General features: G+C 45.5%; 1 protein-coding gene, 1 long non-coding RNA gene and 1 other non-coding gene across 4 annotated transcripts; 1 reads left to right on the top strand and 2 right to left on the bottom strand.

Moving 5' to 3' along the window:
- Positions 1-116,188: 116,188 nt before the first annotated feature.
- Positions 116,189-116,333, top strand: LOC123637620. The gene has a single exon (XR_006734974.1). It is a non-coding gene; the product is annotated as a small nucleolar RNA SNORA67 (small nucleolar RNA).
- An 18,837-nt stretch (positions 116,334-135,170) lies between these two features.
- LOC123636405 lies at positions 135,171-137,491 on the bottom strand. The gene is made up of 2 exons (XR_006734517.1): positions 137,149-137,491; positions 135,171-135,457 (listed from the first exon to the last, which is right to left on the bottom strand). It is a non-coding gene; the product is annotated as an uncharacterized LOC123636405 (long non-coding RNA).
- A 12,613-nt stretch (positions 137,492-150,104) lies between these two features.
- RNF144A (ring finger protein 144A) lies at positions 150,105-259,858 on the bottom strand. 2 transcript variants are annotated; one of them, XM_045548987.1, is made up of 9 exons: positions 259,807-259,858; positions 237,640-237,834; positions 190,377-190,522; positions 178,036-178,140; positions 177,825-177,885; positions 171,271-171,478; positions 167,444-167,591; positions 161,985-162,074; positions 150,105-154,254 (listed from the first exon to the last, which is right to left on the bottom strand). In XM_045548987.1, exons 3-9 carry the CDS (start codon positions 190,509-190,511, stop codon positions 154,123-154,125), a joined length of 879 nt encoding a protein of 292 aa, XP_045404943.1. In that variant the 5' UTR covers positions 190,512-190,522; positions 237,640-237,834; positions 259,807-259,858; the 3' UTR covers positions 150,105-154,122. The 2 variants fall into 2 exon arrangements, with proteins under 2 accessions (XP_045404943.1, XP_045404942.1); XM_045548986.1 differs by lacking the exons at positions 237,640-237,834; positions 259,807-259,858 and adding an exon at positions 202,770-202,895.
- Positions 259,859-268,908: the final 9,050 nt, after the last annotated feature.

Here is a 268,908-nt window from a genome sequence, read left to right as displayed (position 1 = left end):
AAGTTAAATGACTGAAATGTTATAAGTTGAAATAGCCCTGTTTTTTTTAAAGGTGAGGGTAAGCTTAAGGAAATGTTAACATTTAAGATCCTCATTGGATTAAATACAGGCGTCGGCACTGCTGGGAAAATCAGCAGCGCAGTGAAAGGAGTCAGAAAGACAAGAAGTAAATATTGTCTCCACCACATCCTGGCGATACAAATTTAAAGAAATTAGTTAACTTCTCCGAGCCTCGGTTTCCCAACCACATAATGAGGATAATGACGCTCCTTCCCCATATACAAGCCCGCATGGGACTTGGCTCGTCGTAGAAACTCAAATAGCTCTTCCCTTCCCCTGCTCTCTTTAATGTATTAATAACGCCTTGCAGCCTAAGCGTTCTGTAGCTCTTTCACATACATTTTCTCATGTTATCGACATCACAAGTTGGCAGGGGGGATTCTATCTCGGTCTATAAAAGAGATATGTAAAGATGACAGCCACGGAGGAGCGTGTCCAGGCCACTCAGCCGGGAGTCGAAAGGAGAGCGCTCAGTCCTCATCGGCTATAATTCCAAGTGAACAGGCAAGGCCAACAACGGCTCATGGACAGAGGCATGACCCCCTCTTTGCAATCTCACATGGGAGGGTGCAGGTGGGGACCTGGCAGGGTCCTTGCAGGAGGAGAGCCTCAGGAGCAAGGTGGCACCACCAGGCTGAAGCGGGCTGGGTGTGGCACCTGTGGGTGGGGAACTCCAGGCCCAGAGGCCCAGCAAAGGGTGAACTTCCCAGGCAAAATCACAGGAGTGTCACATTAACATGGTCTGGGTTATTTTGATAGGAGGTTCTTGTTTTATTGCTAAGGATCAAATCTGTCATTTCATTTACGTGCCGTCATTCATCCTCAGATTCTAAGGAGCTTAATAAAATGAATGTATCAATGTCATCTTCCTGCAGAGTCATGCTGAATAATATAGAACATTTTGCATTTATTTGGTATAGTTGAGGCTCTGTCAATACGAACAGATATCAAATAGGCACATCTTATCATAAGAAAATCGGAAACTCATTTTAGGGAGGGGCAGATTAATCACAGTGCTAAAGTAGCCTCCTACTTGCAGACATAACTCTTCATGTAATTTATTTCAACCTTGCTCCGTGTGATTTTTAAAATACAAACTATGTTTTATTTATGTGCAACTTGACTATGTGTTTACTTCTTAAAATGAGAAACTCCACATTTTAAAGATATGGAAATCATTTTCAAGTTGTCTATGTTAATATTTCATTTAGTAGTTAAGGAAACTGAAGCACAGGGAAAATAAGTGACTTTTAATCACTTACAGAGTCATTTTTAAATGATTGCACAGCAAGGTATTGGCCAAGCAAGGAATGTTGCCACTACTCATTATATCAACAATTTACATTTTTATAGAGCAGTAGAAGTCGAAAAGCAGTTTCATGTATATTTATTCATTCTACAACTGTTTATTCATTGCAAACATTACCAGGCCCTGGGGATACAAAAAGTTTCAACCAGGAAGACAAGGCCTGAGTATGGACATCATGTCTCATCGAAATCCTTTACTGAACCCGGATCTAGTCAGTTACCCCTCCTCCAGGTTCCACAGTTCCAGGTGGAATTGGACTATTACAGCTACCAAACTTCATTCCATAGGTCTCATCGAGTCTCTTTCTCCCCAGTCAGCACTGCGAGATTATTAAAGGAAGGGCTGTTTTTCCTTTCTGCATCCTATTCTCATAGCACGTGCATAACAAATGCTGGCTGAAACAAACCAGCTTTCCCTTCCAGAAATATTACCAGTGAATGGTGCTATAACCACTTATTGCTTACCTCAGACTCTCAAGTGGAGCAAGAAAAATATATTATATTTAATGCATAATTTAAGATTCAATATGCAATTTAATAAGCATATATATAAAATTTCTGGTTTATCAAGGATCCTGGGCATAATGGAAATGAAAAGGCCTTGTGAATCATATCAGTAAATTATAATAGGAATTCTATTTATTTTGAAATGTGTAAACAATTCTAAAATAGGGTTCATATTACAATGTGATAATTACAATTGTATTGATTGAAATTATTAATTTGAAAAAAATATATTTAAAAAAAACTCCAGTCTGCCACTGGAAACATCACAGTTTCAAGCCTTAACTTTGATTTCTCCTTCCAAATAATCCAGAAATAATTATGCATTGCAAAAAATACACCATCACGTCGGATCGTCAATTGCCAAGTCAACCGTCTTTACTTTCCTGAAGAAAATGTGGACTCTTGGCAGCATTTAATCACTGCAAACCTTCACAGCTTTCCCCATTACTGGTTTCCTGCTGCAAATTTCAGCAGATTGGACACACGAGGTGTCACTATATTTAAAAGTTCATGCTGAACGTTTTGCTCAGTTGGAAAAGATTAAGAGCCCCGACGACGCAGTGCTTCTAGCATCTGCTCAGATGAACAGTGGCGCTGGGACCCCGTAATGTGTTCCCTGCTGGCAAAGACAATCCCGACGCTTCTCCCTCCACTTCACAGAAAAGAGGTAAAAATGAGCCGTATTACATCTCTGAATGGCAATTTCTCTACATTGTATTTCTTTTTTATAATATCCCAAGCTGCCCACACAAACAGAAACCTATTTTGTTTTATTTCTGAAAAGGGAAATCTCCTGATCCTCAGAACAATAGGCTTTTCAAGGTAAATTATGCCTGAATGTGTATAATATCAATGGAATGACTTGAAGAAGAGAACAAAATTTGGTATATCGACTGGTTATTTTGTCATCTTCTTGCCAAACTATCGGTTCAACTGGCTTTTTCCCACTGAATTGACAGGGTTGAGTGCTGGTTTTAGGTTTTCTCTCTGCCAATTCACTGTACAGGAGTTAGTTCAAGGTGACTGCTTCATTGCCAAGCAGCCACTGCACAAAATTCCTAATCTCTTCTCTCTCCACTCCACCTAATGAAATCCTACACGTCTTGTTGGTTTTGCTCAACTGCCACTTCTTCCAAGGAGCCTTCCCCAATCCCCAGAGTCACAATTACATGGTTCTTTGTACTTCTGAAGTCCATCTGTGGAACTGCTGATAATAGCCTTTATTTCATTCCAGCTATATTATAAAAACGGCATGTGTCTATCACTCCTCAGTAGTAGAAACCGTGTCTTATTTATTACATAATAGATTACACTGAATTCCGCAGTGCTAAATAGTAATTAGAATCAAAGAGTTACTTAGCTTATCTACGAAAAGGAAGTTGCCCTTGGCTCTTTCCAAAAGTTTTCAGTCTCTTCCTCTGCGTGGTTCATGCATCATAGTCAGCAAAACTTTAGGTGCTGGGCCTCCATCTGTCTGTTCTCGAGAACATGGAAGGATGGAAAGTTCAACAAAACTGATTTTCAGCAGCTGTGATGAATGGCTGCTTGCAGGCACAGGGGCCTGGGTTCCCTAGTGAGGGCGGCTTCCACGTGGAAGGCTCTGTGGAGGTAGAGGCAGCTTGTTCAGGACAAGGATGACCTAATGTTATGGAGATTGCTAAGTAGACAAGGAAGAAGCACATAGGATAAGGTGGGTATGTTTTGAAATATCTCTTTATGCCTTTTTCTTTTTTAATCCAAAATCCTTCCTTCTAGCCCTTCTACCATATTTGGCCAGTGTCAGGGGAAGTCTAGCTCTGTTTCCACCACTACATTGTTCATTTGCCTAAGGAACTCACGTTCCTGATCTCACTCCCCATGCTCTCCCATGACGTGGATGGTCCAGTCGTCTCCCAAGGGATGTTCAGATTCGCCAACGTTCAGGGTAACGTTCTCTAATTGATATGATCCAGTATCCTAGATCTCAGTGATGCTACTTCGTTATGTCTTCCTTCTCCCCCTTACTAAAACAATAAGTAGGACTGAATTGCTTTCACTTACACTTTAAATACAAAACTGCAGGTATTCCTGTAGGACCAGATAAAACACAGTACTTCCTGCCCTGTGTAATTGGCCTTTCTGAAGATATTGTCAAGGTCACAAGTTAGACTGCACCTTATTTCAGGCCTTCAGAGTCTGGCATTTGACATTTCTCAAATCTCTTACTTTAATATTAGCTATTCACCTTAGTCTGCTTAGGCTGTTATAACAGAATACCATAGACTGAGTGGCTTAAACAATTGACACTTATTTCTCACAGTTCTGGAGGCTGGAAATTCAAGATTCCATTCCCCAGTGAAGGCTTTCTTCCCGGCTGGCAGACTGCCATTTGCCCACTGTATCCTCACATAGAGGAGAGAAAGAGAGAGCGGATAGAGGGAAAGATAGAAGGAGTCTCTGGTTTCTTCTTAAAATGGCACTAATCCTATCAGGGGGTCCCCACTCTCATGACTTCCTCTAAGCCTTTTTACTTCCCAAAGGCTTTAGGTTCAAACATAGGGGGTTAGGACTTCAACATATGAATTTGAGGGGGATACAAACATTCAGTCGATAACATAATCGCTTTAAAAGTACACTTTAATTTTTTTTATTTCATCATATTATGGGGGTACAAATGTTTAGGTTACATATATTGCCTTTGCCCCACCTGAGTCAGAGCTTCAAGCTTGTCCATCCCCCAGACGGTGCGTACCACACCCATTAGGTGTGAATATCTCCATCCCCTCCTCCCTCCTCCCACCTGCCCGACACCTGATGAATGTTACTACTATATGTGCACTTAAATATCGATCAGTTAATACGAATTTGATGGTGAGTACATGTGGTGCTTGTTTTTCCATTCTTGTGATACTTCACTTATTAGAATGGGCTCCAGCTCTATCCAGGGTAATACAAGAGGTGCTAGATCACCACTGTTTTTTGTGGCTAAGTAGAACTCCATGGTATACATATGCCACATTTTGAAAGCACCCTCCCACCTATTTCCCCCCCTGTGAGAAGGGCAGGCAAACAAGAAGCACTCTCTGGTTAGACGGCAGAGAGCCAGAGACACCGGTGGATACTACACGACCAGAATTTGGGGTTCAGAAGACAGCACTTTAGTTTACAAGAATCAAATGTAAACAACTGAAACTGGGCCCTTTATCTGCCCTTAAGCATTTATCCATGAATCCCAACACTCATCCTGTTCCCCAGTACTAGAGACCACACAATGACGGAGAGTTTCCTTCCCAAAATTTTGAAAATAAAGCAAAAGAAATACTGCCTATAATTTTGGTTTGCTGTTGTTTGTGTGGCTTTTTAAAAATATGATAAAGTAATTCATATCTTTTTCAAATAAATGTACTTTCATTAAAATACTAGAACATTCCAGATAAAGTTTTCTACCTCAAAGAGTGTAACAATATCCAACCCTTCTCTTACTCTCTTTCACTTTCCCTTCCCCCTCATTCACAGAGGAAATTTGTGTTGAAATCTGGGGTTTCTCATTCTTGAGGGTTTTTTCAATTGGGAAATTTTATATAATTTATATATACAATTTTATATATAATGTACCTTGAGAACATATAATACTTGTGTTTTTTATTCAACATTAATATTTTGGGAGCTGTGTACGTTGATATAAAAAGACATAGCTTGTCCGCAGTGGCGTGCTGGAGTAGGTTTACACTGGCAGTAAAAGCCTTTGTGTGCATCTTTCCACAACTGCACGTTCAGTGATGTCACCTAAATAGGTTGAAATTGGCCAGGGTGGAAATATTTATATCACTGATATTAGCAAGGTCTACAAATCAAGGTTTTTATGTTTGTTTTTCTGGAGAACTAGTTGTAAAAAATGTACCAGCACACCCTTGTATTCCTGTTCATTGTATTAGTATGTAGCATTTTATCACATTAATGGGCTGCACTTTATTGAATTATTCCTCTATTCATAAATAATTAGAATGGTTCCAATTTTCTGTACTACAGCAATTTTTCAATAAAATCAATTTACATGTCTTTCATTGCACACTTCAGAGTATTTCTCCAGGGTAGGATGCCTAGAAGCGGATTTCCTAAGTAATAGATATGCACTTTTTATTGTAGTAACTAAGACCACTGTTTCTTAATAAAACTTATAATAATTATTGTCTTGGTTCATTTTATGTTGCTACAACAGAACACCACAGACCAGGTAATTTATGATAAATAGAAATTTTCTGGGCTTATGGTTCCGAGGCTGGGAAGTTCAAGATGCTGGTGCTGGCATCTCACGAGGGCCTTGGTGCTGCCTCAGCCCGTGGTGGAAGGTGGAAGGGGGAAGCCCCAGACAGGGTGACAGCCAGAGCCAGAGGTGGCTGATTTTGCCTTGATAACAACCCATCCTCATGATAATGAACCCATTTCCAGGATAACAACATTAATCCATTCCTGAAGGTGAAACCCTCAGTGGCCTGATCACCTCTTAATGGTCCCACCTCTTAATACTGTCACAATGGCAACTAAATTTCGACCTGAGATTTAGAGGGGACATTCAAACCACAGCAATGATCTGCTTACTTATCACCTTTACCTGCCTAATCCTATAAGTATTAACAGTTCAAAACTATTAAAAACCCTTCTTCCTTTTCTCATCCTTCTCTTCTTGCATTCTGTATTCCCTATTCCTGTTCTGGCACCAATATCAACCTAGTCTTTCAAGTCACAAAGCTGGACATGAGCCTAGCGCTTCCCTCTGGCTCTCATTCCATCTCATACAACCATTTCCCAAGAGGACCTCTCACTCATTCACCTCTCTCCACACGCACCGGCACTCACAGAGTTCAGCCTTGGAGGGTGGCTCACCTGCCTTGCATAATAATTAATTTTTTCCTTTCTCTGATTCATCAGTAGCACAGTCTTTCTGTAACAGAAGCAATCTTGTGATTCTTGCAGTTTCAATAAAACTCCAATGACTCCCTTTAACCCACTGGATTAAGTCCAAACTCCCTATCAGGCTATAAGAAGTTGGCCACACTCTGTCCCATACCTCTGTCCCAGCCAGTGCCCTGAGACTACACTGTCTTCTTGAATGTCTCCATGCATGTACATGTTTTGTCCTCCTCTGTCTTCCTAGAGCACTTCTGCATATCTGTTTGTTTTATAGAAAGTTAGAAATTTGGAAGACATGCTGAAGAGAAAAGCTGAAGAACTGGACTATGGCAGAAGTGGTGGGGATAGTGAGAGGGGAATGGACTCAAGCAATATTGCAGATTTAGAAATGCCTAGAATTTGATAGCCAATTAAGTTACCAAGGTAGGTGAGAGAAGAGGCATGGGAGCTTAAGGCAAGGACAAGATTCCCAGTTTGGAAGACTGGGTGGATGGTGTTGCCAAATGTAACAAAGAAACCCAGGAGAAGACCTAAATAATTCAATAGGCATTATTCTCTTTGCTGTATTCTCTGACATGCTATAGCTATAAATGTCAAAAACACTACAGACTTCTCACTCACCTAATAAGGAAAGACCTAGGAGAAGGAATGATGTAACTCTCTACTTTATCTGCCTTTGCTACACAGTTCCTTTTAGTCTAAAACACAGAGCCCTTGTATTTTGGCTTTTAGAGCTGGGTGCAACACCCATCTGTTCAGTCAATCACAGAGCAGATGCAAGTGGGAGGATAAGGAAGTGTGTGGCCACAATCTCGGATAATAATAAATATTTAAATGTGTATTTGTTCTTTGTAATGGATTTAGAAGCTGAGTGATGAACACACTTAAAAAATCAATAACAACAACAATAATGAGATGTCTTCATAACAATCGTGGATTATATATGCATTTGGGTTCATCCCAAATGCAAAATTTGGAGGCATGAAGTCCCTGATCCTTGAGTGATGGAGAACTCCCCTTGATCTGGGGGATGGAACCAGGAAGGGCCTGCCCCCGGGGGTTTCCTCTCTGTACTACCATATGGATGCCAACCTTGCAAGCCGAGAGGGATCCTAGACAGTGCCATGTCCAAGTGCCCTCTATTGCAGGTGAGAAAATGGAAATCCAGGGAGAGAAATAGCAAAGCCCCCTCTTAGAGAGGAAGCCCACACTGAATCCAGCCTCCTGGTTGCCTAAGCTATTCCTCTCAAAGGGAGATGTAAAGAAAATGAAGATACCTGGGGAGAGAACATTTCAAAGGAAATGGATGAAAGAAGGGCAAGCAACATTTTAAGCATATAAAGTATCACATGGAAGATTTTAGTACTGATTTTAGGAGCTCAGGGATTTAGGAGCTGGGAATTGGCAACCTTATGCCTGCATTGTTCGTGTTGTGCTGCGAAACACAAAAACTGTGCAGCATTTGTTTTATTACACCGTATCAGTGATGCCTTCTAAGATTTTGCCTCTGCTGAGGGGGAGCTGCTGTAAAACTTGCCTCTGCAAACTAGCTGGGCCATTCTGAAAAGCACAATCTCCTCTTAAGTTCCAGGGCGCCCAGTTCTCCCCTGTAAGAAAGTCCCTAATCACAGAAGGAAGAACCCACTCCCTGGCTGGCACTGTAGTTCCCAGATAAACCATAAGAAGAAACAGGATCAAAGAACCCAGTATTTCTTCATGGGCCACTGGAGAGTGGGTCTGGGGACTCATTCTGTTTTCATAAATATAAGAGGAAGATGTATGTGAACCTGTTTTTCTTCCAGAATTAAAAGTTACACATGGTATAAGAACATAAAAAATGTGCTTTTTGCCTTTCCCCTAGTTCTCCCCAAGATAATGTTACTAGTGTCTATACATGTAGCCTAGTGGGTATCTCTCTAATAAACACACACCACGAAGAAACTGCAGAAGACTTCCTCTTCCTGCAAATATAACTGCCATTCAGAGGAAAATAATCAGATACTCTCTCAAGGAAAAATGAATATATTGGTGCAATCCTACGCCAGAAGGTATCAGAAATATTTGATTTTCATTAAACAGTAGGTCAGTCTGGCTTTTTAAAAGCTATTTTTTTTTAACTCAGACTGGCACCCTGAATTCCGTAAGGTAGCTCTGACTGTAAAGGAATTTAAAAACATTTTGTCTCAGGCTTACTCAGGCGCTTTTCTCTTGAAGTGGTATAGTATGGTAACAAGTTCTTAATCAGGCACGCCGTCCTCACTGTGTGACTTGGGGCAGGTACTACAGTCTCTTTGAACTGGAATTTCCTCGTCCCTGAAAGGACAATAATGCTAACTCATAGGTTAGGATTCAATTAGACCATGTCGCATGGGGTTGCCATGTACAGTATGTAGCATGGAAAATAGTCAGTAAGCAGTTGTTAACTATTTCCACTCTGGAATGTCTGGGATGAATTACCAACACTCTTAATTTTGGCCTCTCAGATTCTAACTCCTCATAAGTGTATAACTGGAAACCCCTTAATCCACCCTACCCCTACTTCCTGCAGGATATACAGTTTCTGACAGTTGACCTGAAATTTCAATCAGAGTGGGTAATTGTTTTTTAATAAAGTGGAATCTGGTTGGATGATACTTCAGAATCACAGGCAATACTGCAATTAAAGTCAGATCCTCCCCAAAGACAGTTTTATTCAAGAAAACCCATATATAACCATTACATCAAATGTGTGTGAGTCAAAGATTACTGAGGTGTTCTGCCATTTAGTAATTTAAATTAAATTCATTTAATTAATTTAATTAATTCATTCATCAATGAAGTTCTGAAAAAAACAGACAGGCGTGGTTGAAAAAAAAACACTAGTTAGCATGAGTAACGCCACCGTAGAAAGAGAAAGAGAATTGGTCATCACATCTCAGTAAAGTGTATGAATTTTGAAGTTATTAGAATACTGGTAACATTACTGAAGTACAAAGTGCTGAAAATATAAATTTGAAAGCAAGCACTGGGCAAATATACCATGTTTAGCAACACCTGACAGGTGTGAGCGAAGGTTTGCCTTCGTCTTCGTCCAAGAGAACGCAAGAGGAAGGGGAGCCCACGAGACAGGCCTAAAAGGAGTCAGAGTGTCGGCCTGGACAGCTGCCTTCCTGCCCACTGTCACCACCAAGCAGGCTGTCATTACAGCAGCAGCAGCTGTAGAGGTGAAGCTGTGTCACTATTGCTATTGATAATATCCCCTCGCACACGTGCATGTTAGATACTAAGAAAGCCCTGATGTCTGCTTGTGGCGCACGGAGCGTCAGGAGGATGTGTGACTGCCGGGAAGAGAGCAGGACCCTCGTGTCTGAGCTGCAGCACGGGCAGACTGAGGCTGTGGAAAATCGGGAGCCCCGCACTCCCTTCTCAGGGGTCCAGCCCCCTCTTGCAGCCACACAGAAGGGAAGTGCTCCCTCCGTCTGTGTCTCCTCCCAGCTGGCAAGGTGCCCGTGTGCCTGGCCTCCTGGAACATGGCAGTGTCCCCTTTGCCATGTGCCTGGGGCAACGTCTCTCACTCACAGATCCGGGGAGTCAGTCGTCACATCAGGGAGGGCAGGCAGCTCTGGGGTGTCTGAGGAGGACGCCACAGCCTGGTCAGCTAAGCAGTGGCCGCTGTGTTTTGCCTGTTTTTCCTGTTTTTACCTGTGTTAAACCCACAAACCCAGAATGGGGTCTCAGAAAACTCCAGGAACCAGAGCTATGTGCCAAGAAAACCTGATGGGGACCCCTTAACTGTTACACATGCCCCTTCTTCTGTCCTCTTCATTTTCCTGTAAATTGGGGCTCACCTAGGAGGTCCCCTGCAGCTCTCACAGGCCTCAGGCAAGGAGAAAATCTGCCTCACTGAGGGAAACTGGTAACAGAAAGAAGACTGCTTAATGACCCTGATTTTACAAGTCTGCTTGCAGTTTCCTTATTGTGACTATTTTTGACAATTTTTAAAACTATCTAATGTGTTGTGAAGTTACATATAACAAGATTACACATTTTTTTTCTGGTGTATCCCTCAAAACTGCTAAAAATAAATGGGATCTTATCCATTATTATTGTTTATTGTTTCTCGCCCTGAACCTTTGGAATTTCTTCTAACTGAAGAAAAAGTAAGGTTGTAAACTGCACCCTAAGGCTTAATCAACACTCAGACCCCAGTCGATTCAAGCTGCCAATGGCAAGGGTTGTGCTCAGACCCTTGTGTTTCTCCCTGGTCTTCGCCTTCTCTCCCCTGCAGACACACACACACACACCCACACACTATTGTCCAGCGGTGACTGTCCCCATCAAATGTGTGAAAGTGGCCATGGGCACCCCCAAGCCCCTCGTGCAGCATCCAAGGACCGGCAGGCTGTCTCGCTCCCTGTCTAGCCCTCCCGCTTTCAAAGAAAAGCCATCAGAGCACTGGGCTGTGGACGAACGTCAGGGCAGAAACATCGAGTCTTCCAGCAACTGCTGGACTGAACTTCCCTTTCTTCCCCTCCCTCTTCCTTGTCCCAAATGGGCAGAGCTCCCGGGACCTTCTGATGAGGCTCTGTTCACCCCTCTCTTTCACTCTCTCATCCCTACTCTTTTCCTTTAACATGAAATCAATTCAACTGCCACTTAAAAATAGGCCTGATTGTCACATTCGCTTTGCCAGTTGGAGTGGATGTCAGTGAGTGTCACTGAGCCCTTGGCGGCAGCCTGGGAGTGACTGCAGAGAGAAACTGGGTCGAGCGGAGCAGCAGCAACACGCGACTTTCAGAGCCCTGATGACTTCACCCAGACTTATGCTCACAGGGAACGCGTTGATTTTTCGTGCCATTGTCTTCTTTTCCATCAATTTCTCCCTATATCTATTTAAAATCACCATCTGCTCTCTTCATGGAAATTTAAGTGAATTCAGCACAATTTCCTGATTTTTAAAACCATTTGTAGATAAGCCCTGTGTGGGAAGTTTGGGTTAAACATCAAGTATTTAAAATGAGGTAAAAGGAATTATGCAGACGAACTGACAGTCTCTTTGAGACCATTCATTCATCTGTCACTGTGCACTCACCCAGCAAGCATTTATTGGGCACCAGGTATTTGCCAGACATTGTTCTAAGTTCTGGTGAATGAGGGTTATCTTAAACTTGAAGCAGTTTGAGATAACGCTGGATATGGACAAGTCAGTTAGTCACTTGGACACGGTAGGGTAAGTTCTATAATCCATATCTGCAACATGGTCCATGCTGCTTCCTCCACGTTAGGTGATATGTCCCCCCCCCCCACCTCCAGCCTACCTAGAAAAGCCCTACTTTAAAATATGGATGAGCACTTCATGCATGCAGCAGCATCTCTGGCCTTTCTGAGTAGATTGAACCACTTCTTCCTCTTTTCCTCTCATGCCATTGGCCTATCAAACTTCACTGAAACTTACAAACAGGAAACTTATCCACTAGATTATGAACCCTGTAAAGGCAAACAATCCATCTTAGTGTTATAACCCAGTGTCTACCAAAGTGCTCCCCCAGAGTAACTTCTAAATATTTGATAAATGACTAAATTGCTCACTCCATTAAAAATTTACGGAGGGTCTATATGGTACCAGGCACTATTCCAGGCAAGGGCATGTGTGTATGCACACATGTCCACGCCCACGCATGTGAGCTGGGGAGAGTAGGGTGCTGGGGAGCTATGCCAAAATGGACAACAAAACAACTGACCTCACAGAGCTTACGATCTAATAAAAATCTAATAATAAATAGTAGACATTACTCAAGTATCTATTTTTATCCCCTACAGGAAATTTTAAGAAATAGCTTGAGATAGTTATAAATATAAAAAGAAATGTCTGTGTCTCATTTCAAGATTCATTTTTAGTATTCTGTTTTCAAATTCTTTATATCAGATTGTTAATTTTGCCTCTGCTATGAAAATAATATTTGACACATGAATACACTCTTCTTTTATACCTCTTATCCCATCTGTGGCTCTTGTTGTGAGAGGTTTTAGGTTGCTTTTATTATTGTATTTGGGATTTTTCTCTGACAAACTGCTCTTTGAACTTCAGTATTCCCCTCCCTGGAGATACATTCCACACACAGGCCATGCCCCGATGACCCAGCCGTCCCCTTCAAAACCCAGCCACCCCACAAGCTCTGTCACCATTCAAGACATCTACGTTAATGTCAACTTGAGGGACACTTTCTGAGCACCTACTTTGTGCCTATGACCTATCTCTTTCTGGAATGAATTCCAAGCTAAACAGAGGGTGCTCCAAACCAGGCTGAGAAGCAAAGGTTCTCTGAATGAAATACGAGCCTTCTCAGAGAAACAGACCTTGTTTTAGGGATGAGTAGAGGAGGGTGGTTATTATATCTGACCTGAGAGTCGGACCTGGAAGGACAGGTCAGGAAAAGCATGAGCAGAGTTGCAGAGTTGCCTGCAGCTTAGTGCCTGCATTCAGGGGCGTGACTTTGAACCTCCATTTGAAAGAGGAAATTCCTACCCCAAAGGCTTTTGTGTATTTCCAAGAAGATCGGATGCCTATCTTTCCCCTTTCTTTAGCTCTTACTTTCCATCCAAGCCCCTCATCCATTTCTTCCTTTTCTTCCCAGTCTAGAATTTTCTTCTCCTGTGCAGTAGCTACAGCTGCTGTTCTGAAACACATATTAGCAGAAATGCCGCTATTTTTCTACCCTTGCTGAGGACTCACAAGGGTAATGCACGGAAGCTAACATTATCAGGAGGCTCAGTGTTAACAATCCCAACTCCCAAGCCGCAGCCAATTCCCACTATCCCTCCCACCCAGAGCAGGATCCCTTCTGCAGCCGGTCTGCAAACCTTTGATAACATTGCTACTGGCCAAGTCCTTTGTTTGCAGGAGAGGCTGAATGGCAGCAAGCAGCTCTCCAAACAACTCGCTTTTTGGCCGTCCGCAGCATATCAAAGCCAATTAAGCCTTAGCCGTTGCAGACTCAGTGACACACGTGAAATTAAAAAGCACTGGATCTCAAGGAGAATGTTCTGAGCAAACAGTGCCCAGAAACTCCTTCTTATATAACAATACCCCAAAATAAGTGGCCTAAAAATATTAACAGAGTAAACAACAGGCAATAGAGGTGCAAAAGCAAAATGCATTTTCGGGATGGATTTCAAAAGCACAAGCTTCTTGGAAAGCAGATGTTATTTTATTTTTTGGTATTGTAAGGAATATGTTAGTAATACAGTGGGCTGTACTATAAATATTGAGATCTCATGCTTGACTCTGGTGAAGAAGGCCCCTGCTGAAGGTAGCAATGTTTGGGGAAGTGTGAGAAGAGGAGAGAGAGGGTGGCGAATACATAAAGCCAAAGACTCAGAGTGAAAGCCACTCCAGACCTGGAGGACAAAAGACCAAGTCCAGACACAGAGCAAGTTTCCCATAGCTCTGGGTTGCACACAGTAGGGACACAAGGAAAGCCCACAAATATCTGGATAGTTGGAGGATTTGCATCCTAGGTGTTCTTCACTGTTGGATAGGGAGAAGCAAAAAAAAGGAATAATGTATAGTATCTTGTCTGTATTAATGTCCTCAGGGCCTCATCAGTCCTGATCTCATAGCAAACGACCACTAGGAAAAAAAAAGAAGCTTCCTATTTAAATGTGTTTAGAGTTAGAGATGATCTAGCTAAAAGGGTAGCTCCTACCCTGCTCTGGAAGCTCTGCTATCACACTGTTATCTATTTAGAATGTTAAAAAATTTAATACCCACCTGACAGGCTGGCCAGTAGACATTCAAAATGAGTCATGTAGCCCATTTTGAAATAGCTTCTCCAAGGGCATGCCTCAGATGTCCCCAGCATTTGTTTTAAATTATAAAATTCCTTACTTAAAATTATAAAAGGTATTCTTATCTGTTAGCTTAATTTCTTTCCTTTCTTTCAAATCACCTTTAATTCCTATTTCATCTCAGTAAAACTATAGAACTGCTGTTTAACACACTCCTTCTAGCAAAAGATTCAAATATCGTGATTATATAATTGCTTTTGGATTTTTCACTTTGCTTTTAACCCCTTATTTGCTCTTTCCCCAATTTCTTGAGGCATCTCCAATGGAGTCTCTGGACCATGGCAGCTCCTCCTTCCCAGGCTACAGAGGCCAGTGAGAAGGAAACGTGTCTCTCTGGGCACCACGCTGACCGCTATGGGGTGGTACCTTCTACGGGAGTGGATCATTGGAGATGGGTCACATAAGTGACTCTCTGAGGATATAGAAACAATGTACACAGACGGTTGTTCACAGTGGATTGGACCTTTATCATCTGGCATAGAAAGTTCACTCTGATCCCATAAAGGTGCCCTGATTAGAAAATGGGCTGCACCCACCTTTATTATCCAAAGCCTGCAGGCGGCCAGAGTTGGGAGCATGGTCAGCCCTGCTGATGTCATCAGGAACCTCACCAGGATGCAGGTGCAGGCAGAGTAACCGGAAAGGCACACCCAAACCAAATGTTTTAAAATTACATTTAGTTGTTGGATATGCATTTTATAAACTAGGTTTAAAATCCAAGTTGATACGTTCTTTCCTTAGATTTACTTTAATTTTCTTTAAAGACTTTAGCCTTTGAGGTTAGCCAGAATTCAGCCAGTGATCTTACACTTCTAAAATTCACCCGAATATTCTGATGTGCTTTGAGGACCCTTCTTTTCTTTTCTACTGGTGTTGACAAGACAGCTCTGCCTTTCTCAAGTGAGGGAGATGGTTGCTTATTTAGGAGCAGTTAATATGTGTAGTGGTTGAGAACTCAGGTATTGGAGACAGATGTGGCTCCAAGTTCTTGTTCTACTCACCAGTTGTGTGATATCAGTTGAATTAAGTGTCCTTGTGAGACTCAGTTTCTCCATCTGTAAATAATTGGGGATAATTATAAAAACGGCAGCTGTTATAGCTTCATATCACTCCTTCTGTTATATTGTGCTTTGTTTATGACTCTTTACTTCTATATCATTTCATGATCCTCCATCATTTGTAACTCAGAGGATATGTCCTCCCTTCTAATGCAAATTTTTTTTTTTTTTTTTTTTGAGACAGAGTCTCACTCTGTTGCCGGTGCTAGAGTGCCGTGGTATCAGCCTAGCTCACAGCAACCTCAAACTCCTGGGCTTAAGCAATCCTTCTGCCTCAGCCTCCCAAGTAGCTGGGACTACAGGCATGCGCCAGCATGCCCAGCTAATTTTTTTCTATATATATAAGTTTAGCTGTCCAGATTATGTCTTTCTATTTTTAGTAGAGATGGGGTCTCGCTCTTGCTCAGGATGGTCTCCAACTCCTGACCTCAAGCAATCCTCCTGCCTCGGCCTCCCAGAGTGCTAGGATTACAGGCGTGAGCCACCCTGCCCGGCCCTAATGCAAATTCATAGTAAAAATGTTGCCAAGTTCCATCTCTGCCATTCCGTGGGTTAACCCTCCAGTTACATCACCACTAAGTATTTGGGTGGTTTAATCCACATTTTCTCTGTCCATTGAGGAGTACAGGAAGTAAAAGCAATTAAAAACTTCCCCTTAATTTACCTGGATATTGGCTATTGGTTGAGTTTAGACTGGTGCAGTTTCATAAAGCAAATGGATTTTTCTCCATAAAACTGTATGAATTCATGAAAGTTGGAAATAAAATGTACTCTTTGATGTGTTTTTGATATAGGCATAAAAATGAGAACTAAATTTATTTAATTTTTCCCTTTTTCAGGGTTCACAAATAGGTGTACATTATTATTATTATTATTGCCTTGGGGAATTCAATCAATTTCCAAGTGTTCTAAAGAAGACTAGCCAAATTCACAACAAAAATGTAACCCAATTCCTTGAGTACACCAGTTTCCTGGAAGCCTCACTATAAAGCCTTCCTTAGGCTTCATGGATGATTTCTAAAAACCACTTTAAAAGATTCAGAGATGTATGTGGAGTGAGAACATGTGAAGATAAGGGCTTTTTAGTATCCCTAATAAGAAACCTCATTGAATAGAGGACCAAAGCTGTCATCTTTGTAAAAAGTGGGCAGAATCCAGGGCCCCTGAGGGGACAGCAGGCGAGATCGACCTCACACTGAAATTCCCATAGGTAAGAGTGCTGTCCCTCCAAAATCCACATTGAAATCCTAACCCTCAGGTGATGGTCTTAGGAGATGAAATCTTTGGGAGGTGATTAGATGATGGAGATTGAAATCTCATAGATGGGATTAGTGTCCTTGTAAAAGAGGCCTGAGAGAGACCCCTTGTCCCTTTCACCACGCGAGGAAACAGCAAGAGGTCAACTGCGAACCAAAAAGAGAAGCCTCACCAGATACGGAACCTGCTGGCACCTTGATCTTGAACTTCCAACTTCCAGATCTGTGAGAAATAAATTCCTGCAGTGTCTAAGCCATTCAGTTTATGGTATTTTGTTACAGAACTAAGGCAATATCTCTTTTTGTATTCTTCACTGCCATTGATCAGGAATTTCAAAATTTTAGATGGAATTCTAATTTTCCAAAGACTAGTGAGCACACTCATTTTCAGACTTTACTGATAAAAGTCTAGAATAAGATGAAAAAGAATTGTAAATTCCACGGCAGATTTCCTTTAGGAACCTCTTCTTGGATATTTAGAAATGAAACAAAGAATAAATGTCATAAAACCAAAATGTCTAATTTAAACGAAAGACTAAACTAGAAGAAGAATCCCACTGTGAGATTTTAGGCACTTTGGTTTCCCTTTACCTACATTTTCTGTCCCTGTACTCACCCTTTACCTGGCGTCGTGGGCCGAGAGCAGGTGAACAGAGGAGTCAGTTCTCTGTGCTCTCTCTGAACGCAGCCTCGGCACTGACATTTGCAGTTCGGGTTGGCTTCTCAGTCCCCAAGTGGTCCTGGAAGTCCAGATCATCCCGGAAGCCAAGAACACCTTCTGCTCTCTGATTTTGGCACAGCGGTGGCCTCTTCGCTCAGATGTGTGCCTCCTGGCAGTTCCTCCTGCCGCAGGGCCTGCAGACTGGCGTGCGGCAATATGCTGTACCTGGGGCTACACCTGAGACCATATGGACCTTCAGCTGCTGCACCATACAGGGGCCTCCTGCAGACAGCCGAGCACCAGATGGAGCAGACGATACCTGTGTGAGGCCGTCTGACTCCACGCTGCTGGGGACTCGGTGTGCGGAAAATGGCAGACTATAAACATTTAAATAATAATACCACAACACATGCTGATTCCTTTCCACCAGGAAGGTAAGAGAAAAAAAAAAAAAAAAAGAAAAGAAAGAAAGAAAACCTTTCTGGGAAAGATAAACCAACCGTGGAGTAGGAATGAACCTTTTTTTTTTTTTAACAAAGCTAAGAGTCAAAGGATTAAAACCAGGCATGATCTCATACGTAGTTCTGAAGGCCAGCACGGAGTAGCAGAAAGCACAGGTGGATGGGACCCAGGAGTCACAGATGTAAGTGGAGTGAGTGGCTGTGTGACTTTATGCAAGGCACGTTACTCTCCCTGTGCCTCAGTCTCCCCAAAAGGAGTGGCGGATGCTATTCAAGATGCCAAGACAAGGAGTTTGTGCCAGGATATAAATCAACACATGGAGAATCATCAAAAAAGTCTGGTTACAAAAAAACATTTTAGCTCAACTAAGCAGTGTGCTTAGGAATGTGGCTGATTTGCATTCTGGCGCAAACTCCTCATCTCATAGCAGATAGAAAACAAATTGCTCAGAGCCTGGCAAGAGTTTATGGACTGGTATCAGGAGTGGATACTTTAAGTAACACTGGACTAAGTTACTTCTTGAAACTTTCCAGACTTGGCATCCTTGAGTTGTTCATGACTACGTGAAGTATTATATTAATAAAGTACTATTTTATCTTATCCTACTTCTTACATGCTTTCAAATATAAAGTAAATATGCACAAAAAAGTGAAATGTGGCTTAAAGAGTCTTAGTTTGCCATGAGTTCTAAATTCCCCAAAAGTGAAAAAAAAAAAGATTAAGTATTAGATTGTTCCTTCATTCCACAATTATTCATGAACTGCCTGTAAGGTTAATTGGAAAATTATGCCCACGGCCTAAGGTGTGCAACTATTCTAGCTTCTGGGGCTTCCTGGAAAGCGTGGTTCTTAAGTGGACACGTAGGTGATGGATTGAGTGTAGACTGAGGATCGGGCACAGTGGTGAGGGGCAGAGACGGTCCCAGCTGAGGGAAGACAAAATCACGTGGGAAAGGATATAATGCGAGTAGAAATGCACAGGGAGCTCTCTGTTGCTAAAATTTAAATTGCAAGAGTGGCAGATGAGAAGGTAGGAATCTCTAGGTCATAGAAGACCTTGAATTCCCAGTTGAGAAGCTTAGACACCCTCTGCTGGTGACAGGAAACAATCAGATGGCTGCCAAACAGTAGAGTGACAAGACCGGAGCTGTATTTTCCATTAACCGCTCTGATTAGCTACATGAAGAATGGATTTGGGAAGGAAAAGTTGAGATGCAAGAAGACCAGGTCCAGTTAGGAGGCAGTTACGCCCAGGGTTTTGGGATGGAGAGATAATGAAGCTCTGGATAAGTGAGAAAAAAAACAAAGCAGACTTAAGAAATAGGATCAAACTTATTGGATGGGGTTCACTCATGCATTGATGATTTTAGCTTCTGATCCACTACTCCTTGCTTCCCAATACCTTAGCTTCACTATTGGTGAATTCAGTACACACAGAGACAATTCTTTCAAAGCTCTGGCCTCTTAGCTCCTTGACCTCCTGTCTTCCAATGATCTTGTCCTCCGTGGGACCTGAGCCACCCGCTCCTGTGGTCACACCTGAGACTGTGCCATTGACAGTAAATTTCTTCATGTTCACGATGTCAATCAAGCATCGCTGACCACTGACTCTTGCCATCCCAGCTCACTTTCTCTAGTATGCCAACACTAAGTCTTTTCTCCCGATATCACCAACAGTCCATAGATCCTAAATCTTCCCACAGTCCCTCATCCCCTTGGTGCTCTGCCTTCCCCCCTATTCATCTTAAATTCCGAGGTCAGTCATCATAGCAGCTCCATCCATCATCAACCGCCTCACTCATCCTAGTCCATCATTCTTACTTGGCAAAAGCACGAGCCAAGTTAATCCAACTCTCAGCCTGCTCTGTGGCCTACCGACTGTGCTCACACATCTAACTATTTCTAGAGAAAAACATGCAGACATGCTGACCTCTCTCAAATTGAAATCTATGCCAAGAATTTCAGTTGGGCCATTATTGCTGTCTGGCCATAATAATATATTTTTCTGCTCTATTCACTCTGATACTTCATTAGATTACCATGTCATACTCTGCCCTTTCTCCTCAAACCCCCAACACCTTCATTTTCACCCTTGCTATCAACTAATGACCTAGCTTAGTATTTTATTGATATAATTGCAGGAATCAGAAGACAATGTCTAAAGCCTACCAGCACCAAATCTACCCACCGGCCTATCGCTGTGTCTTTATTCTCTGACTTGTCTCATTACCACAGGTGAAACTTCTCAAGTTCTTAATTAAGGTAACTCTCCCCCCCGTTTTTATGTGACTTCCCTCATCCTCTCATCTACCCAAGGTCATTGGTTACGTAATTCTCCTCTTCCTCTTTCCTTCATCAGATTTCCCCACTCTACTGACTGGGTCATTCCCATTGATTCAAACATACTATTACTTTTTCCCATCTTATAAACAAACAAAAAACCCTTCCTTTGACCAAACTTCTTCCCCTTCTCTGATGCTTTATGCAGCAAACGTTATTGGAAACGTTGTTTCTGCTTACTCTCTTCAATACACACCCCAGACAGCATCTGGTCTTTCATTCAACTGAAATTTCTCTAACAAAGGACACCAACAACCTCTGCATTGAGAGGTCCAAAGATCAGTTCTCAATCTTGGCCTAGAAAGAGCACAGGGCACAGCTGATCGGTGCCTCCTCCTGTGTAGATTTCATTCCCTTTCCAGGACCCATGTTGCCATCCATGGTTTTTTTTCCCACATTCCTGGTCGTCCCTTCTCAGTGTCCTTCAAGGGTTTCTTCTTCATCTCCCCAGTCTCTCGGTCACCTGAGGCATTCAGTCCTTAGATCTATCCCTTTTCCTTAATGACAACATCCACTCTAAAAAATTTAAGTACCACCCCAAACTAGGCTATTCTCGGATTTATATCACCACCTCACATGTCTCACTGGAATTCCTCATCACATGTCTGACTGCCTGTGTAATATCTCCAGTTCTTTCTCTACCTTACCAAAGCCAAACCCAAATTTCTGTTCTTCTTCGCAAAGTCTGTTCCACCTGCAGTCATCCCCATCACGACGATTGGCAACTCTCTTCTTTTGGATGCTAAGGCCCAAAACCTAAAGTTACCTCGACTCCTCTATTTCTTTCAGAATACACATTCAGTCTGTCATGAAATCCTGCCCTCCAAAACACACGCAGAATCCAACAGCACTGCGCCACCCCCACTACTAATGCTCTGGCCCAAGGCACCTTCATCTCTTGCTGGGGCTATTGCAGTGGCCTCATAACCAGACTCTCTTCCTCTGCCCTTGCCCCACATCAGACCCTGTCACCCTCCTATTCAAAGTCACCAGTGGTTTCCCATCTCTCTCAGAATAAAGCTATTGTTAATAGGCCTGAAAAGCTGATTGCGATGTGGACCCAGGTTCCCCTGTAGCCTTGTCTCCCACTGCTCCCTCCCCTCCTTCCTTCCTTTCAGCTACCCTGGGTTCCTGGCTATTCCTTAAACACAGGAGTTCCTTCAATATTCTCAGTAGGATCCTTTGATTCATGTACATATTGCAGATATCTTCCCCCAACTGTGGGTTACCTGTTTACTCTTATTAAAGGTATCTTTAATGTATTTTTAGTGACTAGCTGGGAGCGCAGTAAGAAAGAAAATTTCTATTTCCAGAAGTAAAGAAGTAGTTGAAGGTCAGAGAGTGAGGCCCCAACACTCTTGCTGCTGTAGCTCTAGAGCATCTGTCATCTCATCAATGAGTCCGCCCTTGAGTTCCTGACCGCACTTGGATGGCAGGTGAGGCCTCATGCCCATAAGAGGTGGGGGTAGAAGTGATATCTTGGATAAAACCAGAACTTTCCAAATGCTATTAATTGGAGAAAATGGAAACTAATAAAATCTGTCCAACATCCAAGGGAGAAAGAAAGGGAATATTATCATTCCCTGGGTGGAAAAGCAATGTGTTCTGTTAGAAACTTCCACTATAAATATTCAATTCAAATGTATTTGGACTCTGATATTATATTTAGGTCATGAAGGAAAACTTAGACTATGCATTAATATTTTAAAATAGAAACTATAGTCCAAGATGGTGATAACTTTGATGGAAACAAGTGAAAAAGCATCCATGAATCTCCACCTCAAGGGATTTCTGTGTGACGGGAAAGGTAGCGACCACAACTTACCAAAGATAATTTTACAAACACAATTACAAAAGTGAAAAATTCTACCATGAGGATGTGGCAGCAGGCACAGAAAAAAGTGGGAATTAATGTGTCAAATACTAGAAAGAAGAAAACAAGAATCTAAAGGAGACCATAAACTAAGTATATTTAAATGGTTAAAAAGATAAAAGAAGATTTTAAAAACATCTGGAAAGAATAAGACAGCATGCAAATCACTAACTGAACTTGAAGAAAAAAACAAATAGAATATGTATGAATCAAAAATATAGTAATTAAAAATAAAATAAACCAAATGAGTAACTTACACAACAGTCTAAGCTCAATTAAGAGAGTATGAGTAAACTGGAAGGTAGAGCTTCAAAAACTATCTGGGAAGCAGCAAGCACAATGGAAAATACAGTAGATTGTAGAAGATACACTGAGAGACCTTGGTCTCTGGCTGATGGGAATTCAGAGAAGAGACTAGAAAGACGGTGTAGGAGAAATAATAATAACAGACAATGCTAAGAACTTTCTAGAATTCATGAAAGACAGAACTTCTCAGTTTAAGAAAGAAAATAGTTCTAAGCAGGGTAAGTAAAAGGGTATTTTCCCTTACTTGATAGAACACTGCCCATTTTTGTATTATTTCCACTTGAAAGATAATTATTTTGTGAGTATGAAATGTATGGTGCAGTGTTTAAAATGTGTGAATGGGTAACCAGAAAAAGTTAAGTTTCTTCCCATCTGTGTTCTTCTCTTAGCAGAGAAAACCAATTTTTACCTATTGCTTGAGTATTCTTCCAGAAATATTCTATGTATATAAAAGTATGTACATATAATCCAAGAATATATGTACTTATTTTTATATAAGTGGTAGAATACCATATAAACTTATAAACTTAACTTTGTTTATTTTTTTTACAATACCAAAATTATTCCAAATGAGGACTCATTATTTTTAATGGCCACGTAGTTTTCTATTGGATAGATGTGTAATAATCTATTTTTAATTAATTATTATCATCCCTTATTGGAAATTCAAGTTGTTTCCAATCATTTCAGTATAAATAACTCTACAATAAATTTTTTTTTTTTTGAGACAGAGTCTGGCTCTGTCACCCAGGCTATAGTGCAGTAGCGTCATAATAGCTCATTATAGCCTTGAACTCCTGGACTCAAGGGCTCCTCCTGCCTCAGCTTCCTGAGTAGCTGGGGCTACCAGTGTACCATCATACCTGGATAATTTTTTAAATTTTTTTAGAGACAAGATCTCACTATGTTGCCCAGGCTATTCTTGAACTCTTGTCCTCAAGCAATCCTCCCGACTCGACTTTGCAAAGTATAATAAATATTCATGTACAGATACCTTTTCACATAAATTTGTCAGTAGATAAATTTGTAAAGATGGAATTGGTGGGTCAGAGTAGGGTGTACTTTAAAAAATATTGATAGATAAAAATATCTTTTATTTTATTACATAAAAGAGCTACATGCTAAACCTCCAGACATATTTTCTTAGATTTCCAAATAAATAGGCAAGGGCTGAGCATTGCTTGACTTTCTTTTTCCGCAATGCATCCAAAACAATGCCCAACTCCACATGTCACTTACATATGTCATGTCTTTTAATTATGACTTTAACAATATCTAATGCAGGTAAATATTTTACTTCTTTTGCTCAAAGACTGTTGTGTGACTTGTGGAACAAAAAACAAATGCAGTGTTATATCCAGATACACCCATATCCCTTTTAAAAGTCATTCCTTAATATCTAAATCAAAGGCTACGTTCTCAGCTTTGGTTGCTCTGGCCTCCACTTCCCCAAATAAGAACTGGTCACCTCTTTTCTCTGTTTTTTCAATTCTTCACCCTTATCCAAGTTAAATACTGACTCTGTACACCTGCAACTGCCTCACCCTTCAGATCCTGGGCTTCCTCTAGGTGGGGCTGACCTTCTTTCTGCCTTAGACTGGTGCTTTTCTCAGCATCTGAAACTAGGGTGTCAGCCCGTAGACTTTTACTACACTAAATTGAAAACAGAACACAAGTACATCACAATTCCAAGTTTACATCATGAAATATTTCAAAATTGGCATAAAGCAAGAAAGTAATAAGCCAAAGTAAACTTAAGATAATAGACAAAATATATTTGTTTAAATTTTTGAATCTTCTAGTACTCAAGATGGACACTCAAGTTAAAAACAGGTTTTGGTGAGAGAGCCACATTTTTATTCATGGTCATCAAATCCTCCCCTCAGAAACTCCTGGCACGAAATAATAGAAATCACTTCGAAAACTTCTCTAGTTCTTGCTAAAGAAAAAAAATTGGACAAAGTAAATTTAACAGAGTTTAATTAAGCAAAGAAAGATTGATGAATCAGGGCAGTCTTAGAACCAGAATAGGTTCAGATTGACTCCAGGGATGCCACAGGGTCAGAGAACATTCATGGACACAAAAAGGAGCTTCACGGACAGAAAACAGAAGTGGAGTCCAGAAACAACTGGATTGTTCACAGCGGGGCATTTGCCTGATTTGAACCTGGCTTGAAGAGTTGGCTGCCTGTGGTTAAATGTAATTCAGCTGCTATGATGGGCTGAGACTCGGCTACTCGTCAACAAGAGTAGGTGACAGTCTATTTACACGTCAAGTTGGGTTGCAGTTCATTACATGTGGAGAAACCTTTAGGCTAAACTTAAAATATGTAAGGAGTCAGCTTTTGGCCAAATTTAATTTAACACTGAAATTGTAAACATGCAAAAGTCTTAAGAGACACCAATTGTGTTTTTCCTCATAAAAGTGGGTGTGCTCTGAAAAAAGCCTACCCTGCAGACATCCTGGGATTAAGAACATGAAGACCTATGGGGACTGATGATCTATCTGAGGCAATGTTGAATTTGCTAAAACTTCTGGAGAACTTGCACCTGGTATCTACAAGGATGAGACAAAAGATTAAAAAAATTAAAGCACGCTGAGAATTTTTGTGGAATTTGCTTAAAATACTTTATCAACCTGAAATAATTGGAAGGATCAGAATCCAGTTAAAAAGAGATTATTCATGTTAAAATTTAAAGGTTGCCCTTCGGGAAACACAGACTCCAGAGGAATGGGATCCATGATCCAAAGTGGAGAAGTTAAGGTTCTATTTATACAGGCAGAAATAAAGAAGTTTTGCAAGAGTTACAGCAGTTTGATTGGCTACAGCTTGTTCCTTTTTGGGAAAGGCATATTTAGCATTCCATCTTGAGTAATTTGATAGTCATGGGGTCTTTTGTGCCATTTGGTCTGAGTGGGTATAAGAGAAGAAAGAAAGAAGCTAATCTGAGGGTAAACAATTAAGAGAGAGAGGTCTTATCTCTGGCTTCATTTAGCCTTTTACAACATTTTACAAAACAATGTAGGAAAAAAAATTAATCCACAATCAGAGAAACAAAGGTTGCAGCTGCCTATTACTTGACTCAAGTCCCACAATCATATTTCCTTTAAAGCTCAAAGTAATTTAAAGTTCCAAAAGTTTTAATGTGAATTAATTATTTTCACAACTTCCTGCATGAATACAATTTTTGTGGCCTCTGTCCCCATCTCCACCTCACATATGTTCCTTCAGTGGCTCAATGCACCTGCCCAGCAAGTAAGCAATTCTCAGTTAAGGATTTTTTCTTCTCTGGGTCTAGATTTCCCAATTCTGAGGTTCTGCACAATGCCTTAAGCCCAATGTGCTCTTGCTACATACATAGCAATCATGAAGAGTATGACGTCCCATGTTCACTTGTGGCTCTACAACAAACTTCCAGATTAGCAAAATGATGCAAATTCACTCGGACTCTCATAATTCTTCCAAATATTTAAAATGTTTAATGTTTAATCTTTTGAACTATTCACATATATAATAATGCATTTTTCCATTTAGAAGGCAGAAATGATGAGTCCCTTGTAGGGGCCAAGAGAAAACATCCCCTTTGCCTCTGAAAATCAGCTGACAAAAGGCAGATTAATAGAAGAAAAGTCTACAAAATTGATTTTAATGGGCACAGCCCAAGGAATCCTAGGAGAATGATTCCTGGATGACCCAATGGGGTCCAGATGTTTGTATAACTTTATTCATAGAGGAGGGGGAAGAGGGGAAATGTAGGTAATTGTTTTGAGGGGCAATGAATGATTATTAGGGAGAATGAATGGACCTGGGAACAGAAATTAACCTGTAAATAATTCTCCCCCATCTTCTTTTCTGCCTTAGTGAGATTTCAGGGAGGGGTGGAAAGCCATTGTTCTCCTTGGTGGGTCCAGTCTTTCTGCAAATAAAGGAAAAGCCTCTTCCAGCACCCATGTTCTCCAAGAAACTTTAATTCAAAATATTTACCAGGCCAGAGCGCCATATTTTGAGTGAAATTCCCCTGGATCTTTCACCCTCAAACCATGAGTGTTTTCTATACTTGAATTCAAAAGACAAAGACTTTGCCATGCTTTATTTGCTTCAGCTAGAACCAGTAATTAATCAGGAGCATAATTTAGCTTCACGGAATAATTGTGTTCAATCTCCAATAAACTATAATTCCCAAGGAAAACTATTCAATTAGCAAGAGTGAGAATTTTTGTTAGCATAAGCATTTAAGTTGCATTTAAAGTTACAAAATATGTACATTCTCTTTAATACATCTCAAGTACATGCAACCTACCAAATTGTTCATTCTAAAAATAGAGCTTCAGATCATACATTTATATTTTATTTGTCAACAAGCATTTTAGTTTCTTAAAAATCAAATGAATTTCTCCTCCAGCCCTAACTCTCCTTATCAAATACAAATATGTTGCTACTTGAAGCAATTACCCCCAAATGGTTGATTTACATAGCCTCACAACTCATAAATTTCCAGGAAAATAAATTACTTTGCATTTGGTTTCAACAAAGATAAAGTAAAATATTTTTTAAAGGTGCTGACTAAGAACTTTGTGGAATTTGCTTAAATGCTTCATACTTTAATTAAAATATATATTGATGTATTCCATTTCCCTGAGAGCAGCAGTATGGTAATAAGTTCTTAACAATTCAGATCTGTGCCTTTTCATGGTGTGTTTTGCAATTCTGTCTTCTTTTTTTTTTTCTTTCTCTAATCAGTAATCAGTACTTTTTGAGGTTTATGTGTACAGTATGTAATTTGATTTTCTTCCCTGGCAGGCTACTACATTGACTGAATACAGAGATTAAAAGTGCATATATTTAGAATCAAGAAAAGCATAAGATATGTTTTTGCTGCTCTTCAGTGACGAGCCCGATACATTAATCAAGGTAGCAGGCTTCAGTCGAAGCACTGCAGTTTCTCCAGCTCAAAGGAAATAACAGCAATTCTTTCATCAGCATTTCAATGTCAGGTATGGAACTGGGGAGAAAATTAGGAGCGTGAGGTCTCTTGCCCAAATGGCTCTAATCTTTCTATAAAAGTATTCCTCTTTGGTTCCCATCCCTAAAGGCTCAGATAAATCTGTGATACTGTAAGTGTTATTCCAGGGTGATAATGACATTTCATTCTTGCCTTCTTAGTTAACTGGTTTGATAGAGAGAAGTTGCCTTTTTAAATTTTTTTTTCATTTTAATGTAACTGTAGCTTTAAATGCAGAATGTAGAGTCTGTCTTATTAAAAATCACCTGTTGGGTTGATAGCCAGCTTTGCTGGCCAGGCATTGTTTATGCTCTCTCTGATTAAATTGTGGTGAATGCACCTGGGTTGCTACGGTGTTAGACTACATTGTGATTTGATTGGGGGTTAGAGACTGTGAACAGGTTTCACAGAATTATAGAATTTTATAATAATGGAACTGACTGAAACCCTGCAGTTATTTATCTCCAATCCCCTTGATTTACAGATGAGGAAACTGAAGCCCAGGAGGTAAAGAGAATAGGCTAAATTTATCCAACTGATTAACAAAGCAAAAATGAAAGCAAAATTCTCTTCATCACTAAAACTGGGTTCGTTCTAATATGGCACAAATTCAAGAGATATATGCCTTTGGGCACATTATAAAAATTTTTCCAGGAAACTTAAAGCCTGATTTTGAATTCACAGGAAGAACCAGATTGTGACCTTCCATAGAGGTAGATTTTTAAAGTAAATTCAGGGAGATATTTTGTTTTGTTTTTTCAAACTGTGATAAAAGAAGAGTTATGTGTCCCAGTAGTTTCTTTGGGTCAGAGTACTTACTCTAAACCAGACATAACGTGATGTGAGCAATTTCCACAGTCCAATAGGGTGAATTTTACTGGTCTGATCTGCAAAGGGAAATGGTGTCATTCAATGTCTAAGTAGAACATTATATGTGACTCAACTGGATGGTAGCAGTCCCATGAGCATGGAATTTCTTATCTACAAAGTGAACTTACAATCAACATGCCCTTTCACCCTTATTTTCATAGTAGTGATGATGATGTCAATAAATGTGCTGGGTGCCATACATTGTTCTGTGCTCTTTTCACTGGAATCTTATTCAATTCATACTATTATTCTTCCCACTTTATAAGTAAACTTTGCCCTAGATTCTATGATCTTTCTACTGCCTCAGACAAAAAATTATAGAGCAGTAATCTCTTTTTTTGTCATGTGTGATTATATTGGAAAACTGGAAGAAGCATGTGCAAGGGATACCTTATATTCTCATCTTCACCCTTCTGTTAATGTGAAGGTAGACACCCCACTTTCTTGGGAAGTTGCCTAAATGGGAACTTGCACCTCCCTCTGCATCCATTATCAGTCTCCACAAGAAAGGACTTGGTCTTTGATGTCCAACTAATAAGAATAGTTTGGTCTGACTTTGGCTGGACCCATTTCTCTGCTTAATGCTATTAACATGATCTATTATTAATAATATGATGACAGTATCTAATCACATGTGGTCCAGCTGTCTTTCTTTTGCTTCTTCAGGGAACTGTGATGAAATGCAACTGCCTTCCACTTCTAGTCTTGAAAGGCAGAGTAGTGCAGTGGTTGAGTACCTGGGCTCTGCCTTCAAATACTCATCGCCATCTGTGTAACTGCAGAGAACTTACATAGTCTCCCAGGGCCTCAGTATCTCCAGCTACAAACACAGACAATAATAACAGCAACAACCACGTAAGGATATGGTAGTTTTGGAGTTTATACAAGATCATACTTCAGAAATGCTCACAAAAAGGGAATGGCATCAATGAACTTATTATTATGTATAGTTTTTATTGTTATAATTATTTATGGCAGGTATGTCCATGGTTGGGCCTCCCTACAAGTGCACAAGCCTTCAATTCCTGCTTCTCTTCTTGAAGCAGAACAAGAGAGATATGACAGGTTCATGGCCTCAGCAGTGTAAGCAGCTTAGAGGCCCTGCATACTCCGATCTGTTTATTACTTGAGAGCTCTGAACAGAGCTGAAACCTTGGTCTACACTTGGCCACGCATGAATATTCAAACAGTGAGCAATCACTGTTAGCCTAACCTCCTCACACTTTAGATAAAGAGTGACTTCTTACACCACCCTGAGCTGCAATGGATGTTGTTTGAATTTCCTTGCTTTAGCCCACCTGCTGGGGATCAGACTGGATTAAGATAGCTGCTTTTCTGAAATGTAAGTAACCCCTTACAATGTTAAATCTAGTGTAATCTACACTTTATTGTGAAAGAATAAGTTTCTGTTGTTATATTAAATGCCTTCTTGATATTTGGTAGAATTAGGGTTAATTTGGGCATTGGAGCAATTTGGGGAATAGGCACGGAGCTCCCCAGCACAGACTTCTAGATTTTAAACGCACGTATGAATCACCAGGGAGCGTCACAAAACGCACATTCTATGGCTAAGGCCGGGCCTAGAGAGTGTTTCTAGCAAGTTCCTGGGTGGCACGTGTGCTATTGGGCAGCAGTGTCTTGAGAACAGTAAATATTGGGCAATGGCATGCAAGGAAGACAAGATTCCTCACTTTGCCCAGGTTCTGTGAAGCCTGAGTGTTGTAGAACCGGTGCCTGCTATGAACACTACCTTCCCAAAAGCAGCCATAGTTCTACATATGTGACCTAAACTTTAAAACAGCAACAAAAGTCTCCTAAAAGTCACAGTTTCTTTACCAAAGATGGCTAATGTCTATATCACTCACTCAAAGAATTCTAGGTGATGTGATTTAGGAAGTGGTAGTTATTCTCACTTCTAATCAAATTACATTTCTTCCTAATGGAAAAAAAAAATGTTCCTAATCAACCGTCTTGCAAATCCTACTCACAAAGCTCGCTCAGCCCAGCCAGGCTTGATCTGGGCAAAAGGACACTAAACCATAGTGACCTATATCTCCTGAGGAAAAATTTACAGCAAATACAAAGGGACTTTAAAGATTTTACAGAAAATGTATATTATGAAAAACTACGCATGGAGTTCAAAATATTTTTGCAGCAAAATAAACTCATACTAAATTGCTGTAACACATCTGAACAGGATCCAGTTGGGGGCACGAGGAAAGATGAGACATCAGTTTGAAAAGAGCCCCTATCAGAGCAACGTGAATTCTGCTACCACTGAAGCAAGAGCAAACATCAAATTTATGACGAAACTTGGGTGGAATAACGGTAAAATCATTACTACTTTCCAGAAAGTTTATGGGGACAATGCCCCAAGGAAATCAGCAGTTTACAATGGATAACTCGTTTTAAAAAGGGATGAGACAATGTGAAAGATGAAGTAGCAAACCATCCACAGTAATTTGTGAGGAAATAATTAATCTTGCTCATGTCCTAATTGAGGAAGACTGATGTTTAACGTCAGAAACAAGAGACAACACCACAGACTCCTCAACTGGTGCAGCTTACACAATTTGGACTGAAAAATCAAAGTTGAGCAAACTTTCCACTCACTGGGTGCCAAAACCATCGTGCCCACCTCGGCTATGGACAAGACCAGAGCGTCCAATGGAAATATCAAACACAAGTGGGGACAAGATCCTGAAGCATTTTTCCAAGGAATTGTAGCAGGAGATAAAACATGGCATTGCTGTACAGTCCTCAAGAGAAAGCACAAACTACGGCTACCAAGAGTGGACGTGGTCCAGCCAAGCACAGGTGGACTGATCAGGGGCAAAGGTCATGGCAACAGTCCTAGAGATGCTCAAGGCATTTTGCTTGTTGACTTTCTGGAGGGCCAAAGAACAATGGCATCTGCTTGTTGTGAGAGTGTTTTGAGAAAGTCAGACAAAGTTTTAGCAGAAAAATGCCCAGGAAAGCTTCACCAGAGAGTCCTTCCCCATCACGACAATGCTGCTCATTCCTCTGACCAAACAAAGGCAATTTTGGGAACGTTTCCATGGGGAATCATTAGGCTTCCATCTTCTAGTCCTGATTTGGCTCCTCTGACTTCTTTCTTTTTCCTTATCATAAAAACATATGTAATGGGCAGCCAGCCATCTTCAGTTAAAAATCTAAAAAAGACTACGTTGACATGATTGAATCCCAGGATCCCTGGTTCTTTAGGGGTGGGCTAAATGGCTGGAATCATCCCTTGCAAACGTGTCTTGACCTTGATGAAACTTATGTTGGCAAATAAAGTTTATTTTTTTATTTTTATCTTTTAATTTCATTTTTCCATGAACTTTTTGATGTCCTTTCATATATTATTATGTAACCCCCTTCTCCAAGGCTGCACATAAACTACCTTGTCTCTTGATTGTAAGTACAGTCATTATAATTTTCAGTCAATCAAAATCTCATTAACATTGCTTTCATTTTACCTGTGAGGAAAGAGAAGCATAAAAGGGTTGTGACTGATCACAGGTCACACAATTTAGGACAGAATGAGGAAAATAGCCCTGTGATGGGCTCTCACTGTAATTTCTGCCTGTGCTGCCATAAAATGTAACTTTTAAGCACAGTCAATCCTCCTTATTCATTGATTCCCTATGTATGAATTTTCCTACTCCTAAAATTTGTTTGTAACCCTAAAATCAATACTCATGGAACCTCCGTTGCTGTCCATGACATGGGCAGAGAAGCAAAATATTTGATTTGTCCCAAACACTATTTCCCAGCTAAAGTTGAACAAGGGAGTGCTCTGTCTTCTTGTTTCAGACTTTAAGCAAGTGTCTCTTTGAAGGTTTATACAATGCCATGTTTTGGTTGGTGATTTTGCTGGTTAAAATGGCCTCTAAGTGTGGAGCTGAAGGTCTATCTAGAGTTCCTATGAGCAAGAAGGCTGTGATGTGCCTTATAAAAAATATACATGTGCTAGATAAGCTTCCTTCAGGCCAAGTTATAGTGCTATTGGCTGTGAGTTCAATGTTAATTAATAGATAAGATATATTAAATAAGTGTATTTAAATAGAACTATGCATAAAACACAGTTAAATATTGATCAGTTGATTAACACGTAACTAGAGGTTCACAGTAAAATAATCCGGTTTCCCCTAGGGGCAATGGTTAAATATTCGCTATCTCAGTCTTCCAAGTGACTTCATAGAACATAACTAGCACAAATAAGAATGGACTGTACTATCCATCTTGCAAATCAACAAATTAAAGCATCCACTACCCATTAGGATTTGGATCTCTTGCATGTTTGCTCCAAGAAGAAACATGCCTAATTATTACTGCATTTTTCCCCCTGAAAAAATGGCTATTTGAGATGGTTTATGGTTTACTATAAAAGGCACTTATATATTAAACATTAATTAAAGTGTCATTGTCTAACACTATTGAAAAATACCTACCTGCTGACACAAATTCTTAAAATCTTAAAATATGTGCCTTTTATGCTTTATTTCCCTATGTATCTTGTGGATCCCCAACCATCAATAAAGTGAGTGTTTTTTATGATCTCATATTTCCACTTGCTTCAAATTTCACATCCCTGCATGCTCTACATTGCCGATTTTATGTTGTTCTGTCCTCTGCCATAACAGAGAACATCTTGTCACCAGTCTCCATGTGAAAACCCTGCAAATACTTAAAACAGTCCCTATATACCCTTGGTCTGAAATTTTAAAATCACCCTCATCATTCTATTTCATTTGAAGACTTCTTTCTTAGCAATTTAATGTCATATAATTTTCTTCTTCCCAAACTCTTCTCAGTGTCTCCACATCACAGTTCAGTGGACTGAGTAGATAGTCAGCCCTGGTCCTCCTGAAAGGGGCTGAGAAGGGGAAGAACTGATGTGAATAAACTGATTATGGCCCCGGGAGCGTTCCCTGCCTGGCTGACAGAGTTACTGCAAGGATGCCGTGATATCATCCCTGTGAAAATAATTCTGAAAACACAACGCATTGTGCTGTTGGAAAAGATGATTAGAGACTACCACAGGACTCCTGTCATATCTCATTTGGTTCTAGTCTCGTCTAAGACTGTGCATAAGTCTTATCTGCTCACCCAGCCTCAAGCTGACCATAAACAACTTGAAAGCAAAGAAGTAACCAACTGAGCACCATGATCTCGGAATCTATCCCATCACCTATGGGGCTGTGGGCTAAATGCTATTTAGTCAATAATTCTTAAATAATGAGAGCTTATACCTATAACATGCTCCTTTTTAAAGTTAAATAATTTTTAAAACATCATATATACATTTTATATGTCTTAAATAATAAGATAATTGCTAATGAACAATGTTTATGTGATAAGCATTAAATATTACAGCAAATGTATGGCATTTAATTCTTCCAAAAACCTTATAAAGTGGATAATATTGTTATTCCACAGAAAATAAAGCTTAGAAAGCCTAAATTGCACAAAATCATAGTCAACATGGGGCAGAGATGAAATTGCAAATCATTTTTGTTTGTTTGACTTCAGAACCCAGGTTCTGGAAGAGGTAGTTCTAAGAATGCAAGGAGGCAGCTCAGCCTCTCCTCACACTCTTCTTTCTACTGGTCCCGACAGGTCAACCAGTGTTTAAATATAAATGTTTACAGCATTTATAAACATTTATAACAGAGGAGCCCACAATAGCTATGGAGCTTTGTGATCTTGGCTTTGACCTATGCCCTCCATAGATTTGAATATTCCCCAAAATGCCTGTGTTGAAACTTAATCAGCAATGTGATAATACTAAGAACCTTAGTGGCCTTTAGGAGGTGATAAAGTACTCATTAAGCCCTCATGGATGGGATCAGGGTCCTTATAAGCAGGCTTGAGGGAGTGGGAGCATTCCCTCCTCCCTCCGTGTGAGTATCCAGTGTTTGTCACTTCCCAGGGATGCAGACAACAGTCGCCATCTTGGAAGCAGAGAGCAGCCCTCTCCAGACACTGACCTTGCTGGCACCTTGGTCTTGGGCTGGTCAGCCTCCAGAATTGTGAGAAGGAAATGTCTGTTGTTTATAATTTACCTAGTCTCAGATATTTTGTTATAGCAGCCCAAATTGACTAAGACAACCTACATCTGAAGCTGATAAAGACAACATTGTAGACTTCCAGACAGCATCATGAACTGAGAAAATAAGAAACACCACTCAGTATACACACTCATTCCAAATCGAATTTATAGATGACCTTTACTAAATATTAAAGCCAAAAGCAGGAAAACAAAATTTTCAGACACCAGAAATGAAGATGAAATACACAGCCATGCCAATGAGTAGGGTTTGAAAACATGAACCCATGGGTTATCAAGTCCAGATGTACATCTTATGAAATAGATTTTACTGCCAGAAATGAGATCTAGATTAAAGCTACAGAAATCATCATCAGCAGAACTGGACACCCTGCATATAACCAAGGGCTGGACCATTCATAAAGTGGGACTAGGAAATTCTGCCTGAAGCACAAGGACATGCCCCAGAAGTGAGCAGGTGGCCTTAGTTCATGGATAGAATCAGAGACAAATTTTGAAACCTGTGTTATAACATATTCAAATCAAAGTTGAGAAACAGTTCTATAAGCTGATAAAAAAAAAACAGTCTGAAACCACCCTTAAGGAGGCCTCCAAATCGCAGAGCACTGGTGGAGAAAAACACCTGTGGAAAATTGTCCCCACTGATGATATATGTACAAATAAAAGACAGAATCCACTGCCAAGAAGAGACAGTCAGAAGACACACAAATAATATAATTTATACTGATGTAACTAGTGACAATAGAAAAAATATAACAGAAACTTAAGTATGTTTAACACGTTCAAAAGAAACAATAGATACATAAAGAATAAGATATTATGTAAAATAATATTTTTAAAACCACATAAATAATAAAAAAAATTCCCAGATTTAAAAAACCCATTAGTCTTCAGATGGAAAAATAATACCAATTCATAAGCAGAATCATTAAAAACAAAAGCCTACACAGTTACTATATCATGAAACTCTTCATAATATTAAGAGGAAATCATATAAAACTACCAGACAAGATTAGATCAATTATTTACAAAGGAACAATAGCAAGAATGAAAGACTTATCAGTAACCATGGATGTCAGAAATCTTTACTTATTATACATAAAGAGCTGAAGGAAAACAATTCTCAATTTAGGATTCTAGATCCAGCTTACCTCTTCTTTAAGATAAGGATTGGAAAAGTAGCATTTCAAAACATACATGTACTAAAGGTGTCTATGACCCACAGATTTTCATGCAAGACAAGAACTATTAAAATATATTTTCTAGAAAGTAGATAAAAAAGACCAAGAAGCCATAGTGCTCATTGTAGATACTACAATGGATATGTCATGCTTAAATAAGGTATAAATATAGTTCTAGGCAACAGTATTATAGAGTGTTGGGGTTTAGAAAACAGTACCCCAGAAACAGGGCCTCAGAGGCAGCCTCAGAAGCAAAAGTGTTTCCCTCTTTAAAATTGTTTATACTCTGAAGGGGCTGTTGGAATGGGACTCTTTGGAATAGGTACACGATCGAACATTAGTGGCCAAAAGATGGATCTTTTAAATTAGAAAGGCTCCCAAATGTTACAAAATGGATTTTAGAGATCTCCTATGCTAAACCATTACCTATTAGTACTAATAAGAAAAATTAAATTAAAAGAAAGGCACATAATAATGTCACAACTAGCCTCAAAATTTTTCTTGACAAAAATTAAAGAGCAAAAATATGACGGGAAACAAAGATAAAATCCCGTGTGGGCTGCCCCTGCCGGAATACCCAGGGCCGGTCCACGCTGCGACCTACAGGGTGGCGTTCTGTGCTTTCCTCCCAGAGAGCCGGGACAGATTCCAGCCAGGGAATGAGTCTCTTTTGTTTTGATGTTCATGTAACTTTTGACTTTTTGAGGTACTTATTTATTATGGATCTTTTTGCCTTCCTTGGACAGCCTTTGATTTTCTGTCTTCTTCAGTCCGTGGGAGGCTCATGAGGCTTTGGGGTTTGTGTGGAGCCGGCCAGATGAGAAGCGGGGACCCTAGAGAAAATGGCCAGACAGAAATGTGGGTTGCACCCGTTTGCGGCGAGGGAAACCTTCCTTTCTTCGGGCTGTTCTTGTGGCATTTCTGGATCTTGTGAAAACTGTTTTCTGCCTCTCTGGGGACACCGCGTGTATCCTTGGTTAAGCTTATTTTGAAAGTCACTTTTAGTTTACAAAGAAGTTCAAAAGCCAGAAATACAAGTTTTTTTTGTCCTGGTTAAAATCTGCTCCCATTTACTTTTGCTCCTCATACCCCGTACCCCTCCTTCTTCTCTGCCACCTTCAGCACGGCATAAAAAAATCTTAAGGAAACTTCTTACAACTCAGACCCCTTAAGGAAGTCAGAAAAAGGCACAGGTGCCACTCACGCCCTTTTGGGGGTCCTCTGCTTTCCCTGAGTTTAAAGAGTCAGACACAAAACTGCATACTTTTGTGTTTTGTTACCTGACCACTTTGGTGTTTGGGGGTACCAGAAACTACTTTGTACTGTCAGAATTTGACCTTGGCCTGTTAATGTCTAGGCAAGAATGACACAGTTAGGGGGGACTGACTACACTACAGGCATCTTCTCCCTTTGTGTCCTGTTAGACAGTAAAGGGTGCCCTTAGAGAAATGTCTTCGAAATAAGTTCGCTGTCAAAGCCAAGGTGGGACATTCTGAGATTTAGCTGGTTATTTCAGAAGGATTTCTGAATTTCCTCTAAGCTCATCTGCATGTCTCCTTATAAAGTCCTATGATAAATTCCTAGGATTTTGTGTTACTTTGGCATCCATTTTTAATCTTTCTCTAACTGACACACCCAAACTTTTTTCTTTTTTAATATTTTTTTATTTCAGCATAGTATGGGGGTACAAATGTTTAGATTACGTACATTGCCCTTGCTCCACCGGAGTCCGAGGTTCAAGTGTGTGCATTTCCTAGACGGTGCACACCACACCCTTTAGGTGTGAGTATACCCATCCCTGACTCCCCCTCCCATCTGCCTGATACCTGATGAATGTTATGACTATATGTGCTCGTAAGTGTTGATCAGTTAATGCCAATTTGATGTGAGTATGTGTGGTGCTTGTTTTTCCATTCTTGGAAAAACTATTCACTTAGTAGAATAAAAAAAAAAAAATAGTGTAGATCCTCCCCACCCTCTCTGCTTTGAGTTGTAAATTGCTGCCCTCTTTTCCATAAAACCCAGTGAGGGCTTCAGACCAAGTGAGACAGATAAAAACTTTAAACTTCTCCGTTCGCAAAGGCATAGTTTTAAATTTCACTATTCTTTTAAACTAGTAAACTGTAATTGTCTTATGGATAAAATTCCAAAATAATAACTATAAAGTCTTTATGTGTACATGTATATGTTATATGTTATGTCTACATTGATGTCTCTATATATTTGTTTATATATTGTCTACACGTGGTACCATTAACTTAAAAAAATGAGTATCTCATAAATCAAATACCTAGCCCAAATGCTTTTCAAGTTCACATGACTTTAATAATATTTGGTAAATAAAAATAGTTTTAAAATTGTAAATAAAATAAAAACATCTTCAAAATTTAATTTAGACATTTTTGTCTGAGACTACTGATCTGGTAGGTTTATGCAATTTCTGATGGATGTTTAAAGATCATAAAACTGTTGCTTCTGAAGTAGTTTTGATACTTGTTTAACTTATCTATGAGCTTATAGCTTTTTGTTTAAACCTTTAGGCCACGGTGAGACCTAGGGACCCCAGGCCCCTCCTTCCTGGCCCACTTGTGCCTCTTGGCCATACTAAAAATTATTAATTTTTAGTTACATTTTTAATTACAATTTTTTATTACATTTTCTAGACACTGTATTCTGTCCTGCACTCTATGTCTCATACATAATTAAAACTGCTTACTTCCTAGGTTTTTCACTGGAAAACAAGGGTTTCTAAGAGTCAATGGTGTAACTAATTATGCAATTAAAACCATTAGATGTAAGAAAAACAATTCTATAAGTGAAGATGTGAGGTGTGTAAGAAATCTTGGATGTATTTTTTGGTAAGAAAGGTTATAAGAATGGATAGGAATGTGTTTTTTGTTAAAAGAAAAGTAATTTTGCCTAGTTTAGAGGTTTTTAAGGAATATTTTAAATCAAAGGAATTAAAAAGATGGATAAAACTAAATAATGTAAAAGTTAAAAAATAGAAATACCGTAAAAGGTTTATGAAACTTTTACCTTGTGGACAAATCTGATTAAAATTAGATGGATTTGTTTATAAAGTTTTATTAAAATGAACTTTAGCATTAATAATGCACTAATGCAAAGGTAAAATTTGGTTTTCTCTTTTAAACAGGATTTTCATGTAATATTAATAGAGATAATAATAAAAAATATTTGTTCACCTTTTGAGTAAACTGCAAAACAAAAGAGGGGAGGGAAACAGATGGGTTCAGTTTGGCTCATGCTGTCTTGTTAGTCCTTATAATCGTTTGGGAAACTGAGTCTTCTCTCTATCAAAGAGAAAACATTTTTGCTTTTTAAAATCTTTAAATTATCACTTTAGCTAAATGAATGACTTATTTTACAATAACCTGTGATCCTATTTCTTAATATCAAGTGTTTTGAACCTTTGATATTTGACAAACTTTGCAAAAATCAAAATTTCAAATTATATTAGTGCCCCTCAAAGTCTAAGAGAGACATATTAGCCTTATTTAGTAGGTTAAAATCATATGAGAAACATTGTCAAATATAAAATGGTGTTTAACTTTCTTTGGGTTATGTTTTTATAAAGCTGTTATTAATATATATCCCAAAATTATATGAGTTTCCTAAAATTCTGATATGTCTTGATATATGTTATCAGTCATAATTATGATGATTATGTTAAATTGTTTTGTGCCACAAAAATAACGAAATTTCCTAGTCAATTGCATCTGTAACCATGGCTATTCTAAGACCTTTTTGTCATTCACACACAATATTATTTTACTCTGATTCTTCTCAAAAGGCAGTTTATGATCAGCTACAGTCCAAAATTTGCTTCTTCAAGAAAATTAATAAAAAGGACATGACAAGTACTCTTGAATGCAGATTTCTAATAACTTTAAAGATCAGACCATTGGACCAGAAGAGAAAAAAATTTCAGAGCTCTAATTAAAAAGCTGATGCATTCATGAGGATTGCTAACCCAGCCTCATGCAGAACAAGAATTAATTACATGGGACTTAACTAATTATAGTACTGAAATAATTTTTTATAACTTTTTTGTTTGAAACATTGCTGATTCTTTTTGTTTTGTTTTCCAGACTCAAGAAAACTCTTTTTTTTAAAGCTATTTATAGCTTATAACAAATTAGTAAAGTATACTTTGGTGAGCAAAATCGAAAGAACTTATCTTTCTTTGTACCTGAATTCTCCAGAATTTGCAAAGTGTTTGTGTTATTCATTTACGGTAATATGGTTATTTGCATAAGTTCGATAAGAATCTGTTTTCTTTTGTAACAGGACATAACTGGAGACATTAGTTGGTTTATCAAGGCTCTGACTGGAACGGCGTATTTTTAGATACGCCCAGACGGCTTTGAGAAATTAAGGTTGACTTTACAGAGCTGATAAAAAGCCCTTTGGAAGGACTGGCCTGGTACCTTGTTTATAACAAATTTCATGACCTATAAGTAAAGAACGTCACTTTCTGACAGGCCCAGGAAGCCCAAGTTATTTTGGAACCTCGGGAGAAGGGAGATTTGCCCAATTCATACAGGTATTGTGGACGGCACTCTAGCATGAAGCCCTCAGAGGCAGCCTCAGAAGCAAAAGATTTTCTCTGACCTTCTCCTGCCCTGGGCTCCCGCCGCTCAGTCCTGTCCTCCCCTGAGGCTGGCCACAGAAACTAGAGCCCCTCTTCCCCAAGGTGGGTCATAACAGCCAGAAACCCTTACCCCAAAAGCCAGCCATAAAATCCTAAAATTCTTCTGTGCAAAAACTGGCCATAAAGAAATTATCTGACCTACTTTTGACTACAGATCAGAAGACCCCCATCCCAGAGGGCACCCTGCCCCACACCCAGAAGGAAGGATGCTGCTCAGAGAGGCCAAGAAGAATCCAGAAGACGGGGCCTGCTGGGTTTCCCCACTCAGTCTATTAGCATTAGATCGTACCGTTTCTGTCCACTCGTATTTCTACACAGCTGCGTAGAAATTGGAAATTATCCATCTAAGCATAAAATGGACAATTTCCCCTGTGTTTTTGAGTCTTCATTTTGAGGGCCCCCATGCTATACACATTAAAATAAATTCGTAAGCCTTTTCTCCTATCCATCAACCTGCCTCATGTCAGAGATTTTAGTGAACCTATAGTGGGGCCGAGAGCCTTGGTCCCTGCAAGAGGATGAAGACAGAGTTTAGAGGGAAGTTGAAACATGCCAAGATACTGACAGTGAGGGACATTGCCATGACAAGACCTTAAACTTTTCAGTCCTTGGGGTCAGTTTGTTTAGTGGATTTATTAGAATTCTTCTTATTAACTGTTGCTGTTTTCTTTTTTTCTTTTTCTTTTTTTTTTTTTTAGAGACGGGGTCTTGCTATGTTGCCCAGGCTGGAGTGCAGTGGCTATTCACAGGTGGGGTCCCACTGCTGATCAGCATGGGAGTTCTGAGCTGCTCCATTTCTGACCTGGGCCGGTTCACCCCTCCTTAGGCAACCTGGTGGTCTTCAGCTCCTGGGAGGTCACCATATTGATGCCGAACTTAGTGGATACCCGGTCGGCTTAGTGCGCTACAGCCCAGAACTCCTGGGTTCAAGCAATCCCCCCACCTCAGCCTCCCGAGTAGCTGGGACTAGCGGTACTCGCCACCGCATCCAGCACTGTTCCTGTTTTAGACAATGTTCTTGATTATATATTAGGAAGACAAAGCCAGGTCAGATGAACATAATTTCAGCAAGAATTTTTCAGAAAATAATTCCAATCAGAACAAAGACTTCCACAGGGGAGATCTAGTTTTCCTAGGAGATAACTCAGAGGCCCAGCAGGGGACTCCCCTCGGGGCCAGGAGCCTCATGGAAGAGACACAAGAGGACACTAACACAAGGGGTCTGACTGTGATGCCTGGTCCCCACCATGGTCAGGGGAAGTCACAGCCAGATTTTGTTGGTTCCTCCAAATTATGGAAAGCTCCCTGCTCAAATAAAGAAATGTTTTATGATACAATTGAGTTGCATTGGCTTACAGCAGTTGGGGAGGAAGTGCATAGACAACTTATAAATGATTATTTTTGTTAGGGGAAGTGAGTACGGTTTTGATGACTGATGCATTGGGCTAAGAAATCCTTAAGATTAGTTCTTTTGATCTGAAATATCAGAAGGAGGGGCTGTCTCTGGGTCAGTTGATATTTTGAGTCCAGATTCTAAGTGAGTGAGTAAGGTTCTGCAATTGTCATCGTGTAATTGATGAGAAAGGTAGCAGTTCCAGTTTTCAAGTATTAGAACAAACCTCATTTATATCTCTCAACCAGAGCCCCCTTTCACGTTTCTGCAGAGTAGTTCTGTATCATGAGACTTGGGGCAGAGGCTGTGCTGCATGGGCATCCCCACTCTTCCTTGCACCATGCAGGGCAACAGGCAGAGAGGAGGAGTTGGCTGGTCTCACAGACAGGCCTGCTTTGCAATGACATTCAGAGTCTTTCCTAACAATCCTGTTGAACAGATTAAGCATTTGGCTTTTTCCTCCAGACCTGCCCATTCCCCGGGAGCTCCCTCTCCCCTGGACACCTCGCCTGCTCTGGCAAAGTGATACTGTTCTGGCCCCATTGCCCCCGCTTGCCTGGGGTGCAGGTGACACAGTGGCTCCCAGCTACTGGTATACGCTCTCCCTGCCTTTATCTCAGCTCCAGGTCCCACCAGTCACGGTGAAATTTCCCCCAGCTGCTACTAATCCTCACATAGGAGGACACACAATTGCTTCAGCAAAGTAATTACTGCATTTTACAATCAGGACAGCCATTTTTCAAAACAGGTGCATTTAATGGCTTAGAGCCACATGCTCTGAAAATGAACCATACTGTCCCTTTTGATCTGAAATAAACCAACCATGCCTCAAGGAAAGGCCAACAAGGCTCTTCTCTGCTACTTACTAGAATGTTAGGACTTAGTTCTAGGATGATATCAGAAATACTGGCTGGTGGGGATGAGAAAGAAGGCAGGACCATACGCTGTAATTAGGAGCCAGTTGTAGAGATGGCCTCAGAGGGGTCTATTCAACCCAATCCACTGAGTCCAAAGGGTGATAAGTGGTTACAGTAGGCATGGGTATTTAGGGGAAATTACCATGAGTGGGGTCGCATCCAAGGGAGTTCAGGCAACAGGTAGAACCTGAAGGATCTTCAGCACCACACGCACAGCCTAGCACGTAGTAGGCAGGCCATACATTCTGTGGGTTGAGGGCAAGCAAGTAGATCCCAGGCCCCTAGGGGAAAACCTGACAAGCTCTAGGCAGAGCACGGAGGGCTCAGTGAGGCACCCAGGGACCCGTGTGGGGTACTGAAGCACCAGCTGAGCACTCCAACATGAAGCCCAGAATGAAAACTGAGCAGAGGAAGGTCCTGCCACAGTGGGCAGTGGGTATGCAAGACTCCCCTCAGGTACACCAAGTAATGCACTTACAGCATTAGCACTGATTCCCGAGCCTCCCTCCTGGTCAGACTGAGGCTGTTGATGCTCTACCAGGTTGGTCAAGACTGGCTGAAGACGAGGTGTGACTGAGCCTCCGGGTAGAGAGCATCATTGGTTACAGAGTACATAAGCTAAAAAACGTACGAATTGATATTTTAGTGTTACCAGCCTTCCTTAAAGTAGCCCACTCAAAACGTAAGAGAGATGTCACACTGTTCCAGCTCAGGGGTTTTATTGTTGTTCTGTTTTGTCCTGCAAAGCTCATTTGCAAGAGCTCCCCACAATAAACATCCTATTAGGTGTCCAAATCTCATCCTTGAACCCACAGTTGTCCTCAGGATTGTAGGTACGGGGAGGTACTCTCAGGGTGACAGGATGGGAACTGAGCAAGGGTGTGTGGCAGTTGGGTGTTACTTTGTCTGAGCAGTCAGTGGATGTCATTCCTATTCTCAATAAAGTCTTCTCCAGGGCCTGCGGGAGCACCCCTGGCATGGCCTTGTGGGCAGGTACTGGCAGCTTCTGCACAGGTAAATCCTGTGCTGTCGGGAGACAGGGCCTCATCTCCCTCAGACTCTTGCACACTCAGACACCAGACCCAAATCACCAACCCTTCCAGGAAAGTCAGACCTCTTTCTTCTGGGGTAACTTCCTCAAGGACAACTTGAGGCACCTGGGCTTCTGCAGTTATTATTTCCACCTCCCTCCCCCAGCCTCCCCATGCCATTCCCAATTCTACCCTCGGGTTTATGCCACACACCCTCTTATCCACCCCACCCTGCCCCAGCCAAGCTGTCTACCCTCCCTTGTCCTTTCACAGTAGACCTGGACAGCTCATTAAACCCAGGGTCCCATTCTTTCGTCACCATGAACCTGCTCTCTCTTCTAAGACAAGGAATAATTTTCCAGTGTTCCCTAGAAGTAAGAAGAAGTATTTTCATTCCATCCTTATAATGATGCAAATGAAGGGGGAAAAGTCTATAGCGGCTGTATTAAAATACCCCTGCACTTCCATGTGAAGATGCTGCCTGACTCTCCATATTCTATTGGTGTAACTCTTCACTAACCAGCCCTTGCCTTCAGAGTTAGTAATGTAGCTGAGGAAGTGGTAACAGAAGATGTCATAAGACTATGTAGAATTAACAGTGCTGCATCTGGTGCACAGGTATTTAATGATCTTGGGAAAAGGAGACATACTTAGGGGCATCTTCCTGGAAAAGGTGGGATATGAGCCAGGTTTTGCACTTAGGAACATTTTGGCTGGTAGAAAGAGAGAAAGGAAAAGGGAAATTAAGTAAAAAAAAAAAAAAGAAAAAAGAAAAAAATGGAATGGAACAATATAGCCTGTAAGAGAGACAAAAGAGAGCTTTGCCTTCTTAGAAGGGAGCTACAGGTTGGAGAAATTAGAGTTTGCTTGATTCTCTAAGGAGGAAATTATAGAACCTTAGAAACCAGGAACAAAAGTCTGGGCCTGGTGTGAAGTAGGTGTGTGGGCAGCCAGGGTGTGAGCAGCCAGAGGGGCAGGCTGGTGCTGGGCAGGGGGTGCCGGGCTGCTGCCACAGCAACCCCCGTGCAGGGTGTGGGTGGAACCTCATGGGCTCTGGGGAGTGCAGGTTCCTAAAATGGCATGTTGGTGTTCTGTAATTCTGTAAGTTTTGGCTCTCCAGAGCAGTATGTCTTAAACCTGTAATATCAGTAGGTTGCTTTCAACCAAAATCCTAGTCACAAGCTTACTTTTGTAAAGCAGAGAGAGCACAGGTTTTGACACAGGTGGAAAAGGTCAAGCTCAGGGTCAGCCGCCATGACCCCTCTTGCCCTGGCCTCCAACCATGACTGGACCCAAAGCATCTCCCAAATATTTCCTCAGGGCTCTGAGATGCATTGAGGGCTGGAGGATAACACCTTGTTAAAACATTGTATTCAGTTGATCAAACACGGAACTGTTAGAATAATGGCTACTGATGACCAGTCAGGACAATATTAACTGATACCCTGCAGGAAAAGGAAGTATCAGGAGAAATGAAATGAGCAACTTGCTATGGGCATGTACCCGTGAACATAAAGCTGGGTAATTAACATGGAAATTGTAGACAGAGTGAAATAAATGCAAGAAAAGGTGTGAAAACACATGAACAAGGGAAGAATTGGGATAAAAGTGTCAAGTTAGCATGAACAACGCTCCGCCTGGATCCGTACAGCAACATTCTCAGTGACCTTCTGCCCTACCTGGCAGGCCTTGCTCCATTTACTCCTCAGACTCTAGAAAAGGGAGAACTTTAAAATGCACACTTAATTATGTCACTGCCAGAATATAACTCTCTGAATGGTTTTCAAGATGAAGCCCAAACCTGTAAGATTGCTACATGCTCAACTTCTGCATTTGCGCAGGTGTCTGAAAAATCCACTTGGCTCTGGCCAACCTCTCCAATCTCCAATGTCTTCCCACCTCATCTCTCCCCCACCCCTACACACACACACACACACACACACACACACACACACACACACTCTTTCATTTCCATGTTTAGTCATAACAGTTCTGTTTCAGCTTCTCTGTGGCTTTCCCTCTGTCTCTCTCTACTTCCCAGCCTTTGCATGTGTTGATCCTTCCATCTGGAATGTCTCCACCCTTTCTTCGTCTAGCTAATTCCTACTTAGCCTTCAGGTCTCAATTTCATCGTGTCATCCTCCGTGAGACCTTTTCTGATCATCAAGTCTCATACTACTCTTTATAACTCTCACCAAATTTGTAAATGTGTTTGTCTTTCCTCCCCACCCAATTAAAGTGCCATAGGTGCAAGGATGAGCTTCCAGTGCGGTGTCTGACACATGGGAAGCACTTGATAAATGTTGGATGGAAGAAAAGGAGGGAGGGACTGGGGGGGCAAGAGGGAGAAAAGGAAACCAGTACTTCAAAGGAGCTACTCTTGCTGTGGGTCTATGATCATCCTAAGAAAAGTGAGGAGAACCGATGATTACTTTCATTTAATGAGCATGCACTTCTGAGTAGGGGATGTAAAAAAAAATTCTCAGAAAATAAAAGTAACTTTGAAATATTAGTGATCTGTCATCTAGGGTTAAGTTGGTTGCATGTAAAAGAAAACCTAAGAAATTATTTTCATAGCTTTCTTAAACCACAAGATTTAATTTTCTCATGGAAAAGAAGAGTCCAGGGTTGATAGGGTGGTCCCTCGATGTATTCAAGAACCAGGTGCCCCCAGACCACTGCTCTGCCATCCGTAAGGTGCCATCCTCATCCTCCTGGCCCAAGCAGCACATGCACATATGGGGGCAGGACGGAGCACAGAGAGAAGGGCCGGCCCCTCCACCATGCATAACATGCATCTCTATGTCATTAGTCAGAGCTTAGTAACATGGCCGTAGCCAGCTGGAAGAAAAGCTGGAAACACAGTGTGTTAACAGGCAGATAGTGGAATTAGGAGTTTTGTTACTAAGAAACGAGGAAGGACAGGGGTTAGATAGTCATTCCATAGTTTTCTGTCACAGGAACAGCTTCTTGCACCAATAACTTTGTGATTCTTTTTTGCAAGTCTACAATAAAGACAGAATTCTAAAGTCTTAAAATTGACGTCAGTCTCAATTACATGCTATAAGGGGAAAAACAAAGGAAAAAAATGAAAAGAGCACAATAAACAACAGAATGGTGAATAAAAACCTGACATACAGAACCATACAAAAATAGGAACTGTTTTCCTTCGAAACCTACACTCACCCACAAACACACCTCCTTCAAATTTAGTAGCATGAAACAAAAACAAAATTGTGCTTTGCTGAGACTTGTAAGTCAATATGCAGTGTGCCTGCCAGAGTTCCAAAGAGGAGCAGGGATTTGACAAATGGCATGGTCAACCGAAAACATCACGATCAACTGTGAACTCAAAATATCGCTGTGCTAAGGAGAAGTCCTTCCTGAAGTATCGCCTGGAAGGGAGAGAAAGCAGGCCGTTTGGGAGTCCCCGCGGTTTCTTTGCTTCCTGCAGCTCTGCTCTGATGCTGGAATGGCAGCTGGACTGATTGAGTTCCATCGTACATTAATGGGGATGGATGACAGAGTGCCACCAACTCGAGTGTCATATGTGCAGTGTGGCTGGGGCCAGAGGTCTGGGAGATGGAGTGGGATGGAGCCATCTGTCACCCGAGGCAAAGATGCTCTCCAACCCGGGGCTGTGCGAGGCGCCTGGGTCTCCACCTGATGTTAGGCAGCCTGTTTCTTTATTTAAAAGAAAACTAACCGGGGCTGGGAGCCAGGGAGGAGGCACCAGCTCCCCACCACCGCCAGTGGGAAAGCTCATTAGCTTAATCTTCAAACACTTGCGGCTGAGAGCAAGGCGGCTCCAGAGAGAACAGCGAAGGCCATGGCTCACCTCCTTCACCTCCACGGGATTCGGGGAAGCGGAGCAGAGGACCCTACCTCAGTTCTTCTAGGAACTTATCTTTCTTGCATCTATTCAAATCCCTCCTTTAGGACTTAATGCAGGGCTCGCCCCCATGACTCCTCTGATCGCTGGAGCAGAGACCCCTCTCCCTCGTCCAAGCTCTGAGCAACGGCTCTGCGCTGGTTGTTTTATAGTTAAAACATCCTGCCTTGCCTTGCACTGTTTTAATGATTTGATGTGCATACTCCAGCTATGTTATTCGAATTTAAGCTTATTTATAGTTCTTTGTAAACCTCACAGAGCTAGCATGTATTTGGCATATAATAGGTGTTTGCTTCAGAAAGTTGTGTGGGAGGCTGAATGAACCAGTATATGCCATGCCTTCCTTCTGCCGTCCAAGTCCACAAAAAAACCCTTTGAAGCTGTATCTCCAGTAGGACAGGTGAGTCTGCTCTCAGCAGCAGATCGGATCAACCTCTGACAAGCTGGGATTCCGGGGTCCTGCACCCCCCCCCAACCCCGGCACTGTCTCAGTGTGGGATTTCATCTGGAATAAAGAGCTCTCAACACTGAATATAAGCTGGCCACTACCACATTCTGCCACTGTCTTTAGCGCCATAGAAGCTGCCCCATCAATGGATGATCCCGGACTAATTAAACCAGTACAGATTGGACAGTCCTTGAAGCTGGAACTACTGTATCGTTCACTGGAAGCTCAGAGCTTCCAGGATCGTCTTTCTCCAAAGCCTATGCTCTTGGTAAGAAGAGAAGTCACTTTCTCATGCACAACTCTCAGCAGACTTAGCTCTCACCACCTGCATAAGAAGTTTATACAGCAAGGCTTTGGGGCTAAATTTGGGAAGAAATTAGGAGAAGGGGTAACTGCCACCATAGTGTACTGGAAAAATATCAGCATGAAAAATTTAGAAGCCTTACAAGATTTCAGTGGAATGCTGCTTCGCTGGAGGTTTATACAGCTTGTTAGCCCGAGTCCTGTCTGAACCCAGATGGCCAGGTGGAAAGGAAACATCAGATTGGCAAGAGCGCTGCTTCTGTTCAATGAAACCGTACTGCCACACATCCAGGGAGATTTATGGTTTGCTCTCTCGGGCCAACACGTTTGTACCTTTCCAAAAGAAGATTCTTTAGAGACAGACAATAGAGTGTCAACAGGACAGTGGGCTTCTGAGAGCTCAAGAACCGCAGCCACTGAGGCCTGTGGGTCTCACTGGTGTCTCTCTGCCCCTAGAGACAATTTGGAGCAAGTAGGTGGCAGGGAGGGAGGAAACCCGGAGCCTTCCCCACTACCTGACACAAATAGGACCAAGGGAACCTGCAGTGACCAGGCTGAGTGTGCAGCCAAAGTGTATCTGCTGGGTTTTGTTTGTTTATTTGTTTATTCTTCATACTTAACACTGGGGCCAGTTTTCTGTTTCCAAATACATATGTGCTAATTGGGGAGGGGAGACCAGGGGAAAGAGGAGTCTGTAGATTCAAAATAATGTCAATAAAATACACTAAATGCACCACAGTATCTGTAACGAAAAGAAATTTCTGGGATACTCAAAGATTGTCATGTGGTAGAGGGAGAATTCTGTTTTCCCCGGAAGTCAGTATTAGGACTGATTTGGAGACATAATAAGGAAGATTTCTTCATAAAATTAAAAAAAGACTCTTTCAAAATGGAATTTTACTGGATTGGATTAACAGCACCCTGAGGCAGTGAGTCCCGTGACCGTAAGACAAAGGTGCTCAGGCCTGGCAGCGTCTGCGCTGTCCCATGGAAGGGACTCCTACCTCGAGGAGAACGTTGAAGTCCAAATCCAGGGTGATCTCGACTGCTCCGTGGTGTGTAGCAGTGCACCAACACGTGGACAGTGAATGACAAACAGCCTCAGCAGCACAAGGCCTGGTGCGCTGCGGCAACACTTGGAACACAGCCTGTCAGTCCATCGTTATGGCGACCAGTACAAACTACTCCGAGAAATACGGCAGAGGTAGCCAGTGTTTATAGTGCACCGATGCTTCGTCTCTCTCTAAGCTAAGCACTTAAAACATGTCATATTCTCCTGGAAAGTGTGGCTTACACTCATATTTTTTTAAGGTTATAGTTCAAGATTTTTTAAGATTACATGCTTAAGGTTCCTTTTTTTAAAGCTAGTAAGGAGGACTTCGGATTCGAACTCAGGTTAAATGACCCCAAGACAGACTCTCATGACTTTGCTACACAGCCCATTAGGAGCATCCTTCAACCACAGACTAAGCAATCTTCTCTTGAGTTCCTCGTTCTATAACTTACCTGACAGAGAAGCAACCAGAAGACACCTTCTTACATGAGATTAAATGTAACTACTTCATAAAGGTTGACTGGGCATCTAGCGTTAGCAAATACCTGGTGTATGCAAATGTGTAAGAATGGTCCCTTCCCTTGAGGGAGCTCAGATGGAAGAAACTTCAGAGAGCACCTGATATGTGCCAGACACTGGTCTAGGGGCTTATTTTTAGTCCGATTCAATCTTCACATCATACCCATCACATAGGTATCATTATCCATTTTAGATGTGAAGATGCTGAGATTCAAAACTTTGAACTAAATATTGTAGGATCATAACTGATGAGTGGAACAGAGATTTGCATCTAGGTCTCAAGCTGGGACCCACGTTTCAGCTCACCCCACATGCACATGTATGTTAGGAGGGAAAAAAGACATGAGTGGGGAAGGATTGGGAAACCAGAAGTGTCCTGAGCACGGAACACCCCTCCCTGCCTCCATTATCTTGTGTTAGTAGCATAGTATGTTTTAGGCTCTGTGCTAGGCACAAGAAATACAAAATTTAATGTTTGTGTTATTAAGATCAGAATCTAGTAATTAAAAGTGATTTATATCAGTAATCCCTGCTTTGGGATTCAGGTTTAGATATTTTTTAACCTTCCCTCAATTATATACATATAATATACATATATATGTGTGTTTGTCATGAATTAATGACTAAATCAAACCTAACACAGAATAAGCCTGAATTTTGGTTTCCATTTTCCTTTTGAATTTAAGAAGTTATTTGACTAAAACAACTACAATAGTTTGATTCTCTTTTATAAATCAACTTTCGATGTGTTTTCTTTGCTGGAACACTATTTGTTTACATACTGAGACATATTAGAGATGGTCTTATCTAGTCTGTCTGGACTTCAGGGTAGCAAAATGCACCAATACTACTGGCTTTAAGGGTAAACAAAAACCAATTTTCCTGCCCTTTTCTACATTTCTAAGGCAACAAAAAAAAAAGTACTTATTTTATCCTAAGTCCTTTCTGGTGCCCTTCCCGTGGCAGAGCTGTGTGTCAGTCAAGGGGACCTGACATTTATGTTAGTCACGAGTCTGCTTTGAACCACTCCTCGTGCTTTGTCTGCGTTTCTCTAAGCTTCTACTCTGAGGCTGATCAGCTCCATTTGCTGAGAGTAACTTCAACCAGGGCCACGTCCAGCAAGCCCACTTGGATTCTAGGACTTTTGAAAATAGTCATTTTTAAAATAAAACCTCAGTTTTAAGGTTGAAAGTTTACTTCTATTTTAGGTATCAATTATGGTAAAGATGTTGTTTCAACTTTGAGCTAAAAGTAATATCTTTATAAATGCTGTTTTTCAGAAACTGTTCACCATTTATTCTAGCGTGATGACTCAGCCCTTCCGCGACAGAATAAAAAACTGTGTAAGGAGTAGATTTGGTCCTCAAAGGGGGTGCTGTGGTGGCCCCCAGGCCACACCAGGGAACAAGGGGGAAAAAATTCCAAGTTTAGGCAATGACATCTCCCTATGTAGAAGTATTTGTTTAAATATTATTTATTCATTAAGAATTAGCTCATTTCGAGATAAAGACACTCTTTTCCACTACATTTGGGGTTGATATAATAAAATGCCATTAAATAAAAATTAATTGATAAACATTTCTTGAGAGCATCGCAGCCACCAAATTGTGTCTTTTTCCCCTGCAAGGCAGAAAAACAGTACTCATATTGTTTTATTCTTGTGATACTATCTTAACTTTGGGGAGGAAGGTTAAATTATTCTGAAAGCTATGAACCATCTACATATTTATTCTTTTTAAAGTTTCTGTGGTGTGTTAGCATCTGTATTGCCAGAAAACAAAATTTTCTTCAAAGTTATTCTCGGGCAGGCCTGGGACTCAACCCATATGTCTCACAGTTAGTTGCAGCTCAAGGCTTTAATTTATGAGACTTGCTCCAAACGTGTCTGGAGTGGTATTTGGTTCAGTGAATGCCTGGCGCCACCTATTGGTGGGTTCTCAGAAGTTCACTTTTCTTTATCAGAAGATAACATGTTTTAAGTATTTCATAAAAATCGGTTTTTTGAGGGTCTTCGGGATTTCAGAATGTATGGGTGAAAATGAACAAAATATTACCTTTATTAAATTATTTTTTCTACAATAACTGGAAAGGTATTATTCTTTCCCTTAAGTCCTCAGACTGAGTGCATTAGTAGAGAAAGACAAAGAAGTATTTTTTCATCCCCTCTAGCCTTCTCTTAAAATATTTCTGTTGGCTTTTCTTCCGAGCCATGTCTCAGGAGATTAAACCACGTCTGTGCACCAGCTCGTGAGAAGCAGAAGAACAGCAGGTTGGCCCGAGAAAAAATAATAACCTAACATAAAACAGTGAGGATCAAGCTCTACTATTTTCTTTCACCATTTTGTAAAGATGCATATAATCTACAGACTAAAAATTCTTTGTGGATAGAAGCCAAGGCAGAATTTCACAGTACATTATTGTCACACAATAAATATCTTTCAGAGGACACCTACAGCCTACGATAGCCTTAGAACTTTGATCCTTCCTCAAGCCATCCTGGCCTTGCCATATTGGGGATACTCCCTACTCCCCCATATACTGACTCACTGGAAGCATCACACTGCAGAAAAGCTTAGAGTCTTGCACCTTTCATGAAAATTAGAGGGAAATCAACAGAAGCAAAAATGCTATTTCCACTGGTGTTAAGTACCCTGATTCATACCTTCCTTTACAACTTTACAACAAAAATATCACAGATTGTATACATAGGTCCCAAGTCATCAAAATGTATACACTGAATATGTGTAATTTGTTGTATATCAACTATACCTCAATAAAGTTTTAAAAAATCAGGAGCTGGATGAGAGAGAATTTATTTTTAATATTTTCTGTTAATCCATCTGCTGGAATGATTGCCATTTTTTCCTTTTTTTAATCTTCAGTATAACAAAGAGCAGTTGGGCAGCTACTGATGGTGAAACTCAGCAGTCAACTACCTTGTAAATTAGAAGCTGTGGCTGTAAAAACGGATTTGTATATCACCAGGAGTGGGGAGTGTGTCTGCCTTGTAAATTTAATTAAACAGCAGGTGCAAAAATCAGGTCATATGGCTTTGATGTGCCCCGTGCGAGGATGACAACCAGACAATGATTCTAATATGAAGAAATTTGCATACATTTGCATTGGATAGCAGAGAGCACTGGAGCTCTTACCACTTTCATATTTTATTTCTAGGAAGTTGAATAAGATTTGAACGAACGGTTTCTATTTAGACATTGCAGGGAAATACAAGCAAGGTTTTAGCACTAACACAGAGGAGCATGTGGACTGAAGGCTCGGCTGTCTGACACACACTTTGAAATGCAGCCGCCCTTACTGAAAAATGGAGACTGCCTAGAAATGGAAGAAAGCAGAGAGTGAGGAGGGAAGAGAATAAATGTTTATTAAATCTTTCACAGACAGCGTAACGTTGATTAAGATATCCTCCTTCTGGGCATCTAACCTGGGTGTCATAATCATTCTCTGTTCCCGTAGTCAGGGCTGTAAGTTCTGAATTGATAAAGACTAGATAGGCGACTTTTCAGATACAGAAATTAGCATTTTGCATAATTTGTTTTTTTAAAAAGTAATGTATTTTCTTGACTTATTGGGTAGACCATATTTTTGATAACAGCAACCTGGAATATTTAGCATAAACACCATCTTTCCACTCCTTGTGATTTCTTGCTCAGGTATAAGAACATAGTAAATAAACAATCACCACCAGAACCCAGCATCATCTTTAATTTGCTGCCAGCAAAGACTTGACAGATACCGATTACCATAAAATAGCACTAAGGAAAGAGGTTCTGGAGAATTAATCTGGGGGACCCAGACCCACACCAGCCCCTTCTTGCACAGTTCTGTTCCTTTACAGGCTCCCAGTTCCCCATCAGGAGTCCTCGCGGCCTCTTTTCTCCTACACCCACACTGCGCCCCGAGGTCTGCGGTTCTGGTTCTGAGGCTGCAAGAGGCTGATTCCAATTTCTGCGCCCGCTTCTCCCAGGTGGAGCTGGCGGTACTGCACGCACGGCACAGTTGTGTATCCAGCTATGAATCCTGCCAATCTTTACGGCTGCTATACGATACGATGTCAGAAGAGAAGATGTAACTGGGTTTTCAGCAAATCTATTTTGACTATCATTTATTGAAACCAAACCCCACCATAACGTAGGTTTGGGATACTTCGCAGAAGCCAGCTTTTAGAGGCACAGCTCTTTAGTTGTGACATCATATAATTTATTCATTGTTCGAACTTGCTAAAAATTCATAAGTGTGGTAAAATATCTTATTACATGTAGGAAGGAGGAACTCTTTTTTCGTAATCTTTAAGTGCATTTTTTAGGCACTCAACATGCCGTATTCTAACTACTTATTGAATTCACCCCTTTCACTTTCCCCACTGGGTTGCCAACTCCATGAAGGCAGGAACTACCTAATTTTGTCATCACTGTGTCTTTAGTATTTAATCCAGCGTCTGGCATATGGTAGGAGTTGATAAATATGGTTGACTAATTAAAATAGTGAAAAAATAAGGGAAGACCAAGTATAGATGACTAGCCTATGAATAGACATCAGGCACCAGGTGCTAAGAAACTGTCCTCCCCCCAGGAAGTGCATGATCTGATGGGATGCCGAGACACAGACCCAGGGGCAGGGCGGGCACACGATTCCAGAGTCCACTTTCTATTGAGGAATGGGCACACGCCACAAGGCCCACCACACGAGTACGTGCTCACCAACGGTGACTTCTTGGTAAAGGTTGCAATGGTCTTTACGTTGACAAATTTGAAAGGACAGGTCTACCTATAATCCAGCTTGCTATTGTCAACCACGTATCCAGGGTTGGAACAAACAAAGGCCAGACAGATGTCCAATTGTCACACACCAGTTAAGTGTGGCCCATTCAGATCTAGTGACTCCTCCCATGATGCCCCCTCCTTGACCAACATTGATGGCATTTAGCTACATACTGCACCCCAGTAGTTTATTGTCTGCCTCTGCTATGAAACCACGGGCCCCCGATGGCAGGAACTATGTCTTTTCAATGCCTGACATGCAGCCTGGCACAGAATACTCACACAGTATTTGTCAGGTGACTACCTGAACTCAAGTCACTACAGCAACGTTACCCCCTAAGGAAGAAAAAGAAGCATCACAAAATTTAAAGATCTTGGTCTAGCAAGTAACCTTAAGAACCTGAACCCGATTCCTGAGTTTAAAGCAAATATTATGGCACATATGCTGAATTGCTGTCACAATAACATAATTGTGGGAAGTCTGTATCATATAAAAGTTTACTATTATTCTTGAAGGATGAACTTCCTTCAAGTTGAAAATAACAAAATTAGCAAAGAGTCAAAAATGCTTTACTTATCAGAATATTCCAAATGCTGACAATATTGCACACTTCATAGCAAGCCGGCCTACAGAGATGCCCTTGGAGCCTCGATTTTCTCATCTGCCTAACAGAAGGCAGTTGTGAAGACCGTGACACCCTGGAAAACTATGAGAAGGTATCCAGGAGTGATCAACCTAGCCCTTCCCTAGAACACCCACGGGCAGCACAGTGCCCGGTGCACAGTAGGTCTGGATGGATGAATGAATGAATGCACAAATGAATGAATGAATGGATTCACGCCCTCCCATTCCCAGTGTGTCTCTGGTCTCCTTTCCAGCGACAGGTAAGTCCCCCTGACCTTCCCTCAGACGGTGTAATTAATCCAAGCTGAGCTCCCAGCCAACACTTGCCTACCCCGTCTTGAGGGTCAGCCTGCTCAGTGACAGCAGCCACCTGATGCTCCCGTGCTTGCAGGGGGCTGGCGTGACATCTGGAAAGTGCTCGCATCCAGGCCCTCCTCACTGTGACAGTAGAGAAAGTACGTATCGCGATCCACACACATTGATGGTAGCTGCAAACTTTCTCAGCAGAGGCTCAGGCAATTATGAGAGTCTTTAGCGGGACGGATCCTAATGAGCTGGTGCTTTTCTAGGGTGAAGACAGATTTTGAAGAAAGGGTCTGATGCTCTAAAGAGCTCTGCTGGGATCTGGCGACACTAATGTCACCCTCAGGCTTCCTTTCCTAACACTTGGTTTGACAGCAGCGTCTCTCAAGACAAGTCTTTCCATACAACCGTGCTCACATTCAACATCTCTCCTTATCCAATGCTTAACAGTCTCATAAGAAAGTGCAATTACTATGCAGACTGTTTTATTCAAGGTGACTATTACTCTCCACAGAATCCTTTGGTTTGATGAGCTGTGTTTTCCCCCTCTTCCCACAATCATTTTCAACAAGTCTCTTCCAGGTGAACAGTTATACACTGCAGTCCCCAGCCCCCAGGCCGCGGACTGGTACCAGTTGGTGGTATGTTAGGAACCAGGCCACACAGCAGGAGGTGAGGGGCAGGTGAGCAAGCAAAGCTTCATCTGTATTTATAGCTGCTCCCCATCGCTCGCATCACGGCCTGAGTTCCACCTCCTGTCAGATCAGTGGCGGTGTTAGATTTTGCATTATGGTGAGTTGTATAATTATTTCGTTATATATTACAATGTATTATAATAATAATAGGAATAAAGTACACAATAAATGTAATGTGGTTGAATCATCCTGAAACCACCCCCCGCCCCACCACCACCACCCTTGGTCCCTGGAAGAATTGTCTTCCATAAAACCAGTCCCTGATGCCAAAAAGGCTGGGGACCGCTGGTTATACAGACATCCAGGCCATCTCTCCATAACTCTGTGGTGGACAGCTTTACTCTCCAAAATACCACTTGCTGTTTTGAGACCTTTAAAATAAAAATACTATACAGTTCCTTTCTCATAACTTTATAAGTATGATTTCAAAAGTGGTGTAGATGTAGATTTCTTTCTCTTTTTTTAATCACAGCTTTATTTATAATCAATGCTCTTATACAACATGGTACAGAGGTGATGAGGAGGATGCAAGGAGGTCACAGATTGGAGAGACACAAATGGGTGGAGATGGAAAGACAGGCAGGGAAGAGCTTGATTATTATAAGCAAAATATCAGAAAGTTACAAAATAGCCAACATAGGACACTGTAGCATTTGTGTTGTCTTACTTTGAAGTCCTGTTCCTTCCCTTATTGCTAACATGAGCTTTGGAAAGGGCAACGTAGACTTTCTCTTCATCAGGCTCCTACCTCTCGCCATGACTTGAATCTGCTAATAACATGAGAATCATTTCAGGTCCGAATGGGAAATTGCAATTGCTAAATGTAAGTGGCCCCAGCTCATAAGAGAGCAGACTTATCACTAATCATTAGAGAAATGCAAATTAAAACCACAATGAAATATCACCTTACACTTGTTAGAATAGCTATTCCCCAAAAGATGAAAGATCGTAAGTGTTGGTGAGGATGTGGGCACAAGGGAACCCTTGCACACTGTTGGTAGAAATGTCAATTAATATAACAGTATGGACGGTCCCCCAAAAATTAAAAATAGAATTATTACATGCTCTGGTAATCCCAGCATACATCCAATAGTAATGAAATCAGTATCCCTAACAGATATCTGCACCTCCCTTTCAGTGCTGTATTATTCACAGCAGCCAAGGTGTGGAATCCACCTATGGGAGGTAATGTGTATGTTAATTAATTCAATTTAGTCATTCCACAATTTGCATGTATTTCAAAACAACATGTGGTACTCAATAAATGTATACAATTTTTATTTGTCAATTAAAAATAAACGGAAAACAAAGAGAGCAGCCTTGATGGGGAGTGATGGGACTCCTGCCTCACCTCCTGCACTTGCAGTGAAATTATCTACTTACGCAGGCTAGACGCCATTGCTGTGGAAAACTCAAGATGGGAAATGCTACACTTCTGTTTGCCCATTAGCACTGCTGTTTGGGAAAAAATGTTCCAGGATTATGAAAACTAGGCAAGACAATGTACAGAACTTGCCTTAGCTTGGATTTCCCCAGAGGCGGACTAGGACACAAAGATGTATTACATAATAGCAAGTGGTTTATTTAAAAGGTGGTCCCTGGAAGCACCACTAAAAATCTGGGAAGCGAGAGAGGGGCGGGAGGGAAGGCTAGCAGTGGTGCCTTGCGGTGCAGGCTCCCACCTGGGCAGCGGGCTCCACCCCCAGGGGGGCTCTGGGAGCGCAGGGATCAGATCCAGCCTCAGCGGCTTCCCCACAGGGCGAGGGGCTGGGTCTTTACCACCAACCCTGTCAGCCCCTGGTTGAGGGTCACTTCCAGGGGCATGGAATACCCAGCCTGCCCGACTGCAGCTCAGGCAGCCAAAGCAAGCCCTCAACAGAGTCCCAGGTGCGCGGAAACGGAAGCTGGGCCGTCAGTGCGCACGGGGACAGCGAGTGCGGGGAAGATGGGGGTGCAGCGCCCACCTGGCGTGCTGCAAAGCCGGCGTGTGCGCAGGCTGTGAGAAAAGTCCTCTTCCAGAAGTAAGGGCACAAGTCTCCTCCTTCTCAGTCAAGTTAAAAAATGAAAAAAAGTAATTTTTAGTACAAATGAGATAATAACGACGTTAGGGAAAGTTCATTTTGCTATCCTGATACACTATCAAAGTGCCCCGTAAATGGCAACATTGAAACATTCAACTCATCTCCAAGACTGCTTGTGCAACCCCTAGGAGGCAAACTCTGACAAACGTTTCCCAGTTTATTTTCTTTCTTTTTTTTCTTCCTTCTTTCCTTCTTTTATTCTTTAATATGGTAACTTATCTACGGATGGATGTCAGAAAAGGGACTGACAATATTCTGAAAGGCATTAAATGTATTACTGTTTTACAAAAGCAGTCCATTATTGAATTTTTTTCTGTGATTTTGCCTGACCTGAATATACACTTACTATCAATAACCTGAAATAAGTTGACCATTTCTTGGTAATTATAATTTTGATATTTTTTAGGTACATACTACACACAGGCACTATTCTAAGTCCACTTAATACATGAATTGATTCTTTCAGTGAGCTCTGAGATGGAGACTGCCATCACTCTCACTTTCTAAGTGAGGACCTAAGGCGAGATAAAAGGACACAGACAGCTCATGCTCACAGAGCTGCCATGGGGCAGAGCTGGGATTTAAATTCAGGTGGTCTATATCTACACTTTGTGTTCTCAGCCACTTTACTAGGGCTCCTAACTGATGACTAAGCATCCTATGACCACCAGTTATTGCAATTTATTGTAGACATGAAATCTTTGCAGGATGTGTGACTTGTTTTCGTGTGCCATGTGGCTCCAAGAATCACGCTTGCCCACATCAGCACCAGCTTTTTCGTGTCACCTTGCTTTTCCCTTGTCCTCTCTCTGCCACAATATCGGGGCATCTTCCTTATAGACTAAATACTGAGAAAGTCTCGTCGGGTGGAATTTTGTGTTCCATAAATAATCACATTTTCATTTCACAAAGAGTAACAAGCATGGTATTTTTATCGACCGTTGGGGATTCTCTGAAGACATTTTTTTAACTTTGATGTTCATGTCTAGTCAAGTCTGATATCTGAATAAGTTTCTGCAAGACATAGAGGAATGAAGGCTCTGAAAATAGTGGTCATTCAAATTTAATTTGAGCAGAGATCCAAATTTAATGGCCATATGAAGAAAACCCAGGAAATCTATCTCACTAGAAAATATCCTACAAAAACCAGAGACGGTCTTCCTTTCATTCACTACTGTACTCACGGTGTTTCGAGTGGAGCCTGGCTCTCATTACGGACTCAAGAAATATTTTTATTAGATGTTTTGTTTTAGTAGAGTATTAGATTTAGAGAAAAATTGCAAAATGCTACAAGGAGGTTCCATATATGTAATTCCCAGTTTCCCCTATTACTAACATCTTACATTAATACAGTATATTTGTTACAATTAATGAATTATAATGAGCCAATATTGATATGTCATTATTAACCAAAGCTCATAGTTTATTCAGATTCCCCTAGTTTTTACCTAATGTCTTTTCATGTTCCAGCACCCCTGTAGGATATCACACAGTATCTAGTTGTATCATCTCCCCAAGCTCTTGTTGGCTGTGCCAGTCCCCCGGACTTCCTTGTTTTTGATGACCACAGTTTTGAGCAGTAGTGGTCAAGTATTTTGTAGAATGTCTCTCAATTGATTTTTTTCTGATTTTTTTCATGATTACACTGGGCATGTGTGCTTTTGGGAGGAAGACCAGGCTAAATGTGCATTTTTACCCATCACATAAAGGGTAAATGCAAGATGACTAATTATTGTTTGATGGTGACCTTGATCATCTGGCTGAAGTTGAGTTGTCAGGTTTTTCCTCTACAGAACTAATCTTTTTTCCCTTTTCCCTTTGGAAGAAAGTCACCACACATAGCCCGTATCTAAGTATTGGGGAGCTGTTCCCCACTTTTTTGAGGATGAAATACCTACATAAATTATTTAAAAATTTTATGCTTATGAGATTTGTCTTTCCCCTTCATTCATTTATTTATTCAGTTATTTATTTATATCAATAATTACTCATGGGTGTTTATTGTATGCTTTCCCTTGTAATGCAGGACTACTTTCTTTATTTTGTTGCTCTCATTTTTCCAGCTTCCACCACTGGGAGATCTTTCATTTGAACCATGCATCCCTTCACACCCCTCCATCATTGTGGGTTTTGTTTTGTTTTGTTTTGTTTCAACCCTTTCTTATTTTCTGGCACTACAAAATGCTCTAGGCTCATCTTATGTATTTTCTGTTCCAGTCCTAGAATCAAACATTTTTCTGGGAAGCCTTGGTGCCTTTTATCCGAGAATGGCATTCGAATGCCACATCAGAGCACTCATTGTGTTCATTGCTAGTGATATGTCATTGCTTCCAGGCCTTAAAAGCTGGTAGAGCAAGAAAAAATATGTGTATACTAACTGGTGTATATGCACTGTTTATAAATATTTCTATGTGTAGCCACCTGAATCTTAGTTATGTTTTTGAATGAAAGTTATAGGAAGATATTTTGAAAGTTAATAAAACTTTCTCTTTTGAAAGGAGAGAGAAAGAGAGAAAGAAAGATAGAAGGAGGGAAGTAGGAGAGAGAGGGAGCAACAAGCAACTCAACTTCTAAATGATAATGTAAAACTATAAAGCTGAGAGGTCAAGACTGAGATATGAGAAGATGCTGACAATGCTGTGAAGCACACACAGCTCAAGGCTGTGAACTGAATAGCAGATTAGACCCTACATTAGAAACACGTTCTCCATCCAAAGTTGCACAGACTGCGGCTTCTTAGCAGGGCTAAGACATACCAGGGCTGTGAAGTCACTAGTCTGCTTAACTCAGTTGGGTGAATTCCTCCTGTCTATGCAGATAAGCTGTGGCCTTTACATTGAAAAGCAGATGTGCAAAAAGTGAACAAATTCCAAGAGAGAGCAACCACAGGGCAAAGCCGACACAAAGCACGAAGGAATAACCACGTCACATACAACAATTCCTCGTTGTAGGGAGGGAAAGAGGTACCAAGAAGTCCAGCAATTGTCTACGGAAACAGAGCAGGTAAGGGCCCAGCGAAATGTGGACCCCGGACAAGCGGGGCTCCATCCCCTTGCTTCCCTCCCTTGTGCTTCATGACCTCTCATGCAGGGGAAAAGACCCCCTAGGAATTGCACCAAGACAGAATGGGATGGCCCCTGTGAGGAGGCTCTGCCTAGTAAGAGATGAAGATAGAATCCTAACTATCAGAGGCAGCTCCAGAGGCCCCTAGTGTGGAAGATGTCTGGAAGCATCTGCAGAGAGGTCAACTGTCTACAGAGAACAGAGCAGCTTTGCAGGCAGACTTTGCGGCTGTCTCGCTAAGAACAATTCCCAGGAGAGCCACCAGCTACAGAGGATGGCAGAGAAAAGGTTAGATGGAAAGAAAGGTTAAAACCTGGCTTTTAAAAAGGCAGCAGTTTAAAAAGAGGTCTATTCCTGTCTACAAAATGGGTGTTTAGAAGTAATTTGCTCTTCACAGAAAAAAAAAAAAATCAGAGAAAGTAGACTAGAGTTTGAAGAGGTGGGCAGCGACCGCTGGGTGACAGAAGGTGCTGGCCTCCTGACTTGGTGAGTTCACGATAAACATCCTCAGAGTAATAAATCATAGAGTGACCTCATCCTGTGCTTCTCGAAGTGGATGGGGGCAATGATCTCTCTTGGGCAACAGTTTTAATTAAAGGCAGCTTGCAACAGAAAGCCCCCTCACAGCCAGCTGGGATTTCACACAAGGCACCTGAGTAAGAATGTAAGGTGAAATAAAGGAAATCCCTAATTTCTGGTACAAATGGGCATACAGTGAGTTTAGGAACATCTCCTTCTGTTCCTCCTCTACACTATAAAAGTCCTCCATAAATTATAAATTTCAGGATTCAAACTGTCTGGGCTGTTTCTTGAATCCCCAAAGTGACAATGTCTTTAATAGGCATGTCCCCTTCAACACAATTTTTTAAAATATGGAATAATTTTGAGCATATTCCACATCAAGATCAAACATACTCAGAAGCAAACAGAAATGTTAATACTAAAGTTTTCAGTCGTTCTCATCCAAATCCGCTGCAAGGACACATGTGGTTAACATGATAGCAGGAGCTCCTAACTAGATGTCTAATCACAGCAGCGTGCCTGGAGCCCGCCCCGTATGAAATCATAACACTCCATTTTACATGGCCTCACACAGGGAGTCCCTTCTCTTTGGCAATAGCCAAGAGAAAGCCAGTCCAAGCTCCCCTGCAAGGGATGAGCTACACTGCTGGGGGCTGGGGAAATACACTTGCTTGACACATAGCATTCCCCTAATCCTTAACGCAACCCTGCATGGAGATAGCATCACCCCATTGTGTAGGTGAGGAAGTGAAGACTTGGAGAAGTCCAGACGTCACAGCAGAAATCCAATTCCAGGTCCTTCGTTCCCTCAAAATGCATGTTCTTTGCAGGCCATTGTGTTGCCTCCTAACTTTGTTTTATACACCATCTTGCTTGTTATTTATTAATATTTTCTTTTGAGGAAAAGAAATCCCAAAACAGGAGGTAGCACACATAGTGAAAAGAGAATCGCTCGTGATCCCCATTCTAACCTTTGGCAAGCCATCGAAGGTTTCCGTCCTCCTTTTCTGACCTGCCAAATAATGGGGAAAGAGGAAACCTTCTCATCCAGCTTCAAAATTCCAGATTTTCTGAAGAGCCAGTATATGCATAAATGAATGCAAATTAGTATTTATCTCCCCGAACTGATATTAACAAACTTTTTCTGTGTAAACAAAGACAAAAAAAATGCTGCACTTGGGTTTCTACTATCTATTTAAACTGTTACAGAATCCAAATATTTGCCCATTCTTGTCTAGTGCCCAGTCTCTGAACTAGCATACTCTATTTTAAACCCAGGTTCAACCCCAGTCTCTTTTCATAGCCAAAACCAGCTATTGTCTTAAAGTAAAAAAAAAAAAAAGGGAAGTTTCTGATATTGAAGAAGCTTCCTGTCACTATAGTGATTTTACTCTTCAATTTAGCACTTAATTAATAAAAAAAAGCTGTAATCTGGCAACTGAGGCTGACTGACCCCTGATGATTTAGGTAAAGTGGCCTAAGTTTCAAAGTCTTGGGTGAAAATCCCTTAAATTCTGTCCTACATATTCTATAAACCTCTAAGAACATAGTTTTCTAAATCTCCTCTGCCTCCAGCCCCTGTTCTAGATTCTCATCTTTATTTCACCTCTAATTGATATCCACTCATTCATTAGCCTGTATGTGCCCACACACATGCACACGCACATGCATACACATACATGCACATGCATGCACAACTGCACATACATGCACATGAATCCACACATGCACACATGCATGCATACCTGTACATGCACACACATGCATGCACAAGCACATGCATCCACACATGCACACACATGCACACATACACACATGCATGCACACACACACACACACACACGCACACAGGCTCCAGCTGACTCCCTGGAGACCTGCCCCTCTTCCCTGTCCACAGAATTATTTGGAGGCCTCCCGTCTGCTCACCTGGAACCCGCTCTTAGCTTCTTCCATAGCTCTGATCACTGCAGTATACTCTGTGTGTTGGCTACTAATGTAGCCAGTTTTCTACAATTTTCCTCTACATTTGATGGGATTTCTCCCCACTGGCAGAACATATAGGGCTCTGGGTGGAGATTGTAGTGATCCTACTTATACCAAATGATCTACTCGCAAAATGCTTCCTTCCCATCTCCATGGTTCTAGTCTGCACTGAATATTTTTTAACCCAAGACAGGAACGTCTCCAACAGGGGACACAAGGACTGTTTCACCAAACTGAAGCCCTAAGGCCATTCAGGAGTCTTTTTGCCCCTGAAGGGTTAGGCTGACATGAATAGAGTTCATGCTATTGGCTTGAGTAATTGATCCTAAATTCCAGGGAAAGAAAGTTTCTGCTGAACTATGGGAAACTCAGTAAACGTGGACATGATTTGGGCACCTCAGACCTACCCAGTGGCAGAAGCACATGCACAGTGACTGCACCTTCCATGGATAGGACCTCTAGGACAGGCATGAGGATCTGGGTGGCCTGCCCAGGAAATGATGACTAAGGTGCCACCTTAATGCCAGAGGAATCCGGAAAGGGCAAGGCAGAAAACCACCAGTGTAGGCGATGGCCTCAGGACCAAGAGTGGGATCCAGAACTGTGGCCTCTACCTGCATATCTGTACTCTATAATATGATTTTTAAAAATTCAACTGTATGCTCTTTTCTCATGTTCTACCTTTGTTTATTGAACGTATTAGAACCAGGGAGAAGGTAAGATGGTAAAATTCAAGTGTTGTGGAAGTTTAGCAGAGGCTTCCGGGTGCTGGGACAGCCACAGGGAGACTGGAATAAGAGTTTGGTCTGCCAACCCCACAGCCTGGTAATGAAAATTAATATACACCAAAATGTTACTACCATAGTCATTTTAAAGGAAATGAAAGTGGCTGTTCCTGCAGATTTTTGTTTGTTTGTTTTTACCCAAACCAAGAAAGGCACTTTATAGTCCTTGTTCTCTGCATCCATGATGTAGCCTAGAATCCTAGGCCCTTTTGTTTGTTTGCTTTTCCAGCTTGTGCTGAAGAACTCAGTATCTGAGAAAATCTTCCATCTCTGAAAAGGCTCCAGGGAGAAAGAAAAAGAAAAAGAAACTAATTCCAACTGAGGTCTAACCACACTATAGCTATGGTGTTTCATCTTTTGTTTTAGGATTTGTTCCTTTAAGATTGGGGGGGAAAATATTCAGAATTTTTTGGGTGCATGTACAAAAATGTATATGATTTGTAAATGAGTATGAAATGCCCAACACCTTATGCATAAGAATATTCCAAGTAAGTAAGTTCATTTTGTATTCTGATCCTAAGTTTAGACAGATTCTTTAGACTATAAGAAAAAAATTTCCAATAAGAGAACTTACTATAATCCAAATGAATGCAACTAAGGCAAGTTAGCAAATTTATTTCTATATCTAACAGCCCCATTCCTTTACATTGAAGGGCATAGTGAATAACATAAATCCCACAGAAAGATGCAAATTAACAAGAGTAAGGTTTTATATCCCATAACACTCAAAACTGTACAGTGCTTAGTTATGCCTATGTGATGTTGCCCTTAAGATTTGTGTAGTGCACAACTCACACCATTAAATGTGGGAGAGAAGGCACTGCCATATTCTGCCTCAATATTGAGCAAGAATTAAAAAAAATCTTTACACTCCCCAAATAGATGCTGAAAGGCAATGTAGAAGAGTAAAAGGAAAATAAGCTCTGCAAGTGGCCAGACCTGATTCAAATCCTGGCAGTAAACTCTTGGATACATTCACTCATCTCTCTGGGTATTTGTCTTAATCTGTGAAATGGAGATAATAAAACCAACCACATAGAAAAATGGTGATAATTAAATAACTGTTAAAATGCATGTTGCTCATCTATTGTCAAATGTGCAATGTAGTATCCATTCGAATGATATTGTTAATAACCTGTGTTTAGCTCATCATGACAATTCTTCATTAGCTTTATTTGAAGTCTTTGAAATTTTGTTGTGAATGAAGTGGCTTCCATTTCAACTTCTATCTGGTACACTTTCCTCTTGTGCTAAGGCTAGAAAGCCAAAAACTTCCTTTCCAAGACTCCCTTGCAGCCAGGATATGGGTTGCAAATTAATTTCTCCTGATCAGATGCTCTTATGAAAGAATTGGAAGTTGGAGGTGCTGTGCAGTCAACTCCAGCTGTCGCTAGTGGTAACCACTGCCTTGGAGACCTGGAGATTCCCCGTGGGCTGGTCTCTGTGTCCAGTCACTAGCTCACAGTTGTTGAGAGTGCAGCAGCAAAGGCGGTGTTGCCATTGTGATCCCTGCATTGTATCTATGTGTTTTAACTCAATAGTCCCAGAGGTAGCTGGCCTTAGAAAATGATGACAAGACTTATAGATGACTCGGTTATTACAACAACTGAGGATGAGGTGTTTGCTGAAAAATGAATGACATGCTTTGAATTAGGAATCAATATATGGTACTGTATTTCCCATGGTCAGAATAAATGGATCTGGAATTTCAGAGGTTGAAGTAGGAGTTGTATTTTCACTAATTTAGCTAATGATTCATTGACTTATAAAACATTTGTTGTTCTTCTCATGACATGGAGCTCTGCAGGTTACAGTCCTTATTGCCCAATATGTGAAGTTTCCACAAAGGTTGCACCACTGAACTGGACCAGCAGGTGACATGGGACCAGCAGGTCAAAAGGGAGGGTCACTGTATTGGCCCAGGTAATTGATCTTGATTCCTGAGGGGAAATAGCATTGCTGCTACAGGATTCCATCAGGGAGGGATATCTTTGAAATCCAAGAGATTCTCTGAGAGTCCCCCAGGAAGCCCAAATCCAGCTGTAAAAGCTAATGGATAATTCCAGGAGCCCATTACAGGCAGACGTCAGCTTGTGAGGAAGCATGATGTACCTCCCCTCACCAGGTATGACACCCTGAAAAGTTGGGGCACAGAACAGGTAGTGAAGGAGGTTTAAACACCAAAATGTGGCTCTAGGAGTAGGTGCAGGAACAAAGACTTCAGCAGCCACCAATAAGTTCTGTTCTTTGTTGTATACGCTTATAATTGTTAAACAATTTCCTTTTCCTTCATCTAGTCCCCTGTTGTTTTCTGTAAGGCATGTGTGCTGGTAAAATTGATTTAACCTGCAGGTTATCAGGTATCAAGGCAGTATCGGAACCACCCCGTGTCACAGGGTAAGGCAGTAATTGGCGGGACCGGGGGCCTTCCCTTTTGGGGAGAGATGAGAACATTTTACCTTGAGCAAGGGATGGGTGCATTATGGTAGGTGGGACACGCTATTAGTGACATCAGTATTGTGTGGTCACTTAAATATTAGGGTAGCGAGAAGCATCAGATTTAAAGTGGTCAGTGCGGTTAAAGTGTGGAAGAAGCCGTACTGAATTGCCGCTTAGCATTCTTTCCAATCGCCAGCTCCTGTGTCTTCCTGTATTTCACGAATTAGAAAGATAAAAACCACATTTGCAAGACTTCCTTGCAGCTAGAGCTCTGGACATCAACTAGGTTGTATAAATAAGCTGCGTGTGGGCAAGGAACAGTTGCCGGAAGCCTTCTGACTGCTGCTTTGCTGTTGCTGTGAGCAGGAGAAGTCGCAGAGAGCGTGGATCGCAGCAGCAGCAAAGTTGCCTTGGAGCCCAGGCTCCCGGTGCCGCCTCCCGCTCCCCCATAGTCCTGACTGTGCTTGTGGTGTGTTCTGGGAGTTATTCTTAGCCTAGAACTTGTTTCCTTAGCTCTTCCCACCATTTCGACAGAGCCCAGTGCCTTCTGTCAAATCCTTTCTGTTTACAAAAGCTACGGTGGTCCCTTTCCCACAGCCAAGCCCTGAGTGTCACTGGTGGCCCGTCAGCAAGAGAAGGAGGTAGGGGCGTCAACGCGGAGGAGTCATCTTATCACTGACGTTATTAAAATTCTTGGTACATGGTGATAATAAAAACAGACTGACTTTTTGTAACTGTTTTTATATTATCTACAAATAATGCACCCTATTGCCTGTAGCCGGCCTGGGCTGTTCCCACTGCTCCATGTGAACGTACCTTTGACTTGCAAACTCCAAACATTTAATTCTTGCCTGTTACTCACAAGAGCTGATCCCCAACTCATCTAATCACATGTAGGTCCTATGTACTCTTAATTTTCATGCAACCTGAACAAAATGTATTATCTGGTTCTCCAATTCCCAGTAAATAAGCCACAGCAACGTAGAAGGGCTGACAGGGAAGAGATAGCAGATAAGTGCTGTGACCCAGAATAAGCATTAATATCCAAGCTGAAAGGAAAGCTGCGTTGGACGTTAGGTCGCTTGAATTATAGCCTCACTTCTAGTTACAAATAGCTAGATAATCTAGAGCACATTAGATCCATTTATTCCATAAAAATATATTGAGTGCCTGTTTAACAGATTACTATACTGGACCACAAATGACCTCCTTGTTCATGCCAAAAAAAACTAATACTCAAACTCTTGAACCTATTTTTTCCTTTAGGACAATTATAACTACCTGAAAAATTTAATTGTTTTTGCCTTATGTGTACCTCTCACTAGAATATTAAATCCTTATGGTTAGAGAAGGTTTTTGTGTGTGTGTGTATCTTATACCTGGACAGTAAGCAGCACATCATATATGCACAATAAATATTTTTTGAATGAATGTACCTAAGGGTGAATAAGATATAGTTCATTTTCTCAAAGAACTGACCATCTAGAAAGGAAAATATACGTGTATGATAATGATGTCTATCTAAGTCAGTGTGGGCCAAGAGATATCTGCATGATATAAAGATAGTGCAGAGATTATGTCAACTAGGTATGGGATTATCTGTTTACCAGAAATGAAGTTGATGTGAATGAAACAAGAGAGAAGCATTTCTCTCTCACATAGCAATCTGAACTCGTAGCTGTCCTAAGGTGTCCCACAGGGTGATCTGAAGACTCAGATTGCTCCACCATCTACCAGTGCATTCATTTAACTTTGGAAGCAGAATTAGAGAAGTGAAGGGGAGGAAAGGGAAGGGAAGGAACAAAACTATCAGAGTCTCGGCCCCAGAGATGCTGGAGGAGGGTGGCCCGGACATTGTTTTGTTTGTTTTTAAAGTCTCATCTGCAAGCAAGGTTAGAAACCATCGCCCTCTGGGGTGTCCTATTCCCGTATTCAGATAGGCAGCAAGGGAACCTGGTGGGCAGCCGTGTCCCCTGCACACATTCTTGGGGCTTGCACTCCACTTGCTAGCAGCAGGGGGTGTGGTCTCCCTCTGAAAGATGGGGCGGTCCACAGTCCCCTGAATGCACAGCACTAGCTTTTAACAAGAGAAGGTCTGTCCTCCATCGTCAGGTAAAGGAGATCATGTGACAGAGGGCCTGGGACATTTTTTCAAACTGGCATTGTCCCTAGCACTCTACCTATAGCTGCATCAAACTAAAGAACTAGAGGCCAAGGTGCTCTGTGCCTTCCATCTGCTTTAGGGGCACCTGACCAGTGTCAGAGCACAGCCGACACTCCGGAGTGAAAGCGCGGGCAAGAGGATAATTTGCTGGAATTGTAGAAATAACATTTGCACCAACAATGACTAAAGCTGAGACAAAGGTAATTCAAACCATGATTCTGTGCAAAAACTTGGCGGAAAATACAAAGTAAAGATCAAGGGAGAACCTTATTACCTATGGGTAGAATTCTAGGAGTTATCATATGTTAACATTCTTTTCCACTTTTGTAAGAAGGGACTCACCATAGACCTCCCCCCAAAAAAGTTGTTTTGTTTTAGGACCAATTCTCCTGCCTAACCTGTATGCACAAGGAGCTTGAACTATTCCTGGTGTGAGCTTATTTACCTCTAATAGAAGAGTATTTATTCTGGAGTTATAAAAAACAACATCTGTGTTGTTATCCTTTGACAAAAAGCGAGGAAAGGCAGCCAGAGGAGAACTAGCACTCGATTTCTTTCATTCCCTGGACTCCAACACGTTTTTGTTTGATTGGCAGGGAATTTGAGAAAAGTGCCTTATAGTTGTTTTAATATTAAAATTGTTTTGATACATCTTGGAAAGCACTGGTGAAAGAAGGGAACCTCTTTGATATGCAAATGTTTAGATGCAAACCCAACACCTTTGCAATACACACCAAGCAAAAGTTGCCCAGAGGTAAAGTGTACGACAAAAGTCTTGGAAACCCTTTGGTCTTTGTTTTCCTTTTCATGAGTGTTTCTCTCCCAAAAAGCCTTAATTAAGCAAAGGAAAGTTATAAATCTAGCGGCATGATGCATTAACAGTGAGATTCCCCTTCAAATATGACCAGTGCTGCATGAAGAACATCACTTACCCATCGACAGCTGCCCTGACTACAGATTGAATCTCAGAAGGACCATAAGGAAGCCTAAAAGTTTTTTGTTCAGATTTTATTTTTTTAATAAACTGTACTGGATGCACTTTTTAGCAAAACAAACATGTCCAAATGCTCTGAAAGGAACCTTGGCCCAAAGGTCATTTGGGTTCAAGCATCATTCTTTTCTAATCGCAGGGAATGAGAAGGGATAAATGGCAAGTTATAATCCCTTAAGAAGTGATGGGGAAGCCGAGAAGACAACAGAGAATGCACAACAGGCTTTGGATGACAGACAAGTCTACCTTGGATCTACTGTTGGTGTTCTTTGGTCCTCAAAATAGCTACAGACTTTTTTTTCCAGTTTCTTCAGACTGTCAATGTGTTGACTCAGTCTTGAATGGTCCAGTAAGTCCACTGAATGTGACAATAAAAGGTTTTACCAATGGTCAAAACTGTTTTTTGTGGTCTTCTTGGCTCAGGTACGTACGTAGGCTATGAGTTGAAGTCACAGATCCACCAGCCAGCACATGTGTTTACACCCTTCCTTAGAGCAAGCCCTCATCTCAGCATCACTTCTAAATCTGCATTGTGTTAGTAGAGGTTCTCCAGAGAAACAGAACCAACAGGAGATTCATAGATAGATAGACAGATAGACAGATAGACAGATGGATAGATATAAGAGTCCACTCCTCATCCCTGCTACAGACACGGACCAGGTGTCCTTCTGGCCATCACGCGGCTCCAGCCCCTTGCACCTGCTCGCCTCCTCCTCTGGCTCTCCGGCCTCCCTCCTTCACTCACAAGGACCCTTGAGATTCTCTTAGGCCCACTCATGCAAAGACGAATCACACTCATGCCTTTCCACAAACCAAAGGAGAAAAGAAAAGATCTTGTCTATATATAACAGGCGTCGTTCCCAGGGAACAGGGTACAAAGCAGGAAGTGGCCTGGTCACCAATCCCCAGCAAGTGGACTAGAGCACAGCAGACACTCCCCTCGCACAATAAACTAAGTCATCAAACAGCAAGCGCAGCTGAGTTGGAGAAGGCAGAAGGCTGAGAGGCTCTGAGCATCTCACTTGAGATGCCCGGAGTTCCACGGTGAATAGTGAAAAAGGAACTCGGCTTCTATGATTTGATGCATTCAGAGAGCAGCTTTGCTGCAAAAGCAGATGAGAGGCAAAATCAAAATCACCATTTAAACCAGAATGTTCCTAGCTAGCCACAGAGTAAATCAAAAACAGAATCGGGATGTTGCAGTTGTTCCAATGTTTTCTTTTTTTAAGGGTAGAACTAGAAAACGTGGAATATTAAATCATGGTAATGATGCTCTAGTAACTTAAACACAAATATTCTCATGCTACAAAAAATCATCTTTTTTTGGTATTTGGCAAAGTAAAGTTGCATCACATATTTTTTTTAAAAAAAGACAGCATGTTAAAACACTGTACTTGCGGGAACTACCACTTGTGGTAAAGTATGTGGAAAGAGGCAGGTATGCATTTTCCTGGTAATTACAGCAGCATTCTAATGCCTGTGACAATGAAAACTACAGCAAATATTTACCAAGGAGCTGATGATAAACCTTCATTTTCAATAACTAAGGAGCGGGCCTAGTATTCTTATGAATTCAAGTTTTCTCTGCTTCATTTCAGTGCCAAGTGGATTTTTAGACGTCACTTGGAAGCGCATCTCCTCGAGGGGCGGGCGCTGGAGCAGGGACGCCTCCTCCTCTGCCTAAACCCTTTTAGTCAATAATTCAGAGATGGCTACAGGGGAAACGCGTGTTGCACTTGGCCTCCACGCAGAAGCCGTCTCCTGAGCAAAGGGTGAGCTTTTGATTCACAGCTGCTTCTCACCTGCCAGGTGGCAGCCATAGACTTTTCTGGAAACTGCCTTTGGATAAAAAGTTGAACTCTCCCTGCATCTCTGCTCCAGTCCCAAGCCATCCATGCCCAGGGAGAAGGTAACTGTGTTTCCCAGCTGTTACTCCTGGTTGGTCAGGGCTGAGTTCAGGGTTACTTCTTAACTTCTGGTGTGTCTTAAAAAATGCTAGAGTTGCCCTGCACGCGTCTGTGGGACTCCATCCAGCCCTGGCCCCCAACCCCTCCAGGACCTGGTGTCCTGGTGCCACAACCAACAAGTTCCAGAGCATGTTGTGTTGTCCCGTTGTGTTGCCTTCTGCAACGTGGGCAAATTCCACGTGCTATTTTGTCCCTAATCCTCTTGTTCTTCAAAATGAATTCACTATCTGAAAGCCATCTCTCTCTTGCTAATAATAAGGAACACCTCTCGTGGCATGACCCTACTACACCGTTCAAAAGAAAATTCCCTTCAACCCATCAGTGTAAAGACAGGGAGGGAAACAGCAAATGAAACAGGTACAGAGCCCTATACTGACACTCACTGTTTTGAGATTTGCTCCCTGACAAAAAATGTCCATGTGGGTGGCCTTAAATTCCTTACCAAGTGAGCGACTTCAGTTGGAACAATCCCCCTCCAGCCCTGGAGTCTTGGGTTCAGAGTCGCCCGCCCGTGGGTCTCAGCCCCAGCCAACGCGTCCAAATGTGCGTCTGTGCCTCTCACATCCCCTCAAGTTTCATCACATTAACCCCAGGGATCCTCTGAGTCTAAACACGCAGGACGAAACCACACCACACAAGAACACATTAAATGCTAAAAACTAATTCCAAAATGTTATAAACACAGCACAAATAAAGGGAACAAGGCTAAAAATCAATACACTCCATGTTTTTTTCTAGAAGTAACTAAGGTATCCAAGCTGTCCCTTCTGGAAAATGCTGAGGTTTGCAATCTTTACCTTGAGCTTTCTGCGTCAATGTCCTGCAAGTCGAGTGGGACGGTCCCTCCCCTTCTTTCCATAGCACTCTCCGCTTCACACGCTCAGTTATTTTTTGAAATCAACATCGAATGCCTGTATAGACTTTCAACCCTGAACAGAGAACTTACTTTTTCATTTCTAATGACCAAATCTAGGCACCTTGTTGCAGCTGAACACTTCCCTTTTTACCCTTCACAGGTAAAACTCATAGAAATGTCAGAAGGCAAAAAGAGTGGGTGTCTTCAAGCAATGAACAAGACTTGTTTCAGCAGGTGCCTCCCTAATGCAGGGCGAGCCGGGCTGCCTGCCCGGAGGCGGTGGCGGTGGCAAAGTCTCCCCTGCAGAGAGTGGCAGGGAGGGCCTGCACCCCGGCTCCAGCCACCTTAGCCTGTACAAGCTCACCCTCTTTCTGCGGTGAAGCGAACGCTGCCTCCGCTGTGTTTCCATTTCAGGCACAGCAAACATGTGTAAATACTTTATTAAATTTTTTTAAAAGCCCAACACATGAAGTGAAAGCTGTTCCCCTCTGATTGATTTTTCAAAAGCTCCCTAGACTGCTTCTGCTACAGATGTTCGCAAAATGATTGGATGCAAAGTGGGCTTAATTCATAAAAGCAATAAAACGTTGCTTATTGACTGAACAGATGAACTAGCTGAGGGAAGATAATTTGGAGTGTTCTTATTGGAAATGCTTTGAAGAAATGTAATGATAGTGGAGAGACAGATCCTTATTAGCTGTGGTAAATATATTTTCCTCCAGAATGCTTAGGAGATTTTGAAATAACTGGAAAATAACCCTCAGATTTCCTGTTCTATTGATTTTTTGGACTAAACGGATGGTGTCACTTTTAGCTTCAGAAATCCATATAATCTTTGATATGTAAAATTTGGAATCCATACATCAGTTTCTTGTGTAATGGAAAAGTCCGGGGCTGGGAGTTAGGACAATGGGTTCTACCTTCGTTCCTGCTTACCTGGTAAGGTGGGGTGATAATGGGTCCCCTTCTACAGATACCTGCTGGAGGGACAAAGGTGGGCACAGTCTCTTCCCTCTCCCTGGAGGAGCACAGAGGCCGCTGTCAGTATGACAAGGTCCTTCAAAGAGCTCCAGTCACCCCAAGAAGGTACGCTGGGAACAGCAAAGGGGGGGTGTGAGCCCCCCACCCTGCTTCAGAAAATCAGCTCTGCCTTAACCAACCATACCCCAGAGTAAGACTCCACCTTCCGAAAGAATGTATCTCTTTAGACAACTTCTGAGAAACAGTAGTTTTATGAGTAATACCTGTTCTACCTTTCACACAAATATGCCTTGAAAAGCGGCTGGTGGTCGGTATGCAATTGCTTATATTATCATTTGAATCACAAAGCAGTAAATGTTGTTTTCTCTATTGCCATCCTCTGCCCCCGAGTTCACGGGTTTTCTTGGATTAAATCAATTTTATTTGATTATTTTTAACCCTTCGTTTTTATATAAGTTAATAACATGAACACATGCAGTGAATTTTACTCAGCAAAGAAATGTAATCAGTATTGGTAAAATGCCTGGTGAGACAAGTGACACCTACCCACCCCAGGTGAGTTCTGATGACAATGACATGAGGCTGTATTTGGAGGCCCAGGGCCTAGGATGCCTCCAGCCTCCTCCCAGTGACACTTCCCCATGGATTCCAGAGACAGGGTCCAGAAAATCTGCATCTGCCTTGTCTGCAGTGTCAGATACGGGGCAAAGAGTAGCGTGTGCCAGTGTCAGCATTTTAAAGAACACAGCACCTACTGGTAACTATATACCCCCTACCGACGGTGCGTTCTTCCTCTCCAGCTGTTCATTCCCTGTCCTTGTCTCTGACCCCTGATCACCAGGAGTCATCATACCAGGGGAAGTAGGCCAAGATGCAATCCCAAAACCCCAAGTACTGTGTCCTACAGTTGTGTTTTTCTTAGTTTTGATGGTTACCATATAACTTTGGCATCAAACAGAAGTAATGCAAATATTTAAACAAATTGTTAATCACTTTAAATGTCAATGACATGAACACTTACATAGTCATCATGGATAATTTCCTGTATTTTATTGCACATTTATATTAGCTCTGAGTTCCTAGTATTTGACACATGTTAAGTATTTAAAACGTATCTACAGCGAACAACATGTTGTATATACAACTGAGTCTTTTATTCCAAGCTCCAATCGGATGGGCTCACAGGAAAATCACTTTTAGTCATTTCTGTGGATTTCCTTCTATCTCCCCTCCCAGCACTGCAGTCCCTGGCTTCCGACGATGGCTGACCTCAGGTCATTGTTTTCTTTTCCACCCAGGTGCTGCTGAGATGGTCATTGTCCCTGTCGGTGCAGGCCACCAGGTCAGCAGCTCCCTGGGAATCTGTTGGAAGCCTCAGACTTCCACCTCTTTATACTTTTATACCCTAAGAACCATTCCTTCCTGGGGCCTGACAGCTACCTTGGAAACAGAGCCCACCTCTAAGAGGCTGAAGGCATCACTCTTTGCTCCAACCAGGGAAATCATTATCTATCTATCTATATATCTATGATCTGTCCATGTACCTATCATGTGTCTATCTGTCTACCTGTCATCTGTCTAGTCCAGGGGAACCCTTCTCTCCTCTTCTGCTCCAAGTCTATTGGCCTATTTCTATACTCAACCTTCCTCAGTGACCTTAAGTAAAGCCAAGAGATCTTGCAGGTTATTTCTGTTTTCTTCCACACAGTGCAAAACTCTGCTACTTCCAAATGGAGGATAATAAAGTGCAAAATAAATGGAGGGAAATATTCTCCATATGCATCTATATTTCCATTTAACAAATAAATGAACTAACAGTCAAACTAATGTAGAAATATAGCTTGGTCCTGTGTTGCTAAGTTCAGTTTGGAGCTGAACTTCAAACCCATAAATTACTTGTCTATTTGGGTTTCTTATTTTGTCTCATTTTGCCACAACTGTGATCAGTGTAGCATAATGTGTGTGAAGCACAGTTTTGGAACTCAAATTCCAGTTGGGCCATTCATGAGTAGTAGGACTTTGGGTAAGTCACACAAATCCTTTGTGACTCTGTGTCCTGTAAATAGGGATAAGATTTCCTATCTATAAGAGATTCAGGTAAAATTAAAATCTCTTACTGCATAGTTCCTATCATGTATTAAGCTCTGTGTATAAGTGTTATCTATTGTCCTGACATTGCAGCTTCCAAATAAAACAAAGCATTTCCCACCTTGTAACGTGTTTTTACACAAACTTAGTTGGAAAGTGCCACATCTGAACTAGAAATGAAAGAGCAGGTGTGGACCAAGTATATTCAAGGTCTTGGGCATTGCAAGTAGCATGAAAGGGCACAGTCTTTCTCTGCCACTTTCAGAATATCTCCCACATGAACGATACTTTACATTCAATAATACTGCCTACTAAGCCAAGGACAGATGTTGGCTATGCAGTAGGAGAGCATCATTCGATAAATAAAGGAGAGAATAGTCTTGGCATTAAAACTGTAGATGTCACACAGGAGTGCCATCAGAAGAGGAAAAAAAGTTAATAAAAAATAAGACCACATACCAAGATGGATGGGTAAAAGAATGAAAGCAATTATATTTTAAAAAGCAAAAAACAGGAAAAAAATAAGCTTTTTTCTTGTAATAACCATATTGAATTTTCTGATCAGCCAATAACTTACATTAAATAGGAATGACTCTCGACATACAAAGTATGGGCCCACATGGCAAGGCACAGGGTGACAGCCCTCCAGGAGGGAAATTGACCCTACACACTTGAGTTTTTCTAAAGATTTTACAGTGAACTATTTATTAGGATGTAGGGGAAGATTACTGCACATAAAGGAGTTTCAAGGCAGCTCATCCCATCAAATATAGGCCTATATGTGTTTGTATATTCTGTGAGGAAAATTGATACCTTATGAGAAAAAAACTACTTCCCATATATGGCGTATCATCTTAATAGATCCAAGTTATCTGTGATTCTGGATACACAATAAGTCCAACAATCAAAATGGAAAATGGAAATTGTATTGGGTTGAGTTAGGATAATTTATTCCTAGTTCTTTCTCTACCAACAACCAGGTATGCAGTGTTGACAGAGCAGTGAGTAACTTCAAGCTTTAAGTTTTCTCATATGTGAATTGAAGGGGTTGCACTACACCACCACTAAGTTGCTTCCTAATGTCTTCCCTTAGGGGTAATTCAGCAATCTGCTTGATATGGATCCCCCCTGCCTTCACTGGCCCTCCAGACTGTCCGTGGCCTTGATAGAACCGTGCATGAAAGAGCCGGTATTTACGTGTAAAGGAGAGACAAGGAGTGTCGTGATTCACATCTGAAGAGAGCCATTTATTGGCCTCCAGACTTCTTTGAAGTTGAACAAAGATAGGAGGGGAGTCACAGCTTTGAAACTGGGCATTAGTCACAGCCCAGAGAGTAAATGACAGCTCTCTCAAGTCTCTTCACCAATTTTAAATGAGTAAAATGAAGAAAGTTGAGTGTGTTTAAATCTCTTTTGAAAGTGTGGTGCTGCATTTCATATTGTACAGAAGTTTCCCTCAGGTCAAACACCCTTCTGTTAAATTTCACATGGTTATGCTTGTTAAACTGTGAATATTCGTCTGATTAATATTTCTAGAATGAAGAGTTAAAAAAATCTACTCGAACATAATAGCCTAAGACCATTATGTGACGAACATATTATTGGCCCTGAATGGTCTACCAACAGGGCTCCTCCATTATCCGCTCTCTTGGAGGAGGCAGGAAAAAAAGAAAGAAAATCAGAGGATCAGAGGTCAGCTTTTCAAAACACAGCTACCAGCATTTCAAACACTGCAGCTAGCAGAACAAAGCAGAAAGAATAATACACCTTCTTTGAACAAAGGTGTATGGAAAGTGAACTTAAGAATGAATATCCTTGACTCTGAAAGAGTACGCGTTTTTTAACATGTGCAATGAGACAACTTACCTCAATTGTAGCTATTGGGGGTATAATGTTATGTAACCTTTCCAAGTGCTGTTAGAAAAACACATATGGAGAAAAGGGAGGAGAGACAGGCATATGTAGGCACTATAAGGAGAGATGGGGAAAGAGAGCACATTTGTCAAAAGTGCAAAAGAAGCGCATATCCTTTGTTGCAGCAAAAATTCTCCTTTTCCTAGAAAAACATTTTAAAACTGAGTGCTTAGATATGTATGCATAAATATCACATATATATACGTATGTATGTATTATATAGGAGTGTATATATGGGTGTGTTTATATACACTGTCATATATGTATTAATATATACTGCATATGGAATAGGAATATTTCTTTCAAATAGCATTATATTTAGTGCACATACATATATAATAAATAATTGCGTGTGTGTGTGTGTGTGTGTGTATGTCACATAATTGATTGTCCTAACAGGATAGAAAAACTTAAATTGAAATTGTTAAATTGCAATTGTTAAATTGCTGGAATTTCGTCTATGTGGACTAGCTTGAAAGTTAAAAGCTCCAGTGTGGCCTAGTCTTGGAGGAGGTACCCACAGTCACGAATTTTACCTCCAGGATCTTACCAGGCTGTTAGGGTCTAAATTACCTGAGGAAAACAAAAATCCCCTCATGATCCCAGCAGGGAGAGGGAAAAATATTTTGAAATATACACAGAGCCTTCTCTTCTCTTAACAAAGGCCTGCATTCAAGAGGGACTGTTTGACCAGAGCTCACCCGCCGTGGGTTTCATCACAGCCTAACCTGTGCAGGTCGCAGCTCAGAAACACGGGCTCAGGAAAGGCCTGGGACCCAATCACAGGATTACAAAACAGTCCCCCTCCCTTCGTCCCTTAGCACAACATCAATGACACCACCTGTGAAATAACAGCGGATTACAGCTCAAAGACTTGAAAGGCTCAGACCCTATTTAAGAAGGAGTCTCTACAGAAACCCACATACCAGGGGAGGCAGAAACAAAGACACTAGAGAAAATTTTAGCCTCTGACACCTATAGCCACAACAAATAATAGACACGGGCTAATGCCTAGCGAGATAAATGGAAAACCCCATAACGAAAGCCTATCTACAGCAGTTCCTTTTACTCAATACCTCACGCTGAACTTTCAACAGAAAGTCAAAAAGCAAAATCAAAAAACAACCAAAAAATGTAAAAGACATACTAAAAGACAAAAAAAAAAACACAGTTGGAAGCAACAAAGCAAGAATCAGAAGCAGACTCAGATACAGCAGAGTTTTAGCATCCCCAGACTGAGAATGTAAAATAACAGTGATTGATACGCAAAGGACGCTAACGGAGAAAAGGGACAGGGTGCAAGAGCAGATGGGTTGTGTCGGCAGAGAGACGGAAACTCTGAGCAAGGATCACGGTGAATGCTGGAAATCAACAACACTGCAGCAGAGACGAAGATCGCCCTCGATGGGCTCATCACCGGACTGGACACAACTGAGGGAAGAATCGGAAAGCTAGAAAATACGTGAACAGAAACTTCCCAAACTGAAAAGCAAAGAGAAAAAGATTGACCAAAAGAAAAGTCTGGTACACACTCAGTAATCAGTAATATGACAGTTTAAAGTAACAATTAAAAAGCAATAAGTTGTCCTTGATTGGGGAATCACACAGAGGTCTTCATAGTAAACACTTCTAAGATAAAAGCCAGTACTGATTTCAGGGGGATTTTCTGTTTTCAGCATGTACGTAGGTTTCTTCCCACAAGCATTCCCCTGGCTAATAAGATCAGCTCTAACATCTCGAACAAAGAATAACACAGCAATGAAATTCACGGGCCCTTTATAAAAAAATAATATACTTGTCCTTAGGTTTCTAGGTGCAAAGAGAAACCTAACACTCTTATCTCACCCCTCTTTTCCTTGCGTGCCGACATGAGTTTTTGTGTTCAATGCTTATTTTCTAAGCTGAGGTTTTTTGGATGTTAACATGGAAAGTTAAAAAAAAACTGTTAAACTTTATTTTTCCTAGTATTCCATTACACATTGGGACAAACATAAGTTAAGATTTAGGATGATTCATTAATTAAAGTTCTAGATATTCTTCCATGTTAAGCAGAAGGAACACAAAGCTCAATTTAAATTCCAATGTTACAGCATATCTGAAACCCACGTTTATTAAAGGAATATGAAGGACTGATAGAATTTTAAAATGCATTTTTTTTTCTGTTCAACTTTGTGCTTGAGATGAAGCCTCTGCACACATACTGTTGGAGGGAAGGATATCGCAGTACAATTTCCCAGAACGTAGAAATGAGAGGCAGAAAAGAACTATTAAATCATCGCATCCGCTCCCTGCCGGCACAGCATTGCTCCCTGCAGTACATTTTCCGTTGCTTTGTAGATTTTGAAATGACTCAAGCAAGGAGGTTTCCATCACTTCCCTCGGGAGACTTTTCAATGGTTTAATAGCCCTCACTGTTCAGATTGCTTTAATTTCCCTTTGCTCAATTTTCTTTTGCTTAATTTTATTCTGTTTTTCCCAGTTACACTCCCTTGGATGTGCTCCCCCACACACCCCAATACTTAGAGGGAGTTATCATCTGTTAGTCATCTAAGGCATGCATTTAGATCTTTTTTTTTTTTAATCTCCACTCTGAAATCCAATACTGAGCATCTCCCTTAATTGTTCTCATTGACTTCCTTTGGAGACAATTCGATTTGTAGTCAGTTAACACCAGTTCACAATTTAAGCAAAATATAACAAAATTATTAGCACTCTGTTTATCCCAGAACTTTATACCATGTGTTTAATATATTCTTGGATCAAAAGCAACCTCTTCTGTAATCATTTTTAACACTTACTTAGTTCCAGAAATGTGCTAAACATTGTGCAAAGGAGAATTGCACACTGGTTTTCCATCAGTTTAAACCCAAAATCTATTACGTCCCACTATGGCAGAAGATAGATAGACCACTTCCAGACAACAAATTGGCCTGATTGGAGGGGGACCAACTTGTTAACTATGCATATGATTCCATGTTTTTCTAAGAGATTTATAAAATCATAATAAAATAGGTTATGATTTTCTTGAGACAGAGTCTTGCTCTGTCACCCAGGCTGGAGTGCAGTGGCATCACTGTAGCTCATTGCAGCCCAAACTCCGGGTCTCAAGAGAGCTTCCTGCCTCAGCCTCCTGAGTAGCTGGGAGTACAGGTGTGCACCACAATGCCTGGATAATTTTTCTATTTTTCATAGAGACAGGGTCTCACTATGTTGACCAGGCTGGTTATGATTTCTTTGAAATGATGTACATATTGGCAACTGTTACAAATTTTAAAAGTTTACCTTGTCATATTAGAAACTGAACAGTGATGCTTATATTTGTAATATGGGAATTAGGGTCCTGAGTCCCCTGAGAAGGAGAGTGAGACCAGAGGCCTCCACCAGCGAGCGTTTAGTCTGAAGCAATTAAAATTTGAGGGTCCCTCGTTCTCTCAGCACCTCCCTTCCCATTAGTGTCCAGAGTTGCTGGAAATATTCTCAACTGTGTGTGTGTGTGAGGGGTGGAATTTGCAGTGAGGGGTGTGTCTGTGTAAGCATATCTGTCAATTGCCTAAAAATATCTCAGAAAAAGATTAGGACCTAAATCTCTAATGTTCTAGAAATTTGTTATTATTTATATTTTCTTTCTAAATAAATGTTCTATCTCTTATATAATCTCTTACTTATGACTTTATGAATTTTATTTTCAAGAAAGATCACTCAGATTGCCTCAGCTTTAGGTCACTTCATTGTAAACTCACCTTTGTTGAGCTGATCAAGATGAGGGACTCCCCAAACACAGCATCCGCCCAGGTGAGGTTTCCAGCCGTGGACCAGAGATGAAGGGAAGTGGGTGGTGTGTTCCATCCCTCCCTCCCTCAAGTCATCAAACACAGAACCCCAAAAAAGTATTACAGAATTCTAGTGGCAAAATCAATGCATCCAGGATGGGAGAGTCAGTCATTTTATTCACTAAATTGTTGCAACTTCTGACAAATTCTGTAATTTTAACTCAAAAAAAAAAATCAAAATGCAAGAGACCTTGTTTATCCAATACATCCTGAGCTACAGACCCACTTTTTTCTTTTTCTTAAGATGTTACCCCCCATTCCCTGATAAAACTAGTTTTCTGTGGAACAAATTCTGGGAAATATTCCACCATTGCATCCCCTACAAATCTAACACATTGCTCTTTACACAGTAGAATTTAAAGCATGTATTTAATTTATTTGCTTATTATATCATAAAGAGGCTGAAAAATTGCGTAGAAACTTGATGAAAAAGAGCCTCTATTCCTTAGTTACTAAACATTCTGTCAGGGAGAAGAGGAGTTGGAGCTGCAGGCTGTTGTGCTCCGGAGTGATTCATGGGGTTTACAGGCTCTACCTGGCCTCACCTCTCCATCCTTGAATGTACTTTTTCACCTGAAGTGCACGTGGCCAGTCATCCCATACCCCTACCAGGGTGATAAATCATGCAGAATTACTGTCTGCCCCAAGCCTTACCAGAGGTTTCTTGAAATGCCATCTGGGCTAATGTTACTTAACCAGCTGTATTTCTTAAATTTTTAATTAGCAACAGGTTTTTTTGTATGCGGACAGAATGCAACCCCTGGGCTACTTCATGTGCCAGTGAACCTCACACGCCTCTGGGAAGGTTGGATCCAAATATGCTGTCTTCACATTCTCCCTCCATAAATGCTCTCGGTTGGAGTCAAGAAATAAACAAATTATTCTGAAGCACAATGAAGCTTCCACAGTGAAAGATAAGACTAGTTACAAAATCCTAATATCCACAGGATTTCTTCCACAAAATCAGATATTCAGGAAGATGAATATAGTCTTGCTGAGTTTATACCTATTTCTTTCAATTTTTAAAGAAGGGGGAATTGAAATTTACAACTATAATTGCTAATTATGCTGTTCTTGCAGTTCCTTTCATTTTTCTACACATTTTTTAAAGCTTTGTCATTAGGTAAATTAATCCTAATGACTACTCTGTCCTCTGATGGATTCATGCCCTTATTGTTATGAAAAGATCCTTTTATCCCTGGTAATATTTATTTCCTCTGGAATATAATTTGAATAATAGCATAGTCACTCCAGTTTTCTTTTATGACTATTTCCAACTTTGTTGTTTTAATTTATTTGCACTTTCATATTTCAAGTGCATTGAAGTACTGAAAGCACTATAGTACATACTTGCATCTTGTTTGTTAAATCTGACAATCTCCTGTTTTTTAATTGGATTGTTTAGACCATTTACACTTAATGGGAATTTTGCTACCATTTGGTTTAAGTCTATCATTTCACTATTTGTTTCCTATTTGTTTCATCTGTTCTTTGTTCCCTTCTTCTGTATTCTTTTGGATTAATTGAAATTTTTAATGAATTCCTTGAATCTACTTTATGAGTTATAATTTTTAGTTTAGTCATTTAATGGTTGCTTTGAGGTTTATAATATACATCTTTTATAAATCCCAGTCTATCTTTAAGTAATTTATGCCACTTCAAGTACAGTGTACAAACCATACAATAGTACACATCTGTTTCCCCTTCCAACCTCTGTTTTTCTTGCTGTATGTTTTATTCATATATGACACATTACTTTTTTATTTAAACATTCAGGAATATTTAAATATATTTAAATAATAGAGAACCTTACATTTTTACATATGCAGTTATCACACTCAGTGCTCCTCATTTCTTTGGGTAGATTCATAGATTCATATTTCATCCAGTGTCATTTCCCTTCTGCCTGATGAAGAAAGAGATGCAGGTCTTCTTGTGACAGATTCTGTCAAATTTTTTACATCTAAAAAAATTCTTCACCTTCACTTTTGAAAGATATTTTTATTGCATATATAATTCTAGATTGGCAGATTCTTTTCTTCAATACTTAAATGATGCTTGATGCTCTCTTACATTCTCTCTGATGAAGTCTGTTGGCATCCTTATCTTGATTTTATCCGTATATAACATGTTGTTCATTCTTCTGGCTTCTTTTTAGCATTTTCTCCTTATCATTAGTTTTGGAAAACTTCATTGCAATGTACCTTCATGTATCTTGTACCTGTGCTCCATCAAGCTTCTCACATATGGTGATTTACAGTTTACATTAAAAAAATCATTACAAATCAAACTTCTTTTAATGATTCAAATACACTCCCATTTCTCTTCTCCTTTGGGGAATTCAGTCACATGAACATTCGACCACTTGAAGTTGTCCCTTGGCTCACTGATGCTCTTTTCAGTTTTAAATATTTTTCTCCTCATTTCATTTTTATCTGTCTCTGTTCTTATGTCATCAAGCTCACTAATCTTTTCCTTCTATAATGTCTAATCTGCTATTACTCTCATCAATTGTATTTTTCATCTCTGACAGTGTAGCTTTCATCTGAAGTACTTTAATTTCTGTCTTTTTCATGTATTTTATGCCACTATGAATGAGCATTATGAACAATAGCTATGGTTACTATTTTATGACCTCTTTTTTTTAATGCTAACATCTGAGTCAGTTCTGGAGCCATTTTGATTTGTTGATTTCTCTTCTTATTATAAATTCTATTTTTCTGCTTTTGTGCATGCTTGGTAATTTTTTCTGGATGCCAGTCATTGTGATTTTACCTTGCCTTGTCAATTGCTAGATGTATTTTCATTCCTATAAATATTATTGAGGGTTTCGTTGTTGTTGTGAAATTACTTTAAGCAGTTTGACATTCTGAAGACTTGGTTTAAGATTTGTTAGAGTGTACCAGAGCAGTGTTTAATCTTGAGCTAATTACTCTCCACTACTGAGACACAGCCATTCTGAGTATTATACCCAGTATCCGTGAGTTATGGGAACTTCCAGTCTGACACGTGGGAACAGCCACTTTTTCCAGCACTGCGTTAGGACAGGACATTATTTTCTCTCTGATACTCTCAGGTGATTCTTTCCTTAGCCTCAGGTGCTTTTTTCACGTAAACTGAATTCTCTACTTAATATTCAAGGGGGACACTCTGCAGATTGCTGGAGTTTTCTCGGTATGCACTACTTTCCTCTTTGGCGCTCTGTCCTCCAGGTTCTTGCTGCCTCACTCTCTCTGCCCGTGGGCTCTCAGATGCATCTGCTTATTTTATCTCAGGGATTTGGCAGACTCTGCACTGCACACCACGGCCTAGAAACTCCCTCCAGGCGTTAAGCTAGGGGAGTTGCGGGGCTTACCCAACTTGTTTCCCATCTCTCAGGGTTTGCTGCACTCACTGCCTAACATTTAGTGTCTTGGAAATAGTTGCTTTGTGTATGATTTCTGGTTTTATAGTTGTTTTAGATGGCAAGGTAAATCTGGTTTCTGTTACTCCATTTCAGCCAGACCTGGAAGTCTGTCTTTTAGCAACATTTTAACAAAGTCATAAAAATAGTGGAGTACAGCATAATAATTTCCAACTACTCTCAAATAAGACTTAGTCAATCATATCAAACCTTTATCAGGCTGGAGACCTACCCAGTTCACCACCTACTTCCATTTATGCAGTGCCAGGTCACCCGTGACCTCCAGGGTCTCAGCATCCAAGTGAGCCCGCAATGCAGGGAAAGAAATCTGTCTTTCCTTTCCTTCCCATGTCTTTATTTTTAGGTTTTAATTTCCAGTGTTTTGGAATGATTCATAACGGAAATGTCCATTTCCTTTAAAGGAAACCCTGCCTCCAAGCACTGGGATGCTGTTCTGGACATAGCTCTTATTTTCTTATTAGTTACATATCGAGTCTCGTTTAGTGTTGGGCACTAACAATTTGGTCTGTTACTGATGCACTACTGGGCTCATCTCACACTTGTTCAAAACCATTCTTCAACATTAGAACAAAATACCTACGTACCCTCCAGCAGGTATAGCTGACATCACTCCATATCTAATTCACTACTGTCAAAAAAATGATGTGTTATTAATGGTTTGCTAGGGTTGCCATATCAAATTATTCCAAACTTGGTGGCCTAAGACAACAGAAATGTATTCACTCTCATTTCTGGAAACCAGAAGCCTGAAATCAAGGTGCCAGCTGTGCTTCAGTCCCTCTGAAGGCTCCGGAGGAGAATCTTTGCTTGGCTCTTCTGGCTTCTGCCGGCCACCAATGTCCCTTGGCTTGTGGCAGCATTATTTGTCAGTCTGTGCTCTTCAGGTTCCCCAAATGACTGTGTGGGGCTCCCCTGCATTATCAAGGCAATCTCCTTTCCCAAAGTCAACTGAGTGTAGATGTTAACGACATCTACAAAACACCTTCACAGCAGCACCAAGGTTAGTGTATGATGAAGCAACTGGCCTAGCCAAGTTGACACACAAAAATACCCATCACAAAACCTCTTCACTAAACTTTTGCGCCTTAATAGGCTTCTGTGAAATTCCGGGATCTGCAAAAAATACTCTCAGTATTTCACAATTTCTAAATAACTAAAAATGTGCTTTTATAAATAAAATCCTTTCTGGAAATTATTTTACTAGTTACAAAAATGAAAGTTCTCTTTCATAGCATAATTAGATGTTGAAACACATTTTCAAAGATTATGATTTTATTTGAATATAAAATTACGCTTTTATATTCCTGTTTCTCCCCCTTAACTCTAGCCCCAAGGCTAGTCTTGTCCACTCCAGATTCTTTAAACTGCAAATAATAGAAATCCATGTAAACAAAGTTAACTAAATTGAGAGAGCATTATTTCAATAACTTAAAAATGTTACAGAATTCCAGAAGAGAGACAAAATTAAATCTACAGCCTGCCTTTATGAGTCAGGAATGAAAAATTGACAGGTGGAAAGTCTAGCATACTTTGTTTCTGCTTTGTCTCCAAGGTGTTACCTACTTGTGCTCCATCTGAAATCCTGACCCATTTTTTGCTACTTACTTATCTTGAACTGAGTCACCAACTCCGATTCTAAATTATGACATTTCAACCCCAGTCTGTCTGTCTCAGACTCTCAATGCCTTGTAAACAATATTATTTTGCAAACATAAAACAATACTATCTTTTTCTCATTTACCCAAATATAAGACTGGATGGTTGCACAACAGTTGCAAAAAAGTTGCCTAATAGAGAACCCAGCAGACAATCATAACCACTGTTTAAAAATGGTAACAGTTCCTCTGAACGTGCGAGGGAGAAGCACACAGGCGGCACCTAGCGCTTCACCAAATCTCTGTGTGTACAGGGGAACTGGACTGTGAGGATTTGGTACTAACTCAACTCGTAATCCAGCACTTATTCTTACTCAGACAAAGATGGAAAAATGATGCTTCCATTGAGCTCATAGACAAGGCAAATTGACATCAACCTTCTGAGAAACACCTTCCTTTGCAGTCTACAAGGTATAACCTCTCCATGGGTCAGCCCCTCAGGTGTGCTTGCAAAGAGATCAGGAAAGTCACCCTGTAAACTTAGTCTCCAGATGTTTTTCAACTACAGACTTTGTAAAATAGCTAAAAAATTGTAAAACCAAATCCAAAGATTGAGGCCAAACTTGTCTGGCATCAAAAGATATGTGGAAAAAAAAAAATCCCTGCCACAAGCAGAATAGGTGTGAAATCCCTGTTTAATAAAAATAGCCAAGATGGATTGGCAGTTTTCCTCTTCATTGTAATACAACTGAAATGTTGATGGATAAAGGGAAGGAATCAACTGTCTGATTTTGTGTATGTTTTTAATATCCGTGACATGTTTGGACCTACAGACATAGCCCTCTAGTTTTGTTACAAGACTTACCAAAAAATGGAAAGCGAACTACAGTACAAGGTGTATAGGATCTGTGACTATTCACGGTTGCCCACACAGTACCGGAAGTACTGTCTCCTCGCTGCTGTCACCTTATTGGTGGATGGCACCGCTCTGCACCAATATCCAGCTTCCATTCTTACTGGAGAATTGTATTTCCCCGCGATACAGAGCACAGGTGTGGCCACGTGGCTTTTTTCAGCCAATGAATTGTGAGAAATGAGTGAATCACTGGCAGAAGTTTAAGAGCCACTGTGCACTTTTGCATGTTTTCTTCTACCGCGACTGCCAACAGTATGACAGACGGAGGCTGACCAGACAGCCTGACAATACAGCCAAGTCCTCGGCTGACCTGAGAGCAACATCAGCATGAGAAAGAAATAAGCCTTTGGTGTGTTACGCTCTGGGATTCACACTTCTTTTGCTACCCCAGGATTCCCTCGCCTGCCCTGACTGCTGTCCTTCACTGCCAGCCTTCGTGCCTGCGAGCCTGGAAGGCAGCAACAGATGTCTAGCTATTCGGTCCATCTCTCCCCTTGCTTTGTCCAAGCCTCCGTCCACACGGCTGCTGGAGTAAACCTCATGGAATATAAGCTTGTGTGTGTCTTATCAAAATCCTTCTGTGAAATACTGTGCAAAGCCAAACCCACAGCATAGGAAAAGCCCACCCTGGTCTGCTGCCTGACCACCAGATCGCCTTCCCCTCGTCTCGCCACACCAGGGACTCTCACCTGAGCTTCCGGCAGGACTTGGATCACCGCCCTTTCATGGTCTCTCGATTTGCTCGTGAATTGTCCTCTGCCTGGAGAACAGATCTGTCCCGGCCTCCTGTAAGCCTCACTGATTCTTCAAATTCAGCTCGAATATCTTCAATTCTATGAAGCCCTCCTCGTATCAACCTTGTGACCACCGCTGGCACTATCGCTCTATCCTAAATATAAGTCTGGTGTTGAATTCCGTGTTGGGTTTTGTAGTTGTCTGTGTACTTGTCAATCTCTTTATGGAGAATGGGAGTTCTTTCAAGGCATTTTTTTCCAGTTAGGACAATGTAACCCAAAGGTTAAGTACCGTGCTTCAGATTAAGCAGTTAACAAATTCTAGCGCTACAACGTGAACCTGAGTCAATAATACATGTGCTTCCTTGTACATGACGCCTCCTTCCAACAAAGTCAGAAGACCTGTGTCCTAGTCCTTGCTGGGCCGGCTGGGCCACAGCGGTCACTCACAGTTGTGTTGGACGTAGTTGAGGCACGCAGGGCTGAGCATTCCACCTCTTCCTCAGTGGCTCTTCACCTCCTACCGGATGATTCTATATAACTATAATCCTGGTCATCTACAGCATCAGGAGGAAATCGGACAGAGGTTTGGGGTATTCAGCCCATCTCTTTAGTTGCGAATCAGTAAGGTTTTTGTCAGTTTATGATCTAATTTTGTTATGAATTAAAGATTGATTGGGGCTGTCATCAGGTATGCAAACCCTTTTTGATAAAGTAGAGTAAACATTGGCCCCTTTTCTGAAGATCTCTGAAGAATAGTCTAGTTCCCTACTAGGTCACTAACCAGTTTGGGCCCAAGGTCAGACGTATGTCCCTGGATGAAAAACAGCCTTCACCTAAATGGTCCGTCTGGTTTCTTGTGGCAGTGACGTTGCATAAGTGTAATGACGTGGCTCATCCAACGAGTAGCAGTAAACATTTCTTGAGGACCTCGGGATCAAATATAGGGCACTCGCCATGAAGGTTTTAACCTAGAGTTCGTGTACAAAGGCTTGAAGGTATTGTTGACGAAATGCCCTTTTCCTCTCCTGCCACTTCCCCCTCTGCATTTCAGTTTAGTGATTCCACAGCTTTGCAGCCAGCCTCTTCTTGTTTGCTGCCGACGGCCCCCTTCGTGGGTCCCTGTGGAGTGGCTGTGGGGAATTAAATGTTTCGACGCTGGGCACAATCCTTCCAAGAAAGTTCTTGCCTGAGATGAATTTTCTCCAAAGGTTGTAGTTAGTAATTTGCTTCCTGTTAATAATTCTGCACACATTGATCTCGCAGCAGCTGGTGATTATTTGGCACAGAACCCTCTGGGTTTATTTTAAATTTAGAAAAAATTTTGCTCCAGTACCTGCTTCCTGCTTGGGCATTTCCTTGGGAGACCAGAATATTCTGAATAACTTGATGAAAATGGCCAGTGTTCTTCACAGCAACAAAGCCTCAAACTTTTCATCCAGCTGCCATCCAGGGACAAGAAAATTATTTTTCTATTCAACTGAGTTCCTTGAGGCGATTTCAGGAATAAAGCCATTTATAGCTTTGTCCCAGTGCACTGAGGCATAAACTGCTAAAACAAGGCTTTTGCTTCTTTTTTGTCCTTCACACCATCTCTCCCCAAAAAGAATGGGTTTTTGTCCCCAAGTGCCTACTGTCTGCGTTGGGAGCACACTGAATGCTAGAATAGCAGCTCCATTCAGGCAGCTCAGAGTGTTCACTGTGGCATCAGCAGCAGCTGGAACAACGCTGAGTATACAGTTGGTGTTCAAACATGATTTGTTGTGATTTATCAAGCAGACCAAACCATAGTTTCTGCTGAATCAATATCACAATTTCTTTTCAAATATCAAAGACAGATTAAGATTTCTCTGGATATAAAATAATGGCTGTCTGTCTACATAAAACTATCACCACGTACTCTATGGGGGACATTTGGGGTTTGTCAGAGATAATCTCACATTTGAAAGTCTGCAGATTTCCTATCTGGTTATCTTGCCTTCAGGCAACCTCTACAGATCATCCCATAACAGTTCGTCTGTTCTGACCTCAGAATTCATAGATCTAAGCAATGGTGGCACTTTCAGCTGTTTATGGTTTCCCACAGCTGATGTCAAAATATCACTAACCAGGTAATTTTCGACAATTTGAGCCTATTCAATTTGATCTTTATAAGAAAGTGCAGTATACCATAGGGGGTAACGCTTCAACAGACTGAATCACTAGTCATTTGCGCTGCCTCCCAACAAAAACTGGGGTTGCTCCATGAGACTCAGTGGTGCCAGGTTGGAAGGTACAAGTCTGGAGCCAAGACTGCAAGTAAAACTCTGGAATTACAAACACAAACTGCTGTACGCTGGGGAACCTTCAGTGCCCTGGATTTCTTGGGACTCTTTAGAACAGAAATATGAGATCAGATTATCAATGGGCTCTGTTCTGGAACTTGTCTAGACAGACTTTAGTCAGCAGGACTATGTTCGAGCAACTGTCAAGTTGCAAGTGCTCACGTGATTAATCTGTTCATTCACGTGATATTTCCCATGGACTCCTCTGGTCACGTGAACATGGAACAAGGAAAACGACAGTAAGTGGAATGAGAGACATACCCACTCCCACCCCCAATCTGAGTCCCTTTTCCTGTTGTATTCTAGATACTCACACAAAATAAACATAAAACTTCTTTCATAATAGACACACCATGAGGTGATGCCTAAGCAGCCATGCCCTTGTAGAATACCCTTCCCCTGAGTGTGGACAGGACCCAGGACTTGCCTCCCACCAGTGGAATATGGCAAAGGGGATGGGACGTCTCACTGTGGATTAGGTCATGTTACATGACCGAGGTGGAGGATATCACCCCGTGACTCCATTGCATTATATGAGACTATGTCTCCGCAGACTGGAGGGAGACTGCCGTAGCCTGGAGGAAGCAAACAGCCGTGATGTGAGGTGCCCATGGAGAGGGCTAGTGGCAGGGAACTGCAGGGGCCTCTAAGACCAGAGGGCGGCCGTGAGAAGCTGAGGGCCTCCGTCGTACAGCCATGAGGAAACAAATTCTGCCAACAACCTGAAGGAGCGTGGAAATGGATTCTCCCTTAATGAGCCTCCAGATGAGAACATAGCCCAGCTGATCCTTGATCACAGCCTGTGTGAGATCCTGGGCAGAAACCCAAGCCATGCCTGACCCCTGGCCCACAGGGACTGAGACAGCGCGTGTGTTATTCTGAGACTCTGTGCTGGTAACAATTTGTTATATAGCAATAGGAAAGTGACACATCTGGATCCTAAGATTCCACCTTATAAAATGCAAAGTCAACGTAATAACCTCAATGGAAAATGAGGAATATTGCCTTGAAAGTACACTGAAAAAGAGGATTTAACAATTGACAAAGCCACATGTTTATGTAGCAGATGCTTTGCTAATCATGCAGGATGGACTGATAAGGAAAAAATGCAAGCTTTCTGACCTCAGTGAACCTACGGTATAGAGGGGAGGGACATTAACACCAGCAAGACAATTCACAGACTCCGTTGACGGCCAAGACAGAGTGAGCTCGCCACGGCCTCTCTGTCCCACAGATTACAACTGAAAACTCTGGACAGGGTAAGAAATAAGACAACTTCTTGAGGACTCTGAAAACTGAACAACATCAGGTGAATTAGGAATTAAAGTCAAAAGTTGAATAACAACTTATAGCCAGAATGAGTTGCATAGATTTTTTTTTCACTCCTTTCTCTTCCCAAGGGTGAAAAAAAAAATTGCAGAACTGTGCAGCAGTCACTGACTGAATAAACAAAGAAAAAAAGTCAATAAAATCAAAAGCTCATTCTTTAAAAAGTTCAATAAAGTTTATAAAGCACTATGCAGACTGCTCATGAAAAAACAAGAGAAGACTCAAGCTGCCTAATTTAAGAATGAAAGGGGGAATGTGGCCAGAGACTTCAAAGGATAGTGAGGGAATTCTATGAGCAACTCTACGCTCATGAACTCAACACTTTAGACAAAATGGAACAATTCCTTGAAAGTCACAAATTAGCAAACCTCACTGAAGAAATAAGTAATATGATTTTTCCTTTATCAGATAAATAAATTGAATCTGTATTTTATAAAACCTTCCGGCAAAGAAAACTCCAGGCCCAGATGGTTTCACTAGAAAATTCTAACAATTATGTAAGCCCAATGTCATTGCATGTTTATTTCCATTATCCTGATTACTAAAAAAATTGAGCATTTTAAGTTATATTTACTGGACATTTGAATTTCTTTTTCTGTGAAATAACAATTCGAGGTTTGTCTCATCTTTTTATTAGGTTTGTTCGCTTTTTCACATGGGCATGTAGTGACTTTTATATATTGTGCACATCGACCCCTTTTCAAGTGTATGTGTGGACAACATTTTCTTCCAATTAATTACATTAACTGTCTTTCTTTGAGGTCTATGTGTTAATTTTTAAGAAATTTTGTTTTGCATCTTTTTGTGCCCTTAAGGTGATTTTTAATGTCTTGTTAAAAATGATACCTGAATTATAACTTAATATGAGAAAGATATTATCCTATATTTTCTTTAAAATTTTAGAGTTATTCCCTCCTCCCCTTATGTATTAATATCTGCAATGCCAGTGCTGCCATAATGCTGCCATAAGTCAGGTTTCTATTGTCACGTGCTGACTACGAGTTCTCTCACTGCTCAGTTGGTCTATCACGAAGCCGTGCCCTACTCCTCTGTTCTCTCAATCACTGTAGCATCACGGTCTCAATTTCTCATAGGGAAGCCACCCCTCACCCACCGTCCTAGTCATCCCTATGTTGTTCTTCAATGTCTCGGCTTTTGGGCCACTTACTAGTTCATATAAATTTGAGAATTTTTATATTCTTAGATTTTATATATTTTATAATTTTATTTTATGTTAATTTTGAGTGGATTTTGCCTCTTTCTCATGCACTACTTTCTGCCTTTGGGTCTAACATTTCTGGGATCAGTGTGGCTATCACTGTGTCCTTGGGTTAGTGTTTGACTTTACTGTAAACCTGTCTGCAGAGCTTTACTTCAGCTGTGTTTCTTGGAAATAGCACACGTCTCTCTACAGAAAAACTATTTTAACCAAGTCTGATGATCTTTGTCTTTTAAGTGACTATTTTAGTCCATGTAAGACAGTATTATTATTTATACACATATACATACAAATACATGTATGTACTTATTCCTACCCCTGCTTTTGTGGTTTAGATTTCTGAAACCTGGAGCAGAGAACTCAGCTGCACTAAGTGGGATTTCTAATCTACAAGTCAGTGAAATAATATATTTTTATTGTTTCAAGACCCAATACTGTGGTGATTTTTTACAGCAACAGTAGAAAACTAATGCAACATATTAAATATGATATCAAAACCTCACTACTTCACGTACGGCTCACAGATTAGCATCAATGGCAACACCTTGGAGCTCATTAGAAATGCAGATTGGGCCCAACTATCAGAACTACTGAGTTAGAATTTCATTGTAATAAAATAAAAATATTAGCAGGTGATTCATAAATTTTTAGAAGCCATGTTATACGATGTTTCGTGTCTGACAGGGTCAATGTCTGCACCTTTGTGGTCTGATGACATTGTTTCTTATTTCTGCTCACTCTCCCTCATAGTGCTTTGATTCCTTGCACATTTTGTGATTTTTTGCTGTGGCTTCCTACTTATTGAATCTGTACTTTTGGCATTTCTGCACGTGCATGTGTTTACAGATCCTGAGCAGATCTGGGTGGGTCCTGAGGATCCGTATTTCTAACAAGGTGAATTCCTTCGTACGGGAATTACATTGCTTTTACCAGGTGCTGGTAATTCTCAGGGAAGATTTCTTTGTATCTTCATCTTAGAATCAATTTGGAGACAGGTGACTTTCCAGTAGATAAGTGGGAAGTGAATGTATCCCTGTTTACTCTTACACTAAACATGTCATTGAAATCTCAGGCTTAGGTGGACGGATCGATTGGCCCTCCCAACATAGACAGGCTTTTGGTTGGAGTTTTTCCCGGCTCAGTGCGGCCTCCAACCCCGAATCTCATATTTATCCCTTTAGCAAAAGCCCTCAAGGTGGTGGCTTGTTTTATTGCTCTGTTTGCCTCTCTTAGCTTCTATTTCACCAATGTGTTTAGCCTCTGGGTGGTCCTTATTTTCTTAAGCAATCACTGATGCAATTAAAAAGGTGATTTTTGTACATTTCTAGAAAAGTATCTCTAAAAATCGGAAAATGATGGCATTTTGTTCTCATGGCTGAGGTTAATCAGGGGATGTGGTTCTATCTGCTGCAGTAGCAAGCCGTGCACAAGCACTAGGGAGGGCCAAAGCTCTGGCTCTTCCACAGTCCCATGCCAGACGCTAGGGTCACGTGACATCTTGTGTTTTATTACCAAACTTGTCAAGTTAAGGCTATGCCTATTGTGCATGCACATTTTGTTTGGAAATTACGCTGTACCTGGCTTCGATGTAGTTTTGAAAATTAAACAGTTGCTAACCCAAATGAGCTATTCTGGTATGGATATTGACGTCACTCACTGAAATAAACCAGGCTTGAAAAGATGGTGTTTCAATTTTGAAGTTTGAGATGGTTTCCTGTGAGATATCCAAGTAGAGATGTCAACTAGGCTGTTGCTCAGGGCTCAGAATAGGAATCTGGACTAGAAACATAAATGTGCAACAATTTGGGGCAACAATAGGAAAAACAAATATTTCACATTGTCAGCTAGAGAGAGCTATTGGCTGTTAGTAGAGAAGAGTGAATATTAGATGGAATTCACAAAAAAATGTTTTCTTGGAAGAGATGGGCCATAGGATCTACTGAGATTTATGAAAACTATCTGCATGTGGAAAATGTACCTGTGCTCAGTAGTTGGGCTGTTCTAACAGGAGAGCTCCGACAGCCGGCGCACCTGAGAGAGGTGGGCAGGAGACAGAGGTGTTTGTTTACCTCATTATCTCTTTGCAAAAAAAAAAAACCCTGAAGACTTATTTTATTTTTCAAGTGGTATGATGTTGTGGGAGGTTACTTAATGTTTCTTTAAACAAACAAACAAACCGAAAGGAACAGAAGGCAAACACCGTAAACAGAAGCTGGAGAAGCCTCGTCAAGGTAATCCGACTGCTGGGCCGCAGCGCTGCCTTCTCCTGCCCGCTCGGCTACAGGTGCTGCCTTTCGGCACCTGCGGAACTTCAGCCCCCAGGGAAGAAACTCCCAGGCTCAGATTTCCCCCTGCGAGTGGGAACGTCTGGACTTAGTAGGAGATGTTTTCCCAGACCCAGAAGTAGTCGTGTGGGTTGAGTCCTGCCTGCCATGATCCTGTGACCCCAAAATTCTCCCTGTGGGCACGACAGGTGTTGGGGTTCCCTCTCCATCCCTGAGGCCCTGGGGGGACTAGCACTGGGCCCTGACTTCTGCCAGGTCTTTTTGCTTCCTGCACCCCAGTCAAGTACTTCCTTCTGCTCCAAACAGACTGGAAATGTTATTCAGTATCTTTGCTGCATATCTTACCTCTTGCATCCATCCCACTCTCAGACTAGATCAGCCTGGATGTAGAGACACTGGCATGGGTCAAACAACAGCTGCCACCACCACAGCCCACTTGCCACTTTGCGTAAATGTTACTTAGAATCCTGGTTCTTATGACCTGCAGTGGACCCATCATCCCTCCCTGACACCTCCGATCATGCCACTGTCATACCTGTGTCCCTGCTGCAAGCCCAGGTGGTTTGTAGCTGTTTATAGAACTGTGTTCCATAATACTTGGAGGTGTCTAGGAGAGTCACTCATTTTATTCAACAAATATTGATGGCTTGACTACTATGAGTGCCGTAGGTTTTGCAATAATGTGCAAAAATAAATGAAGTCCCTGTCCTTCCCCCGTGAGATAAGATTCCAGTCGGGGTTGGCCTGGGAGAAAGTAGACAATAAACGTTCACAATGATGGCATCTGTTAGATGGTGTTCAAGGTTAGGAAGAGCAAATAGCAAGGTAAGGGCAGAGGGATTTCCAGGAGTGGTGAGGAGGGTGGCACTCTATAAAGAGTGTCAAAGGTTGGGCCTCTGTAACACAGCGTTAAGTGTAGACCTGGGGGGATGAGAATAGCAGATGGCAGAGTGTCCCTACAGGAGGACCCCTGGGGTGGCTGCAGCTCCAGTCTGCGTTCAAGGAACAGAGAGGACACTGGGAACTCAGGAAAGAGAGGCATGAGGAGCCGGCAGGAGCCCCGGCCAGCAGAGCAGCAGGGAGTCAGGGCAGGGACATGCAGGGGGAGGTGGAAACCGCCAGAAGGCTGTGAGCAGAGGAGTGACATGACTGCATCTCCCTGTGAAGGGATCGCTCTGCATTCCAGGTCAAAGTAGACCAGATTACAAGACAGGAGGAGAAGCTCAGACTAATTTGGAGGCAACTGTAGCAATCCAAGTGAGACGTGAGAGTGATTTGGGTCAGAGACAGTCCGTGGAAATAGTGAGGATAGCAGATCCTGGGTTTATTCTGAAGATAGATCTGGTAGGATTGTCCCACGAGCTGTGAGAGAAGGAAATCCCACATGGTCACCTCCCGGTGTTTGGCCTGGGAAACTGCAAGGAGGGACCATCAGGCATTCATTGTGCTGCAGACGGCAGCTCTGCGTGGGAACAGAGAAATGAGCAGCTAGATTGGGGCCTGCAATGTGCTGAAGCCTATTAACATCCAATGAAAGCTATCGAATAGACGTGTAGAGTCCAGTCTGGTGTGGGCACCCACACAGAAATTTGGGAGCATAGATGTTATTTACAGACTGGGGAAAATACCAAAGGAGCAGTGTGTCTAGAGAAAAAGGAAGGGTGAGGGAGAGACCAGGCTACTCTGACATTAAGAACTGCTCCCAGGAGGGCTGCCCCGGGCGGAGGTTGAAGAGCCTGAGGCTCTTGGCTCCCAAACCTGTTTTAACTAAATGAACTCTACTCTGCAGAAAGCTGTGCCGTGTAATGGTTCTACACAGCTTGGCCACAGACTGCTTGGGTTCAATTGTGTCTGCTACCACTGACAACCACTGTGGTCTTGGATAAGATTTAATCTCTTAGGTCCTCCATTTTTCCATCTATAAATTGGGGATAATAATTTCTTCCCAAGCTTGTATATTTGTCATGAGAATTAAATGAGTTAAATATCAGCATAGGGCCAGGCACAACGTGTTTACTATAAAAATGTTGAATGTTACTATCCATTTTACACCTTGAGATTATAAATAAAATCCCATTAGAACCAAGAGGTTGACTGGTGAAAATAACTTTATTCATTAAAATATCTGGTAGACCTCTATAACCACCAGTTTGTAAGTATTAAGTATGTGTGATATACATTAACATTTGGAGGTAAAAGAGAGCATCTTGATATTAATTATGACAAAAGAAAAAAAAATGTTAGGGAACATAAATGTCTCAGTTGAAGAATTTTCTTATTTGTTAAAGATGGGAGAAATGTAAATTGTTTGTAAATGTATGTAGCACAAGACCCTGGCAAAACTCGCAGTTGAGTTTCTTTTGTATAAACTCTAATAAGCATGTGAACAAATCTGGTTAGACTATGCTGTTTCTAACTACTGAAAGCTTCTGTACAGTAGTGTCTGCAAGATAGTTACTTCTTTGCTAGTTCTTTGTTGAACAAGTGACTTTCCAATGCAAACCCAAACTTGGGCAGATGTATCTTCCTAAAGCGCAGGATCAGGGAGCAGAGTGGCAACCTCTTGAGAGGACCCGCAGAAGAGGAAATTCACCGTGGAGAGGAAGCATGTCCTGTTCCAGGCTGCAGGTGGGGTTGAGAAAGAACCGAGGTCTCAGATTTAAATAGCAGGGCGTGGCCTCCTCGGGCCAGGCCTGCCTCCTGCCTGGGATTCTGTCTGTAAGAATTGGATCTTCCATTACCAAGAGAAGCAATGTGGTGTGAGATCCTGTGCAGCCCTCCAGGGTTTTAATTGTGGATCGGCACCTGCACAGGGAGTGGCCAAACACCGAACAAAACTTCAGTTCAGAACCCTAGTTTCTAAGGGCATATCTATCATGAGACACACACTCCAGGCCACTTGGAAGGGTCACCCCACAAATATTGGCAAGTTGAATTCCCATGAAGTTGCTGTTTTTAAAAATGAGTACCCCTCTGTCATTCATAGGCCTTTGCAAGGAATATTGGATCACTTTAAGTCTCTCTAAATATTTGTGATAAGTGAAATTTGGGATCAAGAAGAGAATTGATACTTGACCCTTTTTTTTTCTTTCCAATGACACGGTCTTAACATATATATGTAAGAAAAATTGTGCCTTCTTTTTTTCAGCACATTACATATTTCTATCAACCCTGTCTATGAGTTGCTCCTTTATTACCTATTTGGCCCAAGGTCACATAGTCAGGAATTAGAAATGAAATCCAGTATTTTCTTAATTCAAAACATTGGCTCCTTCAACACATAAAACCTACTTCTGAAATGGATCATGTGATTTTTCTCATTAGGTTTAAGCTGTCAAACGTCCCTATTTTCACATGGCAATGCCAAAGAATCTTAACATTCTTCCGATAATGCAACATAATGGGCTTATTTTGAAGATAGAGCCAGTTGCAAAATGTCTAGACAATTGAACTAAAATTCAGACAGAAACTTATGTTTGGGCAAGCGTCTAGTCTCAAGTTCACAGTGAATAGATTTTTGCCATTTCAGATGGAAGAAAAATCTGCCAATTTTAAATGGAAGAAGTGAATGTTCACCTGTAGAAGGACACTGTCAATTATATGAATATCATTAAAAACTCCCAAGCAAAGCTAACAAAAGTAGCACATTTTTATAAAACTGCGGAAGCTTGATTTAGTCAGTGAGAATTTCTTCTTCACACAGATTTTTGTCATCTCTTCATCTCTCTCAGCTGCAGGGGCCCCTTAATGACAAATTAGCAAGGTGCTACTGTCTTGAAGCTAGGAGACATTTCGGCACATTGACATTCAGCTCTGTGACCTGCTTCTTGCTAGACTGCTAATTAATATTTGCACTGCCTACAGAATTAGCTTGTTTTTCAGACTATTTCACATTCAAAGACTGCCTCCAAGTGAAGCAGGTTGTTATCAAAAAGCCAACTTTAACTTTGTATTATTGATATTTATAAGAAGAGCCACTGCAAAATCTCTATTTTTGCTAGACCATGCAGGCATCGTGCATGTTTCATATTATCTCACCTGCACTCCCATTGGGCAAGATAAATAATATTGCTCCATTTTGTGGTTTAGGAGACTGAGCCTCCACAGTTTAAATAATTTGCCCAAGGGCTGCAACTGTTTTCAAATCTTCTGTCAGAATCCAAATATGCTGTTAAATGGACCGAACCATCATCTCAAACTAAAGAAGGCCCGCTGGAAAGGAGAGTAGAAATCAATCCAGAATTTGAAGTTAGGCTGGATGCTGTGAACCGAGTGTGTGTGTCTCCATCTCAAATGCGTACCTGGAAGCATAAATCCCGAATGGGATGGGACCTGGACGTAGGTCAGGAGAGTGGAGCCCTGCGGATGGGATTAGCGCCTTCATAAGGAGAAACAAGAGGGAGCTTGCTTCCCTCTTCTCTCTCCGCTGTGCAAGGAAACCAAGACGAAACAGCCGTCTGCAATCCAAGAAGAGTGCCTTTCCCAGACACCGGCTCTCCCAGTGCCTTGATCTTGGACTTCCATCCCTCTGAACTGTGAGAAATAGATGTCTAATATTTAAGCCACCCTGTCTATAGTGCTCTGTTATAGCTGCCCAAACTAAGACAATCGCCTTACGCTAGTTTTCCCACTCCAAAAGAGAAAACATGCTCTTCAAAACCAAATGATTTCACTGGAAGTTATGTTACGATATCAGAGCTCCCCTGATACTCCACCAGCATGCAGATACGATCATAAATAGCTTACAAAACAACCTAGGATTCATTCTGACTCGTTGGTGCTCAGGGCTGAACTGCTGTTGAATATTTTGAACAGCATTGTGAAAGGACAGGAAGTGCGTCTTCAAGTGCTTCTTCCTGAAGGCAAAGTAGTTTTCTTAATATCAAGAGGATACAGTTGAAGATATATTGAATATATATTCTCACCTATATCTTGGTCGAAAGAGTTACAAAAGTAAAATCAAATGGATGCATACGTTTTTATCAGTCCTAGAAAGTCCATCTCGTAGTCACCACAATGTTAGGAAACTTTCAGAACCTAAGTTAGTCCACTCTGAAATACCGTGACTGTAAAAATAACATAAGACTTCCTATGCTATCTTAAAACTTCGGGATACCCAAGCAGTGAGCTGCTGTCTGAGATCTCCCAGCTCAGGGCTGTCTGCCCTTTGCTTATCTAATTTTTGTCATGGGATGAGCCAGGCAGAGGACAGTTTTGTCTAGCTGAAGATGGGAGGTCAGAGGACACAAGGTAAGAGTGCCTCTTACCTGTGGCTGTGTACACAAAGCCAGGAGGAAAAGATCGAGTGTCATAAATTCCAAATTTTATAAAGTCAAAGACCACGTCAGATTTATCCACTAAAATATATTGAGAACCTAACACAGTGCCTGGCACAGAGAGGAGCTCAGTAGACACCTGTTTAATGAATGTTAATGAAGTACCAAAGTGAAAATCAAGATAAGGACCCCAAAACCACAATTAAAGTAGCAAAAGAGACCCACTATGGGGAGTAACAACGGCAACTAGCTGAAAAGCAGAAAAGCAAGGAGCCTCGGGAATGGGTGAGCAACAGAGGTTGGTAGCAGCAGCCATCCATGCACACGACACTTCATTTCTTCCCAGCAGGGATACAACGTGGCATCCTCTTCCAAAAGGAGGGTGCTGCCCAAGATGAGGGAGAGACAGAAATATGTCTCTATAGAGATAGATGTTCTTTTCTGCCCTATGTGAAAAACACACAGTTCACATAGACATATGTCTCTGGAGCTAAAACAAAATAGTATAGTATTATGATTTGGCAGTATTAGCAAGAGCCACATAAATGTTCATTATCTTTGAAATATTTGTTGGGAATTTCACAACTCAAAATCTCAGTGTCTTAACATAACCCCAGTGGATTCTGCACCTGAGCAGAGTCCAGTGCAGACACCCTTGGTCAGAAGATGCCATGGGCAGCTCTCCTCCCAGGCTTCTTCCAGTGGATGTGTCAGGCATGTTTCAAGTGTGCCCTGGGCCTCAGGGTCTCCCTGATGCTCCACATCCACTCAGCAAGGAGGGGAGAGAGAATGTGGAGAGCATCGTGGGAAGTTTTCAGGGCCACCCCTTCTTCCACTTGCCAAAGCAAGGCCCGTGGTCCTGCTGTGCTTTAAGAGGGCTGGATAACACGAGCACCCAGCCCCGGCTGCCACCGTACACACACTTAGCAGTCAGGTTCAGTTGTTATAGGCCCAAGCTTAGAACCAACCCAAATGGCAAACAATAGAAAACTTTTGGATAAGTTTCCTATTGGGCAAGTAAAATGAGGATTTCCTTAAGTTATTAAATGGAAATAAAATATTAATAACGTGCATACATACCTATGAAACAACTATGTTGAGAAAGTAGAACACGGACTGAATGTGTGTTGTAACTGAGAGTTTGAAACAGGATTCTGCATGGGGGGAAGGACTCAAATGGGACCTGAAGATGTCCCTCGGGCGGTGACCTCAGGGCTTGACGGGGAACAGGAACCAAACGCTGGCAGCCCCCAGCTCTCAAGGGTTTCTCTCAGGAAGAGTCACTGGTTTTGTGCTTTGTATTCTAAGACTCAGAATTCTCCTCTGTGTTTCTTTACTGAGCACAATTTTACTTCTAGGTCAATTTATGATTTAGGTCAATACTGGAACAGATGGCAGCTGGCATTTCCAAACTTCAGCTTGGAATGAGTTGAGAGAAAGACTCAAAAGGTCCTAACCTGAAAAACCTTAAATTTATTCAGAAATCACTTTTAAAAAACAGAGGTCGATCAAATAACTATTGCTTTCTGGTTTTAAGGAACAGATGTTCAAATTCAGGTGGGCGTTTTACTCATTTTTGGTTTAACTGTCAGTACTTTCGGTATACAACTAACGCATGCTTATTTGGAGAAACGGAAAACACAGAGAAGAAAACAAAAGGAAAGGAAAATGAAGGAAAAAGGAAAAATAGAAAAGGAAACATTGTGCTTAATCCCCACAGAAATGACGGAGTATTGACATCAACTTGCTTTGACTTATGCTAACATAATTAGGGGGTGTGTGTTATTTCCTTATAGCATTTTTTGAGTCTGTCTCTTAAAACTTCCTGTAGATTCCCAATGTAACATGGTACATTATACAATGAAATCACACTGTGCATATTTGTAATATTTTGTCACATTTTCATGTTAATAGGAAATATCTTCATTATTATTTCAGTGGCTGGGCCATTCCATTACATGAGCTCAGTACTATTATTTGCTACACAGCTTCAAATGATTAAGATTACAGTGTTATTACTTTTAAAAAAACACTTTGATGAACATCTTTGACATCCATATTTTGGCACTTGATTAATAATTTCCTTACAATAAATCCTTAGGAGTAGGTCAAAACAATGAGCATTTTTAAAGCATTTGATGCGCTCTGCAGAGAGGTAACAGCACTTTGCTTTCACGCAAGCTGTGGGTGAGTGTGCCAACCCTTGCAACCTCTTCCATGCTGTATATTTTCATTCTATTTAATCCTTGTCTGTCTCTATGGTAAAAGAAAATGGTAACATTGTTGCCTGACTAAGCCCACTCATTTCAAGCTGTTTGGCGCATACAAAATACAGCACAAAACTTTAATATATTTGGATTTTATGTTAGACTTGTCTTATACTATTTTTTGAGGTTTTTCCTTACCAAGTTTCTTCCCACTTTCTGTCCCTCCCTCCCCTCTGAGTGCCCCATGTCTACTTCAAAGAGAACCCAAAGAACATGGCTCACAAATTGCAAGTTTCCTGGCTCCCTCCTGCCTCAGAAGCACAGGGCAGATCGTGCTGCAAAACTCCCAGCTCCAGGAATTCCTCAGAGAAGATACCCAGGTTTCTTGGCACTTGGGATTCCCTGAACTGAACACACCGGCAGATGCAGTGACTGCAACCACCAGCTCCCTGGGGTCCTTTTATCAGGAATAATTGTCTATTTTTGTTTTCTGTTAGTGATAACCCATTCAAAATTCATAGTTGGTGGTTTTCAAAAACTTCACTCATTTTCCAGAGGGTAAAGTACTGTGGGCTGCAGGAGAGACATTTCCTCCCACTGTGACAGGACGGAGTTTCTCCTTGGCAGGGTATCCTTATATAAGGACATTTGGCTTTGTGGGGGATGAGAAATACCAGGGGATACCTCATCAGCCTTTGGTTGCTAGAAACTTCTGTCTGTAAGTCTTATGAGATAAGGTAGGAATCTGTAACTTCAGCCTCAGCCTCTCCAAGAGCAGCAAACTGGGTGGATGATGAAGCCGTGTGCTGCGGGATGCACAGTGTCCCCAGCGAGCCCTTCTGTCCTGAATGTGGCACCCAGTCCGTTCACACCCAGCTGCTCTGTCCTGGCAAGACAATAAAACCCTGAGCTGCTTCAACCAAGGAGGTGGTTAATGTCCAAAGATGGGAGGATGTGGAGCTCCTGTCATTTCAGAGCTGAATCTAGAAGTTATTCTTCAAACAGTAATACAAAGAAATCAAAACCCACTGACGTTAAAGAACTCTTGAAATATTTGTAACACAGGAAACACAGAACGTGTGTAATGGTACAGGTGGAGGCAGTCGGTGGAAGACACATGGACTTAAACCGAGCTAGAGCTCACCCAAACAGAGAGAAGCAATGAGCCCCCCACCCCATCTGCCCCCACCTTGCGTGCCGGCTGAGCTGAGCTAAGCAGAAGGAGGGAAACAAGCCCTTACAGCAGCGTCCTCGGGAAGAACGAGGTATGTACGGTGGTTTTTTAGCAACTGAAATTAAAAATCAAAGACTTTCTGAAAATTATTAAAAGAACATAACAAATTCACATTCTAGCACAGATTGACATGAGACCAGGAGGCATGGCACCTGCAGACACTGACCGGCAGGGTCGGGGTAAGAGAATGAGAGAAATCTAGAAGAGACTGCCATAGAGATGATTACCTAGTCACGCTTGGCTGTGGGAATTAATTTTACAATCCCACTGTATAGATAGAACTTGGATTTGTGCATGACAAGGCTTAATAAATGTGTCCATTTGCTTCCCCTGATCCCAGAGGGGACGTTTGGCCCTTCTTAACTAATTCCTTTGCCATCTTCAGAAAGCATTCGGTGAAAGAAGCCCTTGGATATTGTTCGAAATGGGTAATTGATCTGTAAGAAACTGAGTTTTGGAGGGCTGTAGTTAAAATTCTAGTGAGAAGAGAAGGCCCCAAGAGGAGCGAGGCCTAGACGAGGTTTGGCGCCATGAGAGTTGCCTGTCTGGCCATGTGCCCTGTGCCACCTCTAGCCACGCGCTCACTCTGCTGCCTGGTGTGGCTGTCACGTCCCAGGACGATGCACTTTCTCAGACAACAGGAACCCTGAGGGTCATTCCAAAGTACGTCCATCCTTCTGGCTGTGCCCTGCCAAACAGGTGGGGCGGGTCAAACAAGAGCACAGTTGTCTGACATCAGGAGTGCAGATGCGAAGCACTTCTACGCCCCATTCTCCCGAAACCATCTCCAGTGTGAGTGCAGGAAACCAAGAGAAGGGGGACGTGGAGATGGGGGTAAAGGACAGAAAACGACATGACTCATTCAGAATAAAGGTGCCCCCAAAGCATAAAGTGTCACCGCCGGCTCTCCCTAGACTGCTTTTAACATCTATCCCCTGTGACGGTCACTTTAAACTATGGTTTGCTGGTCCAGGGAGAGGCTGGGTCTGGCCTGCCGCCTGGGCCCCGCGCCAGGAGTGCTGTGGGTCCCGTCTGGAGGACGCACGGGCCGGAGCGGTCACCACGGCAGGTCAGGGCAGGCTCTCCGCAGGGATTCTCTTACTCCTCCCTGAGGGACACCCAGCAAGTGCGTAAGGTCTTGGTCTATCCTGGTGCAGATGAGGCACGGTGACTGCGGAGTTTGACTCTGGAGTTAATGAACTTATTCCCTGATCCCAGCCAAAGACTTGAGCAAATGACTTGAAGTTTAGCGCTAACACCAGGTTCCCGTATATGGCACTATTTTAGATGGAGGGGATTGGCCTTAGCTGCACTGAAGAACAGGGGAGCAGCGTGGTTTAACGGGAAACGGCCTCGGGAAAACCTAGAGGCTGAGACCTGGGCCTCATCTGCCACCAGGCTGTTCACATTCCCCAAGGAGGCTGCCCGCCCCCTCTGGGCTTGTCTGAACATGAGGCTGGTGAGCTAATCTGGGGACGGGATTGGGAATGTGCAGCCCTGTGATGTCGCTTCCCCCCATCCTGTTCGCAGGAATTGATAATTAGATGAACATTCCTTCCTACCTCAGTGGGATGAGACTCCAGGATCCCACATAAAACAGCCCCCCAGACAGTCCCCAACCTTGGCCACAGTGCCTGATAGGATGGGACATTCTTACGCCTCTGCCACCTGGGGGTCCTTCAAGCCATGAGGTGGGGTCCGTCTAGAAACAGGGCCGAGTATCAGTCCACCTCATCTATTATTAATAAACACTTAGTTAGCTTGCATTAGGCATTTGCTATGTAAATGATATATATATTCATTCCCTTCTTTAATCCTCATAACAGCCCCATCAAATAGATTGTGTTATAAATTCTATTTCACAGATTTGGACATTGAGGCTTGGAAAGATCAGATGACTCACTTAAGGTCACGCAGTTAGCTCGCTCCAGATCAAGTATTTAAACCCAGTGTTTGGGAACATAAAGTGTGACCATTCACACAATGTGGCCTCCATCTCCTAGGAACAAGTATCTGTCCCTGTGAGGTCTCCCCAGCACCTAGTATCTACTAGTCAACAAATATTCTGATTTCTCTTCCCCCTGATAAAAATAACCTCTCTATCTTGGTGTGTCGCAGATGTCAAAGCACTGCGGTCCCCAACCCTCGGGCCGCAGACCAGTACAGTCCGTGGCCGTTAGGAACCAGGCCACACAGCAGCAGGTGAGCGGCGGGTGAGTAAGGGAAGCTCACCTGTATTTACAGCTGCTCCCCATCACTCACACCATTGCCTGAGCTCCGCCTCCTGTCAGATCAGCGGTGGCATTAGATCCTGCATTATGGTGAGGTGTATAATTATTTTATTGTATTATCATAATGTAATAATAATAGAAATAAAATACACAATAATTGTAATGCACTTGAATCATCCCCAAACCATCGCACCGCCTGGTCCGTGGAAAAATTGTCTGCTTTGAAACCAATCCTTGGTGCCAAAGAGGTTGGGGACCACTGTCATAGCACATCCTTAGGAAGCCTGGCTTGCACGTTAGGAATGAGCCATCCTACTAAATAGCAACTGCAGGCCCCCACCCTCTGCACTGGCCTGGTCAGGCTGAGAGATGCTGCTAGAGAGGATGACCGATTGCCCTTTATGGCCATCTGGTCCCCAGCTCCCGTCTCTCCCAATTTTTCTTGATTTCTTTTGTTTTCTCTGTTTACAATGTGTATACAATGTGTTTAAATTCTACTGCTATGTGCTAAGCTGCATGTCAGCATTGCAAAATCCTGTGTACTGATATGGGCAGTTTTCACGTGTGCCTGAGGGTACATAGATTGAATTCTTATGTATATTTCGTGATATTTGAACATGAAATGGACAACCATATCAGCAAAGAAGAAAGCACATTTTAGAGTGCAGGTATAGTTTTCAATCATGTAACCATTAGCACCCTTGCAAGGGGGCTTGGCCAGGCCATGCCGAATGCCCCAGCCACAAAGGTGTCTGAGTTCGATGCCCTTAAAGATTCAGGGTTGTGCACAGAGACCTGGGAAGTATCATGTTGTGCTTGTAGTTCAATCTCTACCAGACTGAGCTGCGAAGGCACAGTGGGTCCTAGCACAAGATGGCCTTGCTTCTTTGCTCCACCGCTAATGACCTGAGTGTCCTTGGGCAAATCACATAACTCTGTGAGTTCCAGGGCACAAAGTGTCCTCAGGAGATGTGACCATGGAGCTCCAGAAACCAGGGCATGCACAGCAAAATCCCCTGTCCCCACTGAGGTTTGTGGTCTAGGACACATGGAGGGGATTGGAATGCTGCTCCTGTGTGTCCCTCCTAGGCCAAGACAGCAGCACCTGGCCTGTGGGGACAGAACTGCTGCTGCCCATCGTGGTGACAGCATTAGCAGTTACCAGTTGGGACCAGCCCCTCGGTCTCTCTTCCAAAGGCTTGGGAGTGCTCAAAGCCCTCCCGAGGCTCAGCGTTTAAAGACACGCTGATAATTTACAGGCTTTTATGAGGTTTCACATTCATTTCGAAATTTCTTTTGCCAAGTTTGTGTCTCATGTTGGGCCTTTTCTCCTCTGGGTAAAAATATCTCCGGGCTGGCCCAGGCCCTGGAAGCAGCCGAGTTTTCTGCAGCAACAGTGACACCTGCTGTTGAGGACAAAGTTGGTGATTGATTTCTCAAAGAATATTCTCCGTGGGGCCAAAATTGCTTTTAGATTTCCAACATCTGGAAGGATAAGTGGATTCATTTTGCGGGCAATAAGCACTGCTGCGCTGAACAAGCAAAATCAAATGAGAGGCCAGGGCTAGGAAGAAACAAAAAAATAAGGAAAGAAAATGTTTTCTGGGTGGAAAAACAAAGAAATCAAAGACCCCTCTGGCATGGCACAAAGGAGCCTGCCGTAGGTCTGCTTTGCCAGAACAGGCAAAACAAGAGGTGGCCCTTTCTACCCAAAATCTGAGATGCCCAAGCTGTCAGCGGGCACCTCCTCTGTTTCTGTCTCTGCAGCCACGGTTGGGCTCCCTTAGGGCAGACCCTCTCCGCAAGGGAGCAGGGGCCTGCAGAAGGGCCTCCCCAATGCAAGGGACTGCTGAGGTCCCTCCGCAGCACAGGAGGGGACGAGGAACGTTCTCATCCTCCCGTCTTCCCTGCACTGTGCAGAGGAGCCCTGGCTGCTCCCGACCCCCCCAGAGCTCACCTTCCATGGCCACCGTGTTCAAAGACACAGCCCCTTGATTCCTTTAAAGCCCTAGAAATTAGAAAACATTTGGCATCCATTTGCCTTTTATCTTAGGAAATCATTCTATTATTGCTACTTTAATTTGCGTTAACTTTTAATTAAGTCAGGATTGTAAGTTTCTATAATTTATCAAATTCTTACCTTATAGATAAAAAACAAGACAAACTTTAAAATGCCCCACTTTTCAGATATTTAGATACTTTCAAAATATTATTTTTCAGTTCCAAAAATATTTTCTTACCTATGTGGATGCAAAGCTCAGCTTTTATTTTGACCCCCATGAGGGAAACATCAAATAAATGGCACTAACACCCAAAAGGACAGAGTCGTAGTTTGGTGCAGGAATGGTGGTCTTGCAGTTAGTAGGCACAGCTGTCATCTTCTGTATGCACCAGATGAAGAAATCAGAGTCTAACTCAAGAGTTTTCAGACTTTCAAAGAAATCTATTGAATCCTTTTTGCATAGACAAAAAAAAAAATGTGCAGGTAAGCTGGATTTTAAAATCGGAATAGATGCGTTCCCACCTGCCCCCAAAGCAGCCTTGAAAAGACTGCTTGGCAGCCCAGAGACCCCCGCAGGGCAGTCTGTGCAGCACAGGGTGAGCTGCCCGGATGTCCAGCTCCAGGGACTGTGGTCCCCGCGGCTGCCCTGCTCCTGCAGGCTCCAGCACTACACGTCTGTGTCTCACCTGCAGCATGAGGGCAGCTCAGCTGCCCCAGCGCGTGGTGGGCACTGAAGTTCCAGAGTGACCGCTCCTCTGAAAAGGGTTAATTAATGCAAAAGGCTGAACCAGCACTGTGCTGTTCTAAAGGAAAAAAATAATTTTACTTCCACAACTATAAAGTAAGAGATTTTGAGTAGACGACCATTAATCAAACCTTGTTACCTTAGTGGGATATATAAACATCGTCGCCTCCTTTGCTCTTGGCATCAGCTCTCTACACACATCTCTAGCTCCATATCTGGCTGGAGAATCAGGTTCAGGAAGATTTTGGAAGCCAATTAGAGGCGTAGACCAGGGTGGTTCTCACCCCACGTTCTTGCGATTCCCAGGGCTCATTCCATCTCTCCCTGACCACCCCCCCTCAGCTGTGGTGGCTTCGAGCTCTGTCATTCTGACCTTCTCTGAAATATTGTCCCACTGTTCTTAGAATGGAGGGCTGTGGCTTTGCACATGGATGTGAAACCAATAATCTGCGGCTTCCAGCACATGGCGTGCTGCCACGGCGTGCATGGCGCCCCTCTCGGGCTGGCAGACTTGAAACACGAGCATCCCAGCTGCACCGGAGCAGCCTGCACCCGGGCAGAGCTCGCCGAGGTGTTTCCGGCACAGCTTGGCCCCCTCCCTGCTGGGCGCAGGGGCTCAGTCGGTGTTTGCCGGAATCTCTTAGGCACAGGCCTGCCTTCCTCCTCACACCTGGACTGATGTTACACGGAGACTTCATTTTCTTCCCCTGTTTCCCATTCTCCTCCCTCTCTGATTTTAATTTCACTGATTTCCCTCTTATCACTTAATACATATTCTTGGTTATTGGCATCTGGGTTGAAGGCTGCAACACAAACACTGAAAGACCAAATCAAATTTTTTTTTAAAAAAAGAGCAAAATATTCTCATTTCAGATGGAGGAGCAGATGGGGCTCTTGGCACTTCAGAGGATTTAAATTGACCCTCTGCACCAAGCCGGGGGAAGACAGACTGTCACTGTGACGGGAGTGCTAAGGAGACATGCTTTCCCTTTGAATATGCAGCCGCGTTTTGGATCCTTTTCTCTCTGCAGTGGATGAAGAGAAGTCATAGGCTTTATTCGGACTCTGTTGGAACCTGACAGTGCAACTGTGGGACCCAAGGCAGCCCTGGCTACAGACCCTGCTCCCCACAGTCCAGCTGTGTCCGGACCTGTCTACGTCTGAGCCTCTGTCTTGCCATTTGAAGACGGGAGCAAAGCCACCTGCCCCGATCATCCCCACATGATATAAGATAAATGCATGGGAAAGTGCCCAGCACAGTGCCTTGCACATAATAGGTGTTTAATAAATTTGGCTTCTTTACCCTTTTCTCTTCCTATGCAGCCAGAGATGTGAATTTTTTGGAAGCTCTCTCTTCACAATTTTCTTTTTTCACAGCTGGTAAAGATAAGGACCAGGTGGGTAGCTCTGACCTTCCCTTGGATAACATTTATAAAATAAGCTCTGTCTATTCATAGGACAAGTGTGATCTGCATTTGAGACAGGAGCGCCTTATTTTAAACAGGTTTTGAGCTTGCCGGCAAATCTTTAAAATATGGGAATCTTGGACAACCTTTAGTGACAAATCTTGAAGCTGTCCTCCGGCTCAGTTATCAGAACATGCTCCAAATCTCTCTGTCTACCCGTTTTCAGCTGTTCTAAGCACTGACTTCTTTTGATTGGTGTGAATTGTTCATTTTAATAATTAAAAAACCACATCAAACAAATCAAACGTTCTGTGCTTGTTGCTAAAAAGATGGCATTCACGCAGGAGTATCCGAATCAGTTAAAGGATGACTTTATTGTAAAATACTTCAAAATCCAGGAAAGGAACTCCATTGGGAGATTTATAAAATGAAAGTGTGGATTGTCAGAAAGACTGTGAACGAAGAGATGGGAAGGAGGGAAGAGATACAATGAGGAAGAACAATGACACTATATGAAGAGAAATTTGGTGAATGTGGCCTTTCGAGCTTTTTGCCAGGCCCTTGTACTTCTGTGTTTAACCCTTCGCAGACACCCCATCACCCATAATAGACTCAACCTCTACAGTGCAACATGTGGGGCCTTTTCTGATTGGTTTTGTCCTGACCTTTCTCGACTAATTCTTGGTAATCTCTGAACCTCTCCATGTTCCTCCACTGACAGCCCCCTCACCACACCGTCACGTTTCCCAGGCTATGCCCAGCAGAACTGGCATGTGGCATTGGCTCAGTGTCTGTTGTTCATATAAGAAAAAAAATTAAACACCACTGTATTTAAAAAGTCGATTGTTCACTAAGGCCACAGAACCACAGAAAATCTCAGAAATTGGAGCCTCCATTTACTTCTAGAAGCAGGAGTAAGAAGAGAGGCTGGGAAGGGAAGAACTAATGAGATGCCCAGAGAGTGCCCTGCGGCCGCCTGCAGCAACACCCCTCCATCTAGGTGGGGTGCTGGAGCGTGTTTACTTGGTGGAGAAATTGAACTAGAGTCTGTAGATGTAGAGGTGGCCGGAAACAAGGAAGGAGAAGGTCAAGTATGAGGCTGAAGGCAGAGAAAATGAATGAAAGTCACCAAAATGAAGAGGAAGTCCTCCCAACCTCCTCCTTTCCTTGGGTCCCTGCACAGCCCAGACAGGAGACGAGAGAACTCATCTTGAGAATGGAAGAGGAACAGGAAAGACATGGGGACCAAGGACATGATTGTATCCATCCCCAGAACCAGTTAGTCTAAGTGAAGCCTCCCAGTTCTTACACACACAAGGACCTCCCAATCAGCTTTTTAGTACTGAACTTTTTAAGCAGAAAACTAAGAAGCATTAGACATTTGAGGAAAGCCCCCAACATGAAAACATAAGAGCAGGGGGGAAAATACTGAGGCAATACAAACAGCATAAAAAAATCTTTAAAAAATATATTTAATTAATATTCTCAGAGAGATGAGATATTATATCCATGAAACAAGAACACCATGTCATTAAAAATGACCAGTAATAGAACAATAGGGCTTATAGAAATTTAAACCGTAACAGATACAATTTAAAACACAATAAAAGGGCTGGAAGCTAAATTTGAGAAAATCTTCTGGAAATTGGAACAAAAAAATACAGGATATGGGAAATAGGAAAAAGTAAGAAAATAAGAGGATTAGTCTGGAAAATCCAAGGTCTCAAAAACAAGAGTTCCAGGAAGCACAAAATGAGTAAATGGAAGAGAAGATTTATTAAAGAAATAATCCAAGAAGTTGTCTCAGAACCAAAAGACTTCAATTTCCTATTGAGTAACTGCGGTGGGCTGAATAGTAGCCCTAAATAATATTCTAATCCCTGGAACCTGTGAATATTATACACATATATTTTTAAAGATCTTTGAAGATGTGATTAAGTTAAGGATTTTGAGATGAGATGACCCTGGATTTCTTAGGGGGGCCCTAAATGCCATCACTTGTGTATTTATAAGAGGGACACAGAGGGAGATTTGACACATACAGAGAAGAGGGCTGTGACATCGAGGCGGAGATTGGAGTGATGCAGCCACAAGCCAAGGAATGCCAGAAGCCACCAGAAACCAGAAGAGGCAAGGACGAAGTCTCCGCTGGACCTTCCTGAGTCAGTCCTGCCAACACCCTGATTTCAGCACAGTAATGCTGATTTCAGACTATTGGCTCCAGAACTGTGAGACTATACATTTCTTTTGTTTTAAACCACCCAGTTTGTGGGAATTTTTCAAGTTACACAAAACAAATAAAGTGAACTACTCGATAAATGAAACGAAAAAACAAAACTACCCACAGCGAGAAACCTCATGGCAAGACTTCAGAATACTAGGCATAAAGATAAGAGACTTAAACTTTGAGAGAAGAAACAAATGTCTTCAAAGGAACAGGACTCAGAGAGGAATCGAATTTATCAAACAAAGAGGATTCCTACAGTGCAGTGTGGCAATATCTGCAGACTCCACCTTCTGAGATTGAAATAATTTCTGTTCTAGAATTTTATATGCAACCAAAACACAAGGTGAGCCCCAATCTGCTTTTGCCCTGCAATGCCTCATGAGACTCACCTCCTATGCCCAGTCTCCCAAGCAGATACTGGTGGACACGCTCAACCTTGACGTAGTAATATCACAAGGGAATCAATCTGCTTCAAGATGAAAAGCCAGGACTTAAGAAGTGAAAGCCCAGGCCCTCGGGGTTCATATCGCAGGCCCGAGAACTTCATCCCAGAAGGGAAGAGTTGAGGTGTGTGCATGCTTGTGGAAACCTTTTTCCTGATGTCGGAGAAGAGGAGTGTTTATTTTTCTACTCCCATTCACGCCAGCTGCTGCAAAGCAGCAGTACAGCCCCCAGGCACAGCGCTGTGGCCATAGATCACCGAGCCGGCCCCAGCTGCAGATGGATGCAGCAGCTGGTCCAGAGAGGTGCTGCGGCTGATACCCAACACGCATGTGCGGGTGCACACACACACACACACACACACACACACACACACACACACACGTAGCACCCAGGCTTGAGACACGGGGAAGCAGCTCCCTGACCCCCCGGCCTCCCTGCCCAGACTGACGAAGCAGGAAGCAGCCAGCCGAAAATGCAAAACAGAAAAGACCCAACTGCTCCTCTGTGTTTTTTCTTAAAGCCAGCACACACCTGGCCATCCCTTAGCCACCACACTAGTACACGTATCTGCCACCTACAGCCCTGTAGAAAACACAGAGGCCACTGTGCTGATACCTTTCACCTTAGACACATTGGACGGTGTCGTGTGCACATGCCATCAGGAATGTCCAGCCTGAGGTTCCCCACTGCGGTCTATGAGCAGCAGAGCTGGAAGACAGCAGCATGTGCGGGGTGCGCGACTCGGAGCTGGGCGCCTGACATGGGTTTCTGCGTCTGACCCCAAGTGCTGTCAGAGAGCCGGAGGGGAGGAAGGCCGAGCCTCCTGCCCAGTGACCTCAGGAGACGCTCCCCGTCGGGCGCAGGGCTGTTCTCAGATGGCTGTGACCTCTGGACGTTCCTTACGAGCCTTCCAGGGAAACCATTAGTCACTGGTGTTCCCACCTCACTGAGTCAGGCTCAGACGGGTGTCTCTGTGGGCTCACGTGACAGCCTGTGTGCAGCTCAAAAACTCCAGGTAGATCTGGGCGGGAGCTCCAACCTCCCAGCCGGCGGGTGAGAAAGTTAAGGCCTTGAGGGTCAGAAGGGCTTCCCGAGCTCACACAGTAACCCGAGGGAGAGCAAACGCGGAGCTCACTGTCCCGGTACGTACCCCATCTCTTTATGTGAATGGTTCTCGTGAAGGTAACCCAACAACTCCCCCTAGAAGAAATTTAAAGACGTGTCCGAAACACAGCGTAAGTTCTCACGTTCCCTCCCACGGTCCCGTGGGCTGGACCTGTGATCGCAAGGACGCACCACGCTCAGCTGTGCCTGGGGCGGAACAGAGACGCGCCGACCAGGGTGAATACGCAGACTCCAGTTGTTTTAAGGGTGAAAGAATTTTACAGAACCTGAGGCTTTAAAGTTATTTTATATGTGTCTGGATCTGGGGGAGTGAAAATGGAGAGTTAGAGGGAAACAGGGCTGACTGGCATGTTGCGGGGAGAAGACAGCCGTGGCCAGCGCAGGAGCCTGAGTGCAAGCAGGCGAGGGAGGCCCCACCCACACACCGGGGGGCAGCTCTAGGGGGGACCCCCTGCTCCTCATCCCGCTCATTGCACTGGTGTTCTCTAAGGGAACTGGACCTCGTTTAGTTCCTTACAGAGACCTTTCTCTCCTTTCACATAAGAAGGAGGCTGGGATGGAGTTTGGTGGCTGGAGTTCCAGGGCGTCAGAGATGGAAGAGGAGGTCCCTTCACCCAAAGCAGAACCGTGCACAAGGCTGATATCCAGGAAAGGAAAATAACCAACCCACATTTTCTTATACACAAAATAAATTTGTGATAACATCAACTACACAGACGTGTGGACTTCCATATGAATGCAAAAGGGAATCGCATTGGGCCCCTTTTCAAACAGAACGGGCCAAATACACGTCTCCAGGCCAGAGAACAGAGACAGTCACCTCCCATCCAGGCAGAAAGAGCAGAGCTGTCAGGGCAGAGGCTTCGGTCACTGCGGAAGCAGCTGTCACCCGAGGCTGGGTGCTGGGTGCGCTGATAGGGTTGAGATGGACAGTGATTTCCACTTAGTCCGTTTTGCTATAAATGGGTTTCGCTGCATTCACTCCGGATTGGGATGACCCATTTCCTTGTTTCTCTCACTCGCGAGTCCCTGACTTTCTTAGTTGGAGGTCAGCTCTACCACTCTGCACCCCGGTGTCCAGCACAGTTCCTGTGCAGAGTGAGCCCTTGCCAGTGGTCACTGAATAAATGAATGAATATTTAACACTGCACATGTTGTGTCCTCCCCATCCCTCAAGTTCAAGGAATTTTTTATTGCTAGATGTTAAAGATCTAAAAATAAAACTCCATGGGGATAAAATATTTTTGTTCCATGGTTACCTTTTATAATGCCAAAGTCGGGGCTGGTAGTGTACCCATCACCCAAACGTGTTCATTGTACTCGATAGGTGGATTTGTGCCCCCTTAATATTTTGAAATTTAAAAAAAGTAATAATAGAACTAAAAAAAAGATAGTGTTGATCATTCCAGACTTAATGAAATATGTAATAATAAATGTTTGCCACAGATCTTGAAATGATTTTAAATTTAATATTACGTTATAAATTTTAACAAATCCAAGGTGATTCCCTCTCCAAGGGAGGGAATACTAGTGCCCCTCTCAGGGAAGTAGCAACTTGGAATGCAATCTGGCTTGGCTAAGGTCTTCAAGGGACAGGGGACACTTACTTATTTTGCCTTTCTTTGGCTGCCTACATGTATACCTAAGTTTCTTCTAGACAGATTGTCCTTTTATTTGCATGCTGAAATTGTTATTTAAAAAAGATATAAATTATAACCATATCCCCTTATACATTTTCAAATTGTCCAATAAAAGGCCATGATGCTGTACAAAAAAAAATCTACTGCAAAACCAAGCTATTCCAAAATAAATAACTTGGCTGTTTCAGAATGAAGCAAAATTGGTTTCTTTAATGTGACACACCTGTTGTTTTCTCTAAGCACCGGTGCTCTGGGTCGTAGCCGTGGCTGCATGTTGATCTCATCCAGAGCTGAAGAGCAAACACTGCTGCCTGCATCTCAGCCTCAGTGTTTCTGGCTTTTTCTCCCGGCACAACCTTGGCACTGGGGTGCTTCGAAGCTCTTGGGCTCTAATGGATTCCACATTAAAAACCATTGAACAAGGCTGGGCGTGGTGGCTCACGCTTGTAATCCTAGCACTGTGGGAGGCCGAGGTGGGTGGATCGCTCGAGGTCAGGAGTTCGAGACCAGCCTGAGCAAGAGCGAGACCACCGTCTCTACTAAAAATAGAAATAAATTATCTGCACAACTAAAAATATATATAGAAAAAATTAGCCAGGCATGGTGGTGCATGCCTGTAGTCCCAGCTACTCGGGAGGCTGAGGCAGGAGGATCGCTTGAGCCCAGGAGTTTGAGGTTGCTGTGAGCTAGGCTGACGCCACGGCACTCACTCTAACTGGGCAACAGAGTGGAACTCTGTCTCAAAAAAAAAAAAAAAAAAAAAAAAAAGAACCATCGAACAAGAGGGCTGCACGGTTCTTGTCTGAAGATGGGCTATCGCCTTGCATCCATTTGCTTCTGGACACACCGAGAGCAACAAAGTGCACTTTCTGCTCATGATACACACTGTGGTGGGAAGAACGTGGTTGCTAATACAAATTGAATTTTTGATTAAATTCTCAAAACTATTTTTAACCCTGTCAAAGGAGGGCTGACATCCCAGCCATCACGTATCCTTCAGGATACTCAGCACATAGTAGGAGCTCACTAAGCTTTTGTAAAATTAAAATGAAACAAGATCAAAGAATCACGACTTCTGGAAATTTTGCCCAAGACTTCCTGTAAAATGTCTGACATTAACTTCAGCACGGCACAGCCCAGGGCTGTAGCATCTCTGGGACAACATTCCACAGCCCAGCAGCTCGTGGTGGTTGGCAGTGGCTGCAGGGCTCCTCCCGATGTCTGCCTCAAGCACAGTCAGGGTTTACTGCTCCTGAGAATCAGGCAGCTACCAACGTTCGCTGTCTGTCTCAGCATCCAAAGGGAGGACGATAATCCCAGTGGCATAAGGAAGATCAGAGCAACACTGAATCCTCAGCAGGCCACCGTCAGTGTGCACATGCTGCTGAGTGTCCTAGTGGAACCTTCCACAGTGCTGGACGTAGCTCATTCACACCACCCCCCCCCCACCCCAACCAGCAGCGGTGATGCCCTCGTGCAGATGGGGCTGGGTAAAGACAGGGCGAGCCAAGGGGGTCTCAGCTGGGTGCTCTGCTGCCTCAGTGCCTTGAGGCTCCTTTCCAGGACACCCACACTTTGTTTGCAAACTCATTTATTCGCCCACTAGCTCCAGACACCAGCTTTGTGTGCAGAGAGGAACACCTGTTTTTAAAAGCAAATGACTTTGTGATCATTAACCAATATCTAATAAAGCAAAACCTTTAAACAGGATGATGAGAACAGATGTTTCCAGGACTTAATGAAAAAGAATTATGCACCTTCATACAGCAGAAGCTGACCCTGCTCGGTCGCATGCATCATGAAACAGCCGCACGTCCTCGCTAGGTGTTTGGATAAGCGGGGTGAGAAGGGCTGCTGGTGGCCCTAAGTGGAATCAGGTGCACGCACAGGTAAACATCGACCACAAATACACACCTGCTGCCGTGTGTGCACGCACACGCACAGGGCCGTCTGCGGGCAACATTTGAACAACCGTAACCACCGTAACTGACCTTCCAAAGGGAACTGGCCCACTGCTGACGTCTGAAAGCCTGGATAGATGTAGGACACAGACACCAAGTGACACAGAGAAAAAGAACACAAACGTGGGGCCAGTCACCTGTAGGTTCCACTGAGCTGCATGAACCTGGGCCAATGGTTTAGCTTGAGATTCCATTTCCTCACCTGTAATATCTAAATGGGTGGCTTTCACGATTAAATATGACTAAACACATAATTTGTAGGTAGCTAGGTTGTCGAATTGCTATTTTTTAAAGCAGGCAAGCCCTGTGACCAGTTTTAAACACCAAGAATTGTGTCCCTCTCTATGGCAGCCCCTTCATGGGATCGTGTTGCATCCCTGGGGACCCCTTTGTGCCAGTACTCACTCTCTCGATCCGCTGGGCAGAGACGTCCTCCCCTCACCTCCAGTGCTCCTGCCGTGGGACAAGGTGCTCACACCTGGGCCGTGGCCCAGCCCCTTGCCCCCTTTGCACACGGACCGAGGTGCCCGGCTGAACACGGCTCCCTGGCGCTTTGCTGCCCCAGCTGCACAGACGGACGGCAGCCCCTTCGGTGGGTCTCAGCGCCCCCCCACTCTGGGCTGGGTGGCCTCCTGGCCTTTGTCCAGACTGCTCATGAGGCACAATCTTTCCAGCAACCCCCCAACTCAGCACGATGCTGAGCTCTTGATAAAAGCAGGCTCAGCAATACACACCTGAGCCCAGGCAATTTCCCCAGGCTTGTTCTCCCACCTGCCGCTTCCTACTTTCAGCTCCCTTCGGCCTACCTGCCTTCCCAGCCCTCTGGATCCTAATCCTTCCAACTGCTGACAGCTTGAAACAATTTACCTGCCCCACCAGGCAGGCTTCTCTGAAATACACTGCCTTAGCCGCTTCCTTTGACTCGACTTATCATAGTAGGCGAGCAAATGTCACCCTCATTGGACCCCTACTCCAGAGAAGGAGCCTCAGCCCGGGCCCAGCCACCCAGGTGAGCTAGTGCAGGGAGCTCCTATCTGGGATATGGCTACATAACTTGCTCTTAGATCTTTTTCAATATTACAGGGCTGTGTTCTGTCCCTATGTGTTCATGAGTATTTGCATTAAATTGAGGCAGCCCAACTCTCTCCCTTAATTACACCTCCAAAATTCTCCCATTCTGGTTGGTACTTGTCAGCGCCATGAATATCGTTGTCTATGCTAATGCTCAACCCCATGTCTTGTCTCCCATGACAGAGCATCTAAGGGAAGGCGGTGATACTTCTAAAGCACCCAAAATATGCCGAGCACTTGGTCAGGTCCTTCATAGCCTGGTGCTCTGCATTGTTAATAACATCGGTTGAGCACTTACTATGCACCTTTGGTTTCGAACATTCTTACGTGCATGATCTCATTTAACTCACACAAACATCAGCACAGAAAGTCGGAAAGGGCATGGCTGGGTCCAAGCATCCTAGCCAGTGGTGGTCAACCAGGACTGCAGGCCCCTAGCTTGTTTATGACATCACTTCTGGCCCCTAGTTGGCTGCAGAAGGGCACAGATGTGAGACCACTTTTGTCCTGCAGTTTGGAAGGCCCAGGGGACTCTTTAAATGCAGTTTTCCCTGGGAAATAACAGGCTTGTCAGTGACTTCAGAAGCCCCGGAACTAATGAAAACCATACGCAAGTTGTCCTTGCAAGCGAAGTCTCATTCCAGCGAGTAGTCCCACTCTCCTGGAAACCTGGCAGAAGCCATCTGCGTGGCGTCACTTATGAGATCATAAATCTTAGAACCTAAACTAGATCATTGTATCTGTGAGTACATATTTTTATCATAGATGCAATACTAGATTTGAGACGCGATATTCTACAGAGCAGAGAGGCACTAACATTGTGGCCTCTGGGTACATCCCCCCTCCAGGAACAGTAGAGACTCTGTGTGGCTCCAGAACTCCCAGCCATGTGCAACCTGCCTCTGCAGGAACGGCGTCTGGTGGCATCTGATCTGGGACTGGAGGTGGACGCTGAGGCACCGACCTCTCTCTCTGTCTCTCATACACACACATACACACACACACACACACACACACTCACACACACATACACACACACATTCACAAAGCTGAAGATTCACATATTCTGGGACAAAGAAAGAAAGAAACCAGAATTTCACAATCTCTGAAGCTCTCCCTGGAACTTAAATGACCATGAACATGAAAAAAAATAAAAGCAAACACCATCTAGTGCCCTGGTGTCTTTACAGAGCTTTTGCAAACATCACGTCATTTGAATCTCATGGCAACTCTATGAGGGAGCTTTGGGAGGAGTGACGTCCTACCTGTCAGGTGAGAAGGCAAGCTCAGAGAGGCTGAGAGAGCCACCCCACGCTTGCAGCAGGACTAGAACCACAGGCTGGCCTTCCAGCTTGCAGCCCCATGTTCTGTGATACCCGAGTGCTCACAGATCATAGTCAGGCACTGCCGTGTTGTAGTGAGGATATTAACAGGAATAGCAGCAGAAGAAGCAGCTATATTGGAAGACAAATCAATAGAAGTAGAAGCAAAAGTAGAATCACTCAAGAACTAGCAATAACAGAAGCAGAAATAAAAATAGTAATGATAATAGCAGAAGAAGTAGCAGCAGTCTGAGGGGAAGTAGCGATTAAAAAGGCGTGAGTAACTGCGAGAGCAGTGTGCATAGAAGTGTTTACACGCACAACTTCCAAAGAAAGAGAAACCTTTGAAAAGTGTGCTTCACATCGCACCTTCACTGTTATATCTAACCACTGTTTGCTAACAAAGTATAAACAGAATGACAACAGCAATTTGAAACAGTGTAATTTATTACCATCTACTATGGGCCTGGCATTTTACAAGCTTTACTCCTAAACTTCATCATGATTCCACAACGTAAGAATCATTATCCCGTCTCCCAGACAAGGACATGGAAACTCAGCTAAATAAAGTAACTCACTGGGGGCCAAATTCCTGACAGGTGGCAGGGCCAGGACGTCCGTTTAAGCCAGACCATACCTAAGTTTTATGCTCCAAATACCTTGAATCAACATTTATAAACCAAAACTAAAGACAGCATATGGATAAACAGAAACACACCAGTGGTGGAATGTTAAGCTATCTCACTCATTCCATAAGAAATAAAAGTAGACAAAAGTACATTGCAATATAACAGACTTAAGTAACATAATTAATAGGGTGAATATAATTAACATATGTCTAATTCTATGCCATGGAAACAGAAAATATGCAAGCATTTTCAGGTGCTCACGCAACAGTCCTTAAAAACTGAGCTTTTGGTAGGCCACAAGAAAAACCTCACCAAATACTCAAGGAATAGAAATGCTACATGCAGTACTTTAAAAAATATTAGAAATTAAAAAACAAAGTTAGAAAATAAAACCAATTTTAAAAGCCTTCTATAATAAAATTTAAGAATCTTCCATTTAATAACACTATGGTCAAAGATTAAGTCAAAGTCTTAATGCTAAAATGTAAAATATGTGGACATAATAACACAGAAAATGTGAAATACCACAGTCTACGGAACATGACTATAAAAGCATTCAGAGGAAAGTTTTCCACCATATTATATTAATTAGCATTTATACAATGCAAACATGTTGTTTAATGATTCGACTCAAGAAATTAGAAAAAATAAAAATTAAATTAAGGAAAGCAGAACAAAAGAATTAATAAATACGAAGGCAAGAATTATTTACTGAGAAACGGAAAGTAGTAGAACTAATTCATACCTCCAAGAGCTGGTTTTTTAACATTAAATAATGGTAATAACAATAAAAATGATGGGCTATTATCTAATAATGAAGAAGGCAGTGACTACAGACATAGGGAGAAAGTAGAAGAACGATAAAGACATACTTTGCTTAACTTTATGCATATGAGTTCAGAGATCTGCAAGAGAAGAGGCTGTACATTATTCAAACTGACCCCACAAAAGAGAAAATCCCCTGAACAGACCAGTTGACATGGAACAGATGAGTCCTCAGAGAACTCACCCCTCCTGGAAAAGAGCAACAAGCCTAGTAATTTTAACAGATTTCTAACTAATCTCTGACAAACAGATTACTTGAATAATAATAAACATTTCAGAACAGAAGAACTAGGAGGACGGGGTGGTGCAGGAGACAGAGGGAGAAGGGAGAGGGGAGAAAAGCTTCCAAATCAAGTCATAAAGCAAAACATAAAACACAAACCCATCAAAGAAGCAAAAAGAGAAAGAGATCTGTGGGTCAACTGGACTTTAAAATAATCATATTACTTTTCTTAATATATATTAGCAAACATAATCCAGACGCCCATTCAAAACGTGCAGGTGGAGTTTATTCTAGAAATCCAAGGGTTCTTCAATACTAGAAAACCTACCAACACAATTCACCATTTGAATGGACAGAAAGGTAAAAATTATAAAACGTTCCTGGAAAAGCAGGAAAGCTATTTGATAAAATTAAAAATCCATTGATCTAAAATTGTTAATGCAATGAAGATGAACGAGAGTGTATTTTTTTCCTGCTTACAAATTTTTAATTTTAGACCTTTCTCAGACTGAAAAAAGTTATCTTTCAGAGCAAAATCGCATCTAGTCTGCTGGGCAACTGGAGGTAACATTGATAGCCTGGTCTGGAGCTGAGCCACACCGATGCCCCTCTGCTGAGCCTGGCGTGTGGCCTGGTGCTTGGACCTGAAGCCTGTATTAACCTCACTGTGTCTCACAAATGCATGAGTAGTGAAAGTTTTGAAATTGATACTAGGAAAATGATTATAATTATTATGGATATGAAAGAAAAGTTAGCTTAATGACATTGTGATAAAAATCAGCAAAATTTTACATGCAGATAGGACAAACCTGTTGGAATTGGGAATTATTTGGAAGGACAAAGAATGAACAATCCATATATTAAAAATGCATATGCAATGCACAACCATCAGGAAGAGATGAAGAAAAGTTATTAGCACCAACGCTGGGCAGGGTTCCAGGGTTTAAAGCCCACAGATGTTCTCACGGGCTGGGTGTGCTTTCCAATCAGTAGATACGTTTAGGTGCAAAGTGGGAAGAAAGTCACCCACTTTGGTACCTAGTGAGAAGTTCACAGCAATACTCATCAGGGAAATAGATTCTCAAGGTAAATTAAAGTGTTCTGTTTGGAAAAACAAAGCCCAGGTGAATAACTATCATTAATATATTCTTATTAATAAAGCTTTAAAATGAAATCACCCTCCTGTTTAGTGGAAATACATCTAGAAAATACAACCTTAATAAGTAAATGGGCTTACACTTTGTCAAGTTGAGGGGGTTTTATAAGGGAACTTACGAACACATGCCTTGTTCATTTCCTATCCTCTCTCCCTCCCTGATGCCCGCCTGGAGCCCCACGTAACACAGGATACAAAACGGTTCTGCAATTATTAGAAGAATTAAATGACCCACTATTACGAGTTGTGTCGACAGAGATATCTATAGTTGAAGAGTTTTCACATCCACCAATTCTGTCTCATCTACTAGACAGCCCTGTGAGGCAGTTTAGGAAGGTGACAGTTTTGTTTAAAGATAAGACACTGGCCTAAGGCATGACATGACTCACCCAAGAGTGGCGTAATTGGTTAATGGCAGAGACCCAGAACGAGAACCTGGGCTCTTCTGACTCTCACCTTGAAAATTCTAGTTGACAACATGCCAAACCAGAGGCTGGGCTGAGCCACTCAGGGTAAGTCAGAATGGTCTGGAATCAGTCTTCTCGCCAGGCAAAGAAATGTTTTACTTGTGATAAGAGTTTTCTTTGCAGCTTAAACATCTCAGCCTTAAGACTTATGAGCAAATATTTCTGACACAGTATACGGAATAGAATCTGGCATTTGGTAAGTGCAAAATATTCAGTTTCTTTGCTGAAGTTTAAAAGAAGCTTCCTTGTTATTCATACATGGATTAGCAATCAGGTTAGATCCTGAGACATTATACTAATCACAAAAATTGCTAAGCCTGACTTTATATACTTTTTTCCCAATTAATGGGACCCTTAATGATTCGTATTCCTATCCGTATTTTCTAGGTGGGGGGTAGGTCCAGCCAGGCAGAGTAACTTGGCCAAGGACTCACAGGCGTTCAATGGCAGAGACAATGGGAGCACAATGCCCAGCCGGAAGAGCCCTTCCAAGGACTAAATGGTATAAAATACTGAAAGCACTTATCAAAGAGAGACAGCAATGCTCATTTTATTTTTCTCTTATTCTCCCTCCCTGGAGGATATGGCACAGAAGGTAAAAATGTTCCCGGTGAGACTCTTAAGGATCAACGTGGTGAGTGACATGCCAGGTTGCACACACTGACTGGCAGAACAGGGGACAGACCGCCCGGCTGGGGGTGGGCAGGGTGTGCCTTTGGGGGCTCTTCTTTTTCTATTACAAAGAAAGAGTCTATGGGGAGAAATTATTTTCCGAGTCCAAGCAAAGCTTTTGTCCTTAAGAACAAGCACAGAGCATCCTCGAAGGACTCCCGAGGTGAAGGTTGGGGTTGACGTTGTCCACACCTGCTTTCTCCTTCTTTGCTGCCCTGGTCAATCCCGGGGGAGAGGAAAAAGTATCCTGAAAGAAGTTGGAAGAGGAACTCGTTGGTATAGGGTGAAAGGGCCCAGGATACAACAAACAAACAAACAAACAAAAATCACCACTTAGATGAAAAACAAAAAAACCAAAACAAACAAAAAACAGTAACAGAAGACAGCAAGGCACACTCCCCCAGAAACTGGTGAAAGGAAGTGCTCGGGTGCCACCTGGTGGCCGTATCATGGTCCTGCACGCTGGCTGGCTGCACCTGTCTCGCAGAACTCGGGCTCCTCCAAGTCCAATCCAGCTGCCCGAAAGTCTTGCCAAAGCATACGTCTTAACCGTCACTTCCCAATTTAAAACCGTCCAGTGGTTACCATTTCATATAGGAGCAAATTTAAAACCCTTAGCGTGGCACACAACGACACCAAAACCTGGCCCTAATCTATGCTTCCGGCATGCTTTTGTTAAAGCCCCCGGCTGCTTTTGTTAAAACACCACACCTGTTTCTAGGTTCAGTTCAAGGGCACCTCCCTCCTCCTCCTGGGAGAAAGATTTTCCACCCCTGCCTGTCCCACCACTGCGCCCCTTTCTCTGGGCTCTGTGCCTGGTTCGTGCCCCCTTCCCGCATCATCATCCCTCTGGTTTATGAGATCTTAGCGGGAGCATCTGGTTTATTCCTCAGAACAAGGAGCACAGTGACCGAAACGTCAAGGCCTCCAATGCTATGTCTATTGAATTAATTTCATCTACTCAGTCTTGCAAAGTAAATGCTGACCTTTCACCAAGATCCAATTATGCTCACCTTAAGCTAAAAATGCAAAGGTTTTCATGCATTGGCTACCTTTCACAGTAAACAGGAGGATGAAGAGGCTGGGAGCTGCCCCTCACTTACCATAGCTAGCAATTCCCCTTCAGGCCTCTGGGGGCGGTTGGAAAAATAGGTCTCCATTTCTACCTTAAATGTACTCATTAAGGAAATTTTTTTTCTGAAAACTCTGACAGTGCTCCACAGAGGGATCCCGGGTCTTATCTAGACCCAGGGAAACATGAGCATTAATGCAAAGTCACACTTCCTCAAAAAGACTCTGAATTGCCCCCTGGGTCCCTACCTGTTGTCCACACTCCCGTAGGAAGCTTGTGGAGCATTTTATGAGGCTGGCCTCCCTCTGCTCTGCGAGGAGGCACCTGCAGAGCCCGCTGGCCTTGGGCAGGTGCTGGGAAAGCCCGCCATGCTGTGTCCTCGCAAGGATGCCTGTGGTCTGTCCTGCTCACTCCCACCCGCCCTCGCCTGCTGCCTGGTGTGCGCTGAGAGAATGAATGGATGGATGGATGGGTGAATACTGAGAAGGGTCACAGTGACGTCCCAAGATTCTCACACTATGTGGAATCCATTTCAGAATTGCAGAGTCCGAGATATACATAAAATGATCCCTGGAGCTCAACTAGCCCTACTCTCTTTTAAAAATGTTTGCTAAGAGCGTAGATCCTAAGTGTTCTCTCCAAGAAAGGAAGGGAGGGAGGGAGGAAGGAGTAACTATGTGAGATGATGGATATGTAAATTAGCTTGCTTGTGGTGATGATTTCGCAATGTATATGAATATGGAAACATCACATCGTATGCCTCAAATACACACAATTTATATTGGTCAATTATACCTCAATGAAGCTGGAAAAAATAAAATAAAAACAATCTATGTTTAATTGTTACAAATTTGGAAGTTACAGAAAGTATGAGAGAGAAAAAATTTCATAGCCTCAACACAATCCAGCAACTCCTGTTCCCATTCTATTGCATAGATTTTTAGTGTTTTTCTATGATAAATATTATGCAATTATTTTTAAATAAAAATAAGAGGAACACATATTTTCTTTAATGTTTTCGCTAGATTAGTAGAGTTATTCAATTTGCTTATAAATAATTTCAAAATACATACAATTAAAATTGTCCATATTTCACCATCTAAACAAAACCACTTTTAGTATTGGAATATATTTTATTCTTACTATAGTTTGGTCAAAAATAAAACTATATAACATAATTTAAAAACGTGTAAGCCGAGATTACAAAATCGGTGTTAGGCGTGGACACCTTAAGTCACTATGATGTGAGAATAGATTTGGGAACTACAGATGGACAATTTGTCTTGATAATCCCTCTCCACAGCCATTTAAAATCTTCCAAAAGCTGTGAGGTGTCACATCGGTAGATTGTGGGGAAAAATATTTAGAATATTCATTAATGTGCCACTGCTTCCTCTGACTTCCTTCCAGGATTGCATTTCTGACTAAGGTGACCGTGAGTCACGAGGGAAAGTCTCTCTGTCTGGAGGCCGGCTCTGCAGAGGAGGGTCACCCCTGACGCTGGGGTCAGCGCCCAGCCCAGCCCCGTGGACGGGATGGAAGCTGCGAGGAAGAGACCTGCGTCCCCCTACAATCAGGGCGGGGATGGCGACAGCACCTGCAGCCTCGGACTGTCCTGGGCAGTGACCTGGTGGACAAGCTTTAACGAGCCCACATCACTGCCACCAGTACTGCGTGATCACACAGCCAGGGCGGAGGAAGACAACCGAGAAGGGTCCAGGGAGAGCCCGGGGAAGGTGGGCCAGCGTGGCCGGCCCCAGGCAGGCAGGTGCCTTCTAGCAGCAGGTCATCCCTGAGCCAGCCCCCGGGGCACTTGTCCCCTCATGCCATCAGCCAGTGTGAAATCGTGCTGTCCCTTCCCTGGGGACCACAGCTGCGAGCACTGCCCCTCTTGCCCGAATGTTCTTACTCTTTCCCTGGAGTTTCCGACATCTCCCACCCTGCTCGGGGAAGCTGGACCGTCCTTCTCCTCTGGCCTTTGGCGGCCAAGCCCTGGCAGCGGAGTCCGTCGCTGCTAGACCCATGCCCAGCCCGGCTCTCCCGGCAGCTGCCCCTCGCCCTGTGTGGGACAGGGAGGTGCAGGCTCTGCGGGCCCCAGTGTGGGGTTAAAGGTCAGCCATGTCATTTATGTTAGGGTCACAGGCTGCTTAACCCTCCAGAGCCTTGACCACTACATTTATAAGGTGGGAATAACAGTAACAGCTGTGTCACAGGACAGTCATCAAAATTAAATAAAAACAGGCTCCAGGCGACCAGCCCAGGCTCTGACTGGTGCTCACTCCCTTCCTACCTCCCTCACCTGGGACCGGAGAGAGAACAGCCCACGGGTGCAGCTGCCCAGCCTGAGGGCGGGCGGGGTGGGGGGCTTCCCCAGCAGGTCCCCGCGCAGCTCAGGCTCCCGCTCAGTGTCACCCACATGCTCCTGTCACCCACCCTTGCAGCAGTGCCCTGTGGCACCCTCAGACAGGGGCAGGGCTCCTGCCTCTTCCCAGCAAGCGTGCTAAGGTGACCCCAGGATTCCCGTACTAGGTCAGGGAAAGGGTCATTGAGGCTGGGTGCACACTCTTCACGTTAATATTAAAACCAAGAGCACATCTTGATTCTGCCAGTTGTGATTTCTCAATACTTAGAGTCACACAAGCCCCAAGATGGGTATCACTGAAACTCCCACCCCTGCCTTCTCATTCCTCCCTCACTTTCATCGCCCTGGGGGCTCCCACGTACCCCAGATAAAATGTGCACTCAGATCCGTAAAAAATTACGACTGCCAAGTCTTCTGACTCAGTCACTGGGGCTTTGCACCGAGGTGCTAGGGCCGGGCGTGAGGAGACTGAAAGCTCATGCAGGAGGAAGAAAGAGGGAGACAGAGCAGATCGGGAGACACAATAAGAAAAGCCGGAGCGTGGGGCCACCCCAGGGAAGGGCAGAGTCGTGGTACGAGGTAAAGTCGTGCCCAGAGCAGCTCACCTCAGTTCAGGTTGCAGGGTATTTAAGACACAAAAGGTGAGCCCAGCCTGAGTGAGAAAACAGGTAAGAGGCATGACTTACTGAGCAGTGTATCATTTTTAATAACATTTTTATCTCCAAAATATAAAACATGAAATTTATTTTCCTATATATTTTTAAATGCCAGATTACTACTCGCTTGGAAAAGAAGTTTAAGGGATTCTTTATAACTGAGAATGGATGGTCTATTTTAGAGTTTTCTGATCAGATTTGTTTATCAAGATCTTCCAAGAATCATCTCCCAGAGCTCTGCCTCTGAGTTTGGAAATCATTAGGTCTGGGAGGACCTGGAGGTCTATTTTGAAAAATAATCCCAGGTCATTCTAATGTGCATTCCAGTTTAAGAACCACTGCGTGGGGGACTATATATTATTGATGATCTGGAGACTTGCCTATTTGTACTTTTAAAAAATATGGTCTGATTGCTCAGAGCGGAGCGTTATACTCAGGGCCAAGCAGATACAAATACAGTCACTGGTAGGGGAGGGAGTTCCTGCTTCCAGGAGCCCATGGGCCAGCGGGGCGTGTAGACAGAAGTGTCACATGTGAGCAGGTGTGTTGCTGGGCCTGGCCTTCCCACACCCGCCACCCCACTGGCAGCCAACAAGCCCTGTTCTCTCCATGCTGGGGGGAGGGTGGTGGTGATTTTTGGCCTTATGGATTTTTATGTTTGTTTTGGAAAACTACAGCCAACTGGTCAGGCACCTATTTTTTTCAAATAAAGTTTTATAGCAACACAGCCACTCCCAGCTGTTTACATCCTGTCTGTGGCCCTTCCCGCCCCCACGGCAGTGTTGAGCACTTGCAAGGGAGACCGTGTGGTCTGCAAAACCCCAGTTACCGTCTAGCCCTTTACAAAAAGCCGGACAAACTCTATCCTACAGCATCTTGCCTTCCCTAACAATTCTCGGTAGATTTGCATTAGTTGTCTCAGGCTGCCACAGCAAAATACCTTCAACAACATGCACTTACTTTCTCACCGCTCTGGAGGCTGCAAGTCCAAGATCACGGTGCCAGCAGCGCTGGGGTCTGGTGAGGCCTCTGTCTTTGGGTTGCATAAGGCGCCTTCTCACTGCGTCCTGTCCTCTCACATGCCTGTCCTCTGTCTAAACACGTCCCTCATGTCTCTTCTTACAGGGACACCCGTCCTGTTGGATTAGGGCCCCACCCACATGACCTCACTTAACCTTAGCCACCTCCTTAGGCTCTGTCTCCAAATACAGTGACATCGGTGGCTAGGATGAGGGTGAGGGAGCCCGTGATTCAGTTCATAACGGGAGTTTGCCACTTTGACGTAGTATTTATTGTATCAATTTACAGAGCAACTGTTGAGAGCAGCCTTGTTTCAGAGATTGAAAGGCCTTTGAAAAAATGGGACTAAACATGTCACCCACTTTCAGTAAATACATATATGTTTGTGAAAATATAATTTCAGCATATAGAATTTAGGTTTTTATTTACTTATAAAAGTCATCTTAAAACCGTAACGTGCACATGTGTGAAGCCAGTTTCCCCTGGGCCTACATTCTGCCAGTCTCTAGTGGACTAAGCAGTAACTGTCCTGATTTCTGTCACCATGGACTAGTCCTACCTGTCCTATTCCTTTATCTAAATGGAATGGTGCAATACCTACCCCTTCCTGCCTGGCTTTTGACAGGCAAAAATATTTTTTGTGATTTACCCATCTTGTTGTATGTCAGAATTAATTCATTTTTATTGCAAAATAAAATTCAATTCTTTATATTGACTTTTTAAAACCGTTTTGACAGATATTTAGGTTGTTTCTAGTTGTTGGCTATTGTGAATGAAGTTAGAAACATTCTCATACAGTTGTTTTATAAAAATATGTTGTGTGCATCTTGAGTAAATACCTAGGAGTGGAAACCCTGGGTCCTAAGATAGGTGTAAGTGTAACTTTATGAGGAAATGAAACTATTTTCCATGGAGGCTGTGTCATTTTACATTCCCAATATCAGTGAATGAAAGTTCAAGTTGTTCCATAGCCTCAATAACATTTCGTGTTGTCAGTATTTTTAATTTTACCCTTTCTAGTGGGTGTTCAATAGTATCTCATTGCGGTTTTCATTTGCATTTTCCTGATCATTAGATGCTGAGCACCTTTTCTTGTGTTTACTAGACATTCATGTGGTTTCTTTTGTGCAGTGGCTATAGAAGTCTTTTGTCTACTTTTTAGTTTGGGTTAGTTCCCTTTGATTATCGATGATATATTTTGGATATAAATCCTTTGTTGGAGACTGTATGGTGGATGTTTTTCCCACTCTATGGCTTGCCTTTTCATTTCCTAGCAGCATCCTCCTGGGTTTTAGTTTCCATTGTGACAAATCCAATCTATCAATCTGGTTCACTTACAGTTAACGTTTGTGTGTCTTCTCAAAAAAATTTCTTCTTACTCCCAGGTCACAAAGATCTTCTCCTGTGTTTTCTTCCAGCAGCATTTATGTTCGATGTATACTCTATCTCAAAGTAATTCTGCACAGGTTGTGAGCTAGGCATCGAGGTTCGGGTTTCTCCATATACTGACCCTGTTACAGATCTATTTGTTAAGGAGACTTTTCACCACTGACTTGTCTGACCAGTGTCCTTGAAAGCCACTTTATCATATTTATGTGGGTTTATTTGGAGCTCTCCAATTTCTTCTTTTGTTCCATTTGTTCAGGGAATGAAACAATTTTTCTGTCAAGGGCCAGCAATATCTGTTTTAGGTCTCACAGGCCACGTAATCTTAGTCACAAATACTCAACCATGTTCATGTGGGGGGAAGCAGTCATAGAAAACAGAGAAGTGAACAGCGTGGCTGTGTCCCCTTAAAGCTCTCTTAATGGACACTGAAATTTGACTTTCACATCGTTTTTGTGTGCCACAATATATTATTATTCATTTGATATTATCAAATTTTTAAAAATGTAAACATCATTCTTATCTCTGTACCACGCAGGCAGCGTGACTCCAGGTAACAGGTGTGTCTCGCCCACAGCTGCAGTTGCCCCGTCCTCACCCCAAACCACAGCGACTCGAAATCAGTAGCGTGCATCCTTCAACTCTGTTTTTCTTTAGCTACTCTGGATTGTTTGCATTTCCACATAAATTTTAAAATCAACTTTTCAATGTCTACAAGAACAGTCTGATGGGACGCTGGGTGTGTACTGAATCTATAGAGCGATTTGGAGAGACGTGACATCGTTACACTATTGAATTCTTCAATTCATTTACACTGCATATCGCTTAAGTTTTCTTTAACTTCTCTTAGCAACGTGTTGAGATTTTCAAAGTAAAAATCTTACACATATTTTGTTAAATATATTCCTAAGTACTCTGCCTTTTTGATGCTATTAAAATGGACTTTTTAAAATTAATTTTTCAATTGTCTGTATAGTATATACAACACTGCATATTGTATAGTATATAGAAATCAATAAATTTTTACATGTTGACTTGTTTCCTAAACATAGCTAATAAATTCATTTAGTGCTGACAATAGTTTCGCGTAGATCTCTTGGAGTTTTCTATGTAAGTAATCATATCATCTACAAACGAAGCCAGTTTTTCTTCTTCTTAACCAAATCTTTACACCTTTTATTTCTCTTTCTTGATGATTGCACTAATCAGGACATCCAGTACAATACAGGATAGAAATGAACGGAGCGTATAATCCTGCCTTGTTCCCAGTGGTCTGGGAAAAGCATTCAGTACCTTGTTTTCAGTTGTAGTTTCTACAGATGTCCCTTAACAAATTGCAGTACTGTTCTGTTCATATTTTGCTGAGAGTTCTTACACAATGGAAGATGACTTTTGTCAAAGATATTTTCAATATCTACTGAGAGAATTACATGGTTTTATTTTTCTTTCTGTCATTATGGTGAATTATACATCTTGTATAATTTTGGATTTGAATTGCTAAATATAAAAAATTTATCTATATACAATATTATTTTACTATAATTAGTCATGTTTTGGTATCAGGGTTGTGCTTGTGTTATAAAATAAGGTTGGTAGTAGTCACTCTATCCAGTTTCTTTGTTTTTTTTTTTTTTTTTTGAGACAGAGTCTCACTCTGTTGCCAGGGCTAGAGTGAGTCCCGTGGCGTCAGCCTAGCTCACAGCAACCTCAAACTCCTGGACTCAAGCAATCCTTCTGCCTCAGCCTCTCGAGTAGCTGGGACTACAGGCATGTGCCACCATGCCCGGCTAATTTTTTCTATACATATTTTTAGCTGTCCATATAATTTCTTTCTATTTTTAGTAGAGATGAGGTCTCGCTCTTGCTCAGGCTGGTCTTGAACTCCTGAGCTCAAACAATCTGCCCACCTCGGCCTCCCAGAGTGCTAGGATTACAGGCATGAGCCACCACGCCCGGCCATCTATCCAGTTTCTGAATGACTTGGTGTGTACAATATTTTTAAAATTTCGTCTTTAAATGTGTGATAGAATTTACCAATGAAACCATCTGGGCCTAAAGTTTTTGTTGTGTTTTGTTTGTCATGGAAGATTTTTGATTATGAATTTAGTTTCTTCAGGAGATATAGGGTTTTTGGATTTTTCTATTCTTTGTCATGTATGGTTGGTTGCATTTTTCAAGGAATTTCCCTGTTTCATCTAAGTTATCAAATTTATTGGCATGAATGTGTTCATAATTCTGCTTTCTTCTTAATGTCTAGATATTTGCAGTGACATCCCCTGTCACTCCTGATATTGGTAAAGCCATATCTTTTTAATATTTCAAATATGAAATGATTCCTCTGCTTTGTAGGGAATACATTAAAATGCTCTCCAATGCTCCTTGTTCACTTTAGCATATGCCCATCGAGTAAAGCAAAAGTTCCTCCTGTAAAGGAGTAAAGTTCCCTGAGCCTCGTCTGCTCAGGGTGGGTGGCACTTCCTTCTGGACTTTCTGCAGCTTCTAAGAGTTGTGACAGTTCCCCCTGTGATATGTTAGGAGCAGTTCATATCTTCCTTTTATATAAAACCGCAAGTTCCTCACTAACTATATTTTCAGAGCTGGCATGTTTATAAAGCCTTAATTAGAAAGAAAGGACAACAGGTAGACTGAAAGAAAGGAAGGAAGGATGAAAGGAAAGAATGAAACAGGAAGGAGAGAGACAACACTGGTGTGAAGGTAATCTTAGTAGTTCACGTTGCCCTATCTTTAGAGACAAATTTGCAGGGCCTTTCACCTTACAAGCAATGCTAACAGACATAGTAGTTCCAGAGCAATGCTCATTTAAGGTGGCTTTGATAGTGATGAGTATGGATTCTGGAGAAAACACCTAAATCTTTTTGCTTGATACCCCATATGACCAGAATCACACATATGGACAAAGCCACTGGGACGTGCAAGCGCTGTTTGACCAAGGAAGTTTGCATTCTCTGTCTAAGGTTAGGTGGACATGAAAAAAGCAGACCTACTTCCATGAATGCAAGTGTCTTTGTTGGCTATTAAAGGCATAGTAGCCCTGCAGGTTGACCACCAGGTCCCGGCAGTGGGGTCACAGCCTGGTCACCTGTGTTGGACATAGTGGAATCATCTTAACTGTCATCATCTGAATCTGTTCTTGGAAAAGAAGCCAGCCTGGCTGATAGTCTGACATCACGTTGGCTCCCAGGGACCAGAGCTACCTTACCCTGGGCTGGTTACCCAAAACATAGAGCAGCGGGAGGAGTCCTGGGATCAGCATCATCGCTATTCTGGAAACACCGGTTGAAGACAAGAAAAGCAGAGTTTTGTTATAAATTATAAGAAGAGAGTGAACAGAGGTCTGGACACGGAAGTAAAAATTAGGAACGGAGCCACTAAGTAACACTCTAGCACCGCCACGGAGACCAACGGATGCTACGGTGGAATTCTTCCGGCATCCAGGGGAGGGAGAGTAGAGAAGGAGGCAAATACGGAAATATGTTCCATGTTCTCTATCTACCCAGGCCTGGTGGAGGTTGGCTTGATCACTGCTTCAGGTATCAAGTCTTAAGACTGAAGACTAAGCCAAATCCAGCTACCGCTTCCTAACAATGTCATCCTGGGCAATTTTTCTTATAGTTTCTGACTCAGTTTCTCATCTCTCCTTTTTAAGATGAAGCCACCTGCTCAAGGTTGAAGAAATAGAGGGATGAGAAATATTCGGGAGAAAGTGCTGAGTACAATAGATGCCACCTCGCGGCCTCCAGCAGAGTGCTGCTCCCGGCTTGCAGACAATGGGCCGTGCCAGTGTTTGCTGGCACGCAGAGCGGGCAGCTGGGAGTGCCCGCCGGCCGCTACAGCAGAGCGCTTTTATTCCTTTCACAGGAAAGTCATCGGAAAACAGGGCTGCAAGAGCGAGAAAATTCCAAGTATGTGTCATCGCTTCACTGCCCATGCAGCTGTTTCCGCGGGCGCACAATGGTGTTGTGTTGTTAAGGAAACTCGCTGTCAGGCGGCACCACAAATAAAGCATTTAGTTTTATTGAGTTATATTACAATAATTATGGAAAATAATGGGCCCCAAATGTTGATTATTCAGTAGGGAGGGACAATCCCCTCACTGTCCCGTGGCCAGTGGCCCAAGGGGCCAGGGACATGGCACCGGCGTGCCGGAGGCCACCCTCCATGCCGGCTACCTGCGCCTGCGGAAGCTGCCTTGTAGCTGCGGGAAGGAAAGGGCTTCTGGGTTGCTCCGGCAGTCAGAAAAACGGATTCCAAGATGTGTGTTAGAGCAGGTCAGGATCTCCTGTGGAATAAGTAGGTTTAGGCCTGAATTACCCAAGGACACTGCTTCTGCACCTGCTCCCACACACTTAGCCTCGGAGTCCTGCCAGCAACGGCCAAGGTGTGGTAGAACCAGTCGAGGGGTCTCTCTAACAAAAGTGTTCTTTGAGGCAGAACTTCAGAGAAACAATTAAATATTGTGCTGAGGAATCATGATTGCACACTCTGGCATGAGAACTCTTGGCAGTTTGCCATATGGTCACTTAATCGTCCTTGTATCTAGACAGAAGAGCCCTGCACTGGAGTTCTGGCCTACCTTTGCACCCCTTTTCCCTAAGGGACAGCTGGGGGGCCTCATAAGCACCAGGTTGTTTCCCAATTGATGTACAAACTATCTCTGTCGATTAATCGTCCCTACCAGCAATCATCTCCCTTCCTTTGTCTGTCTAGTAAATGCCTCATCTCTCAACACCCAAGTTAAATATCAGCTCCTCTGGGAAAATTCCATCCCTCCACCAGCACTGTGCTTACCAGAAGAGGGTTATTCTTTTATAACCTATTGTTCACTGGATGGGGAAACCATTCAACATTAATTTGCATGTGTCTTTATCACATCGTATCCCATAGTCTTCTAAGCATTTGCTCAAAAACCTGTCTCTATCTTGTAGACTATCTTCCCCAGCGAGAAACTGTGAAAAATCTACATATATCTCTCTAGCACCGGGCCTGGAACACAATAAGTGCCGAACTGAATTGAACAAATGCTGAACAGGAAACAGTTAATTTTTGCAAGGTTCCACTGGGGAAGAAGGTGCTACTGCAATGACAGGTGATATTCTATGAAAGATGCTCCTGTCATAAACTACAACTGGCACTGGGTACAAGGACCTCTGTAGGTTGGGCTCCCTCACAGCATGTCCTAAAGCACATCCATGGCCAAGGAAACGTTGCTACTTTGCAATAACTCCCTCCATGTCTGCCTGAAGGTGAGGGTGCTACAGACCCCTGTCGTGGGTTAACAACTTCCCTGCAGCCCTGTACACAGGTTTGGGAGCACCCTCTGAAGCACTGGTGGATGGTTCAAAAGCTGAGTTTTGAAGTAACTAGGAATTATTCTGTTGATGACTGCCCATCTTCAAATCTCCTCTAATTATATTCAGGAGGACTTAGTACAACTGTGCTAATGGGGCTTCAAAAGGTTTAGTTGCATCCCCACAGCCTGGCTGAAATAGCACCCTATTGATTGGCAATATGTACCAGGGGCCTTTGGAATGCGTTCAGTTTCCTCTGAACCATTCATTCTCTTTCCAGGAAACTCCTAAGAAATTAATTAGGCTAGCAAGTAATGCACTCTTGCTGCAGAATCATTTATAATACAAAAATGGAAAAAACAACGTTTCTGCAGAATCATTTATAATATGAAAATAAAAAAAGCAAACATATTTACAAAGAATTTCTAGTGACATAAGAAACACAGCATCATTTTAATACAAAATGGTAAGCAATTATAGTAACAAGGGATTTCTTACATGACAACACATACATAATATTAAAAAAAAACCAACCCCACCACACATGCCATCTGCCCTTCAGCAAACCCTGGGGAAACGGCTTGGATTTTGAAGCGTGCACTCCAGGGAAACTTTTCCATGTGCATACGGAAACACAAACGGGGAGGCTCACTGAAGCATCATTTTTGCAACCCAAACACACCTGTAACTGATGGTGTGGCCTCCCTCTATCCACAAGCTTCACAATGCGACTTTACAGCACCTCCTGTGGAGAGGAAGAGTATATTTCCCCTCATAACTCAGGACCAGTCTTGAGATTTACTTTGGCAAAAACAAAAACAAAAACACCACCACCAACAACAAAAAGCGGAGCATAGTTAAAATTTAAGTTTCAAGCCCAGACCTTAAGAGACCATGCATGTTTCTGCTCTTTCTTGAACTTCTGCCCAGGCTATTCTGTGGATAGTCCCTGCCAAACCTGCTGAAAGTGAGAGGCTGTGAGAAGCAAAGGCCAAGTCAGTCCAAATTTCCCAGCCAAGGCTTGAGACATGGAGACAGCTCAGCCTCAGTCTGCAGAACCAGGTATCCAGCCAACCCAGGGCCAGTCACAGGTGCCTGAGTTACATCTGCCCAGACTAGAACTACCCAGGTCACCACTTGACTCATGGACAATAACAAATGCTCACTGTTTAAAGCCAGTGAATTTTGGGGTGATGAGTTACTTATCAATAGCAAACACATACACTATCTCTTACCTCTTTTCTCTATATCCAAGTAAAATGGAAAAAATGCTCATCATACATGTATTATTCATAATAACTATAATATTTGACAGGTAATACCTATCGAGTAATACACTTAAAGCACACAGTAGACACTCAACCAAGTGTTAGTCCCTCACTCATATCAACCTCTGAAATTCTGGAAATATCTCATTCTCGTGTTGTACAATTTGAAGAGCAATGATATCCTTACCAAAGTAAAGGTAAGATATTATTCTAGGCCTCAGCATTTGGCCTAAATCATGAGCTCAAGAGTGGTGTGCCAACAGTCCGCAAACTCTGATAGCAGGAGACTGATCTGAACTGTGCTCTTCACCCGGCTGTGTGGTGACAGAGTCCCACCGTGGCCTGTGGACAGGTGTGCAGGTTGATACAGGACACGAGCATATCTTCAGGAAAGCCTTGGCTGGAGCTTATTTTGCTCATCTTGGAAGAAAAAATCATCATAAACCTCACCATGGGACTTGGCTCTCCCATTTCCCCTCAGAATATGATTAATTGCTCTCAAAATAATAAAAGTCTTCCAGGAACAATAGAAGGCAGCTCCTGCCGAACAGTCATAAATATTCAGCTGAAGCCCGGTGGGAATGTTACACTCCCTTCAGGGCTCTGTGCTGACATTGGAAGGCAGAGACATAAAACTGTGCAGAAAAATATTTACATAAACCAGCTTGGGGGGAGTTGTCAGAGGACCACGTCCTTCTCCTGCTTGGACATTGCGGATTAATTTGAACCTGATGGTGAAGATCAGCTCTGAAGTCATAGCAGCCTTTTTATATCTGTGAGTAGCTCGCAGTAATGTCAGGAGTGAGCAAAGTAGAATTACTCAGGCCACTACCATAGTGGAGCCCAGGTCATCAAAATATGGCTTTATTTCCCTTTTGATTCCATAGGTTCCACTGCCCTTCCAGAAATCATTTGGTGCCACCTACCAGACACCAGGAAAAACAAAGTTGTAGACTCAGGTCCCACCTGCTCTCAAAGAAAGTACATTCCATAAAGGAAGACAGGCACATATATAGATAATTGCAGTTCAACACAGCCGCTAACATGGTGATCTGGCCAGACACCACAGGGGCGTGGGGACAAGGGAAGATGGCGGGGTAGCGGGGATGGATGGACGGGAAAGGCTTATGTAAGACAGGACATCTGAGCTGGGTCTCTCGGAGGAGGTTAAGAGCTCTTCCAGGTTAGAAGAGCGCGAGGGAAATGCCATGCATGGCCGGTGTGGTCTGAGGACCGGCGGACGCCAACAGTGCGGTTGGAGCGTGTGAGCTGGAAACACCAGAGCTAAACCTGGAACGCAATTTGGGGTTCCAGAAAAACGCAGTGACCGTTCCCTGCATTGCACTTTTGGTTTATTCTGGCTGGAGTTTTGCAAGAGGGAACGACTATAAAGGGCAGTGGAATGTTAGTCCGTCTGAATCCTCTGGGATTTGAGGGCAACAAAAGAAACATCCAGCCCCGCAGGTCAGCGTGTGCTTGAAGACAATGACTGAAGGCCGCACAGACCCCCGCGCCCACCGGGAACAGAGCCTGCGCCGTCGCGTTCATTCCAGAGCTAGACATCTTTCTGGGGAAACGGCAGGCACGCCTAAGCCTACTGGGAACCTTAGAGTTAGGAAAAATTAGAATTGTGTCTTATTTAGACTTTCAGAAGTTTTGAGTAAAGCTCTAAGAGAAGAGACAGAGGGAAGAGAAATATGAGAGAGAGAAGTGACAGGAGGACGAGAGAGAAGGAAGAGCCACCGATGGGGGAACTAAGTTTACCGGTAGATTCGCCATGGAAGATTCTTGTTTTCAATCTCATTCTCACGGGCTGAAACTTCTAGAAGATGGATAATGTTTCAAGACACTGATGTGACAGGCAGTGATAATTTACATTGTGCCTTTCTCCTGTGACAGCACTGCAAGACGCTCAGCATAGCAACAGCTGCACAGGCTCTGGTACAGGTTCGGATGCCCACAGCAACAGAACTCTATTTTTCTACCCCCAGCACCTCTTTCACTCAGAAGCAGAAAGTTACAGTATAAGCAGTTCATGTTAAACCATCAATTCAGGCTTTATTTTTTCCAGTTGGCTCAGAGAGTTCCCCTCACCCCTTCTCCCTCTGATTCTGCACAAGTCCCTCCGGTTCAAGCGCTGCAGAGGGGAGTGTAGGTTCATGATTATCAGCATTGCAACTGGGCAGAACTCATGGAGATTTCCACGTGACTACTCATCTCTGGTCTCTGGCACCTGGACATTCTGGCATTGCCTGAGCTATCTGCTTCCCTCTAGTCCCCAGGGCTCTGTCTGCACTTGTCACTCTGCATCTCTATCAAAAGTCTCTTTCGGAATTCGGAAACTAACATTTGACTCTTGTTTCTTGCTGCAAGTTCGCTGTAACAGAAATCTGGAGTATAGATGCCCTCCCCGCCTAGCTGGGGAAGAGGTGGGCGGGGCAGGGAGGAGGAGACGGGGCGTGGCACAGAACAGGGGACACGGAGAACTAAAACCTGTGGTTGATACTTTACAATATTACCCTGGGACGCCTAAAATGTTTTTCTTAGCAGCTCCCTCCTCTCCTCTCCTCTCAATCACTTTACAGTTCTCCACTTTAAGTTCTTTAAATGCACTGCTGGATGGAACTGCCATGTATACATACATACATACATACATACAGGTACCTAGTAATACCATTACCTGCACACATACAGGTAAGCAGGGGAAAGACAGCACTTACAGCACCATAAGGATACAGTTGGTAAAAATGCAAAATATGGGGAAATCTGTAGAAAAAAATCAACTCTGTTTCCTCAATCAAAACATTGCAAGGGAAAAATTAGAGGAAGGAGAAATCTATAGAGTCAAAGAGACTTAGATATAAACACCAATTGCAATGTGCAACTGTTCTCAGATCCTGAGTAGAACCAATTAATATAAAGTCTATGGAATAACAGAGGAGACTTAGACACTAACTAGAGATTTATGATATTAAAAAGAATTATTACTTTTTTTAGAGGGGATAATAGTATTACAGTTATGCTTAATAAGAAAAGCTTTTATTTGTTAGAAACACCCCAGGGAAATATTTACAGATTGCTCAGAGATATTGACTTTCTGATTCTTTGTACTCTGGCAAGTGCTTCCGAATGTAAAGGCTGAAAAGTGAATGGGATATACAAGGAACGAGAGTCGATAGCCATGATTTGATGACAGTTGAACATAGTGTTCAATTCATAAAGGTCCCCTGTATTGTGATAGATGTTTTTGTATTGGGTTGAAATTTTCCATAATAAAAAAGTAAAAATAATCTGATAATGGCTTTCTTTCCATAGTCCCCTACACACATACTGTGGTTTTCCAATTGGGTGCCATATCTCATGTTATTCTCACTGCCTGGAGCACACTTTTCTCAGCTCTTACTTTCCTTCTCTTTGCTCCATTTCTGATCTAATTCCTCCCTTTTCTTCAAGTCTCAGCTCTCAGAGGTGTCCTGTCCCCAGGATGTGTTATATGTTACCACAGTAGCTGTACCTGGGATCATAATGAACTACCTTGAATATTTAGCATGAGCCTGGCACCCTGTCAGTACTTGCATTAAAAAGAAGATAGTTGTTTGTATCTTTTTAGTATTATGAGGATGAAATATCACTTCTAATGCACCTGGCACGTGTTAGAAGAGCAATATTTGTTAACTTCTAACGTTCCCCTCCACCATTTAGACCTGAGTATCCCTTCAACACCCAGTTCCAGTTGTTCTTCCTCTGGGAAACTTCTCAAAACACTGTTTGCCCCTCTGCTCTCTAAATACATCATGTCCACTGACAAATCCCTGCTTAATGTTGTCCCTGGGTTGATTCCTATGAGAATATGTACTATGGTTCTTTCCAATTCCCATCTACCCACCCCAGGGGATTGTGACAGTGACGGCAGGGCCACCTAAAATTATCCAAACTGATGAATGGCAACTAGAACGTGAGGCTTCCAAGTTTGTCAGGAACCGTAAGATGTTCACTCCAATCTCCACAGGACAAATGGAACCCCTGTCTTATACACAAGGCAAATAGCAGCTTCCTCACCCGCTTTCCTTGAGCCACCCAATAGAGCAGCCAGAATGGGGGTGATTTTCACTATCTGGGAAATAAAACAAATGCTAGTGAGTGAATTGAGGGCAACGTCCTAGGTCTCCTGACCCCTGACATCTTGCTGCCTCGGTAACACCCTTGCCAATGGGCTACCCAAGTTCCTTCAGATTAGAAAGTTCTCCCTCATGAAGCTGTCCCTAAGTCTTGCTTCTGGAATGAGCTACAGAGCATGCATTCAGTAGTGCATGCTAAGTCTCTAGTATGCACCAGGTTCTGTGCTAGAGTGGGGCTAGCCAAAGAGAAAACAAGTCAGCCATCAAAGAAATTAGCATCTATGGTAAACAAATATAATACAGTCCACTGAATCAATCTGTCTAATAAGGGACATAGAGAGTCCCGCTTGGCACAGAGGCAGAGCCCGGCAGGTTGAAGCCTCTAATTTGCAGTGCTAAGCTGCATCGTGCTCCCTGCCACCAACCCTTCTCACCTCCGGCTGATTCCGGAAGCAGCTTCCCTGATAAACACCAGACTGGCAGCAGCCCCAGGGGAGAGACTCAGCCGTCCCAGGCAGGGAACTTCCGGGTCCTCGGCAGATGGAGGCTGCGCAGAACTGAGAGCCCCAAGGGGAGGCCGCCCCAGTGCTGTGCCAGGAAAACAGGGGAGATTCTGGTGCACAGGCTCAGTATGGTCTGGCTGCAATGGAGGCAGATGCATGAGGTCTGCAGACAAGGAAGGCACGAGAAGCAGCCACCAGAGCAGGCATGGAGGTGAGGGAAGACAGGACCATGACCTGTGGGAACACCACGGAAACGGGATCAAGCCTTGGCCTCGAGGGCTATAAACACGATGTGCAATGGCCACTGCCTAACGGGGGAGGCAGCGCTGGAGAGCAGCAGCGGGAAAGGCTGCTGGGAGGACGCTGAGAAGTGGAGCGTGGAACCGGGTCAGTGCTGCAAGAACCAGAGCCGGAATCACCTAGAGTGGAGCTAAGAGGCCAGATGCCCTTAGCTTGAGAGTGGTGGGTGGGTTGAGGAGGACAGTGGCCTGTGGCTAAAGTGCATGATGAGAGATGAATCTGAGGATTTGGGCTTAGACATGGGAATTTAGGGGAACACAATTCAGTCCCCAACAGTCATGAGTAGGGGCGGGGAGAGAGTTCTGAGAATTTGAGGGAAGTGAGAACTTGCCTGGGAAATTGGTGAGGGGGCAGTGGGTGGCATGAGGCCAGCCCCACCTGGCACGGAGGTGCCCTCATAGGCAGAGCCACAGGTAGCACATCGGCGAGGGTAAAAGGGGATCACAGCAGCCACCGTGAGACTGTCCTTTGCCTGGTCAGTGGATTTTGTAGGGTTCCCAAGTCTAAGACCACAGAGAAACAGTCATCAACCCTATTGCTTAGGGTCAGTTATGGCTTAGAGATTCCCAAACCTGCTACGCCTGCGGGAGGAGATGAAGCCCCGTCCCTGGACAGAGCAGAGACTCAGTGCAGACCCTCAGCAGACGCGGGCAGCGGCCAGGGCATGTGCTTGCCCAGCGTCTGCAGAGGGAGGTTCCGGATCACGAAAGAACCCAGGTGACAAAGGCTCTCCAGAAAGTTCCAGGAACCCGCACCAAGGAGGGGCCAGTTTTGCCTTTTGGATGGTTTTAGTGAACTCCATTCTCTACTGGTGAGAACAGACCTGGGATTTCCAGTTCATTTCCTACGAATTAGGATCACAGGAATGCTTGGAAATTGGAAAGGAGAAGTTCAGTCTGGAAAAGCGAAGACTCAATACGGCACCTGCTGGGCGATGGCGCTGGCCCGTGCAGTCCAGGCAGGCTGCGGCCTGGCTTTGCTCAGCATCCTGGCCGTGCAGCTGGCGAGACATAAACATGCTGGGGAAACAGTTGGGGTGAAATGGAAAGAATGTGGTGGAAGACCAGATGTCAAGAGTGCTGACGTGGGTAGTGTCAGCATGATTTTGAGAAGGAATAGCAGAGGGGACGGTGGTGTCACTACTGAGTTCTGGAACTGCAGAGAAAGGGTAGGCTCAAGGTGGGGTGATGGCTTCAAATGCTGATGTGGAGCGGGTGCAATGTGAAGAAGCTTTGAGAGCAAACCAAGGAGGATGCAGGGTGTGAGGCGGTGAGCGCAGGAGCCGCAGCTCAGGGCAGCAGCCTGGACTGAGGAAGTGGGGCCACGGCCTGGGGAAGAAGGCTGAGCGAGAAGAGCTACAAGGCTCAGCTTTGAATAATTCCAGCACTGACAAAGCTCGAAGGAAAGAGGGAAGTAATAGAAGGAGGCTGAGGAAACATTGCCAGAGAGGTGGGGAGGAAGCTGGGAGAGCGAGAGAGACAGGAAAGCAAGGAGAGAGAGGTGCTGCAGGGAGATGCCAGCCTTGCCAACGCTGGTGAGCAGCTGTTTGGAAGGGGGAAGAAAGCGCCTGCTGGGTGTGGTGGCAGAGAAGTCACCAGTGACCTGAGCAGCAGAGGTGTAGGTGGCGCTGGCGAGAGTGGTTTAGAAGCAAATGACAGGAGCAGGAAACCCCGATGTGTCACTTAGGAAAAGTGGTTCAGAGACAAAGCACCTTCGTCCGTTTGCTCTGCTGTGACAAAGTACCTTAGACTGGGCGATTTATAGAGAAGACGGATTTTTCTCTCTTCGTTCTGGAGGCCTGGAATCCCAAGATCAAGTTGCCGACAGACTTGGTTCTGCTGCGGGCTGCTCTCTGTGGCCAAGACGTGCCTCAAGCGGCGGAAGACACTGAAGGGCCACAGGGACCAGGCTGGCACCCGGAGCCCTTTCACGGGAGCACCGATCTCCTCCTGCAGGCCCCTCGTCCTCACGCTTCACACTGGCTCGCAGGCGCCCACACACACATGTGGGAGGATTCACACATTCCAGCCGTCGCACAGAGCTTTCGGTCCTGGCACCTGTGGGGGGTGTGGGATAAATTAGATCTGATCATTGCTTCTCAGACTTTAATTCGCAGGGCGGGGTGATCCTAGGGGAGCCCCCAGTGTTCACACCGTATGTAGTCCCTTCACTGAGTGTGGCAAGACCCGAATACCAGGTTGCCTCATGTGGCTGCACCTCTGCAGTGCAACCTTCCTTAAGCCTTTCTGTTTCCCCCCCACAGGCTGGGCTCAGACCCCAGCTCCTCTTCCCCGTGTTTCAGCGGCTTCCTACCTCCCCTCCAAGCTCCCCCAGCCGCAGCTGCCACGGGGGACACAAAGCCCACATCTCACCGTGCCAGCGCCAGGCTCGCCCTGAACTCCTCAGCCATGGCCATTGCTCCCTTACGGCCCCACCCCATTACCACCTCCCTCCTCCCCCCCAGAGCTAAGTTCTGCTCTGCGGGTTTCTGCCCACAGGGGCGTGTCTGCATCCTGGCTGTCCCTTCCCGCCTGTACTCTGAGAACCTGCCCCCACCTCCCCGCACTTCCCCGACCTAAAGTCCACGTCCTCCGGGAGTTTGCTCAGACCGCCCTTGTGTGTCCAGGGGGGTGTGACCGTCATGATTCTCTCTCCCACACTACACTGTGACATCTGAGAGCAGAGACTCCACGAGTTTGACCCTGCATGGTGTGGCGTCAAGGCCCAGAAGAAGGAAAGAGAAGACCAAAATTTCAGTCCCAGCCCTGCTGAGAGCTCACTGCGGGGCTGTGGCTGAGGCACCCTGCCCTCCCGCTTAGCTCTCCTCACTTACAAATGCAGACGGCGTCTGCGTGGCCCTTCCAGCACCGGGATGCCGGCAGTTCCTCCCCCGGGAGATCCCTTACACATTGATTGGTTGATTCCTCTGCAGAGCACGTGCACGGGGTCACGGGACTTCCCCAGGAGAGCCAAGAGTCTGCTTGCCCTTCTAGGCGAGGTCTTCCGCATTCCCCTAAAAGTATAACACGTCAGAGAATCCACGCTACTTGGAGATGGGCAACGGTGAAGAATTTGGGTTTAATCACATGGGGAATGGAGGGTCCTCGACGGCTTTAACAGAAGCATCAAGGGCTGGAGAAAGAGAACATCCTTGGAGACAGCATGGTGGGAGCGGGGCGGGGGGGGGGGGGGAGAGGGAGCAGGGCCACATGTCCCCAGTGCATTCACGACAGACTGAAGAGGACAGAGAACAAGGGTCTGACTTGCTAGTGAATTCATCCGCCAGGAATGACAAACCGTCCAAAGTCATGTCTAGCTCCAAGGTGCAACTACATGAGGCAACTTGGTATTTGGGCATTTTCTACGGGGCAAACAGGGCAAGGGTGCCTTCTCCTGTAACCATTTCATCCCACGTTCTGTCCCGGCATTTCCAAAATCCATGGCATTCAGACAGATTTCCCTTCCAAGCCTGTGTCAGCCTCCCCTCTGGGCTTCACCGCAGTATGCATTTTTTGCAGGTGCATTTGCTTGTATTTTGCAAAACAGAAGCTTGTTTTGTTGTTAACTTTCCTTCTTTCTGTCCCTTTTCATTGTCTGCCTTTCCAAATTGGTGTTGGTAACAACTCCCAGTTTAGTATCATCTGCAAGTTTCATTAACATACTGATTGCCTCTTTGTCATTAATAAAAACATTAAATTATTATTTAACACTCATTGTGCACCAACAATGTATTAGGAGTTGTGCAGAATCGAGAAATAGATTCCGCTCTAACTGCAACCTCATTTTCTCGTCCCTAAAATCTTCTCTTCAAATACCGCAATTGAGTTTTTGTCCTTTTCATCATTTGTGGATTCCATGGGATCCTTGTTTAGGATCCTATGTGCCCGGTGGAGTCAGCAAACAACAGAGATCCTCTCTCCTAAGTGTTAACTGTGACCTAAGTAGTCACGTCTCATCTGCTGCTATCATTGATCAAGAATCTATGCCCTGCACATTTTACCTCATCCCTGGATTTCAACCACATAAATGATCACCTATTTGCTCATTAAAGCAACAAACATTAATTGAGCACCAACTATGCTCATCCACCAGGCACAGTTTTCCTGAAAAGGCCACACCTTCAAACCCATGTTTCTCATCTCTCCCCGGCTCCCCTGGAAGGCCAGCCCCTCCCCCCACAGCCCTCCTGAGGGTCAGACTAGCAGGTTGTGAGCATTAAACATAACCGATGGGAAGCAGTAAGAAAAGCACCCGGCTCAGAGGAGGCTCTAGGTCCACAGCAGGGACTTCCTCCAGCTTCAAGTGAGGCTTTTGCTTCTGGACTGTCTGTACGCCGCCAGTGCAAGTTTAATGGCTGTTTTTCTTTTAGCCAAACAACTCCAGTGACGGACCATCCTTCCCAACCACACACAAACACACAGGCATACTTCACACACACTCACACACACTCACACACACTCACACATGTACTTCACGCATGCACTTCATAAGGCTCTCACACACACACAGCAGAAATTTAATTCCCTCCTTTGACAAGCATCCCGTAAGTCACCACTATGTGTCCCACAATAGCAGGAGTTGGTGATGAAAATAGGAAAATCTGCTATTTACAATGTTAATTTCCTAAATCCCTGGGTAAAACTCTCATGCAGCCCAACTGTCATACGCTTTCGAAATTTACTCCCTTTTGCATTTCGGGCCTTTCATGAAAGTTGTGATAAGCTGAGGCATGCTGAGGAATGAGAAAAGAAAAGATCATGCCGCACTGGATCTTTCCTGTGCAGTGAAAACACGTTGCATGTGTACATCCTGAAGGGTTTTCTAAGTCAATGATAAAAAAAGAATAAAGAAACATATATATAATTTCAAAAAGACCCAGGGGACAAGAGAATGACTCTCGGTACTGCAAATTTAGCTTTTCCCCCGTGGAGAATTTCACTCCACTTCTCTTTGCATTAACCACGGTGTCCAACGCGGTCACTCCCCGGCATCCCTGCGTGGCATGAGCCCAGATGCAGGAGGGAAAGTGACCCGACCTGCCATTTCCCGGGTCCTAGATGAAGACAGGAGGGAAGAGTGTCCTTCGGTGTCTGGGGTCGGAGCTGTAAGTACTCTCGTTGGGACTGTCATCCACATCTGTAGAGGAACTGCGTGAATGACCTAACATTGCCAAATACTATATACTCTACGTTTTACTTGCCATTTATTTCCTCTTTATCCTTAGAAAAATCACATGAAGTGCTTTTTATCCTCGTTCTTACCCCTGTGGCGTGACTGCAGCCCTTCCTGGCCACAGCAGCTGTCAAGCTCTTCACCTTGCAGCGTCCTAGGTCCTAGAACACACCCCCAGGGTGGCCTCAGACAGGGAGGACGGATGGCGGACAGCAGGCAGAGTCATGGGCAGCACCTGCTGTTTGTAAACGGCCGAGTCACTCCTCGGTGTAGACAGAGCCAGCTGAGCACTGGACACTGTCCTGGGGTCCAGCCACAGCAGCGGTTATATTTGGCCCCGAGTGACACCTGCAGACAACGAGGCCAACGTTCAGGACAACCTTCCACACCAGCACACGCTGTCAGTGTCAGCACCATTCCCACCCTCTAAGCCGTCACTGCAGTTCCTCCAAGAGTCTTTCACATTGGGAATTGATGACACAGACATATCTATCTATCTATCTATCTATCTATCTATCTATCTATTTTTTTAACTTTTGTTAACAAATATAGGTGCCTATATAGCCACACACATATAGATATATTTTGCTTAAAAGAAATTATTTTTCAGCAGCGTGTTTGCTGGGGAAATTTCCACATTTCAGGTCAGCTTAAAGATTTGATGTCCAAGCCCAAGTGGGGAAGACCCGGTTCTGGACCGCACCCAGGGGAACACCACTGGGCAGCCGGGCCCACTGCCTGCTCTGCCTTCCATGATTGGCCTCACCCGGGCCAGATGTGCACTCAGGGATCACGTGCTGAACTGTGTCCTCCCCAAACATGTTGAGATCTGACCCCCAGAACCTGCGGACGTGGCCTTATTTGTGAAGAGGGTCCTTGCAGATGATCAAGTAAGATGAGGTCATGAGGGTGGGCTCTAATCCTATGACTTTGTCTTTATAAGAAGGAGATACGTCAACAGACATAGGAAAACACAGGTGATGATAAAGGCAGAGATCGGGGATGACATATCTGCAATCCAGGAATGCCAAGGACAGCCAGCAACCACTGCGATGCAGCAGAGACGTGGCAGTCTTCCTCACACTTTGAGAAGAACGCAGCCCTGCTGATGCCTTGACCTTGGACCTCCAGCCTTCAGATCTGTGAGACAGTAAATATCTGCTATTGTCAGTGCCCCGTTTGTGGTCCTCTGTGACAGCAGCCCTGGGGCTCGGGCACACTGCCCCGTCACCTTGACAATGAAGGTCAGACCCTGAGTTTGCACACTGTGCCCCCAGGTCACACGTGGGGAGCTCTCCATCCCCAACATGCCAGTCAGACCAAACCACCTGCCCTTGTTGGGCTGGACCATTCCTTTGGACACTCTTTCAATGCCTGCTTGTCTGCGGGACCCAGCTCACATGGCATCCTCTGGACAGCTTTCCCTGTCCCCCCAGCCTGGCTGAATGCGGGTCTGCTGTGCCCCCAACGCCTGCTGTGCAGGCATCTACCACTGCACTTGTCACGCTTATTATGACAACTGATGACTTGTCTGTCTCACCCTTCAGACTAGAGCTGCTTGGGAGCAGCTATAGTGAGTCTTCTGTGCCCACAGTGAGCCGCCAGTTCACAAGCTCCGCCTCCTTCAATCTGTACCTTGATACAAAGGATGTTTTTTAAAGCTTAAACCCAGGACAGGTAACTAATTGCCTATTCCCTAGCCTTTAGTTTCATGTTGGCGAAGGAGGTATATACTCTGGTATGAAGCTCAGACAAGGCAAATGAAAATCAAGGTGAAACACTCTTTAGGTTACTACTAATTCTCTTGTTAAATAAGAAGTATCCATATTTATTCTACTTTTTTTCCCCCAGCAGAAAAAGGAGGCTTACTGATTTTTATGATGCTTCCCATAAAATGACAGTTTCGCAGGGCCCTTGTCCTCGTGGACGGAGGCAGAGCACCCTGTGCTGGTGCTTCCGGCTGCTGCGTCACTGGTTTGGCACCGTGGGAATGGCTGGATGGGGTGACTTTCCCACTGATTCAGACTATTCAGACAGAAGATCTCAGAATACGACAGCTCGCTTCCCAGTGATGGAACATCCTTCCCCTGCCCCACCCTTTCCACCCCTCCACCCCCAATCCCCACATTTTCAACCTTCCGGCCGGCACTTAGTATCAACTAAGTGTCTACAAAAGATGGAGCCAAGCAGGATTTACAAAAGTCACCTGTATTCCAGCCAAAATATCTTTAAAAAAGAAATCCCTTCTGAAGGGGAGACAAACCACATAAGACACAATACACTTAAAATATGTATTGAAATTACAAATCAAACTTCTCCATAGGATTGCAAAGTACAAAACACAACATTAAAAGGCATTCAAACAGCTCTTTTATACATCACAGTGTTAGTGGCACAAAATGTACTGACATTTCAAAAACACAAACAAATTTGTTGTTTTTGTTTTACCACCACTTGTCAAATACATAATGTATACATGTGCATGACTCATTCATGCATGTTTTTATACAAGATTAAAATACACCCATAGCAAAGTGAGCAAGGGACGAAAGAAAGGTCAGGCACGTGGCACGTAGCTACCCCTAACTGAAGGCTCCCGGACTGTGGAAGACAGGATTACACAAATCAGGGGGAGGGTGGAGAGCATGGGGCCATACACACCACAACAGCATGCCCTCCTGGTTGTGATGCACTAGGATTATGTCTAACGCAGGCCCCTTCGTTCCATTGGGAGTTTTTGGCAATACCAGTCATAATCTACTTATTTTCATAAGAGCTAGGGTTAATTTTAAGGAATAAACAAGCTTTGGTATTTTTTAAAGAGACCTTCAGGAAGCTTTATACATGCAAAATGTTTTCCCTTGATGATTTCATTGTGTATACACGCACACATACACACACACACACACACAGGTGTATTTATTAATAAATGAGAATCTGAGAAATATACAAAAAGCTCACCCTGGTTTCTTCCCATTCCCTAATTTTTTATGACTACCAAGGGAAAATTGTCTCTTCTAATTTTTTAAACATGTTCTAACTTTTGTAATGTAAGTGAAAACAATAAACTCGTCTTGAAGTAATTTTGCATCTCTGATAGTCCCTCTCCCACAGGCCCTGTGTTCTGATCAGGAATTGGCCAGGGTCCTAACGGGCTCGATGGAATAATATGCTGGAAAGACAATTGGTTCCTTCTTCCGCAGCTACTCCTGGGAGCTGAGGAGGAAGAACTGGTTTAGATAGTAGTTAATTCATGCGATCAAAGGTTTTGCTTACACTCAGATCCTGTCAGTCTCTGCTACGTGAACATCTCTGGAGATTCCGTGGCTATGAGGCCCCAGTCTGGCGGAGGCGGCGAAGCTGGCAGGATACAGCCTTCAAGGGCCAGCCTAGGAGGTCAGACACGTCCAGCAAAAGCTCCAAACGTGGCCAGTTACCAAAGGGCCGCAGGTGACAGGTCCCCCGTCTCCTCAATGCCACCCCACCCCCCGGACAGCAGTCCTGCAGCCGTGGCCTTCCCCTCCTCCCCAGGATTTAAAGGCCTCCAAATGAGCAGGTGCCCCATGCGTCCAGGGCATCAGAGTGAAAACCACCTGTGAAAGTGAATGTCATTTTCCAATTAAGACAAATCATGCTGAGGAAGAGGAAGTGAGTCCCTCGCTAGCTGCAGACTACCCCAGTTTCACTGGCGAGTGACGGCAAGACCCAAGTTCCAGTAGAGGGCCCTCCCCCCCTCCATGTTCTATTTACATTTTACATCAAGCAAGGTTAATATCGCGTCACCACGAAAACGGGTATGGCATTCTTTACTAGAAGAGAAGGAGTCTGATAGAACAGAATGCAAGTGTGTGCACCTCAGTGTGGTCTTGCTGGTGTGTCTATAGGAAATGGACAGTTTTTATTTTATTAATAAATCAAACTGAGTGTGCTTGATACAAAAACTCAGAGCAGGGAAGTGCTCATTGGACTGGCCCTGGCTGGCCCCAGAACCCCCATGGTCTCCACCCGGGTCAAACCACGTGCTTGCAAAATTCACCGCAGGTGAAGGCAGAGGGGGGCTGGGGCTACAGGTGTGCGTGATGGGGCGGGAGACTCCTCCAAGGTAGGACAGCCATCCCTCTAGGAATAAGGGGGCCTCAGCTCTAGCCCTGGGGATGCGACCTTTCCAAAGGCTCTGGCTCCCACCCAAAAACAGGGGTGCCGCCTGGGCAAAGGGCAAGAGCCAGTGCAGGCAGGAAAGACGAGGATTCAGGGAGGCTGCCCTGTGGACGGGGCCCTGGAAGCGGGGCCACAGGCCTGCCGTCTGTGCTGGGCATTTTAAAGGGCACTGGCCAGACAGCCGTATCCACAAATCACAGGCTGAGGGCTCAAACCCAGGCCACTGATTCACGGAGTTGTCATCCCTCTCCAGAAAAGCCATTCTACCACCAGAGGCCATCGCACTACCTCAGAACTGCAGACACTCGCAGCCCGGGCTCCAGCCAGAGACGGTCTCAGGCAGGTTCTTGTTTAGTTACTGAACTCGTAAACTGCAGTTACAAGGAGAACTTTTTGAACATAGTTTTGACACAGACTGATTTTCTAAATGGCTTCAGTGTCATAAAGAAAATCAACACTAGAGGTGAGGAGTGAGGTGACGCTGTTTCTTCTAACCTGGTCCTATTTATGTTAAGAAATAAAGAGGAAATGTCTACACAGGGAAGGGAAACTAGGACCTGAGCCTGACACACAAAGGTGAAGTCAAACACACGCAAAACAACCACATTTGTAAAATGTGCTTGTGATGAGCAAATTAATTGAGATAAAAGGAGGCTCTTTTTGTCTTGCTTCCTTGGAGAACACTTAATACATTTTTAAAAATTCCACTGTCATAAATCTACAATATTTGCCTTTCTGCCATTTTCAGAAGTTCTAAATTCAATGCGGTTTATTCTTTAGAAGGACCTGTGGCTTTGAAAGTCAATTCTCTTTAAAGAATCCACTTTCACTTCCTCCACTTTCAAAGTCAGCTGACGGACTGATGCATCTTCTTACTGATCTGTGCCTTTGGCTGCCGTGGACACAGCCACACGCAGCCCTGTAGAAGACCAAGTGGTAAATCCCACATCGAAATAAGTAAGTGAAACAAATGAAAAGGTTTTTCCCAGCAAGAGCAAAATGGTTAGCAACAGGACTTGGAACTACGTAAGATACATGATTATTCAAAAGAACTAAAGCATTTACAAAATGTAAAGGTCCAGGAAGCTCCTCTCCAGCCCCTGGGAGCCCTCCAGCCTCTGCCCAGAGGCTCTGACTCAGAGGATCGAGAGCTCTGCTTTCTTTGCACTGTCTGCTTGAAGACTGGGGCAAGAGCCAGACTATAGTCATTCCAAGTAGAGCTACATTCTGAGTAAAACAGTTGGTTTGAAGACAATAAACGGTATTTGCTGCCACCTGGGTGAGCCAGGATGAGCCCTGTGAGCAGAGTTGAATCACCAAAGAGAGAGAGAGAAAAAAAAGCAAATCTAATGGAGATGCTCCTTTAAACATGTCAATATGTTCCAGGAAATGCGATGATATAGGAACCACATTTACAACAGTACATAGCTTACAGCGTTCAAAAAGTTATTACAGCAAGTTTCAAGAAAAACACAAAGAGTGCATAAGGCTTTCTAAATCTCCTGAAAAGTCGTTTAACTGTAACTTCTTAAAATGCACATTTCAAGAAAGGCATAGGATGGTTTATATGCACCTTGTTGATTTTCACTACTCAGTTGGGAAAAAAAATGCCTTCTAAAAAGGATTTTACTAAATGCCATTAGTAATAAAAACAGTTGTCATAAACAGAGTGCTTTGCTCAAGTTGGAATAATCGGATTCTGTCTGAAGAGGGTTGCAGTCCTCAAAAGACTTCTCTCAACAGCATGGCACCGTCTCGAAGCCAAGGAAGAGAAGAATGACGTTTCGCATGAGAAAGTCTCTTAAGCCACCAGCAGCCATTCCTAGTCTACGGCCACAGAGAGAAAACTGCCTGGTGTGCATCTGACAGTACCTCTCTGTCGTCTGCAGAGACTGATCTGTGGGGACTTGCCCTGCCCACGCCTGCCTCACCTTCCCTGCGCCTAGGGACCACCCTGGGGCCTCGGCAAACATGACGTCAGTCCCTGAAATCACGGCATCCAGCCTGACACTGTGAAGCTCAATGGGGCACATAAGGCAAGAAAGATGTTTAGTGAGGGGGGATGGGACGGTGGGGCAGGTGGGGGATGGCCACACTTCCCAGAGGCAGGGATCTTGTTCCAGCATTGTGCCTTCCTCTAGGTGGGTAATGGGTCGTCATCACCTTTACTGCACTTGCACTTGCAGCAAAGCACAAAGGGAGTTGCCAGGAGCAGGAAAGGCGAGGCCACCAAGAGCAAGAGCCCAAATCCAGCAAAAATGCCCACGACCTGGAGGAAGGAAACAAAGGGGTAGAAGTAAGGAGGGCTGGTCTGGAGGTTCCATAGCTTAAGTGTGGTTTACAGACCCATCTGTCATCTACCCATTCATCCACCCACCCATCTATCCATCCATCTAATGATCATCCATCCATCCACCCCCTCATCTACCTATCCACCCACTCAATCATCCATCCACCTATCTAACCATCATCCACCAATCCATCCATCCACCCATCCATCTAACTGTATCTATCCATCCATCCATCTAACTATATCTATCCATCCATCCACCCACCCATTCATCCACCCACCCATCCATCTATCCATCTATCTAACCATCATCTACCCACCCATCCATCTAATGATCATCCATCCATCCATTCACCCATGCATCTACATATGCATCCATTCACTCACCCATCTATCTACCTATCTAACCATCATTCACCCATCCATCCATCCATCCATCCATCTAACCATACCTATCCATCCATCTGCCCACCCACCCACCCAGCCATCCATCTATCCACCTATCTACCCACCCATCCATCCATCCAACCATCATCCATGCATCCATCCATCCACCCACCCATCGATGCGTCCATCCAACCATCATCCATCCATCTACACACACATCCACCTATCTAACCATCATCCACCCATCCATCCAATGATCATCTATCCATCCATCCACCCACTCATCTACCTATCTGTCCACTCTTCCATCCATTCACCCACCCACTCATCCATCCATCTAACCATCATCTATCCATCCATCCATCTACCCACACATCGACCCACCCACCCATTCTTCCATCCATCCATCTAACCAACATCCATCCACCCACCCAACCACCCACCTATCCATCCATCACCCACTCACCCACCCATCCATCCATCCATCCATATTTTCTTCCCTTTATTTTCCCCTCTCCCTTTGTCCTCTCCCCTCCCTTCCTTCCCTTTCCCTTCTCTTTCCCTCCCCATTTCCACTTAAGCACCTGAACACTGATCTATCTCTGTATCCAATTAACAGTGTCGTCTGAGCAACTGCCCTGAGCTGGACGCTGTACTAGATATTGCAAATACAGAGGTGTACATCTGGTGGAAAAAGAGCAAGATCTAATCATCTGATAACAATACATTTTACAGAAACTGCCATCAGGTTCCAGGTGCAAAGGGACGACACCTATGCTTGCTGGGGGGAAGGAGGGTTTCTGGGGCCAGATGGCTGAGATTGTAATGACGGGGCAGTAGTTAGGGTACAAGAAAGCCTGGTATCTGGCTCTGTAGACTAGAGGACAGGAAAGACACAAGCATGGGACAGCAGGGAATGGCTTCACCCTCATCCCTCCTGGAGTTTAACGCCCAGCAATGACTGTTATGTATTTTGAATTTTGTTTCAAAACACGTTTATCCCTAGGTATGAGTAAATGCCAACAGAAATAAGCCTCAAATGGAGACATGCTGTCATCTGAATCGGGCAGTGTGGCTGGTCAAAGGAGCACGGAGTTTGCTTTCTGACTGGCCTCTTGCCTCAGCCGCATCCCTCCCCAGCGCTGCGGAACTGAAATGAGGATAGAGCTAGCCTGCCACCTGGTGTGCAGAGGGGTAAGTGCACGCGTGCGCTCAGCACATGGCTCTGATTCTAAGTCTGAGCTTCTCCCTGGGTCTGTTTTCTCAACTATAAAATAAACAACTGGGGTAGAAGATGTCTAAGGGCCATTATCAGCTCTAAAATATGACGCTATACCAAAGCGTCCCAGATGTGTGAAAGAAAGCATATCTTGACTTAGATTTCTCTTGAAAACCAACATAAACATACATCACATGCCCACACACACATGCATTTATAAATAAGATAGCATATAATAAATTACAGCACGTTGCGTCTGTAGTTTAGGTTGTGCTGCTGCTAAGAATCCACGTTGCAGCCCAGCTGGCCAAGCTCATTTGTCTGAACATCATATCCACGGTGGGATCACCATGTGTGAACCCAGATCATGCTCTGTTAAAGTCAAGTGCACGCTGGTATTTCAGAACACATAAAACATGGTCAGATCGTCCGTACCTGGAGGGCACTCGTCCCAACCACCGGGAACACAACTATCAGTCTCGAAGGGGCCAGAGAGCCTGTGAGGTCAAAACCATGACGGGACCCATGGCCAAACGCTCGCATGCTTGGCCCGTGAGACAGCACCTGAGCTCTTTGCACATTGCACCCTGGCTCTGCCTTTGCGTGCCGTTTGATCAGGTGGGTTCCCCAATCTATGGTGAAGCGGTGACAGGCGGGTGTAGATACTGCCAGAGGAAGGCAGCCAGCAGTAAAGAATGAGACGGGGAGCAAACGTCACACAACAGAAATAATCACTCCGTGAGCGCGCTAGGGACCTGTGTCGGCCTTGATTCCATAATGCAGGAGACAGACGGGTAAACAGAGAGAAGCCATGTACGACACAGCGTCCTTCTTGCTGGCAAACCCGAGAGCCAGGGGGACAGTGACCCGCCACCTGGGCGCCCTTTATCTGAGACGGACCCGGGCAGAGGAAGTTTCCCTTCTCCACTTGGAGGAGAAGGAGGCGCTGGTGTGGGTAGGATTTGCCCTTGTCAGACGCTGGCGTCCTGAGGAAGGAGGTTTACTCTAGTGAAAGAGAGATGCCCCTTTTAACTCCGCTGCATGGTGGCCGATGTCTGGGAGACTGCTGGAAAACCCTTCACAGGGCTGGCGTTTACGGTGGACGTGCAGGAGGGCAGACGGAGAGGGAGCAGCTGACGCTCACGCCACCGACACGCACGCCGGTGACCTCGGCATCAGCAACACACGGGACATCCATGCACACTGTGTCCCAGCCATCACGGCCACCCAGCTGTGGCACATTTCTGTTTGCTTCAGCAGAAGACCTTGCTACATGGAATAGAAAATATGTCCCTTGGGGTGAAACAAATTGCACAAAACCTTTACACAACGAAGACATGATTTTTCATTCACTGAACGCTATCTTGTTAGAAAGGTCCACCTGACAGCATGCTGAGACATGTGGTGAATAAACCTTTTACTCCCATAAAGACAATGACAGCAGCTGCAGTCACCTCAGGCAGGCACGCTCAAATTCCCCAGAATCCCTAAGAGCAATTTTACTGACCCTCATGTGTCATGCAGGAAGAGCTGGAGACTAGGAACCGTGAAAACTATCGAATCACACCGTGAGACCACAGCCCCCAAAGCGGGGGACCCCGGGGCACTGGAGTTAGGGCATATTTTTGAGTACCGCTGAGGTATAAGCAGAGCAAGGCTCTGAGCAGCAGAGAAGCGTTTTTCCCGGGGAGCTCATGAAGCCCAGCTCGGGTGGGGAGCTGTGAGCCACCGCCCATCTGAGCCAGGAGACAGGGCACCTGCCCTGGTCATGGGATGCCACAGCCATTTGGTGGGTGACGGTTAGGACTTTAGTAAACAGAACCGGACAGAAAATACACAAGCACAGAGCGAGTACGTTAGCTGTGTGGTGCACACAGGTGTTTGTATGGGTGGCAAGGTACTGTGCGTGTCCACCCGTGGGCTATCACAGTCAAATACAACCCAAAAGCCACTGCTCAGCGTGTGTGTGGCCTGGGTGAACGCAGCACCTGGAGGAGGTGGGGCTGGAGCAGAGCCTGGCAAAAGGCTGGCGGCATCCGGGCTGAGAGGGCGAGGAGCAGAAGAGAAGGGAGAGCAGCAGGAATGAAGAGGGAGAGCAGCAGGTGGCCAGCAGGGGTCCCCGAGGGGCCACAGGGCTGGCCAGGTCTGCTTTGTAGACGGCTGGAGCTGAGGTCAGATGAGCAGGGAGGCCGACGTGGAGGACCAGCAGTCCCAGGGCAAGACGCCTCCAGGTATGTCCTGCCTGAGCATCTTACTCTGCTGCTCTAAAACCTTCTGTGGCTCCCTGGTGCCACACAGTTTTGTATCTGCAGCATGACACTTGTCCCTGCCAGGTCTCATCACTACTCTTCCCCCCACTTCCCACCGGCGCCCTCCTAGGTCCTCCCCAGACGGCCCTCCAGGGTCACATTCTGGACTCACATGGTCTCCTCCTCCTGCAAGGTGCTCTCTACAACCTTTGCCATCTGGAACCTTCCTGGTCTTCGTTGCCCCTCATTTCTTTGCCTCTAATATCTCAGCCCACCTTGCGATCTTACGAGTCCCCGCAGCTGGCACGTGAACGCGCTCGGTCAGAATGAGCTGGGATTCCGGGTTTCAAGTCAAGCACTGCAGTTGGGAGCCCGAGGGCAGGACCGCAGCAGCCCTGGGGAAGGACGGCAGCAGGGGAGACGCGAGAAACCAAAAACCAGGCAGGACACAGGGGAGGAGATCTCTTCAAATGGACCCATTCCCAAAAGGCCGAAAAAGATGAGTCCAAATGACACCAGGAACCCTAAGGAGGGTGGGTGTCCACTCAAACCACTGCATGCCTGTCGCGTGTCTGTTGCTCTTTGTCACATACGTCCCTGCTCTGCCTCCCCAAACACGATTGCTCCAGGTCCAACTCTACTTTTGTGAACTTGATCTTTTTTGTCTCCCCTAGGGAGAGGGATGCCCAACTGCTCCTTCTCTTCTCTCTTTGAATGAGGACAAACAAGCTCCATGTCACCCACCTCCACCGTCCTCCCACCAGGAGCAGAACTAGAAAACGAAGCGGCTCTCACAGGCTCCCAGGAGAACACGGCTCTGCCACGTGGACACAGACATGGCGACCCTGTGCTCCGTGTGGAGAGCAGCAGGAGGAGCGAGGACCGTCGGCCTCTGGGGACACCTGCCCGCCAACGCACCACAGGCCACATGGGCCGGTCGCCGTTTCACACACTCCTGCTTCCCAAGTGTCCTTCTGTTCCAGGCACAGGACCTGGACGTAATAGAGGAGCAAAACAGGTCCCTGCTCTCCAGCCCACCTGTGTGCTCCACAAGAGATGAGACACAGACTAGCAGGAGACGCGGTCAGGGCAGCGCCCTGCGGGACATTCTTGGACAATGATCACAAACGACGTCAACGAGGACATTACGCCAGGATTGGGGACAGAATTCGGATGTGCAGAGCTGGGCATGGACAGGGAAAGTAGAGAAAGAGCCACGGAGACCAGGGCGGGGGCAGAGCACAGAGGCAGGGCGAGCACAGGCGACGCAGCCCGGACGGGGAGGTCCAGAGTGAGCCCCGAGGAGAAGGGAAGATGTGCCGCCAGGACCCGGTCAGGCTGTCCCAGGTTCCCAGGCAGGTGACCAGGGCTGCTCAGACTGCCAGCTCCAGCTGCAGCCCCGGCCAGCAGCCAGGGCCCCCCCAGCCGCAGGGCGGGGCAGCAGCCTGCAGAGAACTTCCACCCAGCAAGGGCCACACTGGGCGGAACGGAGCCGCCTCTGCTGAGCCTTGTTCACACCGCGGATCCCAGAGCAAAGTCCACATGAGGATGCTAAGCCAGTGCATTTGGGGAGCTGATCACCCCACCCTGACCCAGGCCAGACTCCTCAGGTAAGTCACTGTCTCTCACCTGGAATTCGCATTCTCTGTGAGTAAACTGCCAGAGGTGGACAATGTGATTGTCAAGTTCTTGCCTTGCTCTGACTTCCAGTTTCAGCCAAGGTGCACCCAGCAACTTCCACCCGCACAGCGGCTGCAAGAGCAGGGTGCCCGAGCCAGCACCCGGCCATCCCCTGCGAGGCAGCCAAGGGGACAAGCAGCACAGGAGAGGGACGCAGCCCCCTTATGGCTCCTGTGAAGTGTGGGGACGGGGGCGTAGGTGTTGTCATGGGTTGAATCTTGTCTTCCCAAACGCTGTGTTGAAGTTCTAACCCCCCAGAATGGGATTTCACTTGGAAACAAGGTCTTTGTGGAGGTAATTAGGCAAAAGGAGGTTTTAGGGTGGGCTTTCATCCACCATGACAAGTGTCCTTCTACAAAGCGGGAATCTGGACAGAGATCACACAGAGGGAAACCACATGAAGACGCAAAGGGGAGGGACAGGCACGAGGAAGGACTAAAGTGACGCATCCACAGCCACCGAACACCCAAGGCTGCTGGCAGACCCCAGAAGCAGGAAGGGGAAGGAAGGATCCCCCAAGGGCTTCAGAGACAGCACGGCCCTGTGACACCTTGATTCCCAACTTCCAACGTCCAGGATGAGTATTGGTTGTCTGAGCTCTGGCCCCTAGTGCTTTGCTCCAGCAGCCTGGGCAGGCTTGCAGGGACGTGGACGGGGTGGGAACCGAGATGGGCGCTCACACACGGAGAGAGAGGTCCCCGCAGCTCCAGCCGACGCTCAGCCCAGAGGGCAGCATGCGACGGCCCAAGGTCTGCTCTGAATACAGATTTATTGAGACGTCATTCTCGCACCACAAAACACTCCCGTCTAAAGTGTGCAGATTCAAAGGTTTGCAGCATCTTCACCGAGTTATGCAACCATCACCAGCCGATTCTACCACCTGCTTTTGTAAAGAGTTTGCTGGAACACAGCCACCGAAATCCGTGGACATACTGTCGATGGCCACTTCCGTGCCCCCAGGCGTCGACAGTGGCAGGAGGGACCCTCCGGCCCGTCACAGAGCACGTCGGTCGCCCCTGCTGCGGACAGGCCTCGCCACGCCAGCTGCGTTTAGGCCTGTGGAGGAGCCGCAGTTGCAGGGGAATCTGGTCCTAGCCCTGGGCGGCTGCCTGGAGTCTGGGCTCTCTGCAAGACGAGGCTCACAGACCTGCCTGCAGCCCCCATGAGAAACGCCTGAGGGGGTCGTGGGCTGAAGCCCTTCGAGCCCCCTCCACGTGCGACCAGGGAGCCTGGGCAGGCGAGACCCTCTTCCAGCCAACCCCGCAGTGGCTTCCCTTGTCACCCCAAGATCCAAACGTCTTTCTGTGGCCCACAAAGCCCTACGCGATCTGTCCCCAACATCGTCTCTGGGCACCCCCTGCACTCCTGGTTCTACCCTGGCCACAAGACCTTCATTCAGGGTTCCGCCCTGTCCCCATTCCTCTGCCCAGCCCCACACAGTCACACGGCCAGCTCCATGTCACTCAGCAGTCAGCCACGGGCACCTCGTCCAAGGGGCCTTCCCGGCCTCTCAATCTCGCAGAGCCCTCCCCTTCACTGCCCCTCTGTGGCTGATTGACACTCCGCAGGTGCTGCTGTCCCCACAGAGAACACAGGCTCAGCGAGGGAAGGACATGTCTGCCTCAGGCACCCCTGTGTCTCCAGCCCCTAGAATAGCACCCGGCACACAGTAGGTGACAACTCTGTGTTGAGAGCACAAATACACATTAACTCACACGAGGGGCCTTCACAAACTGCAAAGCCTGCACAGACGTTACTGCACGGGGGGCTTCCTCCCCTTCCCTCTTCCACTGTCCTGTGGCCACCTTGCTCCCCCAAGGCCACGAGAGAAAGCTCCTCGTTGGGGCTAAGCCAGGATTAGCTAAGCAGTCAGGGATCCCCACCAAGGTCATGAGTGATGTGTGAGTAATCTAAGGTCTGAGGTTGCAGATTTGTCACGTGCTGAATATGATGCACATTTACTCTGACTCGGGGCAGGGCTGCCGTCAGCACAAGCTTAGACCAGGGAAAACCAGCGGGAACCACCTCCACCGGCTTTCTGTCTTTCTGGAGAGCAGCTCTCCGGCCAGTGAGCATGTCTTCTGGAAATCTCTCTCTCCCCTCTACACCCGGTCTCCCTCTCTCTCCTCTCTACCCCTCCCAGAGACCAACGTTCCAGGAGAGTCCCCTCCTACCTGTGTCCGATGCCAGATCACGGACGCCCGGGAGTGGCCCAGCTTGTTCCGGCAGGGTCCCTTGTCGTAGTGTATCAGGAGGAAATCGTCCTGCGAGGTGCAGAGAAAGAGCAGGTGAATGAGGGATTCCTACTGGGTTCGGTGAATATTCCGGCCCTGGCTGCATTTCTTCCTCTATGCTCACAGCAGGTGGGGACACCGAGAGGTGACAGCAGAGGGAGAGCGTGCAACTATGCACGCCCAGCTGCCCAGCGGGCCCAGCTCCTCCCCTGGGGCCTCCGCCGCCCCCACAGCGCAGCCTCGGGCGCTAGAGGGAGCCCTGGACTAGATTTCGGCCCAGCCGAGGAAGGGCCTCCCCGGCACAGCGGCTGTGTCTTGTGTGTGGACAGAGCAGATCCAGCGCTGACCAGGGCTGCCCACAAGCAGGCCAGCTCGCTGCTCCCAGGGGCTCCTCCAGGGCCTGGCTGTGTCGGCTCCACTGGGGTCCTGCGTTCGCACCTTCGCACCACCAGGACTGGATCTGTCCTGGGATGAGGTGCTTCCCTTCACCTCTGACCTGACCTCCAGCCGGGCCAGCTCTCACCTGGAGAGCGCTTCCTCTACGCTTCCTCTCCGCTTCCTCTCCGCGCAGACCACTGGGACTTGCCTCTTCACTCCAGAACAGCTGGGACCATCTTCTACCTACTGTTCCTCCGACTGCCGCGTGAGCAACCCCTCCTCTCTGGGCACTTGGGAACATTTCACGCGCCCCACCGGGACCTCCCACCCCCTTCACAGGACAGTGCTCACGGGGTTCCCGGAGCCGGTACCCTCACACAGTCCGTCCCTTGCACTGTGCGCCCCAGCTGAGCACCTGGCACCGAAGCTCAGTGAACACCCACTGGGGTGAGGGGACCCCCTGCTCCTCCATGAACGGGGCAGCTTCCTCCCCTACGGCAATAAAGGGAGCAGGTAGGTCAATGGGACCAAGGAGGGCGATGGCTCTTGCTCCGTGTAACTGAGGCTGCAAACAGATTGCCTCTTTGAGAAAACAGTGAATAAACACAGGGCTCGTGTGTCCTAGAGAACAGGAAGTCACTCTTCTGAAAACCAGTCGCTGTCTCCTGGCCCTTCAAGCCGACCGCACTGGCACAGCCTGGGTGGCTGCAGCCGCCAGCCGGCCTCTCACCCCCGAGCGTGCTGGGTTTAGGGGTCACACCTCGCATGCCTGGACGCAACTGGTGCACCATTAAATCTCGGCTTTTGTGGTGGTAGCGAGAGGCCTGGGCTGGGGCTGGCGGTCCCAGCAGCCGCTGCCCGCCTCCCCTCTGTGCCTGGAGGCCTCTCCCTGAAAGGAAGGGGGGACAGTGGGCCCAAAGCCACTCCCGGCCACACGTCCGTCTTCTGTGAAGCAATTCCTGACCACTTCCGTCCACTAGAGCTCTCTCCTCCCCGGGCTCTTGCTATCCTTTCCTTCACACACTCACACACACACACACACACACACACACACACACACACACACAGACAAGCTCGTTTTCCGTGTGTCTCGTTTGCTTAGACCGCCTACTACAATGTCTTATAGACACTTAACGAGATTTTTAATTATTAATGGTTTCTGAAACATAACCGAATCGTGTGGCACTACCCGGTTTCGAAGTCTTTACTGATCTCCACTAGCAGATGGGGACACACCTGGCCGGACGTCAGGGCCACCTGGGTGGCTTATGGGCAACGAAGATTCCTGGGCTTCACCCCACAGATACCGACCTGCAGGACTAGGTTAGAGCCCGGTCCCCAAACTCCCCCAGTGGTCCTGCCCCAACTTGCCCCGGGAACAGAGCCCGGGAAGCCCAGGCACGCTCGGCTTGGCACACGGGCCTTCCTCAGGGCAGGGACTTATCTTTCCAGCATCTCTGACTGGGCTCAGATCACGTAAGACTTCGAGTCCTTCTTCCTCACATCCAGTTCTTTCGCAGCTGCCTGGGCAGCACACCTTGTTCTCTCTGCCTGGTGAACGGACTCACTCAGGATTCAAGTCCTCAGCTGCCCCCCAGTCCCCAGACCCAGAGACTTGCTGCCACCCCCTCAGGGCTGCAGGGACTTGACACCCAGGCCTGCAGCTGTCTTCACAGCAACCCGTCCCTATCTTGCCTTACGCTTTCTCGCCACGGAGATGACAAGCCCCTAGAGGCCAAGGACTTCGCTCCCCACCCCCATCTCAACGGCCCCGGCATCCACCCAGAGTGGAGCTGCCAACACACGGGCAGGTTTTGAGAACAAGATAAACATTTATTAAAAATGCACCTTTCCTATCCCCTGACAAAGGCACTCTCATATAGTGTTACAATATAGAACAATTTAATTGTGATTTTAGGTTTCTTGATGAAGCCCTTGGTCGGAACGATCCCAGGAGGGGCCAGTAACGTAGGTGCATCTGTCCGTCGGGAGCGTTTCCCTACGATTGTCCAGAGAATCTTCACTAAAGTCCTTGCTGGGAACAGAACAACAGAGCACGCAACGGAGAGCTACACTCAGCCTGATGTTCCAAGATAAAAACAAATGCCTTGCGGCAATTTGAGCCCTTTCAGGTTTAAAATTTCCTGTCTAATTCTAGCAATGAGGGTTTTAGAGTTTGAAAGGTGGGACTGGATCCCGTTCCCAGCCTCATCAGTGTGGGACTTTGGGAAAGGGGGTAACCTCCCTGGCATTCCTCTGGAGAAAAGGAAACGATAATTCCAGCTCACAGAAATACCGGCTATATCACACTCGGCACGCAGAGCAAATTACCCCAGTGTATGCCAGCCACCCGCCAAATAAACATAAAGAGAAAAGAGAAAGAAACGGCCCACGTCGCGTTCTGCAGCCAGTAGCGAACCTGGGGCCGCTCGCACAGGTGAGACCCAGTGAGGGTTCGCGGGGACCCGGGGCTGGCCAGGGGCAGAGGACGGGAGTGTAAGGAGTGGATGAGGAGGAGGAGGGTCTGAAATGACGCCTGGTTCCTCAGGCCCGTGTGCAGGAAGATGTGCCTGGGGGGAACTGGGAGGGGAGAAAAGCTCAGCGAAATGCCCTCCTCCCTCCTCCCCAAGCCCGCGCTCCTGGCTGGCTTCAAGCCACGCTCTTGTTTCAAATCACTGTTAAAGTCCTTGATAAATTGCCCCAGTAGTGGACTCCCTTCCCTTCAGAATCTGCTTCCTATGGCAACGGGGTCATTTTTCAGCAGCTCTTCATCTACAAAGGAAAACAGGAAGCCCCTGGCCACCAGGACAAGGACTCTGAGGAGCAGAAATGCAGCCTGGCTCCTCTGCCACTAGCAAGGACGCAGGACCCCGGCCTAGGGCGGGGCAGAGAGGCAGGCAGAGTCTTCCTCAGGGACGAGAGCAGAGGAGAAAGACGCCGCCCTCCCGCTCCCTGGAACTGCACCCGGGCAGCCTGGGGGCCGGTCTCCGTGTCCGTCCACGTCTGACACTGCCCTACACAATCCTCAATGGTAAAACTGGCGTTCCACTTCCTCCTTTATGAAAGTTACAAGGACTGGAAAATTGCAGGCCAGACATTAGATACTATATCATAACTCAATAACCAGTTTTCAAAAAACCGGAATACAATACAATGCAAAAAAACAAGACTCTGAAGGCCCTTCCTTTGTAAGGCTTCAGATGTCTTCCTAACTATCCCCTCCCCAGAGCATGAGGTCAGTGAACAACCTTGTAGTTTGGACTTGAGCTAAAAATAATTAATCTTACCAAACCGATCCACTAGATTTGCCTGGGAAGTGAACACGAAGCCTCAGGATAGAACAACGGTCATATTTCCCCCAGGCTTGTTCAGCTACATCAGGTTCTACTGTAAATTTAGTCATTTACATTTAATAAAGGCACAACAGGCTTTTCAAAGGAACAACCCTGAAAGAAACAATCTATCTAATTTTTTAAAGGCCTGTTACTTTATTTAATATTCCATCTCAGCTAGACAACTCATTCTCTTCTTGACGACCTCACACCCATCCTTCATTCCACTTTGTGAACCACATCTCCTCCTTCCTGGCAGAGCTGAGTCTTCTCTGCCAGCAAGTGCTAAGTTGAAGAGTTCTGACACAGCCCCTTGGTGCGGCTGCTCACGCAGAAACACCAACGTTAGACAGTCATGATAAGAAAGAACAGTCTCTGGGCGGATGAACTCCAACAACCTAAACATGGACTTGTTCTGAACCCGTTCCTTTGAATTAGATCTGAATGGCTTAATACGATTACTGCACGAACTAGATGCATCCCTCCCTGCTGTAGGGAACAGACATAAATACATCCCTTCGTGACAGATGACTTGTTTTGCTTGGACTGTCACTAACCACAATGGTTTTCATAGATAATTAGATCTCCTATTTAATTATAGTTTTAAAAACGTATGTACAAACGAACTCCTCTAAAACTAAAGCCGTAACGTCATCATTTGGCAAGATGCCGGTGGCCCTAACAGGGGTGGGGAAGGAGAAACGAGAGGCTGCAAAGAAGCACCATTAGCATCGGGCTGTGCTCTCCAGGCTGTGGGGCCGTGGGGGGAGCTTTGGGACTGTGAGGGGGAGGCCGGGAGCTGTCGGCAGGGAGCTCGGCGCTGCGAGCACACACGGCACCGTGTGTCCGGGAGACACCGCAGACCAGCCTCCACTCAGAGCACAATTGGGGAAGGCTGCCACGGTGGGCCACAGACTGCCCTTCTGCATGGTTTCCTTCCTGGCAGATGACGTGTGTGTCAATGAACGTGCAAGTGCCCCACACCAGCAGCCCCGCGGCCCCTGCGTCTGCCTACCTTTGCTGTCACACTAACGGTCCCTGTTGCAGACTGAATGCCAGTGTACCCACAAGATTCATATGCTGAGGCTTTAACCCCCAAGGTGATGGTGTTAGAAGGTGGGGCCTTTGGGGGGTGACATAGGTTTGGATGGGGTCATGAGGGTGGCACCCCCATGATGGATTAGTGTCCTTCTGAGAAGAGAAAGAGACCACAGCCTACTCTCTCTGCCAAGTGAGGACGCAGTGGGAGGGCGGCCGTCTGAAAACCAGGAGGGAGTCCTCACCAGGAACCCAATCTGCTGGCAGCCTGATTTTGGACTTCCAGCTCCCAGGACCATGAGAAACAGATGTCTGTTGTTTACGCTGCCCAGTCTATGGTATTCTGTTACAGCAGCCTGAACGGACTAAGACAGCACTCCCTCAGACAAAACCTAACATCCTAACACGGCTTTAAAACCCAGGCTGAATCCCGAGCCTGCACTGAGCACTCACATTCCCAAATGCTGAGTTACTGCCTTCTGACATCATCGCGCTCAATGAGTTAGTACTTCCATAAATACAGGAGTGTTACTTCTCTGTTTCACAGGAATAACCTCTGAGCTCTTTAGGAAGTGACTGGTCCATTTTTCTCATTCCAAATCTACACCTCAAAGCTAAACGCAGCCCCCTTAAGCCGAAGGCCGTACTCACGTCCAGAGACTCCAGGCAGTACCAGCAGAAGGCGTGCTTGCAGTTCTTGCACATCATCTGCGCACACCCTTCGTCGCGCTCGATGTAGACTTTGCACTTGGGGCAGCGCTTGATGGGTGCGTCGTCCTCTTCCATTTTGAAAGCCGAGCTGCGGGAGAGACGTCGTGAGGGCTCTGGGCAGAGGGTGCCCGAGAGGGACCCCACAGCACTGGCTGTGCTGGAGGCATTAGCTCAACTACGGAGAATGAGGTCCCTTGTTATTAAATGCAAAACACCAAACAAATAGAAACTCCAGAAAAACAATAAATAACCAAAACACTGTGAATCAGGCAGTTTGAGTTGGGGGGGTGGGGGAGGAGACCAACCTCGGCACATATCTAAATTTAGATAAGTATAGACTAAAGAAAATATGGCAAAAGGCTTATCATAAGGGGCGTATCCGAGTAATGGTGTAATGGTCAAACAATATGTCCTTATTCATATATATGTCTATTTTCTGAAGGGTTGATAATAAATTTTATGCACTTTGCTATTATCAGAAAAAAATAAATGTTATGAACACGTACAAATAAACACACATTATTTGCTTAGACAGATCTCCGTGGCTCGTCTTATAAACTGTTTTTCTGAGAAGTCTGGTTAGGTTTGCAGTGCTTAGCATGGAGGGCTTTAAGCCAAGGTCAAGTGCAGGCTCTTCCACAAAACAGCTGTGGAACAGCTCCCTGAGCCCCCGTTTTCTCACCAGTGTGATCATAAGAGAAGATTCTGTACGGCAAAAGTACAGTGTACAGTCCAGCTTGTGTGAAGTGCCTGATAAAAGGTAGCAATAATTCAGTGCTGCTAATAAAAAGATAAGAGATATTTAGGTATGACTACAAAAGGATGTCTGTCCCATGAGATTTATTTTAAAAAGACTACTTAAGTATATTCATGAAAGCATCTGGAAGAACGAATGATAAACTGTTAGGAGAAGTTATCACTGATTGTGTGGGTGCATTTGCTATACTGTCTGAACTGGCTGCGTCAATCCAGCATCACCAGGAGTAAAATGACTTCCCTTTGGGGCGAGCGGCCTTTTTGGAATTTAATACACTTATGAGTACATATTCACCAGAGTTGAGCAAATTCTGGCATTTTGTGTGCATTCTGGCTGAAGGACCTCCCATAAACATCATAGTCAGTATAAAAATTAAATGTAGTTTCGCTTTAGTATGACAGTAGAAGCGAGGCTTCCTCCAGTCGAGGTGCACGCTCTGGCTGCGTGTGACTCTGTGCTGTCCACGAGCAGAAGGTGACAAGACAAGCACTAGTGAAGGAAGCAGTAACCCTCGGAGTTAGGAGCAGAGTCTTGAGGCAGACGGACAAATCCTGGCTGTGCTACTCGTGTGTTATCTGTCTTAGTCTCTCATCTGCAGAACAGACTGAGGGGGCTCTCTGCGGGGTGTTGTGAGGATTAAAGAGTGTGCACGTGTTAAGCACATACGCACAGCAGCCTGCTCGGCAAGTATCAAGCACCCAACAAACAGCAGTTGTTATTAATATCATTACCCAAAGGTGACAAAACCCTCTCTAGCTCAAATTCTTCTTCAATTTAAAAGCAAACTGCAGACCAAGCTGGCCACACAAAATGTGATTTAGAATAAGCTGAGGTTACTACAACGAGCAAATGAGACAGCGTGTGTGCAGATACCTCCAGAGGGACCCAGCACACAGTCAGCTCTGAGCAAACCTTAACCTGGTTTCTTCTGAGACAGATTTTAATTTTGCAAAGAGCTAGAAGTCATGAGGCACAAAATCTGGTGGTCAAGTTGGTTGTCAGGTTGGAGACCATTGTTTCGTTCTGAAAGCCAGGTGCGAACTCAAAGTGACGAAACCAAATTCTCATGTGACTCACAAGCTAATTGTGAAAGAAATGCCATGAACAGTGTACAGAGTGTCTCTTGGGGAGACTCTTCAAAATGGAAACAGTTAAAATATGCAAGTTCTGGCGCACTGTGTCATGCATAAAAATGTGTATGGTACAGATGATGGCTTTCAAACATTTCTTGGTATCTGAATTATTTTTAAAATTATTATTAATAACAACTCGTACTATAAACTCAAATTTATTAAGGCAGACAGGAGTCTCCGACAGCCTAATCGCAATCGACATGCCCGGATGCCTCTGAGCGGCAGGCAGGCAATGCTAATGAGCGAAGCTGGTCCGGTGGATAAAAACATGGCTAAGGGGAAGACTTAACCTTAAAAAAAAAACCTCTACTACACGAAAAATAGCTGAGTGTCTTCTCAGTTACAAATGCCAGCTGACAGTGCCAGCTCTCAGTTCCAGGGAGACGAGAGGGGGTGGTGGGGACGGTGGGGTTTGTGCCCCATCCCCTGTCCCTCCCCTGTCCCTCCCCTGTCCATGGAGGAGCCACAGCTCAGCTCCAGCTCAGGGTCAGCGCGTGGGGAGGTGGGCTCAGAGAAGCTGGGTACTCAGTGTTCCCAGAGAAGCCAGAAATTCCTATTTTTAAACTTCTACAAAATGAGATTTGTGAACTTTGATTTAAATCACCCTTGCGGCATGATTTAAACGAGACCAGAATGTCAGGGATAAAGAAAAACTAAGTCATCAGGCCCCAAACACTCACCACCCTCTATCTTAAGTTTGGGGGTGCGGAAGACTCTAAGTACAAGGAGGAGATTCACGCTAGAGTCTGCGCACCTGCTGGGGCCAGGACACGGGCGCCGGGGGCCAGGAGCGCAGCCTGACGGCAGCCGCCCCAGCTGATGAGCTCCACTGGCCAGGCTTGTAACCAATGCACAAGCTCAGCCGGAACAGAGGGGGAAGCCACCGACCTTGCCCTGGGAACCCAAACGTGACAAAGGGGATGTGAGCACTGTCCCCAGGGGAGGCAAGAAGTGTCTGAGAAAGGAGGAGAGCAGAGAAGGAGGTTCCAGGCACAGGAACAATTGTGCACGGGGAGGAGACAGGGACCCTGAGAGGCTCTGGGGCTGGAACACGGCATGGGACTGGGGGTGTTGCAACGGGAAGAGACGAAAACGGGACCACTCATGACAGCACCCTTGGGTGGGGGGCAGGCGCCGTGGCAGCTCCTCTATCAGGAACGTGGCCTCCACAGGAAAGGGCAGTGGTCTAGTGGTGCCATGGGACCTGCAGATTTTGTAGGATACAAAGACCTGGATATTATCAATTTCACATGGTTCAACCTACTAAACTGTAAGGCACACAGAGCAGTGCCGCAGCGTGCACCTGGGCAGGCAGCCTGGCCATCTGGCCGAGGGGCAGGAGGCAGGAACACAGGAGTGTTTTCCCACAGCCCTCCTGACAGCCTTGACATTTTAGAGAGTCGTGGCCACCTTGGCCTCAGGCAGCTGCAAACCTGTTTGGGGGGATCCTTCTGATAATTACGACCTGTGCCCCCTACTCTTGTGCCTGTTCCTGCACCCCCACTTTGGACCATCTTCACCACGGTGGAGTCTTAGAACAACTTCAGGCATTGCAGGACTCAAAACCCTTAACAGCAACTGGCTGTGGGTGCACTTGTCTTTCCAGACAGGCAGTGTCGTCTTCGGTTCTCATGCAACTTTCTATGTCCAGGGCCTTGCACAGTGCCTGGCACATAGTCAGTTTTCAAAAACAAACAAACAAACACGCAAACAAGTAACTACAGGCTTCAGAGAGACTCAAGAGGTGGAGTCTGTTGGGGCTGACCTAGCTGAAGCTGCAGCCACGGCCACCCCAGGGGCACTCTCAGGAGGGAAGCACCCCTCCTTCTCCCAGCCCACAGCCATGCCTCTGGCAGCAGCTTGTGCACGGACGGTACCTGGTCTCCCCGGGGAGGAAGGTGACGGGCATGGTCTCTGGGCAGCCCTGGCCGGGGTGCCAGCTGGCTTTGCAGGTGGAGCAGAATTCCATGTGGCAGGCTTTGCACTGCACCGGCTGGGGGCTCTGCTGCCCCACGTCCTGAAGCTGACACACGGCCTGGCAGGTGGACGCCGGGCACCACGTCCGACAGGGATCGAAGAGCACCTCTGGCACAGGGAGACAAAACGGGCAAATCAAACCTGGGAGGCCAGAGGGTCTCAGGGGGTTCCGGGGGTGGGTCGGGGGCAGGGTGAGTGTCTGCTCCCCCAGCTCCACTCCAGCGCCTCCCAGCTTCTCACCCCACAGAGGGGCCCAGCAGAAGTCCCTCGGGGATGCTGCTCCTGCCCCAAGAGCATCCTTGGCTCCCTGGGACACCCCTGCTTGCCCCCGAGGCTCAGCTCGCAGCTCAGAGGCGTCTATACTCAGGGAAGCTTGGCCTGCCCGCTCATCTGCGGCTTCTCCGAGTGCCGCACAAACCACCACACACCATGTGTCCTCCTCTGCCTCCCCCAGGGGACAGCTTCCCGCAGTGAGACCCGTGCCTGCAGCCCGTCTCCGCACACCGCCCTGTGCCCAGCACACCGTCAGCCCTCAGAAAGGACGGGAGGAAGGCGCTGGAATTATTCTTCTAAGCAAAGCGTTCATCTGCCTAAGCTTGTCTCCTCTCCCCAGTTTAACACGTTAACTGCCACGCAAGTGGTATTCAGCCCACGCTAGTTTTGAGCCCGGGGCCTCTTGAAGCAAAACCCTGCAGTTAGTTCATGAAAATCTTACTTGTTAATGTTCTTATTGTTACAATTAATATTGACAATTTACATGGAGTTCCTTGCGTATAACTCATGCATAGAAAACAATAAAAAATGACAAATTGGAAAGGATCATTTTGTTTTAATAAAACACATGGCCCCATGGAAACATTTTCCTGTAATGTAGCAGTCATTGTGTTGAATCTGAGCCGGGAGCTAATTACTACAGGAAACTAACCCTTCAAGGGCCAGGTTTCCCTCTGAATCGGAGCCCGAGATGCTAAGAAGTCCAAGTTAATGGAATGAGTCAGGAAGTTTATTTTTAAAAACAGGATACCACGACATGCCTGTTGCTTCACATCCTTGTCCAGAAAGTGCATTTATTCAAATAGTCGGTACTGAGCTGCCCTTTATTGTGAACCTGGTTATTCATTTCATTTTGTCCTGCGTGACGCTGACTCCCCAGCGAGGGGACGGTGGGGAGGAGCCACACGGAACACTAAGGCTGTGCCCGAAAGCGACTGTGGCCAGCCGAGTCGGGCTGCTCCCAAAGGCCTTCAGGCAGGCCGCGGCTCGCAAGCTCTTCAGCAGGGCTCTTCTTGGGAAGTCATCAGGACAAACGAACTTTCCTAGGGAAACTTGGGGGGCACCGAAATGCCCTTGCAAACTTCCTGTCCGTGCGGCCGGCAGGCTCAGTGCGCCTGCATCTCAAACGGGGTGCATGAGAACTGGGGTTCCAGGACATGCCGGGGCTGTCCGTGGGCCGCATCTCACCCACACACCCTGCCCCAGGACAGCGGCAATTCAGTTACTCGGTCACAGCTGGGGTGTCCTGACCACGCATGTGCACACATACGTGTATGCCCATGCGTGCTTTACCACAGCCCCGAAATAAAGGGGGACACCAGAGTCAGCCCTCTAGGGAACAGCTCCTGTTGGGTATAACCTTGAAAATCATCTAACCAAGGGTTGGGAAACTTTTTCTGTAAAGGGCCAGATGGTAATTATGTAAGCCTTTGAGGGCCACGCAGTTTCTGGGTTTCAGTCTCAGCTACTCAGCTGTGACGCCGCAGTGCAAAAGCTGACATAGGAATCTGAAACGAACATTTAGTAAAACTTAAATCACAGCAGCAGACCACAGGCTGGGCTAGATTTGGCCCCCTGGCTGTGCTTGGCCGACTCCTGATCTCATCTAACCAACCCCTGCCTTTGTCTTAAAAGGCGAATTAATCAACAGCTCAAAACTATCAAATTATTAGGTCTGGCAGAGATTAAGAAGCACTTGATAAGAGAAAGGACTCTGGGACTCAGGACACGTGTCCCTCTTTAGTTGATCTTCGTCATGTGAACATAAAATCCCCAGGATGCCCTAACACTGAGTGAACGAGTAAAGTAGCTCTCGTCTTCCTCATTGACGGTTTCAGCGTTTGCTTTTCTAAGGAAGCTCGCAGCTGTCAGGTCTGACTAGGTGGCTTCTTTGGGGAAAACACAGTCCTGGTCTGTGGGGCACATGTGTGGGGGCAGACGCCTGCGTCTCACCTGAGCTGAGGGGACACAGCGGAGCAGGGAGGGGGGTGCCCGTACCGCTCAGGTGGCCTGAGTCCCCTCCCACACCCTGCCAGACTCATGCCCTGTGAATTCAGCCACACAGCTAGGCCTGCTATCTGTGCATGCTGCAGGGTGAGCCTGGCTTTGTCAGAGGAGAGATAAGAGGTCCTGCACCTGCATGGCACCTGACGCAGGCTCTGCGGGGGGAGGCAGGCTCTGCGGGGTGACGCAGGCTCTGCAGGGTGACACAGGCTCTGCAAGGTGCAACGTGCTAAACAACACATGATGCAGGCAGAGAAACCCTCAGCCTGCTCTTTGCTTTCTTCCCAATGTGGCACTGTGGTGCCAGACCAGATGGACTGCGGTCCCACTGCTTTCCCCGACCCCCCTCTGGCTCTGAGGACGCAGCAGACTGCCCGAAGCCCCGTCTCTTCATTGACGTGCCGGGCAGGTGCCGCCTCCCATCCAGTCTCCTGCCACAGGAGGGGAAAGGCCATGACGCGCCCTCATCATGAAGGGCCCATTATAGCACGGAGTGGAGAGCAGGGGAGACCCAGCTACAGTTTCCATGGGAACGACTCAAATTTCATGACTTTTGTCCTCACAGAGCTGTGACAGGGCACTGCCTGTTCCCAGGTGGAGAGATTCCCCATCGAAAAGCTAAAGGACAAATATCTGTTCAATTTGCTGACCGCAAACACCCTTCCCGTGCTGCCAGGGCTCATCACACCTGCGAACCACGCCCTGGGGCTCAGACGCAGATTTCTATTAATATTCCACGTCACCCTCTCCACTGCTGAACTCCCGGCTGCACGCGAGATGAAACCCAATTGAAGAGAACATCCACTGAGAGCAACCCTAGGCAGTCTTCCTCTTCAAAATCCGTACCTCTCTATCACATGTACGGCTAATAATGTACATTATATATTATGTCCTATATGGTGTGTTATAGCTACATTATATATGTGTCTAAGACATGTTTTTAAACAAAGCAAACAATACACTTTCTGGCACACCAGAAGAAACTAATCATAACTCCAATGTCCCAAAGATACATTCATAATAGATTAATGAAGCAGGTCCCTAACAGTCCTCTACTGAAAAAAAGTCCAAGACTCTTTAAAAATGTGGTTTTCCTTTGTTTTTGTTTTTTTTTGAGACAGAGTCTCACTTTGTTGCCCAGGCTAGAGTCAGTGCCATGGCGTCAGCCTAGCTCACAGCAACCTCAAACTCCTGGGCTCAAGCGATCCTCCTGCCTCAGCCTCCCGAGTAGCTGGGACTACAGGCATGTGCCACCATGCCCGGCTAATTTTTTCTATATATATTTTTAGTTGTTCAGATAATTTTTATTTTCATTTTTAGTAGAGACAGGGTCTCGCTCAGGCTGGTCTGGAACTCCTGACCTCGAGCGATCCACCCACCTTGGCCTCCCAGAGGGCTGGGATTACAGGCGTGAGCCACCACGCCCGGCCTGGTTTTTCTTTGTAAAAAACAGATGCCTACTGTCCGAAGCACCAGGCAAACGACACCCTGCGCGCCCGCTCTTGCTGCCCTGCCGGGCCTGGCGGGTGCCCCGGGATAGGACCCGGGTGGTGGCTTTGGTCCTGCTGTGAGACAGCCCCATTTTCGGGAGTCTTTGGTTCTGGTTAGGCCTGATTACTGGTGGGTAAAACCAGCACAGTCTTTCATCTCTCTGGGCTTTACTTTCTCTTAAAATGCAAAACAGAACAACACAAGACCAGACCCCACTTCAGCCTTCAGGCGACCAGGCTCGCTGCTGGGGCGGAAGATGGGGCAGAGCCAACGTGCCCATCTCTGGGATGGTGGAGCTTCCGGACAGACCCGCACGACGTGAACACGCGCATTGTGGCACAGCTGGTGCTCAGCGCCGGCATGGACAGTGCCGTGGAGCATGCAGAGTGAAAGCCCGTCCCCACCCCAGGCCCTGGAGGGACCGGGCGGAGTAGGTGGCCTGAAAGGAAAGCAGCTCCTCAGCCCCCGACCCTGGCTTCCTGCTCGCCAGAGCCCCAGTCACAGAAGGGGAGAAGTTTACATTAGAATCAAGGCTGTTATATTGCAGGAGACATTCTAAGACTAAGTGGAGACAGTGTATGCAACTTGAACTAACCACAGGACTTTTTGGTAACTAAATGTTTTCAGAAAATCACTGAACTGTCTGAGTTTTCTTCCAGGGCATCCTCCACTGGCTGGATTGTAGAGGGACAGAGCGAGTCAAAATTTGCTTTTTGATCCTGTCTCCAAGCTCATGCAAAGTGCTGGCAATAATCCACAGCTCTATTTTAGCTCTGACGTTCCAGCATTTCATCTCGACAGGTCTTAGTTGCATTAAGTCTGAATTCTTTTGTGTAACCAAAAAAAAAAAAAAAAAAAAATTAACATGTAAAATGTTTTAAAGTGATAGGTTTGAGAGGTATTTTTTTAAACCTAAGTAGGCTTCATGTTTATGCAAAAGGGAAAAAAAACTTTTTTGACTAAGCCAAAGTACAAAAAAAATGAAGTTAAAATTATTAGGCAGAAAAATTTACCCAGCTGCATTTTTAAATTAAATTCAATGTTATACAAAGTTCATATTCTTATAACCCAAAAACTGCCAGTTTTTATCAAGATTCTCTCTGGAAAATATTTTCAAAAGAGCCTGAAAGTCTCAGCAAACCAAATCAATCAATTTTATAGCTCCACATGCTGACTTTTGCACCAAACAGCATTATATTATAGCCATAAACTACTCCAAAGCAAATGATATATGCCATTTAAATAAAGGAGCTCTTGAAAACAAACTTCAATGCCATGAAAAATAAATCCTATTTGATGTTTTTTCTTAAGTTGGCTCCTATTGTCTTTTTCTTAGAGACAGGGTCTTGCTGTGCTGCCCAGGCTGGACTCTACCTCCTAGGCTCAAGTGATCCTCCTGCCTCAGCCTCCAGAGAAGCTGGTACTATAGGGATGCACCACCATGACCGGCTATTGTTAATATTTCTTTAAAATATTAAAAACAAGCCACTCCCACACTGAGCTAACTGGGAGTCTCTGGGTACTTCCCTCTGGTCTGTTCTGCCTTCCAGCCCCATCCTGACAGGTTCTCACGTAAACATGTCCTCCAGGGTTGGATCCCAGGGGTGGATCCTCCCCGGTGCCAGCAGGGACCTGACGCCAGTCCAGGAAGGGGCAGGGCAGGCACCAGCGATCACAGACTAAGCTGAGAACTTGAGAGGTGGCACGCAGCATCCTCACGGTCCTGCATGAGGAGCAGCACCTGCACACACCTGTCCCTCAGCTCTTCTGCAGATGTGCCCACAGCCCAGAACATATATAAAACCAAGGCCAAACAGAGTTCACAGGCTCTGTACAACAGCATTGTGCGATCCGAGAGTGCTTCGGAGAGCAAAGATAAAGACCTCTCTTGGACAGTCCACATGTTTTAATGCTTTGCAACAGGATCCCCACAGTGACGTTGACAATGCTCTGCCCACCCTCACCAGCTGGGTCATGCCACACCATTCTCCGGCAAGGAGGGCTGTGCAGGGCTCAGCAGGAGGGGTCACAGCTAAGGGTCAGGGTGTCTGGTCCCCAACCGCCCGTGGGAGTTAGAATCAGGGCAAGTCAGTTAGCCTCTCTGGGTATTGGTTTAACAGTAACAGGAAACTAGCCTCCCAGGATCGCTGCGATACTTCCTGGGATGAAAGGCCTGACTATTCATTCAGCGCCTACTATCTAGGCCTGCACCATGTGGGGACTCGGTGCAGACTCAACACGGACCCTCACTGTTAGCAAGACAGCAGTCACTGCAATTGCTGCTGCGTTTGTCCTTGGACTTCCTCCCACGCCTTCGTATCCTTCACATCCAGGGCCGGTCTAAGAGTTTAGCCTTCAAACTGCCAGGCCTTAACCCGGCTGAAGAATAATGCCGCAAGAGTCATCATCTTTAACCCACCCCCAGAGGCCTCAATCCTATAATCCAGTGCATTTCATGAATTCTTCCTGCTACCAAACAGATCACTAGCCAAGGTCTTCCAACTGCGAGCTGTTCAGAGAATTCAAAGTGTCAGCTGAATTCCAGAAGTTCAATTCATGTCAACTTTTCCACTCCTACTGCAGCCTTTTCACTCCTATTAAATGACAGATAATCGTATCTACCAAAAGTACTCTCCCAAACGGTATCCACCTTCTGTTACAGGAATCACAACACCAGGTCACCTACCTCTTTCAAACTGTAGCTTTTTGTATCTTTGCATAATTTCAGCCGCAACCATGCACTCAATCTAAGGGGAAAAAACACAAACAAGAATGAGAACAAGCTGAAGGCTAGAATACAATGCAACATAAACCTCAACAGAGCCCACGTCACCCTGAGCAGCTAAGCAGGGCCCACGGGCATCCATCAGGCAGACCCGACTGCTCACTGCACGTGCCTCGTTCTCCTGCAGGTGGCCCTGTTTAGGACAGGCAGCATCAGGGCAGCTAATCGCAGTCTCTAATCCTTCTTTGATCAAGAGCTCAACGTATTGTTTCAGGCACTGAAAGACAAATAGAGAAGTGTCTGTAAATATCTTTGTGTCCTTAATGCCAAAGAAATAGGGATGCATGTAAAAAAAAAATGGCCAAGCACATTGTTCCATCACAGTTTTATATTTTCACTGTGCAGCCCGTAGCAACAACCAAATTCGAGGTTTAGAGCTTTTATTCATTCAACAGATATTTAGGGCGTACCTGTGCTGTGCCAGGGACTGTATGCCCGCTCGCAAAGTTAAGGCTGCGGGTTAGATGCCTGCACGCACCCTCAGCACACAAAAGCCAGTAACTAACAGCAAGAAGAAAGGCAGCGAGGGAGGCTGGGAAGTAATATTTCTCAAATGCATATGAGATGTCAGGCACCGTACTAAACTCTTTATCTTCCATTGTCTCATTTAATCCTTGGGACATTTTTATAAGAAAGGTTTGACTGTTCCATCTTTCAGAAGTGAAAACTGAGTCACAAAGACGGGACTTGCTGGCTCACCCAGATCGTAAGGGCAGAGCTTAGATTCGAACCCAAGCTTGCTTGGCTGAAATGCCCATGCTCTGCCCACTGAGAAGCCATGTACACTTGGTCATCCTCATTAGTGACTTACCTGGCAATTACTGACTGCCAGCCTTGCCTACTTGGGAGTGCTGCTTGAAATCTGAAGTGAGTCAAAAAAGATCGAGCGGGGGATGCAAAGTATGGTTAACGTATAAGATTCTCCGTCCTTTATCGGTACCGATGTACTGCTGCTTTACAGAGTCTGCTAGTCTTGGAAATCTAGTGTTTCCTTGAAAAACACATTAAAAATAGCAATGGGAACACAAGATATGGCTTTCCCCACATAGGCTCATTACCAAAAGAGGCTACAGTCAAACTTTGAAGTGCTTATGCAAGAACTCAACATGGGAAAATGAGGCCATTCGTGAAGGGAAAACAATGTAAACATCTCAACAGCATCCCCAAGTAAACTTTAAATCATAGTCCTAAATCCAAAGTTCATAATAGCAACACTATTATAATAATACCAAAATATTATAATGGGAATTCATCAAGCAAAGTCCATAAGCTTTTGTGAGGCTGCTACCTCCTCAAAAAAATGTATTATTATAAGAACCTATGATTATTAATGAGTGGACTTAAACTGAAATCCAACTGCAATTCCTACTACAAGTCTATCTCTCTCCCTCTCTGACTACCACCCTCATTTTCCTGATCTTCAGTTTTGGGTGGTTCAATCTATCTTGCAACACAGTAGTAAGAATTTTATGCAAGGAAAAGAGTCTAGGAAAATGCATGAAAAAGAGTATATGCTTGATATATAAAGACTAATTTAATCTCAATGGGTAATTCTCCCCATTCTAGAAAACCAGAATATTTCATTTATTAAACACTAGATACCAATTGTTTTAGAAAATGGAAATCAAGGCCATCCTCAGAAAGAGTCATTTCCCAAAGCTTTTCTCAAAAGCTGTAAGTTCACGTACATGCTGCACTGCTGGTGGCTCTCAGCTGAGGGCCCCGGCTGTCAGCCTGGGTTCCTGCGGGGCCCTGACAATGGTAGTGGCCCTGAACTTAGATGACGCACGAACACCCCTACATTGTGCCAATCCCAGGTTTGTGGAGAGAGTTCCCAGGGCAGTGAGCATGGATGAGCCCAGTCTTGCAGTTCTGTGTGAGGCACAAAATGCCAGTTTTCAGAGATAAATGCAGTAAAACCAATGCAAACGCCTTCCCCAGAACGAGGAGGGGCAAAGCCAGAGAGAGGCAGATGGTGAGGAAGAGGGAGGAGTCAGGCCCCGGCCCGGGCAGCTTCAGCTGACCTGCTACCAGGCAATGCCCCTGTGTGTGATTCAGTGGCGCGGTGCAGGGCTACAACCGTGGCCTGTTTCCAGCTGGCACGTGAGCGGAAGGCCCTGTCTATGGCCGGGTGCACATGATGAGGGAGGAAAACCCTGGCTTTGGAGCCAGGTGGACTCAAGCAACCCTTGTCCCTCTAGTCAGAGGCCATGAACCAGTTACTTGAAAAGTTTGAACCACGGCACCCTTGGTGAGAAAGTAGGGACGTCCGTCTTGCTAGACTTTTGTGACAGAAAGGAATAAAGTATGTAAAAGCACCTGGCACAACACCTGGTGTACAGCACCAACTAAGGAAACAGTGGGTGTTGTTCTCTCCCATTTGTCTATCTGTGTGATGTTTCTTACAGTTAATTATATGCATTAAAAAAAAAACCCTAAACACCCAAAACCTTAGCAACAAAATCATTATCCTACTGTCTATAATCAAGTTTGTCTAAATTGAGTCTCTGGAGGATACCCAAATGCCTTAAACCTGTGGTCCCCGACCCCAGGGCCGTGGACTGCTACCAGTCTGTGACCTGTTAGGGACCAGGCTGCAGAGCTCCACTGCACCCCTCAGCCCCCGTCCGTGGAAAAATTATCTTCCATGAAACTGGCCCCTGGTGTCAAAAAGGTTGGGGACCACTGTCCTAAACCAATACAACACTGAAAACTTTCAGGATATTGTGCAGAGAAGTACATAATGATAGAACATTATTCTTCCTAAGTGGCAAAATACAGCTGGTGTGAAACATACACCCTGGGGAAGTCTCTAAGCATCATTTTCCAAGAGCTTGCACATGGCAACAAGTAGTGAGTCATGTCTGGCTGAAAGCTACCCACGAGTGAACATTCTATGCTATCAGAATGCATCTCTTTGTGCAATTTGCAAAACGATTATGTTCTGAGAACATCAATTTGTCCACTCTATAAAGAGAGATGAGGAGCCGAGGGCCTGACCTTGCATCCATCAAAACAAGCCCAGTCTTCTTCCAAATATAAAGTGGGCCATGACTCACAAGCTATGCTCGTCAATCTAATACCAGCAAAAAGATGGCTTGAAATGAGCAAACAAAAAAAGGTAAAAAAAGACCATAAAAACATACGGCCTAAAAGCAGATACTGATACATTTTTCTCCTTTCATATTAAGTGCAGATATCAGTAATCAAATGCCTTCTAAGTGCCAGACAGTACGTTAATCACTTTACCTACGTCAGCCCAATAAACATGCATGAGAATAGTAAGATGTTTGATAGATGAGAAAACCAGGGTTCAGGGGAGTTCAGATCCGGCCCAAAGTCGTAACATGCAAGTAGAGGCAGGACTCAATCCCATGTGTGCCTGATTCCAATGTTGGTGAGGGGTTTTTGTGTGTTTTTTATGTTTTTTGCTTACATTCTCCTCAATTAAGAAATCTTTTGAATGAATACATTTGGAGAACTAATGTACAACATGAGGACTGAAGTTAATACAACTGCATTATATCAGGGATTTCTGTCAAAGAAGTAGATTTGAGCTATTCCTATTAACAAAACCAAGTAACTATTGAGATGATAGATGTATTAATCTACTTCACTATAGCAACCATTTTTCTATCTATATGGATCCCTAACATCACGTTGTAACCCTCAACTATGTGCAATAAAATTTATTTTAAAAAACTCATTCATAAGTAGTTATGTATTATTTTCTGCTACCTCATAAAGTTTTTCGTAGAACAAAGAATTGCACACACTTTAAACTGGCAAAGTCTGAGTCACCCAGAGTCAGTCTCCTTTACTTGTTCAAGATGTTGCGAATGCAAAGATGACCCCAGACATCAAGACCCTCCATCACAGCCTGGTGTGGGGAAAAGATGGTCCACAGATCACTATGACAACACCCCATGCTCAGTGCTCGAATGGGGCCCCTGTGCGGGGGAGTGAGGCTCTAACCTGCCACCCCGGGGCAGAGAGGAGGGTCCCACAGACTGGAGTGTGGTCAGGGAGGGCTGCCCGGAGGTAACAAGCCAGCCAGAGGGACAAAGGCATTCCAGGAAAACAGGCATCAGCCGTCCAACAGGAAGAGGGGGCCACGAGCCACAGAATGTTCCAGGCATTTCATTTTCCACTTTGGCTTCCAACCCTTTGAAACCTGATGAGGAGACGGCACTGCTGATTTGCTAACATCCCTCCAGTGCGTCAGAACTTTCTCGCCAAGGAGAAACAGGCCACAGAGACGTATCTGCCTGGCCCCAAACTGCGCAAATCTGAATTTTGTCTATTTTTTCACACGAACGCCTGTTGGCTACTGATGGCCCTAAGAGCAGAAGAAAATGCCCAGAAACTGCACTCAAAGGTGCTTATCAGGGACCCACGATTTACAAACCCACGCAGGCAGGTCCAAACTAAAGCAGGGCACCCCAAGAACAGAGTGCAAGGAGCAAGGACCCTGGAACTGCAGGGCTGGGCTTGAATCTCAGTTCACCCACTTACCAGCCACGTGGCTTGGACAAGGGCCTCCACCTCTCAGAGCCTCTGGTCCTAACGCTGTGAGATAAGCTTGGAAACCAAAAAACGATCACACCGCAGCTCCAGAACATTCCTGACAGACACCCACATGTGTCTCTCAGCCTTTCTAGAGCCATCAGCAATCAGTGATCTGTTCATGTTTCTCCTCTACCTGAGGGCAAGTTCTTTGAAAGCAAGAACTGTTTGTTTGTCCTTCTATTCCCAGTCCCTAACGAGTGCTGGTAATTGTCGAGGGATGAATCCATGCTACATAAATAGACAGACGGTGGATGGATGGGTGTGCAGATGAGCGGAACATGCTCAGAATCACCAGACACCTGGTGGCGACTCCCCTTCCCCTGCAGCAGAAGAGCTGGGCCCTGAGACAGGCGTGCAGTCCGCGTCACTACTTCAGGGCAGGTGGACTGGCGACCCCAGTCCTCGCACAGGATGGAAGGCGGAGCCATTCCCTGCAGTACGATCGTCAGGAGGCTGGAGGCAGGACCTCAGCACAACCTCACAACCTTACGAGGACAGCGTCACAGGCGTCCCCCAGCAACTCTCACTGGGTGGCCTTGGGAACCCAGAGCAAACATCCCTGCAAGCTCCACAGTGTGTGCTCTGACAAAGATCGCTTCCCTCCAGGATGCAGGGATGGACTTGACTCACAAGCCAAGAAGCCAACATTATGAGGGTTGCTTCAAATTCTTGAAACAAAACAAAATCCAGAGTTTACATGTCAAATAAAATGCTCTCATCTACAAGTGCTCTCTGGTCCTGCCAAACCATTAGGCCCCTGTCTCCTAGACAAACATGCCTCAACAAACATTAGTTCCTTTTACCCCTCACAGTACCCCCCCCCCACCAACCTTACTCCATCCGTGCAAAATTCCCATCACGAAAAAGCCTTCCACCGATCGGTCCCAAATGAAGCAGCCACAATCACTCCTCGAGGCAGGTGCCCCAGGCTGCCCGTGGGACTCCACTGCCCACTTAGAGGACTCGTGCACACCTCACAACCACTGCGGCTAGGGCGGGAGGTGATGACTGTACACCTCTGCGGCCTTCACAGGCCTTCACCTGGTGCCTGGGACTGCAGGTGCTCAGTAAAGATGTGCACCGAGAGGTTTGGTGTCAGATGCTCTTTCAAGAGCCTTAAGTGGCAAGTTGTTGGTTGTGAGCCTGTCACTTATCTGAGATTTTTAGGTCAACTCAGCCGACAAACACCGAGCACCTGCTTTTCCGGGGAAGGTGTGCCAGAGGAGGTGAGGGCTGGATATGCAGGCTGTTTATCCAGGATCTTTACTGAGTAAACAGGGAAGAAACTGCCCGTTCCAATGCTGAGTCCATCCAAGACAGAGAGCTGTCAGGAGAAAGGGATGCAGCTCCACAAGCAGTGCTGTGCCCACAAACAGGTGTCCGGCCCTGGGTGGCCTGCAGGAAGCACATGGTAAGAAATGCGACAGTGTCGAGGGAGGTGGCCGGCCGGGCCTAGCAGTGGCTTTCGTTCCCAGGGCTGCGGGGAGCCGCTGGGGGGTGGGGGTGGGGGGGGCGTCTGTATCATCATGTAGCTGCGTCCTAAGAACCCGCTCTGGGCAGTGTGAGGACGGGCCTATGAGGGCAGGGAGACCAGCTCAATGGCTCAGACCAAGGGCTCTCAATCAGGTCACTGTGTCACCAGGCTTTGGGCACAACCTGCAGCCTGGCTTGCAGCCTACGCCACGGTCTATAAAAGCTACCATCAAAGCGCGGAGGCTCCCCAGGAGGCGGCTCTAGGTTCTCACCACTGCCTGTGCTGAGGGCCGGGCCGTGGTCACAGACAGTGACAGGATTTGACTGTTCCACCCCTTTGACAAATATTTAGTATTTACTTACTCTGTGCCAAGGATGTGAAGCTGAGGGACAGGCACACCCTGCTCAGCAGAGTACCACGTTGAGGCTGGTCAAAAGTCCAGGCGGGACAAGCCCTGGCTGGGCTGTTACTGGAGGTGGGAGAGTGTCTCTGTGCGAGACTGTGGGATGGATGTATGTGTGACTAAGGCGGTGGGGCAGGGGACACAGGTGCATGGGTTGACAGTCCCAGTGTGTGACAGGGTGAGCACGTGTGTGACTCCTCAGAATGAGCAATGCCAGTGGGTTAAATGGCAATAAAGGGACACTTGGTTAATTCAGCTCCATTTGGGAAGATCTCAATTTTCCAGACAATGGAAGATCATTCCATCAAATGGCGAAACCATGAGTTTTGTCTGCTTGCTGTTTATGACACGCTGGGGAGCTGACAGGTGCACCCACATGGGGGTCTCACCAGTACCGGGCAGGGCCCCAGCACCCTAACTGCAGTAGGGTCCAGCCAGGCCTCCTGGGAGACAGCAGTGAGCCCCATTTCGGGAGGGAGAGTAAAGTCCGCAAACAGGGAGAGAGAAGGCGGATCCCAAGTGTCCTTCCCAGGCAGGAAGGTGCCAGGTCTGCCGGGGAGGGGGAAGGCAGCCTTTGACCTTGACCCAGAGCGGGGCGTGCAAATGCCTCCAGAGCAGCCCCTCTGCCCTTTGCTAAGTTTCTGAGCAAAACCAAAACCAGGAGTTAGTGTTTCCTTAAGGACTGTTAATAAATATCAAATTTCCAATGGAGAGACAGCCCTATTCCATGACACAAGCCACTTCCAGGTCCCAAAAGGACAAGTGTCTATTTTAGAGAATGCTATCGGACCAGCAAGCAGCTAGGACATGGGAGGGAGCATGGGAAGGCAGCCGTGGAGAGAGGCCCAGCCGAGAAGGGAGGCGGGGAAGGGGTGGGGGCTCAGAGGCCAGGACCCTCCCACACAGAGCAGCAGGGGGTACAGTGGCCCTATCTGGGCCCCGGCCAGCCATCCTCTGGGCCGGTGTCGGCAAGGCAGCAAGAGCTGCAGGGCTCTAGCCACTCCCTCTTCTCACCCAGAGGAGGTGGATGCCCTGCCCAGCCCAGATCCTGGTGACAAGCAGTGTCACTATACAGGGAGCATTCTGCAGCCCGGGCCACAGTGCTTTGGTTTGTCACTTATCCTGTGCTGGCAGGTTATGAATTGTTCTTTCTCATTAACTGCGTACAGAAACCCTCATCCTCCATGTCTGGTGTTTTTCTCACTCTGGGTAAGAAAAAATACACACCAGGTTGGAAAAAGTTGTAAGTGAAGCACCCACAGGCTCTGAGTGAAGCCCTCTGCCAGGAGCGGGTGCGGGAACTCCGACCGCTCCACGCCCGCCCCATCCCCGGCTCTGGGCTGTACCTGCGTGACAGGGACTGTGGGATTGAAGCTTTGGTCTGGGATGGGACGTCTCGATTTCCAGGGCATCTCCAGGACAAAATTCTTCTGATTAAGGGAACGGTGCCATTGAGAATATGTGCGTGCGCACACATGCGTGCACACGTGCACGCCTGTGTGTGTGTGTGTGTGTGTGTGTGTGTGTATGCGTACATGCAAATTAGGGTATGTGAAATTCCTAACAGCATTTCAGTTCATCAACATTACAGGTTAAAAAAGAAGAGCCCATTTTGAGGCAAGGAGGGAGCGCACTGGAGCCAGGCACACCTGGCAGGCTGTACAGGGGTCCATTCCATCTCCCTGAGCTGCTTTGTCCTTGTCACAGGGTGGCAAGTTCTGCCTGTGTCACCTATTTCACAGGTTCTCATGGAGAGTGAGACGATGCAGCAAAGGCATCTGGTATATCACGGGACATCAACAATGTTACCCCAGCCTCTTTTATCAATAAGATGAAGTTTTAAAAGGACTCTAACGGCCAGCGATAAAAATGAAAACCACCCCAGCTGTGGCCTGTGGGTCACATCAGCAGAGACTCTGAGGGGCCCAGGTGCCCCCTTAAGACGCTGCAGGTCGGGATGCCATGTGCACACGGGAACACAGAAAGGACCTGCAGACATAGCTCTTTACTTTGCAAGCACCTTGCTCTCTAGTGCTGTCTCAGCCCTGGAGCTCACCCCGTGCACCCCAAGTCACCCCACCCTCCGAGGCTGCCTTTTCCACATCTGGAGACCAGGACCAGGGCGAGGCCGTCTGCCCGGCAGGGGCAACCCTGCTGCCTGGACCCTCGCATCTCTCAACCGCCCAGATCCACAGGAGAGGCCTGGGGTCTGTGCCCCACGGAAGCCACGGTCCCCTCTGAGTCCCAGCCTCTCTGGCTCCCCGTGGGGCTCTGCCCTGACATAGGGGGTCAATGACCCCAAGAAGCCCCTTAGTGGCCACGTCATAGGTGACAAAACACACTGCTGTCTCCCCAGGCTTTGAGCACATCTGTAGACAGTCTAGAGCCCCCTAGTCCCTGCAATCACAATCGCGTGTTGGGCAACAACGGGGGCCCCAGATAACAGGGGGCCCGTGGTCGAGGTAGAAGCACAGCACCTCACCTTCCGAGGCTCACGCGTACCCATCTTTGGGATGAGAGTATTATCTCTAATTTTATTAACAGAAGGCGCCAGACACAACTCTGTCAGCAGTAAGAAAACATACATATTCTAACTAAAACTATAAAATGCCACAAGTACAGGTGAGACCAAAATGGCTCTAATGTGTCCCATTTTAGCTGAAAACATCATCTACATTTTAGATTTTGGTCCATAAAGAATCTCCCAGGCCGCCCTACACACGGGTTGAATCCCCGGTTGACAAAACGATCATGAAATTGGCTCTCGTGGTAGGATTGGGGCCACCTCATTTTGACTTAAATGTCAAAAACCCTCTCTCTCCCTCCAGTACTTCTGCACAGAAATTGTTGGTTATACTTAGATTTCACACTTTTGCACACAAATGTTCAGCTTCACATTTGGCCGTTTAAAGTTTCATTTCACACTCAGCCAAAATGGAACCACTTGTGACATCTGGTAGCTCCTGGGGCCTCCCAATCTCCAAAGCCCTGCAGGGCACCTGGAACCTTTGTTCAGACCCCAGTGAATGCACCGGCTTTCTGTGACCTCCTCAGAATCAAAGATGACCTCTGAACTTGGGCTAATGCCAGCAGGCACCCTGCAAGGAGGAAGGGCCACGGGAACATGCTCAGGGCAGCCCATGTGAGTCACTGGTAGGTGAACATTCTTCGTGCTCACGTTAGTTTGGGAAACGCAGGTTAATGCACAGTGGTCTCTAGTTGTGGGAACCTCAGTGCTTCCCTCCTGCTCTTGGCCACCCAGCATGTCCCGGTGGCAGTGAATGTGGCAGGGGGACAGGGACAGACATGCAGTATCTAGCAAACTCACTGAACTACAAAAATCATTTTTGAGTGCACCTTTTAAGACAAATGTTCCTCCAAACACACGCATGGGGAAAGCTGCCCAAACCCTTTTTCTATTCCTGCCATTCGAAACCCAAACTTAGAAGCCAAGAGAGGAGGAACCAGGCCTGCTGCCTGCCTGCACGTGACAGGTGCTTTACATACGTTCCTCCATCTGAACTTCGCGGCAGCTATTTCTGGCTCCATCACACAGGTGGGTACACGAGGCTGCTCAGGTCAGAAGCAGAGCTGGCATCTGGCGCACAGACGCCTGACTCCACCTGCCATGGCCCCCCTCCGGCCCCTTCTTCCTTGAGATTCATTTATGTCAGCACTTCACAGTGATTCTGCAGTCACTTTTATTTTTTTTAAGAGTGCCTCCCTCTGGTCTTATGCTACTTTCTACCTCCCCGTGTCTGTCCCCCAGGGAAAGGGCAGCTGTGGCTCCTCTGGCCACAGGGCCTGGGCTCCCCCCAAAGCTTGGGGTGACCTGGAGCCTACACGGAAAAGAAAGCGTGTGACAGAAGGGACCATGGCAGCTGGACGCCTTCTCCCCTCCTCCACCTGCCAGCACACAGCTGATTCCTTCTCTTCGCGCTACAGTGAGCCACAGACAGAAGCTGAGCTACTTTCAACATTTTAGTTTTCAATAAATAGCTGTGGGGAAAAAAAAATCACAACTGTCTCACTGTCCCTTGGTACTCCTGGCACCCCTGTTTGAGAAAACAGTGCTAGCTAGCCTCTTCCTGTCACATCCATTGACTTACATTAAGCTTTTGGTCCAGACTAAAAAACTAAAACAAAAACAACAAAAAATGGAAGCCTTGTCAAAAAGGCAAGGAAGAATGGAGCATTTCAAGGGAAAGATACAAACCAGGACCCCTGGCAGCAGGCAGGTGACTGGGGACACAGCAAACACGCCCCCAGGCACTTTCAGCAGAGGGGACTATCCAACCCATCCCTGCAGGCAAGATTCTGTCATCCGCCTCTGCAGGCAGGGCCGTCCTAGCCCACCTGGAGCCCCACTGTCTGTGTTCACTGGAGGGAGGTCCTTCCCCAGCTCAGAAAAATGTCAAAAGCAATTTCCCTTCCTCCAGGTTGAAGCTCTTTTCCTGGGCCTTTCATGAGGCACTTTTCTTGGATGTCAACCACAGTATTGGGATCAATTCACTTCACTTCCATCCCTGAGCCTGTATTGATTAGCTCTTCTGATTTCTGCACTAAACTAGGTGTTTGGGGGATAGAGAATGAGCCAGAAATTTTTCTGCCCTTAGAGGAGTCCGAGCACCGTGAGCCAGAAGTCAGGAGACGCAGACGTGAAGGCTTGTAAAGCTCCGTCTCCTTATCTATAAAACGGAGACGGAAACACTCGCTGTGCCTACAGCCCAAGGAGGCCATGGGGCACAGGTGAAATGAAGGCTGGAAAACACGGGCAAGAAGGAGCAAGCGCCCGGTGCAGAGGGAAGAAAGACAGTGACAGATTTCAAGCAGACGTTTGACCCGTCCACAGGCAGCCTGTCCGCATTGCCCACGTCCAACAGCAGTTAGGTGCAGAAGCAACTTTTTGCTCTTTTTTTCTTTTCTGTACTTTTTTTAATGATAAATGTGGTATTTTATTTTTTAGCTTTATTAAGGTATAATTGACAAATAAAAATTGACTATATGTAAGGTGTACAATGTGATGTTTTGATGTACATATACACTGTGAAATGATTACCACAATCAAACTAATTATCTGTGAACTCACACAGTTACCATCGTGTGTGTGTGTGTGTGTGTGTGTGTGTGTGTGTACGGACACACACACATGTGTGGTGAGAACACTTCAGATCTATCCTTGCAGAAAATTTTCAGTACACAACACAGTATTCTTAACTCTAGTCTCCTTGCTGTATGTTAGGTTTCTAGAACTTACTCATCCTGCGTAACTGAAACTTTGCACCCTGTCACCTACATCTCCCCATTCCCCACAACCCCTGGCAACCACCACCCCACTTTCTGCTTCTATGAGTTCACTCTTTTTTTTTTCCATTCCTTGAATGGGAAGAAAAACCAAGTAAAATCCAATGAGAGTCACTGAAAGTAAACCTTAAACACTCATTTTTTCTTTCCTGATGGATAAAATCTAGGGCTTGAGTTCAACTCAAATCCCAAACTTCTTGAGTTAGAAGACCCTATGTGCATTAAGCCCGAAAAGAATGTTTGCTGTACCTTAAAAAAATAAAATGTGATTTCTAAGATGTCTACATTCTAGCTTAGCACTAAACCACTGAACGATGACACTAATAACGGAATGTTCTAGCTCACACAGTCACCAGGTTGGCACTGTTATAATCCTGGGCATGTGATTATTATATTAAATTTAACATGAGGTGTGGAAAAGCTTTTGCTGTCTAGCAAAGGGAACATGTGCTACGATAAGTGTTCTTAAATTGTGTTACTAGCCTGTAAAATTCTGTCTAAGGGACTGCCTGTGCACACAAGTAACTGTAATGGAAATCTTCTGCCTTGGGAGTCTGCCCGGCTGGCAGAAAAATTATTCCAAGAACTGTGCAAAGGCCTCAAGAAGGAGACTCCATAAGGTTTGCTTGGTGTCTCTGAAAACGAAAGCAAAAACCTGCTCCTACAATTATTTAAATATGCATTTTTAACCAGAAAGACCAACCAGAGTACAGAAGATGCACTGGCACTGGGCTATGGTCGTCATCTGCTCCACTGGATACTCGCCGAGACACAGCTTGCAAGACACCAGCGGGTCGAGGGCCAGGTCCCACGTGGGCCGGTACCTTGCTGTGGTCATCGCCGAGCAGTCTGAAATGAGAGAAGCACAGGCGGTCAGACCTCCCTGCCCCCGCCTCCACCAGGTGCCTGGCAGGGGTCTCGTCTCTTGGCTGTAGCAGGGGCCCAGGGTGGTGGCCCGCTGACTGCTGATGGGCCAGAGGTTCCACACGAACTCACTTGGGTCCTCTGAGAAGTCTGGACCAGGGCTCTCTGGACTGGGTCTGTGTGCAGTCGTCCATTTACCATTCTGATGGTAACGTGCACGCCTACCCTCAAAATGGCAAAGGGCTAACCCACGCCCCCAGCCTTCCAGCCCGACCCAACCGACATGCATTTAGTGAGACACCTGCCAACCAAGCACCTGGCCCAGGATGGCAAAACTTAGCAACCATGGAACAGAAGCTTTTGTTATAATAGTGATTGCTTGGATTTAACTGTTCTCCAGCGTTAGAGACCCTTGGTAAACATGAGGACAAGCCTGGGTAGAAGAGTCAGAAGAGCTCGGTGGGAGAGAGGAGGCTTGCGTTTAGAGGGGACGTCGCACATCACACAGGTGAAAAGGAGACAGATATCTGAACAGGGGGAAGAAATAGCCTAGCATTGTTCCCCAGAAGACAGGGTAGGGTGTGGGGGCCGGAGGGGATGGCAGAGCCAGCCCTGGGCTTTGCGGTCAGTGAGAACCACATTCCCAAACTCCCTCTGCCCGTAAGCAGCTCGGTGACTTACCCACGACCAGCCTCCACTTGGTCATCTATATGATGGATGGATAATCCATCGCACGTGGTGCTGGAAGGATTAAGAGAGACCACATAAAGGGCCTGCCACACACAGCACGTGCTCAGTGAAAAGCCGTTCTCCCCTTCCCTGTGGTGTCTCCTACAGCCGCGGTTTACCCGACTATGAGAAAGAGTCTGACCGTGCCACATGCTCTGCAGTTAGGGGTTGGATCTTACTCTCATTTGTGCAGGTGGCCCCTAAGGTCAAGGGATTGTCATGACTTTTATTTTACATTTACATTCCTTTCTCAAGTTTTGCACTCACAGCTCACTGGGTGTCACTGAGCAATGTTTCATTAGGACAAGCCACTTGCTGAGCTCCCTGCAGGGTACCCCGGGAGGAAGCCTGCACCCCCCCAGAAACCGAGTAAGCAGACAAGATGCACGATGAGGAGCGTGAGAGGCAGACACATGGCAGATGGTGGCAGGGAGCCTGATGCCAGGCCCCAGGCACGTGATGGGCAACAGAGGTGGCTGGAACCTGCGCTGGAAATCAGGGGAGGTGACCCACACCCAGGGCAGGCATCGGGCAGCAGGACAGACAGGACACTTTCCAGGGCAGTGAACGACTGTCAGTCACTTGGCCTAGAATAACTGTGTTTTCCATTATTACAAAACGAGTCTGACACAAATTCAAGTGATTTTTGGACTGGCTGGAGCTTTTAAGATAATTTAAACAAGCACCACAATTCGACCTAAAGCCACTGAGTCCAGACGGTTAGATGATTCCAGGTGTCACCCAGCTCTCTGGGAGTGCAGGGCTTCTCACCTCCCCGAGGTCATTCTCACGTGGAACATTTCTCTACACCTTGAATTTATTAGTATTATTTTAAACGTCCACACAGGATCCTGAACTTATGGGCCACGATTACTTTATATTTCTCTGCGTCGTTCTTCTGTTTTAATACTTAATCATTTTTTTCCAAGTAGCATTTCTTAAAGTTCACTGTAAAAGTGATAATTATGTTTGATTAAGAAGGGAAGCTCGCCCTAAAAGGGACCACAGAACTTAACCAGAAGCATTGAGGCTTGGACAAGGAGCTTCAGAAATCAGGCAAGGCTGGAAATGTCTCAGGGGGCCGTGGCTGCTAACCGCTTCTCTGGCCTGGAGATTTGGGGGTAGGTTGTCGCTGATGATGTTGCAAAATCACAGGGTTGAGGTTCTTTAGGGCGTTACAGGAGGAGTTTTAGTGTAGAGCTCACACTTTGGAATCAGGCAGAACAGTGTTCAAATTCTTTTTCTGCCACTTGGTTATGTGATTTTGGAAGAATTACTTAACTTTTATGAACTTTAGTTTTTTCTCTCTGTAAAACCTGTATACCATCACCCCCGTGTAGACTTGTGAAGAGTGAGAGGTACCGTATTTAAAGTCCCTGGAAGACACTACAAGTTTGGTAAGTGGAAGTCATTATTATATGTCAGATTAACGAGCTTGGACATTAACCTACATAGACTGAAGGGAGAAGAAAATGTGTTGAGCAGAGAAATAATATGATAAAATTAGTCTTTTAGGAAGTTCAATCCAATGGCTAACATCTTTGGAAGAAGCAAACACTAGGACCTCCTAAAGCCTCCTGCTTTGTCATTAGCTATACAATATGGCCAAAGACTGGACACCACCCCAGAACGCATTACAGAATGGCAGGATGCTACAGCTTAGCCAACTGGTGCCACAGAAGGTTCTTGAACGCCCCCATCCCACTCCCACCCTGCCATACATCCTGGGCAGGGCAGCATCCTGCAAAGTTTCCTGCCCCACAAACCACTTACGGCCTCTATCCCACCCCAGACCACTGCCCTAAGCCTTCTTGCTTGTTCCCAAGACTATTCTCTCTCCTCAGCTTCCCAGCTGGGCTCCTTTTCCTGTTTACAGCCTAATGAGGCCCTCAGCACAGCCTAGAAGGCCGGACCTGCCTGGCTTCCTTTCTTCCTGGACCATGATTTCTCTTTGCCCCCAGTGGCTTGCCCCCGCCCTGGGCACAGGTCAGCCTGGGGCCCTCACCCCCTACTTCCCCTCAGCCCCGGGAGCTGGACTGAAGCAGGTCAAATTCCCATTTCCAGGCACCACAGCAGTATTCTTTCTCCTCCAGGGCGCATGGTCTTTGTGCTGTATTCAAAATCACAGTTCAAATGGTGACAATAACAGGACATATTTAAAAAATAAAAAACAACTATATTGTCTAAATCCATCATGGACATTCCCTACACACAGGATGGCCTCATATGATTTTGCAAACACTGAACAGCTGCAAACTTGCAGTCGGAATTTGCTAAGAGAATCACAATGCACAATAAGAGAAAAAACAGTCTTTGTTTTCCTGAAGTGAATGTCAAGTCACATGAAACAGCAAACTGTTTTAAGAACATCTGGTCAATTATAAGTATTATTCAATTTAAGCAATTCAAAATGTTTATAAGCCAAGTTACTTATTAAGCAAGACTGGGGTTGTGCTAAAGGTTGCGCACTGCAGTGGGGGTGTGGATAAGGATGAGAAGGAGCCGGAAGAGACAGCAGCAGTCCATGAGGAAGACAGTCGGCATGTTAATAGAAGGTCAGATGAACCACCTCATCCCTGGCTCTAGGGCTGTGGCCCTCGTGGGTCCCTCTTGTTCCTACCCTCACTCCTTCAGAGCACGCCCAGGGAAGAAGGGACAGCAGTTGCCAGCCGGCCATCACCCACTTCTCAATCTCCGACTTCCCCTGGCAAGGCCCTGCTCTCCCGTGGTTGGCTGGGTCACACTGTGTTTCTTCCCTGTCCTAAGCCCCTTCCCCTCCGCGATGACTTCTGCAAATCCTACCGCCTCTCCCTGCACAGCGCCAGTCCCTGTGCTCTGTGGAGTCTCTTTTGCACGTGCTCTGCTGGCGGTTCTCCAGGTGTGCTCCCAGGATCAGCAGCGGCTTCCCCCAAGAACCTGCTGGCGTGTAATTTCTTAGGCTTCAACCCAGACCTACTAGATCAGAAACTCTGGTACGGGATTAGGGAGGCACAACAATCTGTGTTTTCATGAGCCTTCCGGGGGATTCTGATTCACGATGAAGTCTAAGAACCACGGTTTGTATCATTCTACTTGGTAACATTTCCCACCCGGGTCCATGTGACTTCAAAGTCAGTGTGGGCTTAAGTCCACTGAACATGTCACTACTCCACAATACCAAGCTCAGCAACCTGCGTCTGCCTGGGCTAGACTCTGCATATGCGCTTTCATTTTTAAGTATGGCTTCTGAAGTCACCACACGTGCTAGCTTGTCCCCAACTTGATCACTCACTATTCAAGGGTAAGTGCTGTGTTCTATCCATCTGTGCAGTGCTGGTCACTGCAGATAATCCATAATTATAACAAACATTACATCTATATATTAATATATACAGACTGCTTAACGTGCACCAGGCCTTGTGTTAACCACTTTCATACACTACTTCATTATCTGCACGACGACTCTGAGACTTTGACAGTTTGCTGGAACGCCTTGTAGAGCCACACAGCAAGGAAGTGCTCACAACTGACAAAAACAACCACACTGACGGGGCATGTCTAAGCAACCTAGGAGCCAACTGAAAGAGCTCCTGATGGCCAAGGCTGAAAAAATCTGAACAACAAAGCAGTATGAATTTATAACCCAGAATATAAAATAAACACTGATAAAAATCAATGAGGGGAGAAAGACCCATCTCTCGTGCAGGAAAATTCCACATTCTACAATTTCGTAGAGACTCCACCCTCAAGCAGGCGTGGCCTCACTCCCCACTCTCTGGGGTGGGCTGCACGGAGTGACCCCCTTCCAAAGAGGGCAGGGGGGATGGGAGCAAAGGGAGGAGCTCTGCGGTGCAGAGACCTGACGAGTGTCACCTCACTCAGGCGGTCACAGCCAACCTCAGGAGTGACCGCTCATGCTGATGCCCTTGCCAGGGGGATGTGATGAGAGTGACACTTCACCTCTGCCGTCTTCCTCCCAAAAGCCATAACCCCAGTCTACCTGTGACAGAAACATCAAATAAACCCCAGTTCAGGAATATTCTACAAAACACCTGCCCAAACTCCTCAAAACTGTCTTCAAAAACAATGGAAGTCTGAGAAACTGTCACGGTCTAACGGAACCTAAGGAGACAAGACCCCTAGATGTAATGTGGGATCCTGGAACAGAAAAAGGACCTTGGGTACAAACTAAGGCAAGTGGAATAAAGTGTGCCCTTCAGTTAGGAAGAATGTGACGGCGTAGTCTGTTAAGTGTGACAGTGACAGGCATACCACACTAACGTAACACGTAACGGAGGAAACTGGCTGAGGGGTATATGGGAACTCTCTACCACCACCTGCATCATTTTCCAAATCCGGATCCGTCCGCCTAAATCTAAATCTAAAACTAAATCTGAAAATCTAAACTGCCTTAAAATAAAAAGTTTATTTAAAAAAATAAACCTTTGTTTTCATTTAAATCCAAATAAGCCCATTGAAATGCAGATTAAAATGGAAAGAGTACTATCTTAAGCCAGTGTTTTTCTCGAAAAGTATTATTAAGGGTGACACTAAAAATCTGAGAAACACTAGATTAAATATAGTTGAACGGATTTGTTTATTTTTAGCCATTTTAAACTTCCTCTGGCTTTTGATATGCTAATGAATACTGCCACAATCCCAGAAGGGTTTACAGTAGGGCTCCACCAGACCATAAAACTTTCTCCAGGACGACTGAACACCATTAAGGTTCTGCAAGGAAAAAGAAAAAGGGAAAGCAAGCTAATCTTCGCCCGTTCACTGTAACAGGCTGCCCTAAATTCAGATTTTGCAGGGGAACAAGGAAGGGCAGACGCAGTTGACAAAGGAGGACCAGGGACCTGAGGAAGGGGACCCTCCGGTCTGAGCTGCCATCTTGCACAGGGCCAGTGGGTGGCAGTCGCTGGAGAAACAGCCACAGACGTGGAAGTGAGAGGGGCTCTGGGTGCTTCTGCCTTCAACATGCACCTGCCGAGGAGAGCACTCGCAGGGGGGAGCATCCTCACTGGACGCTGAAGGGCAGAGGAGTTGAGGGGAGTCTACCCAACCAGAGCCGTCTGCTGTCACAGCGCAGGCCACCGCCACTCGCAGCCCCTGCTGCTCCCTCCAGCCCGTGGGCGTCTCCAGCCCGCACGCCCCACAGCAGGGCCACAGAGAGGGAAGCTCGGCCTGAGGCTCCTGCAGGCCCCCTGGGCTCCCGGCACTGCACAGGGTGGGACCTGAGAGGGACACACACACCCCCCATGTACAAACCGCACATACACGCCACACACACCACACACACCACACACACCACACCCCCACACACACACACCACACACACACACCACACGCACCACCCACCCCCATACCACACACACCAGAAATATACACACCACACACATACCACACCCCACCCCCCATACCACACACACATGCCAAACATGCCACATACACACCACACGCATACCACATACCCCACTCAGACCCCATACACATACCACATACACACCACATGCACACCACACACCCCACACAGACCCCCACACACCATACACAGAACACACCAGAAACACATACTACATGCACATATACTACATACACACAACACACATACCATACACACATACCACATGCACACACCCCACTCACATACACCACACACACACGCCAGAAACATACAACACACCCATACACTATACACACACAGCACATACACACCCCCAACACACACACCATACATATCACACACACCTCATGCACACATACCCCATACACCATGCACACACACACACACACACACACCCCATATCCATCACACACCACACACACAACACACACGTCACACACACACGTAGCACACACACCGCACATGACCAAAATCCTGCTGAAATGTCCTTAGAGAAGCTTCCAACATCCCAGCCCTGCCCAGGGCCCGCCCCGAGACTGCCTCCCGGGCCTCAGCGGATCTGCAGACAGCTTCTGGGAGTGGCCGCTCTTGAAGGCTGCTTGGCTGGAGAAACAACTGCCATTCACGGCAGGGAGCTGGTTCTTTCCTTCCTAAGACCCACAGTTGAAGCACCGTCCCCAGAGCTCTGATAAAATACTCCTCATACAAGCTCAAACCTTCTCAGTAGCTTCAGCACTATGGTCTGCTTCCCTCAGGGGCCCGGACACAGCCAGGCTTCCTGACCCCGTCCAGGAATGAGATGCAGACGAAGACACAAAGGGCCTATTATTTCAGCTCCAATTTATTTGCTCAAATAAACATTACACTTGGGCTACCAGAGAGCAACGCTTTAAAAATCAAGCATCAACTCATTAAATTTGAAAGCTGGAGGGGAACTTTGGATCATTCATTCTTCCTTTTAGAGATGATTTCCTTATTCTGAGTTGCTAAGAAGTCACAGCAACCGCACCCCTCACCCCAACACACTTCCTTCTATCGGATAATGAACTACTCTTCTTTTCTTTTTTTTTTAAGTGACATGGTCTCGCTCTGTCACCCAGACTGGAGTGCAGTGGTACGATTATAGCTCACTGCTGCAGCCTCCAACTCCTGGGCTCAGGTGATCCTCCTGCCTAGGCCTCCTGAGTAGCTGGGACTACAGGTGAGCACCACCATGGCTGGTTAATTTTTATTTTTTTATTTTTTTATAGAGACAGGGTGTCGCCATGTTGCCCAGGCTGGTCTTGAACTCCTGGCTTTAAGTGATCCTCCCACCTTGGCTGCTCAAAGTGCTAGGATTACAGGTGTGAGCCACTGTGCCCGGCGCTCTTAATGTACTATTGCAAACCTTGGTAGGGACATAGTCAGTCATTATCTCTTTATTTTCCCCTCATATAGGGACACAAAGAGAAATAAGCAGACTATATGGACATCTATGACAAACTTTGAAAAGTAGTGGGCCTCCTGGTTCCCTGCTCTGAATTGATCTTAATCATATTTTGTTAAACAAAGAACCATCTGTGGGGGGTGGGGGACTGGTTTATACGGCCAGCTGCAGTTTCTTCTGCCCCTTTTGCTCAGGACTTGTTGATGGCAAGGGTGGTTCAGGAACAGGCCTTTGGCCAGCTCAGCATGGGGGGCAGAGCAGGCACAATGGCTGTTTCCTTCAGGGCCCCAAACAGAAACTTTGTTGCTAGGTAACAAGCCTGGGAAACTTCTGGGTTTGGAGTTTGTCAATCCCTTGAGTTCATGGAACAAGATGTAATGGAGGAGGGAGGAAGTCGGGTGGAAACAGGCCTCTATGAAGATCCACAAATCCTGGGTTTTATTCCCAGCTTTGCAAATGACTAACCATGTGACCCTGAGGCTGTCACTGTACCTTTATGGACCAGTGACTTCACCTGCAACCCCAGGATGCTGGCTGGGCCAGCCAGCTTTCAGCATTCCTCTAAGCCATGACCTTCTCTAAGCCTGTGAAAACGTCACCCTTCCTGTCCACCTGGAAACATGTGACCCGATCCTCAGTGAGCAGCCTCCTCCACACAGGTAGGAGAATGGATCTCAAAGTGAGACAGAGATGAAGAGAAAACATGCTTTCAAATTATAAAACCCCGTGAATGCAGATCAGTTTCAGAGTACATGCCACACCTGTGGCTGTGAGTTGTGTTCTGCCCATTAAATCATCCAAGCCTCCCGCATCCTCCCTTTCTAAGAACTCACTTGCAATTCCACCTCCAGAAGCCTCTCCCCACTCTTATCCCGATATTTACAAGCCACTTTCTCCTTATCAGTTATTAAGAAAACCAGTGTTAGGTTTCTAGGAAGTTCTAAACATTGTTCTGGACATGGGATTCCAAAAGCCAACAGGGATGGAGTAGCCGCCCACAGGGCACTGTCTAATAAATAATCAAAGCCCTGTTAAGACACCTGCCTTTGAAAATCTCCTCATTGTAAAGGAAAAGGGAGGAAATAAAAGGTGAAAAATGACAAGGAGTCTGCTCAAAGAAATTTTGGGGAGTCAGGTGAGGTCACTCTTTCTTTGGTCACCACTAGGCTGCGGCTTTAACTTGACACACCCACCAGAAAATCAAGTAAAACTTCCTATTGCGCCAAGTTCTAAATCTCTTATGTGCAGTTTATTTTGATTTTGTCTTTGCTTTCTAATAACTGGCCAGGGAACAGATGAGACAAGAAATGGCAAACACTGAAAAGAGAGGAACAAGCTGATATAACAAACTCTGCGTGAGTGGTAACAGCTGAGTGACTCCTCCAACGAGGGAGGCAAAAATATCTGGTAGACTCCCTGGAGTCCAAACCCAGCAGGATGAGCTCGAGGACACACTGAGGAATTTGAAATCACAAAGAGGGGACGATGACCCCAGCCTTAGGTTCTAGTGGGCCCTGGCATGTCAGGACCATGTCATATCCCAGGGGCCAGGAACATTCAGGATCCGTACAGCTGAGAAAACGCATAAACATTTACATGCTCCTGTTTTCCCAGTGCATACCAATGCTGCTAAGATGAATAAAGCATGAATTAAACTAAAAGAGTTACTGAACCTGCACATGCTACAGCCAAAGACAGAGACGTCCTTCCAATCCTCCCTGAAACACATGTCTGGGTGCGTTGGTTCCAGGTCCTCATCTCCTTACTGGAAACATTAACAGTGAACAAAACAAACAGATATTTCTGCCCTCAAGGAACTTACACCCTATTGGGGAGATAAAATAAGAGGATACGACAGTAAGAGATACAGCTTTTTAGCCAGCAATGTGGCCATGGCGGGAAACCAGGCATGGAGGGAGGGCTGGGCAGAGGGTGCGCGCAGCACCCAGCACAGAGCCCCCACCTGCTTCCAAGAGACAAACAGGGCGAGGACAGGAGGTCACATTCTAGACACACTTCAAAGGAAACGCTCATAAGAATGCTGACGGCTTGGGGGTGGGGGTGGGGAAAGCAAGGAGGCGAGGCCAACTTGGGGACCCTGGCCTAACTAAGCCAGCAGAAGGACGGAGCTGCCAGTCCTGAGACACCCAGGAGTAGCAGGTCTGCGGTGGCACTGGGAGCATCACCACATTTACCTGTGTGGCTCTGGGAATCTCAATGCACCCCTCTGAGCCTCCCCTTCCCTGTCAAGCAGACAGACACAGTGAGGGGCCCAAAAGAGGGGGATTCCTGAACAAGGCAGGAAACTCCTGCCAGAAATCCTCCAGGAGAGTGGGTGAGAGGTCAGGACCAAGGCAGAGGACTTAAGCCACCTGCATCCTGAAAGTTTCACTTAAATATGCATAACAATAAGCAGCCCCCCAGAATCCTCTACTATCAGAAAGAAGGAAGTGAAATAACTAGAGATTTGGGCTCCATCCCTCTCTGCTTCCCGAGGCTCCATGCCAACTGCAAACCCTGCTACAGGCTACTCAGACAGCTGCAAATGCTGTTGGACAATTCTGCATTTCCCCTTCTTAGCACCCCAACTCACAGACATCCACAGGGCCCTAGGGATTATTCTGAAAGACAAAAGCCTGGGGCCAGGGAGATGTGCCCCAGCACACACACTTAGCTTCCAGGAGATTTCTCTGCAGAAAAGAAAGCAGGAGGCTTCCGATTTCCCTTCCCTTCTGGCACCCAGAGCACGCCAAGCAGCTCACACGGGGACCCACCTGGTAATCCCGGCCTTGCAGTCTGGTGTCCACAAAGCAGGAAGCAGCAACAGCTGACATCCAGCAGCACAAGCTGAGCAAGGTGAGCAAATCCCCAACAGAGAGAGCACCGGGTTTTCACCGACCTGGAAGAACTGTGCCACCTCTAGGACAAAGACTTTTCCTCGGCTATCGCCAAACGCTCATTTCTACCTTTGGGCACAGCCAGAGCGACTCTGAATTACTAAGGAATCATAACCCGTGGTGCTGTGGTTTGGCAGAAACTTCCACATCTCTATTTCATGGGGCTTCAACTATTTTCCAATGTAATAAAGGTCTAAGAATGATTAAAAGATCACATTTTTTAGAAAACAAGCCTAAAAAATCCCCGTGTCACTGCGGCAGTAAGTCCAAAGCAATGATAACGTCCCTGATCTTTGCATTTTCCAGAGCACACTGGCCCACAGTCTATCCAGTCTACGCCTACACACAGCCTGCGTGCCCATCACCCTCTCCCCTGCACCTGCTCATTTTATTATAGCTCTTCCCTCAGACACCAGGTGTGTATTCTTCACTTATTGTTTTTCCCCCTCAAAAATATAGGCTCCATTGGGGAGTCAGTGTTATCATCCAACTGCTTAAAAAGCCTATTCGAAGGGAAAAATGGCTATTTTATTCTTTCCTTTACTGCCTAGTTAACTAGGTAGGAAAAAAAAAAACATACTAGCCTCAGTTGGGCAATTCCTCTTCTCCAACTACCATGGGGCCAAATAAATGTGGAGCCACAGTCTCCCTGCCACTGATAAAATAGTAAGGTCCCCCACACACCTACCTACTGATCAAAGTGATGATTAGCATCTTGTGACATACTTACAATTAGCTACAATGTTTTCTGACATCTGTCTTCCACTTTATATTGTGTCATTTGCCAGTCAACTACAGACATGAAGTCAACTCAACTATCTTCGTTTAAGAGATCAACAACTGAGGTTTAAGAAAGATAAATTTGCCTAAAGTCCCAAGGTCACAAGTGGCAAATCCAGGATTTGAACCCAAGTCTCTTGACTTCCAAAGCTCACATTCTTTCCACGCACCCACTGCTCCGGAGGCTTCCACAGAGCTCGGAAAAGCTCATTCACGAACAGCCACTCCCAGTCCCCCACACAAAGGTGGAACTGCTACTCTGTTCACCTTTAGAAATATGAAAGGAGTCACACTCTGAGAAAAAGAGTCACGGATTCCTTTTAACTTTTCACACCTGCAATGAACATCTTTTTCATCATGGTGTTCCCCAGTTGTTAAATAAGGCCTTTGGATTAACTCAGATGGCGATGAGAGACCATTAGTTAGCTAGGATGCAGAAATAAATCCCATGCTCAACTTCCCGGATAATAACCACGGGGAAAGGCCCTCTGCTGTCCCTCATGGTCAGTGCCAGACACTGCCCGTCCTAATAACTGGGGGGAGATGTGTTCTCTCACTGGAGTTTCTTTCCTAGCCTCTCTGTGAGCAAGGCAGAGCCCTCAGCCCATCCCTGGCCAGGACTACAGACGCCAGGTTCAGGGCGAAGCCACCATAGCTGTGTTCCGAAGAGACGTCCCTGCCCAGTACCCCTCAGTCCCACACGTCCCAGCCCCCACCAGCCCCTGGCCCACCGTTCTAGAACTCCTATTCCATTACGCACTCGGAAATACCCAAGGCTGCTCCTGTCTCTCCACTTGGTGACCCTGGGTGAGGGGACCCCAAGTGCAGATGAACTTCAGAGACGGGAGTGGGAGCCACAGCCGTCTGGCAGAGAGACGTGGTCATGGGAGTAGTGTGACCCCTTCACGTCCCCCCTTTCCTGAGAGCCAATACCTCACCCACTGCGCTCTCCACCCTGTGGCTGGGCAGCACCATGAAGCGCTACCGGATACAGAAGCCACCCACACAACTCACTCAGAATCAGCTCTGCCATGGCGGTGCCGATCCCCACAGGTGAAGAAACAGCCTTCATGAAAGGGAATGTTCTCGGCAAGGGGGCACACCCCGACACGGCCGGGGCCAGGGCTCCAGCTGCAGAACCAGCTCAGCCTATTCCCGGGCACGGAGCTTTGTTCAGAGCCCAACCTTGAGGGAACTGAGCGTCACCAACTCATCTGACGCAACCTTTCCTGGAGGGAGCCAAGACGTGAACTTTAGATTATTCCCAGGAAAACCCCAGCGACAACCGGGGAACAGCCTTCAAGGCGGGAAACATTCCTGCTGGGAATACCCGCAGTAACACAGGTCTGCACGGCGGACTATTTCCAGCCTCACGCTCAGACTTGGGATTTTGCTCCCACGTAAAATGTCACTGCGGTGGAGGCACCAGTCACCGAGAACGGACAGGGCCACCTCAACGTCTGTCCCAGGGAAGGACCTCATGGTTGAAATAATGGGCCTGAGGGGACCGTGTGCTCCTAAGGACCTGCAGCTCCTTGTCACTTGGGAATTGTCAGTGTAGGATGATAGCAAAAAAAAAACAACAGAGCCCACCACATCCCACCAAGATTTTCCTCATGCACAGACTGTACCAGGCCTCTGACACACACGGGCCAGTGAGGAGCTTCCTGACATTCCAGAAACAGGCAGATCCATGTCCCCTGGGGCCACACAGGCCCAGTCCCCTCCCCTCCTGGTCTGCTCACCCTTGTGTGGAGATGCAGGGTGATGCAGCATACCACGGGTCCCCCAGCTGACCACATACCTGCCAACAACACTGTCATCAGGTCTCTCCCGGCTGGAAACTTCCAAGGACTCCCCAGTGACGCGTATTAAATGCACACTCCCAGCCACTCCCACCTGAGACTTCCTATCCCAATCTACGCTTTTGTTTTCTCCTTAAACAATACACTTAGCACTGTCTATTGTTCCACTTATTTCTCTTGTTAATTCTCTATTTCCTTTTCCAGAATAGACACTCCACCCCACCAGCCCAGTGATTTTCATTGGCTTTGGTCACGACTGCGTCCCAAGAAGTCACCACAGCACTAGCACAGAGGAGGTGCTCCGTAAAAACTGGTCAGTAAAATCTACTTGACAATCTAAAACTTACCACGTGGGAAAAAGTCCAGCAACAGTGTTAAAAGGCTGTCCACCTCGACGGCACCAGAAGCTTCCTAGAAACAGGGAGCATTTTATGCCCCTATAATAGCAAGTGTTCAGAATAATGTACTACATGTCGAAAGTAAATATTTACTCAGTGATTGTCTCAATAACTGCTAGCGATGAGGTGTGATTATTCTCTGCAGTGAAATAAAAATGCTCATTAAACACTGAATATGAATGTTCAGTATTGATGTGGGCCCAATAAATTTATATTAAAATGTTCGAATAACCCTGGCCAGTCACCTGCGCTTCGGTGTGGTGACCTTGGTGGAGTGTGCCAGCCTCCCCAGCCTGGGGACGAGGACCCTGGCTGCCTGCCCTGGGCCCTTCACCAGCCCTGCGCTCCTGGCCCATCTCCCAGGCCCTCTGCACCCTGGTTTACTCATGTGGAGAAGGACAGGCCTCATTCTCCACCTATAAAATCAACTGAACATCTTAAACAGTGTAATGACTTGGTTCTAGTCTTAGAGAAAATAATAAACATGGCTAATGGTGATATGCAATGAAATCACACTTTCGAGAGGCAACATGCAGTCAGTCTTTAACAAGGAACTTAAAGATGTTTAAAAGCCTTTGATCAAGAAGCTCCATTTCTGGGAATTCATCCATAGAACAAAAAATTGGGGGAATGAAAACGTTCATTACAGCATGTAATATTTTAAGAGTAATACCAGACTAGTGAAAGAAAAATGGAAAAGTGTGTGCCACAGAATGACAGTTTGCAGTATTAAACAATGGCTTTATGATATGCTCTATGATATGAAAACCATATGCTCATTATAACAGCCTCTACAGGCAAAGAAAGGGAGGGTACACACTCCCACAAAACCATTGTCAATTACAGTGAGGAGAAACTCCTGAAAATTTCCTTTATATATACTTTTTTCAAAAATGTCTATAAACCAAGGAAACTGAAAATAAACAACAAATTTTAAAAACTGCAAAATTTATACCAAAGATTTAATTTCCTTAACACATATAAAGTTTTAGAAATCAAGAAATAAAAGAGCAACAGCTTAAAAGAAAATGATGAAGGAACAAGATACAGTTTATAGGGAAAGAAAAACAAATGGCCCACAAATCTACACACTCAGAAGAGAAATGCAAACTCACCGTATCAAGATGCCATTCCTCAACTATTAAGGTAGCAAAAATTCACATGCCTGGCAAAACACTCTGCTGGTGAGGTGGCAGGTCGACAGTCACTCAAATACTTTACTGGTTGAAGTTCACGTTCATGATACAACACATTGACATGTGCAATCTGTCAATGCCTATCAAAATTTAACTACACTTACCCACTGACCTAGTGACCCCACCCAAGTCATATGCCCCAAGTCACTGTGGTCTTGTTTGTTATATCAAAAGGTGAAAACGACGGAGGTAGAGGCCGGGAAATAAACCACGAAAGGTTCACACCGGGGATAATATGCTACCGCAGAAAGAAGGAAAAAGCCTTCTACGTATTTAAAAGGAAAGATCTGCAAAATGAGTTAAGTAAAAAGAGCAAAGTATAGAAGAATATGTCATATGCTAAACTTTGTGCATATTTGCACTTATTTGTATTTACATAAATAAACACTGGATGAATATTCATGATTCTAATTAAAACGGTTACCTATTAAGGTTGGGGGGGCGGGGGGTGGGGCTGGACAGGGGAAAGAACAGGCAGAAATGTCAACAGGATTCTCAATATAAACCTTTAAATAAGTCTGGCTGTGAACCACATGGGTAATTCAAAATTACAAAGATTTTAACAAAATAAACATAAATGCCATTATAAGAATTTAGAATAAGGAGATGATGTCTAACTTCCCTTCCTGTCTTAATTCAACAAAGGAATCGTGCCCACTCATTCTATAACATCTTCTTGCCTACTTGAAGTTAGGAGATGGATGTATTTTGGTATTGTATAAATTTACCAAAAAGTTCCAAATGATATTTTAATGTAAGTTTTCTTCTCTGAGTTAACTCAGAGTTCCAAAAATATCAGGGTGTATCTGTTCTCCTACATGTCTCTTCCTAATTTAAAATCTGAAATTATTTTATTGTGAAAAGGTGCAATATCCTTGACTCATCTGCCCCTCAGAGCTACAAGTTAGACAAGTGCCGGTCAGCTCACGGCACTGTGAAAGGCTTGCTGGTTGGGAAAGTCTTGCTTACTGTCACAGTGCCAGACTTTGGGGGAGGGTTTTATCTTTCCCGTAAGGAAAAAAAGCAGCACTAAGTCAAATAAGAATTATGAACTAATAATAGCCAACACGTATTAAGAACTTACAAGGTGCACAAGCTCCTTAGCCACTTAATCTTACAATAGCTTGACCAGATGGAGTCGTGACCCTGCATCTGGTACACGGAAACTGAGGCACAGAGAAGCTAAGTAGCTTGTGAAGGCCACACTGTCATAGTATGGAGACAGGGAGAGGATCTCGGTAGTCTGAATCCAATGCTGTTCTCTGAGCTACAATACTATGTCTGACTATTTCTGAAATACAATTAGAATGCACATGCCACTGGTTGTCATAAGGCAGCCATAATCTTAACACTATGCAGAATCATGCTACAAGTGCCATTTGTCCTTAAAAATCCTATACCATTCAGTACTCTTGGTGAGCAGGTGGCAGCGTACAAGCTTCACGATCCCATTTTACAGACTGTGAACTAGGCTGGAGCTGGTAATTGACTAATCTAAGATCAATTAGTGAGCATTAACCATGACCTAAAAACTACAGACTCCGGAATTCTCACTTAATTTCCACATCCTTCCTTCTACTGGTGAATAAGGTGCTACCCTGAAGGCCAGTAATAGTGTAGATTAGAGATTGGCAAATTTTATCTGTAAAATGGCAGACAGTAAATATTTTAGGCTTGGTGGGCCATGGGGGTCTCTGCAGCAACTACCACTCTCACGTTGGAGCACCGAGCAGCCAGGGACAATGCGCATGGCAGTGGGCATGGCTGTGTGCCAACGGAATCCTATCTCTGCACACGGGCAGCAGGCCAGATCTGGCCACGGACCATATGCTGACCCCTCGGGTGGACACTGGTCTTTCTCCAGTGGAGGTGAAAATCTGTCTCACATTCTAATCTTTTTCCTTCTCTAAACATTGTTAAATATGACAACAAAGTTATTTTTCCTAAAATTCCATCCCCACTCCAAATACTAACGTCTGATGGGAAGACATTCCTACCCAGCCATCCGCCTGCAGCAGTTGTGCACTGCGGTGCCGGCCTGGCCCTCCACAGACCCTGCGTTCAGGCCACCTTGCATAGGCATTTAATCTGCGTGCTTGATGCCAATATACATGAGAGAAACTGAGGGTGTACAATAAAACTGACCCAACTAGTCTGTGGTTGAACAGTTAATGGCAATTCTGGGATGAGAACCTAAGTCTCTTCATCCAAGGAGCCTAGATACAGTATGACATTATAGACAATGTCCTATCCTGCAAAGTGTGCAATCTTCTGGGATCAGAGGCCATTTGCTTTGAATCCCAGCTCCCCCCCAACCATGTGACTGCAGCAAATCACCTAAACCGAATGACAGCACAGTTACTAAGGTACCATCTTAAGCTGCATTAGGTGCATATTGCCTCATTTAATCCTTTCGACAAACTGTGAAGTAGGCATTTTATGCCCATTTTATAGACTAAAAAACTGAGGCTTTGAAGTTCTATAATTTGTCCAACATCACAAACTTAGTAAATGTCAGAGCCTAGTTTCAAACAGAGGCAATCTGGCTCCAGAATCCTACTCTTCAAACCATAAACTTTACCACCTCTCGGGCTCCAGAGGGGACGGTGTCTATTGTAACGGTAATTAGTATACCCCCACTGTTAGAGGCCTGCACCTTTCTAGCCAAGAACTGACCTCATCAACTCTTTTCTTGCCGATCTTCTGCTTTGCCAGAGGCGAGCATCTGTTAAGGCGCTTTCCTCTGGGAGTCTGGGTCTGGATGCAGGCCAGGAACAGAACCCCAGTCCCTGGCCTCCTTGGGAAGCACAGCGTCCCCTCTCAGGCGGGGATACAGCCCTGAGACACAGCTGTCCGCCTTGCTAACTACGGGCCTAAGAAACACGTGCAGCAATCAGCAAATCTCTAAGGTAAGACGGTTCATGGGCCAGAGAGGCCAGGCAGGGAGGGGCCGGGAAAGGAAAAGGATTGTCAAGGGGAATCTTCCAATCCCACATTCCCACTCCAAGAAACAGCAATTAGTCCACAGAACAAACCCCCTGGGGCTGTTTTCATCTGCCCTACCCAACTAAAAAATTCTTCTAAAAAGGAAAAATAAGTTATAAACATATGAAGCCATGTGCAGTTTAAGAGGGTAAGTGGGGGTGAACATAAGAAGTTACATAATCTCCCTTTTGCAGGTAGCTGGGAGGAAAGTTATCTCCCAAAGTTTGATGGATGAACAAAGAAGTACAGCAGCATCTCAGACTGTCACTCAATCTTGCTCTAGAACTGCCAGCAATGAGTGAGCAGCGTGTGCCCACAATCCAGGCCTGGAGTGAGGAGGAAAGGAAGAGGAGGCAGACAGTTAAAATTAGCATCCACTCTGCTGTGCGTTGCTGCTCTGGCTTCAAGGGAAATGGGTGGGTTTGGGTGGCTACAGCTTGATTTGCAGTTACTTGTTGTGGGCCCATCGGCGCCCTAGGGGAGAAGACAGTTCCTCCCCAGGGGCCTATGCAGAAAGAAAAGGGGCTCCTGTGCCAAGGCTCTCCGTGCAGGAACCAATCTGCAATCTCTCCTTTTTGCACACCAGTAAGAAAAGATCAGAAAGAAAAGTGCATTCAGTTCAAAAGAATCAAAACAGGAATCTAGAAATATGCATTCCACATTTTCTTATCCTAAGGTAGAGAAACATCCAGGCCCTGCTGAAAGGTAGAGAAGCAGGTTGGATAATTGGAAACTGGGAGTTGAATCCACGCCAAAAACAAAGTGAAATCAGAGCGCGTGAGAGCCGGGGAGTACCCCTGTCCAGCCCCTCAGTTGATAATGTCATTCATGGACACAGCACAATTGTCAGGAACAAGTCAGAAGACAGGATTCCAAGTCCCAGATCAGCAGTGCTGCCGCTCCGCCACCCTGAGGGGCCGGGGCTGCCTGTGTCTAGAATAACAGACTGCCCCAGTGCAGCAAGCCGTTCCCACAGCTGCAGTTTGCAAGAGAGCAGGGAGAAGGAAAAATGTCTCATTATCCTGAAACTGTATCATGTTCTCTGCCCGACTCCACCTCAGAATGTAATTTGTTCTTCGGTCCTAACCAGCCCATCACCTGGGTTGCTTCATATTTTAGGTTTGCGACATTCATTCTCTCTCTGGCAGGTACACAGAACAAGCTGGGAACACCCCGTAGACTAGGCAGCCCGACCAGGGGGCCCCACTCCCAGCCCCTCCGCAACACCCCGGCCAGGCTCACAGCTCAAGGAAATCAGACAATGAGGCTCACTCAAGAAACCAGACGACTGAAGGAATAATAAAGAAGGTCACAGCCTTGGAAACAGAAGGAGACTCAGGAGAGGGGCAAACTGCACACCCCTCCCCAGAGGCCCCGTTTAACTTCCCGCCACAGGCAGCTGGAGCGTCTACAACCAGGACAAGGCCAAAGAACAATGGGAACCCAGTGGACACAAACAATAAAGTCAAACGAAATGGTAATCAGGTATTTCTGTTTTTCTGTCCTGGCCAGATATTCTACAACATGTATGCTATGCTTTGTAATAAGAAAATGTGGCAAAAAAAAAAAAAAGAAAAGAAAAGAAAAGAAATGTTCAGGAAGGCAAGGTAGAGAGCCAACAGTGGTTTTAGTGCACAAAATTCATGTTTTCAAAGCCATTTTTTTCAACAAATGATTTTGTGCATAAATTTTGGGCAGGCAATGCTTTGGGACAATACATTTGGCTCAAAACTTCAAACAGAGACGAGGACTGCAGGAGGAAGGACGGCCACAGGAGCAGCCACCACAGCGGGGAAAACACAGCTGCACCGGCTCCTGCAGAAGGCCCAGGCCACTGCCCCGGGGGCCAGCGGCTCAGAGCGTGGCCACTGGCACAGACTGCCCTCTGCGGCCCCTGCTCTCTGGGGGGACTTGGGCAAGTTCCTAACCTCTCAGTTTCCTCATCTATAAAATGAAGGAAACAGGACAGGTTGAGTAACCCTTATCCAAATGCCCAGAACCAGAGTGTTTGGGATTGTGGAATATTTGCATATACAAGATGAGAGACCTCAGGGACTGGACCCAAGTCTAAGCACAAAGTTCACTTATGTTTCATATACACCCTATACACATGGCCTGAAGATAATTTTATACAACATTTTTAATATTTTTGTGCATGAAACAAAGTTTGACTGCAACCTGTCACATGAAGTCAAGCGTGCAATTTTCCACTGTGGCATCACGTTGGTGCTCAAAGAGTTTTGGATTTTGGAGCATTTCGGGTAAGGGATGCTCAACTTGTATCAGTTTCCCAGGGTTGCAGTAACAAAGTATCACACTCTGAGTGGCTAAAACAACAGAAACCTACTGTCGGGAAGATGGATGTGCATGATCTAGGACCAAGGCTGGCTCCTTCTGAGGCTGTGGGAAGGGTCTGCTCCGGGCCCTCTCCCAGAGTGGAGGTGGCCGTCTTCCCCTGTGTCCCTTCCCTCTGTGTGCAGCTGTCTCCAAATTTCCCCTTCTTATACACCAATCATGTTGGGGTAAGGCCCACCCCAGTGACCTCATTACCTCTGTAGGGATCTGTAAAAGCCCTACATCCTGTGGTACTGGGAGTGAGGACTCCAACATATGAATCTGCGGGGACAGAAGTCAGCCCATGGCAGCACTGACCTCACAGTGTCACCATGAGGCTAAGGAAGCTAGTAGATGTGGCACACTATGAACAGAGCCGGAGCCGCATGGATGCGTGGTAAGGAATGGCCATCACTAGCATCACTACTGGCACTAGTCCCTGAGGATGGGGGTCACTGAGGTGGCAGTCACAGTCCTGGACCACCAGGCAGCAGCCCTGAGTGCACCCCGACTCCGATGCTGCTCTCCCAGGTGAGACTATGCTATGGCCACGGCAGCCCTGAGCCGGGGACCCCATCTGACCAACAGGAACCCCCCCAAGCTCCGCCAACCTCTCGTCGCCCCTGCAGAGAATAAACGCCATGGCCTGAGAGCACAGCGCCCCGCGGAAATACCGTGGCTAGGATCACCCATGCTGACGTTTGAGGAGGGTGATTTACAGAGACATTAGCAACCGCTTCACCAAGTCCAAAGCGTCCACTTTGTCCTGAAGAGGAGTTAATTTGTTTTTCCAGACATTGTGGCTAAATTAATTTGCACAAAACAAATTTACAGCTAATTCCGGGTGCTACTTTATCTGGCCGGAGAAAATGAATGTTTTGTCAAATGTGTCTGTGTCTTGTGAGAACAGATTGACCCCGAGTAGGGGAGCCGAAGCTTGTCTTCAAGACCAGGCGTCTGTCTAGCAGGCACAGGGCCCCTCATTACTGCCACGGCCACAGAATACCTTTCAATTACTGCAGTCGCTTGCCGTGTTCCCAGAATAAATCACTGGTTTGCCCCAGCTGAGGAGGTGACTGGCGAAGCTGGGTGTGCCCACCAGGCGTTTGTTCCGACCCTGCCTGCTCTGTCCCCCTCCCCCAACCCAAAGAATACAAGAAAGTGCTGTGCCCACGTGTTTAACCTGTGAGTCATCCCAGTGGACATTCTCATTCTGTATGTCCCACACAAATAAGGAAAGCCAGAAGATTCTAGAACATGTCACTTCCAGCTTCCTCAAGGGTGGCCTAGCTAGGAGAAGTCACTTGAGGAAGGATAGGTAAGGACAATTGTCTTACATGACACTGTCCCGGGAGCAGCGGCGGCCGTGCAGAAGGGGCACACGCTCAAAAACAGGTGAGAACCACCCCATAGAATCCAGACTCCTTGAAGAGGACGCCGTTCCCCAGCCCGCGGATACCAACAGCTCCTTACCATGCTGCCAGGAGGTCCACCAGAAAACAAATTCCAAAATCAAATGGTTTAGTGCTTTGGGTTTGAAAGGACGATCCTGGGTGCTGACTCTCCCAGCAAGCTTTTGGGATTCCCCTCATTGTGCACGTAAGAAAACAGAAGTTAGGGGACGTACCTCATTTGGGCCCCCCAAGGCGGACCTGAGACAATGGCGCCTGTGCAGGTGACTTATGTGGGAAGCGAGTTTCCTGAGCAAGGGAACGTTACAGACACGGAAAGTGAGGATTCGGCCTCCACAGTTACCACCGTGGTTAGGGGACACTTAATCCCCTGGGGGAGCCCGGGAGGTCACCGTCACCCCCGCCTCCTACTCGCCCGAGAGCTGAGGGGCTGGGTGGCTCTCCACCAGCTCCGTGACCCCGAGTGAGGCTCTCCAGGCAGACAGCGCTATCTCCACATCCCGCCACAGGGCCAGGCCCCGGGGCTCCTCAGAGAGGGTCAGACACACGCAGGTGTCCCCTGCTGGGCTAGCAGGGGCAGGTGGGCACAGGTGAGCACTCAGAGTCGCCGCGGGAAGCCCTGAGACCCGGGCCACACCCTCACGCCCGTCCTCCCCCCCCTGTGCTGCTGGTGCCCGATGCCAGGGAAGGTTTCCTGTAGAAGATGACCAACGAGGGGTGTCTGCCCACAGATGAGGAATTACATGTTTCACATAACATTTTCAAAGCTTGATTTGTAGTAATTTGTCAGAAAAATCAGACTCTCATTGGAGGGAGAATGAGCTAAATGCATTGTGATGGGTGAGAATTGGTCATGACACACGTATGCATTGGTAAGATCCTCGACTTGGGGAGCACCGATGGGAAAACGAAGAAGCCGAGAACCGCTGGGGGAGTCAGGCGACTCGAGAACGTGGCAGGCGAGGGGCCGATCGCACGCGGGAGGGGACAGGAGATGGAGATGTCTCCAATAGCCTTGTGCGGATGGCTGTGCACCCGCCTGACACCGTAAACAGAAGCACTAAAGCCGAGACAGTGGGGCCGGGGGGAAGAGGAGTCTGGGCAGGGGGAAACAGGGGTGTCTGCAGGACACGAGGGCTTCTGGGTGGACGCGCCCAGGACACACAACCTGAGATCCGGCACTAGGGCACGGGCAGCTCCCTCCCTGGAGCCACACAGCCGAGACGAGGGTGCGAGCTTGTGGGAGTGCCCCAGCTGCTGACTTCGTAAATACCTGTTCACAAAGCACCCTGCTCGATGATTCTACTAAACAAAGTTGAGATTCTTCAGATCTCCTGAAAATAGCCCCTAAATCACTCACCCTCTCACACCCATATTTACTGTACTTCAATATGTAAGGGAGGAGGCTGTCACTGGAAAGGAATTGAGCCACTATTAACCTCCACATAAAAATAGGGTTTTTGTAGCGGGCTGCTTTGGACATTTTTGGTGACGGGGCATTTCTCAGAGGCAATTTATCCTTCTCCCAAAACAAACCTCAAAGCACAGCCTTCTCAGGTTCTGGGAAGACCAAAGTGGGTTTGGCCGGCTGAGACTGTTTAGTCCTTGTGGTGGTGTTGTTCCTGTATCCTAGCTAGAAGGTAAAGAAAACACCTGACATTTGGAGAATAACCCCAATTTTAAAATATTCCAGAATTTCTCTGGCCAATATTGTCATCATTATACTCACACAGTCAATTTAAATCACCATTTTTTCGTACTATTAAATATACGGTTTAAGAAACCAGGCAAATGCATGCAGGGAACACTCAGGGACACACAACTGCTGCTGAGTGAGCAACTCCTCCAACACTTTCAGTGTGACTTTGGTGTTCGCTGCAGGGTGGGGACGGGTTCCTTTTTTTCCTTTTCTTTCTTTCTTTTTTAGTGATACAAAATGTTCAACTCTTTCAAAACTAAAATGCATGTCCTGTTAAAAACTGGAAGCTTAATAAATGAAAACCCCAATAAATATTTGCAGGCACATTTTCTGTCTGTTCATCAAATACAAACAACATAGCAGTCTGATAGGTAAAAAAGAGATTTCCTTTTAATATTACAATTAATTATCAAAGGAATTTTTGAAAATGTTGTGCTATGTCACTATTTACCTGGAAAGGATAGGGAAACAGCTTCATCTATGAAATCCTGAAGATGTAATCCCATAACAGTTTCCCAAACTCTGTGCCCCTGGCCTACGAACTCCATACTCATAACTAACTCGCACACTCACCTACCAGCGACTTGTGCTTAAATTTTGCATGGTGCCCAAGACTCACAAAAGGTTCTCCCTCTATAAGGCAATGGTCCCCCACATCCCATGAAGGTCCTGAATATACAGACATCTCCGTACTTGGATCATTGCGAGAAAACTGCCCTCCCTGGTGGGAGGGGTCTGATGTCACCACATTCACCTGAGCACTTCCATCTGCCTTCCTACCTATGCGGGGGGGGGGGGGGGGGGGGGGGGGCAGGGAGGACCCTCTCCAGCCCTGCACAGGCGCCGCTGCCACCTGTGACCGCCTCCAACACACCCTCCTGCATGAACCAAGGTCATGTCCTACTCTCCCTACAGGCCCAGGGCAGCTGTGCCTTATCCCAGCCCTTGTGTCTGCAGAGTTATTAATATTTTACATTTCTTGTAATTTCTTCACAACAGGCCTCCCAACTATGGCGAGGCAAACGTTTGACACTTTTTGAGTACAACTGTCTATAGATAATTCCAAACGCAGCACCCTGCACACGCACAGGCAGGACTTTGTACGCAGAAGTCCTACTTCTATACCTAATCTTCTTGCTGCTTTGTTGAGCTCAAAACCAGACACCCTACTCCAAAGAACGAAAATTCAGATGGGAAGCCAATGTGTCCTCCTCATCACTTTTGTGTTTTTTCCCTTCCCTCTCCACTAACCTCACGGCGGTTGAGCCTTACTCGTCTTTTTTGGCCACATCATTATTTCCTTTACAGCTGTGCCCATAAGCTGGTGAAGTGTGCCAGGAGGTGAGTGCAGAAAATATGGACTAGACCAAGCAACACCCACCCTGCAGCTGGGGTGACAGTTCTCACATGCAAATCCCTTCCACTGGGTACAGAGTGTCCTACGCCCGCCTCTCCTGTGGGCCTGTGGGAGCAGGGACTATGCTAAGTTCATTTTAGCAACCCCAGTTCCTCATGCAATGACAGCACACAAAGGACACACGAGTCAGAAACCCTGGGCTTTACTCCTAGATCTGTCATTAACTAGCTAGAAGACATTTTTGATTTTTGCATCAATTAAAGGAAGGAAGGAGGGAAGGGAGGGAGGGGAAAGAGAGGGAGAGAGAGAGTGAGTGATAGAGAGGGAGGGAGAGGAAAAGGAAGTTAAACTACAGGGTTTGTTTGGTCCTCTTCAATTGTAGCATTCTTTCATTCTATCATTTTTGGACATGGAGCTCAGGTAGCAACACATCATACATCCAATTATACAGACTCATTCTTTCTAAGACACTTATTGAGTACAACTGTCTATAGGTAATTCCAAACGCAGAATGAAGCAAGAAAAAGTAGATTAGCTGAGGAAAACAAGTCAAGGAAGAATTTATGTGTGACAAAGAACATCTACGAGCTCAGACAGAGATAGAGTTCTGAGACAGAGCCTCAATCCCTTCAGGAATGGGATGAAGCCAACGTAGGGCATGTATCTGATCAGAATGTGTTGCATATGAACTTTGATGCCCCAAGAGAATGGTTGGAAATGCATTTATCTCTAAAATGTGCACATGGGCTGGGAATTCATTTATCTCTAAAATGCACACAAATATTTCAACTCACAGACTCCTTCCTTGGCCAGTGAGGGTGAAAATGTTGCCTTTCCACAACTGGACTTGCATTCTCAGGGATTTAGTGTTTATGTTACCTGAGGACTCAGGGTGTCAGGTACGATGCTTTTTGTTCACACCTCCGTATCTCTTTGTGGAAGAAAGCACAGTTCAGAAAAGAGGTGCTCAAATATCTTAAACATAGAAAGCTGAATTCCACCGATCAAATCTCATCACTCAGCTTTATTCTAGTCCATGTACAACTTCTTCCTTGTCCTCTGCTAATCCGTGCTGAGGACAGTCACCTGACTGAGCCATCTTTTAAAATTACCATCACGATTGTGTCATCTCCCTTCAGTGACCAAGAACCACAATTCAAAGACAGCCACAAGTTCAATGGAGGCATCACGATATCAACATGGCATCAACCCTGCAGACCAGCAAGGCTTATCCAGGCACTAACTGGAGACCTTCTGGGCATGAGGGTACCCAGCGATGGGAAACATATTACCCTGCCTCTGGAAATGTGCGCTGAAGTTAATAAAACAAGACAAGTGCATGAATATCTAAGCAAAATAGAAGGGAAAAAAACTAATGTTTTATTGATGTCTCTTAAGTATCAGAAGCTTTACTTCTTTAAGTTAATTTAGTCACCCACAATCTGATGAGATATGTGACTTCACACATTAGGAAACTGATACTCAGTCAGACCACTAAATAGATCACACAAAATTTCCCATGTATTTAGTAAATGATAGACTTACAGATGCCGGTCAGACTCCATAGCCAATACTGTTCCCACAGTACCACACACTGCCCAAAAGTTCCAAGAACAGACACTGCATTTCCAGCTGGTCTCGCCAGGAACGCTTCACATAAGAGGCGGTATCTGTGCGAGGCTTTAAGAGATGGGAAAGGTGTTGCTACGTGAGTGGAAAGAAATTCCAGACAAGAGGATGAGAGAGAGATGGATATTCACAAGTCACGTGCTGGAAACAAAAGCATGACCTTGCGGAAGTCACGGACGGTAGGATCTCCCCATCAGAGTTTTCTCTCCTGGTGCCATGTGACTCCTGAAATAAAATACAGATGACGTCCTTATCGTGCGCGCCTCATTCTAACACGCTGAAATCTCAGAAGTCTGGATCTGCATCAAACACCTTTGGATCCCAAGAGTTCCACTCACAGCGCCCTGCGCATAGTAGGTACTCAGTACAGATCTGTGAGATAAGCAGTTCGCATCCTAAGACACAAAATGTACTTTTACAGAAATTCAATCTGAAAAAGAAAATACGTCCACCCCTGAGTAAACAGTTTGGTTCTTCCTGGTCGCAGCGGTGCCACACGTGGTGATTCTCATCACAGCATCGAGTCCCACTGAAGACAGAAAACATACTCTGAACATAAGTCAAACACCTACAGGGCAACAGAACTTTCTGCGATGCGTTAAGACACAGTTAGTAACCCACAGGCAAATTTAACATCAGGCTTAAAAAAAGGAAGGCATTGTTCATTTTCTGACTGCAAAAGTATCTCATGATGGTATGAGAAAATTACATCAAAAGGTATAAAGAAGACAAAGCATAAATCCATGAAACAAAAAAGATATCCAAAGGTCTAAGTTGTGTTTCAGACAGCAAAGCAGGTGTTTTTTTTTTTTTAATGCTTTCTCTAGTAGCAAACATGCACACACACAGGCAGGCACACACACACAGGCACATGCACACACAGTTCAAATTGGCATTATACTGACCAGTGACTTCACATAATCACTTGCTGCCAATTTCACAATTAAGTGCAGGCCAGCGCTTTGCTCGTGCTCCCTTTGTGCTGAAGAAAGCAAACGAACGATGCATGAGTGTGAGTGCAGCAGGGCGCCTGGAACCGCCCAGCTCCCCTGTCCACGCAAAGGGAGCAAGAACCCCCCGCACTCTCCCACTGGGGACCCCACACATTTGCCACAGACATTTCAGATGTGGAAGGTCCTCCAGATTATCTGACGTGACCTCTTCCTTTCAGAGATGAGGAAACTGAGGGCCAGTGAGAGACAGCAAGAGCCTTCTGTAGGCAGAGAGCAAGCCCACGGCTCTTCCAACCTCAACCACCTCTTCTCTGCGCTCCAACACTTCCAAGTCATGCTCACTAGTTCCCTGAATCCCGGGCGCTGTTAAATTTCTTCGGTTATGTGTTAGGGCCATCATTTTCCATAACACAACCATGGTGGCTCTCATTGACTTGATAAAAGAGCACAGACAGACTCGCCTTGACTCAAGTTCTCCAGCAAAACAGAAAGGAAGGGTCCCTTCACGGCCTGCCTTCCAGCGTCAGCAGCAACTTTAGCTAGGCTGATTTTTACAAAATAAGAAAGGCAGATCCTAAGAGCTGCTCTGGAAACCTCAGAGGGGTTGGCTCTGTCACACAGATTCCGTGCCAAAGGCACAAATGTCCGCGCTGTGCATCTGCCCTAGCCTACGCCAAGGGAAAAAAAGGTTTTAGGGCTTCACTGTACAAAAGAGCAAAATGACACATAGTTTGCTTCTCCCCCTCCCATGTCTCCCTTTAGGCTTCCAACGTCCTCCACTGCCACGAAATGTCCCCCAAGACACTACAGGCAAGCTGTACATTTCCACTGAAAAACTATTCTTAGAATCATAGAATGCGAGGACTGGGAAGGTCTCAGGAAATTGAGAGCCACAAAGAGAAAGTGACATTGGGTGAAAAAGTGTGATCTCCATAGCAGAGAAGGTACCTGCAGCACCTTGAGATCAAGACACCTACTTTGTGCTAGGCTAGTGCTGCAGAATCCAGGAGATCTGGAAATGTCACCTGCTGTCCCAGTGCTATGGTTTGAATGTTTGTCCCCTCTGAAACTCATGTCAAAACTTAATCCCCAACGAAAAGGTCTTGAGAGGTGGGGCTTTTAAGAGGTGATTGGGTGATGAGGGCCCTGCCCTCAGGAATAGATCAGTCCCTTCATAGATTACTGGATTCATAGATTAATGGGTTACCATGAGAAGGAGTCTGTTGTAAAAGCCAGTGTGGTTCTTTCTCAGTGTGCTCTCCCACCACGTCATGAAACAGCAGAGGCCGCATGAGAAGCTGAACAGAGGCAGTTGCCCAATCTTGGACTTCCCAGCCTCTAGAACTGTAAGAAATAAATTTCTTTTCTTTATAGATTACCTGGTCTCAGGTATTCTGTTATAGTAATAAATAATGAATTAAGACATCCAGCAAACGCTCTCCTACCTGGACTTGGCACATGCAAACTTACACCGTGATCCCTGTTTTCTTAATTAAATATCAAACAATTGTGCCAATGTACCATGTTCACCTCACATTTCCTTCTACCTCTCAATTCCTCTGCTTCCTGTCTACAGTTTCTATCTCCTGGCATGCTCCCTGCAACATCCTGCTGGGGAGGCAAGTTGTGAAAGTTACAGGGCTTCGTGAGACCCCAACATCAGACCCCCTGGAGCTGCAGACTGGCTGGGATGCTTCTGATACATCAGATCACCAGCCACACACAGAGCAGTGACTCGGCCACAGGGCCTCAGAGGCCCTGTCCTCTCAGCAAGGGGTGCATTTGGGACGAGTCAGTGGGAGCATCACGTGTTCTCTGCTCCAAGGGCAGTGAAAGAACCATCAGAAGAGCAGACACGGTGGGGCAGGAACTGTGAGCCGCAGGCTGCACTAACACCATGCGCTGGAGCACGACTTAGGGAGCCACTGGACAGAAGGCTAAGTTTTAGAACAATAGCCAGGACCTTCAGAGGGGCCTGCTCTTGACTACAAGCTCTGCACAGCCCACCCCAGCGCCACCTTGCAGGTGGGACACCAAACCCAGGTCCTCTTCTCAGTTCCCCCTAGTGGGTTTGTGAGGAAAGCAGCAATTCCTTGATAATGCTGTCATCCTTAAGGGCTGCGGCCCCCAATCCCCAGGACGAGGACCAGCACTAGTCCACGGCCTGTTAGGAACAGGGCCACACAGCAGGAGGTGAGCAGCGAGCCAGCCTGTGAAGCTTCATCTGTATTTACAGCTGCTCCCCATGGCTCACATCACCGCCTGAGCTCCGCCTCCTGTTAGATCAGAGCAGCATTAGATTCTCATAGGAGCATGTACCCTACTGTAAACTTCACTTGCGAGGGATCTAAGTTGCACTCTCCTTATGAGAATCTAATCCTGATGATCTGAGGTGGAGCTGAGGCGGTGATGCTAGCACTGGGGAGCAGCTGCAAATACAGATTACCATTAGCAAAGAGGTTTGACTGCACAATAAATGTAATGCGCTTGAATCATCCAAAACCATCCCCCTCCTGCCCCCCCAGGTCCATGGAAAAATTGTCTACCCTGAAACTGGTCCCTGGTGCCAAAAATGTTGGGGACTACTGCTATAGGGAATCTAACATTTGCTTCTTCCCCAGTAGGAGCTTAAGGTGTAGACGCTGGGTTGCACTGGCCCAGAGAGCAGGCATAGATGGACACGGATCACCCAGGGAGGGACGGCACGCCCCGCAGCCCCTGGGGTGGAGGCAAGAGTGCGACAGAAGCAGGTGGGCTTTGTCATCCAGCAAACCTGCATTCTACACCTGGATCACCCACCTGACAGTTCTGTAGCGCTGAGCTTCACCTCTTTGCATCTCTGTTTGTCTTAAAAAATAAGATGATGATGCCGCCTACCTGCCAAGGTGCTGTGAGAAGCAAATCAGGCAATATCTGGACAGTGCCCACACACTCTGGCCAGGGGAGAGCCTCAACAAACCACAGTTCTCTACGTGGCGCAGCTCATCCTGGAGAGTGGACACTAAACAGAAGAGCCTGTGCACGTGGACAGATGGCCAGGGGAGGCCCAGGCAGGCGAGGGCCAAAGAGGTACCACAGTGGCCACAAAGAGAATCTGAGTAGAAGGGAAGGGTCCTGCATCCTCCACCCCAGCTCAGTCATGCGTGGCATTTGATTTGGAGGAAGAAAAAGTTCTGCTGCCAAAATAAAAGCAGCTTGTAAACACCTGGTCTACATTAGTTGGTGAGGTCCCCACAGGGACTGAAATTCTATTATCTAACCCTACTGCTGTGGGTGTGGCATCCTGCCAAGTACAGCAGGGCCACGTACCCTGATGACCACAGCGATGTAGGGGAGGAGAAGAGGCACACATGTAACTCTAAACCGTGTCCCCGTGGGGTGCCAGCAGGTCACAGGTGAGCTGCACCTGAGTGAGGGAGGCAGGCCGAGCCCTCCCCGGCCTCCTCCCGTGTGATCCACAGAAGCAACTGTCTGATTGGGAAGAAATGTGCAGCCAGGGGCCCTCTGGGAAATCAATCACATGGACTTTCCTAGAACAGTGGGCAGAGACTGGCTTTGCACAAAGAAAGCCACATCAAAGTTCCACGAACTCAACGCTAGGACTCAGGAAAGAGGCTGCCCCGTAAACTCAAGATGCGAGTCACAGACCAACGTTGGTGACTCCCCAGCGGCAGCCTGAGCTCCACCAGGAAGGTCAGAAGTGGGCCAGACAGGTTATTTTCTCAAGGTATACGCCAAGAGGTTTGTGGGTCACTGGGACATTTGGGTCCAGAACTTTCTCTCTAATAAGCTGCTCTACCAAAAACACAGCATTCTTTTTTCCTCCCAAACTGGGTGATAACCTACCGGGAGGAAAGAAAGTGTTGCTGGCCTTGCTTGTCTACTCACCCTGTCTCTGGCATGTCAGTGAGCTGAGTGAGGGGGCTGTGTCCTCTTCACCAGCCCAGAGCAGTGGCCTGCAAGAGCAGCTCTCTTGCAGGTGGAGCTGAGGACAGGTGGAGTGGTGGTCATGTTCCAACTTCCAAGGAGAGAAGACACGCCCGGCACCCCCCGGTGGCTGCACGTGACAGCCTTTCTGCAGATTGCTGCGTGCTTCCATCTGTCACCTTCCAGTGCAATGTGACAGGAGCCCTCCAGCGATCCACACGCTTCCCTGGAGCTGCATCCGGCCCCGCCCCCACTCTGTCGTTGCCTAACTGGGCACATCCAAGATTAGGAGGCTTCAGCTGCCGTCCCCAGAAGGAAAGCTAAGAACCTGACATCAGGCTGCTCAAAAGCAGACACGTGGAGACTGAGCAGTGGAGGGGGAGCCAGGGATGGCCCACAGCCCCTGCAAGGCGATGTACAGTTCTAAGATTGGAAATGGGTGGGAGGAAATGGGGACAGTTCTTTTCCTTAAAATAAAAGCATTTGCAAAGAGGTAGCTCTCAGAATATGCCTTCAGGTGTCCTCTGGGACCTCAGAAGAGACAGAACCAGAAGGCTCACGAAGTCCAAGTGTTTAGAGAGACCGCAGTGTCATTCAATCCCATGAACACCTGTTGCGGGGGAAATACAGAGATGAACAATGCAGGGCACCCGCTCCCGCCAACACCCCAGCGCACTCTGTGCAGTGACTACTCCGAGCCCAGGACGGGCACTGCCAGGGTGGACCCCGGTGAGAGCAGCTTCCGTCTGGGAAGTCACAGCACCAAACATCCACCTGCACATAGTCGCATCCTTCCAAACAGCCCCACTTTGCACAGACATACAAGGGAATTCAAAAGAGAATATTGACAATGCAGTTCCTTCACTCAGCAAACCTCTACTGAGTGTGCCTTCTAACCTCTGCAGGCTCGTGAGGCTGGGAAGACACGTGGCCTTATGCGCTGAGCTCAGGGTGCAGTCACAGCTGGCAAATCCCTAAGTACAGGGCGTAGCGATGTGGGTTTCAACACAGGCGAGAGCGTGGGACAGAGAAGGGCTTTCTCAACCCAAATGGCTCTCAGGAAGAGCTTTCCGCAGACGCGTGACCAGGGGAAGGAGTGACTGAGGAGAAATGATGCTGCATGAACTCAAGGGTTGTCCAGGCTACCAATCATTCCCAGCATCCCAGTTGGGGTATGCTGGGGTCCTAAGAGTACATGAGCTACAGCCAGGCCAGGAACTGCGTTGTGAGCTCAGAAAAATGTCCAAGCTCTGCCCTCGAGGCCCTGGGAGCTACCGATGGAGTTTTCAACAGAGCTGATCTTAGTATGTTTGTCCTTTGAGAACGATTCTCTGCAGCCGCAGGGGCAGCAAAACCAGTTAGAACTTCCCTGTGGGTAAGTAATAATTTGCAAGTGCCCTGCATACTTTCCATAGCGCACGTATGTACTGAGAGGCTGCCAGATAATGCACAAGAGAGTGGACTGTAAATCACCAAGCCTTCTCAAAGCATGTGGGGTTATTTCCAGGCTGCAGCTGAGCAGTGTCCCTGGATGCCACTAGATTAAAACAGAGCGTCCTCGAGGACAGACCAGAGGTTAACAGGGAAACAGCAAGAACCTTGGTCTGAGATTGAAGAGACCTAGATTCGGGACTCAACCGCAAATTAAATCCATGAGATCCTGGGCCCTTCCCCAGCCCCAGCACTGACGTCTCAGCGTCACATCTGCAACTCCAGTTAACAACCGCCCTCCCTCTCAGGGGGCTGTCGTGAGATGACCTACAAAATGAAATGCGGAAACATTCGTGGTACACAGATGCATCCCCGAGACGGGGAGCTGAAGGCATCTTCTGCAACAAGCACCTCTGACCCTCTGGTTTGGCTATTCACAGCTATTTCAGGTACGTGCCATGCTGGATCCCGAGGATGCCGGGGAAGGTGACTAGCCTCAGGAAGTTTTCGGGAAAATAAGCGGCTATTACTGTGCATCCTATCCCAAAAAAACCAGAAACAAGAAAAGAATTTGCCAGTTGGCAGCCAGGACTCCTTGGTGTCTGACACAATCCTCTATGAATCAGACAACTCCCTTAACATGTAATCTGGGCTATTTTGGAACCCCCAATAAGCTTTAAAAAGGTTAGGAGGGGATCACCTTATATTTAAAGGTCCCAGGGGGCCCGAAGCCATGTTATAATATTTTTATAGCTTCTTTCAGAGTCAGGAGCTGTACGGATTTTGTACTCACTCTGAATTTAACTAGTACTTAAGTGTGCTGATTATAGCTGCAAACACACTTCTCGTTCCAGCGTGCGGTTGGAGAGGTGGACGGGGAAGGAGCTTCGGAAATTTACAGCACAGAAATAGCATGTGGTCTGTCTGCTTGGAAAGAATCAATGCCTCTGCCACGAGCAGCGAGAAGGCTAGCAAAAGGCCTGCAGTGAACAAAAGCAAGCAAGCAAGACGGGGCTTTTCGTCCCCGTACGCCTGTTACCAGACACGGGACAGGGTTTTCCAGCCTGGCAGACAGGCAGGGACGCCAGCAGCAGACACGGGGCTGGGCTCAGCAGAGTGGGCAAGTCTGGCCGCAAATCAGGGGCCACCCAGGCAAAACCTTTGGACGTGGTGCTGATTTTAAAGGAAACAATTAAAAGTTGGGAGTGTGTCAATCATTCTCTAATTTGATTTTCATGAAGTGGCCACCCTACCTGGTTGCAGAAATGAGCTACGGGGGTGCAAGAGGGCCGGGAATAGGCTGTGGAGAAGTGAACTCTGGTCCAGCCACTGGGCAGCCCCTGTCCCCGTGGGTCCCAGCTCTTCTCTGCTGAAATGAAGCCCTTCAATGTAAAAGGTGCTCTTGTGGGTTCCATGGGCTCCCGGGCTTCACGTTGGGGGCCACGGAATGGGAGTCTTAGCCGGTGTGGGCCACAGGTGCCCTACGGCTCCAATCAGCACCTGGGCTGAATTTTATTTTTATGACATTGGGCTTCCATAAGGCTTCCTTTGAAAAAAGGGTCACTACACCACCGCTCCCAAAATAATTTTCTGGAAACCCCCATACTGCAGGATCACCAGAAGTTCCTTTAAGCTGAAGTTGCCACAGTTCTATATTTAGACACATCAGTATTGCCTAAAAGTAGAACATTCAGAGGAAGAGGGGCTTATCTTACCCCAACAGGGTCATGGTGCTACATGCACCTAATAAACACAGATGATAATGAGATCTTGATGGGTCCCAAAATGTGAAGTCACTGAGAAATGCATGGGACAAAGATGTTTCTATTTTTTAAAATATACTGTTCACCATTTAGGGGAGAGGTGGTGCATGGGTGGCTTACTTAGTAAATGTTGATACATGTTTACTATAGAAAATAAGTGTAAAATAAAAATCACAGAATAAAAAATCTAGACTATCACCTTGATAATACCCAAGTTTAACACTGTTGTATTCTTTCTGTGTGTCTGTATGGTGTATGAAGGAGCCCCTGTACCTACACACAGGTGAGATCTGAATCATTCATCTAGTTCAAATTGACCAAAAAAATTTTTTTCTACGCTGAAAATCTGTCGTTCCTACTTCAATGACAATCTATGTAAGTATCATGAAAAACCTCCAATCGGTGAAGGGTTCCCACCTTCTTTGATTCTCTGAATACCGAAATGGGCTTTGAACTCAGGGACCGCTCCTGTCTTCAGCAGCAACAAAGATCAAATGGGAGGCGTCTACTTCCCTCATTATGATGAACTAGGTTCTATAAAGATCCTTCCCACTGGAAAATAGCCAAAGCCCAGGTAAAATAGATTGAACTAAGAAAAGGAATAAGCAACCTGGCTCCTACATCTGTAAGTCAAACAGAGTTCTAAGGCTCTTGGGTTTTACTGGAACAGAGGAGTTAGATAATTTTTTTGGACTTTCTGTACCTGTAGTAAAATATGAGTGGTATTTACAAACGGAAGAGAAATAGAATGTATAACTTCCAAATTATTTTTTAAAAATGGAATAAGAATATAAAGAAACAAATATGCACTTTTAAAAAAGCAGAAAATAGTATAAAATCATTTGGAGGAAAAAGTCCAAATATACTAAAAGATCATAAGAAATAAATGGATTAGATTTCATAGCCAAAAGAAAGAAATGGTAATACTGAATTTTAAAAAGAAGTAACTATACATAAAACCATAAGAAATTGAACAGATTGTAAGTCAAAGAATAGAGAAAAGTGACGGAGGAAAATGCCAACCAAAAGAAAGCTTTCCGATAAAATAGGCTTTAAAGCAAAGAGCATAACTAGAGAAAAAGAAGGTAACATATTATAATAAATGGCTCAATTTATTATCATCAGGTACCTTCAAAACATACAAAGCAAAAATAATAGAATTACTGAGAAAAATGACAAACACACCATCACAGTGGGGAAATTCACTATACGTTATTTAACATAGCAAACATGCAAAACCAGAAAAAATACGGAAGATACGGAAAGCAGTATAAATGATCTTGATTTAATAGACACATGTAAAACTCACAGCCAATAAACTGAGAAATCACAATCTTCTCAAAAATACATAGAACATTTACAAAAACTGACATTATACTGGACATAAAGAACAACTCAGCAAACTTTAAATAACTGGGTCCATACAGAACATGTATTCTGATCTCAATGCAATTAAGACAGTTTGGTAGGCCGGGCGCGGTGGCTCACGCCTGTAATCCTAGCACTCTGGGAGGCTGAGGCGGGTGGATCACTTGAGGTCAGGAGTTCAAGACCAGCGTGAGCAAGAGCGAGACCCCATCTCTGCTAAAAATAGAAAGAAACTATCTGGCCAACTAAAATATATATAGAAAAAATTAGCCAGGCATGGTGGTGCATGCCTGTAGTCCCAGCTACTCGGCAGGCTGAGGCAGTAGGATCGCTTAAGCCCAGGAGTTTGAGGTTGCTGTGAGCTAGGCTGATGCCACAGCACCCTAGCCTGGGCAAGAGTGACACTCTGTCTCAAAAAAAAAGACAGTTTGGTAATGAAAAGATTCTCCATGTTTGAAAATTCTGAAAGACTTATCAATAACTCATGGGTTATAGAAGAAAACAGGGGACTTTAAACATATGCAGAACGATTCTGGTTCCAAGTAAGATGGAGCAGGTTCACTCCACCCTGTCTCTCCCGCTGATCTGTGGCTGCAAAGTCAAGACAGAATGAGTGGGGTGGCTATTTGAGGACCCTGAAAAGCAAATAGGAGCAGGCAATTAAAAAAATATGTAGAACTAAATGCTAATGAGAATATTATTTAACAAAACCTATGAGATGCTGTTAAAGCAGTCCTGAGAGGGAAATTCACAATCTTAAATGCTTATATTTTAAAAAGAGGTCTAAAATTTTTGAGCAGTTTCTAGCTGAAGAAGTTAGAAGAGCAACTGCAGACTAAATGCAAAGAGAGTAAAAGGAAAGACCCATTTACAGATAGAAACAAAAATAAATAAAACACAAAATAAAGTTATAATAGAAAGGGTCAACAAAGTCAAATGTATTTTTCTTTGAAAATAATAATAAAACATATACTCCCTAGCAGGTTTGTTGAGGAAGAAAAAGGAGATATGGCCTAAATTGTATTTGTAATAAAAAATACAAGAGATTTAAAACTCTGTGAATAATTTTATGCTAATTAACTTGAAAAGTAGGGAACTATGACTATATGCCTAGAAAAATATAACTTAAGAAAACTGAATCAAGAAGAAATGGGAGTGTAAATAATTTTATAAGCCTTTTAAAAACTGAATAGAAATCTTCCTACAATGAAATCACTAGGTCTCATTTTCAGTTAAGTATAACCAAAATTTCAAGAGCAGATAATACAAATCATACAAAGTCTTCTGGAGAATTAAACAAAAGAAAGAAAAATAAAAGAAAAACCAAAAATCCTCCCTCTTAAATCAGACAAAAACAATTAAAGAAAGGAAAAGTATAGGCCAAACTCTCTCATGAGTAAAGAAGCAAAAATTTAAAACAAAATATGAGCAAATAGAATCCAGATGTGTATCAGACATGTATTTAAACAAGCTAGATCTGTCCAAGGAGTGTAAGAGAGCTTAATGTTGGAACATGCTTTAAATGTAATATAACAGAAAAACAGTGGGAATCAAATGGTCCTCCTAATAGATGTAGAACAAGTCTTTGATAAAATTCAACACATATTTATGATTAAAAACATAAAACACAACTCTGCAAATTAGAAACACAAGGTAATTCCCTTAACCTAATAAAGGACATTTAGAAAAATGCGACAGCAAACATCATTCCTAACTAAATTAGAACATTCCCCATGAAAATCAAGCATGAAAAAAGGATATCTTCCATCGCTTCAATTCAACATTGTATCATAAGCTCTAACACAAAAAGGAAAACAAGAAAAAGAAACAGCACAGGAATTGAAAACTAATAAGATACTTTCATTATTCACAAATGACTTTTAATATGTATGAGGATCTATAGATGAAATATTAGGAATATCAAAGGTTTAGTGGAGTAACTGGACGAAAGACCAATATACAAAAGCCAATTACATTCACACTCCAGCAAAGATACCATTACAAAGACATCAAAAAACTAAGGAACTAGGAACAAATTCTCCAAAAGATGAGTAGGACCTATCTAGAGCAAAGCATAACACTTTAACAGAAAAGAATTTAAGATGACATAAACATACAGATAGTGATACAACGTTCATGGCCAAGAAGACTCACGAACATAGAAAATGGTGATTCTTTCTACACTGACCTACAGATCTAACGCAATCCAAGCAAAATAAAGGGGCACAGGAACAAACCCATAATGTATGGAAACGTGACACATAGCGGAGTGTGTATTTCAGATCAATGGGGGAAAAGGACTGTTCAATAAACGGTACCAGGTGTGATTTTTCCTTATGGATAAATATCATGTCAGATTCCTACATTACAAAGAAAAATTAATTCTAAATAATTTTAAAACTATTAAAAGAAAATATAAGAGACCCACTTATGACCTCAGAATACAGAAGAATGTCTTAAATAAAAGGCCCTCACTCTATAAGGGCAAGATCAGTATATTCAGTGTGTTAAAATCAAGAACTTCCAGTCTTCAAAAAGACACTTAATAGAAAATGAAAATTATGTCATAAACTGGGAGGTAATATTTTAACACATGAAACTAACAACAATATTCTTCAGAATATATTAAAAGGCTTAAAATCAATGAGAAAAAAACATGATCCAATGGAAAACTACACTGAACACAGGAATAATCATTTTACAACAGACAAAACTGATGGTGACTAAACAAGTAAAAAGAAGCTCAACAATACTGGCATATTAAATTCACTCTACCACTAATCTGGCAAAAATTAAGAAGCCTAACAATGCCAAGTGTTGGGATAAGAAAGGCACTAATTTTAAAGGAAACTTTTATTCACTGCTGATGACAATGTGAATTGGTCTAATCCCACTTTTGAAATCATTGTAATATTTTATTGTATATTTGATCATTAATTAGCTTCCTTTCAGGTCCAAATGCTCTTCCTAAGACCATAATCAAGAAAAAATTGCACTTATGCACCAGGTATTTAGGTACCAAGAATAGTAACAGCAGAATTTTTTGTAACAGTAAAGACTGAAAATAACCCAAACATCTAATGACAGCAGAATGTAAGAAGAGCTTGATGTGAACATTATCAAATATTATATAATAGCAAATTGAATAAATATAGCTACACGGAACAATGCGGTTAAATCTTAGAAATGGAACATTGAGTGAACAAGTCTACTTATAGCACAGCATCACTGTTAATGAGGAAAAGGATACACAGTTTAGCAAAACAGACTGCCCAAAACAGCATGGGAAGATGGGGGGGTGGTTCAGGGGAAGGTGGGACGTCACAGCAGCGATCCAGGAGGAGCACTTACAGTGCCTCTGCAGCAGCGCTCACAAGGCTCCTGTCTGGAAGACAGGTTCATGGGCATTCACTAATCACGCTTCATAAATTACATACACGAAGTTTCCCAGGTATCGAATCCTACTGGATACACTTCCCTAATCGCACTGCTTAGAGTAGTACTATGGCTTAATTCTGTGTAGATTAAAAAGTGAGTACTTTTTATGTGTCCTAAATTTTTCTACATGAGTCATACAAAAAAAAATGAAAATAATAATAATAGTAGTGGTTTTCTCTGGGGAAGAAGAAAAGGTGGAGAATTTAAATTTTTCATTAATGCCCTCTCTGTAGCTTTATTTTAATGATTTTATTGTGTGCACGTACTTATTTTAAAAATACAGTATCCATAATTACTTAAGTAATTAATTGGTAAATGTTTGGAACTCAAATACAAAAGTTAAGATTCAGAGCAAAGACAGATCCTGAATAGATTCAAAAAATCCGATGTTGATTCATCATCGACAAATTTGAAGAAAACCTGGCTGGTCTGGCTGAGTTCAGGCCTCTGGGACAGAACTTCCTGCACAAATTGCACATCCTCCTCCCGCAACCTCTCCTTGGTCAGAAGCACAACCCTGTGCTAAAGAGCCCAGACCCACCTCCAATGCCAGCTCTTTAAGTCTACAGATTGACAATCCTTTTAATACAGAAGACATCCTTCCATTCCTGCCCTAAGGAAGAACCTTTCTCACACCAGGTACTTTGAATTTACTCTGTTCGACCCGGAGTTCCTTGATGTCCTAAATAAATAAATAAAAAGTACTGTGAAATACCTTCCCCAGACTAACCTCCTATGTCTTCAGATTCTGACATGTGATTTTATTCCCCCATCCTGGAACGGTTTATTTACAAAACCTCCTGTTTCTAGTTAACCTTCACATTCACTTATACAGGGAAGAAAAGTTTAACACAACAGGCTCTTCAAGACTCTGATTTTTCAAAACCTAAAATTGATTCTGACTTTCTTTCTGAGAGGGGTTAGTGACAATATTATACTCCCTGGGGTTTGGCTTCAGCCTGCACCCGTGTTCAACTTGAACTGGGCAAAGAGAATGGAACTCAAAAGCACCGCATGGTCACCCTGCCTGGCCCACACTTGCAGGAAGGGACACTCCAGAGCCCACTGGTGCCCCTCCTCTGCCCACACTCCCCTCTTTCCCTAATGTTAACATCCTCTTAACAGTGATGTTCCTAAACTCTGCAAAATAAGTCATCCGACTTCAGTATGTGTCCCCTCCCATAGCTGGGCAGTTAGTGCTTGGACTCAAGAACTTTTCTGAACCACATAAAACACTGATAGCCCTTAAGGGGGCCCCTGAAAAACACCAGCATCCAGGAAAGTCCCCACTCCCCTCCCACCACATCCATGATCACCTGGATCCTGTAGGTAGGGTCTTGCAGTCCTAAATCACTTCCATTCTGAATCCAGATATCTTCCAAGCTTTCCTAACCTTCCCTGCTTTCCTGGTGCTAAGAGTAGCCTCCTAAGAGTCCCTGCAAAACTTCTATCTGGCAGAAGGGTGATATGAGACTTGGGAGCTGGCCATCACCTCCACCGATGACCAGCTGCACTGAGCAAGCCCCTCCCAGTCTTCGCTTTCTCAGCTGGACGATGTGGCGCACTGTAATTCACATGGGCACTGTTAGAACTGATAAAATAGCAGTGCAAGCGGAAGTTGATTTATGAACGTCAAAGTGATACACAATTGATAGCTGTTAGCAACAACTGCGAGTTATCTCGTGTTTCCCTAGACCTTTGGACAGGGTCCAAACTCGCATGGCTCCAGGAGCCTGAGAACAAAACCACCCTCCTCTAAGGCTGTCCCTTTTCTCTGCTGTACTGGAAGATACCCCTTAACCAGATCCAGAACCCCCAAATTGCTACAGCTGTCTGTCCTAATCAGAATATTCCCCCTCAGAGAACGCAGTGCACCAGGCTTGCACCTCAGGGCCTGAGATGGGGCTGCAGTGATCATTTCATTTGCCTTTAGTCCTCAACTCATAACTAGCATTTGAGTGCTGGTATCTGAGTGTTGTTTACACCTCTTGAAAAACTTCCCCATCCTCCAAGACATGTGATTCTCACTAAGAACATCTGTCATTCCACTGCAGGAGGAAAAAAATCCAGGCTCCCAGAGTAAGTGGTTTCCCCCAACACCTGGGCAGGAAGAGGCAGCGACCGATCTCACACCATCTCCAGCTCTCAAACGTCCACCTCTTCCCGCTACCCCAGGGAGCCTCCCATCCCCTCTGTGTAGCATGAAGCCAAGACTTTCCTCTTTTTTTTCTTTTTTTTGCCTGAATACAGCCTAAAATCATTTTTAAAAACTACACAGGCCCTTTACACATTCCTCAGTTGCCATCAAAACATTTTCTAAGAACTTCAAATAGCTGAAAAAGATGTAACTTCTAACATACTGCTTTTTAAAAAATAAGTCAGCAACAGTTGAAAAAAATTTAGTTTCTGGCATATCTCTAATTTTTAAAGTATGTAGGAAATTTCTTTTCCTCTGGCAGAAATTTTATAACATTCCTTTAACTCTCTGCAACTATATTACCATTCTTATTCTCCTAACCTACTTTTGATTCTTTGTCTATATTTTATTGTTAGAAGTATTTTATTGATTTTAAAAATTAAGAAAAGTATTTTAATAAAATACTTTAAGAAAAGTATTTTTGAAATAAATTGTTACCATAAGATTCTGAGTATTAAATCTAATTGTAATTATTATATTATACAATTGATAGGAACAACACAAATATGACAAATTAGTGTATACTTCTTAGGTCTAAAAAATAAAACTTTATTAAATATAGAATGAGTGGAGTTTTATTCTACTGAAGTTTGTGTATTCACAGATAAATATTGCTTATATTTATAATAATATCCAATTTTGTTCTAATTTTTCATTTTTATAGCTATAATAACTTTAGTACCCTATTCACATACATACATAGATGGGATCAGACAATGTATCGTAAAAATGAAACTCAAGTCTTTGAACTTTTTTACATATGCCAAAAATCACATGGTAATAAAATAAAAACTAACTTCAGTGATCAGCTGACAGCTTGATCAGCAGATTTTTCCCACAAAAGAAAAGCTTTGGGAACCAGATCTGCACAAGGATGTAAAACCAGGACATTAGTCATTTAGGACCTAATTTCTGGGAAATATATCAAAAGACCATGCAAAGACTTTATAAATAACTTAATTGTACTCATTACTTTTTCTCTTAAAAAGGCACCTTGTTTAAGCCAATATACTTAGAAAAAGTTTGATAAAAACTTTATACATGATTGTATTATAACAAATGCTTTAATTACATGTTTGTCAAAATTATTTGCATATTTTGCTCATTCCAATAACCGAAGAGATGAGGAAGGTTCTCACTGTCAAACCAATCAGCCAATCACACCTATATTCTATCAGAAAAGGTTTCAGTGTATTTTTAAATGCAAATAAATATTTTTATATTTATTATATATATTTACATATACATTTATATGTATTACATTTGTTTATATTCTATATATTTAGAGAGAGGAAAACACTTCTAAAACACTGAGAAATAAATTATGGAACACAACTCATAAAATAGATTATTAAACTCAGTAAGGTGAGGAGTAAAGTGAGATTGAAGTATTGAATTATGTTATCCATTTTATAACAGATTATAAGGGCAAGATACTAATGGTTTTCTCATTAATATCTAATACAGCACCGTGAAGTGGAGCTAAAATTAGAAGTTATTTATGATGCTATAAGCAAGGGAGGAGGCATGATATTTCTTTGGTAAATGTGTATCACATGTGTCTACGAAGCTCTGTCATGAGGCTTTTGGGAGTCACCAAAACAGAAACTATATTTTTAAAATCAGGAAAAAACTCATATTGATTTTTGCTAAGCCCCACGGCCACCTTTCCTACTGCGTCTTCTCGCCACCTTCAGTCTTGTCCTCGAAGCACAGCAGTGCCCACCCAGGATGCCCACCCAGAACCCTTTGTTCTGAGTCCCTTCTGTCCCCTCCAGGAGTTGTCAGGGCTCTGCCTGCCCAGAGGGTGGGTCCCACCTCCTCAGCCCCACGGCCCCCAGTCCTGTGTTGGGGGCTCCGTCCCCACACCTCTCCTCTCCCCATAGTATTCTTCTAATACTCAGCATCCATTTCTCACCGCCTTAGTTTTACTTGGGCCTGTGCTCGAGTTTCGGGAACTGGAGTGCACATCCTCAGCTTGTTAACATTACTCGAAGAAAACCATGTTTCTACAAACAGAAGCTTATGTCTCCTCATTTACCCACAGGGCCCGCAACATGCGACCTTGCATACAATGGATGCTGATTAATGTCTGCTGGATCTTTCTGGAGAAATCCATACATCAGAGGGAACAGGTACCATCTGTTCCTTTCCCTCGAGTCATCCCTCCCCCTCCAATTCGGTCCCTGTCAACCCCAGGCAGGCTTTAGAGAAGGCTCACCCAGCAGCAGACTGTCACAGCTTAGGGCACAGCACACGTATGAAAATGGACCAAAGCAGTCCAAAAACAAAAACAAACAAAGCACAAAAAATTACAACTGAGCTAAACATGGAAAGTGTGGTTGTTGTGATCGACTTTAACAATGCCACCAGCCACCGCATCTCAGAACAGCATCTCTAACGGTTTCCATTTCTAAAAATACTGCTCAATTCCCCACGTCAGCAACTCTGAAACCACGAAGAACTACAGCAGGGTATTGATATTTTTGTTTCTAGTTCGTGTTTCAAAACGACCTTTGCCCTGAAGGCCAAGGAGCCAAACGCAGACCAGCAATGAGCCGGTCATAAACAGCTGCGGTTGGTTCTCGATAGGCGGGGAGTCCCAAGGCTGAGTGACAGCCAAGGCCGAGTCAAGGTTTCTTAACAAAAGATTTCTTTTTTTCAAAAAACCAATGATATTCTCCACTTGGGAAACAAAACAAAACAAAACAGAACAAAAACCTACGTTTCAGATTTAGCTACTTCAATCACAGAAGGGTGAACTGAGGGTGGGTTATAGTTCACCAAAACCATTCCGCTTTATAAATCCTAAACATTTAAAAATATCTTTGCTTGTGCTGGAATGTCATTTTCTGATATTTTGTCCTCTTTGCCATGAATCTTTTGTGCATATGACGCCATTTCACAGTTCTGGAATTTGTTTGAGGCAGATTCCCAAACAGAGTGTCCTGGGAGGGGGGTGGGGGCCCACGCAGGGAAGGATGTAAAATTCCACTTGGCCTTGAAGTGTTTCCTCCAGCGCTTTAATGCTTTCCTGCATACTTGAAGGGATTCTGCGTATCTCGACCAATAAGTGCATTGCAAAGTAAGATGCAATACTCCTAAAATTTTGAAGTTAAAGTTAAAAAAAAAAAAAGTCAGAATGCACTTATTTTCCAAGGAATCAAAGAGGAAGTGGGAGGGCAGCTTCAATGTCAACTTCCACATGGCCACGACCGGGCCACGGGGACCCAGCCAGGACAGGTACCCGTGACATGTGAGCAGCACCTTCCCCGTGTCACCAACAGGACATCAGGTACTGCTGCACATGGAGCAGGTGGCCAGCAAGGTTTCTGCAGCAGGACCTTCTAAAGTCAGACCACGACAATGCGAGGCCGGTGACTGAGGAGCCAGGGCTTGCGGAGGAGGGTTGGAACTCAGGGATCCTGCAAGTGGCCCGGTTCCCAGTTCCTCGCACCACCTCAGACCACCCGGCACTGCTCCAGCTCTCTCTCCAGCGCTCTGGCCCCACAGCACGACCCCCTTCCTGTGTCTCCCAGCACGCATCGCCCCTCGTTCTCTCTCCTCACCTCCCTGCATCACCCCCTCTGCGAGTGCGATCATCTTTCTCCTGCTCACATGCCAGCGGTGGCTACGCCCTCACTCCGTCCCTCTCTGCTTGGCCACGCAATCAAAGGTCATTCAATTCTTGACACACCTCGCGTGCACCAACTCCCCGGCTCGGCTGTCTGGGAAGCAGGCGGCCACCCAGACGGATGCTTTCAGTCCATGGCCACAGCTGCCGGTGGGCTCTCGCCACCCCCAGGCGACCACTCTGCACCCCCTTCCTAGAGGCCTTTCTGCTGCCTCCTTGTCTCTGCGAATTACCCACCTCCTCCACATCACCTAAGCTGCTGACTGTGTCCATTTCACAAAGGAAAGATAAACAATCAGAAGAGAACTGCAGAGCCCCCTCCTCCAAGCGCCACCCCCTTTCTGTCATTGGGTCCACTCCCCCTGGTAACTATCTGTGCGTCTCCTAAAGCTGGGACGGACCTCCACTGTCCACGGAGCCCTCTCTCCTACTCAAATGCTTTCAGCGACCGTCTGTCCTGCAGCATCAATAAATAGTCCCCTCTCCACTGGGTCACTCCCATCAACATATGAATATGCTGCCAAAGCTTCCCGCTCCACACTATCCCCCGATCCTATTTACCTCACCAGGCATCACCCCATATCGTGCTCCTTTCTGCAGCAAAGCTTCTCAGAACAGTTGGGGACAATCTGTCTCCAATTCCTCCCCTGCACCCTTCCCTCCAAGCCGGCTTGTGCCACCGCAGCCAGCAGACCAGTGTCCTCCAGGGACCCAGGCCTCGAGCCCTGGGCCAGCCCTTCACTGCCTCCTTTCTGAAATGATCTCACGTCGGTCCCCAGATGTCATGCCTGGTTCCCCCTGCCTCTCTGGTTGCCCCCTCTCAGCTCCCCTCGTTAGCCTGTCCTTTTCTCCTGTCCCCCATGACACTGGGAGACCCAGGTCCAGTCCCTAAAACTTCTCTTCTCTCACAGGGGATGTCATCTGAGTCAAATACCAAGCACAGGCCAAAGGCTCCCATGACATCTCTGGTGTAGACGGCCTCCTAACTCAGCAGACTGGGCCAAACTGCCCGATCAGCATCTCCATTAGGGTATCCCATAATCTTCCCAAATTCCACATGTTCAAACTGAACTTCTAATCTCTTTCTGTGCCCAAACCTTCTCCAGCTGCAGCCGTCTCCATCTCAGTTGCTGACAACACCACTTAGTTACTCAAACTAAAGTCCCTGGCACCAGCACTTACAGACTGTCCCTTTTCTCACACTGCACGTCCGCTCTGCTAGGACATCTGCAGGGCTCCCTCTTCAAACTACACCCAGACACGGCCACTCCTCACCACTCCACTGCCACCAGCGGAGCATGACACCACGGTCTCTCATCTGGGTTACTATGATGGCTTTCTCTCTGAGATGTCCCCTGGCCTCTGAGATGTCCCCTGGATTCTACCCCTGTCCTCTACTCTACAGCATGTTCCCAAGGCAGAGGCCGGAGGGACCCAATGGAATGCAGACCCTGGCTCTCCTCTGCCTAAACCCTGCACTGATTTCCCATCATGAACCCAGAATCCCGCAACAGCCTGCAGTGCCAGCCGCAGCCAGGGCCTGTCACCTCCGCCGGCCCACCCCAGCTCACTGCTCCTGCTGGCTCCCTGCCAGCCACCATGGCTGTAGGGCTCCTCCAGCGTGCCACACTCTGGCCGAGGGCCTCGCACCCACTGTCCCTTCCCTCTACAACGCTCCTGCACGGATGCTAAACGGCTAGCTCCTGCAATACCTTCAGGTCCGTGTTCAAATGTCACCTTTCTGGTGAGATCTCCTTGACCACTCCATTGGAGACTGAAACCTGTCCTACCCACTAAACTTGGTCCACTTTTTCTCTTCTCCACAACATTTGTGCCTTGTCAGGTAGCATATAATTTCCTTCTTTGCACTGTCAACTGTATGCTGTCTGTCCCTCCATGCCTGTCCAACCCCCATCGTCCACACGCACCCCCACAAGCACAGCATCCGGCGAGAGCAGGTGCTGGCGCTGCTGCGTGCCCCGTGTGTCCTGGTTTAGAGCAAATCCCGGCACAACGCGGGAGCTCGGTCCCTGTGTTCTCAATGAACTAATGAACCAGGGAGCATCACGACACATAACTCTGACCTTCTAAAACATGAGACTTGCAAGATTGTTATAAGCAGTAAATAAAGAATCGTGGAAACCTCTGTAAAGCATAAATTACTACAATAGCTTAACGCAATGTGCTGAGGACCATCTTTAAAATTCATTCCAGAGAAACTACTAGGCAACTTCCTAAGAGGTGTGCTTTAAGAGGTATAGAGAAATCCATCCAGGCAGGCCAAACAATGGTCTGAGAGTCCACTAAGAAGAGATAAATTAAGGTTTTTAAGCCTCCATTTTCCAAATTCAAAGTTACCTCTGAGCAGTCAGAGGGCAGGAGAAGAACTATCTTGCGGCCAAGTCTGGTGTCCTGTGGCGCTTATGTGCACTCAGCTGGCTCCTCCCTCATGTCCCGCGGCGCAGGGAGGAGTGGGAGAAGGTCTCTGGCACCAGGGCTCCCTGCAGACCTGGGGCACCCGGAGGCATGTCAGGTGAGCGGGGTGCCGGTTACCTGGGAACGAGAGAAGGGCGGGGTGGTCAGAGGGCAGGGTGGCAGGAGCAGGGCACAGAGCCAAGCTCTCCAGCCTCACCCCAGCACTGGCCTTGGGCCTGGAAGGAAGACCACTGCAGAATTACTAGAAATCTCACCCGATCAAACATTTGTAAAGTATAACAGTTCAGTGGAGAAGAAACTGAGGTTTACTATGTAAAAATTCCACCAAGAACTTGACAGATAAATCCATCAACACAGGCAATTCTGGGATAACAAACTGTCCCCGGATCTCCAATTCTGTCCCCTCCTGTCCCAATCACAGCCACTCGGCTTTGCCCAGCGGGTCTCCTACAGGGAGAGGGCTGCAGAAAGGCTCGGTCCTCAGGGCAATAAGAACTCGAAAATGTATAATAAACAAAAATGAAATTAAAATGGTATAATGAAGCTATCTATGAGGCAAAATGGAAGAAGAGAGAAACACAAAAGACACAAGACCCATAGAATACAAAGAGTAAAATGACAGACAAAATCAACTTTACCAGTGATTACATTTAAACGGTTCAAACACTCCAAAGGGCAGAAATTGGAAGACTAAATAACAACTAGATGCTGTTACAAGAGACATGCTTTAGAACAGTAACAAAAAGAATAAAATATTTAGAAGTAAATTTAACAAAAGATATACTATATTTGTACATTGAAAACCACCAAAACATCATTAAAAGAAATTAAAGAAGACCTAAAATAAATAGAAAGACATCCTATATTCATGGATTGTAAAACAATATTGTTAAGATAGCAATACTTTCCAAATTGATTAATAGATTGAGTAAGAGATTCTATGCAATCTCTATTAAAATCTCAGCTGCCTTTTTTACAAAAATTGACAAGCTGATCCTAAAATTCACAAAGAAATCCAAAAGACCCTGAATAGCTAAAAGCACTTTGAAAAGAAAAATAAAGTTGGAAGAGTTAGATTCCTTAATATGAAAATTTACTATAAACTACACTAATCAAGAGAGTATAATGCTGGCATAAGGAAGAAAATATAGATTAATGGATCAGAATTGACAGTCCAGAAATAAACCACTACATTTTTGTTTAGTTGATTTTTGACAAGAATATCATGACATTTCAATGGGCAAATGATGGTTTTTTTCAACAAATGGTGCTATAAAACTGAACCTGGACACAGACCTTAAACCCTTCACAAAAATTAAGTCCAAATGAATCATAGATTTAAATGTAAGAGCTAAACTTATAAAACTCTTAGAAAAAAACATGAGAGTAAATCTTTGTGATCTTAGAATCTTTCTTAGATGTGGCAACAAAAGCACAAAAAATAAGATAAAAAATAAACAAACTGGAATCCATCAAAGTTAATATATTGTACATCAAAAACCACCATCGAGAAGTAAAAATACAACCCACATAACTGGAGGAAGTATTTGCAAATCATGTATCGGATAAGGATCTTATATTCAGAAGAAGAATACTTGATAATGAAAAGACAACCCAAATAAAAAATAAGCAAAGGATTTGAACAGATATTTCTACAAAGGAGATATGCAAATGGCCAATGAGTACATGAAAAGCTGCTCAATGTGTTTACTCAATTGATACAAATCGAAGTCACAATGAGATAGCACTTCACACCCACTAGGATGGCTAGCATCAAAAGACAGATAATACAATTACAGGCAAGAATGTGAAGCAGTGTGAACCCTTACACACCACAGGTGGGAATGTCAAGTGGCTCAGTGGCTTTAGGAAACGGTTGGGCAGTTCTTCCGAGTGTTGAACACAGAGTTGCCACATGACCCTCCAATTCCACACCTCGGTATACACCCCAAAGAAATGCAAACCCATCCCCACACAAAAACCTACACACGAGTGTTCACAGCAGCATTATTCATAATATCCTAAAGTAGAAACGACCCGTATTTCCATCAACTGGAGAATGTGTAAAACACACCGTGGGATGTCCACACAAAGTATCTGGTCACAAGAAGGAACGTGGTACCGATTCACGCTGCCATGTGGGTGAGTCCTGGACACAATGTGCTGAGAGAAGGAGCCAGACACAGAAGGCCAGGCACCGTGTGACACCTCATGCAAGGTCCAGAATAGGCAAATCTACAGAGGCAGAAAGTAAATTACTGTTTGCAGAGGCTGGGAGCATGGGAAATGAGGAGTGGGTGCTGACGGGCGCAGAGACTTAGGCGGTACCGAAAATGCTCTGGAATGAAAGAGTGGTGACGGCTGCAGAACTCTGAGGATGTGCTAAAAACCACTGGGCACACTTCAAACCGGTGACTTTTATGCTACGTGAATTATATTCCAATGAAACTATTATTTAAAAAGGAAAAAAGAAACTTATCAATTGGAAAAATATCTAAAACGACTAAGGCAAGATTATATGAGGATTTCCCAAATTTTCTCTTTTCTCAAGTATAGCTTTTGCTCATCAGGGCTGCAATACCAATATCTGAACTCTGCTTATTTTTAGGCATTTCTGGCCAGGGGGCAAAGAACAAAATCAACTGCACCCTTTTCTCTCCCCCTCTGCCTCTGCTGGACCATCCCAGGCTCTACAAAGCAGGGCATCAGAGAGCACCAGACACAAGACATGCCCTGGTGGACAGCCCCACATTTCTCTTAAGGATATTTCCTCCTTACTCCTCCTTTACTAAAATAGCATCCTTGCCCATGTGCAGCCTGAACATGCAAATTTTCTTGCAACAGTCATGACCAGGCTGCTCAGGGCTGAAGTCTTCAATGCTAACGTGTCCCCCAGCTGAGAGCTGTAACCGGACCTCCAAATGTCACCTGGCCCGACAGAGAGCGAGCCTCTCCCCTGCAGAAGGCTGCTCCTCCTTGGTCCTGAGCAGCATCAAGATATCCATTCCAGGAAATGGCATCTACTCCGTTGCAAACCTATCTTCTGCCTTTACTTGGCAATAAATTCCAATCCTTCAAACAAAAGATAATAAATCTCTTTTACTACACGTTTCTGCCATTTTCCTCAGGTAAGAAGAGCCCATAAATAGAATTAAAACCTCCAGCAGGAAGAAAAGCTCTCTGCTCGGCTGGGGCACTGGCAGTAGGCACCTTTCAGAGCTGCATCATAAAAAACTTTATAAGGAGTGCCCGGCTGCAGAGCTCTCTGCCCAGGGGGTGTGCTGGGATCCATGTGTGGCTTGCAGGCTGTTGGTAGGTTGCAAAGCCACTGTCCCCACCCAGACAGCAGCCCATTGGTACACGGCTAACTTGCATCTGCTCTGCCTCAGCACCAGCAAATGGGCACAGATGAAGCGTTGCAGCATTTCAGCCGGTCGTGTGTCCTCCCTCCAGCCACGCTGCATGCTTGCCCAGGTTCTGTGGCTACAATGCCACACAGGCTTCACGTGGTCAGTCCCAATAAACCCTGGTATTTTTAGTGTCTGGTTTTGCAGAACACCAGCAATGCATGTTTGAGCAGAACACCTCCAGTAAATATTCATCCATTCCTCAACCTTTTCCTGCACCCCACCATCCGCCAAGATGCCAGGATGGAGTGATACAAGGATGAAGAAGATGCAGTCCCTGCTCTGCAGGATGTCAGACCATGTAGGGACTTTATGCCACACAGGACCCTCGGTGTAACTGAAGCAAACAGGACACACTAAGGCACAGGATGAGCTTATTGTTTCCTAAGAGTCTGCTCCTCTGGCAGCTTCAATATGTTTTAATTAATTCACTCCTTTATAGGAAAATACACTACTGCAAATTCTGAATAAAAGACTCAACAGTTTAGAATAACTGAGAAAGCCAACCTGAACCCAAAATATATATTAAAGAAAATATTTTACTCATTTATTTCTTTTACCAAGTGTATGTGCATCAGTATGGAAAAGGGCCGTGTCAGTGAGTTACATATAAGATTACTTCTTGTTAAACAAATGCCCCAAACTAAGACCAGCTGGAATCACTAGGAGGAAAAAAACCAGAGTTAGGGACAACCACTGAAAACCTTTACAACTTCATCATCTCAGTATATGTGTGTGTATATATATGTATGTGTGTACATATATGTAATATACACACATGTATGTGCACACACATATGCATTACCTGTGTGCCATCAGTTAGTGATAAGAGCTACAACAAAATAAAACCAGGGGAAGAAGGGGGGTGCTATTTTCCTAGAGTGGCCTTTCAGGCCTCTCTGAAGAGGTGCTATGCTGAGCGAGACCTGAAGGAAATGAGGAAGCAGGACCCGAGAGGACACAGAAGGAACACGCTCAACGAAGGGGGATGGTGGCTTGGCCTAAGGAAATCGGGGTGAGAGTAGTGAGAAGCTAAAACCCAAGAGATTCTAAAGGTTGATCCAAAAGCCCTGGAAGGGAGGGAGGGAGGGAAGGAGGGAGGGGAAAAAGTCAAAGATGATTCCAGGTCCTTGTCCTGAGCAATCGGGTGAACAGAGCTGTCAGTCCCTGGGAGGTCGGCTGTGTGCAGAGCTATGCAGAGGACAGGCACGGGCTCGGGGGTGATCTGGGGACACAAGTGAGGAGCCACCAGGACGGATGTGCGGTTACAGTCAGGCGACTAAATGAGCTCACCTAGGCACGGCTGACTAAGGGAAAGAGAACAGATGAGGTCTGAGGATGGGGCCTTGGGCCTCCAGTACCTGGACACGGAGACTCAGACAGGGCATGAGGAGCCCCGGGGCGGGGGTAGGAACACCCCAGAGAGAGCGGTTTCCGCAAGCCAAGGGGGCACGGCAGAACTGCTGGGCTGTGCCTGCGGGAGCCACAAGGCGGAGGGTCTCTCTCCAGCCACGCTGAGCTGCTCGGGCACAGGTGCAGAGCAGTAGGAAACCGGATGTAGCCAAAGGTGGATGTTTGCCAGGTGACTGTGAAACTAGAACAGCATTCCAGAAAAATGAGCAGTGTGGACACAGGATGGCAATGAACACAGCAAGGGAAGCAGGGTTGAAGGTCTCAGTGGGGCGGAAGCGTTTTTAAAGGCCAGGTACAAATGGAGGTTAGCTGCAATGACAGAGGGTCGCAGAAGGGGACGCACAATGTCCAGATTTCAGAATAACTGAGTAATTACCACAGGAGTGGGTGGTTAATGGAAGATGGAGGAGGAGATCGTGGAAGACAGAGAGGGATCGCAGTCGGGAATGGCCTGACGCAGCAGAGTAGTAACAGGAAGCAGGACAGTGCGTTAGCTGCTAGGATCCCCAGTGAACACGGTGGTGGTGGGGGGCTGTGTGTCTGGAGAAGACTCAGACAGACAGGAAGAGGGATGGTGACAGGAGGAGCGTGGTCTAGGAGTGGGGATGAGATGCAAGGACGGCATCTCCCCCACCTTGACAAAGGTTTGTTTTTCTTTGAGCAATGCCTGTGTGACTCACCGAGCTCGGCTGTGATAAGCACAGCACTGGCAAAAGCACAGCCACCGCACAAGAGCTGCGCATTACAAAAGAGGAAGCGGTTTAAAGTCCTTGCCCCGGTTAGATGGCCGGTTAGAGCAACCTGAGTAAGTCTAGCTGCAAAGCGCCTGCTCGCACCCTCGACTCCACAGGTGTCTTCTCTGTAGGTATCTCAAAATGCATCTAGGCAGCGTCTTAAACAATTGGAGAAAGATGGGTCATTCACTAAATAGTATTGAGACAAATGGCTACACAGGTGGGAAAAAAGTAGGCTGGTTTCCTAAAAATGCCTAAAAGTAAAACTACACCTTTACTAAAAAAAAAAAAAAACATATATATATATACACACACACACACACACACACACACACACATATATGACTGAATTGTTTATAAACTGTTTACAACCCACGAGGGAGGAAGGCCTTTCAAAACCAGCTTCAAAAATACAGAAGTCATAAAGATCTAACTATATACAATTTATTTCTATTTGGAAAAAAATACCATAAGCAAGGCAAAAAACGAATGACAAAATTGGAAATGGTTTCTCTTATTACACGCAATGAAGAATACATACCTCTAATTTACAAAGGAAAATTTGTAAATCAGTAGAAAACACAGCAATAAAAAAGTAGGCAAAAAATGGAAACAGGGAGTTCACAGAAAGAGAAATACCAGTGGTTGATAAACATTTGAAAATATGCTGAATCTCACTCTTCATTAAAGACACAAAGTAAAAGGATACCATATTTCACCTATCAGAGCAGCAATGTTTAAAAACCTCGATACTGTGGAATAAAAACTCAATACTGTTGGATGCGGTGAAAGAGGAAATTTCACTTTTTAGTAGTACAACAGTGGATGCCATTTTGGAAAAATGCCCACACATAACCCTCGGAAACAGAGCAAAATATAAAACACACAGAACTCTGACCCACATAGGCTGCCCTGAGTTTATACTCTAGAGATACACTGGCAAAATTATTTCATGTGTATATTAAAAAAAAAAACAACCTTGGTAGCATTCTTTGGAAGTGCAAACAGTGGAAAGTGACATAAATGTGCACCAATAGAGAACAAGTTGAATAAATACTATTGCACCATTCATACAAGTGAAGAATAAGCTGACGCCGCATGTGTTGGTATAAAAAGATGTGTGAGATACATCAGCAAATAAAAAGGCACAGTACAAAACAATTTATATAACGTGATCGCATCTGTGAACACAAATTTAAGTTACACATTTGCACACACAATTTTTCTAGAAGGATGCAAAAGAAAAGCTGCTGGTAATCATTTTGGACTACAGGGAATTTTATTCTTTGTTTTATTCCTTTTTGAACTTTTTTTTACTCTGCATTTATAACTTTAAATTTTTAGAGGCTAAAGATTTTCGATAGGGTATACTTTACCCATGAGATACTGAGAGAAAATAATTATTTTTCTTTTGCCTCACAAAAGATCACATATACTAAGTAGAACGTATTGCAAACTCTGAATTAAAATTCCACAAAAAGGCCTGATTTCTTTGCTTTGCAGGCTCCCTAAAGCAAATCTTGAGTGGAGGCTGCTCTGAAAACCACAAAGAAGTCAGAGTTCGTGGAGGCTATTCCTTCTCCTCCCTCTCTCCCTCCTCTCCATAATGACCAGACGTTCTGGCTGCTGGGCCCCCTGGCTGTCACTGCAAAATACTGCTCAGGAAGAGAGACCCTCCCACTTACTTACAGTGCCTTAAACACAAGCACACAAAAGGGGCCAAAGGAATCCCCCTGCTTCTCCCCAGTCTGTGCATTTCCAAGCCTAGGATTGTTTTTTACCTGCCGCTGAACTTGCAGGGGAATATCTCAAAAAGCACTATAGCTCTGTGCAGTTACACTTATGCAGCAACTGTAAGTGGAGGTTTTCACATGTGCGACGTGTTTGACTTTAGTATGAATAGAGGTCTTGTCCAGCTTCCATAAAGCACCCCTCTGTTTACATGCATCGTATGCTAATGGTCTGTGCGCTGGGAACACAGGGGTCCCTGTAGAGCTGCCTTGCGCTCAGTTACTTCACATCTGTCTTCTCTGAGGGAAAATAAAACACACTCTGCAGCAGTGCAGACATCTGTCAAATTATACCTATGGAATAAGCACACTGGCTCACTGGTTATCAATTAATTTAATGAGTTTTTTTAAATTCTCTTGTTGTGATCTTTTATTAGCATTCAGCTAATTTGACCGTCATTCCTGATTCTAAGAAATCACTCATAAAAATGAAGCTGATTCTTAGGCTTAAAGCTGCTCACAAAGAGCCAATTGATTTACCCAACCAGATTCCGAATCAGGACAAAATGAGAAGCTTGTTATAGTAAAGGCATTGCCACAGGAAAAAATAGTTTATTTAGAACGGTGAGATGAAACACACACTCACTGTAAAGAACTTCGAAAGCAAATCCTTTAACTATGTAACTTTGGCAAGGAATAAGGTAGACTTACAGGCTAGTAACGGGGAGAGAAAAAAAAAAAACAACTCCAAATAGCAACATGCAATATTTTCCATTTTAAAAATTTGTGTAAATGTGAATGATCTAAACATACCAGTTAAAAATCAAAAGATTTTCAGAGTGAATAAAAAAGCCAAGAACTCAACTAAATATTGTGTTTCTACAGGAAATACACTTTAAATATGAAGATTTGGGTTAAAAGTAAAGGATAAAAAAAGATATACCACGCTAACACTAATCAAAAGAAAGCTGGACTAGCTATGTTAATTCCACAAAAATCAGAGCTCAAAGCAAAAGACTCATCAGGCACAAGAGGGACATTACAAAATGATAATGGAGTCAATCCTCCAAGGAGACAGATCAACCCTAAACATGCAGCACCCTACAACAGAGCGGCAAAAATATATGAGGCAAAACTTATGGAATCACAAGGAGAATGGACAAATCCACTATTAACAACTGGAGCCTCTCACAGCCCCTCCCAGGATGGACAAACCCAGCAGGCAGAAAATCAGTAAGAACACAGTGGAACTAAACAGCACTAACGATCAACCCGATCTGTCTGATCAAGAATACTCCATACAGCATGATACACAAGTCCTTTAGCTCAAATGGAACATTCTAGGCCCCAAAACACAACGTAAATGTAAAACAAACAAATAAAAGCCAGAAATCATACCAAGCACGCCCTCACAACACAATGCAATTAAACTAGAAAGCAGTAACAGAAAAAGACCTTGAAAATCCCAAAATATATGGAGATTAAACAGCATACTTCTAGAAAAAAATATGAGTCACTGGCATTTCACTATAAATTTAAAACAAAACAATACTCAAAACAGAAAATTGGACCAAGGAGGAATATGGCATTATTTCATTTAGGCTGTTCTAGGTTTATCTAAAAAATGAGAGAAAGTAATTAGATGGTTCTAATACTTCCCATGTTTGTGGACCAGAAGGACAGTTTTCAATTCAGCCAGTGAGGTTTTCTGCAAGAGGGACTCGCATGCTCGGGCAGCACCTGCTCTCCAGTCCCCAGAGCCCTTAGGGTCCCCGGGCTCACACCTCCCCACCACGGAGCTCCAAGAGTTATCTGTGGATCTGCCTTTTGGACAGGCCTTCAACATTTTCTTTTAAATTTTCATAGCCATGATTTATTTACTCCTCCGAGGAGCTCCACAAAGTAACCCTAGTACTGCCCTCACTGTATAGAGGAATAAAAGTGGAATGTTACTGACAGGTGGAAGGTCTTTGCACAAGCACAGCAGGGCCTGAAGTCTTGAGCACGAGGCTCCGTCCCCACAGTCCTGCCTCATTGGCTCCAGCACGGACCACACCTGCCACACCGTGAGACGGCCCTGCACTGTGCAGGGCGCACTGTCACAGTTCTGGCATTAACTGTCACCAGCCAGACCCGCCTGGGCGTGCAGTGAGGTAAGCTGGGACGGGCAACCCTTTAGGACAGTGGGCTGAGGTTTACACGGCTCCATATGGTGCATTAATAACAAGAGCGTTCCTTCCTTGTCCAGTACTCATTCCTATTCAAGCCCACTGCACCAAAATGTCCACTGGAGACACAGGGTCAATTTATTTGTTGAAATATATCTCTAAATATATATAGTTGTATATGAAATAATAAAATGGGTGTGTGTTGGGGATCGCAGAATTTATAATTAATTTTTAAAAAACTAAAATAATTTTATTTCACTAAAAAAATATATAACCACAATAAAAAAATAAAAAATAGCAAAAAACGGTCACAATCCTTCTGAGTTATGAATCTTTTCCTCAGCATATTTTCCATGTCTGTACCTCATATTGTACAATTTTGCCTCAAAATTGTTTTCGCTTAATAATATATGAAACCTTTTCCCATGTCCACAATCTCCAAAAATCTTATCTAATTAGAGCATGATATTTACTTAATCATATTTAGATATTTCACATTTGGAGCTATCATTTAAAAAAACAAAAACATGAAGAGGTACATTTATGCACAAAGCATTTATTTTTTTCTCCACATTTAGTATCATTTCCTTGAGCCAGATTCCCCAAAGTGCAACCGTCTAAAGTAATAACTCCACTGCAAATAAAAATAAAGCATTTATCCTTAAGCCATCCCTTCACCCAGTTTAGGTCCAGAAATTCATTCCTTCTGCAGAGTCAACATGATTTATATTTCCTTCCTTCCTGCAGCAGAGTCCACTTTATCACATTAGAAAATGCTTCTTTTAGCTACTCTTAGAAAAAAAATTTTAAGCAATAATTTCATGCTTAACAAGAAAAATTTTATCTTATCTCTGCAGGAATTTATTGTCACATAACGGTAGTTATAGTGTAACTAGACTGGTTTCTACATCAACAGTATGGTGTGGATAACATACATAAGTCAACACAAGGAAAGAGTCAAATATAATTTAAACTAAAGTCTTACTGACTACCATCATGTGAGCTTCAAGATGATTATTTTTATTAGCAGCCCAGCTAAGGGTTTTTGCCATCTGGGGTCAGTTTATAGACATGTGTGGTTTTGAAAACCACCATATGGTGGTGTTTCCATAAAAATAAAATATAAACCTTTAGGCAGGATCATAATGTCCCTTATTAAAAAAAAAAATGTATTGGGTTCAGTGAAAAGCTGAGCACACTGAGGTTCAGCACACCTGGTCCCGTGCAGGAAATTCAAAATGAGTAGGACACACTCCTTAGCTCCGGGAGCCGGGCTGGGTGTGTTCGCCCCACGGGAGTGCGACAGATAAATGTCAAACTCTGAGCCTCATCTCATTGTCAAGAGGAGCTGGGAAGAAGGGGGAGGAGGGCGGTGCTTCATTCAGGGACATGTGACCTTCATCTTACTTCAAGCCAAACTTTAAAAAGCACCTCATCTCAGGTTCAATATGATTTCTATCGAACTGTGCATTAAGTTTCAGTTGACTCAACAATAGTTAAATTTTGTTGACATCCTATGACATATGTGTTAATAACATTTCTGTTTTTTTAAAAAAAAAATACTTTGGAGCTAATCCCTGTTTCCAGGCTTTAAAAATATTCCATTTGGCAAAGCTCTCAGGTCATCGGCACCGTGTCTGCTGTGTCCAGGGAGTAAAAGGATGCTGACTTCATTCCATGTCATCTCCAAAATGCCAGGGCCGCTCAGGGGAGCCCCAGAGTCCCGAAGGGGCCACACAGAGCCCCCTGGAAGCAACAGGAAGAGGCAGGGACAGTTTCTGACCATCAGAGAAGGCAGGGCGCAGCATTGGGGAATGCTGAGGTCAGGCTGGGACACAGGAAAAAGCAGGTACTGGGAGGCAGGGAGAGTTCATGGGGAAGCCCAGGACCATAGAGTGTCAGGTGACAGCAGGCAATGCAGCTGGCGAAAGCCACATGTTTCAAAGATGCAGAAGAAAATTGGGGACAACTCTGAAAGCCAGGACACAAATAAGAAATGCAGATTTGTCAGCAAAGAGGTAGGCAGCATGTAGAAGTGAGAGCATGCAGGAGGTGAAAACATGCAGGAGGTGAGCAGCATGCAGGTGAGAGCATGTGGGAGGTGAGCAGCATGTGGGAGGTGAGAGCATGTGGGAGGTGAGCAGCATGGGGGAGGTGAGAGCATGTGGGAGGTGAGAGCATGGGGGAGGTGAGAGCATGTGGGAGGTGAGAGCATGTGGGAGGTGAGCAGCATGTGGGAGGTGAGAGCATGGGGGAGGTGAGAGCATGGGGGAGGTGAGAGCATGGGGGAGGTGAGCAGCATGGGGGAGGTGAGAGCATGTGGGAGGTGAGAGCATGGGGGAGGTGAGAGCATGGGGGAGGTGAGAGCATGTGGGAGGTGAGCAGCATGTGGGAGGTGAGAGCATGGGGGAGGTGAGAGCATGGGGGAGGTGAGAGCATGGGGGAGGTGAGCAGCATGGGGGAGGTGAGAGCATGTGGGAGGTGAGAGCATGTGGGAGGTGAGAGCATGGGGGAGGTGAGAGCATGGGGGAGGTGAGCAGCATGTGGGAGGTGAGAGCATGGGGGAGGTGAGAGCATGGGGGAGGTGAGAGCATGGGGGAGGTGAGCAGCATGGGGGAGGTGAGAGCATGGGGTAGGTGAGAGCATGGGAGAGGTGAGCAGCATGGGGGAGGTGAGAGCATGGGGGAGGTGAGAGCATGGGGGAGGTGAGAGCATGGGGGGGTGAGAGCATGGGGGAGGTGAGCAGGGTCCAGGAGCTGCGCAGCATGGAGGCAATCAGTGGAGGAGAGCGGTAGCTGGGTGAGGGAGCTGGATAGACCGGATGGGGGTAACACAGTTTGGTGCTCTAGATGTGCTGATGGGGTCCAGGGTGCAGACGGAGAGTTTTCAGAGAAGAAACGGGTATGAGAGAGGTTTCTCTCAACCAGTCCTCACGGGGCATCCACCACACGTGCTGGATTTTGTGGGAGCCATTTGTCTCTACCCAAGAAGGCCAGAGCACGCCCACGGCAAACGCTCTGGCAGCCGTGAGAGAGACAGGTGGAACCGGAGGGAAAATTAGGGACCTGTGTGTGGCAAATAACCTGATGGAAGATGATGAACGCCAAGGTAGATTCCAACAGTCGAGGAATTTTTTTAAGGAAAAATGTTAAGTTCATCTAACCCAAACCCTCCATTTTACATATTAAAAAAAAGTCCAAAAACTTCTGAATCTGAATTAATACTGAACGGAGTCGAGTCAGATAATAGTTGAGACTGAATGTCACAGGCTGTGGAGAGGAGGGGGCCCCAAGTGGGGAAGGAGTCCGGAGCACCCACACCTAGACTCAAGATGCGAAAAGAGAAGTGTCCAGAGAGAGCGAAATGGCACAGACCAGGCCTGGGACACTGACGTGGGGCGCGGTCAATGCTGGGACCCCAGGTCCCAGGGCAGGCAAGCCCCCTAGAAGGGGCAGAGCTGGTCAAGAGGCAGCTACCTGGAAAGAAACACACTTCTCCGAGTCCCTGCAGATCAGCACCACATGGGTTCAGGGCAGTGTAATGCAAGCTGCATGTGTAATTTTAAATTATGTCATAACCATGTTAAAAAAAAAAAGCACAGGAAATTAATTTTAATAATATACTTTATTTAACCCAATACAGCCGAGCTATAGATCTGAACACGTAATCCATGTAAGTTGCTCCTGGATGCTGTACGTTCTGTTTTTCACACTGGAAACCCACTAGAACAGCTCACTTGGGAGTGGCCATAGGTCAAGAGCTCCGGGGCCCCACAGGGCCAGTGGCTGCCCAGGGGACAGCCCAGCCCCAGGCCCGCACCTCCCCTCCACACGCTTGTGTTTGGTTTGATCCAGCTGCAGGAAGAAGTCCCGCCAGCCCTACGACAACAGCCTTATCCGCCAGGCCCGCAGGACAGAGCTCAAGGCCTCTGTCAGCCGCCTGGGCTGGCACAGTCGAGCTGGTCCTCCCAGGGAATAGCTGGACCCAGTGCATGTGGGGACAGAGAGAAACAAGGTCACTGTCAAGGAAGCAGAGCTGTGGGCCAGAGGGGAAGCAGAGTCCCAGGAGTGATTAAAGTATTAGCAGATAAGAAATGCTCCCGTCGGCCAATTGTAGGCAGGAATTGCCCGTTCCTTTCCGGAGGAACTGAAAACATGTCCTTCTGGGTCTTATTCACGTTTGTCCAGGGCACAGACGTGGCCTACAGTGGGGGCTCCACAAATATTTACTCAGCCTATGAAAAACCCTGCACCTTCAATGTCGAGCTGTTTCTCAAACAGGAAAAATGAAGGGCAGGAATGTCATAAGATGAAAAGGCCTTCATGTGAGCTCCGACTGGCTGTTTTTACCACAGTGGAACTGGAATTGATAAAATTCCAAAAGGTTAAGAGATGACCCCCTGTCCTGCTGACCACAGAACGCCGTACCGACCTTCATCCCCTACCTTGTCCCGGGAAGGCCTCGTCCGCCCCATCCCCGCCCCCACACGTCCTCACCTCACCAAACCATCCTCAGTGTGTCTGTGAATCCCAGGACCAAGGAGATTTTGCCAGATAAGTGGATAAAAGTGCACAAAAGTAAATAAGTAACACTAATAACAACGCAAATGAATAGTAGGAGATTCATGAATACTATAATGAACGAACATGGATGTTTCTGGGCTTGAATGCCTTTGAAGGGAGAAGATGTAGATTCAGTTCAACAAATATTTACTGAGCACCTACGCGGTGAAGGGCTGTGCCAGGTGCCAGGGGTGCAGGGGTGAACGGGGCAGGACCACCACTTCCTGCCCCCGGTGCTCCCCGCGCCGTGCCCGTGTACAGAAGGCACAGGCGTGCTTAGCACGACACCAGCCACGTTTGGGCCACATGTGCGTTGATCTGGACCTCGCACATACAGGTTCCTGGAGGGAAAGACAGTTTATCAAAGCTTAGCACAGCCAAGCACTGCACAAGGCAATTCTTTTTTTACGAGTTTTATCTTGTCTGCTCCTCAGAGACCTCCTCCCTGCTCGGCAGCCTCTCCCCTTCCCACCTTCTCTGACTCCTGGAGCTGCCGTGCAGCCCGGCTCCCGCCACTGGGACCTCTGGAAAAGCTTGTTTCTTCCTGGTAAAAAGGACCAAATGCAGCTGACGCCACCCCCACCCCACTACCTTAAACACAGACATAAGCCTGCAGCCGTAGCCGTGGTCACCGTGACCAGGGACAATCAGTGTGAGGACACAGGATAACAGGCCACAGGATGGCAGAGCGGGAAGAGGAGAACCTGGGCCCTCGGTGACATCCCAGGACAGCTGCACCCGTGCTGGCGACCACCTACCATCAGCACCTTGTTGTCCAGGACACAGAAACCTGTTCAAGTCCTTGTTAGTAAGTGTTCTGTTGCTGGCCGAGAACCCCTATCCCCCAGTACCTGTGACTGTGGTCTTTGCAGAGGCAATCAAGTGAAGATGAGATAAACAAGGGGGGGCCTTAATCCAGGATGACCAGTGACCTTACGAGAAGAGAAGGGACCCAGCGCAGAGACACAGAGGCACGACGGTCACATGAAGACAGAGGCAGACTGGGGAGAGGTGCTTCTACCTGGATTCCAGACCTTGTACCTGCCCTTTCCCTACGATTTGCTCACGTCAGACTCTGGTTTCCTGCCTGCTTTTGTCCTTGGATAGGTAGGACATCCTACTCTCCTATGTGGCCACTTTTGCCCCTACGCATAATGCCAAGAGGGAAGGAACGGGATGGCCAGGAGAGGTTCTGGGTGCAGAGGGAGAACAGACACGGACACACAGGCAGTTCCTCAGGGTCGCAAAAGGGAAGAAACAAAGAGATCTTTTTTCTTTTCTTTTTCACACTACATCTGGCTCCATCCTCCACTCTGCCAGCCTCCCTCGACCAGCCCAAGGAAGCAAAGCCAGCGCTTCGTTGAGACATAAAGGAGCAAAAAGGACCTGTGATCTCTGAGCAGAGAGCCAACCCTGTCCCATCTGCACTAGGGACTATGTTTGTCTTACTCCTGCCAAGGATTAGGGCGAAATACATAATCGTTAGCCAACAAATTTCAGATCCTGAGGCACCAACTCTGAAAGTCCTCTGGAAGCTCCTTCTCTCCCTTTGCCCTAGACTGCAGCGCTCCAGTGCACGTGCTATCAAGAGGTACCATGTGGCAACCTGCAATCGGGGCTGTCAGAAAAACTAACCCATGGGACCAGCTGCTTCTTGGCGTTCTTCATCACATACCAAGAGCCAGGCCCCGGGGTCTCTGCAAGTTACAAACTTCCCAAGGCAAAGGTTCCCTGTGAGTGCACAACTGGCACCACGGGCCGAAGGAGGACATACGCGTGCGGCCTGCGCAGAGGCAGAGCACCCTGAACGCTGCAGACCATCCCTCGCACACGTCACAGCTCGCGCAGCAGGGGCACGTCCCCAACTCCCACACGAGAAGAGCCGTAAGAGTGCCTGGCCCTCCTGCCTTTACCTGGAAAACACTCTTTCCAGGAAGTCTGGCCATTTCTTCAGCAAAAGCCTCCCAGTCCTTCATTAGAAAGACCCCCGCTAGCAAGGGTGATGGAGCCCCCCTTCCTCTGCTGCTCCTGGGGGTTCCTCCGCCAGCCCGGTCTCCCCAACACCCTCTGAGCAAACGCTGCTCAGCCGGAATCTGTGCCCCTTCTGCACCAGCTCCCTGTGCCCTCTTCTCCACGCGCCACCTCCGCAAAGTCTGCCCATGCCCACCCCACTGCCACGGCCATTTCCTCACCAGGCCTCCCCCGACGTGGGTTCTCACTGCCCCTCCCCACGCGTCTCCACTGCAGGACCGCAGACCCCACAGGGCAAGGGGTGCATCCCCCGCAGCATGTGCATCGCAAAGTGCCTCAGCCCACGGCCCCCCAGCAGCGAGTCCATCACAGGCTGGAACTCGCTTACCTGTTGTCTACACAGCCGGGATTCTCAGTGGCTCCCTGTCCGCATTCCAGGCTGCCCGGCTTCACTCTACCGGCCTCACTCTGGAACCCAGGCTAATGTCCCCACCTGACTTCTCACCCCAGCGCGCTGTTCTGTGACCTGGCCTTCCCCAGAGAGAACCTGTGTCTCTGACTCGCTCAGATCACGCTGCAGGACAGAATTTAAAGTTCCTCACTCGTGGTCTGCTCCCAGTTTCCCTCTTGAACCGGGTTTCTCTGTCTAGTATTCTATCACTTAACAAAAATTCATTCAGAAAGAGCATGATACTCACCGAGGGAATGCAAAAATGTGTAAGTTCCTACCTTTGTAAAGCTTATTATAATTTAATAGAGGAACTAAGACGGTTACATAAATCACTAAAATTAGGTTACAGAGATTTAAATGCAATTACAGGTTCTGAAAAAAAGTTGCTATGGAAGCACCTGGCAGAGAAAAATACTTCTGCCCGAAAAGAGAAGAAAGAGAACTCACGAGCCTGGGCATGATGGACTGGCCTGGGCCCTGGGTCTTTAACTCTGTCCCCTGTATGCTCTGTGGCTCCACTTTCTCATCTGCAAAGTACCAGTACCAGATGTGCAGATCTCTGCTGTCACCCACATCAGCGATCGCAGAGCTCAAAGAAAAAGGCAACACTTGTGCTGAGCCTTCAGGGATCGTTAGGAATGTGGCATGTGCAGAGGCTGGAAGAGTGTCCCAGGGCGTAAGTCGGTGGCCGTTTAGCGATGAGCCCTGGAAAGACGGGCTGGAGGCAGGTGAGGAGGAGCCTTGAACGCTCAAGCCAGGGGCAGGCAGGTTACTACAGCACTGGGAGGTGCAGGAGGTGCCTGAGCGGGGAAGCGCTAGAGACGCCAGCGGAACCAACACGGCAGCCCAAGCAAGTTAAAGAATACTCGCACTGATGCCAGCTCAGCACACATCTATTTAAGTTAATGTTTGAACCTGAGGAAAAAGAGCCCCCCCAACACAGAGATCTGCGTGTTTCTGTGAAGGGGAATCCTCCCCGCCACCCACAAGCCGAACGGGGGCACCAGGAAGTGGTGCAGACACCCGAGGGTCTGCCCTGGAACGCAGGGAGCCTGCAGACCACGTGGTGGTGGAGGGTGAGGGAGAGGGAGGATTCCTGCAGCCCAGCAGGCCACTGGGCAGGAACACTTGCTGGATTCCGAGGTGCCCGACGGAAGGGCCCCAGCTGTCTGCACGGCTAGCGGGAGTTCAGCGGACGTCTGAGAGACACTCTAGTTTGATGTGTTCTGCACAGCTCCTCTCCCTCCAGAGGACCTTAATATGCCACCCACCCAACACCAAATGCGCCCTGGTCCAAAGGATTGCTTGAAACGTGGCTCTTTGGCAGCCTAAAAACTGTTCCAGGGAACACAATGCTGTAAAGCTGTGCATACTCCTAGCACAGACACAACCCCGTCCAGCCAACTCCCTCACTGCAAGACTGTCAACAGCCACTGAAGACCTGGAATCCTCCTCTCTTGCTCCAACGGGTCTCTGCCTGCAGAGCTGTTTGGGCAGAAGTCACCAAAGCCTGCGCCTGGGCTGACTTCTAGCCCACAGGCTCCAGGCTGCTGCAGGTCACTGAAGACAGCAGAATAATGTAGCTGAAGTGTGAAAACAATGGTTGCTACAGGTGGTTCCCTTATCTTTCCCTGAACTCTCTCTCCTCCACCAAAATGAAACAACGAAAATGAAAATGTACTGACAGGGGCTTGCAGAAGACACTAGTAATGAAAGCAACTATGTTACACCTGGGAATCTTAGTTTAAACAGATCTCAAACCCAACCAATCCCCTCCCCCACACACCCCCACCCAACACCCTAGTGCAAAGCAGCCCAGGGGAGCTCAGTGCCACTGTGCTGGCTCTAAGATCTCTGGGTCCACCCGAGGCCCCAATGTGCCCTTGACCCTCTAATTTGCCTGGCTAACTCTGACTCACTCTTCAAGGGCCAGCCCAGCATCATCCACCCCAACAAACCCCTTACCCCACCTCCCTGGGCTGAATGAGGTGCCCTCCCATGGGTCCCTCTGCCCCATGGACGCCTCCACCATCGCCCAACCCACTGTTAAAACAATCTGTTTACATCTTGGCATGCTGCCCCCCAGACCGTAGCCTCATCAAGGTCATGGAATCCATCAGTCTCCACAGGCTTCTGGGTTCAAAGCCAGGCTTCAACGTTTACCAGGCGTGGACCTTGGACATCACTGCTCTCTGCTTCACACTCCTTCTCCATCAGCTGGGGACTGTCACATACACCTGGCCTATGGAGCTGTGAGAACTGCATCCATTATCCAGCCAAAGCCCTGAAGATCGGGCAAATGCTTAATGAATATTAACTACTATCTCCTCTATCTCCAGGGCCAAACACAAAGGAGTCAATAAAATACTGGCTGACACACATCTTAGTGCCAGTTTTCTATGAAACACTGCATCCAGCTCGCAAGCCTGCTCCCTGGAGAAAGCCCTGGTGCCAGTCCTGCAGAGCAGCCAGGAAGCACGTTCCAATTCAGGTTTTAGAATATTCAGGGCATAAAGGAAGATGGAGACTCTTATCAGCAATGAACCACCCTCATTTCTCAACATGCCCCATCTTTGAGAAAAGCCACTCTCTTCTCAAATTAAGATATATATTTTTTCTCACAAATAATCCTTACAAATGGTTGCATTTGGCGAGTAGTCCTGCAATACTGATTCTCCCAGAAAATACCATTTAAGCCGTACGTTTTTATTTCTGGATCTTGGAAAACATTTAGGCCCCACCTCAATTTTATCTTGAGGGAACTGGACCATCCTAGGAGGTTAAGACATTAGCCCAAGGTCGAATAGCTGGGTCAGGAAGTTGTACATGCTCTGTCCTGCAGCCCTGCCACCCAGCAGGTATGTTACAGTAGCTTCAGTTTAATTTCTCCATCTAATCAAGAAAAGGTATTCATGTGTATCAGCGGTGAAGAAACAAAGGAGAAAGGAGCCTGGTCCCAGGAATGATGACCTCAAATGACTTCTCTAGACTTAAAGGAAAGAAAGGCACCTTCAACTTTGGTCTTGGGTCTCAAAGGTAGAAAACTCCCCAGGGTGATGTGGAGAGCCCATCTTCCTATGAACCATCCTATTCCATTCCATTCCCAGCCTCCTCGGTGCCACTGAGCGCCCACACCCCAGGAAGTGGGGGGCTTCTTGCTCCTTGCCCTGGAAGAGCGTGAGTGCTCCAGACCACCCAGCTCCTGGGGGCACCACCGCAGCTCCAGCCTCTGTTTCACGTGCAGGGTGGGAGAAGGGACACAGACGGAGAGGACACAGAGGAGAGCCCTCTGCGTGGCCTGGGTTAGCTCACCCTCCTCTCCAAGCTACTGGGTCCTCAGGGTCACCAGGAGGGGTGGAGCCGGCAGATCTGTGCTGACCCACCTGGTTCTGCGATTCGCAGGCTGCACGGGCAGGCTTCCTTCCCGGTCTCCTCCAGCAGAGGGAAAGGCTCCCAGGAGGGAGGAGAAATTTGAACAAAAGAGGGCAGTGGTGCCGAATGATGAACCACTGTGGAAAAAACAGCCTTCTCGGCGCCAGGCAACGTGGCCGGAGCCTCTGTGCTGCCACGGACGGGCTGAGCGGCACGTTCGCCTCCCCTCCGAGCCTCAGCAGCTTCCGCTGAGCAGTGTGTGAGGTCCTCGCAAAGTCCCAAACCACAGATCCCGGAGAGAAGTACTGTACTGAGTAACAGTCTGGATACACGGATGACGAACTCGCGAAGCAGGGCACTGGAACCTGTTTATATAATACATATTTGACGGTGCTCTTCCAGTTTTCAAAACCCTCATTGCATCGCCTGTGGGTGCCCGAATCAGGCACTGGAGTTTGCCCTTCATTAGTTCCCCTTCCAGAGGTACAGACCTAGAATCCCGGCCTCTGTAAACACAAACTGCAAAACTCAAATTGTGTGTGGTCTGGACATTTTTCATTCTATTAAAATTGGGTTATTTGCACCCACTTTCTCATGAGGTCCTGTATCCACGCACAACTCTCTGCTAAGTGACACAGGTGGAGCCCTCACCCCGTGCCATGGCTTCCCCTTCCCTCAACACCGCAGCAATCAATCACTCTGACGCAGGACTCGGATCACTCATCTCCTCCTCCAAAACCATCGGTGGCTCCCAATGACACAGGGTCAAGCCCAAAGTCTACACCTGGAATTCAAAGATTTCATGATTTATCCCCATGACCTCTCTAGTCATACTTCCTTTGCACTCTTTAAAAATTAATAAAAACAAAAACATAAAAGGCCCCAAAAAAGTGCAAAATACCATGTCCCTAATCTCAGTGCTGGAGAGGAGAATACAAACAAGTCCCTGGTCTCCTTCGCAGCCACTGGGGCGAATTCCGAAGGGAAGTCCAGGGCACACACCTCGTCCCTCCCCACTCCTGTGCCGGGGCAGCGCCTTCAGGACAAGGACCCTTCCCGCCCCATCTGGAGGCTTTGACTCAGACTCTGCCTCCATCACAAAGCCACCCCACGCTCTCCTGTCCCCTCTCCCTCCCTCCCGTGTCCCCCTCCCCCCACCTCCGCCTCCACAGGCATCTCCCCCACCTCACTTTCCCCTGGCCTTTCCTTCACAAACACAGATTATCTTCAGGGCTAAACTCTCACCCCAGCCCGGGCCACTGGGACAAGTCCTTATTCCATCCCCCAGGCCCCACTCCCGGAAAGTGCTTTCTTCCCAAATGCCAGATGTCCAGTCACCCTCCAGCCACCCTAGGGCCAGACTCCTCTCCCCCACCGCAAGGCAGCAGGAACCCACTGGGGATGGTTCCCCGGGGTCTAACTCTTCCTTGTTACTCAGCCTTTGACCTCGTACAAGGCAAGGACAGGATATTTGTTCAATGGATATTCTTTTATAATTCACTAGAAAAAGACAGAGAGCGAACTTCGGAGCGACCATCCCAAGACCCGCCCTTGAAGATCACTAGGGTAAAAGAAGTCACCCCTTTTCCCCAAGACCAGGAAGTCCCCAGGCTTGCACAGGCGACCAAATAGCTGGGAGCCAAGGCTGGTGCAGGGGAGCTGGGGAGCGACTGCTGGGGGGCTGGAGGGGTGGGACCTGCGGGAACTTCCCCGAGAGGGGCAGGATGCGCCCTCCGCAGGGGCATTCTCCCTCCCGGCGGCGCAGGCGGGGCAGCGGCCGCGGTCACCGCGCGGGGATGTGCGAGGCGGAGGACACGGCGCCCCCGGCTCCGGCCAGCTCTGACCTCCCCGCGGACTCGCAGCCCCAGGCACCTTCTTTCTTTCCAAGACCTCCTCTCGGCCCGCGCCCCGGCCCCGGCCTGCGGGCGGGTCCCCCGACAGAGGGCCCCCGCGCCCCAAGTCGCCCGCGGGACTGGCCCGGAGCGCCCGCGGGGCTGGAGGCGGGCGCGGGGCACGCAAGGTACGAAGGTGGCCAGGGCGCCGGGCACGCGGGCGCCGTCCCGAGCGGGCCACCGCGGGCAGCAGCGGCGGCAGGGGCAGGGCGGGCGTGCTCGGTGCGGCCGGCGGGTCCCCACCCCAGGACGCCCCCGGCCGCGCCCCACGCGCGGGCCAGGACCCGGCCGCGGACCCGAGGCCGGCTGCGCGGAGTCCCCTCCCGCCCTCCCGGCGCCGCGGCCGGCTGCGGCGATGCCAACACAAAGGGGACGCGCGCGTCACCTACCTGGGCCCGCGCGGCCGGGGCTCCCGCTCGGCCGCGGCGCGCGGCTCCGACGGCTCCGCCCGGTGCCGGCCGCGGGGTGCCGGTGCCCGCCGCCCGCCGCCCGCCGCCCGCGCTCCCCGCCCGGCCCGCGCGGCAGCCGCCTCTGCGCCGTCCCGCCCTCGGCCCGGGAGCGCGGCCCGGGAGCGCGCACGGAGGCTCCGGCGCGGGAGGCTCGGCCGGCCCCGCCCGCGCACAGCGCCGCCTGGCGCCCGCCGCGGCCTCGGAGAGCGCCCGCCCCGCCCGCGCCCCGCCCCGAGGACGGGGACGCCGCCGGCGCGGGACGGAAGGGCCGTTCCTGTTTTAGCGACCGCGGGAAGGTAGCCGCCCGACTCCAACACCGCGGGGACAACTGTCAGCTTGCCGGGAAGCAAATGGGTGACCCCCCCAACCTTCTAAACCGGGGTGGAACGAGCATAGAGCTGGGCGCGGGGCCAGCGGGTTCGAGTCCCCACTCTGCCACGGACCGAACGAGGAAGGAGCCTTTTGGCTTCTAGGGACATCGCTTTGATGTTCTGCCTTGTGAAGGCTGAGAGCCGCCTTGTGCCAACCCTAACAAGAAACGCCTTTTCATCCTACTACCTGGTGGGTTTGATGGCTGCGGAAGAGAGGGCAGGCTGGGGAGTAATTCTTGAATCGAGGCAGAGCAATTCCTTTCTTTTTCATAAGGTTTCTAGCTTGTTAGAATCTAAGATCTATCTTTGAAAGTAGAATTTCTGTATCTTCTTGCCACAGTGGCTAGAAGTTATAAAAGTGTTAAATTACATGTCTATATGAACAAAAGCTATAGGTGTGTATTACATACCTTCTTCAATGCATAGACCCTATTTTCTCCAGAATTAGAGGGAAAACCCACTAGAATATCTTCCTGCCGTGGTATCATGCCCTCCACACTGCCTGGTCTGAATTCCAGCTCTACCACCTACTAGCCAGGTGACCTCAACACCTCTGTGCTTCGATTTTCTTATCCAGAAAAAGCAAGTGGTAATAGTGTGTATGTCACTCATAGAGCTCTAAGGGCGGATTGAATAAGTCACATAACATAACTGCCAAACTATGACTGCATAGTCCTAAACTACAATTTGTCTCATTTCTCCAAAGAATTAAACCAGAAGATTGTTGACTAACTTGAAGCTTGGAGTAATTTGCATCCCTCTGCTACGCACACATCTAAAAAAAAAAAGAAAAGAAAAGAAATCTGTCTCATCTGCATGGAGAAGTTATTCTGGTAAATATTTCCCCTCTTCAAAGATATGAACAAGCACTTTCCTTCTGAAGCCTCAGTTTCAGTCAGATGCTTTGTAGAAATGTCATTACTCAAGAAAAATGCACAATGGGAAGGATCTTAACAGCAGCACTTTGTCACTCCAGCCTCTCACTGGAAGACGCAAACAGTCCTGCGCTTCATGGAAGACACAGTCACACCCCTGTGTCCTGTGGGGGGTCCCAGGGAAGTGAGTAGTGAGCGCTACTTGTGAATGACGAGGACATGAATGCACAGGGATGGAAATCACGCCGTGTACTCCATGGCAAGGTGGCCCGTGTTGAGATGCCGGCGTTCCTGTCACACACAAGAGCATAGCAATCAAGTTAGGGGCCCCACGGAGCAACTGGGGCCGGAAGAAGAGGGCTGAGGTGCCAAACCAGCCCTGGCCCAGCTGAGACTTGTAAGTGCTCACGTGGTGACATGTGTGACTTCACTCCCACGCTCTGGGCTCTGGCGTCCTTGTCAATGCGACTGCTGTTGGGGAGATTGGGAGATAGCGCAGCAGCACTGAAAGTACAGTTTGCAGCAGGCACCTGAGATGCAGTTTTCAGTATGAAGACCTCCCCGTCCACCGTGGCTTTCCCCTCCCCAGATCCCTGATCTCTGGACTCGCACAGTGTTTAGTTCGTGTCTATGCTGATTACGGCGTCTGCACGCTTCTCAGCGTGGGGTATCCATTCTCTGATTCATAAATCTTAAAATTCTGCCGAACAGCCATGTAGTCATTTTTCTACGTATTTCCTCCTAGGGCCTTGAGCATAATAAGTGCTCAATAAATCATGAGTGAAACCATCTGCTCTAAGCGGTGCCTCTGAGCGAATGTCCCGGTTCTCTCCAACAGCACGCTGCCTGGGGCTCTTGAGGTCGTCTCCACCCATCATGGTCAGTTTTCAGCTCAGGTCATGACTGACCCATCCTCCCTAGAGAGCTGTCGTGTGAAGCCCCTTGTTAGAGAAACCCGTTGCTGCTAAGCTTTTGTGCCTGGGGCAGTGTGACTCGCCCCTCAGGCGCTGTTATGATTCCCTGCTGCCCGCACAGCTCTGCCGCTGGGAAGAAGGCTGGAGAATCAGTGCCCCGGTGCATGGACCAAGGCTGGACAAGCAGAAACCTTTCTGAAGTTGCTCTTCAAAACTGATGCCTTAAATTAAAAAAAAAAAAAAAAATGGAGTTTGTGTGAATTTGTAATCTCATGTTCTGTAAATACAGAAAATTGATATTTCTTTAATTTTTAAAAGTAACTTAAATTCAATTTCTTATTTATAGATAGTAGCAAGAAATGAAATGTCAGTTCTCATTCTGCCGCTCTCTCCTCAGGGACACACAGGAATCTGGGGGGTATCCTGGCCCAGGGAAGGTGGACTGTAGCCTCTCATCCTCAGCCCACCTGTGGCTGCCGGACATGATGCCGTCTCATCCTCCCTGCCAGGTGCACAGCTCCCCAGGTGTGCCACAGGGTGTCCCCAGGGCAATGCCAAGGAAAGGGGGAAAGCACCTGCGACTCTCAGGGTCTTCCTGGGAAAGCTTCCCTTATCCACACTCCTACCTCTCTCCCACCGATGACCCCCCCTCTTTCTTTCCTAACCTTGACACCTCAAATTATCTCCAGTGGGTGTAGCATCCACATCATAAGACAGGATGTGGAGACATTGTCTTCAAGCAGCTTCAAACAAAAACTTCAGTAAAGAAAACGAAAGTGAAGAAAGAAATTCATCCTTCCAGTTATTTAAGGACAGCACTGTTATGGATGACTTGTGTCCCCCCAAAATTAATATGTTAAAGTCTTAACCACCAGTACCCCAGAATGTGACCTTACTTGGAAACAGGCTGATTGCAGATGTGGTTAGTTACGATGAGGTCATACTAGAGTGGGTTCTAATCCAGTATGACTGGTGTCCTAAGGAAAAGGGGAAATTTGGACGCGGACACACACACAGAACACGCCAGGTGAAGTTGAAATCACAGATTGGGTGATGCTTCTGCAAGCCAAGAAACACCAAAGATCGCCAGCAAACCACCGGAAGCTCGGGGGGAGCCCTGGAACAGATTGTCCCTCACAGCCCTAAGAAGGAATCAATCCTGCCAACACCTGGATTTCAGACTTTGAGTCTCCTGTGATGGTTAATTTTGTGTGTGAACTTGACTGAGTCAAGGGATGCCCAGATAGCTGGCAAAACATTATTTCTGTGTGTATCTCTCAGAGTGTTTCTGGAAGAGATTAGCACTTGAATCAGTAGACTGTGCAAAGAAGACCTGCCCTCAGCAGTGTGGGTGGCATCATCCAATCCACTGAGGGCCCAGATAGAACAAAAAGACAGAGGGAGGGTGAATTGCTTTCTCTGTCTGAGCCAGGACACCCATCTTCTCCTACCCTCAGACATCAGAGCTCCTTTGGACCTCAGGACTGACACCATCATGTGCTCCCCATCCTCACCCCCACGGGCAAGTTCTCAGGCCTTTGGCCTCAGATTGAATCACACCACTGGCTTTTCTGGGACTCCAGCTTGCAGACGGCAGATCATGGGACTTCTTGGCCTCCATAATCATGTGAGCCAATGCCCACAATAAATCGCCTATCTATATCTCTACCTGTTGGTTCTGAGTCTCTAGAGAACCCTGACTCATGCACCTCCAGAACTGCTAGAGCATAAACTCCTGTTGTTTAAGCCACTCCATTGGTGGTGCTCTGTTTCAGGCCTAGCCAACTGATACGAGCACCTGGAAGGTGGCCCGTGTGTGACTACACTTTTAGGGAACAAGTGTCACAGTAAAAATAAAAGTGCTATGCAAAGGTGGTAAAATAAAAGATAATAGATGAAAAGTTTAACATAGTAATAAAAAAGGAAAGATTTTTTTTCTAATATTCTCCTAGAAAATAGAGATATTGTCTGTCTTATTTGTTATCATACCCAACACTGGCAGGACAAGTTTCTAAGCACTTAATAAATACTTGTTAAATGAAATAAATGAATCTTGTCTTCCATGGCTCACTACTAATTAGTCCTTCTATATGACATGAATGCAAATGCCATAGATTCTAAATAGATACCTAGAACTGAGAAGGACCAGAGAGAAAGTTTCATCTAGTCTATTCATTTCATGAATGGAAACACTGAGGTTTAAAGAGGCTGGGCCAGTTCCAAGTTCGCTGCTAGCTCGTGGCATAAATGGTGCCACTACTCAAGGTTTTTGGCTGATTCAAAGGTCTTTTCACTTTTTTTATACTGCTTTTTTGCAGTAATCAATACAGTGTGGCCCTTGTGGCTTGGCAAAAATTTTAAAGTCTTTCTGAGTTCTCAGGAAATGATTAAATTACACTCGTCAGTGGGCAGACTTCATTGTGGGCAGATATTTAATGCTCACTAAATATCCACGTGTGTTTTCCGATCTTCCAGCCCTCTTGCAGCCAGACCAGGGCATGGGACTCACTTTGTTCCATGGACTGTGGACCCGAGTCTCACCTCCGGGCTGAAGCAACGAGAAGACCTTCATGACCCTCTACCTTGCCCATCCCGGTCACAGTGAGATCCTGGGACCACAAAACAAAGTCAGGCTGGATCTCTGGGTTGCTGCTTGGTAGGACAATTCTCGGGAGAACAGACACTTGCATGTATTTAGCTGCTGGAATCTTAGACTTTGTTCACTACTGCAGCATGGTCTGAACTAACTTATGCATCCATTATAGACTGGCTTTGAGTGACAGTAATTCATATGTACTTGGTGGCTCTTAAGAGAGCCAAAATGCAGTCCTAGGTCAGCCACATAAGTCACACAGTCCTAGATTTCCCCTTTTCGAATGTGAGCACATTCAAAGCAGGAAGCCAAGAACCAGGAAGAAATGGCGACCTGAAGGAATTCATGTATCAGCTGGGCAGAAAGGCAACACAGTGCCGAATCCGAGTCTGCGTCCCTGACAGCTCAGGTGCCCAGAGCTCACTCCTAGTGCAGCTGCCTCTGATGGCCTCATTCTTAGAGGTTTAAAATAAAGAGTTCTGGGGAAAACAGGACCTGGTACACCCTCTCCCCGCACTGAGCAGGGTTTGGTGGGATTTTCCTAGGTGTGGTGGATGCTTCAGTGCCTTATGCAGATGCCATGCAGAAGCAAGGCACCCATAACTCCATGAGCTGGGAACATTGGACATGAAAGGCTTATGCCCCAGGACCATCCCTGGCTAGCGGGAGCCACCTTCCCCAAAGCTGTTTCCAGAAATTGGTCCAGGCAGAGTTACTGCCCTGCTTGCCGCACCCTGAGACAAGACCAAAGGGCTCGTGCAGCCGCAGAGTTGTGCTGCAAATGCATCCCGGCTCCTCTGAGTCCTCACTGTTGTACAGGCACCGTGCCTAAAACCATCTCCTGACACCATCCTCCATCTCAGGATCTGCTTCCCAGGGAACCTCATCTGGGACAATGAGGTGGGGGAAGTGAGCTCCAGCAAGACTGCAAAAGGGGAGATCAGAAAACACTTTCCTGACAATAGATCACCCAGCTTGGCAGCACCAGCAGGTTTGTCCACTGGAGATAAATGTGGCAGGTGGGCTTGGGCCTGGATCTGCAGGGGCTTGGGCACCACCTAAGGATGGAAAGTTCTGGGGATAGTGAGAGTGAGACTACGAATAGGGGCTATAGTATGATTCTGGAGGCCCTTTTGAGATTGTTTTGTTTTATTGCTATTTGTTTCTAAGTATTTAACTTTTATTCTGCTATAACTTGAACTGTTCATAGCTTTGGATCATTCAATCTTGTTAAAATACACACAGTATGTAAAAGCTTCTCTCTTTCTCCCTCTCTCTCTTTATCCACACACACCACCATCAACACCAACAACACCAACAATAACAATAATAAACACAAACACACACACATATTCTCTACCTCTTGACAGCCTGGAAAATTTCTTCTAATATTTCAAACCTCAGTGCAGCACTGACACTTTGGTAGCATTTCTGTGATTGCTCTAGGTTAGCTCACCTTTTGGCTAGGTTGTGCTCCCAACACCTTTGTTACTCTTTTATTATATTATTATATTATATTAGTAGACCTGGCATTAGACATCACTGAATGCAGTGTTAGAATGAAAGAATGCAGCTTCCTCCTTGCCCCTCCCCGTTTGTGTGTGCCTGAAGATCTGTATCAGCCTGTCTTCCCCCGCTGCTTCTTGTGTGCCACGTCTCTGTGCAGTTGTTGGATTTACTGGGCTGCATTTCTGAGAACTTATTCTTATCACAGGGTGGCAGATTAAAGCCATATCCCATTTCCCTTAAAGAAGACACATATTCACAATATCTAATCATCAAGACAAGAGCAGCCTTCACAGATTAAAACAAAAAAATGATAACAACAAACAAAACCTGGAAACATGGACTCTGGGTCTCAGGCACTTAGGAAGGAGGAGGGAACAGCTTTCTCCCCCTGAGCTGGGCTCACCTTGCTGCCAAAGTCAGTCTAGGTGTCTCCATTATTTGGCTGTGTGTGCAGTCATGTTAGCCACACTCCCTCAGCTTCCGTTTCCTCAGCCACTTCTCTTACAAAGCTTTCGTGACAATTTTTTAAAAAATCTGTGCAAAGCACTTAGCATGGTACTAGCCACAGGCTTAAGGGCTCAAAAATTGTCAGCTGCTGAATTGCACTCGCTACCCTTGAGGTCCAAATAGTCTCACTTAAGAGAAGAATCGTTTGCTCGCTGGGAGGCAGCAAAGGCTCGTTCCCTCCGGGGCCAAGGTCACTGTGATGCCATCAGTTGTGGTGCTGTCCCCAAGGAGAATGTAAACCTTGGTCAATATGACAGAGCGTACTATGAAGTCCAAAAGCCTCAACCCCTCCTGGAATTGTATCTCTGTCAACAACCTCAGTGAGGATGTTCTCTGGTTTACCTGGGTCCCACCCGCCCAGGTTGCTTTATGTCCTGTCGCTGCACACGTTTATGTGCCTCTCAGTTCTGAGGCTCTGAGGTGGGAAAAGCTCCATTGGGCTGTTCCTCATAAAATGGAGCTGAGCGTTTTTAGGAAGTTGTGTTCTGTCAAATTTGCCAGGTCTGAGCACTGGGAGATGCTCACCTCTACATTTCCATTGACATTGAGAGCTGGAGACCAGAGCCCACCATGTTTCCTGTGTGTGCCCAAACAGTGTACGTTGTGCCCAGGGGGAGATTTTCATCCCTTACCCTCTCCCACACTCCCCCTTCTGAGTCCCCAGTGCCTGTTATACCACTCTGTGTGACCACGCACACCCATCACTTAGCTCCCACTTATGAGTGAGAATGTGTTGTTCGGTTTTCCATTCCTGAGCTACTTCACTTAGGAGAATGGCCTCCAGTTCCATCCAAGTTGCTGCAAAAGGCATCATTCCATTCATTTTATGGCTGAGTAGTACTCCATTGTGTATATATATGTATACCACACTTTCTTTATCCATCATCAGTTGATGGGCACTTAGGTTGATTCCATATCTTTGGAATTGTGAATTGTCCTGTGGTAAACATACAAGGGAAGGTGTCTTTTTGATATAATGACTTCTTTTCCTTTGGGTGGATACCCAGTAGTGGGATTGCTGGATCAAATGGTAGGGCTGCTTTTAGTTCTTTGAGGAATCTCCATACTGATCTCCACAGAGGTTGTACCAGTTTACATTCCCACCAACAGTGCATAAGTGTTCCTTTGTCACTGCATTCAATGCCAGCATCTATGGTTTTTTGATTTTTTAATAGTGACCATTCTGACTGGGGTAAGGTGATATCTCGTGTGGTTTTAATTTGCATTTCCCTGATGATTAGTGATGTTGAGCATTTTCCCATATATTTGTTGGCCATTTGTATACTCTTTTGAAAAATGTCTATTCATGTCAGTTGCACCTTTTTTAGTGGTTATTTGTTCTTCTTCTTGCTGATTTGTTTGCATTCTTCATAGATTCTGGATATTAGTCCTTTGTGGCATGTTATTTTTGTATTTTTAACACTTACTAACACCTGATACATCCTAGGGACACAGCAAACTAGTAAATTAGTGAGTGGATGTTCATCTTAAGCCTCACAATCTCTGTTCGTCCCCAAAGCCCAAATGTCCTCTGTTGTTGCTCAGGACAATTTTTTATCAGGACTTCAAGCTGTGGCTTGTGGCTTTATATATTTCATTCTAAGTTATCTCAGGTTTTGGAGAATGTCTTTCACACGATGTTAACTGTTACCAGTTACCAGATAGAGCCTTGGGCTCTTTGTCTAAGCAACTCAAGCCCTTGCACTAGTCTTTGGATTAGGCTCTCGTTTTGCTGATGAGGAAACTGGGTCTCTGTGAACCTAAGTAGCCTGCGTTTAATCACACACAGCAATTCCTTCATCTCAAGCCATCTGTGCCTTCTCCTACTGCTGCTTTGCCTGTTACGTAACTGTCATTTGTGCCTAACTCTTGTCCCAAAATGTCTAAATTTCTCCAAGTTCGAAACCCTAGCTCCTCCACTTTGGTACTTCCCACAGCACGTAGCACAGGTCCGGTGGGCCCAGGGTAAATATGCACCAGACCGTTCCTGAACCAAAGCATTAGGCTACAAGGGTCTTGCCAGGTAGTACCGAGTTACGGTAGGCAAACAGGTGGGAAACAGTGAAGTTTGCCTCCGTTCCCTTCTCTTCCCTCACCTGGCCTGTACCTGGGGACCGGCGGGGCTGCCACATGCCCCTGACAAATTGATAAATACAAGATTAATGTTTGATATTTTCTAAAACTCTTTGAATTTTATAGGAATTCAGGAGATAAGCCACAAGTTCAATTGTAGTGAAGACATTTCAGGCTCTGCCCCAGCTGCGGGGAGCACT

Source organism: Lemur catta, chromosome 4, assembly GCF_020740605.2.
Source record: "Lemur catta isolate mLemCat1 chromosome 4, mLemCat1.pri, whole genome shotgun sequence".
NCBI classification, from domain to species: Eukaryota; Metazoa; Chordata; class Mammalia; order Primates; family Lemuridae; genus Lemur; species Lemur catta.
The sequence above is the reverse complement of the archived record's forward strand: the minus strand, read 5'-3'. Positions and strand labels throughout refer to the sequence as shown.

Coding starts and splice junctions, on each gene's coding strand:
- RNF144A (XM_045548986.1), bottom strand. CDS start 202,827: ATGAAGGCTGTTTCTTCACCTGTGGGGATCGGCACCGCCATGGCAGAG. Junction 190,523..202,769: donor CATGGCAGAGCTGATTCTGA/GTGAGTTGTGTG, acceptor CTCTCATTTCAG/ACTGCTCGGCGATGACCACA. Junction 178,141..190,376: donor AGTGCATCTTCTGTACTCTG/GTTGGTCTTTCT, acceptor TTTGTCTTTCAG/TGCCTGAAACAATACGTTGA.